The sequence below is a fragment of the Puntigrus tetrazona genome, chromosome 11, assembly GCF_018831695.1.
Source record: "Puntigrus tetrazona isolate hp1 chromosome 11, ASM1883169v1, whole genome shotgun sequence".
Classification (NCBI taxonomy): domain Eukaryota; kingdom Metazoa; phylum Chordata; class Actinopteri; order Cypriniformes; family Cyprinidae; genus Puntigrus; species Puntigrus tetrazona.
The window spans coordinates 7,693,577-7,958,576 of NC_056709.1; the positions used below are offsets into that span (position 1 = coordinate 7,693,577).

Sequence of the window (265,000 nt, forward strand, 5' to 3'; positions counted from 1 at the left end):
AATATGCTTCCATACTATATACTACACAAATAGTCCAACTCTCTTCACCTTCCTGCTAAACAGCCTATTAAAAGTTTGCTCCACCTGAACGTTATGCCATTGGTTGAGCCAGAGATTAACATGTCAGGCATGTTCAGAAATTCATAGGACAGAAATATTGAGAAGCAAGAATAACTAATGAGAAACAGCCTGTTAAAATGCTAAATGTATAATTCTGTTTAGCAAGACCATAGGTGCTGTTAAAAAATGATGGCAAACCGTGAGCAGGAGTGCTGGAAAATGCATTTTAATGCGTTTCCCATCATATTCATCCTTGAATTCACAGCTTGAGATGGAGATGAAGGGATGCCAGACATCAGCATCCACAGTGACCTCTATTGGCGGAGGCTGCAATAGAACTCTTTTAACGTCCGCTCATCTGTCAGAAAACTAAGATGTCAAATACGGTTACGTCAAACACCAAACATCTCTATCATTCTCATGCGGACAGAGAGCGATAGAGATTTAGAGTGGAATAACAACAGAGAGCAAGTGTTGCATTGGGTTTCATTCACGCCAGACCGCGGGCTGCATCTAGGGCAAAAAGCTGATGAAAACAGCTTTGCAAACACTGTAATAGACAAATAATTGGGTAGGGACAGACGAACTTTGTCACCTTTGAGAGGCATCCCTGTTTTTGGTCCCAGACCAACATGTGAGCGTCCTCTGGCAAACACATAGACGTCCTCTGCTCTGACAGGTCAAAGACATGAGAACACAATCAAAATGCACATGCATTGCATTAAGCATAAAATCAGACAAGCCTCTCATAGATGTCACATGTGGCCTCTAATAGTCTAATTATGTGGTCAAATAATGTGCTGGAAATATGAAACTGGATTTAGACTATTAAGTTCACAGCTAGCTATAGTTCACATGAAAATAAAACAACTGCTGTAAATGTATTCACATTGAGGACATCCAAGATGTAGATTAATTTGTTTCTTTATCAAAACATATTTGAAGAAACGTAGCATTCCTTCGCTTGCTCACCAGCGGATGCTCTGCAGTGAATGGGTGCCGTCAGAATGAGAGTCAGTTAATGCCTGGTGGTGCGAAGATCTGCATGTCTATAGAACCGAATCCCTCCTTAAGACATGTTTAACATGAAAATGTTGTTTCATCTCAATACTACACTATGATGCTTTCGCTAGTACTTGTTACCATCTCACATTACAACTTGCTTGTAGACCTGTGCATTTTTCTCTCCTGATTCAGACAACTTATTCAGTAGAGAAATCTATTCAGATAGTTAAGAACTCAATAAGAACTCAAATAAGAACTCAATAGTTTGAAGTTAAGAAAATCTTGAAATCTGTAATCAGTTTCTCTTCCCAAGATGTTAACTGATTGACTGGAGCGGTGTTGATTACTTGTGGATTATTGTGATGTTTTTATCCGCTGTTTCGACTCTGACGGCACCCATTGGTTGCAGAGCATCCATTGGTGAGCAAGTGAAAGAATGCTAAATCTCTCTAAATCTTTTCGAATGAAGAAACAAACTCATACATCTCGGATGGCCTGAGAGTTTTCTGGAAGCACATTTTTTTAGGGTGAAATACTAATATAATGCAGCATTAGAAGACTGTGGTGCACCGTTTCACCTTAGGTGTGCACCAGGGAGACTGGATCCAAATGGCTTGCAGGATTCAACCTAAGGTTCTTTTCAGGAAATAGCACAGGGATGCCCAGATCAACAGTCCAGCAAGAGTTCAGTTCCAACCCAGAAAGCTTATAATAATCGGCGAACGCTATATAGTAGCAAGGATGCCCAAACTGTTCAGAACTACTGCTGGGTCATTCATGCTTTCTGGGCTAAAACTATCCACAATTCCAATACAGATGTGAAAAAGTTTATCCAAATGTCTTGAAATTCTGCTGTTCCTTAAAGAAATAGTTCACCCAAAAATTAAAATTACCCAATTTTACTCACCCCCAAGCCATCATAGGTGTGTGTGACTTTCTTCTTATAGTCATAGATTTGTAAACATTTATCCTGGCTCTTCCGAGCTTGGTAATGCTGGTGGATAGTAGCCATTTTCATTTCCATTTTCACACTGTCAGTTTTTTTTTTTTTATCCTGGCTCTTCTTTGTTAATGCTCTTGGATGGTGGCCATTATTTTGAAGCGCGTAAATCATATATATCCTTCATAAAACTAACCTGTACGCCTCTGGGGGGTTATCACATGTCCTCTGAAGCACATTGATTTTTCTTACATTTTATTTTGTAAGAAAAATATGTAAGCTGCATTAAGCTGACCTCTTTAAGTTCAGCCAAGGAGCCAGAACTTGATTCTCTTGCGAATGGGTATAGAGCTGCTGCTGGCAGTCAGTGATTTGAGTTCTAATTTTTTTAAAATATAAATATTTTTGATACAAAAATCCACTGATCTGCTTCAGAGAACAAGTGTTAACCCCCCAGAGGCGTACAGTTTAGTTTTATGAAGGATATATATGATTTACGCGCTTCAAAATAATGGCCACCATCCAAGAGCATTAACAAAGAAGAGCCAGGATGAGTTAAAAAAAAAATAAACTCAGACAGTGTTCGTCTGAATGAAGAAAGTCATACACCTAGGATGGCTTGGGGGTATTCCTTTAAATAATATAGACTGATATCTTCAACAAAACCATATACGATTGATTAACAACCTTGTAGCTCATTGCTCTGTCTTAAAATTTACTGATAAAAATCAGTTAGTCTATGGAGAAACATCTTTCAGAATGATGTTCAAGTGCTCTATTTCCGCACACTAATTTTGTACTTTATATAGCAATATATCTCTTAAGATGAACTTAAGATCCTCTAAGTGTACTCAACAGTGCTATTTTGAAACACCATGAACACAAACTAAAATGCACCGTTAACATAATGCATTTGTATTTAAAATATGCATTTTGTTACCACTTGTAGCACACTTGAGTGCACTGTTGCATGAAAGATGGTTTCAAGTGTGCTACAAGTGCTAACTAAATATATTTAGTTCAAAGCGAACTTATACGTTCCATTCAAAGTACACCGAAGAGTGAATTTAAATTGCATTCATTTACAGAGCAAATCCGTGAATGAATGTTCCGAAGTGAACGGGTTTCCCCTGTTCAGGGAGTAGGGAGCAATGAACACTGTGTAGGGACCATGTCGTTCGTGCACGGAGCTGATTATCCGAATCAGGTGCATTAACAAAGAGAGACATGCAAAATATGCAGAGCGGTCTGAGAAAGTGTCATTTGGGACGCAGTTACTAATTGTTGCACGTAAGATTAGAGCGGGGTCCTGTTCAGGAAACCTGTCAGAAACCATCATTTGGAATATTAAGCTACTACCGTAAATAAATACAGAAGAATAGTAAGAGCAGTATGCTGATCCAGATTCTTGTTTCACTGTTGGAAGTCCGGTTTGTGGCGTTCTATTGCACTTTTCCAAGTAGGACGTTGGAAACTGTTGGAACGCAGCATGAGCACTCCCTGATCTAAAGAAGTTTTATTCAGAGGTCTTAAAAACAGCAGCATTTCGGCAGCGTGTTACCGAGCTCATTAAATTTCAGCTGTGTCTACGCGTACGTCTGGTCCGCAACTTGCATTTCTGCGAGGCGATGATTATTTAATCAAAAGAAGTCTGTTTCTAAATCAGAGAAAAGCAGCGGAGGCACGCAGTTCGACCCCGAACCCGTCTTTCTCCTCATCGGCATTCTTTTTCATCGTACGGTTTGAAGTTTGATGTCTTAATTGAATATGTTTACAGAGAAGCAGGCTTCCTTCAATCTGGCAGCAACTGGGTTACCCTGTTTAACAGAAGAGGCTGCGTCCTCTGGTTCACCCCGAAATCTCTCTCTCTCTCTCTCTCTCTCCCTCTCTCGCTGGCTGCCTGTTCCCGCTTTGATCCTTCTCTGCAGACACCAGAAGAGATGACAGCTTTTCGACGAGTGTGCGCCACTGAGGAGGAGGGAAAAAAAACGAGAGACTTTTTCAAATTTTTATCACCAGGTCACATGTAATGCATCACACGGGCTTCTCGATGGGTTATGAACGTCTAGACCCTGCCGAGAACGGGCGACACACTTCACTCACATATGCCCATGCAAACGCCCCGGTGGGGTGGCGGCAGCTGACACAAGCTGACATGTCGCATTATCGTTTGGATTCGAGAACACAAAGCAGATTTCCCCAACAGGTGGCTGATGTCTATAGAGACAAACAGTTATGACACAATCCTCCATGTCTGTTTACTCGCGGGAACATATGGAAAGAGCTGCCGCTCATGTGCCTTGCCAAGGCAAACGGCTTAAGATCAACTGACTTTCGTTATGTGGATCGGGAGCTCTTGAAATGCATCTCAACCGGACGGCTTTATGATATGGGATCTATTTCAGGAGAATTCGGCTCTATTGAACAGCATTTTGGACACGACTCTACAGATTATGCGTGCCGTTGCTAAGGCAAGCATCGCTAATGCTACCGAAAAACGATTTTTGTTGTAAATAAAGATCGCTGGAGTACGTTTTAGAAGTAAACACTCTTTCAGAAGTTCATGTTTAATTCAATGTTACTTGCCACTTATTTGTGAAATGTAGCAATTTATGAGTGAAAATTGTTTCAAAGTGAACAGAGGAGAGGAGAGGTGTGTTAGGCTATTACTTTTGAAGAGAGCGCAATTTTCACCTGGTGGTATTAAAATGGCAGAAAATAAATTCCGTTGGGACCTTTTCATATATGTGACCCTGCCTGGATTTTTCTTTTATGCCAGAAATAATTGGGATATTAAGTAAAATTTCACTTTTGATTAGCATGTATTGCTAAGGACTTTTGGACAACTTTTTTTTTTTTTGCACTCTCAGATTCCAGATTTTTAAATAGTTATATCTCAACTGATATTGGTTCATTGGTTCATCACCATAAATAATAATAAAAAAAAAAAAAAAAAAATATATATATATATATATATATATATATATATATATATATATATATATATATATATATATATATATATATATATATATATATTCAGCTTTCAGATAATGTATAAAAACTCTCCTTATTACTTTGTGGTCAAGAGACACATATTAGCTTATATATTAAACCTAAATAAAAAAAAAAAAAAAAAGCAAGCAAACCTCTTTTATGGTCTTTGCATAATCATGACAGGAGCTAATTCTTTGTAGCAATAGTGAATATAACTTTGCACAGACAAAATGAATAGGCGTTTTAGTTTAGGTTTTTTTCAACTAGCCTTACGCAAACATCAGAAAGCAGTCTCATTAACTTCCACTGTAAACGCATTCGTGTAAACAGGTCACATTTGCTGCACTGAAAACAGCTTTAACTATAACCACTAAGACTACCTTAGCCAAGCGACTTCATCAGAAGGACTTTTAATGGAGAATATCTCTGTTCGTACTGTGTTTGACCTTTAAGATTTATTTTTTGTACAGACTTAATGGAATCCCTTTTTTTAGCAATAGTTTATAAGCCTCGTTTTTTTTCAGTTGACTGTTAGAAATGAACATTCTAAAGATTTAATAATTTAAAGATTTTATCTAGCTGTGTGGAAGTTTTTAAATCCTTCAATACGGCTTAAGAATTCCTTAAAACATCTCTCTTGGAAGTTTCAAAGGCATTAGCATTGAATATATTCTAGCTTTAAAATGCCTTCTGGCTGAGGAGAATGTTTCATCCCAGAACGTCTTTGTTCTAATTTAAATAAGTTGCTTTGCGGGGCGTTAAAGCTCCGCGGCCCTTAATTTTTCAGCCATTCCTTGTCGTTGGTTTCAAAGTCCTACTTCAAGCCATCTGGAGTTTACTGCAGATTAAAAACTCAGTGTTGCTTCTCGCAAAATGTTGGAGAACGTTTTGGGGAGGATCACCAAAACTAATTATTTTTAGGATTAAAGAGAAACAAAGCAAATCTGAGGAAAAAAAGATTCTCTTGCTATGCGTAGAAGATTTACGTTGATGTGAAAAAATATCTGGGTTATATCTATATATGAAAGGGCGCGTTTGGACTTAAAACTAATAATAATAATTTAAACCACATCTCACATCACCAGTTCAATCCTCTGTTGGAAACGACAATTGATAACTCATTTTTCTAACTAAGAGTAATTAATAGTTAACTTTAATGTAATATTTTCATATTTTGGTATGATCTGATTCAAAATGACACCGTATAATAAAACACTGAAGCTGCAGCTCACATTAAGAAATATCCATCATGTAGATGTAATGGGTATAAGGCCCTATTTGATTCTTTAATTTGGCGCTTGATAAAAAAAAAGACATTATTGCTCTTTCCGCCGTCCTCTGGCTGCGAGTCTCCTCTCGATTTTCTGCATGGGGCTCTTGTTCAAGAATAAATAAGCACGTTTTAAAATTCGAAATCCCTAGACTTGGTTCTCGCCGCGTGTTTGTGTGTAAAACAGGCTGCGGGGAGTTGAGATCTATTTGAATAAACTCCCCACAGCACTGACTGAAGTGTGCTATCAGAGGTTCAGCGACGGGACGCGCCTCCTGGATGTTTCGGGGGATGGAGAAGCCGTAGAGAAAGAAAAACGCCTGCTCTTTTAAATGCAACCCGCACCCTGAACCTTCACCGCTAAACAAACCTGACGCAGTCAGCATCTTTAATCGCAGAGCGACATCCGCAACCAGCGTGGACTCAGTGGGCCTCTCTGATATGCATTAGCCTGCAGCATGAATTTGCATGTTGGTCAAGGAAGGTTCATGCCGGAATGTATTAGTTTGGGGCTGGTCGAGCAAAAAAAAAAAAAAATGTTCCAGGTTTAATACAGATTAAAATGTATTGCATGCACTTCTACGGCCTGCGCTTACAGTAATGCATTTACTGGAAGTCCAGGCACTGCATTCAGATAAACACAGTTTTGCCACAGGACCTAAAAAAAAATAGCGCAATAGGAGCCATTAGAATGATTTATTAAAAAAAAATAGACTTGAGTGCATCAATTAACATCCTGAAATGTGAAAGGCTGCTCGTTTAAAAGAAACAAACCCATCAAGACATTTTTAACTTTCTGCTTTGAGCTAAAATACAAGGCCTCGGTCCATTACATTGACTTCTCTAGTAAAACTCTGAACCAAGAGAGAAATATGCATCATTTACTGTCTAAATAAATATGTTGTCTTCTGATGTGAGAGGATAACAAGGGGTGGACTTATTTTGCCCGGAAGCGATGGTTTCTAAATGATTTAATGACAGATTTGTTACCAAAACTGGTCAAATGGAGCGGTGTGGATTACTGTTATGTTTTTATTCTGACGGCACCCATTCACTGCAGATGATCCACTGAAGAGCAAGTCATGCAATGCTACTTTTCTCCAAATTTGCTCCGAATAAAAATAAAAAAAATCATCTACATCTTGGATGGCTTGAGGAAGAGTACATTTTTACCTCATTTTCATTTTTGGGTAACTTTTTCTCATTAAACATGAAATTAGCATTATAAAAAAACACTTACTAAGCTTTTAAGTTCGTGCAATTCAACTTCTTTCAGGAATATACAAACCCTTTAACTTGACCCTGTGTTACACCAATGCTATTTCATCCACATAAAGCAATTTAAGGACAAATTAAACTTCACAGTAACTGTGGTTTCTGTATTTTATGAAATTTATTTCTGTCTAAAGTAATTAAAAAATGTTCTTTTAAAAATCTTTCTTTTAAAAAAATGGCTCTTGGTTTTATATTTTGTGCTGTGGCATACAATAAAGACACTGAGATTTTTTAAACATTGCTTTAGAACCAATATTTTTTTTTTTCTTTTCTTTTTTTTTTTCAGGTAAACAGACTACAACAGATGCAAAATACAAAAATTAAAAACCCACATACAGAAATTACACGGACAAGGTCTTGCAAACAAACCCAGATGAAAAACAAACAGAAACACCAACACTTCATTATCAGTCCTATCTCTGTACAAAACTAGATTATAATTTCTACGCAAATCATATCATAGCAGTGCCATACTGCCCTCTTGTGTCATTTTGTTAGCCTAGCAATGGACAAACAGTTACTGGTTTTTCTTGGAGCATTTAAAAAAATTGCCATTAAATGTATAAAATGTTTCCATTCAAAGCATTAGTGCAAAATTAACGAGATTCCTACATGAACGCATCTCAGCACATATGTCCAGGTCACATTTCACCCTAGAAGACAAAAACATACATATTTATTGAAATCAAAAATTTTATTTTGCACGAAGAAAATTAAGCCTATTTGAGAACACCTTAAATTTTCTTTTTTTTTTTTTTTGTATTTATTCGGTAACTTGCAAAATACACACTTTTCAAATACCAGTATAAACATGGGATTGTATCTTTTATTTCTTTTATTTCTTTTTGTTGTTTGTTTCTCGCTAAACGCAAAAAGCGAACGGTTTTACAAACATGGGTTGAAAAAAAATGTTGAAAAAACATATAAGAAACGTTCTATTTCTTACTTTGGGTTTTGAGAGGGCATGTTAGTACAGGTTTGGTGAGGTTTTGTAGGATTCACCAACATTAACCTATAGTTTTTACCAGATTAAATGTATTTTTATTCCGACACGGATTCTAAGCACCTTGTATAAGAGCAACTAGTGATTTAATTCTTCTCCACTGTACTTCGCCCATGAGATGTGAGCAAATACAAGTTAATGCATGCGGGCCCCACATCTGTATGGTGTTATAGCCTTTTTTTTTCCTTTTTTTTTTTTGCACATGTCCTACTTTTGGTGACAGCAAAGATGTGATTTTTGTGTGCACTCCAGGGGAAAAAAAAGTGAGTGGTTGCTGTGGCAACAGATGACATGCATCCAAATAAACAAAAACAATATGAGACAACTGACCCTTGATAGTAGCAGATTTCTTTCTCGGGAACTAATACAGAGATGCTTTGGAAGATTAGAGGAGGCTAAAGAAATGCAAACGCTGATGGATGGGCAACTAAATAAATAAATAAACGGGATGAGAATCATACCTGGTTGCCATGGAGACGTACCTTCTCCTCACTTCAATAACTGCTGAGCAGAGAGGATTCCAGGGTCTGCAGCGAAAGACTGGGGGAATAAAGAAGAAGAATTTTTTAATTTTTTTTCTCCCTGGAACGGAAATAAAGAGAAATACACAGTCACAGCATTTCATGTATGCATAAAAATCCTTTGAAATGACATGTTAGATACGTTGCTTATGCTGGAATACAGATGCCTTGCAGTCATGTGACTCTGGAGACTGAATATCAAGCAGCCTGCATTGCTATTCACATTCATTTCCATCAAAACAGCAAGGGTGGATGTTTTAAGCTTTTATAGCATAAGCACAAATGAAGGTCAGCATTAAAGTAATGCATCGTTAAATTTGCAATAACATTAAATAAAAATCAAGTTGAGGCACGTTTATGCTAAAAGTCAGCTAAAATCAATACTTTGTGGGCATTTAAACCTTTCAAAAGCCCTTCTTTTCTATGCTCTCGAACCACATATTAATTTACGAAAACATAATTTCAAGGGGAAAAAATAAAACAATAAGATCATTTCTGCGCCATAATGCCAACTGAACAAACAAAACAAAGCAAACAAAGCTGAGGGTAGAGGGTCTGGAGACATTAGATCAGGTTTGATTACAGCATTTCTCATTTCTTTCTTACTGAGAATCATAATTCGAAATGAAATGGGAAAGTAAAATATCAAACATTTACATGATTTCTCACCAAAATCATTACCGCACTTATCATATAAATGTAAATGATGAAATACGGCAGGGTTATGCAATATAAGGCCTGTTTACTGTTAGCATTACTATGCTTTGCTATCATTATATTTGCATTAATAATCTATATAAAATCCCATTTTAGGACAGCAGCCAGCAAATATGAACACTTTGCGGGTTTCAGACCTTCTGTTGTGCGCTCTCCATTATTTAAAGCGCATATTCTTTTAATTAAACTTAATTTCAAGCGAAACAAACAACACAAAGTTGTTCTACACTTAAACTGGGACATCTTGCATATCGTAAGGGCCTCTTTTTGTTTCTGAGCCATGCTGTTCAACCTATCCGCAAACGAGGGGGAGGGTAATTGCTTTGGAGACCCTAGGTTTGATCGACAGACGCGAAAGCCAATCACAAATCAAACATTCGTTCAAACGGGCCAATAGCGTCGCTCTCTGGGCAAATCCAGCCGAGCGGGCGGAGTTTAAACGCAAATGCCCGCCCACCATCCAATCGTTAGGTTGCGCGAAGGCTGCAGTTTCAGTTTGTTTTATTCACCATTTTGAGTAGCTGAAGGTAAAATTTAAACTAAATACTTTCGTAGAGCAGGAGTATTTCCCGCATTGTTTAATTTTTACCACAAGGAGAGGGCGTTGGTTTTGCGACGTCACCTTTAGCCCTCTTGTGTTTTAAAATACCACATTTCGTCTGCATTTTCCCTGCTTTTCTTTTGCTCTTTCACAATTTTAACCTCTACAGTATTCCTGCAAAATGGCAAGACCAGTGAGGTACGTGGGTTTCCATTCGTCCTGCTGATGGCTGCTGCATGCACACTGAGTCCTGGGCTTCACGCATGTGCCAGGCATCCTTAGGTTCTTGTTTAGAGCTCGATTTTGTAACATTTTTGCTCGTTCGTGCATGCATTTCGCTCGTTGTCTCTTTCCCAGCGGCGGAGGACTGTCTCTTTTACATATTTACGGCCAGATCTCGCACGTTTCTAACGTGCATCAACCGGGATTCTGCAATCTGATGTTCCTTGTGCATCACCTACCTACATTTCACAATATATTTGTTGTGCGAGAAGCACTCGGAGGCTTCATGTTTCCTTGTGAGCCAGTGAGAATATGGCTTCCCATTCATCCTCGCCAAAGCTTCAGGAGGGGTAATAAAATCCCACTGAAGGTGCTCATTGGCCCACTCAAGTGATTTTGTAACCTGTTATGCGCAAATAACTCAGTGATGCACAAACAATAGATTGCGAAAGCCCCTTTGGTGTATTTGGGGAGGAAGCGCGTTTTGAGGATTTTTTTTCGATAGCGGTAAATTAACACGACGCGGGTGACGTCCGAGGGGGGCGGGGTGGTTGAGAGCGACCACACCTCCCGTTTGGAATTATGAGGAAAACGTGCACAAAATTTGATATTCACGCCCCGCGTTTTGATTTCAAATGGCTGCGGCGGATTAGTATACACACGGCCGTGCGTTCTTTGTGTCCGCGAAAGATTAAAAAGGTGAAAAATATCGCACGCGTTCATCATGTGTCGACTGTAAAATGGTCCTGCGCTGCCCCCTTAAACATCCACCACAGTGCCCATAGACGAAAAATACAGTTTTACAATAAAACGTGTATAAACAGTGCTATTAAAAAAATAAAGACGGACATTTTAGTGTCCTACAGTACTTACTATTGTTATAAACATGAGGCATTTCCGCCGAAATTGGTTTTGCGAGCTTAATTATTATTTTTGGTTTGCAAAAATGTATTTTGTGTAATATGATGTGCTCTGAAAAATGGAAATAGTGCTATTTAGTATGTTCCTTGCCATTTCTTTGTTGTTATAAATTTTACTAGCGATTCCTGAGGGGAAAGTATTATTTTTATGCATTTTTTCCCCCCTGCCAGTTTTCTTTATATTCCACATTTAATTCAATGCGTTACTTGCCAGGTCTTTTTAATTTAGCCTATTTGTAAAAATTTCTGAGTGGAAAGTATTTCTGCAAAATTGTTTCGTTTAGTTTTTAATTCAATGTGTTACTCGCGAATTGCTAGTAAATTTTACAAGTATTTACAAAGGAACGGCACACAAATGGTTTCAAATTATAATTGTATTGTAAATTATAATCCAAAAAAGTCTTGTGATCCATCTAATTGCTTAAAAGTAACTTGTGGCTCTTCAAGCATCTCAAGGCCTGACTCAGGCCTGAGTGGTTAAATGGGACAAGACTGCAGTATTAATGAAACCCTCATTGAAATGCTAATTAAGGAACTGTTTAACGATCATTAATTCAAGTAAACATAATGAAGCGAGGCGTGTTAAATGAGCTTCGGTATCCTAAAGAAATGCTGACCGCCTTCCGATGGTCTGCGAGCCCTTAAAACGTGAATTAATGCCACATGCGTCGCAAATGCGTGCCTGGAAACTCTCGTTACAGTATGTTGTCTTCCTTGCAGGAATAGAAAGGTGGTGAATTACTCCCAGTTCAACGAATCTGACGATGCAGGTAATAAACCATCTCTGAAATCCACCGTTGAAGCTTTCGGAAAAGTAGTAACCGCACTCTTTGGCATATTGTGCCAAGTAAGTCAATTCAAAACTGTTTTAGGTAACCGGTTTGTTCAATCTGCTCTTGTTTTCTGCTTCCAGATGAGGACTATGGGAGAGAAAAGGAAACAACTAAGAAGATACGTGCTCCACCTCGTGAAATCAAGCACAAGAAGTCTAAGAATTCGCAGGAAGACAGGCAAGAATCGGTCTATTTTTAGCGCTTCAGCAAATCGTATCAGAATAATGCATTCGAAAATATTTTAAATGAACCAAACGGTGCGAACGAGTGAATTTCGTGACTGGTTTAGCATGTGCTCGGATCTCTGGGGAACGTGAACCTTTTTGAGATCCATTTTCTCCTTATGACCCACATATGCAGCAGTTAATTATAACTAGGAAATAAATACCACACGCTAGGACATTTTCCTTTAAAGATCAAACTGCTAACGTACCTTTTCCGCTGTCTTGCAGCGAGGATTCAGATGACAAACTCTCCAAATCCAAAAATGATTCTGCAGGTGAGTTGCGTGCGTGTGTTTTTTTTTTTTTTTTCTGCTGTAGATGAATTTATAATGTATTTTTAAAAAAAGGTGATTAATCTCTGATCTTGTGATTTTTACAGATGATTTAGTGCGATGAAGACAACGACTTTGGTGAGAAAGAGGAAGAGCGAGGATGGAGGAAGCGACTATGATGATAAAAAGGCCAAAAAGGGAAAGAAAGGAAAGGTGGAGAAGCCGGGCAAAAAGTCACTGAAGAGGAAGCGAGGTGGAGGTGAGTCGCGGATCGACAAAAACGCATTAAGCGTGAAGCGCCAGGCGTTGAACTATCAGAATAAAGTCCTAGTCCTATCTTGGCCAGGAGCTGCCCATTAAGTCCGAGTAAGATCACGTGATCAATATATTAAACAATCGGTGACCGAAGATAGGAGGAGCGCGCGACCTGAAGATGGATGCAAGCGAAATGATGCATGAATGAAAATATGGGTGCATCTGTTGTGCGTGACGCTCGTGATTTCCTCTGCAGATGACAGCGACGATGACGATAAAGAGGTGAGCAGGAAACCGAGGCAGGTGAGGCAGGCTGCGTCGAAGGCGTGTCCAAACAGAGAGAAATCCTTCTGGGAGACGGAGGCAGTGAGGATGAGGAAAAGGCGAGGAAGAGCAGGCATACCTGGACCGTAAGTGTGCTGCGTTTTTAACTGCGGTGTTAAATCGTCTGTCATCTTTTTTGGTTAAGCAGCAGCAGCATTATCGCCAACACTGCTCGTAATTGGTAATGATTTTGGATGATAACTAGTGAATCAGGCGCCCTTATGTTGCGATTTTCTCTTGCAGAAGAGTCAGGCAGCGATGAAGACTTCATGGTTGATGATGATGATGACAGCGACTATGGGCACTCCAAAAGAAAGGCAAAAAGTAGTGCCGAGAGGAGGAAGGAGAGTGGAGAAGAAGGACAAGAAATCCCTAAACCCCGACTAAAGGCCACAGGTAATCACCAGCGCTCTTGAGATTTTAGGATGTGGGTGAGTCTTTGTGTTTCATACGGGCTTGAAATGATCTGTAAATGATGGTTTTGATCATTTGAGTCAACTATTTATTTTTTTTTTTTCTCATTTAAGTCATATATTGCTTAAAACAGTTGTTGGCCTGGGGCTATTGAATCTGAACATGCGGTAAAGGAGCTTCAGCAGAAGTATTCTGGTCTTTGAAATGTACTGCAGTGCTATAGCCACGAGGTACAGGTCAATGGGATGATTTTTAAAAATAACACTAAAGTATGCCACAAAAATGGTAATATCATTAAATGTTTGAAAAGGTGTGTGTGGAAGAAGTAATGGTAAAGCTGCATTTTCAGCATCAGTGTTAAGTGTCTTCATATTTGCTGCTTTTTAGTTAAGAAAAATTTTTTTTAACAATTGCTGCATCTTACTTTTAGTTTGAGGTTAGTTTTCACAATTCGTTGATGAATAAAGTTCAAAAGAACTGCATTTATTTGAAACGGGTATCTTCTCATCCTTCCTGAATGAAAGGTTTAAATAAATCGTAATGACCCCAGCCTTTCGTCCCTCAGTGAACCCCAGCCCTATGAAAGGCAAAGGAAGGGTCGCCCTGCTAAAGCGGTGGAGAAATCCTCGCCCAAAGACGACGAGGAACCCGAGAGCCCCCTTGAAGACGAGGAGGAAGAAGAGGTGGAGAAGGAGTCTCCTCCTTCCAAAAAGACGAAGGACGAAGCCCCTGAAGATGAGGAAGAAGATGAGGAAGAGGACGGCTCAGAAGAGGAGGCTCCATCCGGGAAGACTAGCCATGTTACTAACGTTGTCCCTTTCTTCTATTTCCCTTTACACTCTTTCCTCTTTTTTTTTTTTTTTTTTTTTTTTTTTTTGCTTTTTTGGGTTTGTTTGCTTTTGAATTTTTTTCAGTGTCTGTTGTGGCCTGGCTCAACGGTTTGAACTTTCTTTTTTTTTGTTTGTTTTCTTAAACTATAATTTCCATATCGCGAAGGACATTTTCCCAGAACTTGTGAGCGTATATCTATATATTATTGAGTAAAATGTGTCTGAGTCTGTTTATTTATGGGTATATAATCTTGAGGGAAGCCCATCGTTCCAACCAAGTAGCGTCGCTGCTCGCCCAGGGTACACATGACCGAATTCTCCAAAAAAAATGCTTTTGCTCGTTCATTTCCGTAACACGTATAAAGCGTAGCGTTCACTCTTGCATTGTTCCGACCGATGGTCATCGTTCATGAAACCGAACCGCTTTTGTAAAACGTTCGCGAAACCGACTGAGGGCCTCGCTCGAAAACAAAAGCGTAAACGCAATTGTTCGCGAGCCGTTGCAGCCGATTAGTAGGTCGTGCTTGCGTTTAACAAACGAGGCCTAAAAAAAGTTCGTTTGTTCGCGAAACTTTTCGTAAAACACATTTACCTATGAATGGTTTCGCGACGTTCTACGACGGGGTTCCTTGAATGAGATCCGACGCGTTTGTTGTGTAGTGACTATCTAGAGAGCCATTCGTTAGAAAGTTTCGTAATAGTTGACAGCGTTTGTTTTGATACTAGCGGTCAGGGTCGTGCTTATCTGAAGATTCGTTTTTGTATTTATTCAACATGCGCTTGCGGCCCTTTACATGTTGATCATCAGCTGAAGATGGAGAAACTAAATGCTATCTAATGCTCATGTTTTTGAGAATTTCTTTCGTCGTGGTACACACTTTATCCAGGGTTTGCTGTTCAGTTCGTAGTTTTACCTTTTAAATAAACCGTCTCGATATGCGTAGTTTAAACCATAATGCTGTTACTGTTTGAATAGAATATTCTGGGTCGAAAATGCCACGTTCTGTATATGAAACCTGCAGAATTTCCACGAAAATCATAAAGATTTGTACCTCAATTTGTTGTGCACTTATAATGGAACGGTTTGCTCCCTTGTAAGTGTGTTTTGTTTTGTTTTTTTTCTTTTTTAAAGCAAACTGAGATATGATTTTGAGATGTTTTCTGCAGATGTCATCCATTGAGCTAAGATCATTTTTGAACCTGGAATATTTCTAGTCATTATCATTTCGCTCTAAAGTCTGTAATGTGCATTTGTTTGTATATTTTCCTTTTTTTTTTTTTTTTTTTTTTTTTCATCCACCAGATCATCTCGATAAAAGGCTGCAGTACGAATGCTTTTCATCTCTTTTCTCTAAAGAGGCGCATGCGAGCAGTGTTCTGAGATCGGGCCTTAAAACGGTTAATTGTACGAGAAATGTGAATCTGGAGTCTCGCTCACTGTTTCTGCCTTATAAAGCCTGTTGTTGTTGTTGGGTTTTTTTGGTTTTGTTTTTTTTTTCATATTGTACCGAAAAGCTAAATGTTCAGAAACCGGGCCTCGTGCCTGTTTTTGTCCGGAGATTGTATTGCTGTTGTTGAGGATCTCTTCAGCCGAGCAAATGACGTTTAAAAGAGTCAAATGTTGTTTTTCTTCAGCCCTGGATCAGATCGTTTGATGTCGTGACAGAGAGGCGTATTTGCACTGTGAGGATGGAGAAGAATCGTACTATTCATACCTTATGTGTGTTTGCTCATTAAATATATATTTCTGTTGCTGCTTGTTTTTAATTTCAGACACATATGATGTATATCCCATGATGCATTTCAAGGGGCTTTTCTGTCTACAGCGCATACATGGCATTCTGACTAGGTTCGATCCTTTCTGCCAGGCATCTCTGAATATTTTCCACTTGTGCTATGAATTGGTTTTTAACCTAGCTGTCCAAAAATGTATGAATGTTTTTGTTTTGGGTTTTCTTTTTTTTTGTGCTTGATTTTAATTTTAATTTTTTTTTTCTTCCTCCAGATTTTTTTTGTATCGTTTGTTTTTTTAAGAAAAGAAATAAAATGTATCTTCATTTTAATGAGTAACTCTCGTACTGGTGTCTTCATGTGATTTTTAGTAGTGTTTAAGTTAGTCTTTCTATATTTGTTTCAAAGCACACTTTAAAGTTGGCAGGAGTTGCGATACTAAATTCCAACATAAGATGGCAGTGTTGTCAAATTTAAACTTTTTTTTTTTTTTTTTTTTTTGCATTAAGTAGATTTTCTAGTATCCTTGCTTTTTTTGTATACATATGATAGACTTTTTCAACCTATTAGTGTATCAAGAGCATGAGAAGTGGCTTTGAGGATGACAAAGTGCTAACTATGAAAGAAATTAGTATAAATTTACCACACACCTGTTATAAAGGTTTGCAATGTGTGGGAGCCTGTTGTCAAATAAAAGAGAACACTTAATAACATGTAATTAATCCAAATTCAGGTAACATCAGTCGAGTGCTTGAAATAACGTCCTTGTGTTATCTAGACATGGTTTCATATGAGAAAATGCGGAAAAAAATCATTGTTATTTTAGCTTATACAATGATTGTAAGCATCGCGTTATAAACGTATTTCATTCGTATGCAAATACCCAAGACGGCTCAAATAAATCAAATATTGCCGCAATCTCATGCTAACTCTGTGGCTACAAGGGATTACAGCTCCGACCGGAGATGAATAATGAAATCACATTAGATCGTTTTACTAACTTTTACACCTACCCCAACCCTAAACCTTCAATAACGGGAAAAAAAATAGTAATTATTGATGTACAATGTGACAAAAAGCGTCATATGTATCTATTGCAGTTGAAGGGTGACATTTAAAAAACACGAGGCTGAAGGTGTAAAACCGAGTGTGAAAAATGTCACGTTAGTCTGCTTAAAAATGAGAAACAAATAAGACTTTTAGTTATGCTTTCTGGTTTCTTTTTTTGTTGTTGTTGTTTTTAAAATATTTGTAAGAGGCTAAAAAGTAAAAAGTTTTTTAGAAAGTTTAAAATAACAAAGCGTTACTACTACTAGCATTACTCCGTTACTACTTCCGGTGCTACACGACTTCCGGTAGTTCAAGTAATCGCAAGTAAATTAATAATGTCATTAGAGTGTATAAATCTAAATCTGAAACAATTGCTGACAAACCGAAAACAAAATGACTAATGTCTCAAATTCTTTTATTTTTAATAACAAGGTGTTGAAACCCGACATATGCCGTGATATTTTGGATATCTCGAAAGGAAATAAAACTGAATCATTTACGTTCCACCAGTGGGCACGTACACCTGAAAACATGCAGGTTTTTACTTTTTTTGTACTTTTTTTTTCTCAATCGCTTTGGCTCAATTTAAAAAAATAAATAAATACATTTTGAGGCACATGTAAGTAAGTACAGTAAGTACAATTGTCTGCAGTTTGCACAACGGCTGTTTGCATATGGCTTGTTGATCAAAACTGATGAGTTGACTTAAACTGTCAAACTCTTCACAACTTCTCAATCATTTTTCATCACGTAAGCCCTCACATTCAAAACAGTCCATTTTAATGGGGAACGTCAGTATGTATATTCCATAAATATCTGGCATTGTTTATAATGTCTGCTAAATTGGGAAATGACCTCTAATTGCAATGCAATTTCAATCAACCATGTTTGGGAGCATATGTGTATATAGATCACTAACATTTGTAATACATTTGTACAAAAATAAATGTACTGTATAAATACAATATGCACAAATACATGTTGATATACTTTTTTATGTGCAATTGACTCTTTTCAACAAATATCAGATTTAGTTTTTCGTGAAAGCTTCATTTCCACGGTTGAAAACCATTTGTCATAGTGAAAACAACTAAACATTTTGACCAGTGTGGCTCACACAGTGACTACTTTATATTTGTGTGGCCTTGGCCAAATTATTAACAAGATAACTAGATTTTGAAGCATGAATGAAATGTTTTTGGTAAGTAACTTTTGCAGACATGCAATAAAGTTCTGAAGTTGTGACGTTTGCATTCACAGTTTAGAGAATGATAAGACTGTTTCAGAAAAATCTGCCAATGTGTGATTGAGAAAAAGAGACTATACATTTATACATCAGAAATTAATTTGTCACTGCAAGATAAACAGCTGAATGATGATGAAAAGAAGAAATACTGACTGGTCACTGCACCTAGAAAATAAATATACTAACAATATTACACATAATATTTTTTAATGAAATCTGTTTGAATAAATCATGTCAAATTATAGATATAGATACACAGATAGATATAGATAGATAGATAGATAGATAGATAGATAGATAGATAGATAGATAGATAGATAGATAGACAGATAGAAGACAGAGAGATAGATAGATAGATAGATAGATATATAGATAGATAGATAGATAGATAGATAGATAGATAGATGGATGGATAGATAGATAGATAGATAGATAGATAGATAGATAGATAGATAGATAGATAGATAGATAGATAGATAGATAGATAGATAGATAGATAGATAGATAGATAGATAGATAGATAGATAGATAGATAGATATGATAGATAGATAGATAGATAGATGATAGATAGATAGATAGATAGATAGATAGATAGATAGATAGATAGATAGATAGATAGATAGATAGATAGATAGATAGATAGATAGATAGATAGATAGATAGATAGATAGATAGATAGATGGATGGATGGATGATAGATAGATAGATAGATAGATAGATAGATAGATAGATACACAGACAGACAGATAGATAGATATATAGTTTATCCCCTCACAAACACACAGAGTAAGAATGTTCACATCCCATTTACTGTAAATAATCCATTAAAGGAAATGACTCTATAAAAGCAGACACACCTGTTGTGCTGGGCTTTAAGTGGCTTTAGCTCATGACCTGCTGCAAACCCAGGAAGAATGTTGAAGATTGAGTAGAGTCTCTGTGATGTGGCTTTCAGACGTGTGTGTTCTCACAGCTCATCCCGCCCACTTCCTGCTGCGCGGCAGGAACAGCTCCTCAAACTTCTACTGATGTCACTGCACTTTCTACACAGTAAAGCCACATGAGACCACATCACTCCAGCTGACACTTACAGATGGAAACGTAAGTATCTCAAATGTTGCTTTCTGTCTTTTTTTTTGTAACACAATATTTGATGATGTATGGCTGATGCTGCACCTGTGGCTGTAAAACCCTAACTTCATCAAATAGATCACTGCCTTTATATTATTGTTTATTAATGCATTGGTTTTAAATGTCATGTATAACCGGGTGAATATTGATTATTAGATCGGCAAAAATAATCATTTTAATAATTTGGTTCAAATAATCTTATTTAAATGTTAAAATGCTCGTTAAATTTTTCCTAAAACAGGTGTATTCATACATACAGATGTCAATTTAAGAAACAAAAAATTTACCAGGACCCGACGTTGCCCGTCAGAGGAAGCATCAGGTAAGATGTGATGTGCTTCGGTGCTTTTTCCTGTCTAAAACCTTTTTATGGCTCAGTTATGTTCAACTCAGGTTATACTTTGTACTCTTAGCTGAGGCCGGAGTCCGGTGTATGTGTTTGACAGCAAAATAAATGAGTGTCACTCCTAAGAGTTAAATTTAAATGTGTTTGTGCATGTTGCTATGAAGACGTTTCTCTTTCCTTCCCAATATTCTGTCAACGCGGTGTGACATGAGGAAGTTAGCGGTTGCTGTCAACCAATGAGTGATATTTTAAACTTAAGTGACTTCAAAGTATTTCTGTACGTAATGTAGTCATAAGTTGATGCATTTTAAAGATAGACAATAACAAATTAGTTTTAAAAATGTCAGTGCTTTTAAAAGAAGTGTTTAATGTTTACAAAGGTTGAATTTATTTGATTAAATATCATTTAAAAATTGTGTGTATATATATATATATATATATATATATATATATATATATATATATATATATATATATATTAACAAAACTGAATAACCCAAAATTCAGACAAGAACAAACAGATTTAGTTCAACAAAATGCAAATAATACACTATTAGTTTCTTTCCCACAGCAACATCTCATATATATATATATATATATATATATATATATATATATATGTATGAATAGGTAATTACTATAATAAGATCTCTGTGCTTAATTGTCAAGCAGTCACAGCATAAAAACACAAAACAAAACATGCCTATTTCCTTATACTTAACAGCTTTCGTGAGATTCACTTATTAAGTGAAAGAGGAGATTTTTCGGTTTGCTAAACACAGATGTGCGTCATTCAGTGTTTTTGTAATTCACGTCAGCGCGGTCTGAGCAGGCAACTCAAATTTCTCCAGACTATGGCAAAATACGAGTCTATTACACTGGAAAGATCTGACAAGAAAAACCAGTGGCCTTCCAGAAGTCACAAGCAAAGCTAATCTGAAACCGGCAAATAAACTGCCTACACTGCAGAAACCATTGCTGCATATGCCATTTTGTTTATTGTTGCCTAGCGTTTTACATTATACATAATTAAGTCGCCGTTCAATCTTAAAGCTAATTGATGTTGTGATCTATACATATTGTCTTCTCACAGCTAAAGTCGAACAGTGCTATTATTTTATAGTTCTGAACAAACACACAATGTTGACTGAAGGGGTGTAATATTCTGTCACACATCCTGGTATCAACGGTCGTGATCACAAGGCTGAAACTGGTTGGCACACAAGCTACTCGAGTAAAGAAGCTCTAGTAAAATTTTGAAGAAAAACGGCACAAATAAAAAAAAGGACCTTATGATTCATAATGCGATATTTAGGGTCTTCTGAATCCGTTTGGTATCTTCGAGTGACCAAGAGAATGCACCAGACACCATAAAGTAATGCTTGTAGAAATATTCCAATATAGCTAAACAGCTTAATTCATCATTGCAGAGTTTGAAGAGTGGATAATCTGGACATGCATGGCAGGATCTCGCAGTTGTTCTTGATTAATGCATTGACATGTGGTCTGGAGGTATGTTTGGCTGCTGGGACCATCTACATCCCACCAATGCTGCTGGAGGCAGGGGTGGAGGAACGATTCATGACCATGGTACTGGGTAAGTCACTTCACAAGAGGACATTCTTTAGAGATCAGTGGTGTGGCCTAGCTATTAAAGATCTGGACTGACAACCAAACCATTTGAAGGTGCTGGTATGAAATTGCGGGCACGTGTAGAAATAGCCTAGCACCAAAACAGAGAATGCTTCTGCGTTCATAGCCCACTGTGTCACAAATATGTAAAATACGAGATGTCAAACACAGATTAAAAAGTTTCTTAAAGCACAAGTGTGTCTGACATGAGGCGAGAAAGGTGTGTTGCGGCGCTATTCAGCGCTCTTTGGACGCTGACGTAAAAACAAACACAATTGATTCACAAATTTTAATGGATCGTTCAAATATCCTTCTGACAAATCTTTTACTGAGTTAACTAAAAATTAATCAAATCCACCAGACTGGTTACTAAAACATATGACACATTTTTATCAAGAAACTGGTCCATTACGTGAAGATTGCGTAACCTACATCAAGTTCACGTATTTATGGTTATATTTGACCAAAAAAAAAAAAACGTCAATGCATTGACACTTGCATCTCTGGGCTTCAAAAGTTCTTAATGGCAGCCCTTAAAACAAACAAACAAAAAACCCAGCATATGCTGGTTTTGAATCTGAGATGCTAGCTGGTCCTTTTCTGGTAACCTAACCAGTATATGCTGTTTTATTCAAAACGCACAGATATATTGATCTCCTTGTGATCTCCACATTTGATGCTTTATGTCTTCACTGGGTTTTGTTTTTATGTTTCCAGCTGTGGGACCCGTGCTGGGGCTGATCGTCGTCCCTCTAATTGGTTCGGCGAGTGACAGCTTGAGAAATAAATATGGTCGCAGACGTCCCTTCATATGGGTGCTGTGCACGGGCGTCCTGCTCGGCCTCTTGATCATCCCACAGACATCCACCCTTGTCACCCTGCTCACAAAACAACAACGCCATTGGCTGGAGGTCCCGCTGCTGGTGCTCGCCATTTGTTTGATGGAATTTTGCGGTCAGGCCTGCTTCACACCTTTGGAGGCCTTGGTTTCTGACCTCTTTCCTGGAGAAGAGGAGAGTCGCAAGGCTTTCTCCGTCTACTCCCTCATGCTCAGTCTGGGTGGATGCATTGGCTACCTTCTGCCAGCTGTTGACTGGACCGCTTCGGATACCGTGGTCTACTTGGGTGGACAAGAGGCCTTCATCTACGTTGTTCTGACCATCATTTTTCTCGCCTGTTTGATGGGTACGGCCTTCATCTCTGAGGAGCAGACGGGACGAGAACGTCTGGTAGAACCTGAGGTTTTCAGAAGGCATGAAAACCTGAAGTCTTGCTGCTGCCCTTGTGTGACATTCCCCAGATTTCTGCTTTTGCGAAGGACATTCTCGAGTCTCCTTTCTGTGGTTCCCCGACTCTACTCGCTGTGTAGTCGCATGCCAAAAGTCATTGCAAGGCTGTTTGTCGCTGAGTTGTGCAGCTGGATGGCACTTATGTCCTTTATGCTCTTCTACACAGACTTTGTTGGAGAGGGATTGTATAACGGGGTTCCCAGTGATGAGCCAGGCTCCACGGGGAGGATACGCTACGATGAAGGTGTTTTATCTGTAATATATACATTAAACAGTATATCTCAAAAGTGCTTCAAACAGAATAAATATACATGAGAAGCAACACTGCACTTGGCATAATTTGTTTTAAGAGTATCTTTAATAAGAGCATATGTATGTACTTTTTTTCTTCACTTTTCTTCACTTTATATTTTAACAGCAGGGGGGCGGATGTAAACAAAATATGTTTATATTTAAGATGAGACTACACTCACGTTTTTTTAGTTGGTGTTAGCATGTCGCTAAGCTAATAGCTAGTGCTGTCAAATGGTTAATCAAAAAGATTTTGTTTAAATAACAAATATGGGTGTATATATATATATATATATTATATATATATATATATATATATATAAATACCCACACACATGCATGTATATATTTAAGAAAAATATGTAAGTTTATATATTACATATATACATCAATTCTATAAATATAAATATATACATGTAACATTTTTCAAAACATATGCAGTATGCATGTGTCTTTACATCAGAAATATGCACAGTACACCCACATTTATTATGTGAACAAAAACATTTATTTTGGATGTGATTAATCTCGATTAATCATTTGAAGGCACTACTAATATAGTAAATATATTCACACATTTTTATTAGTATCAATATTAGCCTTAATGTTATTATAATATTACTTTTAAAAATATAGGTTTATAATAGAATGTATTTATTACTATTTATTACACAGACAAACACAAATAAGCTGTTTTCAAAATTAATAATAATAATAATAATACAAAAAATCAATAGTAATGTTTTATATATGGAATCTAAATGTTTCTGTGCTATTTTTATGTTACTCCAGGTGTGCGAATGGCCAGCCTGGGTCTTTTCCTCCAGTGTGTGACCTCTGTGATCTTCTCAGTGCTTATGGAGCGTCTGGTGTTGTGTATTGGAGTCAGAAAGCTGTACTTGAGCAGTGTGATTCTGCTGGTTGTGAGTACAGCAACTATGACCGTATCTCACAACATCATATTAGTCACCATCATGGCCGCTGCTACAGGATACACCTTCTGCACCCTGCAGATCCTGCCGTACACGCTCACATGCCTCTACCACTCAAATACACAGGTGACGACTCCGAATGAACGCCGCCTTGCGTTTGTACATCTTCCGTGTTCGTGTTTTTATCCTAATCGGCTGCGCTTCTCCATTTCCAGGTGTTTTTCTCCACCGAGAAGCGCAAAATTCCTCTCAGGGAGGAAGATGTAATGTTAATCAGATCAGGGATGCCTTCCTTGACTAAGCAGAAAAGAACTAACGGGTGCATCAGTGGGTATCCAGGTACGACGAATCCCTTCCAGAACAATCTAAAAAACTCGCAATCGCTTGATCTGCACGTGTCTGTCACCTTGGAGCCGCAACCTTCAGCCGTCAGAGGCATGGGCACAGACATCGCCATTTTAGACAGCGCCTACTTGCTGTCTCAGGTGGTCCCGTCGCTCCTTATGGGCTCCATCGTTCAGCTCTTCCAGAGTGTGACTGCGTACATGGCCTGTGCGTCTCTGTTGAGTCTGGTGGCTATGTATTTCTCCAGAAAGATCGTGTTTGAGAAGGCGGATATTGATTCGAGATGACCACCAACACAGCAACGGACTTTGGAACTATAAAGGGCAGCTGGTCCTGTTTGGCATTTATTTCATAAAAAGAGATGGCAATGTGCAATTGAACGCGTACTATTTATTAGGGGAAAGAACGCTCTGTGATATTCTGCAAACAATATGTGGTCAACGCATTTACATAAAGGTCTATTTGAGCTTTAAACTACATTCGACAGAACTACTGTTACGTAACCTGTGGCTTACGGTGTTATATTTGCACTATTGCACAACTGTATACCTTTTAGAGGAGAGCAATTACACAAGTAACAAAGAAGTATTAGATGACTTGGGTATATTGAAGTGCAGAAAAGTAAACGTGCTGACTGTTTGAAGTGAAGATGAGTAAGAGTTTTGACACAGCCCTGTACAACCCGTTAAAGGAAGCTTTGTTTGTTGATGTTTACATATTATCTAAAGAAAGAAAAAACAGAAGACTTACCGGTCATTCAAATTATTGCCCTATTGATCTATTTCATACTTAAATCTATGTATATCGTTTAATTTGTAAGAATCCTTTTATCGTAGGCACTTTATCGTTTTGGTTCTTTCACTTTTATAAACATAATCGAAAAGATGAAAGCTAGGTGCAATTACATTAATTAAAATAAAATCTAATAAACTTATAATGCATTTCATTGTTAATGGATGGCTATGTTAGGGCTATCGTAATACAGTTTTCACTATACACAACTCTTATTAAGCCATAAGCCTTATGATGGGTGGCATCAGGCAGTTCTTTTTCAAATACTGCCATCTAGTGTCTCTGAAGCAGCTGCTTTCATTTTTGTAGTCAACACAGACATATTTAGCAACATTTCCGCCATCATTCATTCAGTTTTCATGTTTTTCTATCGTCCTTTTCTTTCAATTATAGTTTTTTTTAAACAAATGTATTAATCATAATAAACACATACACTTTATGAATCAAACCTGATTTTGTATTTTTTTTTAATCTTGCAATATGAATAAATATTGAAATACATAAATTAACAAGAAAAAAATGACAAACAGGTAGCAGTAAATAGCAGTATTTAGTAATAATTCAGCAGTAACAATATTTGTTTTTACATTTTAAAAGGTGTAACTTCAAAACATTTCATCGAAATATTCTTGAAATAACTATTTTACAAATATATATTTGCATTGTTTTATATTAGAATTATGTATGCATTTAAAACAGTTGTATTGTTATGGTTCTGAAATGAGTTAGAATGGGGTAAATATTTTGCTTGTAAATGCTGCATGCAAAACACTCAAGAAATGCATCAAGACCTGTTTTTTTTTTTGTTTTGGTTTTTTTTTTTTTTCGTTGGATGTTTTTCCTACACTCATAAATAATTCATGACTCCCTTTACTCTAACCAATGACGCATCTCGTTTTGGGGCGAGCCCCCGCCACGCAACCAATCGGAAGCGAGGAATCGGATCCGTGCCCTCGAGTGCATTGCGATGCGTGTCATGTGACAGGCCTCTGTGAGAAATGCCAACATGGAACCGTGGCAAGGACGATGTTCTTCCCAACAATAACATTGAAAGGGACATCTGGATCCATCCTATGTCACGCATCCGCAATCCGGACACTTCAATCCGTATTTACTCGAGGTAATGAGGCATGCGCGTATCGTTTTCCGTTCGATAAAGCAAACCGAAGTCGATTTTTAAACAGGGGGTCGGATTCGATCTAAATGACCCCACTTTGTTGAACTTGACACCTGTTTCTGGGAAGGTAGTGGCCGTGTTGTGCAAAAGCGTCGGTTTTGCTCGTCTGTGTGTTGAGAGCATGTGTGCAGGCCTGTTTTCCTGCCCTGCTGACGCACTTTTGTGAAACACATGTCTGGTGCCTCATGCGTGCGCTGTAGCTGAGCATCGGCGCGGTGTTTATGCGAGTACGATCGCATCGTTTGCCTGTTAAGTGGTTTAGTGCGCATTGTGATTTGTTTAGTGATGGTGATTTGTGTTGTGATGGTGTTTTGAACAGCCCCTCCTCTTTCTGGCCCCTGAAGCGCGGCGCTTTAATCTCCGCACGCGCTGTGATGATGGGCATGGGCGCGTGTAAATATTGGCTCCGGAACTATTTTGACACCTATCGCATCGGATTAAAACATCACATATACTAACCTGACTAAATACTGACCTGACCTAACTTTAATGAGCCGTTTTGTAACCAGGTGGTTTTTATTGGATGTAGGAATTATGCTGCAAATCGGAAATTTGTGCAAAAGAGTTTTTGTTCATGCTGGGGGCAAAAACAATAAATACAACAAATAAATACATGTGTGTAAAATTTATATAAAAATACGTTTTTATGTGTGTGTATGTATGTAAACATATTAGTGCTGTCAAATTATAAATCACATCTAAAATAGTCTGTTTTTCATATACATAAAATATGTAGGTGTACTGTGTGTATGTGTATGTATAATATATATATATATATATATATATATATATATATATATATATATATATATATTACAAACACACCCACACATTCATGTATATATTTAAGAAAACAATTCATTATATAATATGTAAATGTCAATATAAATATATACACAAATACAAATCAATATATATAAGTTGTGCGTTTATATATACATTAAACATATACGCAGTGCACATAACAACTTTTATTTGGATATGATTAAGAGCGCACCACATACTTCTCCTCAATATTCAATTTCTAACTTTTTTTTTTCATTGCAGTGTTTACAAATCGTGGCAATACCTTCGGTCTTCCTCCGATCCGCATTTCAACAAATGGTCTCCATAAGTGACAAAGCGGTGGCCGCTGCTAATGAATCGTTTGCGGACCATGCCTTGGCCACCCTGCCCTTCGTGGAAGTGGGCGGCAGCGAGAGCAGCGAGAGAGGCAGCTCCATCTCCTGCTCCAGTCCCGAAACCGGAGATGCCGGAGCTCAGCTCGGCTACAGCCCGGGGGAAGAAGACGAGGACGATGGGCCGCTGCAGATCTTTTTAGACTCCACGGAGGAAATGTTGACTCAGCCGCCCAAGCTGCCTGATTTTATACCCCAGCTCTCCAGCACCTTCTCTCCGACCCTGGAGGACATTGAGGAGTTCTTGATGGAGAAGATGGAGCTTCTCAGCGATGCTCCTCTGAGTCCAGAGGAAAAGTCGAAGGAGGATGAGCCTCCTATACAGCCGTCTTCCCCCGGTGACCCGGGGCCGAAATCCAGCCCGACCGCAACGCCTCCTGCCGCTCAAAATGTTAACACCGCGGCTAATGCTGCGCCGGTGCTCGTCGGTGCTCCGTTTGTGCTTCAATTACAGCCTCTCCAGCTAAGCCACGCCCTCCCACAGCCAGACGCCCAGTCGGGTGTGGCCAACGGGCTCCGGGTGGCCCACCTGGTGCTCGGTGTCCAAGGGGCACAGAACATTACCCTTCTTTCACCACAGGTGCCCTCAGCAACTCTCCTCCCCATTGTGGGCGAGGCCGGCAACCAAGACCAAAAGTATGTGAAGATCGCTCCCTTGCCTATTGCCGTCAGGGCGGTCGGAATCGCGGGCGCAGGCCTGGTCAAAGCCATCACCCCACGTCCATCCAGGACCTCCACGGAAACCTTGCGGGTGCACAAGTGCTCTCACCCCGGGTGCGAGAAGATGTACACCAAGAGCAGCCACCTGAAGGCTCATTTCCGCAGACACACGGGAGAGAAGCCCTACCTGTGCAGCTGGCCAGACTGTGGGTGGAGGTGAGCACTGGAGGTTTATTCATGGAAATAATCAACGTGACAGCGAGAGATCTGTGATCCTGTTTGCTCCTGTAATCGCTTGTGTAGCTTTTTTGTACAGTGCAGATCGTTTCAAAGCTCCGGCGTTCCTCAGCTATGAAATTAAGTCAATCTCAGCTGCTCTAAGAAGACAGCAGTGTCGTCGTTCAACTCGGTGTAGTCCTCTGATGGTTCAGATTAGTTTTATTAACGGAGTGAATGTGCATTAGTTCATCAGTTCAGCTCTGCAGAAGATAAGCGTGTCGTTATATGTTGTTTCTGTGTAAGATTCATTGGTGCGCAAAAAATATTTCTTTATAATCTTTCATAAAAACCTGCTCCACCTCTGAAATGACTTTTCTTTTTGGCCATGCCTTGTAACGTAGGAGTGAACACGATTGAAAGACGTCTATTATGCTTATCAGCGCTGCATTTGTTTGTTTAGCGACATTGTGAAATATTACAATTCAAAATAAAATAACTGTTTTTCGATTGCAAATATATATTTTAAATGTGATTTATTCCCGTGATATCGAAGCGTCACATGATCCTTCAGAAAACATTCAAATAGAATTACTATTAATGTTCAAAATGGTTGATTATAGAAAATAGAAACCACGATACATTTTTATAGGATTCTTTGACAAGAAAGTCGAAAAGAACAGCATTTATTTGAAATAGAAACGTTTTGTTACATTATAGATGTCTTTACTGTCACTTTTTATCAATTTAAAGGCCTAGCTTAATTAAAGTATTAATTTCTTTAAAAAATTAGAAGTGTGGTTTATAAAGAATATTAATAAAAAATAAACAATGCTCAAAATATTTGATTGTCTGGAATATCTCTTTGTGAGAGTCTATAAAATCTATAAAAAAAATAGAAAGTTCATATTAAAATGATTTCTAATATATGTCCCAGAAGCACAAAACCAGTCATAAGTAGCACGGTTATATTTGTAGCAAAACCCAACAATATATTGTATTGAGTCAAAATGATACGATTTTTCGTCTATGCCAAAAATCATTATGCAAAGGTCATGTCTTATAAAGATATTTAGTAAAATTCCTACCGTGCACATATCAAAATACTTTGTTTAGGCAACTTTAAAGGTGAAAATGACTTATGACTGATTTTGTGGAGCTGGGTGATTATGATTTCATATTGGACTGAAGATCATGTGACACTGAAGTATGGATTAATCAGGAATAAATTACATCGAGATATATGCATTGTGTGTATGTGTGTGTATTTAATGGAAAACAGTTACTTTACTTTTAAACATTGCTGTTCAAACAAATGCAGCCTTTAAAAAGATCACACGAGCAAGTCATAGAAATTCATTAGCGTTCGATTGAAAGCCGAGCTGATGTGTATGTCCTGCTGTGCTTTGTGATTTAAAGGTTCTCTCGCTCTGATGAGCTGTCCCGCCATCGGCGATCTCACTCGGGGGTCAAGCCTTATGAGTGCACAATGTGCGACAAAAAGTTCGCCAGGAGCGACCACCTGTCCAAACACACCAAGGTGCACCGGGGTCCTCGCGCCGGCAGGCTGGTCAGAGCAAACGTCTGATCCTGGATAAACCTGGAGTCCGAGAGGGAAAGCGGCGACATCTAAAACGGCCTCGCAAGCTGTAACCCCTCCGCCTTCATTTTTGTCTCCGTTTCCTCCCCCGGTTTTTTTTTTTTTTTAAACCGTTTATCCGGGCGTTTGTTTATCTTGGTGCTACAGTCAGCTAACTTGAAACTCAGGGATGTGATTGTTAAGCTCGAAGCAGATTTCAGTCGATCGGTTGTGAAGCTCGCGGTCGATTTCATCGCGTTTCGTCCTTTCGCCGGCGTGAGGCTACGGGTCGAGCCGCGGCAGGTTTTGAGATCTGTTCTTATTGCCTTTAAACCGAGGTTGCGGGAAGTCTGGAGATCCAGTGGGCAATACGGAGTGTGATTTGAAGAAACCGCATTTCCTGTACAGTTTGTGAATATTGTGTTATAACCAGGTGAAAATATACAAGGAAAACAGTATTTTGGTCGGTAACTAAAGCAAGGATGCTGCAGAATTGCCCTTAAATTAAGAAAAATATGCACTAAGATTTAGGCTATGATATTATGCATTATCAAACATGGCCTCTGTCAGGGCGAATCTAGAGAGCAATGCAGTATTTAGTCATATTTTATCCAAAAATATTAAGTAAAACAAAAAAGAATGTTTTACTTGTATGTTGCGTGAAGAAAAGATTCGTTTTGACGTAGTTTTGATGACTTTTAAGTGTATTTAATTCTCCAAATTACCAGTAGCCGCGCAAAAACCTCTATTATTGTTATGCAGCAACATCTAATTCTCATGATCATTCAAAAATGATACTAATTTAATTGCCATTGCTCGAAGAATAATTTGCAACGTGCACACTTGTGGAAGTATTAGCTATTAAAATCAATGTATGCGGATTTCTATTAATCTAACGAAACAAAAACAATTATAATAACTATACATAACAATAACCAAGAGCCATGAGAATATATACAGTTTTTTTTCCGCAGAGAATTCGAGGCGGAAATGCACTTATAAAAAAAAATCACGATATTAAAAAAAGTGACTTAATTAAATTTTTTTATTTTGATATTTCTCTGTGAGGTTCATCTTACTAAATGCTCTTCTGAAGCACAGCGCTTTTAAAGGAATTCATATGCAATGCAAAATTAGGTTCGATGCAGTTTTAAAACGCGCTTTAACTTTATTCAAACGTTTTCGTCCCAATCGCGTTGAAATTTCCGAAATGTTCTTGGCCCAATCACATCCCTGCGGCAGCTGAAAGGTATTTATGCATCAAGTTGCTTTCCACATTTTACTTTAATTTTTTTTTTCTCGTGCCTCATCTCTCTCAGTCTGTTGAGAGCGTATGCCAAACAGGGCTCCGCGGGGGGCCGTGGATAACATCACTACACGTATGGACGAACTTACGTACTGTAAAACATATATAAGCTAGAAACAGTTTTCTCTTCGATCTGTAATCACGCAAAGAGAATTGTTTCCTTTATGTCGTCGTAATGTGCTTTGCATTAGATAAATGCATTTTTTTCTACTTAGTGCCGTCACGGTTGATAAGCTAAATCGCTGAGGACAGGTGTTACTGTTCACAAAAAAAAACTGGCAGCTGATCGCTTCCTGTCGATATGAAGCTATCTGGACATCATTCTACCGATACGTCATCGAACGCTTCAAGTCTGTCAATAATGGGACTGTGCTCGAGTTTCTATTTTGAGAAGGTCATGTTAATCTACACACATGGAGTGAATTTTCTTGACATCATCTTGCCTTTTTACATCCGGTCTTAACTGCTTTATGCATTACCCCCCCCCCCCTCAATCTACTTAGTAGCTCATGTAATCTTTCATGAACTATCAGGTGCTCTACATACTTGCTATTTGGACTACTCTAGAAGTTTCTGAACGATCTCGTAGGTACAATACATCCTTTTTATCCGACCGAGAGCATCCTGATTTACAGTGTTTTTCGACTAGTGCTGTCATGTAAGTTCTTCTTTTTCTTGTTCTCTCTTTTTTTTTTGAAGAGAGATGTCTGTTTTTTGGGGTTTTATAACATTATCATCCTTGATTTTAATTTTTTTTTTTTTTTTTTTTTTTCTGCCACCAGCTTCACCCCAATAAAAGCATTAAATTATTTCCTTTACCTACAACATCACGTTAATGCATTAACAGTTTTTTATTTACACTGACCACCCAACTATAGCTGCTCTCGTACCATATAGCTGGTCAGATTTAGGTTATATTTTGGAATAACTGAAAAATGCTATTTTCCTATGTAAGAAAATAAAGTAAAAAAAAAAACAAATAAATGAACTTTTGGAAAAGCTGTGATATGTCACCTTTAAGGTTTAAAGTCCGATCGGCTATTTAAAGGACACTTCTGGGTTAAATGCGAGTTAAATCTTGAGTTTACTAACAAAGTCTGCAATTTCTAACCAGTATTTTAATTCCTGTAATGATCATGTGAAGGTAAACCGGGTGACTTTTTTTTTCTGAAAATGTAAATCCTTGTTGAGTGTTTTAGTATTACTTAAATACTATATATATATATATATATATATATATATATATATATATATATATATATATATATATATATATATATATATATATATATTATTATTTTTTTTATATGCATTTGTCATTCTTATTAGTTTTGTTTGCTTCTATTTTATGTTGGTAGTATTTCAACTTTATTTTCTTCATTTTAAAGTTTCAGTTATATTTAAAATTTTCGTTTAGGTTTTCTTTTAAATCTTTACGTGTAATTTTTGCTTGAATGTTTTTATTTCATTTATCTGTATTTCAATTTTATTTTTAGTCATTTCAGTACACCTTATTATATTTCAGTTAGTTGAAATCAAACATTTTTATTTTTCATTATTATTATTATTATTAAAACTGCTGGTGTGGTTTTAGAAATGCGTAACAATAACAATTAGTGCAAAGACATGAGAGATTTCTACGCATAACCAAAAACATATAATTCTATTTAGAGACAATTTAAAGCCTAATTAACAGACATTTTTGTATGCGAGAATGAATTGTTTGAAACAAAACGGCAAATTTCACATTCCTGCTTTAACCCTCCAGTGTATTTCCCCCCATATTTCCATTATAACTACATGCATTATTGTTTTTACAAACTAGAGGAAGAGGTCAAATAATTGTTGACAGAAATCTTCTGTTTTGCAGTTTTATGGGTGTTTTTAAATAGGTGATTATGCTTTGAATATCACGGTTTTCTTTATAATATGCTTAATGTCGGTGATAGTGCGTGTTTTAGGAGAAGATCTGCACGGAATCGTCCACGAAACCCTTCTAGTAAAGGCAACAGTCGCTGGTCTTCTACGGCAGGAATGTTGGGCTTGTGCCTGCATTTATTTTTTCATGCTTATTTTCTGCAGAGCTGGAATCTGTTTGGAAGGCAGAAGACTAAAATTACACTTTTATTCTGCTACTCTTTCCTACGCACATGGCACAGGAGTATAAATGAGACAATGTTATAAATAAATCATGGAGGGTGTGGTACATTTTGATCCAGTTGCATCAGAAGGGGGTGTCTACAAACTTTTATCTGTGTAGTTGTTGACAGTTAATATGTAGATGTAAACGTTTTGTTTTGATATATAGGGGGATGTTATATTTTGTATTGTATTACTCGTATCTATCCGTCTCTGTCAATCATCTGTCGTTTCTTATCGAAATGTCAAAGTGCAATCAAATGGGTGGTATATATATATTTCATTTTGACATTATTATATATATATATATATATATATATATATATATATATATATATATATATATATATATATATATATATATATATATATATATATATATATATATATATATATATATATATATACATACATACATATATATATATATATATATATATATATATATATATATATATATATATATATATATATATATATATATATATACACACACATACATTGATAGGTAATGTGTTTTAATACGATCATAGATGAGATGAGATCGTCCATCATGAGATGATCTACATGCTTTCACTGCACTTATCTTGTACTGCATTTCTCGAACTTGCACCTCGAGGATTTTAACGCTGTTCAAACTAAATGGACCTGATTTTTTTTTTTTTAAAGATTCAAAAATCTGAAGCTTTGTTCCGGAGTTTTATCGAGCGCTGTTGGAGTGAAAGTGTTTAGTCTGGTGGGCTTGTTGCTTCCTGTTTTTGTATTATTGTGGTTGCGGCTAAAAATACGAGATCGTGAGATGCAGAACCCGTAGCGTTTCTCTTTCCCACTCGTCGCCCGTTTTTGTCGTTATCGTCGTAAATAAGTTATAAAACCGCTTTAAATAGTCGCGTTTATATCCGTTCGTTAGTTTGATGAGCCTAAAGTTTGCTAAGATTCCGTTAGCTAGCGGGCTAGCACGCTATGCTAGCTGACCACCAAATCTCTTTACACCATGTAAACGTACAAGAAAACTCTCTGTATTTTTTCTTTTGTTTATTTTTTTTGGCTTTAATCCGTCAGAAAGCCCTCCAGGACCGAGTCTGGAAAGCAAAAAAGCTTCTCAGGTGAGTCTGACAGACATTAGCTCGATGCTAACGCACGAAACTCATGTTCTAACAGGTTGCAGTTTTAACATTTTTAGACATTCGAGTAACTTTCAACCACTGTGCAATTTGTTAACCTATTAAGAATTGTAGACGAATATGACATTTAAAACGAATGGTAAACGGTGTACTTTGACCCGTCTGGGCTGTTAAATGTGGTTGAATTGACGTGGATGTTTCGCATTAACACGTATACAAAAGTATTAATTACATAAAGTTTTATGGAAGTTTACGTGGATCTTTTGGGGTTAAATACACATTTAAGGTTCATTGTCAGAGTTTTTGCCAACATTTGGTTCTGGAATTTTAAGTTATCCTCAAACAGATGTATGTGTGTCTCACTTTAAACGTTTGTATTGCATTCTGTATAAGAATATGAAATCTGTAATTATAAGATAAGATCTAGGACGAAAATCAGTGTAAATTTAGTGTTAATATTAAATACCCAGATAGGTGTACATGATGGCAGCATGCACCGTTACACTAAAATTGTGTAAAAAAGCGTAATTGTGTAAAAATAAAATAAAGGGTCGTTCAAGTCTTTTAATCTTTTAAATTAAACATAGTAACATTTTCAACATGTGCAGCGGGCCCCAATGTGGAGCTCTATGTAATTGGCGATGATTTCTAGGTTCATTTTGTCCTGAACTCTTCATTTAACATTCCCAGACGTCGTCTCCTACAGTCTGAGGAAAGCTGTCACGTCTCGCCTCTGTGTTTCTATATTTGTGTGTTCTGTTCTGTCAGATTGCATGTGGGAGACTTTTTTTTTTTCGCTTTCTTTGGCAACTACCAGCTGGATATCGGATGAGTCAAGGCAGATTTAGTTTTAATTTAAGCTGCTTACACACACGCACACAGTCGTCCTGCACTCTCTGCATTGCCAGGATTACGCCGAAGTCCAGTACCATTTGGATTTTAATATGGTGTGCATATTTACCGTGTTTTTGAACTGTTGCTCTACGTTTGGTCTTTTAAGATATATAACATGGTTTACGCTGGTCATGTCAGTCCGTGGCAATTTATTTGCGCCCATCTAATTGATGTGTCTTTTGATTTCGATTTCAGCCTCTGTCTGGATTTTTGCCGGAATATGCCGTGACGTGCCGGTCAGTCTGTGAGCGCCAACAGGATCCCGTTAGGTAACGTTTCCCTCAAGTCTGCGAATAGAGAAGGACATGGACAGCTCGGTCACTCTGTGGCAGTTCCTGCTGCAGCTTCTGTTGGATCCCAGCAATGACCAGCTCATCTGCTGGACCAATGACGACGGAGAGTTCAAACTGCTGCAGGCAGAGGAGGTGGCCAGATTATGGGGTGCCCGCAAGAAGAAACCCAGCATGAACTACGACAAACTCAGCCGGGCTCTGCGTTACTACTACGACAAGGTGCGTATTGTCAGCAAGCACCTGAAACGTTGCGTTTATTCTCATTTATTCTTTTTATTTACACATAATTTACTTTTTTAGTGACAGCTGATCTTATAAACCTGCATCAAGGAAGAAGTTTGTAAAACAGAAACAAATTTAAATCAATACAACTATATTAAAGGGGTCATATGATGTTGCTAAAAACAACTTTATTTTGTGTATTTGTTTTAGTGCAATGTTTATGCGGTTTAAGTTTGAAAAACATTATTTTTCCATTGTTTTTCCTCTAAGCTCCCCCTTCCTGAAACGAGTTGATATGTATAAAACTCATCTTTCTAAAAATGATGGCTCTGTTTGGCTATCCAGTGCGTTGTGATTGGCCGAATACCTCAAGCATCTAACGGAAATGTTACACACCTTACTATAATGTGGCCCAGTGCTATGACACCAAAAAAATAAGAGTCAGTGGCCAAAACTCATGTTTGAATAGTAAGTAGCAGGTTCTTTTAATAAGAAAATGTAGCTTACTAAAAGGTTGCGAGTCAGAAGCACAAGACTGTACTTAATTTATAGTCTTCTTTATGGTCTAGTTTATTGAACTCTTCTGGAACAGTACGGTACATACAACTTAAACACTGATTTCTGATTATGTCCTCTTTTGACAAGTTACAAAATCACGTAAAGCAGTATACATTTTACCGTTTATTGGTTTTGTTTTCTTTGTTTGTAAATATAGAGCTTGATGTAGTTCCAGTTCCAGCAATTCAAACTGTAAACTGTTCTACACAATATGCTAACAAATTATCTGTAACTTAATTATATATTATAAAATATTTTATAAATTATGTAAAATTATATTTAAAATATATTTTATAACAACTGTAAATGATAAAATGATTATAATTAAGTTACAAAATAATAATAAAAATAAATAGAAATAAAATAAAAAATATTATTATTATTATTATTATTATTATTATTACTGAGCTAATCTTACAGGCTTTTCTGATTTGCAGGGTAAACACTGCTCATATTTAAATCAGTGTTTACTATAATTGCTAGCTTTCAGCCCTCTCATCGCCCCCACAGTCCTCCACCGGTTTTTGTTGTTGTAAACACACCATCAGGTCACATTGAACTGGAGTAAGAGGGTCACGAGGCCCGTTAGTGCAGTAAGAAAGTCATGGCCTCTCACTAGGAGTTCGTTCTTGAGTGGGAGCCGAGGGTTTGGTGCGCTAGCGTTTTAAGCCTCATCTTGGCACCGCAGGGCAAAATATATCGTTTTCCACATTCTTTCTGGTCTCTTTAACATGGGTTCATTTACTTAATTGCATGTTATTTTGTTAGTCCAAGTGAGAGAGCGTAGAAGAATGCAACAGACTGGATTGTAAAAATGTACATGCGAGAGGTTTTGGTGGATTGTTTGGGTGATTGCTTCGATATTTTTAGTCGTATGTAGAACTGAGTTATTCATCAAACCGAAATAAACACGAATTTTCTCGAATCTCTCTGTTTTTTTCCCTTGCAGAACATCATCAAAAAAGTAAACGGGCAGAAGTTTGTTTATCGTTTTGTATCGTACCCTGATATCCTAAAAGGAGATGCCATGTCTAGGATAGAGGGCGCAGACGGCAGCTCCAACGGACCTCTGCCCCTCTCCGACAAACCTGCAAACATCTCCAGGGATAAAGACAGCAAAGCCGTCCCAGATCGAGGTGCAGGAACACCGGGTCAGTCCAAACCGTCCAGCCGGAATGACTATATCCACTCCGGCTTGTATACGTCCTTCACGTTGACCTCTCTGCAGTCGGGAACGCAGCTTTTTAAATCCATGAAGATCGAAAATCCAGGAGAAAAGCTAATGGAGAAAAAGGCAGCCCAAGAATCGCCCCAGCCACCCACCGTCATTAAATTCGGGACCATGCCACAGAGCAAACACAGCGCTCCGTCTGTTATAGGGATGCCTGAACTTCTAGCACAATCTGCTCAAGCCTCACTGCCCGCTCTGACGGAGCAAGAGGCCAAACAGGCCGCCGTCTCGCACGTAGTGTGTGCGTTTGTGGACAATCCCACCTCAGAGAACGCCATGATGGGCTTCCCGTTCTCAAGAATCTCTTCATCGCCTCTCACTCGTTCCCAGTCGCCATCCTCCTCTCCGATGACGGACTCCCAGGAGCTGGTGATTGACAGCGAAATCGAGTCCCTCTCCTCACAGCCTTCAGAGTTACAGCTGCAGGTATGACACTTAGTGCTGATGCCTGCTTATGCAGTTCTGCCTCTGGGAAAATACAATAAAATATAAATCATGTCAGAGGAAGGGTGGTGTCCTAGAATCCTGGAGCTTTTCTGAACCAGAAACATGCACAAGAAGATGTTTAGGCGTCTCAATATTTGATTGTATTTTGATTCAGAGAGTTGCTGTTACAAAATTATTCTTGATTAGATTCAGTTTTTTTTTTTTATAGTGTCTCATCAGAGCCAGTCAGTGTGAAAAATAAAACATTGAGAAAACTTAAGTTTAAAGTAACCAGCTTCAGCAGATTTTTAGAATTTTCTCAAATTGTTGAAGTTGAGAGAACTCAAAAATCTGCTGAAGCTGTTTGCTTTAAACGTTTTATTTTTTCTTTGTTTTTACACTGTACGTCTTGTTTGTAGCATATGTCTTTTCAATAAACAGAATTGTTCATAGTTCATTTATGAATAACACTTATGTGTGTGTGTGTATATATGTATGTGTATATATATATATATATATATATATATATATATATATATATATATATATATATATATATATATATATCATATCATATTATGCTTTAATGTAGCAGGAATAGGGCCTTAAATCACTTTAAATAAAAATGTAATAATTTTCTAAATCAAGCATATTTTGTAATGTTAATATTAAAAAAAATGGTCATCTCAATGCTTTTAAAATTCTGCAGTGTATTGTACAGTGATCATGCCCGTCTTTTTCTCCTTGTCTTGATCTGTCAGGATCAGCCCACCTCTGTTTCCAAGGGCACTGTAGCAGTGTCTGAGATGTCTGAATCTCCACCACGCAATCTCAGCGGAAAGTCTAAGAAGCCCAAAGGCCTGGAGTTGATGCCCACGCTGGTGGTGACCAGCTCTGACCTCAGCCCTCTCAGTCTGTGCAGCCCATCCCTCCCAACGGCCTCTCTCACCCCAGCCTTACTGCAGGTCAGTATCCTCCTGACCTCCCCGTCACACATGGACAATGCTGTTGTTTTTTGTTTTTTTTTTTGCTGTCATTGATTTGTTGGAATCATCAGACCATCAGCAGATTTTGTGTGGGGTCACATTATGTGTTTGTCTCACTAGAGGTATATCCTCTTGTGCAGTTGTCTCACATCTTTTATATATTGCTCAGCCGGAAAAGTACAATTTACCAAGTTTGGACCACTATTTATCCTATTCAGGCCACTAACTACCCATTTAGACAGAATACAAGTGCTTGACCAATACACTACTGTATTTTCAGGATCATTACTCCAGTCTTTAGTGTCACACGATCCTTCAAAAATCATTCAGATATGTTGATTTGCTGCTCAAAAACATTTATTATTATTATTATTATATATGTTGAAAACAGCATTTAGAATTAATAGAAAGTTCAGTAAAACAGCATTTATCTGATATACAAACCTTTATTATATATTTTATAACATTCTGTGTCATCGCTTATGATTAATTTAAAGCATCCTTGCTGAATAGTCATTTATATATATATAACATAAATACATTAATTCTATATATGTATCTATCTCTCTTGAATAAAAAGTCGGCATATTAGAATAATTTCTGAATGATCATGTGACACTAAAGACTGGAGTAATGATGCTGAAAATGTAGTAGTAAATTGCATATTAAAATATATTCAAATTGAAAGCAGTTTATTTTAAATAGTAAACGTATTTCACAATATTACTGCTTTTGATGTATTCTGCATTGTATAAATGCAGGCTTGGTGAGCACAAAACATTTGTTTAAAAAAATGTTATTGTTCAAAAACAATGAGTTTTCTTTTTTTCTTTTTTTTTGTTGGTGAAATGTGCAAATCTTGTCCGAATCCGTTTAATACGCAAAAAACGCTTGCAGACAGGCTGTAGTAAAATTACAAGAAAAATGACCAACGATGATAAAAAATCATCACCATCTCAGAGTTTCGTTTTTAATAAGCACTTACAACTAACATATAACCAATGTGTGGTTTATGACAAGGTTGAATCGTAGTCCTTTTGGTTGCGTTGATGTAGTTTGGAGACACCAGAGGGCAGTAGTGCACCACTTGAACTCGAGATGTTCTGCCTTGGAGACTCATTGGCTGTTTCATGATCGTGATCATATGGTGAGGTTTAGCTGGATGCTGCTTTGATGGATCACCTCGTTAAGACTGCACAATCTTTGCATTTACGAGCACTCATACAGCCAGCCCCAAAGGATCAACCTCCTGCTGTCTCTTCAGCGAGATGAAAGATGAAATATACTATAATTCAAATCTATTATTTATGGTTTTTGGGGAAATGCAGCACCCTTGCCCCGTGATTAATTCTTATTGCTTCTTAAAGTCTCATTAAGCCACTTTTAATTAAACATTTATATTTCAGGGTTATGCCTCTTGCAAATGCTTTTGTGCCACGAGTGTTTGGGAAGGCATCTTTAATGAATGCGAGTCATTTTGTATAAAGGTCTGAAAAAGTTCACATTTGTTGCAGACACCCCTGCTGCTCACACCCAGCCCACTTCTGTCCAATATCCATTTCTGGAGCACACTCAGTCCGGTGGCACCCCTCAGTCCAGCCCGGAGGCAGGGCACGCATACCCTCTTCCAGGTGAGCCCCTAAACTTAACAGCGGTTTTCACACTCGGGTCCAAACCCAAATTTGATTCCAACCTCCGCAAATGTTGTCATTCGTATTCTAATCACGTCACGTGAGAGCACCACAGATACTCATTTAACCCGAAATGGTGCTGGTGCGCAAACAAGCCTGTATTTCCACTGATAAAAATCATAAGCAACACGATACAAAGCTTTTAGTGAAAACCGCTTTGTTGAATATAATGGGAGCGATCTTTTTGTTTGAGGTTTAGAGTTGTGTAGGATTCCCACGGTCCTGGTAATATCAGGGAGTTTCAAAAATGTCATTTTTAAACCTTAAAATATATTTGTAGTGAAGTATTTATTTTCACAGTATGATTCTATTTACAACAAATGCATTACGATATTTTAATTATAATATGTTCCTTTACAGTTGCTGTTAAAATGTATTTTTAATTATTTGGCGTAGTCATGGGCTGTTAATTATTGAATATCAATTTATGATTCAATTTATGATTTCTCGCGGACTCATTAGCTTCAACGTGAACTATAACTTTGCTGCTTATTAATAGTTAGTAAGGTAGTTGTTCAAGTGCTGGGAAGGATTAGGGATGTAGAATATGGTTATGCAAATTATATAAGCACCCAATAAACAGCCAATGTGTTAATAAAAGTCATGGAAATAAGCAAATGTTTCCTATTATAGTTAATTATTTTACTCAGCTTTTTTGCAATTAAATGTAATAGTTTTAGCACCAATAAGTAAAAAAAAACACTGTTTAAATCAGCTTTAGACACATTGAGATGTTCACAGTTAAATTACATCACGCCAGAAATTCCTTTTAGTTTTTTTTTATTCTGTTTCTTTTCTTTTTATCAGTTTCCGTCTGTCCTGAGTTCCACACAGTTCTCTGTTCCCGTGTATAATTTAGACGGCACCAACACGCCCGGCCCTCTCTCGCCCGACCCACAGAAGACATAAGACGGGGACAAAGACCGGCACACTTCATCTTTGCCTCATGCTCTTGATTGATAAACACAGATTAACCTCATTCTGTTCACCTGATTTGGGACCCTTCAGGTAACAAAGATTTATGACCGCCGTTGAAGCGTCAAGAGCATCCGTTTGACTCTCGAACCTTTGCGATGTCACCGCTACTTTTCCTTCGGATGTATATCAAGCCATCAGACGGTGTCTGCGGGACACTGTAAATCTTTCGTTTCTATTTTTTTTTTAAAATGCGCTGGTCTTCAGGGATCGGCGCTAGTGTGACTAAAGCAGATGGCCGTTGATCTGCACAGCTGCCAAAATGGGATTTCATCTCAAAACGTCCATTGTTCGATCGTCAGATTGAATGTCCTTGCGTTTTGTTTCTCGTGGATCAGACGCAGAAGAGATTCTCACGTGACGTCGGCGCCGTGTGTTTGTACAGCGAGATCCTTGTTCTGCTTTGGATAAAGACGGATCATTTTGTACATAATCCAACAAGTTCACCTCGTCTCAACTCGTGTTTGCCTTTTGTTTGAGAAGTTCTCAAACAAACCTGCCTTGCCAAGCTAAACCGCCCCTTTGCCTTGTGATTTTGATAATGGTGACCTCTGTTTTATCTTGTACCTTTCCTCATGCTGCTCTTACCGCCATGCGTTTAAAGTGTTCTGTAATGACATAAACAGCACTGCACTTATTAGGGCTTTCGCTCCTATTCCTGTTTACTAGCCATCCAGAAAGTAGTGAACTAGTTGGCTTATTTTACTAAAATAATGTCCCCCAGGGACGCAGTTTGCGTACAGCTTGCCTGTCTACATCTACAATTCGGCGGTTCGCTCGGCGACGCTAACGGGCGCAACCTTCAAACACTTTGTCCTTCGAGAGCCACATGAACACAATCACTTGACGTAACGAATACAATCAGAATCAGTAGAAGTTTATTTGGGATAATTCACCAAGTCATTCCAAACCTGTATGTCTTTCTTTTTTTATGAGGAACGCAATCTTTCGGGCGAACAACGTTCGCAACATTCGACCCCATTGACCTTCGATTCGGAGACGTATAATTGCAAATATCATCTTTTGTGTTCCAAAGAAGAAATAAAGTCATGGGGGTTTGCAACAAAATGACATTTCGTTCACTTATGAATATTGAGGCTAACACTCAGGGCGTTCTTGATGTAACCCTCATCACGCTTTAAAATGACATCTTATAACATTAACCCCATCTTTTTTTGGTGCTTTGACCATGATGCACATTTTTGAGTACGGCAGATTGGCGTCGCTCACGCTGCAATGCTTGATGGCGACTGTGTAATGAAGCGTGTTTCCAAACACGCCCCAACGCCATTGAACCATTACCGTAACGCCACCAGATATGCCCCATGCTTATCATGCAAATCTTTTCGTATAAACCATTTCCTCCTCTCTGAAAGACTGGAAGCCATTAGGAATGATTTCAGTTGAGTGGGAAAACCCAAGGACTTGCTTTACTCCAATAGACCGCCGCTTCACCATTAATCTAATGGAGCGTACACAGCATAAAATGGAATGGAACGGCACCGGCTCAGTGCTTAAAGCCTTATCCCGCCATTAGGATGGTTGGATTGCTGGCGATCGGTTGGATGTGTACCGTAACTGGATGGCTGTCTGTAGAGCCTGTGCCAAATGCTCAAAACCATTCCTGCATTTGTCAGCTTTCCCAGTGTTGTGCAAGATTCAATCCCCCTGCAGAATGCAATCTACCTTGGACAACGAGGCAAAGCTGTTTGTAATGCCCAGTCAGAAGTGTCTGCCATTGTTGTAGCTGGTTAGCAAGGTCCAGTTAAAGGAATAGTTCACCCAAAAATGAAAATTCTGTCATCATTTACTCATCCTCGAGTGATTCCAAATCTGAATGAATTTCTTTGTTCTGCCGAACACAGAGGAAGACGCAACCAGGCTGTTTTGGCTCACCATTGACTTCCATAGTATTTCTTTTCCTAATATAGAAGTCAATGGTGACCCAAAACAGCCTGGTTATGAACTTTCTTTAAAATATCTTCCTTTGCGTTCGGCAGAACAAGTAAATTCATGCAGACTTGGAACTACATAAGGGTGTGTAAATGATGGCAGAACTATTCCTTTAACCCTTTCTGGTAGGTTAGACTGTATATTTTTCTCCATTGATGGTCATTCAGAACTGCCATGCATTTTTGAAGGGAACAAATATATTTGAGTTTGCATTATAATAAATATATGCAAAAATTTAAATTACACTTGTTTTAAGAAATACTTTCATCCAGGAGGATGAAATAAATAAATAGTTAAAAGTCAGTGAAGATATTTCTATGTACTTTTGAATGTTCTAAATGTCAAAGAATCTACATCATTTTGAACAAAATTAAAGTCTCAATAGAAATATTTATTACAGTTATATTAGCATATTATACTAACTAAATATAAAGTTTTTTACAAGAATAAAATACATTTTTACTAAATACAGTATAAAATACAGTATTAATTCACCGTTTTACTGTTTTTGCTTTAGCCTTCAGAAACATTAAAAAGAAACAACTTTCACACAATTTTGTGTGCCATATTTCAAGTATCATTTAAAAGATTCATTGATTGAAGTAGTGTTTATGATCAAGCATTGTATCGAATACCCAAAGCACGTTTGTGTTCTGAAAGAAAATTGAATATTGCACAACTGCAGCGAATATATTTAAGCATCTGAACCAAATTCTGCAGCAAAACGTGTGATGTCAATGCAGTGCCAGGGTGTTGTTTTTGTAGAGTGTTTGCCGGTTTTCCACCTCCACTTATAAACCAGTATAGGAAATTATTACCCATATGTTGCACAATATAAAATCCTACCTCTAAGAGTCTTAAACTCGGCAAGCCGTGATTTGTAACTGACATGCATTAGATGCAAAACTGGAAAAAGGCTTAAATGCTGACATTCAAATTGCAGAAACCGAGCTCTGCTCTGTTAGTCCCTCCCTATAGGACCACTTAAAGTGCAATGACAAAAATACAAAGGGACACACACACACACACACACACACACACGCGCGCGCGCACGCACGCATATACATACGTATAAGCAAGAACTGTTTAGCATCTCAAATTAAGCTCTCAGGTATTGTATGATTACCCACAGTTCACAAAGCTCCGTGTTTATACCTAACATACATAAAGTGATTGGAGTTGAACAAACTGCAATTTCACCCTCATGCTAATGCGGTGCCTTCTTGTCCTGTTGTCTGTCACAGGATACATAGGATTGATCTGTGTTAAAATGACTTTCGACAGCATTTGTGAGCACAAGAAAAGTTTTAGGATTCAATTTCTTTTGTCCTAAAACCCAAATCGTTGTAAAGTAAATGTTACATAATTGCAAGCTTAAGTTGTATTTAACCCAGAATAGTTAATTAACATATCATGAACGTTGATGCTAAGAGCTAGAATCTGTATTCGGATCCAGTGGGAAGCGGATCATATGAAATATTGAAGGTTTACTCATACTTTCTAGTGCTGTCTGTATGCATAAATGAAGCACAGAGGCGTTTTATTCCATTTAATAGCTGTACAAGAAGTTTTTTTTCTCATTTTTTAAAGTTTTTCTGAACTTGTATGACTCAATGAGATGTTTTGCAGAACGTCCCGACCAAACACAAAGATACGTACGATTTGTGCTTAATAATTGTTTTTGTTTCTGAAGCCATACCGTTACGTGCAAAGTGCATAGAACTTTTCCAAATCGAATTTATGGTGCTTCTGTGACCTTTTTGGACCTGTAAATCTTTTCATTGCGCGGAAAAAGAGCAGCTCGGACATTCTGCAAAATACCTTCTTTTGGAGGAAAGAAATTAAGGTGGATTTTAAAATATTCCTTTAGGAAAACGTTTCTTTGTACATACAGTAAGACGTGACGGGGTGTCTGTAGCACTGTGCTGTTATTCTTTCACTTTGACCCGTTTTCCCGAGGTCCTGTATTGCGAAAGCGTCTTCATTTGCATTCCTGCAGAATTCGGGCCGTGTTTGATTGCTCTTGCCTGTATCGTGAGCACCGCACATGCAATTGCCTTCTCATAGAGGGATATTGAGTTGCTTAATGCCTTTTACATTTCGAATAATGGATTTTGTGCAGTGTGCAATGTGATTTGTTTTTTAACCCGTTTCCATTATTTTTGTTAAACGCTCTCTTACCCGCTTAGATTCTAATTTTTATTTTTTTTAGCTGTTGTTTGGGAGGAAATGCAGCTTAATTTGGCTGCGATTATTTTTACTTCATTAAATAGTCATTTGTTACGTTTCTATGAAAATGCTAATTTCTCCCTGTAATGGATAAAATGGGATTGTTGTATGTGTTTAGTTGTTAAGAAACGATGTCTTTTTGTTTGAATTTGGTTTTCTCCCAAGAACATTTACCTATTGTAGCCATACCGAACATCTGTTGTATTTTAATGTGAGCCTAAAGCACTTAAAATAGTTGATTTTTTTTTTTTTCCCTCTCTCCCATTTCGGCACTTTGTAATTTTTTTTATATTTTAAAGAATGTGTTGTTAAGCTAATCTCATTCTATTACCAGCTCCACCACCCCAAACACTCACATTTTGGTTTCGAATCAACATTCGTAAACTATGCATTTTAAACTTTTTTGCTGCACAGAGATTTTGTAATTACTTCTAATTAATTCCAGCATAAATAAAATTGTATTTTATGATTGCTTTTTCGATTACTGTAAATGTATTTTCTCTTCAAAGAGATTCGCACTCCAAAAGTCAAAAAGCTCTATTTTAGAAATAGAAAAAAGGCACTTTGTATGAATGGGGTACAAAATGGCAGCAAACGCCAGTCTTAAAGGGATAGTTCAGCCGAAAATGAGAATTCTGTCATTAATTGCTCGCCCGCATGGCGTTCCAAAACCGCAAGATCTTTGTTCATCTTCGGAAATGAACCGTCTTAACTGTGTCCTTACTACTTTTCAGAGCTGTCTATGCAGGGTCAGAAGGCTCTCAGATTTCATCAAAAAAAAAAAAACTAAGGTCGTACAGGTTTGCAAAAATACAGGGGTGAGTACTTAATGACAGAACACACACATACACACACACGTCATTCCTATTGGTAAATTTGTACACATTGTTCTTAACCATATACTTAATTCCGATATATGTAGCTAATACTTTACAATAATTTAACATTAATGTATTAACATGAACGAACAATGAATGCTACATTACAAACTTTATTAATCATAGTTAAGAAATAAAAATACAGTAATTCATTGTTTATTCATGCTAGTTCACAGTGGATGTCTCTTTATAATTTATATGAAGCTTGTTTACCACTGAATACAAACCAACAGTGAAAATTATTTGAAACTCCATCCATTGTTTTATTTGAACTTTATTGCAAGAGCACCACAACAAAAATTACAAATCAACTCTTTAACCCATATTTCTCAAATTCTGATAAGAATATATTTTATATATTATAAACTCCATATACAAATTACCATCTTTATGTATCATAAAATATTAAATACTAGTATCTTTGATATTTTAAACATGCTAAGTTTAAAAGCTAATTTGTACCCTATTGCTGGAAAGTGCAGATGTTTCAGAAACATCAGTTTTTTTCCCCATCCTCTAAAAGTCATAACTGCATTGCGTTTTGAACAATATTTTATTTCTCATGAGCAAATTTGTATTTTGTGGAAAAAAAAGAAAAAAGGGAAGATGTAATAAAACGTGTGATCAATCCTACTGTTAAGGTACAATATTGACACGAAGTTTTCGATATTTTTGTGCAAATGTTTTTTCACATTGTCTTTCTCTCAAATGTTTACAAATTCTCTGTTCATTGGCGTACCTGTTGTACTAATCTGTGGATGTTGGAAGGGAAGGAAGATTTCTATAAAAAAAAAAAAAAAAAAAACCCAAACAAATGTGTAACTCATTTTGGCTCGTGTGTCTTGATCAAATACAGCTGCAGAAAGCTGACCTCGTTTGTGCAGCGATTGTGTTAACGTTAGCAGGTCTGACACCTGCGTAAAGCAGAAAAAACAAATAAAATGTTACCCAGGCCAAGAAAAACACGCTGACACGGCAACCTCCTACAATCAGGATCGCCCACCTGAGCTCCGAGGTCACTGGTTTAGAGGAACCGACACAATACAAGGAAACTTTTCCAGGAAGACGGTAGGACGTCGTTTTTGGACCTCTTAACCACAAATGTGCCATGAGGACATCGGATTTTGGCAGAAAATTAATTGGCTGCTCATCTGTGAGTGAGACTGACCGTCGGTAGGGTTTGAATAAACCCAGTCCAACTCAGATTCTTACGGCCGCTTTGTAGGGATTTTACATATTCCAAACAATACTGTATTTTCGTCAACGTTTTGACCCAATAAAAACCACTGGTGTTCAAATAAACACTAAACCAACTTTTCTATAGAAAAGTTACTATATTGCACGCGTCCAGTTACGCTGAAGCCATTGGGAATGATTGATAGTGACATCTGTGCACAGAGATCATTTCGCTCATCAAAAATATTTGAATACAAAAATAAAGCTTTAATTCATTTACGTTTAGCTCTGTTGATTGTCAATAGTTTGCATGATCGTCCACGGTTCTGTCCCTGAGTCGACAACACCATTGTCCCTTTTGCTCCTGTGGTATCTTCATCCATCCTCTTCACTGTTATGGATCGATGGATGCTTTCTGCTCCGACGTGTCCCACGAGTTCAGCACGGCAGCAGAACAGGTCTTGATTCCGTTTTCCTCAAGTCTTTCGGGTGGGGAGTTATTAGGGAAAGCTGTATTTAAAAAAAATAAAACAAAGACTTTTGCAACTTTTTGCAAACACAATCAAAGACTATTTTATTCAAGGCTAGGTACCGTGAACGCAATGCAGGTGGCTTTGAATAAAAGCATCTACCACGTACATTAGAAAAAGTCGAGTTTCATGTTTTAGAGCGATCATGGCCAACGATGGGAATTAAGAGAGTGGACGTACCTTCTGTGAAGCTTTTGTGACTTTGCTGGACGAAGAACAGCAGAACGAAGAAAGCGAATCCCAGGCAGCCGAAGATCATTCCGCACAACATGAAACTGAAGCTTCCTTGATTGTGCATCACCTGAGAGAGGAAAAAGTTCAAGTCAACGGTCACAAGAATAGCAAAACTGGTAGACCGTGACGGCGCTAGTAATGCAAATGTCGAGGGTTCAATGCCCAGGAGCTAAGAATGAAACATTCAAGTCAGGCTTACCGAACCCACGAGCACCTGGAGTAACATCTCGCCCATCCCTGCGCTGGTCACCATGACTGCGGTGGCACAACCTGAAGATGAAACAAAATACAGTCCACACGAAATGGAAACATTCAAACTGCCATTGAAATCTGATGACAAATGAACTTAAGTTAAATAACAGTAAGCTCAGGGCTTAAAATATATATTGGGATAATTAGCATACTTTGTGAAAATTATTGTCATTCTCAAAACTTTTTGCAATGCTAAATTACACTGGAACTGCTTGCGTGCGCGCAGCGCATACATTTACTTAAAGAAACACTCCACTATTTACGCTCATTTTCCAACTGCCCTAGAGTTAAACTGTTTTACCACATTCAAATCCATTTGGCCGGTCTCCTGATCTGATGGTAGCTATTTTAGCTGTAGCTTAGCACAGATCATTAAATCTGATTAGACCGTTAAAAAAATCGTGTTAAAAAAAATTATCCAAAGTGTTTTGATATTGTTCCTAGCTGTGGACTATTTTCAGGCTCTTCGTAATATCATTGCACCTACTGTACCCAATATATGGCAGCGAAGTTCCTCGATTATTACGCGGAAATGGGAGTATAGTTCATAGCCATATCAGTCTAGAAAATGTTTAATTTTCCTTAGTACATGACGTAACAACAAAAGAGTCAAGTTTTAAATAGGATTATGTATTATTTATAACTCCATTTTGGTCATTTTTAAGCTAAAGGTGTAATCAGACTTAATGATCTATGCTAAGTTATGCTAAAAGTGATATCACCAGACCCGGAGATCGTCTGAATGGTTTCAAAAACTGTAAAACCCAACTCCTTAACACCAGGGCAGTTGGAAAATGAGCCTGTGTTTAAAAATAGTGAAGTTTTCTTGCAACAGCGATGAGATTTCTCCCGTTCGTTTTTATTCAGATCGTCCAGCATTCATCAATATCTGTTACAGCTGAATTCAGTCGGTCCGGACCTGCTCTAATGACAGGGATATTTTTAACGATAATGGCATTTTTTTTTAATTGCTTTACCCTAACAACCCCCATATCTGCAGCACACAGAGGGCGCTCGGTAATTAGCCATTTATTTTAATATAATTCCTCCCAAAGGGTTTGACCGCTGGGTTTAAAAAGGATCGTTTCCGCTGTAAGACGTGAGACCTGTCGGGCCAAACCTTTCCAGAGAGTCAAAGGCCGATGGCGTAAAGAATTAAATGGGGCGTCTCCTGTTGCCTTCGGCTCAGCGGTAAACCTTGAATAAATACTGAACTGCGAAACCACCAATGGCTGCTGTCAAATCAATGAAATCCGTGGACAAAAAGGTGATTTAACAATGCCAGAGACAGCAGCGGTCCATCTGTCGCAATACCTTTGTACTCCAGGACGTCTTCGGTGAATGCGAGCATGCAGGGAAAGATACTGCTTATAAATAGGCCGAGACAGCAGGTGCCGATGAAGAGGAACACACTGTTGTTGGAGAAGATCAGCAGCAGAAGTAGTGTGACTATCACACCCACCTACGAGAGAGCAGAATGGAGAAGATTTGCATTCGGACGCGCACCGTCAACAAAGGCTTTGTTATTTGAGGTGAACAACCCCCTTCTTTATCAGCGCGAGGAGCGGAAATTAAGAGGCCCGCTGTCGTAAACTTTTGGCGCAAATGAAAGCGTGAAATGAGAAAGGAGCCTTAGTCACACCAGATAAACAAATGGTCCGTCTGGAGAATGGACAGGGCAGAGCAGGATGCAGAATAAGGATGTTTGTTCCCGTCCAAAGTTTCCCTCTGTGAATTGTGGGTGACACGCCTTCTTTTTTTTTGATAGTGTAAACCTCTTTTATAGTCCAGCAGTCTGCCAGGAGAGAGTCTGGAACGGACTGACAAACGATGCTTTTCTAAGCTCCGCCCCCCACTTGGTTGATGCGTGACCACAATACCAGCATTTTGGCGGCTTGAAAATGCTAAATTGGTTTCAAAGAAACACTGATGATCAAAACTGCAACAAATAACATGTAAAATAATACATACATAATACACAGTTTCTGTAACTGGTTACTCAGTTTTTGTACATTTTTCGAAAATCATGTTTTATTGTATTAGCTGTATTTTTTTATTTTTTTTACCAAAAATAGCCCAACTGAGATTAATTGACGCACAATGAAAAAAAACATGATTTTTGAAGTCAATACGTTTTTGCAATTGAGATATATAAGAAATATCCACCAGGTTTTAGTCCTCTATAACTATAAATTCTTCAGTTAGAGTAAACCTTTATCTTTACTACCAGCCAAAAGTTTGAAATTGTATTTTTAAATATTTAAATGACGGCAAATGGCTCTCATAGCTGAGCAATGAGAATGCCTTTTGCACGCAAAGAAAAAAAAAGACTTTGTTCAATAAATAATTCGATAATTTTCTCTCCTCTGTGTCTATCGCCACAGTGGCATTTTGGAGAATATTCATTGAACGCACCACATAAATGTGCATAGTAAACGTATCGCGGCTGGCAGAAGAGCATACGCAGTTCGAGTCCTGTGTATATTATACAAAATGGTGCTTAGGTGCTTAGGAAACGTGGGTAAGTGAATAATGACAAAATTGTGGCGTATCCCTTTAAGAGTCAGCAACAACTGTTTTTTTTGCAAATAATTCCATGAAACTGTCTTCAAAAGCAAACCGAAGATACTGACCTGACTAACGATGAGCAAGCGCACAGGTTTAAACCGGTAAGACAGAGGAATGGCAGACAGTCGGCCGACAGTGATTGCCGCCCAAAACACGCATGTCAAGTATCCTGCGGTCTTGTGAGGTAGATTCACAGGGGGCGCCACTGCGTAGGTGTACACGAAGCCCGTGTATGAGCCCTGAGGTGCGCCAGATTAAATAATACATGAGTTCAAGTAATTAAGCAAATACTCTTAAATTACAGAGCTGAAGCGGCTGTGAAGTGCTAATCCTGCTTACCACTATACCGTCAGAAAAGAAGAGCACCAAACCCCCGAGGATATGGATCCCAAAGAAAGACAGCGGAAAGCTGTGCGCGTTGCCAAGGAGACAGCAGCCGAACAAGTCTACGTGGCCTGAGGAGACAAGAAGAGCGGGATGATGACAGAAAGCTTCTTTCTGGCTTTTATGCACATCTGACGGCGTGTTGTTTCTGACATGTGCTTCAACGCTAACTGGGAACGTTGTCTGATCCCACACGCTAATTATTTCATCAACGTCAGTGGTGCAGAAGTGCCGGAATCTTACTTCTGGAAGTCTCTTTCTGAGGTCCGGTGTCTTCTGTCAGACCCGCGGTACCCCAGGTTTTCATTGCTAGCACGTCTCCGTCTAGTAAACGCCGACTGGGGTCTGATCCGCACGAGAACAGACGCTCCCGATACATCAGGATTAATATGCCGATGGGTACGGGAAGCTGCCATGAAGAGAAGAGAAGAGAAGAGAGTTATGCGTGTAAAAAGACCGGTGAAGGAATCGTTCCTTTGAACGGATTCAATGTAACCCGCTTTGAAAAGAGATAGCTCGCCTAAAAAATATGCGTCATTAAATACTCACCTTCAAACCTGCAAGACATTGGTTCGTCTTCAGAACTCAATTGAAGATACTTTCGATTAAATGCATTCATATAGAAATTCAATAAAGTCGTTATTTTCTTGTAGATTTGTAACATTAGGGTTGACCCTCTGATGTAACAGACTGGTTTAATGATGTCTGTACTACCTTTCTGGGCCTTGATCGTGTCGGTTGTGTTGCTGTCTATGCAGATTCAGAAAGCTCTCAGATCAAAAATATCTTCATTTGTGTTCCAAAGATGGATGAAGGTCTTGCGGGTTTGGAACGATGGGCGAGTAATAAATGACACAGTTTTCATTTTTGGGTGAACTAACCTTTTAAAACTCTATTGTAAAGAAGACTCGATGGAAACTATTTAACTGACAGTATTAACTAGCATAAATGTACATGCATAAACTACACACACACACACACAATGCCAAATTAAACTTACGATTTTAACTAGAAATGTTATTCAATCTGAACGAAACACAAAAACAGCATACGGCCCGAATGAGAGCTCAGGTGGCACTTACCGAACAGTGCTTATAAATACCACTATATTATTACTATATTACATTTTTTCCCCCTTTGCTACACTGATCAGGTGTTAGGTGTCTAATCGTTATACTAACACTATTTATCCGCTATATTATAGCCAGCTATATAACAGCTAACAGAGCTGTTAGATGGAAGTACAGTTGCCAAAGAGACAATCTCGAAACATTTCTTTTATTCAAATACCCTCGCAGCCGCCCTTCCTTCGACGTTAGAGCTGACAGAGCACTTAGTATCCACACAACAAGTCAGCGTTCTGACGGCAAGCCCGTAAAACGCTCAATACAAAAAGCCCTTACATTGATGATAGCCATGATCCAGAAGGCGTAGGAAACGTTGGTCACCACCTCTCCGTCGGTGTGGAGGTGGACACTGGACAGGTTGTGCACATGTCTGCCTGCCAGCTTGTTCCTCAGATGAGTTAATGATGTGGCGTTGGTGCTGCTGTTCCCAATCACACAGCTGGTCTCGGACAGGAAGGGGTCAGCGATGAGGGGACTCACCAAAGCGCCGAGACCCACAAAGAAGTGAAGGGCCTAGAAGAGATCAGAGAAGGAGAATCAGCGATGATGTTCTCCTTCTGAGAGAAGATCCTCACAAAGCAAAAGTTTTTAGAGCAACTTTATAAAACACAGTTCTGATTGGATGTTGAAACGATGACCCGCAACGTCAGGAAGAAATCAATAGCTCATAGAAACTTGTCACATTTACAATGGCGGCAGGTTGAATCCAAATTAATTATATACTAACTTTTTAAGTATTTTAGTACTTTATGTGCTTTTGTTATTCATCATTTTGTATTACATCGGTTTTCTTTTTATTATACAATTAACAAAAGCAGAAAAAAGCACGTAGCTTGCTTTATTCTTTTTCTATTCTATCTGTTTTTTATTATATAAATCAAACCAAAACCTTTCTAGCACTTGTAAATCATTGCTCTTTTGTTGATTTTGATTGCTTCCCTTGTCCTCATTCGTAAGTCACTTAGGATAAAAGTGTCTGCTAAATAAATGAGTAAATGACAAAAACAATATATATATTATTTGTTATTTTTCAGATTTAGTTTTTACTGTGATTAGGCTAACAATACCAGAACACTGTTAAAAGAACAGTAACTTGTTTTAGTTAATAGTGATAGCCCTGGAGTTATCATATTCATCTTTTTTAAACAGAATAAAGAACATACACTGTAGTGATTTCAACTCGAGACATATTTTAATATGATTTTAAACAGATCGATTTTGTTTGATTACAGAGTAAATCAGTAGCTCGTTGTGTAAGTTATTCCTAATCATTGCTTTCCACGATCATGTACAAGCAGAAATTCTGTTTTACAACATTGCAATCCAACTATTTAGCTGATGGAGAAAATATAAGCTATGAAATATAAAGAATGTAATGAACTTCCTCCTTATGAAACTGGTAGAGCAACATCCCGCTCTAAATTATGCCGTTGCCATGAAGACTAAGACTGGTGTACTTTGCTTAAATATTTCGTACTGTTAAACATTTTTTACCCTTTTGTATGCTAAGGGTGTATCTGCTTTTTACTTGGAACAGTTTTTGAAAGGGTACAGAAATCTGTGGGATGACGCCAAAACTGGTTCTTATTTATACTTTATTTTTGATGATTTGCAGTTTAAATATTAAGATATTTTGCATTCTGTATGTATGCTGATGGGAAAAACATATCGGCTCAAATGAACATACATGTAACCCTTCCGTATCAATAATTTCCTTAAAAGGTGCTGTGTGTAGGATTTTGTACATAAGTATATAAAGTTAATTATTATGTTAATTAAGTCAATTATTCTCCTTTGAAAATGTGCATAAATAAAATGTGTGAATAAATGCGACAATAAATGCTGTTTTATCTACTTTCTACTCACCCAAGAATCCTAAAAATTTATATTTTCCATTAAAAGAAAGCGCACAATTATTTTCAAAAATATTAATAATAAAAAATGTTTCAGCATATTAGAATGATTTCTGAAGGATTGTGTGATACTGCTGAAAACTCTGCTTTTTAAACTTTTAAATATACTGAAACATAATATTTCACACTATTGTAATTTTTATGTTTTTGATAAAAAAAAAGGCGGCCTCTGTTAGCATCAGACTTTGCTTTTGAACTCTAGTGTGTATATCGTTCATAAGAACTCCATTTGTGTTCTAGCGAAAAGTCAAACGGGTTTGAGGGTGGGTATAGATGACAACAAGACATTTTGTTTAAAGAAAATGATTTGTATGCATTGCGTGTAAAGGCGTCATACGTGTGAATGGCATACTCCGCCACAACCTTTCAGACAAACACTGTAAAGGTAAAGGTAAAAAAACTGCAAGGTAAAAAAAAAAATTATATTTTGGAAGTTACTGAGTAGACTCTGACCTGCAGGAAAACGGTGGAGTCTTTCTGGTAGATCTTGACCAGCTGTAGGTTAGAGATGGTGTCGATGATGCCCATGGCGAGACCAGATACAGCCAAGGCAAAGGCCAACAAGAGCAACTTATGGCATAGCGGGATGATGGCAAAAACCACGGAGATGGTGAGGCTGGACACGGCCAGCGCTGACAAAGAACTCACAAGCCTAATAGAAACAAATGAAACAAAAAAAAAAAAAACCAAAACATTACAATAATAACAGATTTGAGACAGCTAATTCAAAATGCAGGTTGCCAAAATAAAGTGAGTTCTCTAGGGGTAAAACTTTTTATAGTAGGAAAAAAAAAGTGACTGAGCATATTCAGTAGTATATAAATAAAAAAATCTGAACATATCTCTCTTGAAACAGCCTCGGGTGAGTCTTTTAAAATAAAGTTGTTCTCTGTGGCGTCTCTGTGATGCTGCCTAAGGCGGGATTTTATTTTCTAGATGTCTCTGACTTTATTTTCACCTTGGCCCATTTAATTTCGGTTTACACGACTTATCAAACGCTGCTTGTGCTGATAGCGGGTGATACCGGTGGATGTGTGACGCTTGCTTGCTTGCTTTACACCGGTTTTCTGCCAGTCACGTGCTATCAGAAATGTCCCGCTTAAGTTTATCGCGTTTAAGTGCTTTATTGTCAGAAAGAACAGCAATAAACGAGGGTAACAGTCTTATTAGAAATGATATAAACACTCCAAATGAATTACCCGCGAAAATGAACGCGACATTGCGAAGCTAGCCGGTTCTCGGTGTTAGCTGGCGCTTTATTTGATAACAGATTTTTTATTTTTTTTTAACGGCTTTTATGCGATTAATATCGATCGATATATATCGGCCAGCACAAATTATAAAGCTGAAATAGATATTCAACCAATATCCAGTGGATTTAGTCTAAAATGTAGCATGTTATTGGTGGACAACCATGTAAACATTACTCGCGCTAGTGCATTGTATACCGTGCTCTCATCTCGCTAACATTTCAAATGCTGTTTTCGCTCAATAAAACATATAGAACATGCATCAAATAATTATTTACACAAATAATAGCAGGAGAAAGCATGTCCCTGTCACGATTTGACTTTAAAAGCCAACTTTTAACTTGGATTTACGATCATTCTGATATCAGGCAGCGTTAAGTTGCACGCCATGAACTGAAAATCAACAGAGCGAAACAGACAGAGGTAAACACTGAGAATGCTGTGTGATTAAATATAGTCAAGACTTGAGATAAAGATCTTTTACAAGAGAGCCATTCCCAAATCCACAGAGATAAACAAAGTAATGTGATTATCTGTAATAAGGAAAACAATAAAGAAAGGGACTAGTGTAGCACTGAGAGCACAAGTTTCCAAATAAAAGCTATTAAACGAGACCTGAGGGTAAAACATGACTAAAGCGCGAGAAAGCCAGTATTCGCATAGTTTTACTTGTTTTTCAGCCAATAACTCCATGGTATAGTCTTAGAACTGCGGGGTGACCTACAAAACAAGCTATATAATCAGTTATCATCAACAAATTCGCTTATAGCCATACATATTCTCTCAGCTCTTCCTTGAATGTTGCTTTTAAAAGGGGCAGATGTTGTTCCTCACCCTGTTTGAACCCACTTACAAAACCGCACTTCACAAAAGCGAGTTTCTTTATCATATCTTTATCCGTCAGACAGAACAGCAGGAGGGCAGTGTATGTTTTTATGGCTCGCGTCCCAGATAACCGAGACAGCACCACTTTAATGAGCACATGACTACTACTGGGATTTTCAGAGGGAGGCCACGGATGGGTTCGAAACCGATCAGTCTTAAAGAAATCAAAGAAATCGGTTACCACGATTAGAGGCTGCCAAAAACAGTTTAGTATCGCGCAGGAGGCATTTAAAATGCTTTGTCTCGTGGGGAAGTGACGGAGAGAAAAGAGAAGACAACAACAAAACCTTTGTAGTCACTGGACGAATTTTAAGTTGGAATACACTACGCTACACGTCCGGAGAAGTTGATGCTAATCGCCAAAACCAGAGCCAGTCTGCAGATCTGATTTGACAGATTTCATCAAAAAAAAAAAAAGTTAGATGGTCACACAATCTGATTTTTCAGCTTCAGACTATGATTCCGTTCAGTCGTTGTATACACAAGTTATGATATTTTTTGTTTTCATCTGTCACGCCACGTTTCTGTGTGAGTTTGTGGTGACTGCAACGACTTTAACCTCTGGGAGTGTGTGATCCTCAGTCCTTAAGTGCGTGATGCCTAGGATTTCAAAATCTTCAGGTTTTAAAAGCTGCGTAGTGTATTTCCAGCTGAACTCAGTAAAACTGTTATATTTCTTAGATCCTGAGAGTTATGGGGCAAAAAATTTGCCTGCGCTGCGCTGTCAGTAAAGACAGCTTGTCTGTGAAAACACGGGTCTGTACTGATGCTGACTGCAGCCCCGATGACCGTAAGAAGACATCTGTGAGAGAAGGGCTTCAAGAACAGAAACCGTCTTCAAAGGCCACGTCTCCTCACACGTTTTTCTACGCGGCACAGTGGAGGAGGCTCCATCTTGATCTGAGGTGCTTCTTCCTTCAGTTGGATAATGGATCTTCAGATTTGCGCAGTGCTCATGTTGCATGGGCATCCCTCTTGACTGAGGCCCCCTGTCTGTGTGGTAATGACTACTCTTCTTGGAGAATAACCTTGCTCTTTTCGACCATCGTGCATTTATCCCTGATTTTTTGGGGTTCTACCACTTGACTATGTTGTCCCATAACTCTTTTAAGAAATGTAAAATGACTGTTATTCAGTTCAACCTCGGCGGCGATGGCATGATGTGAGAATCAATCAATCAATCAATCAATGATTTTTATTTATATAGCTCTTTTAACAACACAGGTTGCATCAAAGCACTGAACAGTATAAAGTAGAAGAATACAATGACAGGGATGTATAATGACGAGAGTGAAAAATTTGTTATTAAATGCAGAGACGGTCTCTGTAATCAATCGACGATAATCACTAGAAGTTAAGTGTCCCCAACAAAGCAAGACAGAGGCGACAGCGGCAAGGAACCAAAACCCCATCCATACAGAATGGAGAAAAAAAAAAACCTTGGGAGAAACCAGTCTCAGTTGGGGTCAGTTCTCATCTGACCGGACGCCCAGCACTTAACTTCCAGTTCAATTTTAAACGCAGCTGTGTCAGATAGTGTAAGAAGAAGAACACTTGTTTGTCCGGCTCAACAATCCTGACATGTTCAAAGAGAGCAAGACCTTTTGCTCTTGCTATTAGGAGGTCATGACGGTGGTACTGCCTGAGGAACAATGACATGAAAACCTCATTTTTGTGCAGACTTGAACTTTTTAAGGCTATGGTCTTCATCAGCTGATAAATTTTTCAATAAATTGCTTCTGTTTCTTCTTTTGGCATTTTGAAGCAGGACATTACACCTGGTTGTGATCCACCTGTGCGATATGCAAATGTTTGTAATGATTTTCCTGGTCTTAAGATTTTATTTAGGAGAGTAGATAGATAGATAGATAGATAGACGGATAGATAATCTTCGAAAGCCCTCTTTCTCAGTTCCTTATTGTTTTGAGGAAGTAGACTAAGCAAATGTTTTTCTTAAAAACTGTAAAACCACTACTGTAAATAAAAGATTGTACTAGGAAGCTGCCATACAACCGGTCCAGTCTTTTTATCCGGCATAAATATTTACAATCTTTACACAGTGCTTTTTTGTAATTTAAAATAGTTTTGCAAGTTTAAAAAGTACCAATGTACCATATTACATTAATATAAGAACTGCGTGTGTACTATAATCGTCGAGGACGTGGATAAACTGGGATGCTGTAAATGTAAATATTTTTAAATGAGTTTCAACATATCATTCGACTGAAATTACATGTCAACCACCATATAAATCAACTGATGCACGAGTTGCAAGAGATCTCTTCAAAACACTCACGTTTTACTGAAGAACCCTCCAATTGTGCTTCCAATAAAGAGGAAAAACTGCTGAGAGAAGAAGACCAGAGTGATCTCCTGTAGCGTGGACTGAGTCTGACATCTCAGGTCCAGGATGGTCGGACCCAGAAAAGCGACACATAGTCCAAAACTAAAGAATACACTCCAATACGTGAGAGTATGCTGCCAGTTACTGCGGAATAACGCGCAGATCCGTTCGTTAATCAGTTGCTTCATGCTGGGAAAAGTTTCAAGGTGTTTCTCGAAGCATTTAGGCAGTGGAATTCATCATTGGCGCGAGACTAGACTTGCCCAAAGTGACAGCCGCGTGTTCGGAGTCATCAGAGCGATACTTGTTCGATTCTCAAGTGAGTTGTTCATTCAAAAACGGTTCTTTTGAATGATTCGATTTGAATTGAACCGTCTGTGGAGAACCGCTCGTCTGTATAATATGTGTTTTGCATCATGTATATTACTGGTGGGTTTTTTTTTTTTTTTTTGGAAAAGTCAAGGAAACTCGTTAGGAAATAGCCTAATCTTGTACAGCCTCCCATTAGATATAAATTTTAACATACTGAAACGTTATTAACGCAAAATATAACATGGGCCTATAGGCCTACAGTTAAATATAAAAAAGTTTTGACGACGAACGTTTAACTTATATTTATGTAGTTAATAATTGATTTGATTGCAATAAACTTTAAATACCACGAATTTAAGTTAGTTCGCTAAAATTATTTAACCTTCCAACGCTATCGAGAGGAGCTCAGCGCCACGGGTTTCATCAAACCTGGTCCTGGCCAAAAACAACGCTATCGACTCGTGATTCAAATGAACCGGTTCAAGAACGCGAAGTGATTCATTTAAAAGATTCAAACCGATCCGTGCAACAGGTGTGTTTTCCAATGGTTTGGTCGTCATCAAAGTCAACTTAAGTGTAAGGGTAAGAAATCACGCATCGATGCCTGGGGCGTTACGCATATTTGGACTGTTTTGTTTTACAGATATTTTTCATTTTAACCTTACCCGGTGGATCTGACAGGTCCGACGAGTTCTTATACAAGTAATTTGTTGCAGCTATGCTAACAATGCGCACACTAATTTACAAGCATATTGCTAACCGGTATGTTGCCTAGACGAAATCCAATTTCAAGTTTACTTCATAAAGCGACAAGACAGCAAGGCTATTGTTTGAGACGAGGGTAGTCACATTCCCATGGTTCAACAACGTCATCGTTTATTTAGTTTATTATTTAATTATTTTTGGCATTTTCGCAGTCACAATACATTCAGCTTCAGAATATCATAATAGAATAGACAAATCACACAAAATATTTAATATCACATTTCATACAAAAATCTAAATCTTTTATAAAACATTTAGACATCATCTAAGTTCATTTAATACCATAGTTTATTTATTTATTTTTTGTCTGCCAAAAGTTCACCGAGAATAAAGAAAACACTTGTCAAAATACATATATTTATATATTAATTCTTTTCAATAGAGTATTTAAAATATTCTCATTTACCACAAAACACATAAATTAGTGCTGCTGCTGCAGTAACGTTAAACTAAATCCTTTTGACTCGTTATGTTTTCTAGAATTTTCTCTTTGCCGCTCATCCTCGATATTTCCGCGGCCTTTAAACGAGTAAGCTTTTCGTTTCCGTCCGCTGTAAAACTAGCTCGGTGCCATATTTGCGATAAAGAGTCATAGTGCTTTAATTTTCCAACTACGAGATACAGTAGGAGAAAGGGAACGACGTTAGGTTTCAGGTCCAAGTCACTCGCATGCCGTGTGCAAATACGAAATAGCAAATAGCTCAAATGGCGAAACGAAATATCTGCATGTGCAATTACTTGAAAGGACCGAGGTCCCCGAGGAGATCGAAGTAGATGGTTTTTTTGGTTTTTTTCGCAAGGCGTAAAATCGGTCCGCCCTCATCTCTCGCGACGGTCTGCAAAAGGCACCTTTTCGAAGATTTCGTAAATTAGCGACTGGTTATAGATGCTGTTTTCTCGAGACGGATACACTTGAATGGTATCGCGACGAGTTCAAGTAGTTCTCTATTCAACGGCTCGAGTGTTTACGTGACCGTTTGCATTTTTAACGTTTATAGCGTGCTTGTGAAATAAACTGCGATATCAGCTTTTGCAATGACTCGTGGAGCGCACGTGGCAAAACGAGTAAACCTCAAACGGAAATGAAGGAAATGGCGCTCGGCGGGAAAATTAGGACGTGAAGCTACCGTGTTTCTTGCACATACACGCACAATTAAAAAATACCATGAACGTTTGAAAATACTACTACTACTAGAAGAGGCCGAACTCGAGTCTAAATTTCTTTAGGATCAGTGTGGGTTTTTTTTAGGAGAGAACTTGTAAACCAGCTCGTGTTACGACTGAGGGTGATTGACTTCTATACGGTCCGCTTTCTAATAAATCTTGTGTATGTGAGTGAATGGATGCATGCGTGTTTTGGATGGAGAAACGAAGCTGTTCGCTTTGTAACGGGTTTGTTCTGGCCGTCTCTTCACGCACACCGCTCCGATTCTCGTCCTCAGAAGATGCTTTGTCTGCGGTTCTTGCCTCGACCTGGATTTGGAGAAAATGAGCCGCTGTTAGACGGATCCCGCAGGTGAGTGTGTTTTAAAGCGTTTCATCTTACAGGTTTCATGGATGGGATTATTGAGCATGACTAAACGTAATCAAGTTGTGCTCTGCAAATAGAGATGAGTGATGCCCAAGCAATGGAATTGAATACCCGGTGGCTGAAATACTGAGCTCTTGTGTCCCGGATCCTTCTGTAGCTGGATCTCCCTCAGTGAAAACACTGATGAGGCTGGAGAGGATAGAAGAGAGCGTCTGATGATCAAAGTGGTGTTATATAAGCAGGCCGATGATGAAAATATTGGGATAAACTCACTGTCAGGTATGGAGTGGATGTTCTCGCCCAGAGTCAGGAAGTAAGAGTGTTTCAGAGACGATTCGGCTGAAATCCTGAGCTTGGTGTCGTACTGAACAGAAACAAAACAGAGAGTGAGGGGAAAACGGTGAATTGATGCACTTTTATTGGATTGTTTTATATTTGTGTGTTTAAAAAAAAAAAAAAAAAATATATATATATATATATATATATATATATATATATATATATATATATATTTATTATTTTATATAAACAAAAAGGAAGCTGTTTTTATTTGACTAGGTTAAAAATAACTAAGATAAACTAACACAAATACATGTGTGTTTTTGTTGTGTTATTTTTTGAAAATAGAATTAGTACAGATTACTAGTGGTCAAATAAAAATAAGGTGTGCCACCAGAGGGCCCCCAAGAGTAGCCTAACATGAAATGACCTTTATTTTATTGTGTATGTATTATGTTTATATTGTTTATATTATGTCTGTAGACAGTGGTAATTATACGAAAGCACAATATTCAATAAATAATTTAAACATATCATTTGATCAATTCCGTAGCGACGAAATGTTGATGATATGAGCTGCCGTGTGGATCCGTCAGATTTCTCCCGAAATACATGATAGTAAGGGGCCAGTTAGCTGGGAGAAAAACAGAGTTAACTTTATAGTAACCTCTATAATGTGTATTTGATAGAAATAAATCGTCGTACGTAATTGAAAGTATTATTAGTGCTGCTTTAACTTAAACAAATTAAATGTATTTTTTTAACCTGATTGAAGTATATTTAAATGTCTGAAACCTAAAACGTACTTTATTGAATTGAAAACACGGAACGGTTATGAAATATTACACTGCGTTCCGAATTACTGTGCAAGTTTAAATTCTGTTTTTTACCAGAACATTTCACCAATCCCAAACCACATGAATTTTTTTCCAGATAAAATGAGCCAAGAAAGTTAAAAATGATTAAATGCTTATGAGAAGAATGCAACATTAATAGAATCAGCAAAGTTAAGGAATAACCAACGGAGAGCTAAATGCTCATTGGCTCAGCCGAGTGAAAAAATAACATGCTGAAGTGTTGTGAAATCCATTAAGACAGATTTTCATAGGCTTTATGGACCGATAAGTTGCGAGTGACTCTTGAAGGAACAGCATCACATCGTCTTGAACTACTGTTAGAAGAATTCTCTTCCAGATTCTCATTTTTACGTATCTCCTATCCTGAAACGTCCGTCTTGCACTAATATGAGCTCCTAAAACCATTATAATTGGTGTCTTGCCTAATTCTTGACAGTTAACGTGCGTCTTTTCTTCTCCACCTGTTTTTTTCTGACTCTGCCGATCCAGCATTTCACTGCCCAATGTTGGATTTTATCAAGAAAATAATCAGGAATATAAGGGGTTTTTGACTTGGACAATTTGACAATTATATATCACTTATATCTGATTAAATACTAAATTAATAGTAGCTATTAAGCTTGATGTGGTTTGGGATTAGAAAAAAGTTCCAGGGAAATAAATATGACCAGAATTTCAACTTTCACGATACTTTGGTATGTAGTTTAAAAGCATTGAGCTCATCTTTCTTTTTTTTTTTTTCAGAGCTTGTCTTTCTCTGGCTGTGTTTCTCAAAACTGTCGTTGGCTAACTATGGCTGTTATTTCCATCGTTGTAAGGACAGAGCTGGCAAGTTGATTTTGGGAAACACAGGCCTACATTTCACTGCATGTCGTACCATGTATGTATGTGTATGTGACAAATAAAAATTTGAATTTGAATTTGAGATCTGACCACCCCAAGTTTGTAAATGACTCTGATAAATGTCAGAAATTCATCTACACATTTATTTGGCATCTAAATTAACATTCGTAAATGAAAATGATACCGAAAGCGATTACAAAATAACTAAAACTTTCAAACATCAGAAAAACAACACAAAAGTTTAATATATTATAACATTTAACTTAGTTCTAGATTAAAATTTTCATCTTCTTTGTAAAAAAAAACAAACAAAAAAACTAATAAAAATATGCTTCTGTTTCATAAACCGATAACAGCTTACTTTATCCTTCATTTTGTGTCTCTGCTTTTATATTCCATTGTAATGATGCCTCAGTTGTTGTTATATATGTACAAATGCTCTCAGCTGTTTAATATTTATTATTTTAAAAAAAGTAAGACTTCGATTAATATATATGTCGGTAAAATATCATTCTGTTCTGTAAATGCATTGTCTGCTGGTTTGTTTAGCTACTTGTCATCACACCACATTAAGTATGCTGTTTACTACGTTAAGGATTTGAATGTTAAAGTGTTAATTAACACCTGGCCCAGGCGCGCAGAGGATTAATCAGATTTTACATTATGTGCATTAGTGCTTTTTAAACGTACGCCAAGTGATTTTAGAAAACCGCTTTTCTCCGCAGCACAGCCGTGGCCCGCAGTGTCTGACCCGAGTCCCTAAACACGCTTGTAGCCAATCAGCAGTAAGGAGGCGTGTCTTGTACTGATCGAGTGAAGGGCTCGAATCAGGTGCCGTGGTTGTGTTGATTGTTTTTGATAGGCGAGTAATAGCGATTTTACTTGTTTGAATGTGCTCGTGTGTCATCGTTACTTGTTTCCGAGATCATTGTTGCCATGGTTACGTACATACATGTGATTAAAATAGGAATGAGGTCCTGTTGGGGAATGGCTGTGTTTGCTTTCAAATATCGTTTGGCGAAAATCGACATCAACTAAAAACTTCATATGAAATCATGAGAACATTTCTAATAACTAAAAAGATAACTTAACATGGGCCTTTGCCAAGTGATGTCATCAGTGTGATTTTAATTTTGAAATATACATTTTTGTTAAACGGTAATACCAGTGACTCAACTCCAGGGCACTACCTTTATTATATATTTTATAATATGTATTTGGCATTTAGGTTTTTTTATGTCATTTACATAATAGTTTCTGAATACATTATTATTGTATTTTAAAAAGAAAAATGCTTTTGATCTCAAAATAAAGCACTTTCTCTCTGTACATGGCTGTGGGCACTAACAGTTTTGTGGTGCTTGTAATTATTTCTAATTTATTAAAATATTATTTTATTTCAAAATCTAAAAAATTCTAACCCTTAGGTGTTTTAGAATGTAATATTTCTGTAAAGGCTAGGGACAGAAAAATAAACATTTCCGTAGAATGACCCTTGTGTCTTTAGCGGTAACCATAGCGACCGTACATTATTGTTGACAGAGCTGGTGATTTTTCTGGACTGAAAAAATTGAACTGCTGACAGCTTGGTCCCCCCTAGTTAAAAAAGAAAATCAATATTATGATGTAAACAACACAGCTACAACAAACAGAACTGGTATTGGTTGTGTTATAGTGTGTGAGTAATACATATAATAATAGTGTGTACAAAAAAATATTTTTTATATATTAACGTCATAAATATTTGTTTTCTCAGATTACGCTTTTGTTTTAATCCACTTAAGTTTGAATTAAAATGTTTTAGAAGTAGACGCTCTGTCAAAAATGCGTTAAAGGGAACGCGCTTCACTTGAGTTTGAACGCTGATCGTTTATGTGACGTGTGCGCATGCGCAACCCTTCTTTCAGCGCTTTGCGCACGAGAGCCCGAGTTACAGTAACTGCCTGTGATCTTCCCCGTCGTGTGTGCTCTTCACTAATGACTCGATTTGAGCACAGCTCCCCTGACTTGTTGATGCCTGAGCTATAAAATAGTTTTAAATAATGAAGCACCCATCACCCTGCTGTCATCTCGCACAAAGTTATAAAATTGTCTCCGGCGAAGTTTGGCGGTGTTTCAAGCGAGCGGAGCGTTCAGAGCGCATTGTGTGAGGCTGACGGCGCGATCAGTCAGCGGGGTTTGATGAGAAACAGGTGCACGGTTCGGACTCATTAAGGCCGCTGTCACCATTAACGAATCGCGCGCTCCGCGGTCTTTCATCATAATGACAGGTCAGCGCGCACTCAAGCTGCGCGCGCCATCAGAACGCGCGCAGAGAAACGCGTTCACGTTTCTACACAAATACCGCATTCTACCGAGATACAAACGCACACAGTCTTAGACTTCCCATTGGCTCCCGTTGTTGTTAAATTAAACGAATCGTAATGACCCCTACCTCTATTTTATGCTTTTTACTGTCTGACATGGATTTTATTTGGGGCATGGCACGTTTATAAACATTTTTACATACATTTACCCAACGGTCATTCTGGATGACAAGTGTATTGGCTTTACAGTGTTGTAGATTAAGCTACTAGTTGGATGGTTTTAGCTGGTTTATGATGGTTTTCCAGTCTGACTAGCCAGAAGTGGCTTAAAACCGCTCTAAAACAAAAAAATAAGTAATTTTTTAAAAAAGTCTGAAAAGGTTGGAAGACCAGCAATGAAGGGAAAAATGTAGATGCAAAAAAGAGTAGATCGTATACGAAATCCTAAACCTAAAACACAAGTTTTATTTTTTAAGACATTTATTAATCTATTCATTAACAAAGTTAGAATAAAGTATAGGAAAAATGAAAAAGTATTGTCTTGTAAAATGTAAATAATCTGTTCAATCAAAATATTTGTTTCTGTTTATAATACAACATATACACTGTAAAAGTAGATTCACTACAAGCAGAAGTATGCAAACATAAAACACCATCAAGGTAACGTAAAGGAATATTTCACCCAAAAATGAAAGTTCAGTCACCATTGACTTCCATAGCAGGAAAAATAAATGCTATTGAAGTCAGTGGTGACCCAAAACAGCCTGGTTACCAACTTTCTTCTAAATATCTTCCTTTGTGTTCGGCAGAACAAGGACGTTCATACAGATCTGGTACTACTTGAGGATGATCAAATGATGACAATGTTTTTTCATTTTTGGGTGAGCTATTCCTTCACCCTGCAATCGATCGCGATATTCTACAGTGGGGGCCTCCCAGGACCACTTGCTGAGGGCCCCCGAAACACTAAACGTGTATCGCTGTACTTGCACTATACAGTATACTGCAGTCAGAGTGCTGTGATCAGCATTGAGTCTTTAGCCCGTGGTACCCCTGTTTGTTTAGTCATTCCCCCAACATAATCTCGAACAGTGTTCCTCCGAAAGGTCCCTACTCTTTCCTGTACCTGAGTGAAGCGTGGAGATGTCAGCCTGCGTTTGTTTACCTGTGTTTTGATAACGCTATAATGCTCTGTGCCTGACACCCCTGCCTGTATCAAACTAATTGGACCTGGAGGAGAGCAGGCAGAGAGGGGAAGTTGACACCATAATTAGCTTCTGAGCTCACTCCGTCTCGGCAGCGAAACTCTTAACAAGGGCATTTTTTCACCCAGGGATTTGTGGGAGCTGAAGACAGTTGCGGTTCCATGGCATTAAACAGCACCTCACTGGCCTCTGAGTCTGTATGTGCTGTGAGCTTGTAGAAAGCACACATACATGTCTGCTCTAATGCTTGACCAACGATGTTTTGTTTTTTTGATTGACATCGAGTTTAGTAATGATCAATTTTAATTGATTTTAAATAAGTAGTTAATTGAATTGTTAATCTGCTATAGTTTGCTATAATAATTTGCCTAATAATTACTACTTTTTTTCAATTTAAGATTACACTTAGTATTTTGTTTTTGGCCTTGCAATGATGATGATGTATTATTATTCCTTTTAGTTGATTAATAGTTGATCTCAATTGGTCTCATTTGTAATGATAGTTTCTCAATTTGCACACAGTGATTCATAATGATGAGACTATTAGAAGGTTAGGGGCTTTTGTTGTTAAAAATGTAATATCAATTTGTGATTCTGATTGTAATGCATCTTTGCAGAAATGCAGATGTCAACAGAATTTGTATTTACAGGTGCACACCCGGGGTTATTGTTATCATCTGTTAAGACAGTAGCGTTTCTAACGATAAATGGATACATTATCAGATGTATAGACAGTGACTTGCTTACATTAAAAAGCATTGACATTTTCCTTATTTGTCCATGCTTTGATAACAAAAATATTGTCTTCCTGCTATTCTGCCATATGTTGTCCTCCGATGACCTACTTCATCAGCAGGGCGTTTCTAAACACAGTACCACTGCTGGCTAGGTGTGTGTGTGTGTGTGTGTGTGTGGGTTTTGGACTATTCTCAGCTCAGTACAGCCCTGCAGGGCTTTTGTTTCTGACATCTGATATAGTCTGGCAAATCCTCATATTGCGTAAATCTATATCTCATATCTTATTGGCTTCTCATCATGCGTAGATAAAAGGTTTGACGCTTACTTATTTTATTATTATTATTATTATTTATAATTTTTAAAAAGTTTTTAAGTATTTAGGATGCTCAGATGCTCTGAGGTGAATGGGTGACATCAGTATAAGAGTCCAAACAGCTCATAAAAATATCACAACAATCCACAAGTAAGTCATAGAACTCCATTCCAATCAATTAAAGTATTACGAAGCAAAAAATGAAGGTTTCTAAGAAATAAATCGACCTTTAACACATTTTTAACCTAAAAGCAATGTTTTCTGCCAAAGAGTCCTCTATCGGTGATATTGGTTTCTCAGGAGGAAAATATTAAACAAATAAGCTGACAGAGGACAGCATTATGGACTGCATTTCGTCTAATTATGTGTACGTTTACTACAAAGCTGCAGCTTTTTCTCGCTAGAAATGAATTGATGGTGTGGAGTCGTGTGGCTTATGTGCGGTTTATTGAGATGTTTTAATCAGCAAACTGGACTCTTATTTTGACGCCTCCCATTCACTGCAGAGGATCCATTGGTGAGCGATGGAATGATGTTCCAATGAAGAATCAAACCTCTTCAATGGCCAGGGGGTGAGGAAAATTTCAGCATTTAATTTTTTTTAATGAAACATTGCAGTTAATGCTATTAAATTGTGTTTTTTTTAACAACAACAAAAAATGTTCTTCACAATGCAGGACTTTTAATTCTAAACAACCCAGAAATAATCACCCGTGTGGTGCATTGGCTGAGGCTTCACACATGTGTTTGCAGGCTTGCATAAAATATATTTCCAGCTCAAATCTGAATAATCGAACTTTTTATTCCGGATTATTTCACTTACCAGCAATAGAGCAGTAAGAAGATCTATTCCCTCTGTGTCAAGCCTTAAAAAAAAAAAAAAAAAAAAAAAAAGCTCGTATATTACGATATTCACCATCTATAATTCATAACATGCAAAGTCTCCGAAACATAGCACTCTGTTGTTATTTATACATACAGGTGCGTTTTTTGTTTGTGCGTTTTATTTAAAGAAGCCGAAAGCTAGTCCTGTTGCTTGCGAGTCAGTTTGTGGTGTTTCTGCGGTACCTGGGCACATGATTAATGAGCGCTTGTGCTCTGTACTGAGGAAACAGGTAGGATTTGAATTCCTCATTAGCTGTGATTCCGGGCCAGGTCTCCTCAGTTGGGGTGCCTGGTTATGGAAAGAAGCGAAAGTATTTTAGCGCGTGTCCTACAGTGAGATAATTAGACCTCCATTCAGCCTCAGACGGGGCACCCGCGACCACCCACAGCCCGCTCGCTGACCGCCTGACGCATACCGCATAAAAAATAGCAGATGTTTTGTTGATCTGGCAAACTCTGATCCGGTTGGCTGGCTTTGCACAGCTTCTGGATCAAATTGCGCAGGTTTTCATGTTTACAGCTGGCTTTTGAGGAGCATGTAATCACTCAGTCTGAGAGTTTGCCAGTAAGTCACTTAGTAGTAAGTGAGGTTGAAACTAGTAGTTTTGGGTGCCAAGAAAGTGTGCAAGTTTGCGTGTCCTTTATATAAAGACAAATGTTGAAGATTGCGTTCATTGTGATTTTCACTTCCTGTTTTCGCCTCGTTCTATAAATGAGCAAAAGTGTTTTTTGAAAGAAATATTTATTACTTTTATTCGCAATGGATGCATAAAGTGACATTTATACCGTCAACATATTAGAATGATTTCTGAAGGATCATGTGACACTGAAGGCTGAAGTATTATTTATATATATTATTAATATAAGTAGAAACAATCGCTTAAAATTGTAATAATACATTGCAATACTATTTCTACTATGTTTTTAATCAACTTGGTGAACAAAAGACTTATTAAAAAGCATTAAAAACCTCCTAACTAACTTTTGAATGGTTGTGTGTAGTTGTTTTAACTAGTTTGAATGAAAATGAAAAATGTAACTAATTTATATGACGCTATTTTAAAGGTCATTATTTTGGTTTAACAGTATATGTTGACGTGCTTTAATGTTCAAAAAACAAATTTTTCAAATGTTGTGGATTATTGTAACATCTCTCAAACGTTTGTTTTCTACAAAGACCCTCCTTCGGACAAACACCGTCTACTCTGATTGGCCAGCTGACACAGCGCATCGCGATTGGCTGAGCACCACAAGCGTGCGTCAGAAATGTAACGCCCCTTTCCATAATCTCTCCAGTTCAGCTTTATAAAGACACTTATAATGTTAGTTCTATCGTCAGTTCGTATGTATTTGCGGTACACAACCTTGATGTAACCTTAATGATTCCTAACAGCGTCTGCTTTCAGAAAACCAACTAAATATGGCTTTGGCGTAGAAACACATCTCTCTTGACGTGACGTCAGGAATGTTAAAAGTTCTTTATGGAAGCACAGATGCCAATAAACAACCTTCATCATTTATACATAACAATTAAAAGTGCACAAAATGTCTCCCGTACCCATGAGGCGAAATATCAGGTGTAGTTCCTCTTTGACAGTGGATCCGGGAAACATGGGGCGACCCGTCGCCATTTCGTACAGGATACAGCCCACGCCCCTACAGTCACACAGAGACATCCATCATTTCACTTCTGCGTTATGATCATAAAATCTCTTTAATTTCAGCGCCCTTATTCTATACGTCAAAGCTTTTAAATGAAGCCAGCAGACATCATTTGAATACATCAAGATCGGGACTGTCACAGATGTTTTAGATACGGCGTCTCTGAGAATATTCTCCTATCACAGTTTGACGTCTGCTTGACTGGAGGGTAGTTTGGGGAAAGCTGCGAGGTGGAGATATGGGAAAGACACATGTGGCTGCTGTCACGCTCGGATTGATTAGCCCACTGGACTAATCCTGAGGATTAAACACAACGGCATTTTTATCGAACAGGACGGCTTAGCTTTAAAAAAGCATTTATGTCCGAGTCCGTGTCAGCTATCCAAGGTTGCCCGAGGAGCGCGTGTCAGGGTGCGCGCGTGACGTTAAAAGGTTGTGTCAGGAAAGACAGAATTCAATTTTCTAACTTAATGTTTCTTCTGGAGGACTGAGCAACAGTCAAGAGCTCTTTGGCGTGATCAAAAGGCAGTTTGATGTATTATTTCATAAGGTTCATAAATGGGATTTTTTTTTTTCTAAAACAAAAGGTGAACGTGAACCCATTAATTTTGTTATTTTGACACGAGATGTTAAATAAATAAAAAGACTGAATTGAATGCGTTTGAGCGCTGAGAAAGCAAGAAAAGTTACAGTGACGGCAAACATTTTCATCTCAAAAACATTTTTTAAGGATAAACTTAATGTGATGCATATTCGTCGGTCATACATAAAACAAGTAAGATTTATATAACAGTACTAATGAATTTACAATATGTAAACCAATCTGTTCCACAGCTAGCTGTTTTTTTTTTTAATTTAATTTATTTTTAATTTTTATTTATCAATTAAATGGATTTCTTTATTCAAATTAAACAATTTATATATATATATATATAAAATTATATATTTTTAATTATTATTAATTATTAATTATATTAATTATTATTTTCTTTATTTGCAAATAATATCTAAATCATATGGTTAAAATTGCCTGTTTTAAATGAAAGTTTGTATTAAAAAAATTGTGTTACTGTTAATTCGATCTTGTTAAATATGTCTAGTTAAAATTTGTCTAATTTAAAAGGAATTAGATTTTAAAAATTTCCCAAAAAAAAAAGACATTTGCTGAAAAAAATGTGGTGGTGTTGTTTTTGCAAATGTATATAATTTCTCATTTAAGTGGTTGTATTTATTTATTTTAATAATTATGTTGACTAGTTAAATGGTTCAGTATGTCCAGAGAAAGAAAAGAGTTGCATATTTAAAGGAAATATGAGTAGTGCTTTGTTTTACAAGTTGTTTGGCGGTTCATATGATGTTGTTTACTGACCCAAGTGGAAAAAAAACAATTTATATCACGATTATTATTTTAGATTCTAAACTATTTTTGCCTTTTTAGAGACCCTGAGCATTGTGTGTTAGCAGCGTTATTAGTTTTGCTATCACATCGTGTCTGATGCCGTGTTGTAGCTCTATTCAGTGTTTTCTAGTGGCGTTCTTTGAGGGAAACGTCTTACCACATGTCTATCGGTGTGGAGTACTCCGTAGAACCCAGCAGGACATCAGGAGGTCGATACCACAAGGTCACAACCTCATTCGAATAGGTTTTTGTTGGGACTGATTTCGCTCTGGCCAAACCTTAACAAGCAAGATAAGACGGATAGTTAAGACGATGAACAAACGTTGCTGGGTAACCCAGAATCCGAGCCAAGAGTCGCATGGGAAACCGCTGCTGGGTAATGTGCTAAAACAAGTCAAATATTCTTTGTACCGCGCACCAAAGTAAACGCATCAGTGGAAATCCAAGCCTTGTAAGAAAGTCTCACCAAAGTCTGCCAGTTTGAGTTCTCCTTTGTCATTAATGAGCAGATTCTGAGGCTTCAGGTCCCGGTGGAGAATCTTCCTCTTATGACAATATGATAAACCACGAAGAAGCTGGAACATAAATATCTACAAGGACAAAGAGGCAGATGTTAGCATTTCTAGACTTGAAGCGCCAACAAAGACCACATTTTAAATGTAGCCCGCCTTTTAAGATGCATCGTTTTGAGCACATTTTAAGGCAATATCACATGTATCCACTGCAAATTTTGAAAATAGTTATTATTTACTGCTATTTTAGTTTCATTGTGATATTTTTAATATTAATATTTTAATAATACTATTTTATAGTTTAAATAACATAAGATTTACCATATTTTTGTACGTATTTTGTAATATTTTAGATTTATTTTAAATCTTAGTTTATGTGTGTGGTGTGTTTTTAATAGCTTTTATTTATTTTTTTTAATATATATTTTATTTCAGTTTATTTTACATTGTATCGAAAAGGACAATGAAATTTGTCATAATATCAGAATGCATTGCGAATTATTCTTAATATTTGAAAGTTTAAAATTCAGCTATTTTTTATTAGTTTCGTTTAAAATGTTAATGACCTTGTTTCCACGCATTTTATTTATTTTTTACCTGACACCGTGTTTTATTCAGGTGCAGCATGATAAAGTGACGTGTGAAAAGCTGTTAGCTGTCGAATTAAAAAAGGTGATTACCGCTGCTAGTTTAATTTTTATTAATTTATTCATTTTCAGCCTAAATTCCCGTTTATCACAAAACATATGGACACTTTCCAAATCATTAGATGCTGTTAATCAGCGTTTGAAATGTCAGCCGGAGATCTATACGTAAGTTCTACTTAATTCTCCTTTTAATAAATTGACTTATTAGTCATTTAAACGAACTAATTAGTCAATTATGGGTTCCCAGTGCTCCAATTTCCCCACAAGTAAGAAAAATCACAAATTAGACCCCATTGCTTCTCTGGGTCTGCTAGGTAGCCCCTCCCAGTACAATCTCATTGGTCCAAAATCCAGCTTTTCTTAACCGCACGCCAAAGCATGTCTTCTGATTGGCCGTGATGTTGTCGGAACATCTTTGTGCTCGAAGTCGGTTGATAAATTGCTTGTCGTTGGAAACGCAGCAACGTGTTAACGTCACATTCTGTCAGAAGCAACTGTCATGTGACGTTAGGATGCCGTTGACTTTTAATTGTTGATGTTTTTTTTTTTATTTCTTTCACCGTTACCTTCACATTGTGCATGCTCATTAGGTTTCCACAGTTGTCGAGGTACTGCTTCAAGTCACTGTCCTGCAAAGACAACAGGTTATGACGTTAAAATGGCATTTCAAACAGACCGGTCCCGTCGCTTTTAAGAGCAGTGTGCGTCAAATATCACCCCGCCTAAAATCACAAAGCACCGTGCCATGAACTGTAGCCTACAGGCTTCTGTACTGTTTTCATAGCGTTGTGAGAAAAGCCGTGCGACGTGGCTTACCAGATACTCGAAGACGAGGGTGAGACATCGGTCCGTGTGGATGATGTCATGCAGCGTTACGATGTTGGCGTGCTTCAGGTTCTTCAGGAGCGACACTGGTGCAACACAACAACGACAGGGTGACAATGAGCACCTGTAATAATAACCTGGGGCAGGGTTGTGCAACATCCGGAATTCGAAATGAAATTGGCTTTTGAAATTCTAATCCAGTTCTTGAAATTTTAATCGAGCCGAACAGGTTGCAGAATTGTCATTCAAATTAGAAAACTGGGCTGTGTTGTTTTTCAATAATTCGTACTAAGAGATGAAACGATATTATTCATTAACAGCGAACATATTTACTGTTTCTGAAAATAATTAATAATAATTAATATGTTTGTTTGTTAATTAAAGGCACTTTTCACTTTTCTATATTGACCCCTCTTTATTTATTCTAATTCAAATTCTTTTTATGTTTTCTTTTTCATTAAGAAAAAAGCCCTAAACACAAAAATTACTAATGAATTACTACTAATTACTCTAATAATTTTCTAATATGATGATTTGCTTCTCAAGACACATTTTATATATATATATATATATATATATATATATATATATATATATATATATATATATATATATATTTTTTTTTTTTTTTTTTTTTTTATTTTTTTCTTTAGCAACATTATAAATGTCTTGACTATCGTTTTTGGTACATTAATTGTGTCCTTGCTGAATTACTAAAAATCTCTAAAGGATTATATAATTCATTAGTTAATGATTTTTTTTTATGTCATTTTAATTAAATAATTACAAAACTGGATTTTGAATGCTCTTCTAGCCCTCATTTTAAATCTTTTTTTTTATGCGGCAGAAAGGAGGAATGAACGCTCACTTTTCTCCGAGGTCTTCTGTGCTTCAACCTTTCCTTTGAAGAAAAGAGATCTACGTAATCTCAAATCTTAAAGGAGCTGATACTTACAGAGCTGTAAAAGAGCTTAATTTTGCCTAACCCTGACCTCTCCTGACACGTTTTTCAATGCGTTCTTTCATGGCGTGAGCTCAGGAGCCACTGGGTGGCAGCCTTGCTTCACACCGGTGCGTTCCATTAGCAACCCCGCTCACGTACTCCATCTCATTTAGATGGAGTGATTCAGGCTGGGTGAGGAAGATGCCTGTGGCTTGCCAGTTTAGAATGTATACTCTTCGTGACAATGTGGGTTTTGAACAACTGAGGAGTTTGAAATCATAGCGTCTTTTGAGGGAGGAGGACGCTACCTTCCCGTATGGCCGTGCACGGGGCGCCCTCTTCGTGCTCCAGACGAATCTCTTTCAGGGCCACCAGGTTTTCTGTGAGTTTGCTGCGGCCTTTGAACACCGTTGCGTATGTGCCCTGTTTGACAGACAGGAAGACGAAAATATGTCAATCTTCTGGGGAAGAGGAGAGGCGCTGAATAGATCGGCGGTGCTCTACTGGGTTTTGCTTGGATTTCACTTTGGTAGCCCGAAACGGTAGCCGAAAAGCTAACAGAATTGAGTTGAAATCAAACGTTATTATTACTGTAAACCGCGCAACCGCAGCAATACGACAAATTAAGAGCATGTTTGGTTCTCAAATGCATCTTTGATGGACAATTGTTGCTTTAAAGGCATGTCACATAACCTGTTGGCGTCTGTCTGATCTCACAGGCTTTTACCGAGTGACAGATTAATTTGAGCAAAAATATTCTAGACTTGCTTCTAATCTAGATTCTACACTTTTTGACTTGACATGCAGACCTTGGTGTCAACAAGAAACCATTTAGTTTGTCCTAAAAAAACAAGGTAAATTGCATTGTCCTTAACTAAGCACTCTCAGAAATAAAGGTACAAAAGCTTTCATCGGGTCGGTACCTTTACAAAAGGGTCCATTTTGATCTTAAAGGGACATATCAGTACCTAAAATGTACATATTTGAACCTAACAGGTACAAGAGTATACCTTTTTAAAAAGGTTACCATCCCAGGGCCCGCTTTTGTACCTATTTTTCTGAGAGTGTACTGTACCTGCAATTCATTAGACGAGAACCACCGAATTAGACCAGTATGAAGCTTCTTTCAGATCTGTGGTGGTGTTGATCTAGTTTCTAGTTTGGTTAGAAATATTCGTCCATAACCACAATGTCTAGAAAATGCAAACTTCTCGTAAACACTTATGCAGTTTTTGTTTTATGTGGATAATATGGACGCCCATATCCGCCTCTGAATAAAAAATAAAAAAGGTTATTGCATCTTTTTGTATCTCACAATTCTGACTTTTCTATCTAAGAATTTCGAGATATAAACTCACAAGTGATAAAGTCAGAAAGTCTCAAAATTGTACTTTATAACTCACAATAAATTGGCAATTCTGACTTTATAGCTTTATCATTTTAAGTTTATATTTCACATTTCTGAAAAAAAAACTACACATTCAGAATTGCGAGATAAAAGTTGCAATAACCTAATAAGTGAGGTAAGTGGAATAGGAAAGACATGCAAGAAGATTGGAGTGAACTTCTAACCTGAGCATGCTGTTTCATGCATGAGACGCAACAGTCAAAAGTGTCCATGTTTACATGGAAAAACACCGGAAAAGGAGCAGAATTTAATAAAAACCCGTGTAGAACTGCTGGAATGCCCCGCTGTATGTCTGATATGTCATGTTTGCATCATGGTGACAGGCTGAAAGCTGCTGTTGTTTTTACAGAACGCTTATAGTTGCCAAGTCCGCTTGTGTTAAATCATTTTGACATTAAATTGCTTAAACAAGTGCTTTGTTTAACACTTCTCATCAGCTTGGAATAGTTACATAAGTTTAAAATAAATCAAGAATCGATCAAATGTTCTGGAAAAAACATCGAGATTATAATCGTTTGCCAAATCTCCCAGCCCTACGATTATATTGTTAAATGTAATTTATTCCTGTTATGCAAATCAAAATTTTCAGCATCATTACTCCAGTCCTTAGTGTCACTTGATCCTTCAAAATCATTCTAATATGCTGATTTTTCAATTAACATTTCTTATAATAATGTATTTAATATTTCTGTGGAAATGGTGATAGAACGTTCTTAAGAACAGCCTTTATTTGAAAACATTATGTAACAATATACATGCCTTTACTGACACTTTTGGTCAATTAATTGTGTCTTTGCTGGATAAAAGTATTAATTTATCCAAGAAACACTTCAGTGGGTTCAGTTTGGATCAAAGCCTTACTACATACTTAGAAAGACCTAAGATGGTTATTGTGTAAATTGATAATATAAATTAATTTACATAAAAGTGCTAAATTACATGCCTATAAGGTTTTTAAATGTAATATTTCCGATATTTTGCTCACAAAAGAGCAGTTTCTAGCTAATGTAATATTTTAGACCGGAGCATAAAGAATGGAATAAAACCATTTTTCAAAAATTTCAGTAATTTCCCTGACTTTTCCAGGCAGAGCTAAAAGCACCTTTAAACGTTAATGAAAACATTTATAACCGCTGCTACAAAGATATGAAAACCTGCTTTACCGCCGTTTGTTTCTTTATCGAAGTGAACCCGCTGCAGCCCGAGTCCAGTGTTTTTCCAATACTTCAGGTTTTTTCTCACGCAGTCATTAGATACGGTATTCCTCGGGGTTGTACTGTATGTAGTACATTATTTCTCACAATTTGCGATGTGCATGCTTTGTTGCACTTAATGGAAAATTGACGGGCTAGTCGCAGTACGGCTCTGAGCATATTAGAGACTGATGTCTCTTCATGACAAAAAAAAAGCCCATTAAATCAGAATCCACGTTCAACACAACTCGTATTCACTGTAATCGCCTGCGGGGAATCTCATAATGAACACGTTTGATTCTTCATTTCGATGGCTGCTGTTTTATGTTTTTAATTTTAGCCTATAACGTTTCTTTTCCAAAGCAGAGTAAAAAAAATCTCACCTCTCCTAGTTTGCCCAACTTCACGTAGGTCTCCAGTTTCCCGAAGCCGATGTCCGACTGGAAAACAATGGAATAAAGTGTCTTCGGTTTGTTGACAGCATTTATGAATAGTTTTAGAAGCTGTAAGCAGTGCATGGACGTCAACATATGTGAATAAGCACAGTTGTTAGGCTTGCTAGTAATATTAAACGTAAACGGCTGTGTAGCAGAAGGACAAGTTATAAAAAACATATTCTGTGAATGCGATCAGTTCTTTGAAAACATGTAAAGGTGTTGTACATCGTCAAGTTTTATTTGCGTGGCAGCAGCAGCATAATTGTTTTATAGAAATTGACCTCGGAGAGAAGAATGTGTGGAGAAGACATTTATGATAATGTTTTTTATGACGGCGGTTCTTGCCGTAATGCTGCGAAGGCTGCTTATGTTGCTTTATTTATGACGTGTACGCTTTTTTATTAGTATTTTTTTTCAGTGCTGAGCCTGTTTTTGTACGTGCAGAAGAAACGCAGAAAGAAATTACAGACATGCGCATTCAGTGTGCAAACCTGTTGTGCATGTTGTGGTGCAGTACCGAAAGCAATATAGTCTGACAGTAGTTGAAGCCTAGAGTCTAATGATCAGGTTCTAGAAGTAAAAATACCATTAGTTGAATAGTAGACCTACTCTGAGCTACAAGGTTATTAATCAGTGTTATATGCTTCTGTTGAAAACATCAGCCAGCATTATTTTAATAAATTGCATTCAGAAGCAGTGAAAACTACACTTCCCATGATTCTGCAGAGATATTTCGGCCAATCAGAGAGCTATAAAAGATGTACAGTCAGTGCACTCTCAAACTCTTATGTGTACTGTATGCATATGCATTTTTTGCAATAGATTTAAATTTCTTAACTTTGAAATCAATACTTTTAATTTTCCAGAGTTTTGTTTCTTTTTTGTCAAATTTTTTAGATACTTTTTTTGCTTTAAATTAAAGTTTGTTGCGATTAACCTCATAACTGGTTGCTTTGATTCGTGCCTTATAGCTCTAAACCTCCATTGTTCCCCCTTTTTTTTCTCGCAATTGCGAAGTTATATCAAGCAATATATAACTCGTATTTATGACTTTCTTTTACACAATTCCGAAGAAAAAAAGTCAGAATTGCGAGATAAAAAAACAAAGCTACCATTCATTTTTTTTTTACTCGGTGCTGCAAACGATCTTCCATAGTTTAAGATTAACAGAAATTTAATGGGTAATGCCTAAAATTTTGTCAGAATTTGTCGGCATACAGATAAGTTTGCTTTTCTAGCAGTTTTGTTGAGATATTAATATCATCTTTATAAATGTTTTTTTTATTGTAGCTATTCAATTATAAAGATTGGCAGCTAGGAATTGAAACGGGTATTGCAATTCAGGCCCGGAATCTGCCCGAAAAAGACATTTCAGAGTAGAATTACTGGCTATAGAATTATTTTTCAGAGAAACAGCATTGTAAACATGACATGTTTCCTAAATATCTAAAATAAATATTATGCTATTTTTTGTCTTTAGAAGAGCCAAAAACGTATATGCGCAGCATATAAGTTTCGAGTGGTTTAGTCTGTACTCATCAGTGTGTACTTCCACCATGTTATGTCCTTGTTTTGATTGCTAACTGACCGTCGAAGCGAGTTCAATTCGGTTACTAACCAGCGAGGCTCTTCTGGACATGCGGCTGAGAGGTTTGCACGGCGGAGGGCTTTCCATCTGCAGCTTCTTCAGAAACTCTGGCGGCAGACGAATATCCATGGGCAGAGACATCCTCTTAGTTACATCCTGCACGCACATCAAAGAGCTGTCAGCTATTAGCGTTCAGCTAGCACACATATGAAAACACAGCACGTCAAGGTGAATATGACAGCTTTCTCCACCGCGCAACACAACTCTACGCCTATAGGCAGAGCTGACTATTCTTACCATGACGAACTCGGCATGACAATGAGAAAACCTGTCACTTTTCTCCAGTACGAAGAATCTCACTCAATAAAGGATTCTGGCGTAATCTTAACACGCCGAGGCAGGGTAGGACAAAATATCGCATCTTAAGACGAGCTGAAGTATAACCAACAATCTTCTTGCATTTAAGAAGCTGTGATGGAGTCCGTAACTCGATTCATCGCCTTGGTTAGGAGAGGGGGGGAATCTTATGCGCTCTGAAAAATGAGAGCGTTCCCTGTGATTCCTAACGCTCTGCCTTGTGGCTGAGTTTGTACGGTCGTGCAATAAAACTAGCCAGCGATTCTCAATAAAACCAGGGAATAAAAAGTCATCGGCGCTCTCCCGTCATGCCTGTGGGAATAAAATAAGGGTGCACGGAGCAGATAAAAGGGTTGCGAGAGCAGAAAGAAGCCGTCGGATTTGAAAATGGGAGAGGGCATTCATTCCAATTTTCCTCCTCTAGATTCATGGCCACTGAATAAGAAAGCTGACAGCCGAGGCAAAGAACACTCCGAATGTGGAGTCTGCCTTTTGTGGCGCCGGACTAACTTACCTGGTAATACTTCCACTCCATTTAATGATGGACTCCATCTTTCTTGTGCACCTCCAGTGGAGGCGTTCCTATCTTACAGATACGGAATCGCACGGATGATTACGGTGGAAGAGAGGAGGAAAATGGGGAAGCTGATCAAGGCAAGCTTCTGATTAGTCCTGTTGTCATTCAGCAATCAACTCGGCATGGTATATTTTGAATTTGCTTATATATGACAGACACTATATATGCACCCACCACGATTTCTGGTATAATTCAGATAGAATGAGAAAAAAGCGGACTATTTGCCAAAGTCTTTAGCATGGAGAAGGATGAGATGACTCACCTCCATGGAGAAACGGCGGTGCTGGACTTTGTTGCGGTACTGCAGTTGGGTGGGAGATTGAGCCTGGCTGTCTGGAGCCACTGGACTGGGCTGCAGGCTGTGTAAACCCAGACTATTGGGCACCACACCTGTAGGAAGCAAATGCAGACAAATACAGATTATTCTGATATCCATAGCTCTCACTTCACTGTAACAGAAAGGATGTTCACTGGAACGTGCTTGACACAAATGACGATTAATTGAATAAATATGGATATTTTCAGAAGAAAAAAAAAGCCACCCAAATTATATTACTGAAATATCACTGAAATATAATGAATATTATTTAAAATAAACATGTTAAAATGAATAATAATAATAATACAAAATAATGTAGTTATAACACTTCTTTTATAAGTTATATCAATTAAGCAATTGTCCTAGTATTGTCTTGTGAAATAATTTACCTTATTTTAGTTTGGCCACAGTAACAAAATGTCTGCAGCGTTTTATTGTTGCGATGTACAGAATATGATTATTTTGTCAACACTGTAAGGATTTTCTGTCTGATTCTGTCTGAGGTTCAATAGATGGAGCTGATAGTCAGAAACCATCCTGTAGCTTCAACTCATTTAATATTTATGATAAACATTTGACAGTATTCTTGTATCTTAGGGTATTGAGTGATAGACAAGGAAAAGCACATTTTGTGAGCGAATGGAAGAAGGGGGTGAGCGTAAGCGATTATTTCTGAACATGCTGTACCATAAAAGAAAAAAACAGTTGCTTCACATATACAGTAAACCGTATTTTATTTTTTATTTTTTCAGTTCTTTACACTCAAAGCCACTCAAAGTTTTAGCGATTCCGCAGTTCTTCGTTATTTGTTGCTCCTATTATTCCTCGATGCTCGATGTTAACTGCATTCTTTAGGCCATAAAAGTGGTCTGAAGAGCCTCAACAATCTCTTGTGCCCCTCTCGAGCCCAAGTCGCCCCACCTCTTCTCTGATTAGCCCGCTAACTCAATAACCGTGAGGTCAGCTTTGGCATATGCTGATGACGGCATCATTAATCAAGCCCACCGCAGTTAGCAGAGCGATCGCAATTATCGCGCCGAGTTTCATGCATTTATGATGTGGCTATCTAAGTGCATGTCAATCCAGCCACCCCAATTAATAACGTCTGTGTCAACAGACTGTCAGCACAAATCCAATTACGCCCCTATACGGCACGTCTGAAAGGGACCCGCCGACGCCACGGCTGACCCCCTTTGCAAACGCACGGCAGATGCCCACGGCAGCCTGGCATTATCACTGCCAAACCGTGTTTTCGGAGGTGAGAACGAAAATCAAAATGGCTTTTCTGCTCCATCAGTTCAATTTGGACGAGGGGGCTTGAAGGGCCTCCGGAGGCGTCGGGGTGGGAGCCCCCGGTCCATTTCACAGCGCCGTGGCGGCATAATTGAGATCCACCTCATTATTGGGCCGAGCCCGGTGCTGAATGAGAATTGCCTGCCAGGCTCATCCGTTCTCATTTATGCTGGTCTCATCCTCTTCGGACCGCACAAGTGAACTCTTTATTGGAGCCTTTTAGGCGGGAACGCCGAGAAATGTCACATCTGGCAGAGACGGCCGGTCGACGCGGTCACATTACCCATGGCTGTCTTTATTCTATCCGAGATGATCATGACAGCTGTTTTGGTTGTCCCTGTTATGACTCTAAATATTGGGGCTTAGTTGCCAGTATCAATCAATCATTTTTGAATCAATCTTCATTCTTAAATAACAAGGTTGTTCTCTGAAAGCCCATTAACACTAAAAACAATAACCATTAATAGAACTGTATCAGCATCTACAGTAGTTGTGCAACGGATCACACAGTTCGGATCATACAACAGATTTTGAGTCACGGATTGGGTAATTTTTCAGATTAAAAAAAAAAGAAAGTTGGCTTTTCATCTATTACTAACAAGCTTATTTTAAGGATTTCTGTACCCCAGCAGAAGCTACTAGCTTAACTGCTAAAGTCAGTAAATACAACAAGAACAACTGCATAAATTACAAGCATATCATTTAATGGTCTGAATTTGCATTGCAATATTACCTCTATGATGGTTGAATTTAACAGTTAATCTGCATATCAGGTGTGTGCTGAACCTTCGGGATTGGTCACGGGTCATCTACGATCTGTTGTACCCCTAATCTACATCATCATGGTGTAAAATTCTGTTTATTAATACATTTATGTCAGCTGTCGCTTTAATTGTGCATTATGTCATGTTGCCAGTTGCCAGTGGTTGAAATGGGTACTGCAGTCCAAATTCAAAATAGTGATTCTCGTATCCCTCTTTCTCAGACTTTATATTTTCGCTGGTTGCCAGATTGAGGAGCATGCAACAGGAATGAGTGCCATTCAAAAAGGAATGGGACGAGCCTTACACTATAAGTTCATTTCCACATTATCGCATTATTGGCAGTGGCTATTTACGCTAACTGCCCACCAACATGTGATTGGGCTAGTCATCGTAACAAAAGATGGTCATTTGATATCAGCTCTAGGGGAGCAGATGGTAAAACGTGTGGCGGTCTTATTTTGACGCAATGGACCTGGGTTTGAATCCGACAAATTCTTTTCCCTTTTTAAATTCACTTAATCACATTAGAAAAGCATTTATTTTTATAATGAAAAAGTTGAAAATGAAGTATTGGTTAGGATTACGGTAGGTGTAGCGAGAGCTTTGTGTCAACCAAGGCATTTATTTAATGATTTAAATTTACAATACATTGCATTCTGCATTCAGAAGGTGATGGTGTATGTGTATATATATATATATATATATATATATATATATCAATTTAATTGATATTGAATATTATCATATTATCAAGAACTTGTGAATTTGAATCAAATGCCCTACTGAATCTACGAATGATTCGGAGTCACCATGCAGTCGCCCAACCAATACGACATTTGAATTCCTCGTGGTGCGCACAGGTTAATATCGACGGCTCTAATCTCACTTGGCATTTGCTGTTGTCCTGCGTTTGTGCAGGGATCAGAATCCTTCCCTGTCGTCAGGCCAGAGGGGTATTAGAGTCCTGACCCCAGAGCGCGTGTCCATGACAGGGTCAGAAATTGGATCTGAACTGCTTGAGCGACTCGGGCCCCCACCAAACATCAAAGCCCATCTCATCTGATCCGGGCAGGCACACAAACTGACCTCCAACATCACACTCTCACTGTACCTCTCCGCTCGGGCTAACAGCGACGTGATGAAAGGTAAGGATGACCACCTGCATCGACTCGCTTTCCCAGACTGTCACAACGCACAGTCACTGGTTTCTGTACTGTCTAACAAAGAGGAGAGATGTGAAGCTTTCAAAATCATCAAAGTTGCATGAGAGTGTGAAACATCCAATTGTGCCGACGGAGGGAGAGACATGACTCTCAGGTCATAGATGTGAAATGACAAAGGCTGGGACAGATGCTCACGCTTTGCTTTTTATGAAGGCACCTTGTGAGAAGGAATATCCGCACTGTTTTTAAATGTAGTATCACTAAACTTTGGATGTCAAAATATGATATAGTCCATGTTTTGCCTAGAATATAGTTGTTAGATCTAAATGTGAGTTATATACTATAAGCAGTCTTCCCTTTATATTGTTCATTCAAGGCTGATTCATTAAACTGGAACATGCCCGAACATAAGAGGCAGGATTTATTGCTGGAATCACTTACAGCCAAACATAGCCGGTCATATCCAGTCACATGGCTATGGAGGCAGTGTCTCTTCTCACGTGACTTTTTCTCATTCATTCTCAATCACCCCACCAAACTCACCGCCAGCTTTAAGGCGTCTGTTAAAACTCTAAGGGAAGCGAGAAAGCTATTCAGACTCCAACTATTGGACGATGTTTCTTTAAAAAAATAAGCGATTTACACACGTTACAGTTTGTACTGCTGATATTGTTTTATTTTTGTACTACTATTTTTTTAATTAGCAGTAGGAAGAAGGAATGATGTTCATTCTATTTATGAACAGTTTCCACGTATTATTAACAATTCTTGATAGTATTGTATTCACCATGGTAACTGTTGTTTCCATGACCCAAAATACCATGTTTTTTTATTACTTTGTCATTTTGTATATGTTTAAATGACTGTGGTGTCTTATACCAACTTAATTGTATTACTTTAGTCATATTCGTACCTTATTATTACATTATTCTTACCTTAATATTTGTCAAATTAATTTTCTTTGTTTTTTAAACTGTGGGTCCCAAGGCCAAACCAATTGACAACCACTGTTTTTTATACAGGCTAAACCATATAGTTACATTTTTTCCATGTTATTGAGGTGTTATGTTTGTGGGTTTAACTGTGTTTATCACTACTTAAATGTATGTTACTATGGGAGACCAATGCTTAATAATCAAAATCTCTCATTAGAACATGCAGCAATTAAGATTGCAGCAATTTTTTTTTTCTAGTTATATATTTATTTTGAAAAGGATAATGAATGGCCTAGTTTCTTTAACTTTTACTTTGGTGCAAAATGTTAGATTTAACTTTTAAAGAAATAAAGATTTAGCATTTATCATCTTAATCATCAACATCGACTGATATGAAAAAAATGAGAGTGGTAATAATTTTGGATCGCCCAACCCTACACATTTAAGGGTTTGTAACAATTCAGTCGGTGAATAAACAAATAAATAAATACCGGTAGAGCATAACAAGTAGCCTTTGGATTCTATGTAATACTAAAAATCATATAGTCAGTGGCTACCAGAAGCTGTTTGGTTTTCGACATTCTTCCAAATATCTTCTTTTGTGTTCAACGAATTCTCTGATTTTTTTTGCATGGGATTGAATAAATAATGACGGAATTGTCCCCCAAGTCAATTCAGTTTGTACTCGAGAAAACACGTAGCTACCTACATGTTGGACGTCTGACATTGTCACTGTTCAAGAAAAGCTATGACATAACTAATAATAGTCACTGTCCCGGTGAAGGACAAGATGTCGTTAAACGAAACGGCTAAACAGTCACTTTGAGTATAAATAAAATGAATAGCGGACAGATTCTCCTTTTTTACTCACAGTTTCATTTGTTGTAGTCTTTCATGCCTCCTCTCATTCTCTTTTTAAAACCCTTTCTAGGTGCACAAAAGATCACTAATGCTCCTTTATGTCAATGACAGCCTTGAAAGCAGGAGTAGGCCTCGCTGGGTGATCAAAAGCCGTCTCGCTCCCTCCCTCTCTGTACATAATGAGACTAAGGCTTCAGCCCGTTCCCTTCTTTATTTGGTGAACCCGAGTATCCCCATTAACATGGCGAATTGCGAGGATGAATCACAGATTCTGTTCAGTGATATTTGATGTTTCAGGTAATAAGGGTGGGTTAGCGCTTGCATATTCAAAGGCTATCATACTCTGGTAATTTGTTTTTTCAGTGGAAGATCATTAGTAATAGGATTATAACTGCAAAGTGCACCCTCAAGGCTCTTCACTTTCTCAGCAATAGCGTCCCTCAACACGTCGTATCAATGCATTTAAGTAGATGTTTCCTAATGTGCACTCGGTAACGTGATTTCTGATTGGAGGACGCCAAAGGCCTCAACCAATCACGGGTCTTCTTTACATTTTTGGAGTCAGTGGAGAGTAGATATCTCAAAGTAAAAGTCTAATTTGTTTTCTTCATTCAGAAAACGATTTTAAGCGATAAGTACAGGCCACCGGTGAGATCTGTGGGTTTTAAGCGGTGATTGATTTTTCTGTAGCGATTTCGACTTCATGAGGCACGTTTAAAAACTGAATGCACTTTGAAGAATTAAACGTATATGTAACTGATGAGATATCGACCAATCAGAAAAGAAGCTGTTACCATAGAAACAAAGAGCTGAGGAGTGGTATCCGTAAACATAATCATAATGAACAGCATATTATGTAATCACTGTTAAAACCTGTACATATTTTGCAAGATTTTGTAATATTTTGTCTCTGGCTTTTTTTTTTTTTTTGTTTAAATTTTGTTACTTATAGTAAAAGTACAGGAATAGTATCTTTAACTAAAATTACAAAAATGTTTTAAACTCTTTGTTGTTAAAGCAAATCGATTTTTTTTTTTCAATCGATCGAAAAAATATCTATCTATCTGTATATTTTATATATATATATATATATATATATATATATATATATATATATATATATATATATATATATATATGTATATGTGTGTGTGTGTGTATATATTTATATTTTTTTATTACACAGATTTAAAATGAAAAAAACAACTTAAGGTACTTCAAGTGAATTATGAATGAAAATTAAAACTGAATGAAATATAAAATATGAATGAATCAGTTTTACACATTTGTAAAATAAGCTAAAATAAATCAGCTTTTAAGTTTAGATGAAATGGGATTGATTTCAGAGCTTGATTTGTTCATGGCATTGGGGATATTTTTGCTTGTGGGAAAAAGTGTGAGGTCACTGTTGCATATTACATACACGTGTTGTGTTTGCACAAACTGGGTTTCAAGCTCCCATGAATTGTGAGATACTGTATAGAGCGTACTTCAGCATTTTCATGGCCTTTGTCTACCATCAATTTAGTGGTACCTCACAACTTTTCTCTCTCACTCTGAAACGTTTTTCGATTCCCCTAGCAATCACACACAGCCGGCTTTTTTTTCCCTCCTCTATTGTTCGGCAGCATGAATCTCAACTTGTCTCTGATGTTTAAATGCATGCTGCCATTTAATTGCTTGTTGCTATGACAACGCAGACTGTTAACAAAGGCAGTGTCGGGATCCGGATAACAAGAGATAGCTATTCTGTCTCTCAGGTAGCCATCTGATTCATCAATATTTATATCACATCCTGCTTTTCAGCAGATCTGAAATTCAATACCAGGTCCCCCACACAGCCTTAGATGTTTGTTCTCTCTTTCTCACTCTCACTCGCTCTTTCTCTATCGTTCTCATATTGATTTAATTGCATTTTATGTTCACACCTGGCCTAGGAATGCAGCGGGGGATGGTTTTGCCCAAACAAGACGGGTAAATGTTTTGCTATCCTTGATTTGTTAAGAGAGACGTAAATGTCCCCTAGCCCACATATGCTAATTTAAAAAACAGGCAAAGAGTGGAAAACTGAGAGAATGACTAGTGAGAGGAGCGTTGGAGGGCTGGTTGGTGTTGCGTTTCAGTAAACATCAAGAGAGTGAAGGTTAAAGGAGTAGTTCAGCCAAAAAAATGAAAATTCTGTCCTTATTTACTCACTCTCTTGTCATTCCAAGCGTGTAGGACTTACTTTCATCTGTGAAAGCGAGAAGAAAACTTCTTGTTGACTTGTGTAGTGTAATTAGGAGAATGAAGCAGAAGTAGAACATGTGACTCTATATTACATGCAGTGCAAGGGAATTGAGAAAAAATACAGTACCAGCCATAAATCTGATTTTTACTGACCATGAACTGTATGTATATTATTGCATTAAAAAAGAGGCATCATAAATCAAGGAAAGACATATATATAAATATATATATATATATATTAGGGCTGGTAACAGATAAAAAATTGTAATCGAATTAATTAAATGAGGTAGAGGTTAATTAATCGCACATCAAATTTGCCACAATGAACAATGACATCAAAGTAGAGCGAGAGCGATCAGAGGAACCTTATCGGGAACACTGGATATTAAGACTCGTATGGCTTAATATTACGTAAATTTTGTCCCTTGCAGCAGCAGTACTAGTAGTAGTACACTGTAAAATAGTTGTTTCAACTTGAAATAATCTGTTACCTCACTGAATAAAAATGTTTTTGTTTGGTTAACTAAAATATTCCAGTCACTTAAGTAACTTAAAATTTCAAGTTGACTAGTGCGGTAACAAGTTATTTCAAGTTGAAACAACTATTTTTATTTTATTTGTGTACTCCTACTACTACAGCTGTTGCTGCTGATACACGAATTAATAAAACCTAACCAGATCAAAAAAGAAATCAGTGATGATTTGGTTCTCGAGTTTTGAAGTATTGGTGTTTTATACATAAAGCTATCACACGGCTTCATATTTGGACTTTAGTTCATAAGTCATACGCCCTACTTTCATGGTGCTTTATGGTGTTTTTCTGTCTTTTATGGTTTATTGCACCACGTTCACCCATTTTGTCCAGATACGTGTATATTTATTCATGCATCCACGCATTTGAATTGAATAATGCTTCTAATAAAATATGTTACTCTTGTCTTGACAGTCTGTTCCCTGTTCAAACTAGTGCAATTGATTCAAAAAGTGAAATCTGTTTAATTTCCGGTACATGCTGATCACAATCAATCACATACATGAATATTTTTTCCCCTACATTAAAAAAACTATTACAGCAAATAAGTAAATCATTGAATGGACATTACCAAAAAAATGATTTTAGAAGCCAGTGCATTGTTTTATTTAAGTGATAAATGTCTGTACCTTCTGCGCTGTGTTCTTTCTGCTTTCACTTTTTCCTGCTGAGAGTCTTAAAGCGACAGTACCGCTTTTCACGCAAATCAGCGTAATCTCAATGCAGATTCCGCAAATGATTGCATGTAAACAATATTATGTTAGATCTGAATGACCATTATACGCTCTAATGTATTACTGCACTATAACAACGTATGAATTTATTAAACGGGCTTGGCGTTCAGTTTCATTATAATTCAGCAGCCGGCGAATGAAACCGTTATATATAACACTTTCAAACCCGGCACAAAGGCACGGCGAACGAGCGAGGGAGAAGAAGAGGGCGGCGGTGGGCCTTGGTTTCCTTCATTTGCAGATATGAAAAGCGAGGCCCTATCCGGGCTCATCATTTAAATATCACAGTGGAAGCGAGCTCTTTGATCTCCTCTGTGGTAATTGGGGTCGTAGCAGGAGAGTCATTTTCTGCTCTTTCTCTTTCTGGTCCTCTCGCCGCTCTATCTGAGAGATTTTCCTCTCCAGGAAATCCAGCCGCAATCTGGACTCCCCACCAATCTTTCATATCCTTCATCTACCTACTGTACGTGTCGAATCACATCCCGGCCTTCTCTAGCGACAAAATCCAGATGCGGCGCGAGGGTTTCAGGCAAATAGCTTGCGGGGCGAGCAAATACGAGGGGATGCGCTCAGGAGATTTGTCTCCGCTTCTTTTTTGAGGTGTCCGGTTTCGAGGAGGGATTGCGTAAGCTGTGAATCTTTGAGATGAAAGCGGAAGAGGGTTGAGCGGTTTAATTTTTCCTTCTAATTTTTAATAATGGCTTTAATATTTTTAGCTTCGCTGCTTTAAAAGGGTGCATTTATAAACGCGGAGAGGGTTTTCGCATTCAGACAACATGCTGTTATGCTGTCAGCATGGTAAAGGCGCTCCATAAAGTTGCTTCTCTAAATTCCTCTGTTCTAAAGCACCGCTGTTGCTGCTTTTGTAGCAAATCCACCGTCTACAGCAATATATTTCAAGACTTAATACTGTGTTTTGTGTAGTTTTGGACAATAAAGGTTGTAGCTTATGCAGTAGTTCTCTAAGCCATATATTTGTTGTTTGTCACATACTCCTTTTTATATTCGGTTGGTGCTACATATAAATAGATTTTAGGTTTTAATAGGTTTTGTTCAGTCATTAAAAACAAATTAAATATAGTCAATAATAAAATTCATAGTCAATTCATAGATATGTAATATATAGATGCATTATACATTTTGTAATAACATTGTGTGTGTGTATATATATATATATATATATATATATATATATATATATATATATATATATATATATATATATATATATATATATATATATATACATATATACATACATATATATATATATATATATATATATATATATATATATATATATATATATATATATATATATATATATATATAACATAATAAAAATGCTAAATATAAAAATTATTTGTGATATATAAAAATATTTTAATATTTATAAACACATATTATATTTAATATTATTCTGTAATGTATGTACTAAATATTAACTAAATATTAACTAAATAACACATTTATTAGACCACCTGTCATAATGAAGAGAAAAAAACAATATTTTATGAATCTGTCAAAAATGTGTTTAAAACTAAAAATCAATGATTTATCATTTAAATCCTAATATATTTGGAAAATAACAAACTCAAACAATAAAACATTCTTTATTCACGCATAACAACAACAACAACAACAAAACTTCTATATAGTTTTTATTTTATATGGTTTCCTTTGGCCTTGATAACAGCCTTCATTCTTGCTGGCATTGTTTTTGTGTACTTTTCCACAATCTCTGTTATCATTTGACTTATAAAAATCATTTTTTAGTTGATCCCAAATACTTGCTTTTGAATAAACTTTTGTTTGGTCTATCTTTGAATCCATTAAATCTCAACAATAATTATATTTTGCATTAGAAACACTACTGTGATTAAAGAGGCTTACACATACTGGTGTGGATTAACTATTACAGAACAAGAACATTTATTTTGGTAATCACCAATACGGTTATTTTAGGGCAGCTGAGTAAGTCTCTTATCCAACGCTCTTTATGCTGTATTTATTTTTGACACATTTATCATCATGTCTGTGATTGTTCTCTTTGACTCATTGAATGGTGCTTATTCGCGAATGTTTTATGTGATATTCCAATGTTGCGCGTAAGTTAAATTCACAACTTTGGATGGAAACCTGCTGTTGGATGAAATATTGAAGTAAAAAAACAGAAGCGAAGCCCTGTAGTTTGACCCTTTGCGCTGTCTCCACAGAGTCTGTGAAGAGGTCAAAAGGAATAATAGATACGCCTGACAACAATACGTATACAGCTAACCGTTTGAAACCATCAGTTTCCAGCACTCCGTCCTGAAATGGCTTTCTGTGCATCGGGACCTGTGCTAGTATTTGCGCTTGCCCTGCCGGTCGACCCTGGATGTCGGGAGTATGTGTGTGTCCTATTTCTTAGAGGCCTCAGGGCTCAGACGGCCCTCTGCCCGGACCACATTCTCCCATTGGGCTTCAGCAGAGTCTGTCTGCACATCTAAACACACGTATCAGGTCTATTAAGAACCTTGCTACATCTCAGTGAACTTCCAAGAGCTCAAACCTCCCTTGAGGAATTGTATCGGAGGCTTATATCTATATCAAAGCTATCCCATAAGTCCCATGGGGGCATAAAACTGCTGGTGAACCAGTAGCTGCTGTGAGAACATGAATTGGTTTTTTTTTTTGGTTTTTTTGATATTCCAATAGTGATGTGATATGGCTAGGCAACCAGATAATGAACATCCCTAACATCCATCGTCATTTACTCCTATTTGTCGTTCCGAATTTGTACACTGTTAAACATAAAAGGTCTTTATTGGCATCAATGGTTGAAGGAACATTCAAGACGTTTCTTTGGAGCAGGTTTTCCTACTAAGAAAAATGGTTCTTTTAATAATTTTTTTACGTTGAGATGTGTTTATTTTGTTTTATTGTGGCTTGCTTCCTTTTTATTTTTCGTTATGTTGCGACGTGTTTCGACTGTTGCAGCTTCCATTGTGTTGTGCTAATTTCACTGTGTTGCGGCTCGTTTCGTTTATGTCGCGAAGATTTCGAGGTGTTGTGCAATATTAGGAAACTGTACAGATCGGTTCAGACATGGCCTTGCAACAAGGTCATGTGTGTTGCAATGACGTGAGGGTGAGTAAAAGATGATATAATTAGAACTCCTTTCATTAAAGGAAACGAAACATTTGTCTTTGCTTTCTTTCCAGGCCTAACTTCCTTTTTTTTTTCAAGTAGACATTCCCTGTTCGGAGACGAAAGCTCTCAACACATTAATAATGCAGAGAAATCGAGCTGTCATTGAAACAAAGGTGGCTCAATGGTTGAGGTGAATCACTGATAAGCCGTGTAGCTGTGCCCTTGTGGGCTTGAATCTTTCTCTGGGGTGGTGATTAAAGATCTGGGCTAGTAACTGAAAGGTTTGTAGGTTTGAACCACGGGAGAACGCTTGTAAAACTAATGTTACTGTTAACCTAGCCAGTGATATTTTACTTCATTATGGGGTTACAGGTGAACCACACATTCAGCTGTTTATACAGAATTGATTTTAGTGTCCAGTTAAAAGTAGATCCTTAGATATTAGGAAGATTGTGTGTCATAAGGCTTTGACCCGCTGGACTGTAATTGATTATGCAGAAAACTATTAGCACTAATCATTTACAAAGTAATAAAAGAACTTGGAAGACTAAAGACTAAAGATACTTTCATATGACTGCTATCAGGGCTTCAGGGCTTCCCCATATATATCTCATATATATATATATATATATATATATATATATATAATGCAATGCTTTTTGGACAACAAAAGTCACTTAACGATGAGTTTAAGATTTGTTATTATTTTTTGTGGAAGCAGTGGTAGTGTTTTTTTTCCTAATTATCTGATTAAACTTAAATAGAAATTTTATTAGAAATTTACAAGACATTAATAATTGTACAAAGGCTTTCTGTCATTATTGATCAGTTTGATGCGCCCTGAAATTATTTGAAAATTTAAAATTATTTGACCAAATTTGAATGATTGATCAATTTGCTTTTAATTTCACTTATTACTTTTATACGGTTCCTTTATAATAATAGTTTAAAAAAATAAGTTAAATAGAGTTATGCACGCAGTTAAATTTGCCCCAAACTTTTTAACCTCACAGTTTTGTGCTCTGTTTTGTAACTGTTTTACTTTATTGCTCCACAGAATTCATGGGAAACATGAGTTTTGTGAAAGGCCCTGAAGTCGTTTTTGGTCTAGTTATTTTCCTCCTGACGCGTGCGCTTGAATATAAGCTATTTGATGTGCACCTGAACACCTGGTTCCTTGTTGTGGTCTTCGTATGATTGTTTTGATTCGTACCTCTGAGCGAAACCATCCAGACACTGCAGTCCTTGCCGTTTTTCATCGGAAATGAGCGCACTCTTTATTCATGCCTAGCCAGAGGGCCACACGGACAGCTGGTGGTTATTTTGATGGCTGTCTCTAAATGAGATGCCTCTCCTTTCAGTTCTGCCCAACACACATTGCATTCATCCATTGCAAAATAAACTACTCAATGAGATTTAGTGTGTGTGTGTGGGTGTGGGTGTTTCTGGGTTTGTAATTATGTTCGAACCCTCCAAGGAATCTGTCGAAAAGCCATTTTGTAAGCATTATCATTAAATATAGCTTACATCTTTGTGGTAATCGAGAAGCACTTGTTAACCAAAGGACTGGGCTAACATTTGGATGATGGCTCCATCATGGGCGCCTCTCCATGGAGAATGACTCTGTTGCATTTCGATCAGCGATACATCACACATATAATGAGATAATAGGGGTAGACATACTGGCAAGGAGAAAACATGAGGTCTGACTCCCTAACGTGACTTGGATCGGTTTCTTCGACATTAACCTTGCGGTAATTGAGTTCTAATAATCTTAGGTATATGGGCGAGTAAATTGGAACGAAGCGTTCCATTTCTCAAGGCGTTTTCATCGCTTTTTCCATCCGACCCGTAGACGGCCCTCCCGCCACGCTTGGCTTGGAGGTTCATTTGCAGCTGGAGGGAAGGAGACGGGGTAAATAGAAGAAAAGCGCTCTTGCGTCTCCTCCCCGCCTGTCCTCGGATCCTCTCCCTCCTTCCAAACCCCATCCTGCTCCAGCTGTCTCCGTCGCTGCCGTGTCTCCCGGGGGTGGAGAAAGTAACGGCGTGCTGTCCCATCAGCCAATGGGAGCAGCTGGTTCGTGGAGGGGGAAAAATGGGGCGTTGTGGAAACAGCTGCCTCAGACAGACAGCTGAGGAGCCTGATTGCTCCCCAAACAAATGTTTTGTTCCCAGAATGCATCCAGGTCCAAATCCCCATCCTGCCACAGACCAAGGGTTCGTCGCCTGGTTTTGCTTCTTAGTATGAGTTTATTCGGTCGTGTGCAGCCAGAGTTTTGCCTTTTATCAAAGTTTTACTTTTCAACCTGTCAACTTATTCTTACCTCTAACATCTACGCTTCCATGTTTGTCACTTTTCAAATAAAAATTTTTAGGTGAACTATCTCTTTAAGACTGTTTTAAGACCTGAATTTGGTTTGTGCTTGTTGCCGAATGCCGAATTTTTAGGAAGTCGCATTTTGAGGTCAGTAAGCCTGACCCTTAAATGATCCGATCACCAAAGCTGCAAATATTTGATTAAACCCACAGTAAAAATATAAACATTATGAAATGTAATGACATTTATAAATAACTGCTTTCTGTCTGAATATACTGTAAAATGGAATTTATTCCAGTGAATTTTAACTTATTATTATGTAACTTATTATTAATGTTGGAAACATAATATTATTAATGTTGAGCTGCCTAATGTTTTTTGTAGAAATCAATATTTCTTTTTGATTCATGATTAAATATGAATAATTTCTTAATTTCTAAAATATTTAATTGCAGGGAACATTTGTAGCTTTAGCTACAAATATGATTTAAATACGATTTGTAATTTTAAATATCTGGAGAACAAATCTGTGGTTTAATTGTGGCTTTTTTCTATACTATTATTCTACAACGGAGCCAGGGCTACCATCCACACACAAACAATGAAGATTTTACTTGTAATGTTTTGTTTTTTTTGTTCTTGATAAAGTTGATTGGTAATAAAGATTATAAAAGCTCTTTCTTTAGGGTTAAAACAAGATACAGACTGGCCAATAACAAGCATTATCGATTTATATTGCAAGACCGAAGGTGTGTGAAAACCCCTGCAGATCTTTGACAGAGTCTTAAATTCTTAAAGTGGTCATGCTTGTAGTCTCTCCCTTGAAATTCGATTTAATATTGACTTGAGAAGGCGTTAAGACCATAGAGCCAGAAAGCGGAGCAGAATTGTACTATTACCACTGCATTAATAATGTAGGCACAAAGATAAGCACCACTGTGAACGAAGAGCGAGGACGCTGGAGGGTCAGAAACCTGTTTCCTCCTCATCTTCTCTGGAGCGGCTCTGACCCCCGAGGTCCTCGCAGGCCGCTAGATGCATCTCTCTTCCATCTCTTGGAGAGATTATCAAACTCTCATGGGCCACTCATTTTTCTGGCCTCTTGGTGAGATTTCTTTGCATTTAAGAACAATCCAGAAGGCTTCGAAATTGCGAAAGGTAGCCTCAGTTGACTTTCGTTAATGCTTCAAAACTGACAGTATTTACTTTTTTAAATATATATTCCTGGTTTTATTGTTTGCAATGCATCAGTTTCACTGATTCCCCTGGATAAAATGGCCCTCCCTGTTTTTTATGTGGTCGAATATCTTTTTTGCCTCATGAGTATATCATGTTTTGGATGTAAAATAGGTTTGGAATGTCTCTGGTTTACTTTACGAGAACACAGATGTATTATTCTTAAATCATTTTTAAATGTAATTCAGTCATAATGAGTAGGAATAAATATATTAAAATACTTGTTATGAAACTTTTATTTGTATGTTTTCAGTAATTATTTTTGTATTTATTTTATGTGATTTTGTTAAAGTACTATTTAGTATAATTTAATTGTTACTTTTTATTTAGTTATCTGACATATATTTGAATTTATTTCAAGCAACAAAAATGTGTGAGTGTATATGTGTGTGTGTGTCTATATATCATACCATGGATTTTGAGTCACAGATGGGAAAATTAGTATAGTATAGATGAACAGCCTATAACATAAAACTATAGGCTTTTTAAAGACAATTCACGTGCAGAAATGTAATAATTAAGTGTAAAACACATGTAAAATACAGATTAATCTTTGATTGAGCTGTGATGTTGTTTGATTAGCAGACCTGACAGAAGTAGGTATTTCTAGGCTGCTACCTCTTTAAGACTAAATGCACAAACTTAAAACTGATACAATACAATGAAACAATAATTAGCACTGAATGTCTACGCTCAGTTTCAGATTTGGTTTTGCCTGTTCAAACTGCATTTATAGTTCAGACGTGTAACCAACATGAAAACCAGAGAGCTGTCTATGGGTGAAAAACAAGCAATTGTGAAGCACAGAGAAGGAAAATCAATCAGAGCCATTGCAACTCATTGGCCGTAGCCGTTTCAACCATTGTGAGAGCTGTCAGAAAATACCCTAAAACAACTGTAAGCGAAATCAGCAACAGAGGGCAGGAGTGAAGGTATCACAATCTACTGTTAGCAGAAGACTTCATGATCACAAGAACAGAGGCTACACCAGAAGACTAAGTTTTATGGACTGATGAGACAAAGATTAACCTTTAACAAAGTGATGAAAAGGCTAAGGTTTGGAGAAAGAAAGGATCTGCTCATGATGCCAAACACGCAAGCTCACCTGTGAAACACAGTGGAGGTAATGTCGGGCTCATTAATCTTCAATGATGATGTGGCACATAATGGCATCAGTAAAACGAACTCTTTCTGAAGTCTATAGAAACATTTTGTCTGCCCGTTTAAAGAAAGATGCAACCATACTTTTTGGAGCTCATTCATCATGCAGCATGATAATGACCCAAAACACCAAAGGAGAGATCAGGGTAAGAAGTGGAAGGTTTTAGACTGGCCAAGTCAATCTCCAGACTTAAACCCTGTAGAGAATGCCTTTTACCTGCTAAATGTCAAACCCAAATGTTTTCAGTCTACAGCAAAAATAAAAGAGGGGAGTGTGTGTGTATATATATGTATGTATATAAGTGTATATATATGTATATGTGTATGTATGTGTGTGTGTGTGTGTGTATATTAGTGCAAGTTGATTGAGTTAACGCACAGTGTTTGACAGCACTCATATAGTTTTATTTTAGTTTATCATAATGTATTTCTGAATATTCAGTTTCACACGTTGATCCATCATGTTATGCAAAGATAATGTGATTCATGTTTTTTATAAATCTACATTTTTTTTTACACTTTTTTTTAGTCTATATTTATTTAATCTAAAAGACCACAACAAAGGAAACAAACCATAGATGCCAAAAGTAGGATTAAATGTTTTTTGTTATTATAGATTCTTGATTATGCATGAAATTAATTAAATACAACCGTTCATATTGTGGGATTATAGACTAAAGCCCTGTTTGGATGGGACTAGTTGTCCCACAGGAGGTCAGGTGCGTGTGTTTTTCACAGAATTTATTTATTTCTTTAATGCCATCCTGTTTTTTTTTTCACTCGGGCATCCTCTGAGAAATCGAATATTGCTGGATAGTTTGATCATCGTAAATATTTACCTTTCTCCTCATTTATTTTGACCTCTGTTGGAAACCACTGAATCTACTTTTCTCATTGTGCTACATGGTGCACATCTTCATAGATTTAAACCGACTTCCTGGATAAAGCAATGGTATGTGATTCAAGTGAGTTACTAAAAGAAGCATCTGATCGCTGTAGTAGCTGCACCAGGTATGAGCTTTATGGTAAACTACATTAGCCTTGTTTTTATCAGTGGGTTTCACAATTCTCACGTCACACTCTTGTGCTTTGAATGGATGATGCAAATGTCGAAAGCAAAGCCGTACCGTCATTGCAGCGGATGTTGAGCTGGTTTATCTGTTCAGTGAACTCGTTCTCCTCTATCGTCTCTGTTCGTGGCACAGAAAGTGAGAAACGCCTCTTGAAGTTCTTCATCTTATTCATGTCGCTGGACCAGAAGTCCTGTGGAGGATGCAAGAACAGCGTGAGTTAGGCTAATGTGTAGGTTATTTTATTTGAGAAGATTTTGTTTGTTTTGGTGCGCTCTCCGCATGAAATCCGTCATGATGTTATTGGGCTTTCTTGTGTTTTTGTCTTTTAAAATCTAACTGAAGGATCTGAGATTGAATATTTACAACTTTTCAGAGAGATTTTCCTCTGTTCTGGCATCGCTTGCTGTTTTACGCTCTGTCAGAGCTCCAAGTTTGGTGTTGTGTACACAAAAACTCCAATATAACAGGTCTGCAATCAAAAGTTAGAGATCTCAGTAATGAACTCAAATGTTTCTCATGATCTCACCTGCCATCTGCATTCATTTTGTAGCGTTTTGTACTCTTGCTGAAGGTCAGCTATTGACTTATTTGTGTCTGTTTTTTTTCCCCAGGGCAATTTTTTGGAGAACAATCTGAGACGGTATAATTCATGAGCTAAACAGGAGCAACCTTTAGGCAATGCTTTTTCATGGGGTGGATCCATAACAACAGATCTGTTGTATCTTTCCTGCAAGGGGTGTGCGATATTAAATCATTTCTCTGTATTTTGGGGAAGTATGTTAATAACGATAATTAAACAATATTAAACAAAGAGTATATTTTTGTGCTGGTACTTTAGACCCGTAATGAATAAAAATATATAATATTAAAACCATAAGTGGCAACGGGTCTCTGTCTAAATGAGTGATTCATTGAATCATTCCTTCAAACGATTTGTTCAAAACGACTGATTCATTTAGAAACAAATTAAGTGACTCCATGCTTCCCAATGTGCATACTTTCCAACCTATCTGTCCTAAATAGTATTGAAAATGACTATTATCACATTTAATTTAGAATAGTATGCACTCTCTTTATGAATGAATCACTGACTCAAATTATTCACTCATTAAAACTGATAGGTGGCAGCAACTCTCTGTCTAAATTAGTGATTCTTTGAATCATTAGTTCAAACGATTTGTTAAAAATGACTGATTCATGCTCCCAATGAGCATACTATCCATCCTAAATTCTATGTGATATTAGTCATTTTCAATACTATTTAGGGCAGAAAGGGTTGTATTGTGTGCATATTGGGACACAGGAACTGTCTTTATGAATGGATCATTGAATCACTGACTCAGATGATTTATTCAAAAACAGATTCATTCATGAACAAAACTCTGCAGTGTTTTGCTCTGAGATGTACAAACGAAGGCTATTTTAAAAATATGCATATTGTATATAGTGTAACTCATTCGATATTCTTTTCAGTTAGAGAAAGGTTGAAAACGAATATGATTTTTGTCCAAGATGGGTAAAGTGGTTGAAAAATATACTATATAACACTTCAAAAGTGTACATTAGGTCCCTTATAACTGATATAGTAGTTGCTGTAAGCATATAGACTAAAACTCTGTTTAAAGATAGAATTAATAGATCTCTAATGATATAAAATTTCTCCACAGCTGAAGTTCAGCTCCGTCTCACTGGAGCTTAACAAAATCTCCCGTATTCTCTTCCTTTCCACTCCTACGTTACCAGGCAGAGCAGTTGCTAAGGGTTCCAGCTCTGTTCGTTTAATTCCGGGTGTGAGATCGTGCTGTGTGCTTTACTAATTATTTTGAAAGTGGGAGACTAGCCAATACTCCCATTGCCAATTAGCGTCAGCTACCACTAAAATAACTGCGTCTCAGAGCGCCATTGTTTCTCAAATGACTCTGAAACAAAAATGTAAAATAATAAAATAAATACTAATAGCGCTAAAAAAGTTCCCTTTTCAGTTGTGGTGGTGTTGTCCCCCTCCTCTCAAACTTGTTCTCTGCTTCTTGTTCTTTTCCTTTCTTTGATTATAATGGTTGTTTTTGCTAAGGATAATGATTTAGTCTTCCTCGCTTTGAAACATGACTCTCATAGGACAATAATTGCTCCATGCAGTCCCATCATAGAGCTGATGAAACACAGACCAGTGTCTGTCTGAATATTCTCATCATCTACATCGTATTTATGGGATGTTACTAGTTCTAGCGTAGAACAATGTTTGCCACAATATTTAGCTTGGGTCGTGAACTAAATTGTTTTTGGGTTTCTCATTTAAATTTGATATATATCTATGATCTATGTTAATTTTATTTTGTTTACATTTATACTTATACACACACACACACACACACACACACACACACATATATATATATATATATATATATATATATATATATATATATATATATATATATATATATATATATATATATATAATATATAATTTTCATTTTCATCTAGTTGTATCTAAATATGAACAATAATTTTATCTATTTTTTTTTTTATAATGTGTATTATACACACATTTGTGACTAAGGCAAAAATCATTAGGATATTAAGATCATGTTCAATGAAGATATTTTCCTACCGTAAATATATACATCAAAATATAATACATGGAAAAAATTTAATTAGTAATGTGCATTGCTAAGAAGTCTAAAGGCAATTTTCTCAATATATTTAGATTTTTTTGCACTCTCATATTTTCTATTCTAACAAACATACATCGATAGAAAGCTGATTTATTATTTATTTATTGAAATATTGGTTTATTGATTTATTTATAAATTCGAATGCTTTATCATTGACCAGCTAACCAGCAAATACTTTAACCTCAACAACTGATGTCTGACCAAGTCTTTGTGAAAGAAAAATCAAACTATTAGGGTCACTAAAATAAATCTAAAACGGTTGGATTCAAAGGGCAGAATATTAACGTGATTTTTAAAGATCTTGCGGTTTCCTAGTATTAATCACACACAGTGGAAATATTTTATTGATATTCTCCCCCGCTTCTGTATTCACTCTGATTGAATCCAAAATCTCATCCAAGTGTAATTACGTCCCGAACTCCAGGGACCCTCCAAAGATGTGAGGGTGTCATAAGCAGATGTTAACCGAATCATCCGGAGAGGTGACCTTATATTCTCTGTCAAACTTCCTGTGGTGGCTGGTTTTTCCACCTATAATTTATTCTAATTCTTATTCTGAAGGAGAGTTTCATCTCTCTAATGCTGTTGCTGATAAAACCGAGTTTGCATTTGTCTGACTTTACTAATGTGCTGCCAACTTACTGACTCCCAAAGATGCTTCATGTACTTCAACTAATTCACAGCCTTCTCGTCTCACTTGACCGACCCCGTCCATCAGCCACCGCCTCGCTGCCTTTTGCATTTGCTATGCGCCTCGGTTCCACGGGGAATCGCAGTGACTCAAAATAGAGCCACCTTTCCTCCGCCGTGATGCCATCTCCTCCAGACGCGTCTGAAGATGCTGAAGGAATTCTCAGCGTGACTCATTCGGCGCTCTGTACTCACTACGCCCCTCGGGGACGAGACTTCTCTTCGGCAGAGAATCTATTAATAAGGTGTTTTTTGGTTTGGTCGGTGGCATATGGAGGCTGAGGGACTCTGTGTTCCTGGAGCGGGCAGCTTTTCTGTTAATTCGAGATCAGCCGCAGACTCCAGAGGGGTTACGGGAGTTGCACACGCTAGTCATTGACGAAGAAGTGGTGATGGAGAAGGTGCTCATCTCATGTGTTCGATGATCGTGCTTTAACCAAACTGGACTGGTTTAATAGCTAGTTCAAGATACAGTGATAGTCTGTCACTGGCAGTAGCTGGTTAGGTTAGTTGTTGCTTCATAACGCAGTGTGATCTGCAATTCGACATTCAGCGCCGATGCGCAGAGTCCCGTTGCCCCTCTCTACTGCTTCACTTCCTGTGGACTATGATCTGTCCTGTCACAAGTAAAGCCAATACATATATATATGTGTGTGTGTGTGTGTGTGTGTATATGTAGATCTGTTCAGTTTTTGTGCAACACTGCCTAAGCTGCAAATGTCTACACAAGTTCAATACGTGAACCCTGGCACATTTTTATTACGTTGATATAGGTATGTATTGCGGCTGTTCAGAATTGGAATATCCGTGGAATGTTGTTAAAAGCTCTATTATATTATACCAAAGTAAACTTCCATTTACACAAATTTGAACTCTTTTGCCGAACTTTAGATACACATGATTTGAACTGGAGCTCCTCGTACACCTCTGTACTCCGTGAGCTACCGAACAAACCTACAGTCTATGCAAACCTATAGATATGAAGCTGGATATGTGTGATGCTAATGTTCAAAACCATCAGCTGTCAAATATTCCAGCATATTAATATTGTTTTGAAGTCATAACATGATATTCTTCAAGTAATTGTGTTATGCTTTATTAATAGAAACTCTGTAACATTGTGTGTAAAGCCTCTAGTGTTTATTTCTTTTAGAAACTGCAGTGATGTGTACTTGTTACGTATTTTGTGTCTTGCTAAAAAGTATGTTTATGCCATGAGACCAGGTAATAGGTTCTGTAGAAGTCCTCATGACCACTGATGTGTGCTTTTATGTTCATGTAGCCTAATCCTCTTTAACTGCATGCATTCATTTTTCATCTAGATGTCAGATTATGATTGCTGGGCCGGGCTCATATTGCTCATAATCCACTGGAGTAACAGCCAATTGGCTCTTTTGTTCTGTAGCTGAAGCTCTTAATAATGTCTGATATGGATGTGGGCTCAATAGTATAATCAAAATTAAAACACAGTTAACATGATTGTACACATTTATGTTGTCAACAGACTGATTTCACTAAAGCCATGCTAGCACTATATAAAATGATCTCCAGTTATAATCCTATAATAGTGTGTGTGTGTGTGTGTGTGTGTATATATATATATTTACAAGTTTAAATGCATAGTTTACCCACAAATGATCAATATTTTTGATGAATTAATTTCCTTTTCATTAAAATCCCCAAACTTTGCTTTTTTTGCAATTTTGAAGGAATTATTTGAATGAATGAGTCAGTTAATCAATCATTAGATGGAGATTACTGGCAATATATAATTATATTGATTTATCCATGACAGGCCTAAACCTGCCAGACTTAACACAAAAGAGAGGGAAACCGAGAAACATTTTTGCTAAAACCACACTTCTTATTAATTTTGTGTTAATATTCAGCTTTGGATGCATTATTAACATCCTTGGAGCAGTAGTAGTTTTCTCATAAAGTTTCTTGTTTTCTCTAATTAGCAATTCTGCATGTGTAAGTGACCTAAAGGCCTCTGGTGAGTGAAATTAGTAAACTCCATGTGCACCCTTCAGTATTATTAATGAACGTAGCATGAAATTCATTCATTATTATAATATAAGCTTCAAAAGGGCATGCTGTGCATACAGCCATGCACTCCTCGTGGTGACTTTTTCCTGATCTGCCCCTTGAGTTAAAATGACACACGTACAGAGAAGATTACTTTGAAAATGTAATGGGTTAGAGATGACCTTATTTAAAATGCAATAAGTAGTGTAACATTGGATGCAAAATTCACTTTTCGTTTACATATACATAGCCTATGTCCCAGCAGCGTGTGGAGAAAACCATCCTACGCTACTAAAAATCAAGGTAGCAAAAAGTAAAATAAAAATTAAGGACAGATCAGTGCCATCGTCTGTGTTCCTTCTGCACCTCCAGAAAAAGTAAGTCTCACACATCATTTGCAGGTTGCCTTTACTCTTCCATGGAAGAGAGGGGAGGGTGAGCAGAAGTCATTAGCATGTAAAGAGACATGACCCAAAACAAGCTGCTGTGAATAGAGCAAAGTAAAAAAAGGTGGTGTTCTACTTGAACTTCAAGTGTTGTGTACTTCAACACTTTTGACCACAGTATGTTGCTGACCTTTCAAGAAGAACCTACAGAATCATTCCTACTCGTGTAAAACGGGCGCCCAATGTTCCCTTTAAAACACAGGCACTAGAAAAAACCCAAGCTTACTTCGAGATCATTCTGATATGAAATGCATATTTAAATATTTAATTAAGATATTTAATTAGCTATGATACTGTTTTTGAAATTGAATCTTGCTACGGCAGGAAACATTGGAACATAACAATGGATTGGTAAAAAGTAAAGCTATACTTAAACCTCTCCTAAACTCCCGAAACATTGATGTTTCTCATTTTAGAGCAGTCAGGGCAATTTATGAAAGAAATTAATTAAATCTGCATGTGTCTGTAAAAAATCAGATGTAACCCCCTCTGTAATCCTTAACTTTTTCATAGTTAGGTAATTTAATTACACTTTTTTTTTTTTTCTCAGTAACCGATCACAATTACTTTAATTTTGTAATTAACTAGGTACTTCCCTACTCTGCCCACATATCATATTAGAATCTAGCTCTCTGGTGTCTTTACAATGCCCTTCCTCTCCTTTCATTTGTTCAGTTACTCAATGCGTAATTTTCCCAGTGTTGAGTCGATCTCTGCTTACGTTCCCAGAACAAGTCAATAGGTAGCAGTGACTCTTAATTTAGCTGTGCGCTGTTAGCAAAGCAGAACACTGCGGTCTAATATGTATTGACCTCTGAATGAGTCTGTGGATGAACCAGTGAGGCACAGCTGTGCTGCCAAACCTCCACCAAAAAGCCCCTGCTGTCCTTTACTACCCCTCTTCATCTCCCCCGCCAGACGGCAAGATCAAAGATCGCATTAACATTGGTGAGACGTGCAAAGGCACCGAATGTTTAACCTTTCTGTCTGTGTATGCTTGTGTGCTAGACTTTTCATTTCCTGAAATCAATTTTAATGCAAAAGTCACCACCATGTAGGGACTACATGAACTGTAAACAAACTGTCAGCCCGCTGGAATATAGTAAAAAAAAAACAAAAAAAAATCCCGGGATGGATATGATAACCAAGTAATCACGCAAGAGTGTCATTTTCACAGGTGTTGTACCGAATTTATGCAAAAGTTGAACAAATTAATATTAAGTTACATTTTAGACACAGTATTATCTGTTTAAATAAATATAAACAGTTCCAAAAAGCGGCGGAGCATAAAGTTTGCCGTATCATTTAAGAAACTACAGCATTTGACTCTTGAATTAATACATTTTGAATGAATTATTCGAGGTAATAATTTAATAATTCGTTCATAAAGACAGAATCAGCCATTTTGAATGAATCGTTTGAAAGAATGAATCAGTCAATAACCAGCCAATGTACCAGCAAAAAAGTTTAAAAATTAAATTCATTTGCTTGCTAACATAGAATGATTTTGCAAAAAACTTAGTAGTTGTATTAACTTAATAAAAAAATAGCTTATAGTCATTTTCTTTTTCATTCTGTTTGCAAATCATTTAAGTCAACGATCCAATACTCCATTCATAAAAACAGCCACTTCCTTTGTTTCTAAATAAATCAGTAGTTTTCAATGAATCACTCATTAAGGCACTGCCTACTGGTGGATTAAGCATATCAAAAAGCGCTAAGCAAAATATTGTTTAATTATCGTTCCTATATATATATATATATATATATATATATATATATATATATATATATATATATATATATATATATATATATTTTTTTTTTTTTTTTTTTTTTTTTTTTGTGTCAGTATCACAAACTCCTATCACCACGATGTTATAGTTTTACTCTGTAGTCTTTTTTTAAGCAGTTTTTCATTACTCAACCTAAAGTTGGTCCAAACATCTATGAATTTATTTCAATTATTGAACACAAATGTATTTAAATGTTGTTAACCCAACAGCTGATGGTAGCCATTTACTTTTAGCTGTAGGGATTACTGATAAAATCTCAATATTACCCTATATATTATATATTATCTAACTTAAGCATTTGTATGTTTTATATATATACAAACTATCTCTTTAAACCTCTGTGATATCTTGGCCTTTGGATTTTTTTTTTTTTTTTTTTTACCATCTGTCCGTCAAAGTTTAATATTGAGGCTTGAGCAGTAGTAATAAATTCCCCTTTATAAAATAGCACACAAACAAGACACTTTGATTAGATCCACCTTTCTTCTCCTCTTTCACTCTTTCTTTCCAGGGCAGCTTAATTGCTCATTGCCAGGAATGCGTTCCAAATCAGGATGCGCCCCATTTGTCTTCTTTACAGACTACAGATCTGGCTTTGCACGGACCACAGAGCACACACTGGCACATTGTGAGCCCGGCCAAAAGGCAAATATCCACGCAGGTCTCATTCGCGACCCCGCATACAAAGCGAAACGCGCAATCAGAACCCCCCCTGCACGGCAAAAAAAAAAAACAGAAAAACAAACCCTAATTTAGTTTTCCACCGACTCCGTAGACTGGACGCTCCGCGGGGTACGGCGGTCCTGATTGGGAACACGACTTCCCACATGAAAAGATGTGAGAAAATAATGAGAAGATTCTGATCTCTCTGACAGAGTTTGGCCGCTCCGTTCTGGCTCGCCATCATCAAATGGCATCTGCTCTCATTCTCGTGCCAGATCAACTTGGCCCTCGGCTCTGAGCGGGAAAACCCATCATTTGGCAGCGGGACGCCCTTGATGGTGCAACAGTGATGTCTCAAGCTGCTTGCGTGTCAGAATAATTCGCCTTTTCTGCGTTCGCCCAAACTAGAGAGAAAACATAAAGGCCTTTTCTTTGACTCATCTGCCTATTAGGTTCCCACTCGTGGCCGCGAGTGACAGTCACGCGGCGTTTGATTTTCGGGTTTGACCCCTTTTTGTTTCCCCAAAAGAATCGTCCAGCCGTAAGGTCATCGTCATGTTGTTGTTATTACTCAAAGCGTAAACCTCGAATCTAGTTCTGGTTATTGAATGCGTTACGAAACTTCTCAAGCCTTCGCCCACCCCGCAGAGATTGTTTGCGACATTAAAAAAAACGATGTTTTTTTCTCCCATCAGGCTTTGCTGCTGCAATTACAGTACTGGCATTACTGCACAGATGTCTGTCCACCAAGTCCATTTATTGAACAATGAGAAAACAACATGACATTTGCCTCTGGCGAACACGGCTAAGCCCTCCAGCGGAGAGACGTCAGTGCATTGTGGAGGCTGAGTGCTGACGTACAGAGAGGGAAATCATTTCACCTACACTTTAATTGATGCTTAGGCACCTGTGGGTTCGGTTCATTCAATACTGAGTCTGATCAAATGCTAGTTTTTGTTCAGGAAGGGAGCGTGCAGAGACGGCTACGAGGAGACCTCGGCGCTGCTGAATAGTATTGTGATTAGATTGGAAGGTGAAAAAGGATATCCTCGTCTCCTGCACAAAGAAATGAGAGCTTGTCGTTTGTAATTGTACGGAGAAAATGTCACTGGTAATCAGCAGTAGCGCTCAAACTTTTGTAATTTTTAGCTTTTCAGGAAATACCAGGGTTTTGATTAGGAAAATTATATATATATATATCAATATTAGGATATTTCCTGAGGTACAATGACTCAGTGTCATTGTTGTTATCGATTTTAGCTTCCCACAAATGTAGCTCTGTTTATATGCCAGAACAGTATTATTTCTATAATATACAAATATTTATTCTGTGTTAATTTTGATGGTTGTATCTTATGTCTTTTTTCGCTTGCACTCTGTAAAATACATTAATTTAAAAAACAACAAATTAATAAAAAAAATAATAATAGTAATATTTAAGTAATATTTTGATGCAATATATATATATATATATATATATATATATATATATATATATATATGCACCACATTTGTTATCGGGTAAAATTAGTTTTTTTGTATTGGTTTAATTTACATTTTATATTGATTGATATGAAATATTTAAAGTGGCATGCTTATTTATTTCTGTTTATTTATTTCTCGACTTACCATTAGCTCTCACAAAAATGTAATTTGAAATAAAAAACAAACAATTTAGTAATAATAAGAGTTTAATAAGCGTAGTTTGATTCAGTAATCAATAGCTACGTTTCCATACAAAGATTCAAATGCAACTTATGCATAAAAGTGAAATATTGCATTAAAAGCAGGGAGCACGTTTTTAGAATTCACACGCCTCTTAAATTAAATTGTAAACTTTTTTACTTTGTTTTGTTTTAAGCAAAATATCACAGAATTTTATAAAAGGGATTTTTTGGTTAACAGCCATGACATCACAATATTTAAGAGCTTTTCTGACATCCCCTTTTAATAATCAGTAATAATAATAATAATAATAAACATTTATATAAGGTGTTATGTTATGTTATTATTTCTAATTGTAAATGTATTATTTCATAAATATTTTTTTCCTTTACACAAAATATTATTAAATAATTTATATCAGTTGGGTAGCAGCTGTAACATCACAATATTTAATAGATTTTTTACTATCCTCTTTTTAAATTAAATAACCTTCACTGTTGAATTGTGCACTATAAGAGCATGCGGAAAAAGTAAATACATTTGTCATGTGGGATCAATTCATATAGAAAGAAAAACAACGCGATTCATGCGTTTGACATATTTGAAGATTTGCTCTGCACTTATTGCAGCTTTTCTAGAAAACAACTCATCCGGAAACAGTCATCATATTTTGTACGAACCCTTGACTCTCTCAATATGTGTCTGTAAAAAGATGACCTAGATCCCGTCAGACGCCCAGGGGATCGACTGAGTCATTCATCTGGAAGTGCGCTCTTGTAATGTGGTCTCTGGGGGAATGAAGGTGCAACTCCAATAAGAGGAAAAACACAGGAATCCAGTGTTCAGTGTGTCCAGACTCACTTGCATCGGCTGTTATTTTCACAAACTATTGAGATGATTTGCTGAGACGTTGGTGCTAAAAATCGGGCCTGAATCTGCGGGGCTGTTTTTAAGATTGATAATGAAAGGCATTCGTTTAAACTCCAGATTTGAGTCAAATGAGTGAAAACGATGGCAGTTTGGTGCAAACGTGTAATTTAAGTTTTTATGAGTTAAATCGGTAAAGGGAGGAATGACTAACACGGATCGCTCTCTTCATCCCTATTGCTCTGTTTGAGCGCTAGTTTTGGGGAGGTCAGATTATTGAGGAAAAGAGGCCTCTTCCACACACTGGTCAGAGCAAATAATCGTTTTTTTTTTTTACTTTTGTTCTGATGTTGTAATGAATCACGATCTCCCACAGAGCTGTAGATAGTGTCTCTGTATTAAAATCAAACAATGATGTAGAAATATGAGTGTGTAAATGGCCAGAGGAGAACTTGATTGTCCAGTGGTGACTCAGGGTACATCATTTTCTCAGATAAGTATCCTTGTGACGGTTTGTTCTCCTAAAGTTAACAAACCTAAAGGATTCAGCTCATGCACATCAAGAGTACATTCAACTACAAAATGAATGTATATAGCAGATCGGATTGGTTAGTCTTTACGTATTGAGAGTTTAGATTGTAGACCTGTCAAATCTGAGTACAAAAGCAATAATAGTAATTTACTGTAACCTATCAACTTACATTTGATCAACCAATCAGTCATTAATTTAATTACAAAAAAAAAAAAAAAAAAAAATATATATATATATATATATATATATATATATATATATTATATATATTACTGAATGATTAAAATAAATAAATAGTAATAAGTAAATTAAAAATTTGCTTTCTTATTGAACCATCAGTTATATATATATTTTTTTGTTTATTTTATGAAGAATTAAATTAGATTTATTTGCTTTTATTTCGAGCCTGTAGTTGCTGTCCAGGAGAAGCAAGCGAGATATTGAAAAGATGTCATTTGTGATTAGTCTTTCCCATGGGTGATTCCAAAGATAATTTTCTCATCCGTGCATCATATTTGGTACATTTGCAACTGATGCATTTGTCGCCAGGTTTCTATCTAATCTAATGTACTAAATTAGCCTACCTGTCCGTCAGAAGCTTCGTGTCCATCATCTGTAGACAGTTTGCCTCTGCAATAATGCTTTAATGGCTACATTAGGAGTTAACCCAGATTTTAAATTCGGACTCAAGCCCTAAGCACATAAAGACAGGCCGAGCTCAGTCCTGCGGTCAGATGAGTTTACGCCTCGGTGACAGGAGCTCGTTCAGATGCATGCTTCAGTGCCGTTTTACAACTCACAATATGCCAGGCCAGCGTCGCCCTTGTTTTTCACAATGACATCGCTACAAGCAGTTAGACTGGATTCCTCCTGGAAAACAAGCTTCTTTCCCGCCAAAGCCTGTTCTGTTTGGAAGGCAAAAGGAAACGACTTGTCTGTTTAACTATTGAGTTGTCAGTACTCGGGGCTACAGGATGTGAATAAAATATTTACACATTTGTGGCAAAAAGTGATATCTAAACTTGCTATGGACAGGAAAATGTTTTTTATTAATAATTACTAAAAAAATACAGCAACTAGAAAAATGCATTCCATTAACTGAAACAGTGTTAATATTACAAATTACTAAAATTACCAATTTATTTTATTTTATTATTTTATTTTATCTTGAAGGAATCAAGCTTTGGTATTGAACCTCCTGTTTATTTTATTTTACTTTACTTTATTTTTTGGGGAATTTTAGCATTTTTTCCAGGTTAACCTTTATATATTTATAATCAAAAAATGAACTGAAATAGTGATAATATACCAAACTATTAAAATCCTTTTTTATACCTTTGAAATACACTACAATCCCCATTAAAACATCAGTCAGCTTAAAACAATAAAATAATGCATCAATAGTTTAATAACACAAGATTTAAACTGTAATAAACATAGCTGCCCAACTGCGAAACGTTTTTGAAATAAAAATTGTATAAAAAAAAACGTGAAAACCAGGTTTTACTGTAGCATTATCGGTTAAAATTACAATTATTTCTCACCCAATTGTAGGGTTGAATTTAAACCGAACAACCACTTATATTGAGAGATTCTGTCATTTGACAACTTCAATTCATTTGCTTCCTAAATGTTTCATTTTGGGCACCAGTGGCTCTAGCCGTTTTATTATCTGGAGCCATTGGTTGATTGAATGCGCTGTAACTGACCTCGTACGGCGGTCCGGCCGGCCCTGGCGGTTGCGAAATTGAGACGTCCCCCTTAAGACGGATGGCGATACCTCACACGCATATCGCCCCGATACAATATTCCTGCCTGTCAAGCTGAAAATCGCACGACTAAACTAAGACAAATGGGCTCCATGGACACGAAGACAGCTTAATATTCGGCAAAGCTGAAAATGACATGACAGGAAGGGCCATTTGTCATTGCCTTTGGCTTCACGGCATGTGTGGACATAGATAAAGATGCATATTACTTTGACGGCCACATTAGACTGGAACGGAGCGAGCTGTGAATGATGCATTAGTAATGTTGTTAGTGCCGGTGTCATATAATTTTCCTTCATTTGCTCGTACGCTTTTCATTACACGAGTAAACAGTTGACGTGGCTCCAAAATGCACATAAATCTGGGGGAAGGAGCGATAATATATTTTTAGAAAGCCTACCAAGCAGTAAATGCCTGCCGTCCCCCCGTCCCATTTAGACGAAGCAATAAAGACGACCTTTTGTTTTCACTATTCGCATCGCTATGACCAGCGCCAGAGATGTCTCATTTGACTACAAGAAGCTCTTTCTTTAGTTATGTAGATGCACGAAAGCAAAAAAAAATTGTTGGGGCGTCAAGCTAAAACAATGGCTCTAGTGTTTTTGTCGAAAAGGGCCATAAGAAAACACAACAGCCAACTGTCAGCTAAACGCGTTTAATAGTTGTGCTAGTGTTCGTTCAGCTGGCTTGCAGTTACGTGAAAAGAAACTAAGCCTGGTGAGAAGGATCAAACTGTGATTTTTATCCAGACTACATGGTCATTTTTTGCTCTTTAGATGTGTTGGGTTTGTTCCCTCCTGCTGTGACGATTGCTAGCAGGCTCTAGCTGTTATCAAAATCTTTAGCGATCTGTAAAAACAGCATTTTGCTTTTGTTCGATGTGAAGTCAATATGTTGCCCTTTTAATGAGTAAAACTGGATTAGCTTGAAATGTTGGCCAACGTTCTTGTAAAGACCTTTCGTTTATTTACTGCAAACAGCAGGATAACTACTGTAAACATTACTGGGAACGAGTCCGGATGAGGCACACATTAGAGCTTTAGCTGTCTCTGTCTTGCTACTGCTTTAGCCTGTGCATTTTTGGTTGTTTTATGTTCATTGGTTGCTTCTTCATAGCTCAGGAGACTTAACAGGGATTTGGGAAAGGTTTTATATATATTTAATATAATAACATTCATATTTTATATTATATTAATATATTTTATTATACTATATACATATTCAATTTGTGAATTAGGGGATTGGTGCGATGTTTGTTTAATGACTTTTCACTTCTGAAACTATTAGAGGCATGTATATGCTGTATATTATACGAGTTTTATAATTTATATAATATTACTATTGATCATACTGTTCCTTGAGCTTACTAGCACATTGCCAAAAACACACATCGCCAACATATATATATATATATATATAAAGGGGTATTGGCCCCAAGGCAACTTTATTTTTCTGAATTGAACTAATAAGACTTGACTTTGGAACTGGAGTGTTTCCAATTTTTGTGTGTGATATGCATCAGACATTCTGCCAATGGCTGAAGCATGACGTCTGAGGCTGAGACTGATATTAGCACAATTGTTAGCAAACTAACAAAACAAAAGGTCATTCGGTCTGCACGGGGGGATATTTTCTCCGAATCCGACCCTCAACCTAAAATGAGTTTGACTTCTCAAATTTGTGATGTTTCGCCTCTATTTGAGCGCAACTAAAAAATGAGTATGACTGATTGCTGATAAGAGTCTGTATAAGCAACAGCACAGAAAATAGAGCTATATGGCTAAGTGTCTAGCCACCTGTGAAATAGGGTTTTCTGTGTAGGTTTTAACACGTCGGTGTGTGCTGTGTTGGAGGAACCGGTCCCATGCTGGTTTGCTAGAGGCTGCGCAGAAGTTTTGACCCATAAATGGCCCCAACGAGCGATGATTTATAGAAATAAAAGTGTGTTGACAGACTAACCACCTCAGAGCTGCTAGGTGACTGGCTCTGTTTGCACTGTGGGTGGCACATCCTCACCCTGATATTCACAGAGATAAGACTGATCTGAGAGCAGTTTGTTTTTCTTAAAAATGCCAAAATGAAAGGATTGAACAGGGGAAGTTGGCTGCAAATGACACAAACAGACACACGCAACACATGGGGGACTTTACAGTGACTAACTTGTAGTGTTTGTGTATTATTATAGGTCTTATGCGTCACCCCTCCGTGATATAAATCTTTCCACAATCCAGAACTCACTTTAAATGACTTGACTTGCCTTCAGATGCAAATAAATCGGTTATTATTATCGTATATAAAACAGTTGACAAAGCCTTGTCAAAACCATAGGTTCTAAGATGTGGGGTATGATCAAGTTCCATCAAAACTGAAGCCAAATCTTGACTAACAGTTTGTCTAAGCTAGGCTAAACCTTTTGTGACTAGCTGTTCACCATGTGCCAAACATTGAGCAAACTAGATGAATCCATTTTTTTGTAAATGTGAATGCGCTGCATAATGCTCTTAATGCTAAGCTGTTTGGAGTTGTTATAATTGCTAGGTTGTTTTAGGCTGTGAAGAGTGTTTTTTTTGTGTTGCTATGCTGTTTTGAGTGTTGTCTGCGTTGCTAAGCAGTTGCTAGACTTTTATGAGTGCTTTTATTGTGTCGCTATGTAGTTGCTAGGCTGTTCTGAGTGGGTTTTTTGTGTTGCTATGCAGTTGCTAGGCTGTTCTGAGTGGGTTTTTTGTGTTGCTATGCCGTTTTGAGTGTTGTTTGCATTGCTAAGCAGTTGCTAGACTTTTATGAGTGCTTTTATTTTGTTGCTATGCAGTTGCTGAGCTTTTATGAGTGTTTTTATTGTGTCGCTATGTAGTTGCTAGGCTGTTCTGAGTGGGTTTTTTGTGTTGCCATGCAGTTGCTAGCCTGTTCTGAGTGTTTATTTGTGTTGCTATGCAGTTGCTAAGCTGTTCTAAGTGGTTTGTAGCTGAGACGTTTTTAGGATATTTTACGTTTCTACGCTTCTTTAGTTTTGAATGGTGTTTATTGTTTTGCTGTACAGTTTCAAGGGTATTCTTTCTGGTTTGAGTCAATTTATATACTCTTTTTTTGTTATCGTGAAAGCCTTAAATTGTTTTGGACAGGTTTTAGTGTGTTGCTAGACAGTTGATGGGGTGGTTAGATGTTGGTTTCTTTTGGGTTTTTTTATGTTTTACTTGGCTAATGCCATTAATACTGTGAGTCCGTTCATTCGATCTCTTATTTGAAGAACTGTTGCATTTGTTCTGTAACAGTAGCAGCTCTGACAATCTACAGACATACATGTTAAGCTTATGCATATATGCATATGTAGTCAGAGATAAAATTCACAGCACACAATAAAGTACGTTTGCCCATAGTAATTAAAATACACTGAACGCGCAACCTTTGTCTCTCTGTGCCATATGCCATGTAATAAAGAACTGTTAAATTATGAGGGTCTAATTATTTGTCTAGTTAGCAGGCCATTAATCTCCTGTAATCACTCACAGATTTATAGTGATGTCATCAGCGCTCTGAAACCATGCTCGATCAATAAGCACTCAGTCCTATAAGTTATTTCTAGTAAATCAATAAGTGCCCTATAGAGACTTTAAACAGCAAAATTAGTCTGCGCAGATCAATAGTGTATCTCTTTTTACCTCTCTTTCGTACTCTCAGTGCAAGTTATAAAGAGAGAGAGGGCTGAATCTCCCAAAAGAAGGCAAAACAGAAGGTTTTGTATGTGTAAAATACACCTATTAGATTTTGACTATTTTCAATCTGCAGCTGTTAAGATCAGTCTTTTTTTTTATTATATGTTCTATAATATTTACTAGTATCAAAATAATCACTGATTCTCTAATTGTGCTTGGAGCACCAAAATACAACAAACTTAAACAAATAAGTAATTCCACCTCGAAAGTCATTTATACACTGACTGTATTACTACAACAGAACATGTATCTCTCTGTGAATGTAATTAGCTGAATGTTAATTACTGATTGTTTCAATTGCACATGACTTTAAGTACTTAAGCTTACATATCAACATGCAATTTGCTGATTAGGGCAATCAAGGGCTGTGTGGTGTGAGGATTCAGAGGTATTAATGGTATTATATATATATATATATATATGTGTAAAACTAAACTAAAATATTTAAAACATAAATTAAGTCAGAATTGAAAATCCATTTTAAATACTTTATAAATGACACATTGATTGTTAGTTATTATTTAAAATTTAAGTTTTTTTTTTTTACATTTAAAAATTGAAGGCAATTCATGAACCATTTTTAATTGTAACAGTTTTATGAACATCTACATTGTGATTATATACCATTTTATAAATTGACTCACAGTGTGAGACTTTGGTCATTCGTCCCGTCCCTGTTGCAAACCCGTGAAAAAGTTTCAGACATAAGTTGCGTAAGTTCATTGATGACATCCAGCATGTTGTTTTGTGCGATAAATCGGTCGGTGGTGTGAACGTTTCTCAGAAGCGCTCGTTAGTGGCGTAAACAGAGGTTTACGGGACCGTGATCACTGATGCCAGTGAGGCGAGAGATAGTAAGAGGGCAGATGGTGAAGAGGTTGAACGGACAGCCGCGTGTCGCCCCGGGCCTGTACCCTGGTGTCCATGTTGGGTCGACCTCGTTCTCATCTTCCTGTCACCATTAAAGCACAGCAGCTCTTTTGACTAACAAGAACCATGCACAATACAGGGCGGCGTTTGTGCATATTCATTCTCCCCATGTGTTATTTCTATCTAGACAGGGAATTTTGTGTCATTTCCATTTCAAAGCCAGAGAAGAAAGGCAAAGAGCACTTCTTTATAATCACAGGGCTCTGAAATTGTATCCCAGCTTGAATACAAACAACGGGGAAATTCTTGAAGGAGGTTTTTGTTGTCTCCTGATACTTTGCTCCCTTACACCGAGCCATTAGCATCACCGGATCCAAGCGCATGATATATGATATGTTTTGCTTAGGACATTTTTGTGCGTCACTGCAGCCGTCACTATATGCCAGGCACCATTTATCTCAAACGAGCAATAAAACCTCTCATTTGATGCTGTTCTCCTAGGCCCAATTGCGCAATTATCTTCAATCGCCTTCTCGAAGTACTGCTTCACAGCCGAGGAAGGAAATTAACTGAGTTAGAAGACCAACAAACCTCAATTGCTCCTCCTGAATACACAATTTAGCTTTGAGAGGAAATGCTGGCTGTCTAGACTGAGGTGATAACATCTGTCATATTCTCATCTTATAAAGGAACTCATAAACTTACATAATGCCATTGTCTTCACCACATCTCAGGTTTGTCCTCATATTCTCTCTGTCTATTAAATGAAGGTTATCTTCCACGTGGAATAAAGTTTGTGGAGCAAATTATGAGGAGACTGACTGGTCAGAATGAGTAACCGATAAAAATAACCATTTCTATTATTGTTTCCACGGGTTTTCCAATTATAGCAAGGAACAGACACATATAAAGACCTCTTTATATCTCGATTGCTTTGTTTTAGATGAAAATTCAGATTTTTTTTTCTCCAGTGCACTCATGTGACCATTAAGTTGTTCTCAAACTCAAACTGTGCTTGAATTTGTCAAGTTACTCTTAATATCTCAGTAAAACTTTGCTACCAATTCTCACTTTTACTAGTTATTAGTAGTGCTATCAAACGATTAATCGTGATAAATCACATCCAGATAAATTGCATGCATTTATATATATAATATGAATATAAGTATATACATCTAAATACATGTAAATATTCTCAAAGCATATGCTGCATGTGTGTCTGTATATATACATAATAAATATACACAGTACACACATATATATTATAATAACAATTTATATATTACAGTTACCAACAACTTTTATTTTGAAAGTGATTTGACAGCACTACTGATTAGCATGCCTATTATTAACACTGGCTGTTTATAACCCTTCCCAATACCTAAACTTATCTTACTAACTATAGTAGTTTGGGGCAAAAGTCATAACTAATGATTTGTTGATGGCAAGAAATAGACTTCAAATTCAAAAAAATCCACAAAAAAAAGTTCCACAAGAAACAAATGATCTAAACCATATAATAGCGCGCTTTTGTGCAATATTTTTTGAATTTTATTTCAAATGTAGAGCATTTTAGAGATGGAGTTGCTACTTAATGCATTTACTGTGGATTTCTCATGAGCAGCATGTAGCCGGGTCCCAAGCTGTTTTAACATTTGAATAAAAGTAACCTTCCCTCAAGCAAACATAAACATGAATTGCGTCTTTCCACATGCCCTCACTGGATCATCTTCATGATCACATGAGCTTTCCATCTGAAAAGTTGCGCAAGTTGCTCGTGAATTCAAGCTTTCTGTGTCAACTTTTACTCGCTCGTCCTGTGGGGAAACCTTCAACTTATCAACCAAAACACAACTTTTAACTCCTGCAAAGAGCCCAAAACGGCCTTGATAGGCTTTGTTTTGAGAGCGCGGCCGCAGCCAGTGGTCTGTTTGACTTCAAGATGCATGACTCATTTATTAATAGCTCCTTTCTGCACTAATGAGCCACTGCCAGCCGCCTGGTCCTTCTTCACACTAATGTTATTGACCGACTCTATTTGTGCGTTCGAGTGGTGTGCCTACTGTCAGATAGGCTGCAATAAGCAGGCATGTTATGTAAACATTGCAATGTGTCACTTTAAAGGACGCTCTCCGCAAACGTACAGTCCTGGCCGTGAATCACATGCGCATCGAAAACCCACGCCGCTGAACACGCGTGACCCCGAAGCTGCATATACTGCGTCAGCGTGTGGGTTTAGAAAAAGATGAGCGAAACCTGAATGAAATGAGCCTTTATGGCATTATCCCGCCGCTACGTTTGTAGATGTACACAGTTTCAGCTTTTAAACAACGACGCGGTCAACATCATCTCTCGAGCATGTCATAAAGTCAGTTGACAACAGTTCATGTCACAACACAGACACGGTTGCATACTCACAGGAGTGGCCGGAGTCTGCAGGAGGCAAACAGTAGACCGTCTCTACTCTACTCTTCCTTCAGTGTGAAAGGGAGGAGAAGGAGGAGGAGGAGGGCGGCCTCCAGGTCTGGAGGCAGTCAGCGCACCGCCAGACAGATAATCCAAAACTGGAGGTGTCTTATTTAGTCTGCAGCACGCATTGCACGCGTGCATGCAGTAGAGAGAGGCACAGGCGTTCGTCTCGCGTCCCTCTCTGCGCTCCCTCCTACTTCTGCTCATGAGAGAGCCTTCTGACAGGAGGAGATGCGGGAAAACATAACAGAAAATAAATAAAAAAATAAACACATACAGGAAGCAAATGTGTCTCTCTGAAGGATTTTATAATCATGCTGGGTCTCCACCCCCACTTGGCTGTCTCTCCTCCCCTATTGTTATAGCAACGGCCAATCAGAGCGCTTCATCACACAAGCCCTCTCTGCCTGCCGGGAGACTGTGATTCTTTCACACCGGAGCTTGTTCAATATGGCTGTGGACCAGTAGTGTGTGTGTGTGTGTGTGTGTGTGCTGTTAATTAGCTGATCTGTCTAGTGGAAGGTTAAATTGTGTTTCGCTGTACTAAGCTGTCAAACTATTGTGTGTGTGTGTGTGTGTGTGCGCTTTATGCTTTGTGGTTTACTGTCTTCACTCAACCCACGGTTATTAGCGTTCGCTTCTAAGAGAGATATCAAACACGCCTGCGTGGACTAATTAGGGAACAGCTTTGAGAAAGTGCAGGTTTTCGACGGCTAGTCAGTTGTTTTTTTGTTTTTTTATAAAAAAATGCACTGGTAAAAGTCTTCATTAGAGGTTATTATGTGTCGATAAGTGTTCTTAATGAGTGTTGTTGTCTTATTTTACAGATTCATTTCCTAAAACTCTAAAAATCAGATACCATTTTACTTGAAGCAACTCTATAGGATGACATACTTTTATATTAGGATATATTTTATCTCGAATATAATATAGTTACTGCACTGACAGATTTTTCACTTGTTTGTGCTTTAAAAAGTTCATAAATCTGACAGCACTAACTAACATGAACAAACTGTAAACAATACATTTATTAGTGTATTTATTCCTCTTTGTTAACCTTAGTTAATAAAAACAATCATTTATTGTTAGTTCATGATAAATTACTTGTGTTAAACAAATGTTAAAATTCATTTTATTAATGCGTTAGTAAATGCAAAAAACAATTAACATTAAATAAGATCAATAAATAATGTAAAAGTATTGTTCGTTCTTAGTTCATGTTAACTAATGGACCTTCTTGTAAAGTTTTACCTACTCGTTTCTACTTTTTTTATGCACTATTTTTACTTTATGTATAAACGTAACAATTTGTGGAGCTGCGTGGACATTGCACGCTGTATTCTGTTGTTTTGTTTCATCAAAGCAAGTGAGTCAAACCAGTTTGGTGAGTAAATGATGACAGAATTTCTGAACTATGCTTACGGTTTAGTTCCTTTAAAACACCAGAGGAGTGTTAAAATGCAGCCGCAAATTGACAAAATACCCGTTAGATGTTTTGCGTCTCACAGCGGTAAGACAGTCAAAGCTCCTTTTCATTAAGCAAGCAGCTCAGATGTTCAAACAACTTTCAGCTCAATTTCCAACACAAGGTTTGTTGATGTTTGTGTATCCGTGTGTGTCTTTACCCGCTATATACGTAGTACACTACACATAGCAGAAGATCTCAGAGCCGGTGACCCAGACAGCAGTAGAACGAGTAATACTCAGCAAAAATTAGGCATTCAAATTAGGTTTTCACACCTGGATTGGAAAAAGTAATTTCACTGAAATGAAGTTCAGAGAACCATGGGCACGGCAGAAATAAAGGGTCGTGCACCTTTTCATCATACATTTCCGTCACACGTTTTCTTCTGAAGCATGTCAGCAGATTTAATTTTTCTGTTAGAATAAGTCAGTAATTGATAGTGATGTTTACAGGAGACCAAGACTGAAGTTACTGCAAAAGAGAGACTTTTTTGTACTTCCTTACTTATTACTTGTTTTTAACGAAACAGTGGCTTTCGGTAAGAGATCATGTGCAGTTACACGATCATTATCACAAAATAAACCCTCAGCCCTGATGGGAAGTGGAGCATAAATAATGAAGACCTTAATTAACTAACTAACTCATAACCTTTTGTTTAATTGCACTCAAAAATATTCTGTACTGTCGGCTGTTATGCACTTCCTCTTCTTGCTGTTAAAGTTTGGTCTGGCTGTCTGATATTGTTTTCTATCTGAGTTATGCTTGTATTCTGCTCATTTGCAAGTCACTTTGGATAAAAGCTTCTGCTATATGAATAAATATAAATGTAAATTATGTTTTATATGCTCTATGTTACTTTGCAGTTCAAGGGAAGTTTAATCCATAACATTTTTATATACCTAGAAAGCTACATTAAAATATAAGTAATTCTTAGGAGTAGTTATGCTTAATTTTTTTTCGCACGAAAAATTCACGAGAAAACAATTTTTGTTACGTCGAGATCACGCGAAAAATAATTCGAGAAAACGATTTTTGTTACATCAAGGTCACGTGAAAAATAATTTGAGGTCGCGAGAAAACAACTTTTGTCATGTCGAGTTCACGTGGAAAATAAGTTGAGATTGCACGAAAAATTATTCGAGATCATGAGAAAACAATTTTTGTTATGTCAAAGTCACGCGAAAAATTATTTGAGATCACGAGAAAACAACTTTGATGAAGAGATCACAAGAAAATTAAGTCACGATCATGAGAAAACAATTCGTTATCACAAGAAATTAAGTCATGATAATGAGAAAACAAGAAAGGATTTCCATATTTAACGATGAGAGCATGACGCACGACACAAAATATTCTGTTTTATGTTTCTTTCTTATACCTGAATTATAACTGCGCTAAAAAACAAAAAAAAAATTTTATTGATCAGTGGCATTTTGAGTTGGAGGGACAGGAAAAAATTACCAAATTTATTTCTAAAAAAAGTCTTTACGGATAGAAGTATCAAAACAATGTCCTGCCTTTTTGCACGGCATCAGTCATCACAGCGCAGTCAAGAATAACAGAAGTCTCCAGCGTGTACTAAACTCTGTTCTCATTCTTATTCTTTCTGCTGATTTGAATGGAGATGCTTCCTGTTTTAAGTGATGACCTTTTTATTCATCTGTGGAGGTTTGGCTAGGCCCAGTTCCAGAATTGAATCACTGACGGTGTGCTTGGATATATTTTTGTCCTATCCATTGTTATGGCTCTCTCCCTGTCGAATACTGCTATTTTGAAGTGATTTGAACTGATTAATACGCAATCTCTGCATTGCGTAAGCCATCCCTCATCTTAGTATAGTAAGTTTATTATAATTAATCAGTCTATAAAATGCACCGTGAATCTCCTATTTTCTACTGGTCATCGTTCAAGAAATCAACGGGATTGGTAGTTTTGCTCAAACACGTTGTAAACAGCAACATTTGACCAAAACACTTCTAACTGGTCATTGCGCTGAATGAGATCAAGAAATCAACGATTTCGTAGCTCAAATCGATTATCAGCTTCGACGATAACGATAGCGCGAAGCAGGACGTTAGCGAACCGTTACGATTCGTGGCCTTGTTGAAGCCATCAAACGCCTCTGTGCCGTCAGGACTGACAGGATGATAGTATCAGATGCTCCTCTGTGACGGAAACCACTGGAACACATCAAACAACACGATCAAAGCCTGCGTTTGCCTCATAACCTTGTTGTTCGGTGAGCGGTACGAATACATTTTATACGCTGAAGTTAAGTGTTGCTTTCCCTCTTAATTTCAAATGGAAAGACTTTGTTTGTGGACCTAAAAGCAGCAGTTAGGATCTGGTGGTGTGCTATTTCTCTAAAAGATTAAGCATTAAAACCAACCGGTGACCCTTATTTGGTTGAAATCAGCCGTTTCTGATTACGTTTATTAGATTAATTGGTCTGAAATACCAACACAAATTTGTCTTTGATTTTTCTAGCGTGATGATCAGACACTTTGAGGACCGCTGACGGTAGAGAAAGGAGAAACAGTAACTGCATTACAGTGTGATACAGCATATTTCAACCCATGCAAACCTAATTCATCTTCTGAGTCTGTTACGTTTATTGCAAGTTTTGCTGAAAGTACAGAATATATAAATATGTTTCCTTTTTGTTTTGTATGAACTTCGAAAGACGTTGATGAGAACGGAGTGCTGTTAGACTGATGTATGCTGTGCATACACGTCATTTCTAATGTTTAATAACATTCTGTGGTTAAAATCATTTCTTATTTGAGGAGTAAAATAGCCAAGCACTCATTACAGTGACATATTTTAACAACTTTTAAATAATTTGACAGCATCACAGCTTGATTGCAACTGTTAATGAGAATTAATTGTGTTGATGTTTCTTAGTTTTTTCACATTTCATCTCAGGCTCTTCAGAGACTGTTGTCTCCTTGGTTACCAAAATGGAAATCAACACGCGAAAAGCGGAAACTTTATTTTTTCATTTATTTACTGAAATTTCTCACTCTAAAGTTTATGAAACCTTTTACTGTTTCGTTTACAGAGACATTACTGGCCAACATTTAGAATAACTGTTTTAATAATTATTTACCGGATAAATAATGCAGTCAAAAATATTAAAATATTCTTACAATCTAAATTCAGATAATAAGTCACAATTTTTTTTTCTTTCTATTCAGTGGTGGAGACGGGCTTTCCATCCGAATAATTCGAAACTTTGGCTTAAGCTTATAACGAAAGTTGACAGGTACATTTTTTTCCTCACTTGATGTCGAACATGAAATTAACTTCTTTGCATGAAACCGCATGCTTTTGAGGTAAACTTGTGAATTTTTCGATGTTTCGGGTTCTTTTTTTAAACTGACCTGATACTGTATATAGTTGGCGGCGCTAGGCTGACAATAGACAACACACGAATCCAAATCTGACAGAAGTGAATGTTTTGTAAGTGAGCTGTGAGCTGTAACACCGAGCCTTTTCTCCTGAGTCACCAACCTGGAAAACTCTGCTGACAAAGAGACCGAATCGGCCGAGTGACCTTGTCGGGAACGAGAGAGAAAGAGATTGAACGGCAGAGGGACAGGGTTCTCTCCCGCAGGCAACACGCTGAGATCTGATTAGATCAGCGATGCCCTTCACTGAGAACTCGGATCCGAAGCGGGGCCAAACCAACGCTCCAGAAAATGAAAATCTATTTCAGGGGGGAGTGGGCACCAAACGGCCGGGGTTAATATTTAATGAACAAACAGGAGTGTGATGCGGTGGCGAGCCGCAGGACCCGTCGTGTTTGCGCAAGAACGATCTGCAGCTTTTTTTAAAGAGCTGCTTTGATTTATGCGGCGAGAGGAGACACCCTGGGAGAGAGGACACATCTGATGGAGTCTGGGCTGGGAAAGCATGGAGTCAGCACTTTTACCGGATAACAAGACTCTTCATCAAGGTTTCCCCTGCGAGAGGACTCGTCTCAGTGGCTCTCCATCGATTTAGCTGTATCCTCTTCTCGTTGGCAGTGTTTCCTTTCAGACGGTGTGCAGAAGAGCAGTCTGCCGCTGCTCTTCAGAATTTTACAGCTTCTGTTGAAGGCCTTGCTTTTTGTTCTGGCCAAGACATCTTATGAAGCCTAGTGTTTTATATATGATGCACACGTTTCTAAGGCCTCTAAACGGTCGACATGATTTCTGAACAAGCCGCTGTACACAGTCTACTGCGTGTCATCTGATTCAGAGTCCTCTTATAGTTATTACTAATTTCTTACAATCGCTCATCCTCCTCCTTCTTCTTTTTCTTCTTGATAACAAACAATACCTTCCGCTCTTTGTTGTTGTTTTTCTTTTTCTTCTTCTCTCATAAAAATTCATCATCATCATTATCATATTCAATTTCTTCTTTCTCTTGTTATCTAAAAATTCCATCTTTTGGTTCTTCTATGATGACATTTTTTATTCTTCCATCATAACAATATCTCAAAAAATATGAAGTGCTTTCATGAGATCATGCATGTCTTTCTCTTTCTTTCTATCATCAAAATTCTTAATCTTAATTTATGATAGTTTCTTTTTTTCTTTTCCTTTGTCTTTCTTTTTCTTTTTTCATACTAATTTGATGTTTTTCTGATATCATGCAACTAGTTTTTTTTTACTTTTTTCTTCATCTTTCTTTCTTTCTTTCTTTCTTTCTTTCTTTCTTTCTTTCATCTATCATACAAATTCTTAATCTTTTTCTGATATCATGCAACTTTCTTCTTTTCCTTCACCTGTCTTTTTTTCTTTCTTCTTTATTTTTTTAATATATATTTTTTCTCATCATCATACAAATTTCTTCTTTTCTTTCTCCCTCTCTTTTTTCTGTCCATTCAAGTTATTAATCTATGTCTGATATCAATAGCAGTTTTTTTTTTCTTCTATCATACAAACATTTATTTCTTCTGATATAATGTATTCTATTTCTTCTTCTTTACTTTTTCTTAATTTGATTGTGCTTTTTAGATTATTTGCAAGCAAATAAGTTTGTCTGTATGTCATAATCATTCAGATGTTAAACAAATCTGAGATCAGTTTGTTTTAAAGTCAACATGACTCAAATGACCCTATTTTACTCTAAAATGTTGCGGTGATCAAATTATTATTTGCTTCATTCAAAAGAAAAGTTTTTTTCATTGCAGTCTTTCATCCAAATGTAATAACTTTGTCTGCCCAAAAGCCATTTAGACGTTCACTCAGAAATGTCACACTACAGAGTTAAAATGTGCTGTGACTATCTTATGTTGACCAGGTTTAAAGCCATTTAATAATCCTAAGACTTATAATAATCTTTTATCAAGTGATGTAATATATATAAGAGCTGTAAACAATTCTAATAACAATAAGCTTATTTATTTACTCTTTGATTAGAAGGGATGGGTGAATTGTCTGCACTCTGTGGTACAAGAAATATAATTACTCCACAAGGTCAGAAAATAAAAGTGATTATACTCCTGGTGAAAATTCCATCTGAACCCAACCGTGAGGTGAGCAGAAGACAAAGGAACAAACTGTGTTCTTGAGATTCCTCTCAATTCATCTCATTGAGATCTCAGTGAGGCTTAATTCTGATTAGTGATGCTCTTTGTCGGTGGGCTGCATGCACACTGCGTTCAGTCGGGGCCAATTGCTAGTTTTCTGATGACCTTGGTGGCAATAAAAGCTCCATTATCAGAGCGTGATGTCATCGTTCCGTTACACTGCGTGAAGATGATATATTGTCGCAGGGCGGAACAAAAGAGATTTCACAGTAAGTGCTACTGGTGACCTCAACATTCTGGGAATACTCTCAAGTTTGGTCACCCTTTTTTTCCTCAGAGGGGAAAAAAAAGAACAAATCTACCTTTTGAATAAATATCTCAGTGACCTTCAGGAGGCATCAAGGAATTCCACTTAACTATTCAGAGTGTGTGTGTGTGTGTGTATCTTGTTTCCAGACAAAATAATCTAGAAATTTGTAAAATCAAGAAGATTTTCTAGAAAGTAATACTATGTTTTTATTTAGAACAAGCAAAATATTCTGCCACCAGGGTAAGCAAAATTATTTTATTTCAAACTGATATTTTGGCTGGGAGAAAGACAAACCAACAACAGAAAGGTCTATAAAAACACACTTCAAAAAAGTTCGATTTTTGCATTTTAATGAGTCGAATTGTTTGAAAGTATTTGATCAATCAGCAAAATTTCTGGCTCCCAAGTGTCTTTTATACAGGTCACAGGTTAGGGTCACAAGCTCTTAGTCTCAATATGTTACAAGCAGAAAAGACACCTGTCCACAGAAGCAATCAGTCAATCAGATTCCAAACTCTCCATCATGGTCAAGAGCAAAGAGCTGTCCAAAGCTGTCAGGGACAAGACCTTCACATGGCTGGAATCGGCCACAAGACCATCATCAAGCAGCTTGGTGAGAAGGTGACAACGGTTGGTATGATTATTCGCAAATGGAGGAAGCACAAAATAACTGTCAATCTCCCTCGGTGTGGGGCTCCATGCAAGATCTGACCTTGTGGAGATTCAGTGATCATGAAAATGGTGCCCAAAACTACATGAGATGATCTTGTCAGTGACATCAAGGCAGCTGGGACCACAGTCACTAAGAGCAGTAGGTAGCATGCTACACTGTGAAGAACTGAAATCCAGAAAGGTCCCCCTGTTCAAGAAAGCCCATCGGAAGTTTGCCAATGAACATCTGAATGATTCAGAGGAGAACTGGGTGAAAGTGTTGTGGTCATATGAGACCAAAATCCTTCTCTTTGGCATTAACTCAAATATCCAGGCTTGGAGGAGGAGGAATGCTGCCTATGACCCCAACAACACCATCCCCAGTATCAAACACGAAGGTGCAAACATTAAGCTTTTGAAGTGTTTTAATGCTAAGGGGACAGGACAGCTGCACCGCATCAAAGTGACGATGGGGCCATTTACTGCCTGGGCCAGGGCATTAAAATGGGCAGTGTATAGGTATTCCAGCATGACAATGACCCAATCTAGCCAGTCTTTAGACCTCCATCCCATTGAAAATCTGTGGAAGGAGCTGAAGGTTTGAGGTGCCAAACTTCAGCATTGAAACCGTAATGGAGAGGATCTGCAAAGAGGAGTGGGACAAAATCCCTCCTGAGATATGTTGATATATGAACGTTAGAAGGATAGATATATCGCAGAGTTCCATCTTCTTGGCTGACTTGACGTACAGCGTATGAGCTCAGTCAGTCAGTCATAAAATATAATAATTTTCTAAATAGAAATATTTTTGTTTCAAAAACCCATCGATCTGCTTCAGAGGACATGTGATAACCCCCTAAAGGTGTATAGATAAGTGTTACGTTGCAGTACTTACAGACACAAACGAAAAATAATGGCCACTATCCACCTGTATTACCAAGCTTGGAAGAGCCAGGATACATTTTTTTACAACTCTGGCTGTTTTCGTCTGAATTAATTTTTGTGCAAACTATTACTGTAAGTGTTTTCAAATGAGTAGAAACATTTTATTCTTGAATTTACCATTAGGGAGAAGGTTACATTAAAATGTACATATCTTGTTATTATATATGTCTGTGTATTTTTATTATGTATATATAAATAGGCACACATTTAAAAAAAAATATGTTATGTTATATTAAGTATGTTTACATATAATATAAATTGTATGAATATAAATATATACATGTAATATTTCCTAAATGTATGCTGTATGTGTATGTATTTATATATACATAATAAATATACACACTACACACACATATTATGTGAACAAAAACTTCTGTTTTGGATGCAAAATTCAATTACTAACAATTAATCATTTGACAATGCATTACACCCAACACAGGATAAAAGTCATATGACTTTAGATGTATGTAGATGAATTTAAATAGTTAATTATTTTTGTGCTTTATTTCATGTGTTTTATATAGGATATGATAAAACCAAAATACAAGTACTGAGCCAAACAATAATATCAAACACTTTATTCAACTCATTTATTTTAATTTAATAAATCATAATCCAATTATTTGTTTATTTAATAATAATTTTTTTTAAGTAATATTAGTTTTTAAGCAAGATATTGACTTTATTTTTGTTTTGTTTTGTTTTTCATTTATTTCAGCATAAAGTTTTATACGAAAGGCTCGACTTTGGATCACACAGACTAGCCAACTCCGCCCCAATACAGCTATTGCTCTCGCTTTCACTTGCTTTCTTCTCTCAGAAGAGCCTCTCTCATCTGGTTTCTAGCACATTGTGAAGGCGAGAGCAGAAGAGCAGAACTCCGCTCAGCTGCACGGCTGCGGCTCAGCAGCGCCGGCTCCAGGTTTCACCACAGCAGCCCCGAGACGCTGAGGGATGAAAGGGACTAGCCTCTCTCAACAAAAGCATTAGTTGGCTTTGAATTATGCAAGTTCCACACTTAAAGGGGCTTCAAATTGATATTTCTTAAGTCAAAGAACAAAAGAGATGAAAGGCAAAGGCGTCCCTGTGAAGACAGACGGACACTCTTTCATTAAGACTGGATCTTCATTCAAAGAGGCTCATCTTGAGACAATAAAACCTGGCACAATGTTTTGCAGTTCCCTGCCAAGGATTTCTTCCATCTTTTCTCGTATGTCAAACGTATGATGAGTAATAGCCAACAACGTTAGCGGTCCACTAGCATTTCTAATGGCTCTGATTCATATGCCATAATGATTACACAACCAAGACCTTAGTCAGAAGACACCGCATTTAATTTGGGGAGTGTGAAAGCGGGGTCATGAGACATGGAATGATGAGTTCTGATAAAATCTGATCCGTTTTGCAGCTTCTAATGGCCGAGAACCACCCACTTGAAAAAAGTACAAAATCTGATTGATATTTAAAGTAATCAAACAATGCTAGTTTTGTTGTTAAATGTCATTTAGGGGCAAATAATGTGTAGTTAGTTGACTACTATCACACAGGATGGATTTGTTTTGTATATATCTGTGTTCTTATGCAATCAATTCTATAGAATTACCTGAATCTGAATGTACAGTTGGCTGAAAAGATAAGGTTTTAAACGTGATCATTTGTAAAACATAGTCTAAACCAGTCTGTTCTCCTTATAAATGCTTATTGTTTGAAGCCTTTATCTAGTAAAGTTGATTTTGTTTCCAGATAGACCGTTACATCTGACTTCCGGATGATGTGTAATGCTTATCAATCTGATGCCAATGACCAGCTCTGGCCTTCCTTTCAGTATACAATATATCTGACGGTTAGTAAGGCTATGGTTTTACCTAACATGTACTGTCTGTTTGTTAAATGTTACATGTGAAAAGATCTACTTTGCCTAAAATGACGGAAACCGTCAAAATTATATTCGAAGCGTAATTGGATTTTTACATTTGGCTCACATCCCAGTCATTTACATGGGTGGGGTTTAAAACCTATACTTCAGCCAGGCACCAGGCAGCGATGCTTTCTGGCTTCGCTTTTCAGGATGGATTCTGTTAATACCAAACAAAAACAAAAAACAATCTTGTATTAAAGTAAGGGAGTATTAAAGTAAATTAGTATTAAAGCAACATTTACTATTTACCATAGTAAATGTACATATCTAGATTTTGTCTACATTTATAGATTTAGAAAAATATTAGTAACCAACCAGTTAGCTATTGTTAAATAGTTACACGGTAGCCATTGACTTCTAAAGTACAATGTAAGGCAATTATTTGTCGATGAATAATTACATTTTCCAGTGATCTACCCCTTAAATTGTCTTCTTTTAAAGATAATGTTCAGCCAAAAATCAGTTTGGGAAAAAATAGTCTCAAAGTCAATGGGGACCAACAACTGTTTGGTTACAAACATTCTTCCAAATATCTTCTTTTTGCGTTCAGCAGAAGACAGCCACTCATAAAGGTTTGGAACAACTTGAAAGTGACTGAATAATGGCAGAATTGCCCATTTTAGATACTCGACCGTCAAAATAAGACAGGAATACTAGCATTTTTGGCAGTGCACAGGCTAATTTTCATTTATGTCAATCTAAATAATGCCGTTTACTCCAGTTAAGGTTTAAAATGTCCATGTTGGGATGTTGGAAGCGAGACCAGTTGGTAAATTCCTAAATTTGGTGTCTCACCACAGATTTCTAGGGTGACATATTTCACAGAAATGGCAGAGGAACTACTGTACATCACCGGCATGCACATGTGGTGACCTGCAGAAGTGACACATTGGTTAAACTGCTGTTTTGCAATTTGCGCTCACCTGACACTTATTTTTAACACACATGTCTTTCCGCAGTTATCTTTCGGGTTTAAATTGAGTGTGTTTAGCATTAGTTTGTCTGCGTTGGCAGCAGTCCTCTCATTAAGCTGATAGAAGCTGAAAATAGTCTACGTAGACACCTCCCCAGCAGTGTGTGAATTGCCTTTACGGCGAGATAATTATGGCTGTTTTCGGTGGAACATTTGTTTGCAGTTTTTTTCTCCCCGCTTTTATCTGTGGGAAAACGAAGCAAGGCCCCGGGAGATGCCGAGACGTTTATTTCCCTCTGTAGAAAGTTTTTTTCCGGCTCGTGTTCTGAATCTCATCACGGAACAGGACAGATGCGGAGCGGGGAGGGCCGGTGGTGCTCCGCTAACAACCCAAAATCGAATCTGTTGCATAAGCGTGTGGGGTTACGCTGAGTGAATGATGTACGCTGAACTAAAAACAACTCTGAGTAGATATTGCTCGCTGGGAATAAACTGCATTACAGCTAGTTTGTCTTCATCCTCCCATTCCATCATTCCGGCTGTCATTTTGTGCTTTCTTCTTGTTTCAAGTAACGTATTTACACCTCTCGTTGTAATACATGTGTTCTTTAATGCCTTGGAGCACTAAATGCACTTGTGCAATAAATTTGTGATGTTTTATGCATGCGTTTCTTTAAAGCTTCCAATGCCAGCAGTTCTTCGGCGAAGACGTTTAATGTCCTAGATCACGTCTCGTTTCCTCAAGCCTTGTTTTCCATCTTTTTTTTTTTCTGCAGGATGTTTTTCAGTATCATTTTTCTTATATATCGTAATTGTTTCTCCTGGCAATGAGATTAAATGGAGAGCAAATGGAGATGTTTTTTCAGCTTTATCCATTTTATTATAGAATAGTTCTCAGCAGCGTTGCTTGGGTACTAAAGTCTAGCTTTGTATTTCTCAATATGAACTAATTTCTCATCAGGTTTTCCAAAGAACACCTAAAACATAGGATGAATACGTAAACCCTGGCACCTTTTTATCACGTTGCTAAAGGTATGTATTGCGATGGTTCAGAATTTAAATATCAGTTGACTGTTGCTAAAAGCTAATGCTCTATCATGTTAAAACCCTACCCTACACCAAACCCAAACCTAAACCAACCCAATATTGTTAACAAATGCAAAACTGATATAAAAAGACATAGATTTGAACTGTTTTGACAAACCGTAGTTACACAGAGCTCCTTGACTCTCAAGTACATCTCTGTACTCGACGAGCTACCAAACAAACCTACCATCATGAAAACCCATAGATATGAAGCTGGATATGTGTTACGCTAATGTTCAAAAACATCAATTTTCAAATATCCCAGCATATTAATATTGTTTTGGAGTCATAACGTGATATTCTTCAAGCAATTTACATTTTAAAATTGTGCATTTATGTGAAAAGGAATAAAAGGTTCCTAAAAGGAGTTTTACTGCCTCTAGTGTTCATTTTTTTTGTAATCTGCAGTGATATGTACTTGGTATGTGTTTTGTGTTTTTTGTGTCTCGCCATAAAGAGCACCAAGGTTTATGTCAGGAGACCAGGTAGAATCTTTATCAGAAAAATATGGTGCAGCCATATTCTGTTTTTGCACGTTGACTGTTGCATAATTTCCTTCAGAATTTTAGGAGGAACATACAAGGCAGACTTGACTTAAAGGTGAAGCGTGTCATTTCTGCACTGCTATTTTAACATCAAAACAAAAGCAGAAGCCTTCAGGTCTCCTGAGCGCTGAAAAAGCTGTGTCTGAGCAATAACATGTTCCTCGGGGAGTGTTGCGCTATTTCTCTTTATCTGTCCTCTAAATACATGTCTGCACCCCCTTCATGCATCGGCAGGCTTTGAGTTCTCCGGCTTTCTCTCTCTGTCTCATCTCTCTCCTGAACCCTCTCTCCTCCACATCTTAAACCCAATCAACAGCTCTCGCTTCCAGCCCGCTAGCAAGATGTCTGACCTCAGAGAGCGAAAGAGAGAGAGGATGAGAGGACAGATGAACAAATGATAGAAATGAGGCAGAGGTTGAGAGTGGTAGATTGATATCAGAATCAGAGAGAGAGAGAGAGAGAGAGAGAGAGAGAGAGATGGGGGGTTTAGCAAAATCTGAGGATGATATGAAGGAGAAACAGGTAAGAGGACATTGAAAAACAAGCTGTTAGACTGGAACAAACAAAAGATGACTTACAAAAGACCTTCAAAGTTTTTAAAGAGAGAGGACAGGTAAAATGTCCGCCAGACGAACACGTCCTCTGGTGATTTAGATGATTCCTGTTTAATTATCAACATCCTTCTTTAATTGCGATTTAGTAAGAGGCCACAGAGATGTGTGATTTATCATCAAATGTTGTTTTTAATTTACAGTGTAATAAATTAATAGATGGATGGGTGGATGGATGAAGAGATTGTGGGATGCATGGATGGATAGTCAGATGAATAGATACATACATACATATACTGTAAATGATAGATAGATAGCCAGATGGATGATAGATGGATGGATGGATGAATGTATAGGTGAACGGATAGATAGATAGATAGATAGATAGATAGATAGATAGATAGATAGATAGATAGATAGATAGATAGATAGATAGATAGATAGATGAAAAGATGTATGATAGGATAGATGGTCCAATTAAATACATGCTATAGATAGATTGAAATTTGGGTGGATGATAGATGGAAAATGGATTTATATCTGATAGATGGATGGATGATGGACAGATAATCAAAAGAATGTATGGGTAGATAGATAGATAGTCGTTCAGGCGAACAGATGGACACACAGACACAGGATGACTATAACACTGATTATCTTAAAGAGGTTTTAAAGAGTAGCAATGTTATAGAAATTCTTTTTGGTTTTTCCTCCTTTCCAAAGAAACAGAAACCCTTCTGTTGGTCTTGAATCATTGAAATGTCAGTCCTGCTGCTCTGTAGTGTATAGTAGATATAATATAGCAGTTTTAGGATACGTAGAAAATGTGGCGTCTGAAGTGAAGAGGTGTTGTGTTGCTCGGCATGAGCGGATGTCACACTCCTCCACTAGATGGCAGACCAGTGTCATGAGCCTTTGCTTATGGAGCAATTCAAATACCATCTTCTGAAAAAGGCCATATACCATCAAACTCCTATAAAAGCCAGTCATATTGTCTGTATTACAGTGTACAGAAATATTGGATTTTTTTTTTTTGTAAAAAGATGCTGTGGTGCCTTTCTGATGATACTGAATATAATACACCATCTTTCTCATGAAACCGTAGTAAAGCAGAATGTGTAGCCCCCAGACAAGTCTTCAGCGTCGAGGTGATGTATAAAAGATTTGAAGAGCCTCTTTTATGTGTTCTGTGCATCTAAAGCTAGAACAAGAACTGAAATAAGAGACAGCAGACATTGTAAATCCAAACTCAATGAAAATCGTCGACACGTTTTTGATCATGCAGAGTGCCCTGCGCTTTTTGAGGGCATGGGCAGGAAATTGCGGTTTGAAATCAGACAAAAGTCCTTTGATTCCTCGAGACGCAGAGGTCAGCGCATCGCAAACAATCCTCCGACAATAGTCTTTTAATGAAGAGTGTTTCCAGCTTTCCGCACAGTTGGTTATAAGATTGGATATCTAATAGTGCCACCCCCACTTTTCCATAACCATAACAATTCTCAACTGTCTGTTTGAATAATTTCAGGGGTGTAGCATCTCGCTAAAGGCTATTTAATTTCACAGCGTATTCTCTGTTTGAAATTGATTCATGAGAGGACCTGATCTGTGCACGGGAATACAAATGCAGGCTTTTGGCTGCCGTCAATAGAGTGCCAGACTAATTTGAGAAAAGCTGTTTCATTAAAACAAGTAATCTGAAAAAAATCCCCGCCACTTAATTCTTGGAATCTGCCAAGGCTTGTTGTGGGATTATTAACTAACGAATGAGAATGAAGAGCACCCCGGTGCATTAATGGTGCGGTTCGTCAACATTATTTTCATAAAGTCTTCCACACTATGGAGAATTTGCATTTTGGCTGAATTCAACATGTGAAAAGTTTTCAAATAAATTTCGTGGTATAGGTATTGACTTTGTGGTAGATGCTTTTCCTAAAGATTCCTTTGGAGGAATAAAGAGAACTTTAAAACCAATGCATAGCTCAGAAATTGAGAAATGTTTGACTTTTACCTTAATAAATTCTACTTTGCTAGTTACTGATGGTTAGGTAGTTATGTAGTAGTTATGTTGCTAACACTTTAGGTTAGGTAGCACTTACTAGCTGCTTAATAGCATGTATATTACTAGAATACTGGCTGTTTATTTGTACTTACAACGTATATATTAATGCATGACCATATTCTACATCCTTTAACCCTAAACATACAGTAACTACCGTATGAGTAAGAAGAGAATTATGACTTTATTGTTTAGGAGTTCATAACCCACTTTAGTTAGGGCTTGAGTACATGGAGGCTAAAGGTCAAATTCACCTCTGAGAGCAAAGTATCCCTTAAGTATTTCAAATTGTAATATCATAACCTTTATTACTTTAGTGTTGTATAGCATTGTACTAGTGTCTTTGCAAAAAAAGTCAGTAGAAATTGGGTAATTAATGGGTAAGTAATGTTCAGCCAGTTCCCTCATGAACCCCAAGGGTTTTGCCAACCCTAGTTTGGTAAACCCCGACCTACAGCTACAACATGAAAGAATGCGTAAATAGCTGTTTGATTACTGGTTAGCATTAACCAGTAGTACATACTCTTAAATCTAAGATTCCATGAAGAACCTTTCAACTTTCGTGGAATCTTTCCATAAAAAGGAGATTTTTGAAAAATGTTAAAGAACCGTTTAAGAACCGTTCACTGGAATGTTCTTTGTGCAACCAAAACAAATGGTCCTTCTATGGTATAACTGCGACAAAAAATCTATTTGTGGTCTTTATTTTTAAGCATGTACCCTAATAAAAAAGGTTCTCTTAAGAACTTTTCACTGGAATGTTCTTTAGGGACCAAAAAATGGTTCTTCTATGGCATCACAGTGGAAACCTCCTTTTTGAACCTTTATTGTTCTCTACACTGTCAGATGCTGCGAACATATTCTGATGAAGAAGTGAATGTTTGAATGTTGAATGTAAAGACCGTAAATGACATTTCTTGGATCATATTCGTCGTGCAGGTGTTCTTCTGTGAAAGTAATTATGTTCAATCAGTTCAACGCACCAAGTTATGGAGAAACACAGACCGTATTCCCACACATCCACAAACACACGCTCACTATTAACCCCCCTTTTCGCATATTCGCATATTGGCTCACAAAGCCCAGCAATTCAAAAGCCACAAAACTCACCTCGTCTTCTTATCGGCTGAAATCCAGTGACATTTGGGGCCGGTGGCCACGTCATTAGCAGATCGACCTCTGTGGGAGCAGGTGGAGGGGGTAGACTGTGGCTCTGAGTCAGTGTCAGGGGCAACACCGTGGGCAGAATTTTAATAAAGCAGCTCGCCCGTGTGTCAGCGGCGTCCTTCGACGCGTTCTCTCCATCTCACCCGGTGAAAAAAGCGATGACACATAGACCGAGCGTCCGCATGTCCCTGTCTGAGCCCGTCCCTGCCTCCCCTGCCACCCCCGGATGCATACGCTCTCGTCTGGCAGGGAGCGTTTTGTCAATCCTCGGAGAAATCTCGAGGTCTAAAAGCTGTAGCTGTAAGCTAGTCACATCCTGTCTGAGGGCCAGATCCTCAGAGGTTCTTAGTCGACTCTTTTCTTTTTTTCCGAAAGCTCGGTTGCAGTCCAAGCGCAATTCGCCGTATTGAATTACAAGTGAGAGGAGACCCGTCAAGTGAGATCTGTCACGTCAAAGCCGCTCGATGTGAGTTAATGCTGATTAATGGAGCCCTTCTGCGTAGCGGTTTTGATCCATGAAATGACATGAATGAATGTTTGCTTCACACAGACGCGTTGCTTTCAACCGACTGTCATCTGTACTGATTAAAACGCTCTGACTGAATGGAATCGTGGCTCATTTCAGAATTGAACGATATTTTTCTCAGAAGGTGCATGCTGCTTTAACAAATATTGACCACAGTTATGACAAAATACTGTAATTACTCCAGCTATTAATGGCTTTTATGGTGTTTCCATCGCTGTTTATAAACTTTTTTGCCTGGCAGGGGATCAAATCCTCTGGTGTTATTCTGATGGTGAAACTTGAGCTAGATTTAAAGACTTGGCTAATGGAAATGGCCTGGTACAAGAAAATCAAAAAATCTTGCACAACTTTTTGCCATTTAAACGATATTTTGAATAACACTAGTGACTGGTAACAGTACTTGCGTATGACGTTTTTGGGTGAAACTGTTATATTATTAGTTGCTGTTTCAACAAGTCATCTCGAATTAATGGATTTTGATTGGAAATAAATGGACTAGTTGTGTTGAATTTATGATCTTTCTTTCGATATTACTTAAAATTTTGGTTTTTTTTGAACATGAAAAACAGACTTATTTTCCCTTTGAATTAAGTTTATTTTTCTTACCCCATTGACAGTGTGTGTGCGTATGTAAGACGTTTACTTGAAAAGCAAAATGACATATTTAGTCTTATTTTCTAAAAGAAGCATCAATTTTAAGCGAGTCTTTTTCTTAAAACCAGAAAAATGCTATGCCAGTGGGATAAGAAAAGTAATCTTGTTTTCTCTTTGAATTAAGTTTATTTTTCTTACCCCGCTGGCAGATATTTTTCCTGTGCTAAGCAAATCTCAAGAAAACAAGCCTTTATATCTTAATCCATTTTACTTCTCACATAAATGTTTGTGGATTTCTTGACAAATGTTTAGACGTTTACACTGAAATGTTTTTTTTTCTTCAGCTGGCTTCACCTCTGTTGTCCATAAAAAACGCTTCTACAGTCAAGATTAAAACTTCATGACCTGTACCGGTTAACATCCACCATTAGTTAATTAACAAACAGGCCAACTCATTAAAACAGGGCTCAATAAAAACCGAAGCCCACCAGTGCATCATGATTCTTTTGTAGATACGATCATTACTTATACTGTAACTGATGCCTGCCATTTTTCAATGTTAAAATACTTCATCCAATCCCAGTTTCTGTAAAGATGCAACTGCCAGGACTGTATTTTTGGTTTGCAATGGAAGCTGTGGTAATTCCCCGTTATTTCAGACCAAGAAATCGCATTTCACCTTTAATAACTCTAATATATAAACATGGTATCATGGCGGTTGCAGTGTATATTCCTGTACACACATAACCCAAGTTAGGCAAGGTGGTGTCTTCCCTATTAGGGATGTTGTAATTCTCAAGACACCCCAAACCCCAGGAGTTCTTTCCCTCTAAAGTTTCACTTTGAATCGTACAGTAAGTTCCTCTGTTGAAAACTTAGTACCTCTCTGACAGACACTGCAGCCCAAAGCTTTATATAGAGCGGAGAGAGAAGAAACATTCTGCTCCGCTCCGATTGTCTGGATAACAAAGAGAAATGGCAGATGGTGTCAAACTTCCTCACAGCTGCCACATGATAACTAGTGAGTGAGAATGTGTGTGTGTGTGCGTGTGTGTAATGTGTGTTGCCCCGGGTCGCATGTCTCCATGTCTATCACACCAGTAAAGTAGAGTTCTATTCTGCACCTGATTCCCTCATATAGAGCAAATGAAATCCTGTAAAACCCATTTCGTAGAGGACACACTCTGATAACACAGTAATCGCGCTTGTCGAGATGCGGCCCCGACTGCAGACACATAATTCTAATGTTTTTTTGTTGTTTCATTTGATAATTTTTAACCTGCGAGCGCCTTCTATATGTTGCGCGATTCGTCTTAGCTGTCAAAGATCTCCGAAGAAAGCGATGAGACATCTGTCTGGCTTTTGACGTGGAGGAGAAAAGGGCGCGGAAAAGTAGATGGAATCAGAGATATTGGGGGGAAAGTAGTTCCTTTCCGCGCTCAGTCCGTCAGAGAGACAGAAAGAGACAAGGAGAGATAGATGCAATGAATGGACGAGCTGAAAGGGGAGCGAGAGCGATAGATACACAGCTTTAAAAGACAGAATGTGTGTGGGAGAGAGATAACATGAGACAGGGATGTCACCGAGATGGAGAGAGGGATAAACGCGAGCGAGGACATATGGAGACAGAACGGAGGTTAGAGAACAGCGTATATACCGTTACGCATGTAAAGACACGTATGCAGAAGTAGTTCTCTCGAAAATGAAAACGTTGTTGCTCGAAGGCCTGGACTGGGTTTTAACATTGGCTAAACTCTACAGATACAAATCGTGCTTTACTCACAACTAAGACTTTTTTAGTCAGCAATACTTTCCTGTTTATTAATATTAAGGCAGGCAGTTTCATGTTATATGGTGTGGGGTTAAAAGATGTATGAAGTTTGATACATTTTAGATATATTTATGTATTATTCTTATATTAATTACATATTAAAAATGGTTCCAATTTACAATAAGTTTGTATGTTAACATTAGTTCTAATACCGAACAATATTTATGAACACTGTTTAGGTTAATGTTATTTTTTTCATTTGCATTTGTAATGTTTTTTAATGTATAGTAATAAACAAATAAAATAATATTTTATATATTTATTTTAAATAAAAATATATTCAAATATTATATAAAAAATAATGAAGTAGGAGTCTTTATTCATAAATATAAATATTTTAAGAAATATATAATATTATAATATATTATATAATATTATATTATATTATTAATGTAGTGGTTGAGTATGGGGTTGGATTAAGGGATCTAAAATATGGTTATACAGAATAAGTGCATAACATGTGCTTTGTAAGAAATAATTTAGAAGTAGAAATAATTTAGAAGTAGAAGTAGCCAATATGCTTGTTCTATACATATTCATAAGCAGGTAGTCAATTTTTAGGTAAAATAAAGTGTTGTAAATAAAAAAAAAGTGAATAGTGAATTCTCGATGCCTAAAGCATAAAGTAATATTAAACATATTGAACTTTACTGTAAAGTATTACCATAAAAACACCTAATTTAGGTTTTTGCATCTGTATATGTGCATCTTAGACCGTAGACAATTTGAATTATTATTAGCACAGAGATGAAATGCATGAATTTACATAAAAGCTTTGGGGCTATGTTATAAATTCCAGAAACGTGACCCAGAAAGTTCTTTGAAAAACAAATAATAACATCCTGAGACGCAGAATATTGTATGAATAATTCCTTTAAAGGAAATGCCGTTATATATAGTCTCGCTCGTGTAGGGGATGCAAGGAACTCGGCGTGTTTAGCAGGATTTCATCGGCTCTAAATGTCGAATGTGTGATGTGAATGTGATGCAGGTCCTGGTCACTTCAGATAGAGGTGAGGGCCAAACAGACAGCGGGTGAGCGGGGCATCTCACCGCCGGTAATGAAAGCAAAGGATTCTGGGATGGATTGTGCACCGAGGGGTAGAAAGAGAAAGATGGGGAGATATGTTATGATTGACAGCGAGGGAAAGAGAGAGAGGAGGCTTGATTCAGACTGATTCCCGCTGTTCTGCCCGCAGCACGTCCTCAGCCTGTCATATGTGCACGTGTTGAGGGGGATGTTGAATTCATTCACCCGCCGCTCGCTCGCGTTCACGTTACTCATCGGCCGTGTGTGTGTGTGTGTGTGTGAGTGTAGTGCGGGGGCTCCCATGTTCAAACAGGAGATTGTCTCCCACTGTTCTCTTTCCATTAAAAACCAACTCCCACTGCTCAACGAGTGCCATGCGCAGTCGACCGAGGACGTCCAAGCGCGCCGCGTCTCTAGACCGTGAGAGTTTGACTCGTTTTAGAAAAACGGGCAGCCTGCCACCGTATGTGTGAATTTAATCACTTGTAGTCGTTTAGTAATCAGCATAAAGTCTGTTCTTCACTGCAGCAGCTTATTTAGAAGAACAGACCGTCTGTCTGAGGCATAACGTGACCAAACATCGGTTTGATTATTGCTGGTTAGTAGTCGAAATGCATCTTATCGCAATAACACACTGGCCTGGAAAAAAAAAAAAATCCATTTGAAATATTGCATAACAGTTTTAGCAAGCGTGCTAGAGAAAAAAAATCGCGGAAAATTTGTGTAGACTTCGTGATCAAAGTTTCTGTCTGTTCAAAATTAATGAGTACTTTAAAGCAAGTCAGTTCAGTCTGCGACCATATTATTAACGCCCCCGGCAGCTATTTCAACCTTATATAAGAACATCCGCTGTCTAGATGAATGGGTAAAGACTTGACTGTTTGTCGAAATTCTGTTTTAATAATGTAAAAAATAAATTTGACAGTAACGGTAACGAAAATTGTGTCTTTAATGTATTTTATTCTCACCGATGCAGCCTTTGTTTATTTAAAAATGCAGTAATTTTGTGACATAATATTACAGTTTAAAATAACTGTTTTGTTTGAAGTGTCACATGACCTTTCAGTAATCATTCTGATACACTGTTCAAGAAACATTTCTCTCTCTCTCTCTCTCTCTCTCTCTCTCTCTATATATATATATATATATATATATATATAGAGAGAGAGAGAGAGAGAGAGAGAGAGAGAGACAGAGAGAGAGAGAAATCTTTTGTAACTGAGGGTTGGCGATATGACCAAAATCATCATAGGAGTAACAATACATCTCACGATATAGCTATTTTTGCTTTAAATAAGGTCTTTATGATGCCAAGACTTTTGATACCATAGAAATTTCTAAATTCTTGTCACTTAAACTCACTGAATACAATTAAGCAACGATCAGTGATTACATATGCGATTAAATAAGAGTACAAAAACTAATCTTTTGTTGTTTGATTAAGGTGAATGACAGACAGCATGAATATTAGACTGCGGTCACTTTAAGATCTGACCCGATGCTATATACTGTTGCACATGTATTTTTTGTCTCAGCTGTTTGCTTTCACTGAAGACATACTGTAAATGAGTGTGTTTACAAAGATACTTGCCAAGACAGGCATTATGATGCATACAAGTGTGTGTTTTCAACCGTTTAAAACATATAAAGTAGCAAAAATAACTCTCTTCAATACTCCCACGCTCTATGAGCACCGTCAAGAGCAAAATGAGTACATATTGCTGCTGATTGTGTTTCAGTGGCTTAAAATAACTTTTTTTAAACCAAAATGCTTGAAAACGCTGGACCTAACAGCACAGAATCGTCATTTGAGCAGCCGCAAAAGAGACAATACTTCAAAATCTCTACCGGTTGACAAATTTCTGCCTCTTAATCATATCTGCCTGTATGATGCGCACCCTTGCTTTTAACTTCAGAAATTTTTACTTCTAATTTTTACTTTACTGTTACATTTGATCAATTTACATGCAAAAACAATAATCTTACTGATCCCAAGCTATAGTTCATATGCATTAGGGTATTATAGTGCTATAAATGATCAAAATATTGTGTTATTAAATTAAACAAACAGGGGATTTGCTCCTTCAGCTGACATTTTGAGTTTTACATTTTTTTCATTATTATCCATACAAGTTGACATCTCCTGTATTGATTGATTTTCATAGTTAATTTTGCTGGAAATGCACAGTATATTAAATAATGTGAATTTAACACCATATTTGATTTGATTTATTAGTGCAACAAGTTGTTTAACTCTTAAAAACAAGTTCTTCCTTTGGCTTGTTTATGCATTTCTCTCTGTGTTTGTGCATGAATTAATGTTCCTTTGATGCCATTGGATTATTAATGCTCTCACACATAGCTGCACCAATTTTCTACTTAAAAATCTACATCCTTGACATGATGAGCAACATCAAATAGTATATGAGACTAGATTTAATTGTGTTTTGAGTTTATGTTTTTCTTACTACTTTGAGCTGTGAGACTAAACATGCTTATATTTAAATACAAAGTAATATCCTATGTGCTGTTGCTTTTCAAGTGCATTGTGTTTTAAAGTGTCATTAAACCTTAAAACACACTTTTTGAGATTTTAACATATATGAAGAGGTTGCACATTAGTGAAAACAACAATAGCACTCATTAAAGGGGTCATCGGATGCCTATTTTTCATAAGTTGATACAATTCGTTAGGGTCTTTACAACATGCTTCAGTTAAAATATGGCAGTGGCCCTGTCAAATCAGCTCTGCTTTCATCAAGCCATTCTAGTCCATGTTGCTTTTAATGCTAATGAGCTCTGCTGACCCCGCCCCTCTCTCGAGCGGACCATAGATATGTGTAGATGCACTATTCAAGATGCACTGCTCTAGATACGTTGATGCATCAGCCATCTTGGAACGGGCAACCTGACGTCCTTCACCATAATAATCAATGAACAGGAGCATGGTTTATGTGACAGTTGTAACACATTCCAACACAAGCCAAAAGCTAATAATATCAATAACCATTACAGTTTCAAAAATTTAGAGATTGATGCACAATATCCATTATCATTCTAATAGCCTGACTTGTACAGTATACGACCCTGTGTAAGTAGTTCTTCCTGTTCTTCAGAAACAGTTTTGGTTCATATATATTTGGACAGGTTGATCTAATATTATCATTATATATAATATTGTGGCGCTATTAACTTCAGTGTTTACTTCTACCTCAAGCAAGTGAATGTGGAGCAGGTTTGAGTGGAGACTGGGGACTAATTTGCATATTACTTCCCGGGTGTAGAGAGACATTGAAGCCTTTATCAAAGATGAGTTTCAAGTGACTAAAATGAGTAATCCTGAGGGACTCTGAGGTAAAAAAAAAAAAAAATAGTTCTATGGTGTAAGCCACAACTTACACAAGCCATTTGACTCGCACAAGTTGCGAAAAGCCACCCAATGAGATTAAAACTGTCAGTTTCAGTTAGCGCTTGTTATTTTCTGCGTCCAGGCAGATGGGAAATAGACGTGTGGTTCTTGGACATCTTGAATCTGGCTTGCCCTCAGAGACAGATTTGTGTTTTTGGGAACGGCGTGTGAAATGACGAGTACGTGTCGGGGCTGTACAGTATACGATGCCCTTTTGAAGTGCGTAGGCTAGTGTATGTTCTGCCGCAGGCTTACCCACGCTGCCTCCTGTGTGTCATCAGTGAATGAAAGGCCCTCGTCTCGTTGGAAACATGTGAGGGAAGAGCACGTCAGATCTCCGGCAAGCTCTGGCATCAATTATACAACTGACACCGGCGTGAAGCGTCTCTCTCCGTCTCTCCCCGTAGCACATGTAGCTTACGAGACCGTAATGAGTCATCCATCTTAATTAACAAATGAATGGTACAGCGTCAGTAGCGACTGTCACGCTTGTTTACGCGCCATCTTGCCCTGCTGAGTTTCGCCTTTGTGTCAAAGCAAACACGCGATATTGCCGACTCAGAACTCCTGTCACCCAATTAGCTTTGAATGATCGTAGCGGGAAAAACGTAACGGCGGCAAATACTCCCGGGATGAGTCGAACAAAGAAGCGCTCTCGTTCGGTCGCTCTCTTGTTTTCTCTTCAAGGGTCCCCTCAGGGTTCCCACGTTGCTTTTCAAATGAATAGCCTGCCCCGATAAGGACTATTTGTTTGTTTGTTGCGGTTTCCTAATGTGCGCCTGTCTATTCAATATCCATTAGGGGCCGGCGTGAGGCGCTTGGCATCCAAATGCAAAGTGACAAAAACACCTTGATGTGGAGTTTGTTTTCTCTCTCCCGGCCGTCGCTTCCTTTTGTTTAGGATGGAGACAAGCGTCCGTCTTTGTTAAGGCGGCTAATTGCTTCTCTGGTGGCGCGGCTGTAGCTTTGGCTGTCTGGCGGCTGATAAAGTATTGATTGCCTGTCTATGAGGAGGAGAAGAGTGTGGAAGAGGTTAGAAGGGGATAGAAAAGGAATTAGGTTCTTTGCACCTGCTTCTACCTGTGGCACAAAAGCGACCCGAGTTCAGTCAAGAAAGGACAAAAACGTTGACCATTAGCTAGCTTGCAGGCTATAGTTTTATAACAATGCTATATTACGAAGACTGTGTTCCCCTGAAAGAGAAAGAGCTGCATTGTGTCTAGAGGGGAAATTAAACGCTAATAAGCTTCTCAAGCCTCAAACTTTCGCCTTCGCATCGGCTGCTGAAATTGCTTTGGCTGTAGAGATAATGCCTTTTGACCTGAAAGCGCGATTGATTTCAGATTCACCTGAGAAAGCATCGAGAAAACGCGTCAAAGCAGTTAATGAGGTGGTTATTTTAGAATTGTGCTAGAAAAAAAAACTAAAAATACACAGCTTAGATCACAGAGATAGGTATTCTTCTTTTTAATGATTCTGTCAAACTGATTCACAGTGATTTCGTTTGAGAGTGAAACTGAAGTGGGTGGCATTAATCATAAGCCGTAAACCAAATATTTATAATTTGTAGATCTTTTTTTGATATGTAGCATTATTTAAGATTACATAAGCTTGTTAATGTGAGAGGTGCTTACTTGAATACTGAGGAAATAATATAACATAATATAATATAATGTGTATGCAGTGGTGACCAAATTATTATTTAATTTTAAGTGTTTAAAATTTTTTTGTTGTATTCGTAGAATTGGTTGTAACAATAATACGTAAAACTAACTATTGCTGAAAATCTTTCCAACGCAAGGAATCTGCTGAAACTTCCCTGAAAGATCCCCTTAACGTCCAGACGTCAACCAGACTTTAGAGGTTTGTGAGTATATGATATATGTGTGTTTACTGTGTATATTTCTTAAGTAAATATATAAACACATGCACATGCAAGCATACAATAAAGAAAAACATTTTATGATCTTATGATGATATTTAAAATATTTATATATATATATATATATATATATATATATATATATATATCATGTGAAAATACGGAAATACTTTTTAAATGCCTTTTTATTTAGCTTTTTCAAAAATGCAAGTATTTTGTAAATATATGCTGTATGTGTGTCATTATATATACATGAGCAAATGTTGTTTGATAAACGCCAAAAGAAGAACAACAAATGCGCACTTGAAAACAAAGCCCCTAGACAGTGACCATGTGCTGATTCTGCACATTGCAAAAAGGAGCTTTGAGCTTGTGTATCCTACCTCTTTCATTCGGCACAAATCCATATATTCCATAATATTTTCATATTTGGGATGTAACTTATCTGAATGCTAAACTATTATTTATCATGTGAATTAAAGGCTTTGTAGTTCAGCCGCATTCCAGCGGTGATGTTCCAGCAGCACGCTGATGTTTGCTTCACTGTATTTTATTTTGATAAAATACCAACTGCGCTGACAAGTTAGCAGTACTGAAACTGTGTGTGTGTGTGTGTGTGTGTGTGTGTGTGTGTATCAGCTGTATCCTTATCAGCAAAATCACCTTTAAACTTATTGCTGTAATAATAATGCATCGCTGTATAAGGATCTGCTTTTATTTGTGTACACTCGCAATGAAAACGAAACATGCTTTTATAAAATAAAGAAAACAGATGTTTCTTTCTGCTATTTGAGTTTACTTCCTGTAAAAAAATTTGACATATCACAAAAATGTATGTATAGGGTTTCTCCTCTTGTTTATCTGTTAACTAAATCAAATATATTTTAAGAATATATGTATGTATTTGTACTTTTGATTATGAATAAACATATAATGTAATATAATATTGTAATATATTTTCACATCTAACTGGGAAAAAATAGTTTGCACTACTGTCTGTTCACAATTAATGAAATAAAACAGGCATAGTATATTTGTTGTTTTTATATATATATATCCGTGTATCGTGCCACCCCTAATATATATTTATATATAACTTATATAATATCTGCTTTATTTTATCTATTTCTTATATTCATTTTCAAAAATGTATATAAAATTGTTGAAAATAAAGAGGGCAATAAGTGTATGCACTGTGTGTTTGTCGTGTGTTTGTGTATTAGATCTGTGGCAGCGCATAGCCCAGATTTAATTGTTCAGTTCAAATGTAAATCAAATTTAAACAATATTATGTATAAAAACAAAACAACATTAGTTATTTAATATGTTGCATAACTTACTTATCTTATTTTTTGGTTGCACACGCGCATCTGCACACCACTTGTGCATCCCTGCATAGCCACATCATGCCAGATATGAATCAAGCCATGTACAGGTTGTTCTGGTAGAAAACTTCTGCTCGGACAATATTCCCCAACTCTTGAGGGTTGTTTTTTTGTTTGTTTTTTTTTTTTCTTGCAGGACAATTCACCATGTCCAAGTTAAGTCAAGGTGTGGATGGACGACCACCAGATCAGGACCCTGTCACGGCCACCTCAATCCCCAGAACTGAACCCCATTGAAAACCTCTGGAATGTGATTAAATAATCAGGGTTATTCCACTGAACTCTTTCACACACTTCCACACACACACACACACACACACACACACACACACAAACACACACATATATATATGTATGCATACAGAATAACAACGGCTGAATAACAGCATCTTAAAATCTCCCAATTTACCAATGAGTTGGGCAACCATTTTAATGTTTACGTGATTTTTATTACATTATTTTTTTTTATTACATTATTACAAAATAATTACCAAAATCTTGAAAACCAACTAGAAATACAAGTTTAGCATGCTTAATAATTATTAGACTTGCAGTTGGCCTAAGGGAGTCAGTTGTAGATTCAGTAAATGCTCTGATTTAGTGAATTATTTCAGTGAAGGCTTTTGATTCATATTAATTATTTCTGGAAAGTTTTCTTTTCAGTATTTCACAGTATGGTCTTTTTTTTATCTCACTAGTTAGGTCCACAAGCTCTCAACTTGGGTAAAATGTAATTTAATTTACTTGGATGCGGAAATTTTGGCACTGCTCAAAAGCACTGAAGGAAATGCCATTGCATGGTTATTTCAACTGCTCTATTTTCCCTGCTGGGCTAAATTATGGTTTTATTTGAAAAAAAAAAAAATTAAAAGAAAATAAATATATCAGTGTATCGCTGCAATCATTTGTATTCGTTTTATCTTCTGAATCAGATTACTTGGCAGTCAAAATAAGGAGTAAGACTCATAAACAAGGATAGCAGCATAACATGTTTTCAACCCTCTTTTCATAGTAGTTCTTGTTTTAGCAAACGCCTCAAAAAATGCAGCATGAGGCTTCTGAGAGCACTGTTGAGTGATAAATTGGTTTCTTGAACTGATTCATTGAGACAAACGAAGCACTTCACTAAAATGCATTGGACTTCCCAGTGCTGATGTCAAATAGCAGTGACATGATTAAAATCTAGTTTGGGCCAGCAGCCTTTTAGCCTGTGTGCTTCACTGCAGCCCATTTGCTTCATCTCCACTTCGTTAGATCTGTAGATGGCCCCAGATCCCAAAATATCAGCCTTGTTGAGGAAAGGAAAAGAGAAATATGCGGTGACGCTACATTTCTCTTAAGAAAATGTAAATGGTGCTTGTCCGTGCAAAACTAGTCGCCGTGATCCTGTAGGGTGGTGTAGGTGGTTGTTAGGGTGTAACTAAACGGTTGCTGAATGACTTTAGCATGTTTCTGTGTGATTGCTAGGACCTTAAAAGTGTTTTTTGCAGTGTATGTTTGCTATTAAGACTGCAAACATTAACCATTTCATGTACTTTTTTCATTTTTTAACCATTTCATTTCATGTGTCAAAAATATATGCAAGTGCTATCCAAATGTTCAATGTCATCATTTTTACCATCTATCTGCATAAGTTTAGATCCAGTTGGCCACTTTTATGCATACATTAGCTAGTTAAATTGCATATGTAAAGAGAGTAATGTGTGAAAGAAAAAACTGATATGTCCATGCCATATAAAAAAAAATTCACACTCATATAAGCCACTTAGTGTGTTTGGGGAATAAATTAACGATTTTAGTCCACCTTTGGAATTAAATGCAACACATGCAGTATGTGATTAGTAAGTTATCCTAGCCACGATGTGACCAGGGTTGTGAAAAAAATGAACATTTCTTAAAATGTTCAGTTTTAATGAATATTTGGAAAGTTTCAGCAAGTGTATATATATATATATATATATATATATATATATATATATATATATATATATATATATATATATATATATATATATATATATTAGCATGTGTATATTTCTATATACATAATGAGTGTGAGTATAAAAATATACATTCACGTATGAGAATAGTACATACATATGTAATTTCAATGCTTTAACCTTGATAGACATTTAAATGGTCAGGTGTCAATATTCATAATATTCATATTTTTATTCTATTCAAAATGTTTATGCCTCAGTACAGTTTTTTTTCCCCAAGTATCCATTTTAACTCTTCCCATGCTATATATATATATATATATATATATATATATATATATATATATATATATTTTTTTTTTTTTTTTTTTTTTTTTTTTTTTTTGTTTGTTTATTTGTTTGGGGTTTTTTTTGTTACCATCCACTTCGAGCATTTTATATAATTTACATAAAATTTTCACAGTGGTTTTTACAATGTTGCTATGGGTTTGCTGAGGTGTTCTGATTGGGCTTATCAATCAAGCACCACTAAATTCCGTGTGGAGGTTAGAGATGGAAGTTCAGCACGTCTTAAGAGTAGGATCAATCCAATAAGACCTTAGAGAACCTTCCCGCCATCCGTGCACATACTCCTCTCAGGCGACGTGATTGCATTGATGGCTTTTTGTTTTGTTTATGCGTTGGTGTTCGGGTCAGTCAGAGTTAGTGTTTGTGAGGCTGACATTAGCGATGAGAAGCACCGCTCGCCAAGAGAACCGATTGTTTGTTTGAGATCAGTAGCGGTCAGTGGCATTTGTCTAAGCTGTGAGTCAAGGAACAGCGTGACGTTGGTGTTGCCACGGGGATGAAATGACCTTACAGAGCCCATAGATCAAGAGTAATAGGAGACGCTGGTGTCAGTAGAACATTATAAACTTCCTAAAAGAGCAACTTGTTTCGGCTCAAACGTCACTGCATGGCTTTATTAGTGTGGCCGAGATCTGCAGAAGCCTGCAAGGTAAGTCAAGGTGTCAGGGTTTAATATTTAGCTGTGGGAGAGTTTTGGGCTTCAGGTGCCACTTCATGCTACTTTTAGTAATCATGTGCAAGAGTTTGAATGCCTTACAAAGGCATTCGCTATTTTTAGATCTATTGAATATGTTCTATATATTTTGCTACATGTATCTAACGAATGTGCTGTTTCAAGGAAAATTCTGGCTAATATAGACAACGCACATCCTGATTTTGAGTTAGATGTGTTCCTAGGTCAACATATTAATCAAAAAATGTAGTCATATCTTTACACCTAAAACCTGACCTTACCCACGAGTGCTGCCTAAAATCAGATTTAATGGTAAATTAACACTTATTTACAAGCACAGAACACTGATTGTAAGTCTAATCTTCACAAAAACTATAAACTAGGCTTATCACATCTGTCAAAAACATTAGAAACATTTGAACTCAGCATATTGATATAACACACCCATGGGTGTAAATCACTTAACTGAATATTTGCCCACTAAGAAATAAATATTAACTTGCCATCTATCAGTTTTTTTCAAATCCACATCATTTAAATATTGCAATATTGATGTCTGTCAAAAAAAATAATGTGCACAATACACAGTAGCGTTTACAAAATACGGAAGTCCAGCGAGTACATGCACTTCATAGAAAACCCACATTGCCAGATATTTTCATTACATCAAATGCAAATAATCCATTACACGCATCAGTAGAAATTGAATCGGAACGATCAGAGGACTGTGTGAAATATAACACTGCATGCTATACTCTTAAAGAAAACCTCTTTTGATTATCGACAACTAGATATCACAATTCCAGCTATGTTTATGATCGGCATAGATTTTTTTGGCATTCTCTACTGATGAACCACAGTTTTGTTAGTCCTCATTACCTGTTTTTAAACTCGGTTGTAAAATGTGATTGTTTTTCATTTAAACCAAATTCAGATAAACAGAAGAGCAGGGATGACATGAATGTGGCCATAAAGATTAAAACTGGGCTGATGTTCTTACATTGCTGTATTGCAAACCTTATAATGAAAGAGATTGGATAAAGAGCTTGTGTATGTAAAGCTTTGATGGCATTATATAAATATACATATACATATATATAGTACCTATATATAGTACCATCTGATCTTTCAATTTCAGTGTTTCTATATAACACTCTCTCTAACGCACACATTCCCACACACCCCCAAAAGTAACGTCCCCAGTTAGAATCCCATCAGAGAAACAGGTCAAGAGGGTCAATATTTACAGCGTCAATCCCAGATTGCAATTACCTTCACGGAGGCCAGGCGGCGAGGAGAGAGGAGGCGGCCGCAGAGCAGTTTAGGATGAGCCGTGATGCGATGCCCCCCCTCCCCAGATTCCTTCTCTTCTGATTGCGCTGCACCCCAGCCTCCAGTGTGGCTAACACTTGTAGAAATTACCTGACAGAACCAATTTAATGTTATTACCCAGCCACGTGCATCCAGCTGTCTCGGAGAGAGGCGTTCATCGAGATATTGGAGGAGAGCCTCACCCCCCTCCCCACCCTCCCCAATTTATTTCTCACAAATGAAAATGAATTATGCATTTTCCAGTGTCACTCTCGCGCATAAATGCCGAGAACACATTCGGCTGCTTCTATTACTTGCAAAGGCAATATGAGGCAGATACTTGTTGAGATACTGTTTAAAACTATCAACTTGCCAACAAGTTTTGTGAGCAGTGAAAGGGCTGAGATAGTTTTTCACAGGTTTTGGGTAGAACTATACACTGTACAGTTTAATTGAGTTTTAATTTGTTTAATTTGCTTTTATGCATTTGGCAGATACTGATAATAATACTGTTTATACCGTTGAAATAGTACAGTGCAAATAGAAAAGTTTTGCAGCATCAAGCCTAAGGTTTTTATTCCAAGAAGACACACTGCAAGCCAGATGCAAATATAGATCAATGTTAAAAACTATAATAAATAAATTATCACAAAATAAATATTTCATGAGGTATTTATAAAGTGTATATTTTTAGTAACAAAAATACATTTAAACAAAAAATAATAAAAATATAAAAAATGACATAAATATAGAAAATATATATATTATGCTAATTATACATTTTTATCATAATATAAATATTAGATATCTGTCAAATCTGGCAATAAATATTAAATACAATTAAAATATAACAAAAATAATATAAATGTGTATATTATTATCATATATTGTTTCTTATATATAAAATTGAGTTCTGTTTAGTATATCCCCACATAGTACATCTGCATGTTTATATTAGCAAATATATAATTGAGTTATTACAATATACATATTACAAAGGCAGTTAAAATGCACGCATATGCCACATAAACAGTGCAAAGTTTAAAGAGTGTCAAATGCATTTAAAAGCATGAGTGATTCTGCATAAATTATTATTTTATCCAAGGTACTTGCATTGCCTTTGCATTGCATCAGTGCATCCGCTCCCTGGGAATCGAACCCATAAGCCTTCTGTTGCGAATACCGTGCATTTCTATTCGATCTATGTGCTATCGGCTGCTATTTTTCAGGCTTGTTGGTAGAATCACCTTCCAGGAAATAGCAAAGAAATTAACTCAAAATTGGCAGCATTAATGTCTCCACATCTCCAGTTCTCTCACACGTCGCTCATTAGAAATGGCAGAGCTTCATTGCCCTCATCAATACGAGCCTGATATTCTCGCATGAATGCGTTATATCTATAACCGTTGTCTCCCTTGTTGCAAACGGCCGTCCTTCCCGTGTGTGACAAGGTCGCCTCACATCTGCCAACTTAAGAATTCTCCTCACATTCTCGCTAATCCTTAGCATTTGAGCTGGCAATACAAACAAATTTAACTCCGCCTGTAAGACAGGCTTTTGTAATACCCAGCGGAGTGTTTAGTATTCTAGCCATCATCCATCACTGCATCCCTATTCCCTACGCTGTCCTTTCTGTACAATACTGTAAGGAAGCGGGAAAGACTAGCATGCTAACCATACCCATGAACAGAGAAAAGTAAGTTGGGCTTTCTTTTCCAGATGCTGATTCGTGATGCTTGGAAAGCTATTATCTCCTGCTAAGCTGCATGGGACGCCTGCGAACCATCGTGATGGTGATAAGAGGAGCGTGAGATGGGTCCTGTGTGTGCTCTGGCAGTAAGTAGCTATTAGGGCGATGACATTTTAGTGGGGTCTTATTGACCGTGACATGCACATGGATGAGTTTGGCTAATGGGTGTCAGGCCCACGTTTTGGCACCCCACACCCAGAGGGCTGTCTAACAAAAATAATAGCCCATAATAGCCTGCTAAATCATCTCATTTTCTATTGCTCTTTATTTTCAGCTCGGGACGTAACTCATATTTGGATTGGAAAGTACATCAGAAAACACGATGCTCCAGATGCCCTCAATAGAGTCTGAAAGTTCCTCTCGGGTCATCAGTGCGTGATGTTGGCAGGATTTAGGGGTTGTGGACCATTCAGAATTGAATTGAAAGTGGCATTTGAATTCGTAAGGTTAAATTGAATTTGAATTGAGGTACTGAACAGGATGCAAAATTGCGTTTTGAAATTGAATGTAAAGTAGGTTTCAATTTAATTGAAACTCTGAATACTGACTTGGCAAGGCCTTGTTTGAATGTTGTAACAATTCCAGTTTGAATGTTTGCAAACAGAGAAAAGGATGCATGGATGAATAGGATGAATGGTTACTCCTCCTCAACATAAAAAATGTATCACTTGCCCCATTTTGTTCCAAACCCATAAATGCTTTGTTCGTCACAATTTAACACAATTTAAGATTTTTTTGATGAAAACCAGGAGGCTTGTGACTGTTCCATTGACTGCCAAATGCACACAGTTGTGACACAATGTTTGCGTCTATTTATGCTTTAATGGTAACACTAACAGTTCATCTGTGTGTCACAACTGAAGAACGAATGCTATGTGTGTTCAGCGGATGCTATTCAAAATGGCGCTATGGTCACGTTACGGTGCCAAATCATAGAATAAATTGTCACTGTAATTAGTTATTCTAATTAACACATTAAATTTACCAAGATTAAATTACCAGTCCTAATATATATGTGTACATACATACAGGGGTCAGACAATGAAACTGAAACACTGGCCAGTTTAGTGTTGGAGGTTTCATGGCTAAATTTGACCAGCCATTCAGTAAGAGCTGAGTGTGAAGGTAGCAGAGCAATAGCACAGTTTTAGGGTGACTTTTAGGGTGTTTTGGAGGAGCAAGTGAGGAAACGTTTTCCTCCACCAGCAACACATACCTGGCCACTATTCTGCAACTCTCTGGCCACTATACAGGACTTGTATCTGTCATTCCCAAGACGTAATGATGCTGTATTGGCCGCAAAAGGAGGCCCTACACCATACTAATTAATGAAAACCAGGCGTTTCAGCGTTTCAATATATATATATATATATATATATATATATATATATATATATATATATATATATGTAACAGTAAAAGACTGTAAGAATGCTACAGTAAAAAAAAACTGTTAAATGGTTAACAGTAAGTTCCCCTGCTATAGACAGTGAAAACTGTACTACACATTACATGTAACTTTACAGTAGTATACAATATTTGGAGGTGAAAAATACCATATAATGTACAGTTAATAACTGTAAATTGACATTCCCTCTGTTCCCTTTCCAATTTGATGCTTTTGTTTTTGTTGAAATAACTATGCTTCTTTTATTTCTTATCTGTTTTGTACATTAGGGTTGTATGTTACATCTAATATTGTTAAATTAATGTTCTTCAACATGGTTGCATCAACAAATGTGTTTTTAGATCAGTTTTACATTTGTTAACACTATTGGGTAGGTTTAGGGTTGGATTTGGTGTAGGGCATATTTCCCACATTTCCAACAACTTTTAGCAACAGTCCACAGATATTTGAATTCTAAACCACTCCAATACTGTGTTTTAGCTTCACTCAGTGGACATTTCTCTTTGAAACTGCAGCATACGTGCAGTAAGGCACGTAAAAACTGTGTTGTACAAAAAGTGCACAGAGGCATGTATTTTAATGAGACCAGGTTGATTAAAATGGAGTCCGTTATTAGATCCTGAATGTTGAACCACACTGGCAGAGGTGTCATATTGCAGAGGATGAGGCCAGAGAGATAACAGTGATAGGAAAGACTCGGGCACGGTTGCTTCCCCACCATGTGGCACTGGGAATGGGCTGCCTTGAGTAGTGGCAGTGCCATGGGCTATCGAAGTGTGAAATCGCACGGTGGTTATCCCATTACGCTTCATTTATCAACACACAGCGCCATCCCTCACTTTTGACAAGTTTCTTAACCGCTGGAAAACAGTCAGGGGCGTGAGGCAGGGGGAAAGATGGCTCGCGTATAGAGGGGGGCAGGGATGAGAGGCTGTTGTGCCGCATCTGGAATGGGATTCTAATAAAGCCAGGCGCTGCCATGGAAACAGGAGGAGAGCCACCCCACATCCTCCGAGCAGGGAGAGACCCCAAGGAGTATCTCTCTCTCGCTCGCCGTCTTTGAGCGTGGCAAATGGCCCAGTGCCTCCGACCCATGCAGAAGCAGGCGCCTTGCCAGCGAAAGGGGGCCAGATAAGGGTGCGTAAAATTAGCTGTGGCTTCCAGAAAAAGAGGGGGAAATGTGCAACCTAGTCCCCCATGAAAGGAATTTCACACAGACGCCTCTATCGCATTTTCCCGCTCTGCGCACCGTGACTGCCTGTCCCGCAGTCAGACGTCCACGGGGCGAAAAAGACGAGTACAAAGGGTCGACCGTGTCTGCTGTGGGTGCAGGAAGCAGCGTGCATTATGGGATTGGGTGGCACTGGTTACAGCCTCCTTTTCCCAGTTTGCTGTATTTAAAAAAAAAAGGTGGCACCTGCACCTGCCGGTATCTTTAACGGATTACTGGCCGATTCGCACGGTTAACTCGTGCACCCAGCTGCATTCGCGCAGCGCATCTTCTAAAGGAAACCCAGAGTTCTCCTCTTCTGTTTCTCGCCGCTGCCTTTCAAGTGACACCAGACTGATGAAAGTGGAAGAAAAAAGGAGACAGCGGTGGCGGAGGGGAGAGAGAAAAGGAGTTGCGAAATGAAAGAGTTGACTTGTTTCCCTCGAGGGGGGTTTCCCTCAGCCGGCGTGTGAAGTGATGCCCTCAGTGATTCATGGGAAATTTACACATCGAGTGTGAAATGCCCCTTGGCTCGCATTAAAGATTGGGTTTTAATATCTGACTAATACAAAGCCTTAATAAGATTCTTTTTTTCTGCCCCCTTTCCTGCTTTCCGTGGGTTTATTAGGGAATTGATGAAAGAAGCAGCTGGCAAATGTCTGGCTTCGTATTTATTCACAAATGGATTTGAAAATTGCCTGTATGCAAATGGCTTCGCAGAGCAAAGCTTAATTCCTCTTCCGAGAAAATGCAGGAATGCGTCCGTATAGCCCTCATCTGACGCAACCGATGGTGTACTTCAGAAAATAATTGTTTACCTCTCTGAAAGCCTGATTAAAGCACATTCCATACGTCTCCTTTGATGATGCCTCGTCTTTGTTCTTCAACTTGGAGGTCATTGGAACCCACATGGGCCTCTGTCCCTCGTTCTGTTTTACAGGTCTCGTGGTTCTCAAAACTTCATGTTTTTCCAAACTTCCTGCCCTGTTTTCATTCCTCCACGAGCGAGCGGCTCAGGAGACAGTCGGACTGACGGAGGAAGACAGTAGTTGATTAGATCTGCCTCCTGCTGAGCTTTGATAATTCATAGCAAGGGAAGCACAACAGGAAGTTTTTTAATATTCAAATGCATTCTTCCAAATTTGAAAAGTAAAGACGACAGATAACAGTCTGACTTTACTCAGAGCAACGGGGCTCTTTTGTAGTCCAGATGTTGCAGAAACTGTGATCATTATTTTTTGTGCCCCACTTAGACCTTGAATTGTATTCCTGTATTTCTCATGTAGACATTGCCTTCCCAGCTGTTATTAATGTTTCTACAGGCACTTTTGGACCTGTGGATTTCACTCAATCACTGGTTTATGACATTTGTCTACTGTATACTGATATCATATAATAATATATCATACACACTTTCTGTATTGTATTACACACAATTAAAGGCTTGACATGTATGTAAAATGTTATGTTCAAAAGTTATATTAACCTTAAATTTTATATGTTGTCTTTGCAGTTCATATATCTCGTGCTCTTCACCAACAAATAGGCCTAATGTCACCTTTGGCTTGCTTAGTTAGAGACACTTGACTGATTGCAAAGACACTTGGAAGAGAGCTAAACTGGATGATAACAGCACTGAATCATTATTGAACTGACCTTAACTGACAAAATGGCTCTTTGTTATTGTCCACAGTCTGACAATGTAAAGCTGCTTTGACATGATCAGTTTTGTATAAAGCGCTATATATAAAAGAAAGGTGACTTAACTGTTATCTCCTTGGAAACCAAGTAAAGTACACAAGTTGTAGAAAAACTATTAGTTACAAAATTGTTTATTGTGACTGGTGAAGTGACACCACAACTGAATTTTTTTTTTTTTATGCATTTTAGAAAACATTTAGAAATCATTTGCAATAAATATTTCGCTGGAGCATTTCACTCTTTAAAAATGTGTTACTAATTTTAATGATCTTATTTTTTACAAAATTTATTTTCAGATTTTTTCTGAAGATTTTACATTAAAAAAATCACACACATTCAAGTAATCTACAGAAAAAAGAAGTCAAGGGTCAAGTGTAAAACACTAAAAATAGCAAAAATTCAGGATGAAATCATGTGGCATGGTTTTAATGTGACCTTAACATGACAAAGAGGAAGCTGGAATCCCAGAATATATACATGAACCCAAAACTGCCACATACAGCATCAGCCTGCTTGGTAATTCATAGTTTCCTACACATTCCATAGCAATGTTTAACAAATGACGAATCTAACAGGTTCACACTTGAATGCCCACCATTGTGAAATCCAGTAACCTTCTGCGAAACACCACCAGATGTGACCACCCCACTAAAGGGAAAAACAGCAGAACATACGACTGCATTTGTGTAAGACGTGTGGTGAGAAATATCACAAAGATGAAGTGAGTTAAGACGCTGTTTAAGGCAGCCGGTGGACTTTCATGATCTCTGGCATATATTTGACACGCTCAAAAGCTCATCATTCCCCCTCACAGCGACTGTGGCATCCAGCGGTAAAGTGGAGATGAAGTGTAGGATTACACTGATGCCTTTCATCAGCACGTAACCTAACAGCAGCCGCATGAAAGGGAATACAAGGTAGAGTGCTGGCGTCTGGAGACAACGCCGGTTGGCTCCGGGTGCGTGGGACGGCTCTGTGATGTGTCCTTCCCAATAATCCTCAACGATAAACTTTGCTGAGGGCTCAGCCGACGGAGGTGGCAGCTCTGAGCCTTCCCATTTTTCCCCCCTCTTTTTTAATTGCTTTTATTACAGAGCCATTGATCGAGGCTGTGTTGGCGTGGAAAAAGAAGAAGAGCGATCCTACGGCGGTGCTTTGTTTACCGCGAAGAGCGAGGTGTTGAGTCTTTGTAGGTGCTCTACCTGTCAGCTAATTTCCTTTTCATCAGCGTCGTGATGGCTGTTTGCTCGCTTGTGCGCGGCCCGAAAAGTCAGAGCGGATGACGACCGAGTTCTCAAATTAGTCAGAAGACCGTGTGCCTTCAGCTTCGGATCGACTAACAAGAGTCAGCTGTAAACAGTCATACTGTCACGGTGTGTGTAGTGTGTGATCACCGGCTGAATCCCGTTTTAATTAAATGAGGGTTAGGTGAAGGGTGTCGGAGCGCAGATGGTGTAGGTGTGGGAACTGGAAGTGTGTGCGCGCACCTTAATCGCTTCCTGTGGGAATCGAGTCGAAGTGATGGCCGCGGTCTCCGAATGACAGTTTTATTGCATTTATAATGTCTGTATACACAGCAGAGCGAGGCGAGAGTCTGTGAAAGAGAGGGAGAGAGGGAGACAAAATCGTTGCCTGTCACTCTCCGATCCCCCTTTTCCCCTCCTCGTGCCTCTGGCCCCTCACTTCTGTCAATCATATTTGTGAAAAGGGCACTGGCTCTTAATACAGTGAATGACAATGATTTTTTTAATAATAATAACCTGGATCCGCCAGAGGAGCAGGCGAGGGCATCCCTTTATATTCTGACATTTAAGATAAGCAAACTTTCTCATAACGTCAACACGGATAACAAATACCCTAGAATAGCGCACAGTTGCCCTTTAGTGGGATTTGCACGACTAAGAGAGTTTGAAGCCATCTAATTATGGCAAGCATAAGCATCGTGCTGGTCAAACTTCCTTTCAGACTTCGTTTTGAGTTAGCTTAACTAGCCGGTGAGTCATAGGCGTTCAGGGAAACTCACGTGAAAACAGTTTGTACTCTTACAAAAAAGGACAAACATTATGGCAAACCATAGGAAAATTATATTATGAGAGGTTGTTTTCGAGGGAGTTCTCAGTTATGTATCATGTAAGCTTGAGCTGCTCTCAGGAGAAATAAAAACACACAAATGAGACAATTGTTGACATACAGAGAGAATATAGAGCTATAAAATCAGTGTGGATAGCAGCTGGAAGAACTGGATGAGATTGTTGGAGTTTGTATTACTTTGTTTCAAACTTAAAGTAAGCTGCTCTGTCTCGACTGCCGGCATGTTGTCAGTTTGCTCTTTGCTCCACAATGTATTTTTCACTGAATGAGAACATGATATTTGCTGTGATAGTAGAGTGGCTTCTCTGTGGGTACTCTTTCATCAAAAAAAGTTACATGACATATGAAGAGTTAATTAGCAGATAATAAATCATATTGAATGTTAACATATATTATCAGTTAAATTGCATTTGGGTTGTTTTGATTTTGGTTTTAAGTAATACACTTAGAAAACTCCTACAAGAATAAGTTCTTAAATCTTAAATATGCTGAAGCTGGTTGCCTTATTTTAATTTGGCTTAACTTTTTTTTTACAGTGTAGACTGCATGAATGTGATTACACACAATAAAATGAGCTTCTCCCTTACCACTGTAAAATGCTGCTTTTCCAAGTATCTGTGAAAACATTTCAGTTTTTGTCTTCCCTGAAGAAGATATCACGGGTTCATCAAGTTCATCGAAATTCTCCATCCATGATCACTTTTAATTAGCTTTGATGAAACTCTTTTGAAAGTGAAAGTAGCCTTGTCACCTGACCTAAATATAGTGTGCTGATTCACTAAAATGGACTTATCAGCTTCTGTTCAAAAACGACAAGAGAGCTTGTTGCCTTCTGTAATAAAATGTTACCTCACAATGCATTGAATGTGGACAATACCAGCTTTTTGACAAAACATGTTTTTGGGTTTTAAATGTGGCATTTATCGGATTTTGCAAATGAACTCTCCATATATGCAAGATAAATGACTAAAACATTCAGTTAGACCCTGTGGGAATGTTTTGTTCTTGAATTTGAATTAAATTTTAATTGACACTGAAAGTAGATTCAAAGAAACTCATATAAACACAGTAAGGTTTTATTGATTTATTGGCTGATTTATGCACCGGAGTAAATATGAACACCCAGAACTGTGATTCAGTAATTCCAATTTATCTTCTTAAGGGCCATATTAAACTGAATCTAACAGCTAAAAAACCTTTCAAAATATTAAATTATGACAATCAATTATTAGCTTAATAACATTAAAGTCTATGAGTTGCAAAACTTGTTGATGTTGTTGCCTTCTTTCTATTTCACACCATTTCACATATATAATAAAGACTGCAGTACAGTTTTATAAAGGCAAACCTTTAAAATTGAGCTTAAAAAAATGAGCTAGCAACCACCTAACAACACCAGCATCACAGATGTTTCTTTTCAGCAGGCAAGTACCATTTACATTCTTCTCTTGTAACAATAGCTGTACCTGTGTGTAACGAAAGCTGTGCTAATGCTTTACTTTAAGTTTTACTTTACTAAAATCAAGCTTAAGAACTTTGAGACGTGTTGGTCTCCCATCTTCCACTTCCTTTTCCAAAACTGTTAACGTGGACTGTGGTGGAGATCTGGACTAGTAAACACCCACCTTTGACTCAAAAGGTATTAAAGGTATAGTAACTACAGCTATAACTTGGTGTGGAAATAACTATAGTTTTGCCTCCTAAAATCAAGAACTACAGAACCTGTTGGTGTAATACACATTGTCTTCTTCCTATTCCAGAGCTGTTCACCAGGAACGTACAGCACTGGCCTTGGGTGAAGTGTGTCGAGACCATTTGAGAGAGAGAGAGACTAACAGAATAAAGTGGAACGGCCTCTTGAAGGGCTCGGCTTCTTTTTACAGACAGATGGAGCAGAAAGTGAGAGAGAGGACACCTGCTGGTCCACAGCGCTACCCCCCTCCTGCTTCTCCTTTTCTCTACCTCTTTTTCTCACTCCCGCATTAGAATTCAGCATCTCTTCTGCCTCGTCTGAGTGAGTGGGTTACTGAAGCGTGTCACAGTAAGAACCAGTGAATGATAATGAACCGAACGTGTGCGAGAGGGAGGGGAAGAGGGAGGAGATCCGAGAGGATTCCTGTAAGCCGGCTCTCTTCTTGAATCGCGGATAGGGAAAGAAAGAAAGTGAGCGCGAGAGAGGACGAACGAGGTTGTTGACTGAATCACCACCACCTCCGCCACTTCACCACTCCTTTCTCTTGGCACGGGGGAGTGAGTGTGGGACGGGACGCCCCACACTGTTCCCTCTCCCCCATTGCCTTCCTCCACCAGCAGACCTACTTCTCCGAATGAATTCATTCATCTTCTTCCCTCCTTTTGTCATTTTCATGTCAACCTCCCTCCGCTTTATTATGATTATTTTATTTTCTCTCCTTCTCTCCCCCCTTGTTCTCCTTTCCAAGCTCTCCCACACATCGCTATCCCACTCGTTTTGTCACGGCCAAGGAAAAGAAAATGATCGGCCGGCAAGCCGCGAGAGCAAAAGAGGAACAACGGTACGAGGAGAGCTCCGTCCGGACAGGGAGCTCAAAGCAGCGAGAAGCCGGTCCCCTCCTGATGGATTATCCCGAGCGAAGAACTCGGAACGCCAGAGAGAAAAGAAAAGAGCCGCGCTGAAAACCTGAGGGGGGGACGATTGTTCTTGTTCTTTTCTAACATTCAGATAGTTCTCAACTCGTTCTGCGTTGTTTAATTCGATCTCTTGTTTCTCGCTCGCGTCTCCGAACCCCCTTCCCACCCTTTCTCGTCTCTGATTTGGGACGTTTTGGCTGCTCATTGTGAAGAATTCTTGGGACTGTGCTCTGAAAAGCACTTTTCAATCTAATTAATTCCTTTCTGAGCCGAGACTCGAAAAGAAGCCTTTTTTTCCCTCTTGGTCTCCCTCCTTTTGAGACCTAAATAATTGGAGCTGTGGACTCCACTGTAACCGTGCCACAGGAGCTACCAATCCGGACACAACACCTGGTGCAGTGTTTGCCAGAGGAGCCATTTTCCCCCCTTCTTCCAAATCACTTTATTATCTCTAGGAGGGGGGCACAACCACCCAAGCCTAGGGCCTTAGTGATGATCCGGATATGCTGAAGAAGAAATTGAGAAAGAGAGACCTCCAAGGAGATGAAAGCCAAAGCGAACTCAGTCTTTGAGCCTAAATCCGAGATCTTAATGAACCTTGTACAATGAGAGACCGTTCTGATCTTGAGACACTTGACAGTCTTGGGGATCTGCTCAAGACCTACAAAACCAGCTAGAATGGATGAACTATCATCTCCTCCCTCTTAAGTCAAATTTGAAGGAAAAAAAGCAGGTGTACCACAAATTGGCCTTTTGCACTCACTTCCGAGGCTCTGAAGAAACTTGGACAAGACTGGGAATCCTTTCTTGCAATGTATTGTACTTTTTTTCCCTAGCCTTTTCTTTGCCTCCGCCCCCCTCTTTCTACGTGAAGTCATTCACTGGGGCACTTTCGCTCCCCCCTTCCTCCTTTCGGTAGCTGAAAGCCGTTGATCGCTAATCCACGGCCGTTTCATCAGATTCTTGCGCTGATTTTTACATTGATTGGCCGTCTACTTCAGAACCTCTCTGGCTCCCTCCTCTTGCTCTTTCACTCTCCTTCATCCACTTCTCACTCTCATCCCCCTCCCTTCTTCTCTCTCTCTCTCTCTCTCTCTCTCTCACCCTGCCTCATTGTCTCTGTGTGCGGCAACAGTGCTGCTGGAAGCCAGTCCTTTTCACTGCTCGCCAGACAGAGGAAGGCAGAGGTGAGTCCCATCAAACGCCGTTGCCCACCCTGTCTCTGACATCGCTCACTGAATGTAAATGTCCATCATTGTGTTCATTTACTTGTACTCAAAGTCTGTGTTGCTGTCTGACACATGTGTGATTTTTGTGTTTTTCCTCATTGTTTTAGAGGTGTGTATGAATACGCTGGTGTGTGGTGGTTGGCTCCTGGCAGGTGTTTTTGGTGGTCAGATGCAGTTTTGGGCTGGTTGCTAGAGTGTGTGTGTCTGATTGGGATGCGTTGCCGCTCTTGGAGCGTTGCCGTGGTTGCCTTATCTCCAAGTTCAGCGTGCAAAGAGCCTTCAGGCTCCAAAATGCAATGCAGAATGAGAGAATCACTGACCGGTGCCTCAGCTTTATGTTTTAGAAAGTGCTGCTGTATATGCACTCTTGCTTAGCCACAGGACTCACATTAATAAACGCATTCATATTAATATTTAAATAAAAACTTATATCTCTCATTCTGAAATACATTGTCAGAAAACATGTATCTCACTATGGCAAATTTAGGTGTATCCCCAGGGCTGGACAGAAATAGATCCCAAGCTAAATCAGGACAAGCACCAAGACTACATGGAAAAAAGGTGTTACGCACGAACAAGCGTAAAAACAAACTGATTTAAAATACAGTGTTTTAATGGCAACAAGGAAAAAAAGACTGAAATTGCACAGGTTTTGTGTGTTTTAGCGTATTTTACCGCCGTTTCTCCATTTGTCCCATAAAAAGCTGTTCCCTCAGTATCACCTCATCCCTAAATCGGATCACACACATATTGCACCAATACCGTCATCTCTTATTGGATGCAAATATCTGCTATTGTAAATACTTTATATACAGTGTACAGTGTGTATATGCATGTGTATGTATATATACTTACGTGTGTGTGTGTATATATATTACTTTTGTTCAGTATGTATTGGTTACAGTCTTGATACTGTTTTCTGTTTTTTACCATCACATTAAAACCTCTTTGTTCTACAGATTGCTATAGAGACCTTGGTCTAGCATTTTTGCTTTCAGGTTGTTTGGTTTACACTAGGGTTTCTTGCGACCGCTTAGATGACTTAAGTTTATCTTCATTTGCTGCATGGGCGCAGATACAAAAGAATGACATGTTTCCTTATTACTCCTCAAAAAAATGTCAGCAAATGTAGCTTAAGCTCATATAAGACAACAAGTGGAACCGTAGACAGTCGTGTAGAGTCAAAGACATCGTAAAGTGGATTTTTCACAGCTAAACAGGATTCCCTCTGCATTCAGGGTTTCCCTGCCGCTTCGAGATGGAAAGTATAATGTGTCTGTGTGTGTGTTTGAGCGAAGGGAAGGGGAGGGGAGTCGGACACACATGCTGCGAGAGACGATTGACAGTAGCTAAATTGGTTCAGACACATTACGGTTGGATCTATCCTTTCTATGCAGCGGGGACGGACACCTACGGAGGCTACGATATATGTTGTCGTCTCAAAAGCAGCAGGTCTTCTGAATCCTGTCCTCTCGTGAGAATGCCTGTCTGCATGAACAAAGGGGTCCAAAAGGTTGAGGGATAGTTGTACGCACCCTACGTGACACAAAATACAATCCAGCAGTAACAATAGCCAGTCCGTAGTAAAAAAATGTGATTTCTGTGTTAAAAATACCAAGAGTGGCAGAATGGAAGCACGGAAGCGACAGGGTCTGGCGGTCTCACTGAGATGCCGGTGTCCAGAGATGGCAATTCCTCCACACCTCCACACTCAGATGCTTAAGATGACACCCCTGACAGCCCCGCTGTCAGTATCAGACTCTGCCAAAAGATTATCATCCGCCTCGAACAATGTCTCCGAGTCCTCTATTGTCCCTTCCACAACTCTCCAGCTGCACTCGCTTGGTTTCCTACACTGGTTTTCCAGGGAACTCAGTGACCCTAAGGACAGGTTTTAAGATGCTGCCCAAGTCTTAGACATGTAAACTTGAATTCAGAGTACATCTGCTTAATTCGATATGGCTTGCAAGTAATCACCCTTTTGTGATTATTTTTGTGATTTTGGAGGGTAGAAATCGTAATTTGCTGCTACTAAAGTGTAAATGATTGCTAAACATGGGTTTGAAATGCAGTTTTGGTTCTCATAGGCAATTAACCATTACGTCATTTTTGTAGCCTGTTGCTGTGGGCGTGACTCTTTGAGATGGGTGGCGTGACTTTTGCCGCCCCCCATCCAATCGCTGTTTACACCTCCTCTGCCCAGCTGCATATTCAGGGCGTGGCACATTCTCTCTGACAGCCGTCATTCTGTCTGTTTTGTGATTCAGCTTTCGAGTCGAAGAAGTTAAAAATGTAGTTTACCAAAAAACAAGTTTTCTGATCATTTTACTCAACCCACTTGCGTCATTCCAATTTTTTGACACAAAATATCAAATTAGCTTTTTTTTATGTAGAAGTCAAACCGATTTGGACTAAAGTGAGAATTTTCATTTTGGGGTGAACTGCGCCTTTCAAAATATAATTTTTCCAAAGTAATAAATACCAGTCATTGATTTATCCTGATTTTACATTTAAAATATAGTTGTGGCGCCCCCTGGTTATGTCTTAAGCTCGTTTCATTTGTTTATTCTTTTATTATTTTTTATCAGATGAGCATGATGTGATTGTATTTTTGAGAGGGGATTCCAACGTAGTGCATAGCAGCTGCCAATCTCATATCGAAAAAGAGGTGGAGAGTTGAGCATCCTACGTTTGAATGATGAGAGCTCTCCAGCATACAGAAGCGTGGTCATACTGAGGCCCATTCACTCCCTAACATTCCCTGGCTCTTACTCATTTTCTGGGAAGAGGGGCGCGTCACCCACCAGCCCTCCTTTCGACGCCTCCCTCCCCCGTTTTTATTTATCCATTCTCTCATTTTGCCGGTAATGACTCTCTCCCGTCAATTAGGCTAACCCGTTGCCAACGTTCCTGAGGTGAATGAATACATGATGATGCCTCCCCTGCCGGTCCCCTATTCCTGGGAGGTGCGAAGAAAAAAATCTGCGATCTTGCAGGGGAAGGCATTTGCCAGAGATAAAGCTAATTTAATCCGATGAAATGTGACATTTGGCGGCGGACGCTCCCACTCGGCCAGAGTGCAGGTGCTGCATCAAGATTAATGAATCGCCAACAGCCCATCCATTCGCACAGAGAGAGAGAGAGAGAGAGAGAGAGAGAGAAACAGAGGGTGCAGGGGGTAGGGCCGGCAAGAATGACTGAGATGGAGTGAAAGAGAAAGGGAAACAGAGAAAGAATCGTTGAATGCGATAGAGGACAGCGGTTGGTGGGAGGTCAGGTACTCTGTGAAAGGAGGGCGTTGAGCTGCGTGCTGTGTTTTGTCACTGGGGACCTGCTGCGAGAGATTGAGAAGGCGGCTACCTTGATTAGAAGTGAGAGTTCTTGCTCCCCATCTATCTTTTTTTCATCTTTCTGTTCCTCCTCTTCATTCCGCAAGCCCACTGCTGTTCCGATCCGACTTGTATAAGAGGCCGTGGCTTGTTTATGCGCACATATGCGTGAGTATGTTTACTTGCGTAGTTAGCGGTGCCCACGGTTGGTGGGGAATTTCCTCGCGTGAAGCTCGCACCGCTGCCAAATGAAGCAGATTGGCACTTTCGACTCATGCCAGAGAATAATAAATACTTACTGCCTCTCACAATTACTTCTACTCGGAATTTCATTAGAAAATCAGGCATATTAGCTCTAAACTATTAGCTTTTCAAGTCAACATTGCAATTATGAAGTGCCTGCCTTCTGCTAGCTGTAATAAAAGCATTTTTAAGTAATTGTACAAATACACTTTTGTATAGACTATTTAAAAATACACTATTAATCATATATATATATATATATATATATATATATATATATATATATATATATATATATATATATATATATATATAATATATATATACAGAGAGAGAGAGAGAGAGAGAGAGAGAGAGAGAGAGTTAGACACACAAAGTAATTGGGTAAATAAAATGTAATTTGCCATTCTGATCCAATTAGAATATACTTAACTAGACACTCTATGTTTTGCAATGACAACTTCTTAAGCCTTTGGTCCCATTATAGACAGGTAGCAGGTGAGAGGGCCTTCGGATTCCCCTTCCATCTTGTTTCGATATCACCTTGACCTTCCTGTCTCCTAACTGGGAGGGTGACAGGATGTCCTCATTAGAGGAGGAAAAGAGGGCGTTCTGCATTCACCAGGGGACTTGATTACCATATAAAGTGACAGTGTACAAAAACAAAACGGTAATATGCTGTTGGAATCTCAACTTTTGACCTTGATGAGAGATACTTTCCTGCGAACTGGCTACATATTAGCTTGATGCTGAATTATAGTTCCCAAGAGCCATCTGTATCCACCGAACCGGTAACAGTATCTTTTTCCTATGCAAATAGAGCATTTGTGCGGAAATGATAACCAGAGGAGCTACAAAACCTGCTGTTTGCAGGAAACTGCGCCTCCTCTGCAATCACCAAATGTTTTTCTCAGTGTTTCTGTATGTTTCCTGCATATTTATCTATATGGTCTTGAGATACTGCATTGCATTGCATCATAGTGACCGCTAGCGTTAAATCCAGACAAACTGCTCAAATCCATGCCAGCACTAGATCTATAACACATATATAGGGTAATAGACAATGAGCCAGTATAATATTAACTTAATAACAAAATAATCCACCAAAAAATGAATATGAACTATTGATTTAAGTTTAAGAGAGCCACTAGGGTGCTGGTTTCTTGGAACAATGTTCCTGTTCGCAACGTCTGACTGTAGAATTCCATGAATGGCCAATCAGAATCAATACTTCCAAACAGCCATGCATGATCAGAAATATCTCTAAATCAGATTCTCTTAAGAATACAGGCCTTCTTTTATACTTACCTCCCCCTCACTGACATCCGTTTCGGCTTCACCAGTCATGTAGTGAAACTCTGAATCTGTGGCATCTCTGTAAAAGCATTGTGACCTTTTCTTACCTGGTTACGCTGCTTGGTTTTGTACCTGGTTACTTGAAGATAATCCTCTGCGAGCAAAGCACAACATCACTTACCCACACAGCACTGTTTTTATTTAAGAGCGATCAGATCTAGCATCTCAGATGGTCTCTACAGGAGGCCGAAATAGGCTTTTCCTCCTTTTGAGTTCCTCATTCCAATCGGCCGCTTGAATTTCTGCCTTTGAATGAGCTCTCTGCAGAGAGCTTTACTATGTGGGCCAGGATCTTTCCATATGATTAGTGAGCCTGATAAATGAGACTGTATAATTATGTTGTGACTATTAAGGAGTAGCGGTTAAGCCGTTCTATAAGAAGTGTGTATATAATTACATGCCGTTTTATCAATAGGGTTGTGAGCATCTCAAAAGAGCTCATGCTGAAGGCAGCTGCTCTGTAGTGCTGGGCAGCACAAAGACCAAACAGAGAGTCCTCTCTTTCTCTCTCTCTCTCTCTCTCTCTCTCTCGTATCTCTCTTTCATATCCCCGCTCTGCTTAATCCTGTGAAAGATCAATTTGCTATATCCTAGTGCTGCTTAGCAAGGTTATAGCGGCCTAGCAGTTTTGAGATTTTGGCTGCTGACACAACTGTTGTGGGTTCTGATATTGAAAATAATCAACAGTAATACTGAGTATATATTCCATAATAATTTTAAATTTAGTTGTAATTTATTTGGTCATTAAATTTTTTAGATATTATGGTCATTTTTTAGGTTTTCACACCTGACTCTTGTGAAATGCTTTGATAATATCAGTGACAAAAAAAATTATTAACTATATTTTCGCAAACTAAGTCAGCCATTTTTTTTCAAAGTCACATCAAAAAAAAATTATGTTTATGGTTGTTAAGAATTATTTTTCTCTTAACTATCCATCTCAATCATTTTATATATATATATATATATATATATATATATATATATATATATATATATATATATATATATATATATATTCCTCAATATATATTCTTCTATACACATTCTTGAAATCATAAAAAAGAACATATTACATTATTAGAAGAATATATAAATCAAGATTCATTCTCTATTGCATTTTGAGGTAGACATTAAACTGCAGGATGCCAAAGCAGAATTATAGTGCTAGTATAAATAAGCTGCCTGAGTAAAATGTGTGTGCGTGTGTGTGCGTGCGTGCTAAACAAGTACCAAAAAAAACCCCTGCAACAAAAGCCCTGAACATTTACTTCAAGAGGTTCTGAATTTCTATTGTCTTCCTCTAGAGGGAGCTGTTGCGTTCGGTCATTATATAGCAACGTAAAATACAGTTTTGTGTTTTTAAGGTCATATCTGAAAGAGGACATCGCACCCTGTGGCTTCTTATTTGCTGCCACTTCATTGACTTAACCCAGATGGACAGGTAGCCCTCGTTTACAATGCTAGTTTTGACCAGCGGTGGCCTTAACAAAGAGCTGTTTGGTTGTGCTCTCCTCCTCTAGAAAAAAGGGAAGGGGAAAAAAGAAGGAAGGGTAAAAAAAAACTGCGCTGTAAGTGTCTTGAATGGAGGCTTTGTTACAGGGGCCAGGACCCAGCATGAGAGGGCTGAGGGCAGTGATGGATAGTAATACCTGGCCCCCCTGGTGCCTCAAATGCCTCAGTGAGATACCACCTCCACAAACACTGCCTCTGTCCGGCTCTCGTCCCGCTTTCCCTGCCCAGCTTTTTGTGCTTGAACAACCAAAGCTTTTTTCCTACCTTCACCCCCCCCCGTTCCCGTCTTCCATTTTTCACACAAGACCAGAGGGAGGGGTTGGCCAGCTGTCCGTACTCACCTGTGGACGGTGAGCTGGAGATTTGGGAGGAAACAGGAGAGCAAAGTGTTGCGTTTTCTTAGAAAACCCTGATTTAGAGAGGTTTTTGTGTAGTTTCATGGAGACTAGTGGAGGAGAGGATGTGTGGCCCACAGGATCAACCAAGATTCACTGCTAAAGGAAAGGTCTGTTGTTCTCCCTTCGATAGAGTTTTTGTTGCTTAAAATGCGAATGAGTTTCTGGAGTGAGCTTTTCAGTTTGATTAAAAGAACTGATTTTGATTTAGTCGAAGTAAATCATCATTTTTGAACTTCTGTGTTTTGATTGTGTGAATGTTTTTTTTCCTCAATGTTTTGTATTTATTTATCTTTTGATCATTTATTCTGAAAGCCACTAAAGTGTATATTCTCATCAATAATATACTCTAATTTTGTTCTAGAGTTAAGGTACGAGTGGTAGCTGTTGTTGGTGAGATGTTAGTGCTATTCCAGGAGACAAGATCCCTGTGCTGCAGATATAAGCAGCCTGTGGATTCCCAAATGCTTTTATCCCTGCCTATTTTGTACAAAGATGAATTCAAAAGCTTGTCGACTGAATTTCCAGAGTTGTCTTAACCTTAATACACACTCAGAGGAAGGGAACTTACCGCCTCAGTGCACTTGCAAACACTGGCTTTTCATTATAACTTTTCTTTGTTTTTCAGTTTTTTATTTTTTTTTATTTTTATGGGGGGATGGGGTGTATGACTCACTTCTCCTCTCCCCTTTCCCTTGTCTTCCTTTCCATCGGTCTTTCTTTTTTCCGACAGTTTTGAGACAGATCTGCGCCACTGATCAATGGCGCTCTGCCTCACTTTTTACCAGACACTTTCTTCTTTCTCAGGGTGCTTTTCTGGCTGCCGTCCATTTCATTCTTCACCGGCCAAATAGATCTGCGGAAGGAGAGAGATTGACTTCTTTTTGTTTGCTTGTTCGTTCCCCCTCATTGCGTTTTGAAAGGACTGACGCACACGAGACAAAACCAATCAATTGCCCTCTCTGTGGATCTTTTTCGAAACGACCGATAACCTGATCGAAACATGATGTTGTTCACGCCGGAATTTGATCAGTGGCTAGAAAGAGGGTAATAAAATTTATCACGGCCGACCCATAACTGTATATCACATCGCTCCCGCGTGCCCTTTAGCCCGTGTTCCCGGCGAGACGGAGAGCTCTGAGATGAGATGGATGGCTTTAAATTGTAGAGAAAGACAATGGTAATAGGCTTGTGGTCAAACTTTGTTTCTCTGTTGACCGTTAGGATTAGCTGTCAGATTTGGTCCCTCACGTCCACGGCTGGAAAACCATGGCTTATCTTTTCTGTCTTCCCGGGAAATAAATAAATAAGACTACTGTCTGTTGCCACAGAGATCTTGATAATGGCACAAATCAGCTTAGAATCCCCTTCTGCACAAACCTATCTCCCCCAGGATGTTGAAGGCAGGGAAGGACTTAAATCTGTTTTTCCCCCCTCTTCTTTTCATTCTGTCATTCTGTGGAGCTCACAAAGTCAGAAGGAACTCCCGTGTTGAATAGGAAGTGAGGATTAAGCTGTTCCTCCAACAAATAACCAATCTATCATATTCCCTACTCTATCTACGTATCTGTCTCTCTGTATATCTATCTATATTACCAAAATCAAAGGTCCGGGGGCAGTAAGTATTTGAGTCTCTTGTGCTCACCAAGGCTGCATTTATTTAATCAAACGCATTAGTATTGTGAAATATAGTTGCAATTTAAAATAGCTGTTTTCTGTTTTAAAATGTAATTCATTTCTGTGAAGCAAAGCTGAATTTTTCGCATCATTACCCCCATCTTCAGTGTCACGATCCGCAAGAAATCATTCTAATATGCAGAGTTGATGCGCAAGAAACATTTAGTATCAGCAGTGCTTCTTAAACTGTTTTTGTAAACCATGATTTCAGAATTCTTAAATGAATAGAAAGCCTTTATTTAAAATTGCTTTTTTTAATTTAATTGTCTTTGCTACCAATTTAAAGCATCCTTGATAAAGAAAAGTATTAATTAAAAAAAATATATAATTTATAATTTATTTCCTTTTTTTCACTGGCTTCAGCAAGTTCCTCTTTTGTTTTAACCTCTCTAGTCATCCGATTCCAATTAGCAGCACCCATTTTTTAATGATCCAATCAGTTCCTCATAAATAAATCAAGCCCCGCCCCCCATTCTTTCTCTAATGTTCTATTTAATGTTCTGAGTCACAGAAACTAGGTCTAATTCAACGGTACTTAAGCCTTATGAAAAGCTAAAACAAGGTCATTGTGCTTTAGAAGCAAACAAGAAGGCAGTAATGAAATGCTGATGCTTGTTGCTAGCGGTGCACTATGTTGAATCATTCCAGTTAGGTTAATAATTCATTATAGGATTTATATTTTTTGCCTCACAAGTAGTATTTTCAACTTCCCTTAAAAATGAGGTGAAAACAAAGCCAATTTGAACAGAATATTAAAATTCTGCAAAGGCCCGTGAAGCAGTTCTAGCTTAGCTCATTCGCAAGTCTGTCATGAAATAAAACTCCCCCTGAGGGGTTGACATTCAGAGAGTCACTTACTCCAAGGAGCAGATATCAGGTTCACTCTTCATGTTTTGTGGCTGGTGCTTGTGGTCTTACTGTCAGCGCTTCGGCCCGTGGTTTTATCTGACGCCGCCACATCTAGCTAAACCCACATTGGAGTTCCTCTCCACGGTAGACTGATGCTGAGGGATCGTGGGACCACTGGTCCATTCAGCCGGCTTGTCAGTGCCACACAGAGAGTGATTGAGAGTCTCTCCGGAGGGCTGCTGAGGTGGGGAAGCGTAGGTCGGGAAGGAAGGAAGGAAGGATGATGGGATGGCTGAAGTGTCTTGGCTGTCTCACTTGGTCACTGCTGTGTTTTATGGCTTTCTATTCCTATGTGATTTTCTTCTGCCATGTCACATAGGGTTCAAAGCCATTGGGTACAGAGTGGAAGCTCAACTGAAAGACTGAGGACCACCTGAGAAGTTTTGAACCATCCTAGCAATCTTAATTGAAAGTTTCTGTAAGGTGTTTTCATTTAACACCGTGTCCTAATCAAGCAATCTTTTTTTTGATTCAATGCACATTTTTAAAATAACTTATTTCAGCTAATTTAACTTTTCCAAACCACGATATACCTCTGTTTTCATGATCCCTTCAGTTCCCCAAGACAAAAGGAAGTCCTGCTCATCACTTTTCTCATTAAATATCTTATTTCACTCATCAAATTAAAGAATTGCATAAAGCCAAAAATGGCATTTCATGTAGATTTTTTCAGAAAAATGGCATTTCAAAGCTAAAATTGTGTGAAACAACTGCAGGCAGTCAAGGTTGTGCATCATTTGTTTGTTTCTAAATACAATTCCTGAATTTGAATTGAGGTAGCAAACAAGCACTACAAATGAAATTCAAAATATAATAAAAAAAAAAGTTACTTTTAACAAGAAAAACTGAACGTTTTTTTTCAATGTTGGCTTGATCCAAATTTAAAACTTTTGGAATATGAAACTTAATTTCTCTGATTTCCAGTTGAAATACACTTCCTATCATTCAAAATTTCAATTTAACTTTCTTTGGGGTGTCGACAATTCAATTCAATTTCAAGTCAATCTATCAAATTTCGTAATTGAAGAGTTGCAACCCTTTAAAGTTTTGCTCAATGTTTAACATCTGAATACATTTGGAATTCTATCAAAAGGAAAAAATGTCATCAACCCATTGATTGTCTCTTAAAATATACAAAAAAAACATTCCTTTAATAGTCACTACACGAATACTGTATGTGAGCGTTTTCAAAATGAGATGAGTTAATATAGGCCGGCAATTTGATTGCAGCCATTAAAATGTCGCACATCGTAGCACCACCACAGCGCGTTTCCTTGTTCCACAGTGTTTTTTGTGGATCATTGTGCGTTACGTTTCACTTTTCTGCCAGTGCAAACCAGCACCTCAACTATCGTGAATCCATTTTCGTAATGAACTTAGCATTGAGTCCCGGAGTGCAGTCACGCTTGTGATGGGCTAATTAGATATGTAGCTGCGATGAATAGAAACATTTTTTCTTCTCGTTGACAACTATGACATTACAGCATTCAGGATGTGGCAAGCCTGCACAATACTGACAATAATCCGTGATTTTTTCCCTTTCTCTCTCGTTCTCGCTGTCACACACATACACACACAAGCTGTGCCCTTGGGCACTGTGTCTGTAGGCTTGCAAGCCCCCCGTTGCACTGTGGCTGGTTTTTGTTCCCGTGGCTGGCAGTTTTACTCGAGCGTCAAAAGCACAGCGCCAAACCGCCACAACCGTCTGCTGAGTCAGGCTGTTTTTAACGAAGCCTGCAGTATTTATCACCAGCTTCCCTCTCTTAATTAGACTCATTGGGAGCAGCGCGGGGAGAGTGAAATGTTAATGTTTTATTTCCTCCCAGGCGCGATATCACCTCTGCTTGTTATTGTGATCAGGGCAGGGGTGGCAGTGCTACCTGGGGGAATAACTGAAAGAAGAAGTGATTTGGACAAATAAAAATCCAGCAATGTTGGAACTGGGAGTTTTTTTTGTGTGTGTGCAGTGCAGTCAGACCGACTATCGCTGCTTCGCCGTACCACAAAGACCTGCCTAATTTGTCAGTGCGTGAGTCCTCAACTGTCAGATAAAAGCTTTCTCTGGGTTTTTCCATGCTAAGTTCGTCCACTGCTGCATCTTTGTCCAGCTTTGTTGTAGCTACACAGCTGCACCTGACACAAAATAATGACAATAATAACACTTATCGACTGCAAACTCAGCAACTGCCGCTTTTCCACTCAATTCTCAAACCGCTAAGAGTGCCACTCAAGTGCCGTGTGCATAGACACTCTCCCAGAAGCCCTGTCGAACTGACCTCGATTCGAAAATAATCACAGACACGCCACATTTACTTGGACCTTAGCCTTGAACTGAACTCAATGAGGAACGCTCAGTTTTGGGTCCAAAAATCTGAGCATTTCAAATCAGTTTTTTCAAATCTGTAGGTGACCGAAGATGGAGTCGTGAAGGATACAACAACGTCTATTCTTATATAAACTATATATAAGGGGTATGGAAATTGTTCTTTTATGTAACTTTCCTTAAGAAAATTCAGCCATCATGCACAGTTATGCAACAAACAACACATCAAGTTTAGACTTAAGAATATTTTGTACTTGATTTAGCTTCGGATAAATGGCGGATTTACTCACATTTTACTTTTTGGTAATTTTTGCTTTTGGTACCATTGCATCATAATGCACGTAACGCGTCATAATGTGACAAAATGCCAAATACAGTAGCCTAGATGAAATTTAAGCAGAACTTTTATATATTGCATTTATCAGTTTACTTTTTTTATTTTTATTTCTCTTTTACTAATGATGTTGTGCAAGTGCGACAAATTACATACTAATTTTATGATCAAAGTGTCTTTTTTTTAAGAACAATTGCGTTTTATAAATGAGGCCCTGGTTAATTTTGGGTGGTCAAAATCTTTTCCTCCCAATCTCGTTCGATTTGGCATCATTGCAGAGTGTCTGACTAATTCATGAGTTGTTTGACTTAACCAGGGACCCTCAGGAGTGCAAATGCAAGGCTGTGTTTTCTAGAACGGGGGTGCTTGTGGTTTAGTGGCTTTGAGGTGCTTACACGTGTAGTCCTCATCACTGGAGTGCCCTCAACCATTAGTGGCAAGTACCCTAATGGAACCGTGGGGACCATCCACGGTTCTGCAAAGTCAAATTCATTCAGCGTAGTCCAACCCAGACATACTGCTTTACTGTCCATGTCCTGCTGCAAATTTTTACACACGCTGACTAATTTCCCAGCAAATGGATACGCACAATTCTTACCGAGGGGGGTAAATGAACACGCCGCATTCACGTATTCACATGCACGTGTGCGGTGCTTGACCTTCCCGCTTCCGTAAGGCTTAAGACTCAAGATTTCAGACATCTCAATTCCCAGAGCGAAAGCCGCACTTGAGTTAATTGCAGTCTGCACAGGATATGATAGCTGCGATTTTGCCCTGTCCTCTCACAGGAAGCTCATCAGCGCGTGAGCCGCTCGGCTCAGCCAGCCGAGTCCGAAATGCATTCAGCATGTAATCTCCTCTCTGCAGAACACAAGCAAACCTACAGCCTGAAACAATGCAGTGCAGATAACGCGGCAGTCACGCTGAGATGCTGCTTTAGCGCGTTTTGCCTGTATTATGGCCCTTCAGAATTACGTTATTGAACTTCATAATTGAGAGACTCTTGCATTTCCAGCGCATGACGTCCAGCGTTTAACAAGCTTTGTTGATAGAGAATAAAGCGGCAAATTCACTAAACTCTTCTTATTCACCAACCATTTGCAATCCAGTTTAACCGCTCGCTATCTGTTCTAGTACAGAACTGTGCCATTTTACAGTATTTAAATGAAGTGACTGTCAATATTTTAGTGTACTTTCTATGTAAATTATATTTATTACATATCATGCTATTTATTTACATTTACACATTTTGCAGACACCTTAAATTGTATAGTTCTTAGTTTATTAGTTGATTATTCGATTTCTTGGAAATCGAAGCCATGGCTTTGACGTTGCTAGCACCATGCTCTACTGTTGAAAAGTCTTTCAAAATATACATAAACCTCTCCTCTTATACATCCTGTTCATCATTTTAAGTCGTCAAAGTTGCATTCCATATTTTTATGTTTGCACTATTACCCGAGTTGCATTATTTTCTTTCACATTTTCTAGCATTGAGATTTGCCAGAATCCAAAATTCATCTTGACTGGTATCTATATTTCTCTTTCTCTCTTTCCATCTCCGCAGGTTTGTGCAGATCCAGAGATAAAGTAGGTAGACTATGCCTCAGTTCACCTTTGCATGCTTCTGCGGCCTTCATGGCCTCTGCGGAAGGAAAAAGAAGAAAAAGGAGCAAGAGGGACGACCCCAACAGGACTATGAAACTGAGGTTTGAGATGATGTCTGGACTGGGAAGATTCTCAAGGTTTCAGTAGCTTACAAAGGGAACCAGATGCAGGACGTGACCTCGATGTCGGCCCAGATGTCAGGGCTGAGAAACCGAGGCAATATCAGGACATGTTCATGATTTTAATGTATTTACTTGTAAGGCAATTCGTTTATTTTCCAGGTTTAAACACGGAAAGAACAATCAAAGTACAAAGGTGCAGGGACGTACTATTGCACTTTAAAAATCTAATTTTAAACATTTAAAAAATTTTATTTAAATTTAGAGGTCCCAAAAAGTATTTGTACACTTTTAAAAGTCATTACATTAGTTTGCTAAATTAAAAAAAGATTAATATATAGTTAGCGTGAGTTCATATTTTTACTAGAAAAAATTAAATAAATGTTATGTTTGTTCCGATAAAATCCTTTGTTTGCTTTATGCGCCTCGTTTTAATATTTTTAATAAATATAATAATATCAGATGTTGTTATCTAATGCATTAAAAGTGGCAACAAATACGTAAAAATAAGCAGTTTTGGGGCCGCTAAATGAATGTATAATCTATATTCTAGAGTATAGAATAGAATGTATATTCTATATTCTATTACGTGTATATTCCATAGGGTATTTTTTTGCAATCGTACGCCTCAACACACGCTGAATGTTGAATCTTAATTATTATTAACATTTTTAAATATTTACTTATTCAATGCAGATACGCCTGGAGGCAATAGAACACTTTCAGTCTGTCGATGCCAAAAATTCTCCCCAACATATTCAGACATATTATTATTATTATTATTATTACAGATTTATTTTGGTGAATGTACATTTTTGTGTTTCTTTTAGCAGCTTTAGAAGCAATGACTCACTGTAATTATAGTTTATGGTGGGAAATTGATTCTTTCAACAAATAACATTAACAGGGGTCTATAGCACCTAGATATGGTGCCTTTATCTTTACCAGTTTGCCTATTAAATGCCTCCAAGGTAATTAAGGACCCCTGGAGAGATGCAAGCGGTCCATTCTCAAATGCCGCCACGGTAAAGGATGGCTACCATCTGTCATTTCTCAATAACATTTCAAATCTGGCCCTGGGCATGTTTCACCTGACTTCCCCTCAATTATTGTGCGGAACTTGGAGACGACGCACCATGAATTTGAATGAAACGTCTGGGTGTCGTTTGTGTGTCCTAGGGAGAAGTGAGCCTGGAAAGTGTTCACGACACTACATCAAAGCATGTAATCAGCCAGAGAGAGGCTTATTCACGCTGTGAATTGGACCTTACCAATCATACCACACCAGAACCGTCTGGCACAGCCACGATAGTTGTGGCCGTGAAACGTTTTCCAATAAGAAAAAAAATGATTTGGCCGTCGCAGGTTGTTTCAGGTTGTTCACATGGACCGCCCCCCCTGAAGGCGCAGGCTTTGCTGTAGGGTGATAAATAGGAAGTTTATTTCCAGATACATTTCCGGCTCTATTTTTCCCCTCAAAGATTAATGTGGTTGCAGGAGTAATTCACCATGATTTACCGTGCAACACAAAAGTCGGCCTACAACCACAACGGGAGCCGTTTTCTCTAGCCAGCCTCCTCTGCCCAGCATAGATCCATAATTGTCACTATTTTTAGTACATTTATGCGCGTGTACCCCCAAGCCTGTGTGAATAACCGTCAGATCCACATTAATATATTCAATTAAAAAAAAAAAAAAAACTCACCATGGCAACCGGTCTCACCAAAACTTTGGCCTTTGGGTGTGAGGTTTGAATAGGTTTGAAAATAGCAGTAATTGTGGCGGTAAATGGCAGCCCTCATTAGCGGAGGTGATTATGCAGTTCGTGCACGCGCGGATGGGGCGACGCAATTAATCTTTCTCAACAGGAAGCAGTCCAGGATGACGGATGCCCTAAATCTGATGTCACCGAAACAAAAGGCGGAAAAAAGTCAGAGACTGAAACTTCGGGCTAATCGCCTTAAAGCAAAGGCTTATGAAAACAATTTTAGCTTAGCTTTGTTTTTATTACGGAGGGAATCTTTAATCAGCTTTCTCCCGTATTCATAACTTACGAACTCCGAGGCTGTATTTATGTCAGAAATGGCTTTAATTCTGATTGCGTTTTACTTTCTTTCGGATATTTGTTTTGACCCCCAGAGTCATGCTTAAAAAGCCGGTGAGTCGAATTTTTCACGTCCATTAAACGAACATCTCGAACGAGCTCAGGCCGAATCGATTTCGCAGAGGTGAATGTCTGTTTATCGCAGAGGATCTGCTCTGTCTGTGGGTGGACCTGGTTTAATGAGCAAGAGATTCAGATGACCTCAAATTATTATCTGCAGTCACGCTAATTGGCTGGCGTGTCTCTCACCCCCTCTGATAGCACCCTCTCACAAAATGCGCGTCGCAAGAAAAGTTTACTCCTGCAGATTTTGTCCGGTTTTGAAGAGGTTTTTCATTAACATTCAGTAGTTATGATCTTGTTTTTATAGATAAAAGCAGAAGGGAAAAGAGATGCGCACACCTAACGTATGGTGATGTTAAGAGAGGCAAAGGGAATAGTTCACCCAAAAATGATTCTTTTGTCTCAATAATTTCTTTATTCTGTAAAACACAAATGGAGAAATTTTGTTTTCCATACAACAAACATGGGGGGTTATTTTTACTCGCAACAATCAAGTTTAATTTGCACAATTTTCACTTGACCTTTTTAAAGGTTACATTCAAAGGCACCGTTTTTGAACAAATGCAAATGAGATACACATTTGAAAACAAAATGAAGACGGTTTTCTATCTTACTATACTGAACATATTTTTAGCGTTCATTTTAAAGAGATTCACCCAAAAATAAACATTTTTTTGTCGTTTACTCACCCTCATTTAATTTTAGACCTGTATGAGTTTCTTTCTTATGTTGAACACAAAAAAATATATTTTAAAGAACCAAACCCGTTCATGGAAATCAATAGGAATGATCAACTCTTTGATTACCAGCATTCTTAAAAATATCTTCTTTTATGTTCAACATAAGAAACTTATACAGGTTTGCAATGACATGTGGGTGATAAAGGTGACAAAATGTCCATTTTGGGTGAACTAAACCTTTAAGCATAAATAATATGAAAATAAGTGTGAGAGGGGAATCTAAGTGGCCTGTGCCAATTTGATATATAAATACAAGTTTTAAAACTTTACTTCTTGGAGTAAAAATTACAGTCCACCTTTGTTGTTGGGAAAACGTAACATTCTAACATCTCATTTTCTGTTTCACAGAATAAAAAATAATAATGCGAGGCTGGAATGACATGTTGGGTGAGTAAATGATGACAAAGTTTTCATTTCAGGCCATCTATTTCTTTATGGGCTTCTTTCTTTATTGAAGATGAGATCGCCATCGGGCCGAAACGAAGCGTCTCATGCTTCATTTCTCAACTACACCATGAAAAGTTTCACGTTCCTCCGAAGCAGACAGCGAGAAAGACTAAATGAGAGTCAAAGAGAGAGGTCATACACGTCGCTTCTTCTCGCTGATGGCGGCGGTCCCTCTTGGTGCTGACAGTTGGGATGTCTCCTCAGCATAATGAAAATTAAAGTGGGTTTCCTCCTCTTAAGTTACCCTAATTAGCCAATCGTCCGAACGGACAGGCAAGGCGATGGCAGTCTCTGGTAGAGAAGGGTGAGCAGGGAAAGTGAGATTGTGTAATTGCAAAGGTAATGGATTTTGTCAGGAGCACCTGTCAGGGCCCTGGTGAAAACAGACGCTGAAGCCAGAAAAGGGAATTGGAGTCAGGATGCCAGCGAGCAGAGCCTCCATCCAAGCCAACCTCACCTGATTGCCAATTTGTGCGAGTCTTCATACATCAAGCGGCTGGACACGTGCGTTAAGAGGCCCGGTGGGTGGCGCTTCCGCGGGCGAACCATTAAAGAATGTGTCAAAGTAAGAGGGCAGACCGGAGAGATTGAAGGATAAAACCCACAGACGTTTAATTCCCAATTTAATGTGTGAAAAATGAAAACGGAGCGCGCCACCGTACTAGATAGGGGCCAGACTGCACAGAGTTGACGAAACTAGACTTGGCAGCCTCATTGGTGAGAATACGACCAAATGAGGAAAAAAACCCAAAGCAAGAAGGTAGAGAAGCACCAAATGAACAGCCTGGGCGACCGCCGTCTCCCTCATGTGAATATGGCCCGGTAATAGGAAATGGAAATGTTCTTTAGACGAAGTGCTGTTGGCATGTGCTTTAAACATTCGTTTTTTTCAGAAAAAGCCGTCGGCTTTGTGAATGCTGTCAGACCTTCCAGAGCAGCTTCAAATAGAAGTCAAGTATATAATTCATTTGGTGCAGAAGATCACATATCCACTCGAAAACGCTTCGTACTTTGAAATAAACAGGGTTGTGGGAATGAAGAATCAATTTGAACACCTTCTGCTGTCGAAACTACCATCAGGGTCTGAAGTGCGGCTTATTTGTGCAAATTGTTGTTTGAAAACAGGCTGTTTTAAATAGTTTGGAATATATTGAGAATAGCGAGTTGATGCAAACACACTGATGAAGAATTCAGACATCAGAAATGAAAGATGTGATTCCAGAGCAGTTTTAAAGGAGACTGTATCAACATTATAATGAGACAAGCTATCCCTAATGACAATTCACCATGGTAACCATAGTTTTCACCAAAATACCATAGTTGCTATTGCAGTCGTCACTGCAATAAACTGTGCCAACCACTTTTTATTAGTTCTTCATACTATTTTACTGAAATACAGTATCATCAATATTCCCAGTTGATGATACCAGTCTTTTTATATTTTTCAGCTCTCCTCTACGAATGCATGACTCTGGTATATTACCACTTTTGTGATCACAAAGTCCCGTATCACATTTTTACTAATTAAAAATCCTGTTTCACTCTGAAATGCACCTTAGTATGGAAGTAAAATGGGCTGTGAAAGGAAAACCCTTATATATTCTGATTTTAAAGTCGTAATTTAGGATGAAGCGACAGGATCGCACTTGTATTCTAGCCCAAAGATCTATGAAACTAAAGGATAATCTAGTATTCTAGTACGCTACTGCTCAATAAATGAATACATATGCACATCAAATATATACGGAAAGGGTCAGTAAAGACATTTATAATCTCAAATAAGTGCAGTTTTTGGAACTTTACATTTATTATCCTTATTTTAACATTGATGGTAATAATAAATATTTCTTGAGCAACAAATCAGCATATTACAATGATTTCTAGAGGATAGATTTCTAAAGGATCTCGGTTAGCAGGTGAAACCTTAAACCCAAACTTTAGAACGGCAGACTGAGAAAAAGTCATTCTATTTGCTTTTAAATGCATCGGGCAAGTTCAGAATAAAGTTCTCGCCAGCAAAAATATCCATTCTGGGTTTCACGCTGATAGTTAATCTTAATCAGCTTTCCATGAGTTAATCAATTACACCTCCCCCGAAATTCTGTCTATCTTCCCCCTCCTCATCATACTGGAGGAGGGAGCTTAGATGAACACTGATTGCGGTGAGAATAGCCCTTTCACTTCTTCCGCGGAATGTGAGACGGCTGCCGAGTTTCCCCAGACCCGTTTAATTCGAGGTTGCGGGAGACAAACAATCGTTCATTTGTCTTCATTAATGTGCCTTTCTCTCGACAGCTCACAGCACGGACAATGGAAAATATCTGTATTATAATCCATCTTCTCATTCCCACAATGCCTCTTGCTCTTTGCGCAATGAGGTACGCCCTATTGATCTGTTTGTTGTCTTTTTCATTAGCGCGTCGCATTTGCTCTTTAGAGCGTGTGTGCAACCATCGCGCATAATGATTCCATTTATATCGTTTCGTTTCGATAAAGAGCCATTTTTCTGGGAACGGAGGCACTTTTGTCTCCACCGCTGGCTTCCACATACAAACGGAGCCGCGAGCCTTATGTTTTTCTTTTGTGTAGATTGACTCGCACACCCTTTCAGCAGCTTTTGTGTGTTTCGTCTCATTTGGGAGATTTGATGAAGCAGCTTAGCGTTCTTCCTTGCTCCCTCTCTCTGGCTGTCTTTGGCATTATCTTCCTCCGCCCGAATCAGCAGCCGTGGCAGGCGCTATGCCGCTGTAAGTTCCTCACTTTGTTCCAGGCACAAAGTTATATTATTCATTTGAGTGAATCGCGCAGGCAGCGAGCTCTGGCGTGCTGTCAGGAGGGGTGTGAAGGGAAAGCAAGACTAGGTGGTACGAGCTGTTCCTAGCGCTCCAAAAAATACACATATAACCGAACAGGTACGACGCGACGCAAAGACGAACGCGGTCCACGTTTACTGTGCGAGGCCCTTTCCGCTCACCTTGTGCTCTTCGTCAGGCAGCTTCCTTCTCTTCAGCCGAGCTGGTGGCGCTTGTGTTGATTTAAACTGCTTGTACGTGCGCTCGTGTCTGTTCCACAAGCTAGTGAGATGCCTCGCTGTCGTCTTAGATTGGCAGCAACAGCTTGAGATACGTTTACTGTACCAGTTGAGTAGAAGTGGATGCCATTCAAACAAGTGTTTTGTAAACACCAGCACTAACAAAATATTTTAAATAAGCTTAAGACAGCATCCCAACAATCATGGAACCTCAGGAATAACTGATTTGGAACAAATCATTAAAAACTATGTTAATAAAAAAAAAAATCACAAAATTCGACAATTGAAAATGGGAAGAAAATCTCATGATGAAATATAAATTTTTTTATCTAATATATGTTGGCCGCAATTATTGGCACCCCTAGAATTTTTTATGAGTTAAATATGTTGGAGCAGTAAAAATGACTATTTCCACCATCAGGGAAATAATTACGTATTTCCAATCAACAGAAAGGTTTATGAAAATATTTGGAAGAGGACGTGTCTAGAGTGTCCTTATAATGCATGGTGAGGAGGAGAGTTTGAGTGGCCAAAGACTCTCCAATGACCACAGCTGGAGAATTGCAGAAAATAGTTTTGGGCTCGGAAACCTTTTAAAAAATTGTCAAACAGCACTTACATGACCACATATTGTTTGGGGAGGGTTTCAAGAAAATAATTTCCTTGCTCATTCAAAACCAAAATACAGTGTATTCAGTTATCAGACAGGAATGGGGCTTCAAATGGTCAGATGAAACTAAAAAATGAGCTTTTTAGCAGCAAACCCCCAAGATGGATTTGGAATAAAAAGTACCCCATGTGTACAATGAAATATACTGCTTTATTTTTGATGTCGGGTGTCTAAATTTTAACTGTAGGTCCTGGACATCTTGTTTAGACATCAGGGATTCTATCAAATACCACAAGATAAAAAATTATAAAGTAACTGACTCTGTTAGAAATCTTATAATAGGCCATGGTTGGATCTTCCATTGGGACAATAATCCTAAACAAACATCAAAATCAACACAAAAATGGCTCACTGAGCACAAAATTAAGCTTTTGCCATGACTCTCTGAACCCTGTAGGAAATGAGTGAGGTGAACTAAAGAGAAAAAAGCACCAACATGGAGCTGGTATTCTGCATGAGAGTGATTCTGCATGAAGGAATGGTCTCTGATCTCTTATCAGATATTCTCCAAACTCTTCTGCCATTACAGGAGAAAATTCAATAATTGGGTGTCAATAATCGTGGCTAGTGGCCAGTATGAACCATATATATATTATTGTTGTTATCAAATGGTTTATCGCAACTAATCACATCCAAAATGTGTGTACTGTGTATATTATCTATTTATAAATATACACATATACAGTATATATTTTAAAAATATTTACATGTATTGTACATATTTATAATAACATCATTTATATAAAAACTTTTTAACATGTAAACATTTTCTGAAATACATGCATATGTGTTTATTTATACATACATAATACATATACACAGCACACACAGTTTATGTAAACAAAAAGCCATTTTTAGTTGCGGTTAATCATTTGATAGCACTATATGGTCTTGCAGTGCATTCCAGGATCGGCCTTCTCAGATCTTTTCATGCGGCGCTGCTTTATTTGGCCAAGAAAGAAGCATCTTAGAAGACTGCAAAATTAATTTGCCTACCTTTTGGAACAGCCTTCACGCCTTGATCCCTCAAAATGCCTCCTCAATAGGCAGCTCACTTGGTTCTGGAACAGAGCGCATCTTTGCACGAGGGGAACATAAGCAGTTAGCCGCAGATGTGTGGCGAGAAGCTTGTTTATTTTTCGTAATCAGGTTTACGAGCCCCTCTTTCTCTCGCCACGTCTCAGGGAAGGATGAATTCGGTATGCATACTGTGCATCACGCCTCAAGGTTAATGACACTTCAGAGGAGTCAGACGCACACAGAGAAAGAGAGAGCAAAATATTGCACAATCCCCCCCATTAGTGGAAGGAGAATACCATCGCAGAGCCAAAGCAACGGCCCACATCTACTCAGCGTGACGTGTATGTTGGAGGCCAGGGTTAAGACAGGACCCCTACCCCCAACTGAATGTGTGTGTGTGTGTGTGTGTGTGTGTGTGTGTGTGTGTGTGCTTGGGATGCTGGGCACGTCTTCGTCCGACGGATTCTTCCGGCCCAGGGAGCCTCATTAGAACAACTTGTGCAGCAGCTTTAAAGCCGGGATAAGCTTAGCAGGCAGGCGCTGCCGATAAAAGAGTTATGTATCACGTTCTTACACAAGCATGACAAAAAGCCCCCTTATCCAGGTGCCACGCAAGCCTGAACTCCTACGGCGCGCTGCCGAGGACAACGATGCCGAATCTGTGCAAATTGTTCTTAGTCGATCCTCCTGCATTGAGAGGAAACAATAATACGTTTGTCAGAAAATGGAACGGATTTAGCCAGGGCTTTTTGTGATTGTAATACGCTTTTAACTTGATTTGTTTCAATGCAATATGTTTTAAGTCGAAATGGGGAAAAATGACAGCTGGGCTTTAAGGCATAAATTAAGTCTGCGGAAATAATTCGCTTAAACTGTGCTTAATTCTATTCCGAGCCTAGCGCGCACATACATTGAACGTTTTCTGGGGTTTTTTTTTTGTTTCTTTTACCAAACACTAAAAACCAAACAAATATTTTTAGCGATCCAATATTTTGCTGCGTGGTCGCGTTTTCTCTTTAAATTGGGTTTTCTGAGATGCTGTAACCTCTTTTCATTGATTTGCCATTAATAAAACTCAGTGTACAGGGGGAAAAATACAATATCTGACAATGTGTCCAAATCGCAACACTGATACTGTAATGTAAATATATTTCTGCTGCAGACGTCGATATGTTGGAGATGTAATATTCAAAGTGTACTGCCATATCAAAGTCATTTTCCTTCTATTGTGCACTTACTATCATTGCTGAACATGAAAGTGAAATGTACTGTGTGCCTTTATCAATATTAATGAGGAGGTAATAATGAATATGCATTTTCATTCCGGGAGAGCCATACAGCTAATAAGCCATGATCTGGTGAAATGAGATGCAAATGTTTTTCATTAATAAAATATATTACCGTGAGTGCTTCTTGCGTATGCATCACTTCAATACTTACAAAAGATTGTTCACACAATCGGTTCTCGTACAAATGCTTCCTTTTGGTGGCGGCTTCCTACGTGGCTGCCAAAAACCTGTAAGAAAAATGATGCCTAATAAAAGTACACTCCGATACTTTTGAATAAAACATCTTTTGCACTGTAAAGCGACTCTTTTGTGGTTCCTTCAAACGTGCATGCTCTGCGACTGATTTTTGCTTTTGAATCTCCCTCAAAGGGTTATTAATGTCCTCACACTAGCACCTCTGACTAAACTTTTTTTCGCACGACACCTCGTTATCGTTCCTAATGCAACCTTTACGCACACAGCCACACCGTGTAGCTAGTTAGCGCCTGTATTTTGGTTTGATTCCGGGCTTCCGCAGTTTCAAAGCGGATTGAGGGGGATTTCAGGATTTCTTCAGCATACTGTAGAAAATCCTCGAGTGTCTCCATGGTCTGATCTCTTGGTTAGTGTCTCCCCGGCTCTCACGGCATGGCCGAGCTCATCGGCCTCGCTCCCTCTCCCTCCGAAAGCGATGGCAGCTCTCCATCAGCGAAGAAATAGAAGTCATGTTCTCATTTACAGGGGCCAGAAATCATTGGTGTGAAAATCGGTCGGCTCGGTCCCATCAGGTTAGTGCAGTGAAGAAGGGCCAAGGCTCATCGATTTCTCTGAAGGATCTAGTAACCTAGCAACAAGCTCTGGCCCGGTCCTGGTGGACAAACTCTTAATCCTGGTAATTTTAATAGTTGCTGACTAAATGCAGATTTAAAGTTTTTCATTAGCTGCGGCTCTACTTGCAAGATCTATTTTTTTATTTCTGCTCTGGGTTACGTGGTCACTTCCTGTATCGCCGTTTGGTCAAAAGAATGTAATATTGGAACACGCTTTTTGGCGAAGCTCTTAATTAAAGCACTACATTCTTAAAGAGCTGCTCATGAAGAATGCAATTTTTACATTTTTGGTGGTTGCAGCACTAAAGTTACAAATCCAATTCCAAGCACACAGTGATAAAATGATATTATTATTAATATTATTAGTCACTTTGCATATTTACAAGCATATATATAGAAATAGCTGACAGATTTTTTCAGTGGAACGCAAGAGTAGAGGTTTAACACAATGTTCATACTGCCCTTTTTCAATCAATGCAAGGGAAATGGCTCTAATCTTAGCAAACAAGGATTAAAATGTATACTGTACGTATATTATATCTTTCTAAAGCTTGTAATAATATTTCACAGTGATACTGTTTTTACTGAAGTTTTGATCAAATCAGTGCTGCCGTGGTGACCTTCTCTCGAAAACACTGAAATCTTACCGAACCCAAACTTTTAAACGGTAATGTAATATTAATAGGATATTGAACAAAACTAGTTTTCTCATAAGGGTTTTTAAGATGTTTCCCTATTCATATCTTTTCTGCAGATAGATTGTGTGAGCTGCCAATATGCCTTACCATTTTTCCTGACAAAGCAAACTCTGGAAAATTACAAGAATGGATGTTTGCAATCAATACAGCCAGCAGATACGAGTATAACCCAGAATAAATTTCCTCTCACTTGAACGAGAAGGGAAGACATTAATGTTTGAATATGGAATATTAAATTCAAGCCAACAGATGCACTCATCCGCCAACAGTATTCTGACAGGTGTTTTGACAGGAAAAGGATATGGATATGCTCATAAAAACCCCTTAGTGACAATGAAATTGCTTTGGAGGACACTCTCACTTGAAGTCCTCTAGATTAATCCACTTATTATTATAATTTACAGTAAACTTTTGGTTGACTTGCTTCAGACAGTTAAATAAGAATAATATCATACTGCAAATCTATATGCGCACAAGATTCACATAATTATAATCATGACTTAAAGGAATAGATCAACTAAAAATAGTATATTCTGTCCAAACTAAGATGACCAGGTTTCTGAAACCGGAAACAGGTTAAAACATAAATGCCGGTGTGTAATATTTAAGAGGATCTATTGACTGAAATGCAATATAATATACACAAATATTTTTCAGAAGAGTATAAAAACCTTACAAAACGAACCCTTTTGTTTTCATTAGCTTACATTGCACAATGACTGCGCAAGTAACTATAACATTTGCATATTGGTTTCCTGAATAATTTATTACAACTACTCTTTATAGAAACTTCTTTGCTTGACTGGCTGCTCTCTATTCTAACTATGACATTTTTGTCCTGTGTCAGCAACCATATAAAACCATTATAAAGAAAATGCAGGACAAAGACATTGTTATAAAAATTACACCGATTATTTAAAACATGCACCATGTGTATATGTAAGTGACCCCAGAATATGAATGCAACGGGCAGTCATATTGTTTCACGGGCAATTTCTTCACCATATAAAACCATTATGCAGCCTTTACATGGGGGAAGACAGTGACACAAAAAGAGAAAATCTAGTATGTTATTAAAGGTACGTGCTGTGTACAGGCAAACATATCAGCCCAGAATATGAATGCAATGCAGAAATGCTTACATTAAGCATTTTCTCCCCACAAAAAACAAACAAAAAAACATTAGGCCTGCATAGAAAATCCTTATCCTTATCTTAATTACTTAACTGGGAAGCCTAATGGTTAGCAAGTCAGACATAGAAACTAAGTGTTGAGGGTTTGATACTAGCAAGGATTGTATGTGGAAGGAGTGAATGACCAGGGCTGTTTTCCAGCTTCTATACCACGAGTGAGCTTGGAGCATGGCACCAGACCCCCGACTGCGCTCCGGGCACCACAGCAAAAAACATTGCTGCCCGCTGCTCCAGATGTGTGATTCTTCACTGCTCGCTGCTGTGTAAGTGTTCACAATGGATGTTGTTTCTGTTTTACTACATTAAGCCACTTTAAGCCCTTTAGAAAGTCTTAGAACGGTGCCTTGAACTAAGCACTGACCGTTATTTTGTCCAAGTTCAAAATAAAACTTGGAACCTCTACAATGTCCATGTATAGAGCTGTTTAGACCACTGCAAGCTGTAAAGTCAACAGGAAGTGTTTTTTTTTTTTCAGAACAGTGTCATTTCATTTCAAGGTGTCCATAATACAGAGCAATTACCTGGTTAAGTATACTTAGTAGTGGCTGTTGTATTTACGTGAAACAAAATGTACTTACCATGTAACTAAGTTATGGAATACAGTTTGTATGTAGATGTAATAGGCAGCTACTGTTACACAGATACTTATGTAACCAAAAGATTGTTACATATGTGTTGCAGACTTTATACGACATAATCATAAATATAAGTACACATACATAAGCTACTTTTCAATAAAGTGTATCACGATACAAAACTTGTATAAATAGCTGTGTAACAGACTCTGCTTTTACATCTTCATAATTACAAACTGTAATTAGAGGCTGTTCCATAACTTAGTTATATGGTAACTTGTTTCATGTAAGTACAAGTATTTGCTATGTAGTTACTCTGTATTATGACACTTTCCTTCCTTTCTTCCTTGGTATTGTAGTACTGTTGCTAACTGTACTATAAAGGTTTCTCACCAGTGAATGACACGTGATGTATTGTAGTAATGATGTCTCTGATCGTCAGGTTTGTGTGCATTCATGCGTTCAGGGGGCGTGGCTTTGAACTTTATCAAGATAACACTTTTAAATCGTGTTCAACATTAAGCCACACTGTGTTCAGATCCTGTATTATATACAAACTTTATTACTTTAATGTAATATTAAATGGTTACTCCAAAAATGACATTTTTGTCATGAATCACTTAATGTAAAAGCTTAATTTGCTTAATTCAAATTTCAATATTTGTGATGAAAACCGGGAGGCTTGTGACTGTCTCATTTACTGCCAAGTAATGAGCACCTTATGAAAATTATGAAAGACTTCGTCAAAAATAGTCTGCACATACAGTTACATTTTACAGTGTTATCTATTGTTTTAAAATATGGTAGATGTGGTGGATGCTGTCAGTGTTTTACTGTTCTTTGGCCTGAAAAAAAATATTCTTCTACTGTTGTAGCTATGATATGAATTTCCCTATTTTCATAGAATTAGAACAGTTATTAAACGGGTCATATGGTGTGATTTCAAGTTTTCCTTTCTCTTCGAAGTGTTACAAGCTGTTAATGCATACATAGATCCCTAAAGTTGCAAAGATTAAAGTCTCAAAACCAAAGAGACTTTGTTATGACTTGTGCACACACCCCTAAAATGGGCTTCGACTAGAAATCAGTGGTTAAGATGTAATTACAACACTGTTCCAGAACAGTTCAACCCAAATATTAGTGTGTGTTCAACACATTAATGGGAGACTACTTCCTGAACTTGAAGGCTTTAAGGTAAGGCAACTCCAACTCTGCAACGACAATCTGGCACTTCTGACTCATACTTGTTTTTTCATATTTAAAGGATTTGCTACTTACGATTCAAATGCGAGTTTTTGGTGCTTGTTGTTTGTCATTTCTCTGATCGCGAATGCAGACATGGTAATGTCGCCAATGGATGCACCAAATGCCTCGTTTATGAAGGGTTTTATTGTTTTTTGGTTAATCACGCCAGGCATCACATTATGGTATGGGGTGTAACATTTCCGTCACGCGCTTGAGGTATTTGGCCAATCACGAGGCACTGGACAGCTGGCCAATCGGAGCTCACCTCGGGTTTTCAGAACGATTTCTCAGGGCTTTGTAAAAATGAACAATAGAGCAACAACAATGTACAGTATGTGCAAAATAATGTGTTTTTATTTTGTATATACAAAATAACGTTCTTTTTAGCAACATATGACCCCTTTAAAACTTGGCGTGAAGGGCCATTCATGGATCATAATAATTAAGTTTTCCTCACCAAGTGGTGACATCATGGACTCTTTTTACTTCTATGGTTTTGGTCTCCTCTCTCTCCAAACACATTAAGAACTAAGAACAGCAGGTGCTCCTCATAAACTTACCCAGATCCTCAGTGTCAGTCCGCCCTCACACCAGGTCTGATGTATTGAGAGCACAGAGCGTTTTCTACCATCGTAGGTTTTTCTTGGGTGAGTGCAGAAAATGGTATTTTACTATTAATAATGACAAGGTCTGAGGGAACACTGCTTTAAAGCTTAGATTTAGAGCACGGATTGATTTTTAATAGTGAAGTTTTTCTTTGTATCCAAAAGGAAGAATATGATATTAGTGAACAATCATTTCAGGGGGCTTCAGTGAAATCTGGTCTTCAAAGCCGTTCCTCGCTTCCTCATTACTTATGTTCCTCGGGTTTATTATAATGTGTTAAATGTGCATTGACACTTCATTAAAGTGTGATAAAACTCTCATGTAGCCAAGAAGAGGTAAGACGGTGGTTTGAGGATTTAATCAGCTCAAGTCCTCGGCTTATTAAGGGCCACAAACCACCCAGCCTAATATTAATTATATTAAATGAAAGCTATTTCAAGTTTAGCTCCATGGACACCATCTTTAAGAACAATATCAGAAAGAAAAATCCACCGACAAGTATTCTGTCTGCAAATGCATTAAAAAGGTTCTGCTAAAAGAGCGATTAAGGCATATTTACAGCTCAAAACACATTTCTATGAAACAAATAATGTAAACACTTTCAAAAATAAATGTTCTTTTTAAACACAATGTCTTGCCCATAGATTCCACTGTAACGTCAATGCTGGAAGTTATTTAATGTTTCATATATATTGCAAATGGACTTTCACAGCAATGAGAAATATGAGTGATAAACATAAACCTACTAAATCAAAATAGCCCATGACCATGACAACTGATGACATTATAAACACAAAAAAACTAAACGCTACATACAAAAAAAGAAGACAATAGTTCCTGCTTGACTAAATGAAGTGCTAAAAGGCATTTGAGAAGCAATCAGTTTACTTTGTCTCATTGACATACGACTTCATTGGATCTGTTGTAAAAATAAAAGAATTTTAATGCCAAACTAAAGTGTCACACACTATTACACACATATCAATTCAGCTTCAACCTAGGCACATTAAAACACTAGAGAATGACTGTATACGTACATTTGAGGATGAATAGACTCGCGGATCAACTTCAAGTGTTTTGTATTTCAGACATTTTAATTAACAGAGCAACAGATCCGGTGAAAAATATGTGCCAATGAAATGCTGAAAGTAGACTGATTGTGTTTATATATCAGCATTAAAAAAACATTAAGATGGACGAAAACTCCACAGCAAAGTTATCTAGCCGTTAGCGTACTTGAAGTAGCAATTCTGTTAGCATGAATACAGGTCAATTGGCAGCCCTAACTGAAATATGATTGTGATATACTGCATAATGCAGTTTGAATATAAATTTAATGAAAGCTTTGTTGATCTGACGTTGCATACTGGCAGTAGTTCTAACCCGTTTTTGGCCAATGGGTAGTTAGTAATCTGGCTCGCCTATGTCAGGTCAGCTCTGAGGCTGAGAGCGCTGCTCAGTTTAGGGCGGCTCTGCTGAGAACTACTGGCAGATCTGGGCCAGCTGTGTCCATGAATACCATAGACCTCATTTCTCTATTTTATCGCACAGGCCATCAAAAACACTCAAAGTGTGTGTGTGTGTGTGTGTGTGTGTGTCAGAACAGAGAGAGAAACGACTTATGGAGAGTTAAGGTAAAATATACAGCAGTGTCTCTCTCTAGTCAATGCAAGAGTTCTCTTAAAAAAACTATTCACCTAAAAATTATACTTTCACTCTAATTTTGTAGTGTGCCGTAGTGCCTTTTTGGAGAGTATCCGCTGGACACAAACTTCATAGGCTGTTTTGTGTTAGCTGCGACACAAGGATTATGGTAGAGGGCACTAGTACACATCTTCTTCACAGAATTTCCAAAGGGAAGAAGAAATCAAAACAACAGATGCTACACATGTAATCTAACATGATCATCAGACATAAAACAGCAATTTTGTAAGGTTATAGAATGAAATGTTGACCAATGAAGAAGTAATAATGCTTGTAAAGCTTTGCGGGTGTTGATCGACTTTTGATTATTTTTTATTTAAGAAACTTTCCCACATTCCAGTGTTTACAAAAAATGCATAAAGATAGAAATTTGTAAACTAGTTGTGTCCTCAAAGTTTATACTGTTATACTTAAATGTATACTACTACATATATATAAAAGTGCAGTTTAGTCCCATATAATTATTGGAGTAGTACATGTACTACTAGTATACTTACTATATAAAGTATACTTAAAAATATACTTGAACTATATAAGTGCACATAATATAATTAACTTAATGTATATGTATATAAGTATGCTACTTTTTGGTAAGGGTACTCTCTAAAATGGAGCTACTGTGACGAGGAGAGAGGCAGAGTAGACGAACCGTTGAATAAAGTTGTTATTTTTATTTTCTTTCTGTAGAAAAACTATTTGTGTCGCTTTTTAAATGTTACAGTTGAACCCCAGATGGCAGATGGACTATTCTGACAACGTCTTTCACACTTTTCTGGATCTTGATAGTGTTCATTGCTTGGCAGTCAATGTGGCCATAACAAGACTCCCGGCGTTCGTCCAAAATATCTTCAATTATGTTCTGAGGTCGAACAAGCTTTTATGGGTTATTACTAACATGGGGGTAAGTGATTAATGACAACATTTTAATTTTCATGTAGAGTATCCCTTTAAAAAATAACAGTTAAAAGTTTTTCCTGTTGAAACACGGAGATTGAGTGCAAAATGGGACCAATTTTTTTCTCTGTTTTCCCGGACAATAAAGACTATTCACTGTATATCTGTTAAAAATGTTTATTAAGCCAACTTTAAGCAGTTACAGACCCAAGCTAAAATACATTAAGTTTAATATACTAGGTATTGGGTATATATTAGGTATTGGGAAGGATTGGGGATGTAGAATAAGGAGTTAATATGTGCTTAATTAGTACTAATAAAAAGCTAATATTTTAGTAATATGCATGCTAATAAGCAACTAATAGGTGTAACGGTAAAATAAAGTGTTACCAGTATTTTCTGTTAAATGCATCGCAATGAGTGTGTCTGAGATTTTTGATTTCTCCAGGGCTGACGTATTTTTGTATGCCAAAACCAGCAACGAGTTTTAGCATTTTAGCACCCAAAGTCAATACCTGAATTAAGGTCTGTGGTTGACACAAAGATATTTCACCCACACATTTTATTCTGCGCTATACATCAATGCATCAGCAATAATCACTTGCGATTTGTTTTAAAGCTTTTCCTTGTCTTGAAAAAAAGGCAGTTGCTAAAAAGCGGACATTGAGCCAAGCGGAAAAAACTCATTGACTCACTGGTCCACTTTTACAGCCTTATCAGCTATATAAATGTGCTTTGCAAACAAATCTAACCTTTTGTTGAATAAAGACAAAGACTTAACTAGTAGTGTTGTTGAAGTTATGCGTAACCCACATTTAGCTTTTTACTTCGGTAAATTGCATTAAGGCTTCAGAACATATTAAAATTGTGTTCATTTGTGAAAAATAACAGCAATGAAGAAATGTCTAAGAATCTAACACTTTTTTGTCAGTGGAACCAAAGTATGGGCTGGCCTTCAAAAATACATAATCGCTGCATCACACGGATAGCTTAACCAATCTGACTGCTTTTCTTTAGATTCACAGTGCATTACGATACATATCCCAATACCTGAGACAAAACTATTTTCACTAACGTCCTTCCTATCGCATCTTAAGCGTTCTTAGATAACCACAGATGTAAACTGGCACTTGTAAACAATATTCATCAATGCCCTTGCTGGTGTCATTAATTGCGTGCCATCCGTTAGTCGTACTAGTTGAGTTTGCGTCTCTACAGTGGGTGGGCTGGTTGTTAAAACTCCCTTCCTTCTCAACCATGAAATATTCAGTTATCTAATTAGAGAGAAGCTTAGTGGTTGGATGGCGGCCTTATTTCTCACAGCACGGTGGCGCTTGTCTGATTAGGTGCTTCCTGTCGTTCTTTACTCGGCTCACGCTGATACCGCTGCACTTGACGGGAGGAAAACACACCTGACAGGGGTTTCACGGAGGGGACATGGTGTGCTAGAGGATGGATGTGTGTGGGTACGTTGGGTGGGGGATGAGCGGTCGTGCTCCAGTTGGCACACCTTGCATCGCATTACATTTCCGCCCACGTCGAAAAGCCACCCGAGGGGAAAACCGAAGGCGAGCGTGGAGGGGAAAAAAAGAGCGCGAGAACAAACGACTGGGTTGTTTAGATCCGGCTGACGGCCTCAACATATCAAGTTTGCGGTGTCTGATCTAAATGCGAAGAAAAATGGGGAGGCCTCATGCAACCCCTTATTACTCTGTCACTTACCATTAAACATGAATAAACAGCTTGGGCTCCCCACATCACCCAGGCATTTTATTTCACTGGCTTTTTAATGAGAGTAAAATTGCATCCATTGCCGAATGCGCCTCAGTAATTTCAAGTGCATTAAAAAGAGGGGAACACTCTTTGAATCTGTTCTGCAATGTTCCCTGCACGTAGGAATTATTTGATTATGAAAAGTTGCTCAAATGTTTGCAGAATAAAATTAGATTTTGGATGGGCTGCCGATGCAGAAAGTTGTCTTTGATCAGCGAGGAGATGTTTGCTGTTGGTTCAGCTGGTGTGTATCAAAATCAAGCTGCTCCGGGATTAACACGTACCTTGTAGCTATAATCAAATTATGGTCAACAAAACTGGGTATCGACATGCTATGATGCAGCTGGGAGTGTGTAAACACAAATTAAATGAGTCTTAAAAGTCGACAGCAAATTCATAACCATTCTTATGGAAACTGTCATATTGTCAGCTTTTGTAAGAATAATGTTACAAATGATTTCAACCTGGTCCTTGCATTTTTTGTGCAACGCTGTTTTTACATAACTTGCTGCATGTATCACCACAGTTGAAAAAAATATATCTTCTGTGTTTTGTATCTTTTCTTTGTAACTTTTCTGTTTGGAAAATAAATGAGCCTTTAAATCTCCTTTGTAAAGGATTTACAGGGTATAAATATTCTTCACTTTAGATGAGCTCACAAAAATAGATGGCAGGCAACTACTAAATGTTGGATAACTACCTGACTTAATCAAGAATTACAGCAGGAATAAAGCACTTATTGGCTATTATCTACTATTATCATGTGTCCAAATAATAAAATTGACATGTACATTTAAATAGTTTGTTATTAATTTTCTTAGACTAAACTTCTAAACAGCCTTAAGAACCACTGGCAACTAAGAATTAAAAATTCATTGTTAATAAAGTATGAAAATACAATTATTAATTTATTAGATATGTTCAAGAACAAAACCTGTATAGCTGTATTTATAAACTGTTTACTAATGCCAAATGTTAGAACAATGCTTTATGAAAGATAAGTTGTATATGTACTAATGCTTAACTAGTGATTCCTAGTGTTCGGTTATTATCAAGTTTTACCCTGATTTGAACTTTTGGAAACTGCAGTGATATCTACTTGATGCAAAAAGTGCACCCAGGTACGTTTATGCCATGAGACGAGGTAGAATTATCTACACAAAAAACTACTTGCTTCATGAATGAGACTCGTTTTTGCACAGCTTTTTTGTTTAGTTTTAAATATAAATTTGAGCTTGCACATTTTTTAATCGGGTTCCAATTTCAGACCCTCCGTGCCGAAGAAAAAATTGTGTAGTAACTGTGAACAAACTACAATTTCTCCAGTCTATCACATGCATTGTGATTCTGTTCGTTGCAATGTGATCTTGAATTCGGCAACTCTTTAAAAAACAGTAGACTGCAAGTGATAAGTCAGTATTCCATTCTGAACGTATGGGCATTTGTACTGGCAGATACAGGTGTATTCTAGGAAGGCATGTAGCCCAATCCCGAAGCCATCTTAATCAGAGAATGTTTTCTTGGAGGGAACTACGTCCTGCTTGTCAGCTTGTCACCGTGGCCGCATATCTTTGCTTTGTCACATCGTTTGACGTGCTCCGTGCAGAAGCAAAGTTAGCTGTTCAACAGTTTGTTTGGGTGATTTATTAAAAACAAATCTCTCCCTATTGACAGACCCCAGCAATAAAACAATGCACTCTGCGCGGCTTAGCAGAGTAACGCTACAGCATCCACAAACGGAGAGAGAGAGCAAACAGTAAACAAAAGTGACTGTTTGCTTGCGTATATTACAGAAATGCACTTCAGATAAAGGGTTAGATCGCCTATGGGATGGACATTTGTTATCATCTAGGGCTACGGCAATGTTAACGGCGCTTAAATAAAATAAAAATGACATTTCCAAACATAAAGTCCTTGACGAAAGCAGGAAGCTGTGCAATAATGGGATTGAAAGGCAGTCCTTGTGTTTGTTGATTTAGTCATGTTTATTTTCAAACAAGGTTTATGATTTGTTCCATCTATACAGGTTAAAGCCGACATGAAATTGAAAATTCGCGTTTACGGTCTATACACTTGAATTCAAGTTCGGCTCAAATATGAACGCCTACAACAAGTCTCACTCTTTATTATTTTCTTGTTTCACTCATAATACATCACATTACAGAAGTAAAATGGGTTGTGAATGCTGTTTGTTCTCATATTAGGTTCTCATACAGGTTCTCACATTAAGGCTTATGACCCATGATTTTTATTGAAATCTGCAAATAAAACCATTTCTGGTTTTCTGGTTATGAAATGGACAGCTTCTGATCATTTGATTGCCGTTTCCTCCGATGCTGTTTTCTCCTCAGACAGATTGTCAGGTCTTTGTTGCATTGGTCTATATATTGTGTAATATGCTAATGTTACACAACAGCGCAAGTAGCGACCTGCCCATAACATCCCTGAACTGCTCAAATCTGTGGTTCATGTGCTCAGATGGCAGCCAAGCGCTCGGTTACATTTGAGTTTGTAATCAAGCTGGTTTCATCCAAATAGAAACACTTATCTGAGCATCAAGACTCAGCCACCCCAGCCCATCAGCCCTCGCCATAAATGAGTTTAATCAGTGTGCTAATTATGTCATTTGGTACATTTAACTCAGTGTGAAACTTTGGGCTTTATTGTGTAACAATCTATTGTTCCTCTCTGTGATTTAAAAGTGGCGAGCTAATGTCATGCTTAGTACAAGATTCCTTTGTTTGGCATGCCTTCAAACAGAGATCTGTCTCATTTCGCGTTATCTCGAGACACTTTCAAAAGCATCTCTGTGATGAAATATGGGCTTGAAGTGAGCAGTGAAACAGTGCCACCTTTTGACTAACGGTAGCATCACGGTCCTTCTCGGGGGTTTGCATGTCCAATTCCAGCTATTCGGTCTGAAAGAAAACACTTGGCTTCAGGTCAGAATGCAGCTACTGCCGGAGACGAGATGAACAGAAACCCCCACCCCCTGTCCCCATGGAAGTTCGACGATAGTTGCATGAAGATGCGTTTTATTATAATATCGACTGCCCTGGTTCTCATATGAATAAATAATAACCCAAGATGTTCAAAACCTCGCAGAGGTGTTTGATTAATTTTCTAAGCCGGATAATCCTTCTGGCCTTTCAGAGCAGCCAATAAGCAGGTCTTGTGCGAAGGGTTATTTGCGCATGCATGATATTTTCGTGTTTTAGTTTCCTCGAGGTAAGGTGCAGGCCTATATAAATGTAAAAAATTATAGGTATTCAGAAAATCCCTATACACCTTTGTATTGTATATTTTAAATTACTGTGGTACTAAATTACTATATTCACGCACCACGGTATTCCAACCTAAGCTATTATTCTAGTTTCCAGAAAACAACCCATTCTCTCGGTGCCATGTCCAAACAACATTGTAATGTCGTGTGAAACCTGTGTGAACATCCTACACTGAATACCATGCTTCCTTTCTATCTTTCGTACAGCAGTAAAACAGAGCAGTGTGATGCACTAAATTGGATTTCTTCTATTTTAATTGATTACATTGTTAATGTGATCATGTTTAGAAAAATGCTTGATATAACTTGACCCGTTTAATATGATATGACCGGTTTAATAATGTATGAAATCCAAAGTAAGGGTTTATCATGATTAAAAGGAATTAACGACAGGGATTAAAAACAGAGAAGTGTTTTGTTTGCGTTTTTCGCCTACAGATGACAATGATCCCCACTCACATGGATCTGCAAAACAACTAAAAACGCTGCGTTACTCTTGTATTTATTAATGTCACTTCGTGAAGAAATACTTGTCTATTGACTGAAACCTATGTTCACATCACGCAACCATTTTCACAGATTGTAGCTTACATGAAGACAATAGTGATATCATTTCAAACAAATGTATACTTTGACTCTTTTCCAAAATAAAGTACCAATGTCGTGTAAATGCATGAAACGTTTTCACTTGTTGGTTGAAAACTTCATGTAAATGGCCCCTTCAGAGTTACCCTTCAGACATGGGAGAAAAAATCTCAAACTTTTGAATATGCCCCTATTAGCCATTGGTTAACAAACACATAGCCCCGCCCAGAACCCATTTCATTGGTGGAGTGCTGTTGTTTTGGGCAAGACGGGTAAAAACCAGGTGTGCCGCACGAGTCTTGAAAAGTGAAGCTGTCACATGTCGATCGCCGCCAGGTCATAAACCCCGCCCTCTACATGTAAACTAATGGGACGTGAGACAAACTAAATCATATAGTCATGAGTCATGACTATATATATATATATATATATATATATATATATATACAGGGCTTGACATCAGCATCCGCCAACATGCCAATCCGGGTGGATTTCAGCTGTGGCAGGTAACACGGTCAGTGTGTTAAATACAGTAATAGAACTCGACATTAATGATTGTCTGAGACAAGTTGATTTTTTGAAGGGACGAATGAAAGAAGAGATTTTTACTTGCCCGAGCGGACAACTGAGCTGATTAAAACATAACTGAACCGACATTTAGACGAGTCAGAAATGGTTCCGATTTTATGCGGCGCATATAAACGACAAATAATAAGATCACGAAGCTTGTCTATGTAATAGATTCTCATGGACAAAATGCAAATGCAGGTTCGCTTTTAGATTTATAACATAAAGCCTAGTTAAGCAAAATGACACAACCAGGAGAGAGAAGTTTCATTCACGATTGCAAATTTGACATTATACACAAGAGTTAAAATGAGTAAGTAATATTTAGTATTTGAATTAGAATTTATTGAAAGGGCATATTGTTTTTCTTCCATTTGTTTCATGTAAATAGTTCCAAACAAAGATCACAGCAGAACAGTCATTCATATGCAACACACAGAGCAACGGTGTTTTGTTAATGAATGTTTCGGGTGTTTGAAATTATATATATATATAAATAGGTCTACATACATGACTGCAGACCATCATTAACAGACCATCATGACTGCAATTTGTCTTTATTGCGTCACATGCTTAGGTGTAAACAGCTCAGTTAATTATAACACAAGAGTCACATCATATTGTGCCACACTTGCCCCGTGGACACGCAGCGTTTCGCTTGAGGAGCGATCGCTCGGTCTCTAGAGCCCCTGCTTCTCCTCAACCTGGCTGCATTCAACCTGTTCCTCTCACCTCTTTCTGTAGCCTTTGGCATCACTCAAACGCAGCTGAATAACTAACTCACTCTTCACCTTTATTCATGAGGCGTTTCATCTCTTCTCTTCATGTGTCAGTTTCTTCACAGCTGTCTGGACAGGTTTTATGGAAGTCCAGGGTCCCACAGACAGCTCTGGCTGAAATATTTCTCACTGTGTGTTGTTGGGAGCGTTGTAATGAATGGTGCCATTCAAAATCAAAATGCCATAAAGGAAAGAGATGAGAGCTGGAGAGATTGAAATGGCCTAGGTGACCGAGCCCAGGCTGCCCTGTCCTTGCAAAACTTTACCGTGGGAAGCATAGTTTCTGCTCAAATACACTTTACATAGAGCATTGCGGTGGTATATCACACTTTAATGTCATGAATTATGATATTCTGACTTATGTACACAAACACAAACACATTCTGCCCTTGTGCCATCTTAAAAAGTTATGTAGATGCTAACTAAAAGTACACTATTTCCAAAGAATATGGTATTTCTGATTGCTTATCAAACTGATGAACTTGCAAAAAATAATGGTAGTACCATGGTATTTTTTTAAAAGGCCATGCTACATAAATTTCCATTACACTTCATTTTAAGGTGCCCTTGTTACAGTGTAATTATTAATTTAAGCACTGAGTAATATTAATGAACTTATTATATGGTTATGGTTAGAATTAGGGTTTGGTTACGGTTACTTGCATGTAATTATGCATAATTAATTGGTAATATAACAGTAAGTACACGTAACGTGTAACATAGACACCTTAAAAGAAATATTTCAGGATATATTAATTACTGTAAGTACTACGGTACTACCACAGTATTAAGATCATACAAATCAGGGTTAATGTCGTTAAGCAAAACGAAAAACATTAAACGTTTATGTTAATTAAAATAGATTACAAAATGTTTAAAACTGCTAAAACTTGAACTAAAGGTAATTTAAACGATTAATAAGAAATGTAATTGTATATAAATAATACTAAAACAGCACTGGTCCAAACAAATATAGTATGTCCGTGGAACATATCCAAAAACACGGTATTAACCGCTAAACATACTCATACCTTTTTGGTAAAGAAGGGCTGCTATCTGTATTCTTGAATGAAAACTGGTTTGTTGAAATGTTGCATTATTAAGAAAAACACATTTTGTTCCACAACACACAAATCAATTTAAAATCAATACAAGACAAAATCTAAATGTTGGTATTATTCATATAAAAGCCACAACATGGCTCTATGAATTCACATACCCCCACCCAAAAATTCTTCAAACCATCTATTAATAAAATACAATAATGCTGCTTTAATTACCCACCGATTATGTCACATCTGCCTCTAATGTATAACCTTGCAACAGGCAAAATAAATGCTTTTTTATTGCAACAAGAACAAAAAAAAAACATCATATCTAGGTCTTGTTGTTATTCTGTAACTATGTCCTAGTTATGGCAAAATGGCCTATTTGTGTACGGCAATATCTCACTCGAACATCCCACTCCTAATGGCTGTTTTATTTTAAACAATGCGTCTCGGTCCCTGGGCGTACTATTATCAGCGAGTGGAGTCTTCGGGGAACGCTCGACGTGACGGCGCGTGGGAGGCCAACTCCAGCTCCACTCATCTGTCACCTCATAAGGGTTTCCATGGGAACCAAAGAGCGCATAGCAAAGTAATGAGGCAGCCCATAATTGTTCACCGTGACCTTGCTGATCCCATCAAGGTTGTATCCCTTGCCTCGGCGCTACGTGTCTGCGCAAATGTTAATGCGAAACCATCTGAGACGGATAAGATGCCGCGCCATGTTTAGGCCGTTTGAGTGAGGCCGGACTTAATCGGTTTTACAATCTAGCCGATATATAGAGTATCATCCAGGGGATGAATCATCACGCTTGCGTCCGCCATAACCCGATTAACACGAGGGGCTCGAACGCTGCAATTTTGCAATTACACACAGACGCCGACAGCCTCTCTTATTCATCCATATTCGCTCTTCTGATTGGCTTGTTTTCGTCAGACTATCAGCTCCTTCCTTCAAAACTGTCGCCGGTTGCAGGACTTGTCACTGTCTCTGTCTGTGTTTACCTGTCTCTCTCGAGACATGACAGGTGGCTGAAATGCACTGTGGGAACAGCCATTAGTTACTTGCTAAACTGTCGTCAGCTCTCTACGGATTGAATTTGGGAAAGACGGTTTAAGGTGAAATGGGATGCTGTGTTTTCTGTCAGAATTACATCGATTTGCTGCAGGTTGCGTGCAATACTTTAGCAACTAGGAAGCCATCGTTTTAGATATGGTTCAAGAGCTCGGATGAGGCTTTTTGCATGCTAAAAAGGGTCATCATCGGTTTTTCTTGTATGTGTGTGTGTGTGTGTCTCTTTCATATTTTGGCCAAGAGCGGTTGTTCGTCAATAGTGCGTGAAACTTCGTTGCTAACCTAATTAGGGCGCATTTAAAATGATTGCAGTGTATTTGCCAAGACTTCATATTTGTTTATTCAGAATAATTGCTTCTAATGATGATGTTTCCACAGTTGTTGAAGCAACTGGAAGTTTTTGAAATGTAAATTCATGCACATGAGTCTTATGGGCATATGTTTTCAGGAGAAGCGTTTTCTCTGTGACTAACTAATATCTTCAAAGAGTCAGAATGTACCTGCTGTTCAGAACATCTTATATAATAAGACACAGAGATACAAAGTGAGCAAAAAATAGTTCTGCAGCTACTTGCAATTTCATTACTCTGAGTGAATTGAACTTGTGAACTTGTAACCCAATTTAGATTGAAATTAAAAATGTAGATATCCATATTCATGTGGTTTTTACACTAAGTCCCACTGGGGGGAAAATCATGAATCTTAAAAAAGGGACAGTTCACCCAAAAATGATAATTTTATCATCATTTATGCACCCCAAACAGCTGACAGTAGCCAAATACTATGGAAGTCAATTGGGTTCATAAAAAATCTTTTGTGTTCAATGTAAGAATGAAATTCATGCAGTTTAGAAACAACTTGAGGGTGAGTACATGATGAAAAAACTTTCATTTTGGGATGAAGTAACTCATTAACGAGATTATTCGTTTATTTTTTATAGTTTTTCCCTTTATTATCGCACTTTCTTCATCCTAAGAAAAAGACACTGTATCTCAGATGCTGTCAGTAGTAAATATTAAATAAAAAATCGGCAAAAACAACACTATTGTCAAAGAGTATTACAGTTTAAAACTACTCTAATATGCTGAGTTGCAGCTTAAAAAAACATTTCTTATCAATGTCGAAAACAGTTCATGTTTTCGTAAATGGCGATGAATGAATGAATGCAACATTTAAAAGAGCAGCATTTATTCAAAATGGAAATGATTAATGACATTATGAATGTCTCCACTGGCACTTTCGATCCCCAAACTTTTGAATAGCATATGTCAGCAATTTACTCTTGAGTTCGTTTTAATTTAAGAGAGAAAACATCACCGATAAAAGCTATATTAATCACCCCGTGTCTTCTATGCTGCGAAAGAGCAAACTCTATGCAAAAAAAACCTTTCCTTTGGAGTAAAACGTACTATTCTTACGCGCAAAGGAAAGTCTTACAATGTCAGTCTGCGTCCTTGACTTACAAGCGTTAAGTAAAACAGCGTCTTCTGAATGTCTATTTTTTTAGATTACGAGTAAGAGTGTGATAAAGCCTCATACGTTAAAGCTACAACAGAGATCTTCCCAGATTGCTTAGCATGAACGTCAGAAATTGAAGGATTACTTTGTACTTCAGGGAAAGTGTTCCCGTCAGAGCGTTTTGGGAATCAACACTCCTCACCTCCCTTATGTTATGTTATTGTACTCTTGCTTGTGGCATACAGACTTACATTGTTTTCAATTAAACCCGAATTTGGAATAGATTGTCTTACAGTTTCCCAAGAAAAAGTGCATCCGTAAACGTAATTTATTATCAGATTGATTATGTAAAATGAAATGAGTAAGAAGCCACACAAATTGAGAAGCAGATGGTGTGGGAATACTAGCCTTAAGTATGAGCAACAGTAATAGTGATGCTTGGTTTGGCAAACACCACTCTGGCTAACCTAACGGTTAAAGGTAAACACAGTTAGCACATGAACCGTTGCAGCCTTTTACTAATGGAGACAGAAAATCAATTGGGTGCTTTACCCGACTTCAGAAACTGAAGTAATGAAGCGAAAGGCTGAAATAGCAGATATCGTGTTTTGGGGTGATTGCAATATTCATTTTCATGTGCACAAAATGGTATACAAAATGTATACAGTTGATGCACCATGGTTGAGCTAGAATAAATAAATAAAATATAGAACGTTTTTAAAGTACTTTTTAAGTACTTTTAGTTCTGTAGTTGCACTTAAAGGTGGTAAAGGTTAAAAATACCACGGTATTAGGATGGCACATGTCAAAATCAGGGATGTTATTGTTAAATATCATAAACTAGTAAATTGTTGTATTGTTGTGAATTGAAATAAAGCTGAAAGAAAATAAAATATAAATATTAGGTGAAATATTTCACTAAGTGAAAAAAAAAACTGACTGAAAAAAATACTAAAATAAATTAAACAGTAATATAAAACATGACAAAGGCACATTACAAAATTACAAAAAAATGTACAAATTAAATGAAAACTGAAAATCCATTTAATTTTAGAAAATCATTGGTCCAAGCAAATACAGCATGTCCGTAGTATATATCCAGAACATCCAGCAACAATAATAGTGATGTTTGGTTTGACAAACACCACTCTGGCTAACCTAATGGTTAATATTAAACACAGTTAGCATGTGAACCATTACAACCTTTTGCTGATGGAGACATCGGCAAAAGGTTGAAAAGGGGGAGAAAATCAATGCAGTACTTGAGCCGACTTCAGTGTTGAAATGCTAGGCAAAATGGGTTTTAAATGTAATATGATGTTTGCTAGAACATAAAAGTAACTTAACTGAACACAGTAACCAGCTTAAGTGTTAGCATGACATGAGGCCTTTTGAAAAAACAGCATATGCTGGTTTAAGCTGGTCCTTTGCTGGTTTAAGCTGGTCCTTTTCTGGTTTATGCTGGTCCTTTGCTGGTTTAAACTGGTTTAGGATGGTCCTTTGTTGGTTAAGTTGGTCCTTTGATGGCACATGACAAGGACCAGCCTAAACTAGCTCAAACCAGTATACCAGAACATACCTTACCAGCATGTGCTGTTTTTTCCAACTTAGCATGCACACTAGAACATTTTAAGCAAATTTTGGTTGGTTCTGTTTACTGCTTACTGTTTTTTTCCATCAGTATCAGTCACAAAAAGGCCAAGATATCTGCTTGTTTGGCTTGGGTTTGTTGTGGTAGGCACTTTACATGGCACAAATCAGTACTTTGTGTGTCTGTGGGAGATATTGACAGTGGCAGAGTATATACCAGTGTCATATCTATCAGTCTTGGAGCACTCCTGGGAGCCGTACACCCAGAGCTCATGAGGCCAGAGTCTATTTTCAGGTCTCATTTCATCTTGGTCCAGCGGCGGCTGAGATTTGTACCAATTAAGGTGATAAAGACAACAGGCTGCCATATTTCTCTCCACACCAAGGCTGGAAAATTGGGGCGGAAAGATCGGGCCAGCGAGAATCCTTGAGAGACCGCTATGATGAATACTCTTCTTCCTCCACAGGGCAGTGCTGGGTTGCAATATGGTACGCTGACCTTTCTCATAAGATCGTTTTGCTGGTAAGATTCATTTACTAAAATCCCAGTATACGCATTAATGCTGCATGGGGGCACATTTTCACTTCTTATTGCCTGCTCTTCGAGTGGACTCAGCTGGTGAGCTTTTCCATCCACTCAGTTAGGGCTTAATTCGATGTGTTATCAGTGCTCCAGTAACCGGTTTGTGGCCAGAGATGTGAAGCAGACACATGCGGTGATGGATGTGTTTTTGTGAATTTAAAGAGCTCGCCGTGCTGTCAATGGTTTGAAATCACTCTTTCACGCTGCTGTCCTTGACCTGGCTTATATTTTCATTAGGAACCTCTTGACGAAAGGCACTGTAAACGAAATAAAGCCTGAGCTGCTGATCTGATACTGATGAAAGGTGAATGAGTCATCGTCAGAACGGGCCTCGCTAGAAAGTCACCCAAGAACCGAGCGGCGCCGTGAAAAAAAAACAGTAAAAATACTGAATGATGCATCTGCCTTTCATTTATTTCATGTTTGGAACTTTCAGAAATTAGTGCTGTCAAAATATAAAAACTTTCAATATTTTTCTGAAATATATAGATGCATATGTATATGCACGATAAATATACACAGCACACATATTATGCAAACAAATAATATTTGCATTAGTAACTTTTTACTGTGGCGTCAGTTACAAGTTACAGGTTACATACAGTTACATGCTTACATGAAATATCTTTATTGTTCGTGTATAAATGTATTTAAATGTGATATATACAAATCGCTTCCCAGTCCTCCACACTCACTTGTTCGCTCTGCTAGTACTCGGTCACTGCATGTCGCCAGTCATTGTACTGCTCAGTTTCTAGTAGGCTGGTTGCCGTAGTAACAGTTGTGAACATCTCTGCTGCTAAGATGTCTTTTCATGTCATTCCATGTCGGGATTGAATATAATTGAATACCTTTATTTATACAGCTGATCACAACTGAGATGTATTGGCAGTTTAAATGTCATTCTCTGTTGACAATTCAGTTTCGTGTGCTGCCAAAAATGTGCCCACGACATTCTGGTGGAGGAAGCATCTTAGAAAACGCATAGCATCACACAAGCCCACAGCGCTCTAGCATTGTGGTAGAGTTATGCACAGGCACTCGCATTTCCTTCAGAAAATGTACAGTTCTACTCTTATTTCTCCCTCAGATGTCAACAAACTCATCATGCCACTGCACATGAGAGGCCGAACTGCTCATCCACGGTGATCTCAAAGCGATATTTTCCAGGAAGTGCGGAGGATAAGTCATGGTGCCTCATCTTCCACTTTCACACCTGAGTTACACTCTGCCCCGGGCAGCTCCGGCTTCCACTATTAGATAAAAGTCTGAAAATCCCAAGCATCAGCAAGAGAGCTCGCCAGGCCGTGTTTATCACTCGATAACACCACTCTTGCACCGCATACGCTGTCAGCATCGAATTGCTTGAAAAATTATTATTTTTACTTAAAATGGAATGCATAAGGACTTGCATGGCTGCTCATTTGTACTAGTTAACTAGTCAAGTGCTGTTACTGGAGAGGGAATTGGGATTTTACTAATTAAAGCTGCAAGATGATGGCAAACTGTCAGTGGAGTGATACATATAATTATTAAAGGTCAAGACGATTCGTAGCGTCCAGATGAGCATGTGTTATTAGTTTGAATGGTTTTGGCAAAAAAATAAAAAAATTGCTGGTTTCTGGCTGGTATGTGAATACTTAAACTGAAGTCCAGACGAATTTTCAGGCGAAGTCACATGATCCGTGTTAAGTCGACACAGACTAGACAGTGCAATCCCTAGTCGGTATTCTTATTATATCAGTTATGCTGTTCTGTTATTTGGCTTCATAATTCACTGAGACTCCGCAGCCTGAAATACTTTCATCATCCCAAGGAGTGCATAAATCAGCGCTAAATTAGCAGGGTGTTTTTATCAAGAGGCTGCAGCGAGACTGTCTGGATGAGGCAGACTGAAAATGATCACCAGGACGCTACACATTTCTCACCCCATGCCCTCTAGTTTGCATTTCATCCCATGCATGCTAATTACGTGGTATGTTAATTTTTTGTGATTTCTTTTAATTGGCAATCAAATTCCACAAAATGTGTTTTTTGTCTGTACCAAGTACCATCTTTATAATTAACTCACAGTTGCCATCCTCTGCATGAAATCTTGCCCATGGACGAATATGAACATCTACTGTATGATGTGAAGAGAGTGCGATTGGATTACGAAGACTATTATGCCTAGTTTTGGGGTGATTTTTCATGCATGATTTTATCTTTTTTCTAAATTTAGTTAATCAGCACCAGAAAGACTCTGCAGGCATTTTTCTGCACATATTTTAGGAGACAAACTGAAGAAATCTCTGGAATGGATTTAAAAGTATTGCGGGTTCAACTAATAAGCACGGCGGAAGTACAAGTACCAAAAAAAACCTGTTTACCCCTTAAAGATACATATCTAAAATGTTTATATTTGTACCCATTGAAAGGGTACGACAACAGTGACAGTTTTGTACCATTTCTTTCCTCAGAGAAGCCTATGTTTTTCACTGAACGCAGTACATACTGTGATAGTATGCGGAAATATTAAAATTAACGATAATGAATGTTTCGGGCTATGCAGAAACTGAATTCTGGGGGATTCTCAGTATATCATCCTATTACAAATGTACAAATTTAAATGAAAAATTCTTATTTGGGTCATATATCCGCGCCGGAGAACAACTCACGCATGGGATATAATTCCAAAAGGAACTACAATACCACGTTTTCAAACATAGATAGCGACAAAGAGTTTTAAAAATTTCAAATAACATATTAATAAGCAATCTGCATGACTCTTGCGGTCTTTTATGGCCAGGAAAAGAACTACGAAGTTAACCAGAGTTTTATAGCAGGAAATAACAACAAGGCACACTTTTTTCAAAGCCAAACTGATTTCAAAAGAGCGATCAAAGACAGTATTGAAAATGTAAATCTGTTAGCCTATTAGCTAGTCTTTCGCTCTGATTGAGAGTTGTTAAGACTAACATAAAAAAATGCTTGTTGTGATGCCTTTGGAGGCATCGACATACTAATAAAAATTGCTGAAAGTCCTTGTGTGTGTGTCACAAGTCCAAAAAAACTTAATAAGGTCTCTAATTTGACCCCCATCACCTCAAGCGATATAATTGCATCCCGCAGAATCCCAAGATCAAATGTGCTTTTAAAGTTTTTGACACCCTACTTAGTTCACAAATGAAGGCGCACAAGTGATAAATGGAAAACACCCAAGCATCCTTTTAAACCGAAGTAGAATCAGTCGTGATTGCAGCTTCTGATTCCTGCTTTTTGGTTTCAGACATCAAACCATGCCCCAGGCACCTGCTGTTCTCTCTATTGTAGTTAATGCGTTGTCCTCAATCCCAGCATGCTTGGGAAGCAGCATCTTCTATTACAACAGAACAGTGTAACATAAAAGTGGCATTTCTTTTGACATTATTCATTATTAACGGCACTTGGTGGACCGCGGAGCACAAAACACGTCTTTTATTGTGTGCGTGGGTGTACATCTTTCATGTTTTATCACGAAGACGCCCTTAACGTTGGACTTCTCGCCGTAATTACTTCTCGCGGGTTATCAGCACAAGCGGGTCAGGTCTCCAGTGGACTTGGCGGGCTACGGCAACACAAGTCTGGACGAGCAGTGTTGGAAATCTAGGGCAAGTTGGAGCTTGATGTTGTGATTGGCATCGCCTGGTTCAAAAGAAGGACTCGGGGAGCTATATATAGATTAATTATTGTTGCACATAGACGTCCTTCTGGAGTGTTTGCAGATAAGATGTTTACAGACTGGGCTAAAGAAGGGAGGAGGGTGTCAGGGCTGTGTGCCATTCAGAGCTGATTCGGGAAAGCCTTTTAAATGTATAAATGGAATTGGAACAGAGGCAGCAAACAAGATTTGAATTGGAATCTGCATATTGTACATTTCCTCCTGTAAGTGCATAACAATATGAATGGATCTGAAACATTTTATCACAAACAAAGTGCTATTTCTACAAATATTTAAAGTTTAAACCTACAGTATATACATATACGGTATATACGTTTTTTTGTTATAAATCATACACACACACACACACACACACACACACACACACACAATGTATAAAGTTGCATGAAAACAATGTAGATATTCTGTAGTTTGGTATAATAAAAAAAAATACTAATGACTAGAATGACTAAATGAACTAAATTAACCTAAACAATATCACTAACATAATAATACTAAATGAACTGTCATACAATTAAGGCAATACTTGTATTCTATGTTTAGAAAGCATAATTGGGAATTAGAACAAATTAATTAATCTTAAACATTTTATCATATGCTCAACATTTGAGCAATTTTTTTAGAAACATTTGATGATAATTCTTAGTGTTTGTAGTGCTACATATATTTTTAATAATAAATTATATATATATATATATATATATATATATATATATATATATATATATATATATATATATATATATATATATATATATATATATATTGCAAATTATTATACTGGAAAAAATCTCTAATCATTTATGTATTGTAATCTAGGGCATAAATGCATAATTAGCCCAAATGAATCATGCAATTTCTTTTATTAATTAATAAATAATTCCATCTCAACTTACTGTCATTCCATCTCAACTTCCTATGGGGCGTGGCCAATGTGCTTCAAACTCCTTGAATCGAAAAGGATCCAGTTCTTAAATTCGTATTTTTCACTTAACCGTCAAGGTGTTCGAGATCAACAACAACACAGACCCCAAGACACACGACTCCCGCAACTTTTTCATTTCCTCACGGGGAGCGTCATTTGCGTAGACGTTACAACGAGATGGACTTATGTAGGTTATCAGACGCACTGGGGCCCCCTTGAGCATTTCTGAAATTAATGTCAGAATGACGAATATGATGAAGGGCTCGCGATGAATATTTCATGTATGACCCATATGAGGGAACGGGAGAGGGAGAGAGCAGCAGAGATGCTGAGACGCTGAGCGGGCTTCGGCGGAGCCTGAGCTGAGCTGCGGCTGAGAGGGAGGGAGGGTCCATTCCACGCGTGGATTATTGTTGCTCTGCATCGCGCTCTATCCATAAGGGAAGCGGCCGAGGAGAATCGGAAGAAACCGAAGCCCAGACCGAAAAGTAAGTGATTCATTTCCAAACGTCTGCTCTTTGATGCGATGCGTGCAGCGGTGAGGTGATCAGTGTTTTCACTGTCCACACGTGACGGCGAGTCACACTTTATATGGCAGTGATACTGTACATGTACAGTGAGACAAATCCAACTTTGTGGAGCTGGTAGTGCATTGTTATCCGTTCAGTCTGCTTTGTGCGATTAATGCAGCTTGTACCGACTCCATTCAAACTTTAGTGTGTTCAGTGTGACTGACGTGTGTTATTTTTTAGGCTTTTGTAAGAAATGTCAATTTTTTTTAGTTTTATTAATCTCCCGTTCACTTTTACATTGTTTGAATGTTCGCTGCTGCGATGGCGTCATCGTTATATTTGCATACTAAATCGCAATTGGTCTTCTTTCCCGCGCTTATTTGCTATGACAACAAGCATAATAATAATAATAAATGATAATAAAATAATGACTGTGTTCGAAATCGCACACACTGTAAGTACTTTCGAGTAAGTTCGAGTAACTATTAAAAAGCAGAGATGCCTGACATTTTTAAATGCTTATGCACTATTGCGTGCTGTTTTGTTGTATAACTAGTGTATTGGTGCATACAGAGTGGCACTGCAATAAGGAATGATATAATAAACTTATAAAGCTCATCCACTACACAGTTGAGAACATAGTGCCTAGTGCGTCATTTGGGACACAATTTATGTCTGACATGTGACCTACCAGCATCAGTGGTGGCCTCTCCCCTGGCTTGATAGGATAGTACATGGAGTAGTAGGTCATTCATGTACTATTGTACAGTATATAGTAGGGAAGTAAGCTTGTTTGGATGAGTTTCCAAACAAACGGTTAGTTTTTACCGATATCTTATGAACTGCAGTAACAAAAATATGTGTTCATTTTCAATCTGGAATTGACTGGATTATAAAAAGTGCCAGGATAGGCTTTGCAAGAGGGCTTTGCAACTTAGCCTAATTAAAAAAATAAAAAATAAATTTATTTCAAAGGCTTTTTTAGAGAAAAAGACTCCGTTTGTCAAACTCCTAGTCCCAAATTTTGTATTTAATATGATATCAGTTAAATTCTGACTCCAGGTCTCAGATTTATGTCAGTTTTTTAAATTTTTTTAGCTTTAGTTTTTGAATTTATTTGAAGTTAGCATGACATTACTTGTGACTCAGTGTGAAATGTTCGCAAAAAAAACAACATTGTAATGCTGATAGCATCGAAAAATGTTCTTCTAAGGTTTATTCTTAAGACTTTCCAGCGTTTCCTCGATGTTAGTCAACGTTGTCGACATGTCTCCTGCTAACGCATTTGACGCTTTTTATATTTAACTATTTTTAATTTAAAGTTGGCAATCCGTAACATTTTTTTCTGTTCAAAATGTACAAAATAAATATAATAAGCGAGTGCATCATGAATCCATTTTCCACACCATGGCTTATCCTGACTCACTACGGTACACCTACAATGCATTTTTATATTCAGACTATTTCAGTCTGGTACTGGTGGATCCGCTGCTGAGTGGCCCAGTACCTTTCATGATTTATAATAGACGTAAACAAAGAAAAGTAGCTCTGGCTATACAAAAATCCTACACAAGACACACGCAGTTCTGTTTATTAACCGCTGAAGCACCAAAAGTTACAGACTGCGGCTACCGTGCGCAACAAGACCAAGAACACGCGTGCGAAAGCACATAGGGTTCATAGTGATTTTGACCTAAGGTTAACTTTTGACAGCGTACCTGTGAATGTCAGGCGGGCTACAGTAACCGAATCGGACGTTACTAGGTCACATGGAAAACAGAGCAAGCAGTACTAGTGCTTTTGCCCGAGATCTCTCACCCTTTGGTAAAGATGTCACACCTTCATTCGCGGCGACAAGGCTTTTAAGTATGGATCGCATTCGTCTCCCTGAAAGGTCACAGCCTTTGCGAGCAGTCAGTCAACCTTCTCATCTGAATGCAGCGAATAATGCGTATTAAAGGTTAGAACGCTCCGACTCGCAGCTCTCTCGCAGGGCATTTTCAAAAAAGGGGAATATTTGCTCCGCAAGCTTTTTTTTTCTCCCCCCAAAGCTGAGACTAGCCAATTTCTGAAGACTGTTTCAGCCTGCTTTTAAACGGCGACTGCATAATGTCCGCCCGCTCCAAATATTAACTGTCTGCAGCAGTGACAGCCTGCCAAGTTTTCAGAGTCGAGCTTCAGTGATTTCTCACTGTACTGGTGTCTTTAAACACCGCGGGGGAATAGCCGCTCTGCTGATTAAGGAACCGCGGCCTTGGACTCATTCATATTGTAGGAAGGTATTTCCATAGCAATTAGCTATGAGACCTTTTGGCTCTCGCTTTAGAGAAATACATCCCCAGCTCCCAGTTGTAATCTTCCTCCCGAATCCACAATTCGGACCAGTCTCATCCACATTATTATCCCACTGCATTTATATTCAAATGGCACGCTGAAGGCCTTCGTAATTGAATCTAATCCACTCGGTTTGATCAAAGGCCTTTTACAGGAGTCATAGTTTAATTTGTTGAATCAATAGAGCAGCTACGGTTTTGTCCATGGCTGACCTAGATTTCTCTGGGTTTTATTACACCGCCTAAGTTAGCCGGCTTTTTTTTTGGGAAAGCGCGTTGCAGGGAGTTTTGAATATAAAATCGTCACGGAAAGACAAACGCGTTTTATGTAATCCTCCAGGGAACGGCGACGGCGGAATTGCATTATGTTCTGTATCATGCGCTCGTGCGCTGAATTCAGGGTTGCTATGGAAATGATCTGCTCTGCTACAGTTGACATTGGCCAGACAATGAGCACAAAGGATTAAGGAAGCAGCAGATGAATAAAGAAGAGGTCAGGTATAGTATTCTCCCATTTAGCTCTGTTATATCATGATCCTTTGATGCCAGGCGTGGGAGGTGGGAGCAAAATTAGATTGCAGGATGAGCCGTTTTATATCAGGATGATGTTATATATTACAATATAGATTTTGTTTTCGCTCGCTGGAATTTTTTTTTTTAGCTTTATATATTAAATAACTCTTTTTGGGTATTGCAGTGAGACGAATGCTTCACAAATGAGAAGTTCGTCCTCCCTCACGGTTATTTTTTTCGTTTTATTTGGAACTTTGTGGTGAAAAGATTCACATTATGTAATGCAGTAACGCAGCTTTAAACAGTACTAACTAAAAAGCCATATTTCTTTATAAAGATGTGGATTTTTTCATCTTGAGCATTTAATGGGTGTAATATATTTAGGTTTTTCTGAAAACTTTGTAAGTCAGGTTTCTGGTATATATCTTTATGACAGTGACATCATTCTGTGAAGGAATGCTATTTTTTACACACTCATTAAAAAAGTAGCGTGTGGTAGTGTTAATATTTCGGTTTTACGTATGGATCAGTTGCGAATTGCATTACGTTAGGTTTTAGAGTTAATGTAGTAATATTAGAAATGGGCGATATGACCAAAATCATATATCATAATGTGTGTAATGTGTAATTTTATTTCATGGTAGCAGTAGTTATTTTGGGGGTTAAATAAGGTCTTTATGGTGTTACTATTTTTGATGCGATAGAAATGTCGTAGTTTTTGTCGCCAGTGCCGATATCACGAAAAAACTACAACTACAATAAAAAAAAAACTCAAGCTTACTGAAGATGACTACATTAGGATGAATAACTAAGAAATGCTGCATAAACTGAATAAACACTGTGCTAAACAGTAAAATTGTAACTGTAACTGTAAACTAAACACAATAGTCCAAAATCTCTACTGGTTGACACATTTCTACCAGTTAATTGTGTGTGTTTTTCTATATAGCAAGTATATTCATTATTATGATACAGATTTTTCCCAGTTTTTTATGCTAATAAATTTTCCTAAATTAAGTTACTGAAATTTGGAACATGGAATATGAAATATTTAACTCACATATCACAGATGTGCAAATATGACAAACTAAAATAATAAAGTGCATAATTCCAAGTTCCAATTTCATTCTACAGTGGCATTTATTCATATGAATAATGAGTGTTTACATAAAGTTTACAAAAAAAAGTGTTTCTGTAGGGTGTAAATTCTGACCACGTATGTGCCCGTTTTTTCATATTTCACCTATAGATAGTTTAAATAACGATATGCACTCGTAAAAATGGTTCCATGAAGAACAGTGGACTCTTTCCATTGCACAAAGGTTCTTTATAGTCCCTCACACCATTAGAAATGGTCCTTTTGCATTACGAAAGAAATAATTCTTTTAAGAACAAGTTCTTTGAGGAAACTAAAGTGGATCTTCCATGGCATTGCTTGCGAAAGCTTCCTTTATTTTCAATAGCGTCGCAAATGTTCTAACCGCCGACATGTTTCTGTCATTGCACGGTATTTTCAGAATGTTCTTTCTTAATTGATGCTGAAAGCTAATGTAAATTGAAAAGAAGATGGAGCAGAGAATCCCCGTGGAACTATAACAACGCTCTGCAGATAAACCTTCCCGGGATCATTTTGTTCTGATTAAAAACCGCTCTTTTGTGGACTTTAGAGTTGGCGCTGTTTGAATTCAAGGAGGCTAATTAAATAGAAGTCGATAAACGCTTACCTGCTGGGGCCTTATGGATTCATCGGAGGAGGGAATGACAAGAAGACCTTAAATGGATCATTTGCGCAAAGTCTATTGGATCATACTCGCAGCTAATAGCTCAGGTTAGGATACAATGAGGTGCAGAATTAAGCCTAAGTTATGTATTGGGGATGGGAGACTAACTAATTAAAAGTTTGAAAAGGATGCACACTGATTGTAAATGACTTCGGTGGGTGCTCGTAGGCCTACTGTTGATCTCAAGCTGTTCGAGCAGTTAATTAACCAAAAGAAGAAGACGTGGCAGAGCAAATCATTACAGATTGCAATTAATGCGATTTGCAAGCCATGCCAAGAGTGAGCAATCCCGCTTCGTTAACAAGAGAATGTCAGCTCGGGTCAAAGGGGTAAGATCGCAGTGATTTTTGTTTGTTTGTTAATGCATCATTAAAAACGTAGAAGGCTTCGGCACAGAAGCCCCGGTTCCCGCATCTTGAGATCGTCTCATTGTTTCTATGGCAACCCATCTCTGCATACCGAGTCGAGGGGGGGAAGGAAAAAACGAGACTTGAGAAATGTGTCTTTCCTTCAGCTTTCTTTTAAGTTTCTGTCTTCTCTTGGATGAGACGTACGACAGCTTGGCCTGTAAATGATGGTGGAGATAGTCGAAACCCCAGGTGAAAGACTGAGATTGGAATACAAAGGCAGGGAAAGAAAGGCAGAGGGTTGGACTCTGAGGAAAAAACCTTCTCATCTCAGCTCGCCTTTGACAGTCAATTTACATCTGAGAATATCTCCCCAAGTTACGGCTCGCCCGGCTCGGCTTCGTGGCTCTTTGTAATTGTTACATGCAACATTTATTTAAATCTAAACTGATAATCTACACTACAAACGCACTTCAAAAAAATGTGTTTTTGTCTGTGACTGAACATCAAACGGCTAATTGGAAACAGAGCCATTTTTTTTTACATTCGAGGGTGATTTTATCGTAGAATAAAGTAGTTTTAGGGGAGCATCTTTTTAAAAGAATAAAAAAAGCTGGTTGTCCAAGGGAGGGCTGATGGTTAGACTAGTTGAAAAGATTAAAAGTTAAAAAGATCTTTACCTATTCATGTGGGGTTTTTTTTTTGTTTTCTTTCGCTTTCTTTTCATGTTATGAGTTTCATTTGCCTATCAACTTCATCTTTTTCTTAAAAGGATTTATTCTCATTTGTGAAACAACCTTGAGCTGTTTGAAGGATGCTTAATAAAAAAGAAATGTTTTCACATAAAACTATAAAAATGTATAATATATATATATATATATATATATATATATATATATATATATATATATATATATATATATATATATATATATAAAAGTTGTTTGAGAATGGTTTTTACTATGGTTAAATTAAATTGGTCAAATAAATAATATAATATATATATATATATATATATATATATATATATGTATGTATGTATAACGTTACATTTATTTCAAATAAATACTAGTCTTTGAACTCAAACAATTCTTAGAAATATTAGGAAATGTTTTCAAACAAATATCTAATTAAATTCTTAATAATTAAATATATTTTTAATTATTAAGAACTAAATAAAAAAATTAATCTAGTAAATATTGCAGCAAATCAGCATATTGGAATGATTTCTGAAGGATCATGTGATACTGAAGACTGGAGTAATGATGCTGAAAATTCTAAAAATTAATTCCATTTCGAAATGCATTCAAATACAAAACAGAAATATTAAAATATTATAAAATATTACAGCTTTTACTGTATTTTCAATCAAATAAATGCAGCTTTGATAAAAGGGCTTGTAGAGTTTGAGGGATTTGTCTTATAACATGATGTTTCTCAGTCTCTTAAAATCGATTGCTCCCCTTTTTCTGTGTTTGATGTTTAATATACTTGAGGAACGGGATTTTGGTCCTGTGAGCACCCTTAAGATGGCAATATGTTGAAAGAAAATGAGAAAGTCTGACAGAGTTAGTGATATTTTGAACCCGTGTGCGAGCGCAAGAGAAAGAGACACTGAGAGATCAGCTCATTTTACGCTGTGATTGGACTTGATGAAGTGTTCACCGCTCTCAGGGGTCTCTGTGTAGTTAACACAATCACTAGAGGCCCAGAGCTCTCCACCTGTAATAAGCCGGTTTAATCGATATTAAAGTACTATCTGATGGCTTACAATGAGAACAGAGCAGCCAAACACTTCAACTCGGTGATCAACTTTTCAGAGAAGCCCATCAGAGACTCACCATCCACCTGAACGGCTGGAAATGACACTGAGATGGAAACAATTCTGAATGAAGGTCCTTTTCATTGAGATATGTCCTGGGAGATTTTACACACTTTCCGATGACTAGCATTGTAGACTAATTAAAGTTCCAACGCTATATTAACTATATTGTCAGTAGTGTGGCAGCAGCTCAACTGTTTTTATAGAAATGTCATTTTTAAAGCGGTTCAGTTCCTTTCAGCTTTTTTTTAACACCACATGTGTATATATGCAATAACTACAAGTACACAAAACAATTAAAAATAGGTCAGATTAACGTATTTACTTCAATTACCTACTGTGAGGACGTTTCCAAGCGAGGGTCAAATAAAGATGTGTCCTTTCACATAATGAAGCATCTTTGTTGTAAAAAACGAACAGATAGTTCGATAATAATTGAATTTCGCTTAGAAGCTAATGTGTGGTTCGTTGACGTCTTCTTAAATGACATAGCTGCGATACATCTAATGATTTTTTTTCTGTAATGTTTAAGTGAGGGTTGTAAGTGAAGGTGACCTGCAGTACAAGAAGCATGAGGATGGTTTCTCGAGGAAAGACGGGGACTGAGGGAGATATAGTGAGGTGAAGACCACAGTTGCCTGGATACTGCTGGATGCTAAGCCACGGTACAACGGCCCACTTCAAGCTCATTGTGTACACAGCTGAGGAGAGAAGAACAGTTGTGTGAAATTGGTTGCGTCAATTGAATCAAGTGATGATGCTATTCTGGGCCGTCTTCCATATCTCTGCCTCCACTCGGATGAAAATAGAACGTAAAAAAAGTGTTTGCATTAGCTGTGTACTTCACAGCCATAAATAACACAAAATGTGCTTTTCTTTGTTTGCTGGGATACATGTTGCAACAACTGGGAGCTTTTCTTTCTTTGATATGCATTAGCCGTCTGTAATTAGTTCCCGTATTATTTGTCTTAATATGATTACAAAATAATTGTAGCGCTGTAATGGTGCTTTGTATATAAGTATGTCCTAAAGAAGAAACAAAAACAAGCTTTAATTACATTACGTGTTTGTTTTCATAAACTATCTATTTATGCATTATATATTTATATATTTCACTCTCAACTATACTAAGAAATTCAGCATGAACTCTGAATTGATTTCATGAAATTTACTTTATGGAGTGCATAACGCCATATATATATATATATATATATATATATATATATATATATATATATATATATATATATATATATATATATATATATATAAATATAAATATGTGTGTGTGTGTGAAGAATGTATATATATATATATATAGTTTCACCTAAATAAACTCATAAAATAATTATTTGAGAGTTTATTAACATTTTTGAGTCATTTAATCTGTACATGTTATATTTGAAAATAAAAATACACTTATTAAAAACCATTAACATAGCACCGAACTTCATTTGGTTATTCACCTCAAAAAGTTCTCATTTGCTGCTTATTAATAGTTAGGTGTTAAGTTTGGATATGATTAGGATTGTAGAATAAGGTTATGCAGAATATGTGCTTTATAAGTATTAACAAACAGCCAATGTGTTAATATTAGGCATGATAATAAGCAACTAGTCAATAGTGAGAATTGGTCCATATACTAAATTCTTGCTGATTGTTCTAATAAACAATGGACAGATTAATCAATAATCAAGACTGTTTGCCCTAATAGCAGACAGCCATGAATAAACAATCAAAATACATATGACAAGGCCTACTAAAATATTGGGATAAATGCTTGTAAAAGCTAAATGGAACAGTCTGGAAAAGTCTCCGGTGATGCCTCATATATATTCAGAGATGTTATAAGATGAGTCACGCATCATATCTAGTGAGCCGCGGGAACAGTAGGCGACGGTATGAGAATATATGGACATTGCGCATGTTGTAATCACTGTACACATTGTCATAATTGCTGTATGGATCGCACACAACAGAGAGATACAGCAGTGACTACTTAACGTTACCGCTATTCTAGATGTGGGCCGTGTAAACCAACTCCTCTGGTGCTTTCAGGAGCTGCGTGAGGAAGCAAAGCGATCGGTCGGGGTGATGACGCTGCCCTCGGCCCATGAGTTTCACTGGCAGAGCCTGGCGAGTCTTTCCAGCGCCCGCGTCTATCACTCACTAGCCGACGTCGGGGGACAGCTGTATATGGTGGGGGGTTGCGACGCTTCGGGTCGACCCACCAGCGCTCTGGAGCTCTACTCCCCTGAGGTGGACCGCTGGCTCGGTCTCCCTCCGATGCCCACGCCGAGAGCCGGGGCGGCCGTGGCTGTGTTGGGTAAGCAGCTGCTCGTGGTTGGGGGAATGGGGAAGGACCAGCGCCCCCTGAAGGCTGTGGAGGTGTATAACACCGAAGAAGGCAAATGGAGGAAGAGGTGCTCGCTCAGAGAGGCGTCCATGGGCCTGTCTGTCACTGTTAAAGGTAAACAAAAAAAAACACGTTCTTATTTTATATTTAACACAAACACTGTCACTTATTCAAAATAAAAATGCAAGGACTTTATTTTTATTCATGTGAATTGGATTTATGTTTATTATTCATTTTATTGATACAACATATTAATAATGTATAAATGGACAATGAAAAGTGTATTTATATTGCAATTTAAAGAGAAATGATTGAAAACAAGTAACATTCTGATGGAATGTTATAAAGATAAATATACATTTTTTATGTATACTCTTCCAGTCAAAAGTTTGGAATATTTAAGCCTTTTGTTTTCAAAGAAGAATAAATGCTTATCAAGGCTGCAATTATTTGATGAAAAATACAGTAAAAAATACAGTAATATTGTGAAATATTACAATTTTCACTCAGAAATTTATAGTAACCCTAATTAATAATTGTGAAAAGAAACAATTAACACCGAATTATACAATAATATTTGTTTTATTACTAACTGAAAGGTTATGGTATAATTCAGGGTCACTTTTATCACTTCGAATTATTTGTAAAGTTTTCTAGCATTTTTTTTCTGTGAAAATCTCACACCTTTTTCAACGTATAAAATAGACGTTTTTTCTTTAGAATAAAGATGAATTGTGCAAAATAAAAAAGAATGTGCGCTAAAGACCAAAATAAATGGTTTTGTTTCATGTTGACTTTAAACAAAAAACATGTCAGTCACTTTAAATAGTCTCCTCTTTTCAGCAGCGCTTCTGTCAGCGCATGACATTTAAAGCGTTTATTCATTGTTTACTTGACATTGTAAGGTGAGAGACTGTTTTGTTCAAGAGTTCTTTGTTGATAATAAAGACCTTCATTTGACTCACTTCACCTCTGCTCAGACGGCAGAGCTCTCGCTGTTGGGGGAATGGGAGCAGACCTCCTGCCTAGAAGTGTTCTCCAGCAGTATGACCTTCGCAAGGACGTGTGGGCGCTCCTTCCGCCCATGCCCACCCCTCGCTACGATACCAGCATCTGCCTACTGGCCTCCAAGATCTACGTGGCAGGTTTGCTGAGTAGAGAGAGTCCTTGTGTATCTGCAATCTACCCTTGTGCATTAAATACTTTACGTGTGTGTGTGTGTGTGTGTGTGTGTGTGTGTGTGTGTGAGTGTGCGTTCCTGACCTCGCTGTGGTTTTGGGGACAACGTTGCTGAAAATGTCTCCTGAAGTTTAATGAGAGGGTTTCTACAGGTCTTAAAAGGTTATGCAAATGACGGCCTTAAAAAAGGGTTTTAAAATTGAGCAGAAAGTTGCTTTAAATTTTGCATATATTGAAAAAATTAACAGTGGTTTTGTCTTGTTTTCCAAATATTTGATAATACATTTATTTGAGAAAATTAAGATATCCGGTCGTTTTCTGAGAAGCCGAACAAAAGGTGGGTTTGTACTAAAAACAAAAACAAAAAACCTGTTTTTCTTGGAATTTTTGCTCATTTGTTCTTGTTTTAATCAGTTTCTCTGAAAACAAGACTTCTTATCATGCGTTTGCTTAACAAGTAAATATATCTTTATTTAAAAGTCTTTAGGCATTTTCAGTAAAAAAATAACACAAAAACATACTAAGGAAAAGCATCGCTTTTTTGTTTGCTGTGTTATCAGAGAGCACGGTAAAAGATATTTCAATATACTAGCAGTTTTTATGTATGTATTTTTGGCAACACTGTTTCTAATACTACTTGTTGCTTTGCTCCCTAGGCATTGTATCTGGAAAACACTGATATCATTTGTTACCTTCAGATTTTTTCTTCACTTGGTTTTAAAAGGTCTTTAAAAGGTTTTAAATGTAACTTTATAAAACGTGCAAAAATGAAACTCCAACATGCTCTGTGCATCACCGTGCAAAAACGACCAATCACCATCAGTATCTGTGTTCCTTCAGGAGGACGTCAGTGTAAGCGTTTGGTGAAGGCGTTTGAGGTCTTCGACATGGAAAGCCGTACCTGGTCCTCTCTACCCAGCCTGCCTTGTAAGAGATCTTATTCTGGGGTCTTATGGGACAGCGCCGGGCGTCTTTGCTGGTTGGGAGGGCTCAGACAAGGAGGAATACACCAAAGTTCAAAGTTTACCAAGAATGTTAACATCTTTGACACCAACCAAGGTAAATTAGCTAGACATGCCAACAATATCAAAGTACCTCTCTTATATTCGACCATTAATCCAAATGACCATTAATTCAAAGTAGAATAGACTTCAAACTCAATGACTCAATGATTTAAACACCTTCAACTATCCTTGGTGTATGACTTTATTCTTTCAGAAGAATGCAATTTTAATACATACAAGAGTTGTATTTAAAAATGTCTCTTTACTGCATTATAATGGCAGTGAGTAAGATTTTGGATGCCCAAAAAGTGCATCTATCCGTTAAAAAAAGTGCTCCACACAGCTCCAGGGGGTTGGTAAAGAGCTTCTGAAGTGAAGTGTTGCTTTTGTGTAAGAAAACTTAATAAACCCTCTCTTCTAGATCACACGAAAGTATAACGTTCGTGGAGTAACGTTATAGTTGTCACGTAGCTGTGTATCCCTTTAAATGATCTGTATTCAGTCAGATATGGGGTTAGTAAGATTCTTTTAAGAAAGGACACATTGATCAACAGTAATAGTAAAGACATTTCTAACGTGATAAAAGATTTCTATTTCCAGTATTATTTTTGAGCTTCATATTCATCAAAGAATACTGAAATCAAATGCAGCACAGCTTTCATAAAAAAAGCAGCACAGCTGAAAGACTGGAGGCTTAAAATTCAGCTTAACATCACAGAAATAAATTGCACATCGAAATAAATTGTAATAGAACGTATTTCACACTGTTACTGTTTTTTTTACTCTATTATTGATCAAATAAATGAAGCCTTGGTGAGCGTAAGAGACCTCTTTAAAAAAATTGTAAAAAATAAAATATGAATAGTATATAATAGTAAAATAGCAGTAGTAGATTAAGCAAGCCCAGAGAATAACTAATACCATTAAACCATCATAGGCTGGCTAGCTTTTTTTCTACAGGGTTTTCAGCACACGGTGCATTGCAAAACTAGGCTTAGTGCTGAAACTGTGTGAATGCCGTAACCTGTGAATATAGGCACCAAATTGAATCAGCTGCGCTTGTGCATGTGGCACGAAACAGGCCTTAGTTTTAATCTGTGAAATCTCCAAGAAAAACTGTTACAGCTTTTGAATGCGTATCAGCAAAAATGTTTCAACGCACAAATATATTAGTAATCTCAATAACCGTTGCCTTTTTATTAGATATATTTTTTTCATGGATTAACCCAAAAAAGGGGGTGGAAAGATACAAGGTGTGACAAAACGTAAGGCCTGCTGAAATGAGTTATTGATTTCTTTCCAGCTTCTCACGCTTTTTCTTCCTCTACATCGTTTCCGCTCAAATCCGATCTCTTCTAATCAGATTCAGCAGATGGGAAAATTGGACTTTTTTGGCCCCAAGGGCGATAAAAAAAAGTTCCTGTCGTAAGTAGGCAGCGAGGAGGTCATCTAGAACAACTGAACTTTGCGCGCTGCCGTGTGAATCATTTCTCTCTTTTTTAATTATTCTATTACTGGCACATGTGTCAGTCAACAGGTGCGTGAGCCGCCGTTCACAGAGCAGCACCAGGGATTAAGCCTCGCTATCTAATTTCCTTCTGCCCAGATCCGCCACTGGCAATAAAGCCCTTGCGTACAAGTCTCCCAGTCTAATATAACTAGGCGATAAGATCATGGGATAGGAAGGGGGCGTTAAATGATGCTATTCAGAAACACATTGTCATCCCTTATCCGTAGCTCATCCTGATAGATAGTTGAGGCCATCTGCTCTATTGTCTTAACGCTGGCTGCCGTGGAGAGGGTTATATCCAGAGAAAATCCCAGTTCTAGGCGAGATGGATGCGCTTTTTATTAAATATCCAACTTGACACTGTATACTTGCTAATTGAGCAGCGGTAGACCCAGAACAGTATGTTTTTATAGCTTTATGCCAAATGAACAGGCACCAGGACGGACCCCACCAGCTGTTTGAAGGGAATGTGAGCTTGCATCTGAATAAAAAGCATGCTTGGCATCAGAAAAAGTGAAAGGGCAACACTGTTCAGCAGAAAAAGCGTCAGATTTTCGGCCAACAACAGAGCGAGCATTGCACGCCAAAGGCTGAAATCAATATCCTGTCCAAAGTTGACAGACCCTTCATTGCTCATTCAAGTCGGACACTTTGATCCTGATCCAAATTGCCAAATTTTCAGCAAAACATCAATAAATGATTTAACTAAAATCAAATGAGAAATACAAACTCGGCGAGCATCCTTGTTGTCCACTGACTGCATAGACTGATACCTTTAATAAAGCAGCTTCCTGGATGAATATTGCATAAGGACTTTAAATACCATGAAGTCAACTTTGCTGCCAATTTAGGGGCAGGAACCACCCACTAGCTTATCAGAAAAGACATGTAAAGCAAATAGCCATAGTTTGTCTGTCAACCTTTTTACATTACGTCACTTGGTAATGATGTTTCAAATGCAGCATCTATGGGAGGGAAAATAAATTTGAATTAAGAGATATGTGTTGGGCACAAGCAGTACTTCAAATAAAGTTAAATTATAGTTTTTATATCATCACATGAGTGAGTATTATTAAAAAATTAATCATTTAAAAAAATGTACTTATCCACCATCTTGGATATGTTTTAACATCACTTCGTTACTGTGCATTTTAGGGTTGACTGTTGTGAAAATTGCCTGCAATTAAAAAAATTAGCATTTTGAAATGGTTTTGATCAGTTATATATATATATATAGATGCTGTGAGCATCTGCATGCTTGTCTTTGCAATCAAAAGCTCGTCACATGTTCTTCAACAGTACGTAAACAAGCATGGCAGAAGGAGTCGGCATCTCTCAAACAAACCATCATTATTCTAATGCCGTTTGTGCGTTATTGGCTGTGATTGTGCTTTTAGGCTGATTAGGTTGACTGAGAAATGTAAATAATGTGCCAAATTAATGTTCTACATCTGTGAAACACAGAAAGCTGCACAGCCCCAACTTCCTTTTCAAAGCAATTAAAGTGTTCTAGCTCAGTAATTTTTTGAAGAAATGGTCCTTGCATTTATTACGGCAAGCCATTGGCTTAGTTATTAGACAGATATTAGATCCTGCAAATGGAAAACATTCTGTCAGCTTTAATCGACAAGCTTGCAGGCTCTAATCTGCAGGAAAGCCCTTTATTTCCATTTCCTCTTTAGACATTTTAGGAAAAGCTGTCAAATGAAACAGTTTCAAATCACATATAAGCCAGTTAATTTTCTTTCGCTCATTGTATAAATCTGATTTATTGTGTCAGATTTTAAATCACATCGTGTTAATGGTGTATGGTGTGTAATTTATTCCAAATTAAAATACTCTATTGCATCCCATTTTAATGTATAAACTATATGTATGCCATCGATGGAATGACATCTTGGAAATTGCTTGGAAATGACCCACTTAACCTTTAATATTTAGTATTTTATTTTGCATTTTATCATTGTTATTTTTGTCTGTTTCGATTCGTAGGAACTTGGTTGAAATCGGAGGACACCGTACCCTTGAAAACCAAGCGAGCAGACTTTGCCGCAGCCATAGTGCGAGGCAGAATGATCGTGGCGGGAGGCCTAGGTATGGAAGTTGCATCATAATATATTTATCTACTGCACAGTTGCCGTCACAGTTGGTGTCATCCAAACATCTGCTCTCTTCCTACAGGCCATCAGCCATCAGTGCTGGACACCGTTGAAGCATTTCATCCCGAAAAAAGAAAATGGGAAAGGCTGTCGCCCATGTCGACGCCGCGTTGCTCTGCCTCCAGCATTGTTATCCGTGATCGCCTACTGGTAGTAGGAGGTGTCAATCAAGTCCCAAGCTCCGCCCATGAGATTCTTTATATAAAGGAGGAGGAGATTCTTTAACCACAGAACGTTAGGTTTACACATCAGAAAAAGTTGCCTTCGATGATCAAGTCCATTTTTCACGGTGACGTTTACTGTCGCTTGGCAAAATTTTGCATCAAAATCCAGTCTGTGCATTCGGGAGTATCGCTTTCGCTCGTGTTCAGTGTGATTTTTTTTGCAAATTCACTATGATGAACAATAGAAATCTGCTACTTCGTAAGCTGCGAGTTGGGGTTTTTCACCGATTTTGCACGTTCGAATTGGTTTGATAAATTTGCCAAACTAACCTACTATAAACTGCTGGGCTCATGTAGCGAATTTGGTAACACTTTAAAATAAAGTTCCTTAGTTAACATTGGTTAACAACAATAATAAACATGAACTGAGAACTAACAATACTTCTACATCATTTATACATTTTTAGGTGATGTTAATTTCAGCTTTTACTAATGCATTATTAAAATCCCAAGTTTTTTTAACATTAATGCGCCGTGAACTAACACGAATAATCAAAGAACAACCGTATTTTCATTAACTAACATTAACAAAGATGAATAAATAGTGTAATAAATGCTGTTTGTTTGCATGTTTGTTCATGTGAATTAATACTTTAATGTTAACAAATGACACGTTATTGTAAAGTGTTACCGCAAATTTTCATAACCGACTTTAACACTAGCTAAAACTGCTTCGGGAAGTTAACCAATCAGCTTCCTCTCGGTCAGCTCGGCAAACTCACATGACCAACTTCTCGGCGCTGGGAACTTTTTTTGCCCTCATGCGAATTTCTCAATCACGTGGAATAGATTTCGACCGCAAAATTTTGCTAATGCGACCGCACTTTAAAGCCTGAAATATACTCTACTCAAATACTCAAATGTGAATCTTGCGATGCACTGCAAATGCAATAGGCGAGGATGTAGAGTTTCCTTCAAACGTTTGTTTTAAATTCAATTCAGGTAGCTAGCTACAAATATGTCAGCAGTTTAAATGTAAAACATCATTTTTGCTAGCCCTAGCACATGATTCCCTTCGAACTGTTGCTCCGCCATGACAGTAGTTTAGCTGAAACAGAAAAATGACTGTAGAGGATGTTTACACTGATGCCTACTATAGCGCTCCTTGTGGCATTGCTGACATATTTCATATGCCAATGCATGAAATCAAACTAGAGTTGGTGTTTATGTACTTATGTAGAGTATGTTTTGGGCTTGTTATCAGCACAACAAGGTTCTTGAATGCTAGACTGTTCAAACAAATAAGCTGCACTATGTGACAAGGAATAACTAAAGCACATTGTAGGAAACGACATGTATTTTAGTTCCACAAAGCTCACCGGTAATTCCATTATTACAAACTGCACAGCAACGACAATCTGCCTTTTAAAGCCAACAGCACCAAACACCTACTGAATGATCTAAGCCAACAACATATGCACAAACACACCTTCAGAGACACAATAAATCAGTGTTTGAAAAAGAAACAGATTTAGCAGTCTCCCTATAACAGTGTCTTGAGATATTTTTAGGGTGTTTACAGGGTGGCTATTTAATCTACTGCTATTTTTAGCATGATCATTTAGTAATACAGCAGAGGTCTTATTAATAAAGTGAAGTCTTAACTTTAGGGTGTTATTTGTGAATACTGTACCTCACTGCATTTGTTGTGTAGGAGGCGTTATGTGAACAGATTTTGGTGGTTCGTATGATTAATATGGTTATTTTTCACTCATTCTGGTCAGTTTCATCCTTGTCAAAGGTAACTTGCACTGCTGTAGCACACACATGCAATCCTTTTTTCTAAATATTTACAGGGTGATCAGCAATTTACGGTAGCATCGAGTACTTTGTCTTTAAAAACCTGTTGAAATCAAAAATAGGGAGTTTTGTAACCAAAAAAAAAACTGAAAAAAGACTTTCCAAACCTTTTCAAACGTCCTGCACCAACAGGACCAAAAGAAACTCCGGTCTACATAGGATTTCATTGGGTTTTTAATACTACTCAAGATATTGAGTGTGTTTACATGCTTGACAATTCCGGCTACGCAAGTAACGTTTACACGAGTTTTGAAATTATTGGTTTGGGTGCAAGTATGCACACACAAAATACACCACCAGGATTGTGGCTTAAACAGTTCATGACTTTCAACTGGTAAAAGAAAACCATTTGCATTTACATTACCATGCTTGCTGCTGGGTGATTAAGCATAATAAGCGTAAGACTGTGCAAGTAAACACACTCATTGTCAGCACAAGGTTCAGAGATGCAGTATTTTGAATCGGGAAAAAAAAGTTGAAAAGCCTTTAGGGGAGTCATCATAGCTGTGGCCAATATCATTAAATGATGTTTACTTTTTTCTATTATGATGTTTTCACTTAGCCATTTGCTCTAATTTTGTTAGAATAATGTGTCTTGGATGCACATAGCAATAAAATGAAGCACTGTAATATATGGTTTTCTACAATGCTTGTACATTTGTGGTTTTGCCATTAAATGAACTTTGTCTCCTGCTGTGGTCTTCTCTCTTCCTTGTTTCTTGGTTCAAATGCACTCTTATCTGGGGTGGGAAAAAAAGAGAAATGGTTGATTTTCTTTTCTCTTTTTATTTAATAATGTCAAATAGCGGCTCACTTACTCGAGACTTGAGAAGGATGGCGGTTGACACGGAATGAGGACCAACTCTAAACGTGTGGACTCCTGGCCTCAGGTTTATTTGTCTCTATTGATTTCTTTCACCTCGGCAGAGGTGAAATGTGTCTAGCGGTCCTGTCGGCCACTCTCAGACCCGCTGAAACACTGCAGAGATGCAGTTAAAAAGTGCTGCAGTGGTTCTTCACAGTTTATCTGCAAAATACGTAATTTATACTAAATTTTGAAACATACTAAAGTATGAATGAATTTGTTGAGGTAATTCTATAGTTGCTGTAGTACATAGTATTATAAACAAATTTACCCAATACTGTAGTTTTCTACAATACACTACAGTTTACTGAAGTAAAAACTAATACTAAAAAATAATGCATTCGTTAATATATACAGTACAATACACTTTACTATGGTTCAAAAACACGAACCACCTTTTTCTTATGGGCGCTGCCATTTGTAAATTCTAGCTTTGATCTTTCAGCCGCGTCCAGATATTTAGCACAAATCCAAAACTCGTTTTGCTGTTTGATATTGAACATTTTTATCGTGTTATTTAAATGTATTACCTTTATTATGAACACACGCGTTTGCAGTGCAACCAGTTTTACCGTTTACTGCACCTTGTTATTCTCCTGTTGTTGTTTTTTTACCTATTAGCGGCTATAATGAACCGAAGCCTCACCCAGGCTTACTTCCACATTGAGTTTTTAGGCTGCTATAATTTATTATTGTATTTTTTCATGTACTAAAAAGTACCTAAAATCAGTTTTACCGTGCTGGAAAACCAGGTAAGGCTAGTTTGTGTGACTGTTACAGGGCTACCAACCGTCCCTTATTAGGTATCTATGTGTATATGCATATATATGGTAGTGTATGATTGTAACTTCATGTTGTGAACTCTTGTTATATGCAATGTGTGTGTGTGTGTGTGTGTGTGTGTGTGTGTGTGTGAGAGAGAGAGAGAGAGAGAGAGAGAGAGAGAGAGAGAGAGAGAGAGAGAGAGAGATTGCACGTTGTGAATACAGAGATGGAAAGAATCAATTAATTTGAACCAGTTCATTAAAACGAACCGTCCGGAGCGATTCACTCAAGTGAATCGGACTGTCAATCGCTACTGGTTGGTGAGTCTGCATTTATACTATTTACCACTTGGTGACACTGTTAATCAGTTTATGTAACGTTAGGCTTGAAGTCACTGAACGATCTTCTTGTTATACAAATATCTATTTAGTTTGGCTCTATTTTAGGCTAATTGGCATGTACTGTAGTTGAAGTTATGACTTGAACTCTAGAAGTTCCACAAATAGCTTTTATAAGCAAACTTGCAGTGTTTTTTTTAACAGTCACATCATTTTTTTGTCTGTAGTTTTTCTAGGAGAAACAAATCTCTAAACCCTCATTTGTGAATCGCTTCCTATTCTGGACATGAAGGCGCCCCGAGGGCACACAAGGTGAAACGTTCTGGGGCCGAAGTACCTTTTTAAGATGTGATACATGCAGTCAGGCTACTCTGTAACCAAGCCTTCCTGTGCGCGCTGCCTCCTGGCTTCATCAACCTGGTCAGTATTCTGATCACGTGACCTCGGCGAGCTCAGGACCGTCGGGGGCCACTTTTGCACCTCAGTGGAGAATTTTCCACATTAGTTGCGTTAAGCTATGTGCGGCACACCTCTGAATGCGTTAAAGCAGAGCTCTAACGACGTTTAGGTGCAAGAGCAACGGGGTAAAATTTAGCAAAGTCTGTCTAAAGTGGAAAATGCTTACGCTCTGTGCTAAACCGGCTCGCTTCTGACTCAGAATGGGGAACAAATTATACGATTTTCTACTATTTCGGAGAACATGATTGCAACAAGCAGGGTTTGAAATAATATTCTGTTATATTTAATAACAAATCGAGCGGCGTGATATAACGCAATTTTCATTCCTCATATTGAAACAAATAGAAGGCATGCTGCTACACGCTGAAGCTGAGTAACGTCACATAATGGGATTTGCGAGCTTGAATCAGATATGTAACTCTCGCTCAGTTTGGGGGTGGAAAGAGTAGCTGGAAGAAAAATAAAGCAAACGTCTTTATCTACCAAGAAGGTGTTCGTCATAATCATGATGTAGGGATAAATTTGTGAGCCTTAACCGCCCGGGATAATCTTTCAATCTGGACAGATATGAGAGTTTGTCTCAGAAAATGGAATCTAGTATCATCTTTAGAGGTGCTTGCTAAATTTAGGGTCACGCATTTGAAGTTTGCATTAAACTTGGGCGTACAGCTCATCCAGCACCTCATGAAATAAGATGCTTCAAATCGAGGAGAGCCGTGCTATTACTTTTGCTTTTATAAAGCGGTGGACTTGCCATTTAAGTCTGGCAGATGATAAAGTAGGAAAACATTTGCAGCTTGAAACTAGATGGACGTTTAAGGCGCACGGTGCAGGCATACCACTTTTAATGCACAACTTTTCACCACATAAATAATGAAGTACTAGTACTAGTTTGTTAGTTGTCTTATAATGTAATCTTACATCCATTACACTTCGTGTGCAAGAGGAAATGTCAGCAGCTGTGTTTGTATAAAACGAGAGAGCGAGTCCACGATATAAAGATGATAGAATTAAGAAATTGTACACTTAATTGAATTGAGGTTTAATATTTTATTAGATTTTAATATTTCATTAGCTAAGCAAATGCAAAGCTTCCAATAAAAAAAATCTGTTTCTAGCGTACAGAACCAATTTTATATACTAGAATGAGTCTGTACCTTGGAGAATGTACCTTGAAATGTCACGACTGACCAATCAGAATCCAGCATTTCAGCGAGTAACCGTGTAATCATTTTATTTAAAGCACAGCTACTTTTTGTAATTTTTTATTTTGTAATTAAAGTAGTTACTTACTCACCAATATATATATATATATATATATATATATATATATATATATATATATATATATATATATATATATATATATATATACATACTTTGCTTTTTTATTATTTAATCATATGTATTAATTCTATAAATAGTTAATACTGTCAAATGATTAATTGCAGTTTTATGTGTACATAATATATTTATTATGTATATACAAATACACACACATGCCTGTATATATATACATATTTTTAATATATATGTATTTATTGTATATACATAATGAATATACAAAGTACACACACACACACACACATATATATATGTGTGTGTATATATATATATATATATATATATATATATATATATATATATATATATATATATATATATATATATATATATATATGTAAACAAAACCTTTATTTTGGAAACGATTAATCACAATTAATCATTTGACATAACAATTTAAAATATTTTATAATATTTAGCACCGAAATAGGTGTGATGTCACATCATTAACCTAGTGTAATATGTCAGTTTGTACCGTATTTAAGGTCATTTATATTTGCTCAGCCTACACACTGAGGTAGATCCTTGCATGTTCTTTGCTGACTGGGTAATGACCAAAGGTTTTATTCACACTGACATTGTTCTTACACTGAACCTGATGACTGCAAGGTGACCACGTATGTGCTCAAATTGCGTAAATTTAAAATTAAACCTGACGCTTTAGTCAACAGGGAAAAGAACATGTTAATTCAGCAATTAGAGTCGAAACTGATGAGGTTCTAAAAATTACAACCAAAAAAATAAATTTTAAACACCTTATTTTTTAATTGCGGTTAAAAGAGAGTTTAACTTCAGGTCAGTATTCTAGCCCTCTCATTGTGACCATTCCAAACATTAAAAGTTATTTTTCATGCAGCCTTTCAAGGTAAACAAGGTCAACAGGTACATTTCTACACACCTTTAGTAAGACACAGAGTTCTCCACGATCAGATAATGGATAGAGAAATATGGGCAGTTTTGTTGTCAGGTAAGCAAAGCAAACTGTTCATGTTTCCAGTAACTCATGTCACTAAAGCTGAAAGGAGGGCATGTCAGGAAGGCCAGCGGGTGCTTATCATACGTCAGAGGCTAGTATTTATTCAGAATGATGACCAACTCATACAGAGCTGAAGTAAGCAAATATAATGCACCAAAAATCATTAAATACTCTAGGTGCTATGCTTTTTTATTCTAGGTTATTATAATTAACAAAAAATGTATTATTTCCTTTAAACAAACTAATATATATATATATATATATATATATATATATATATATATATATATATATATATATATATATATATATAATTATATTATATTTATATATATATACAGTATATATGTATATATACTAATTATATATGTATAATTTACGTATACATTACTTTATTTGTTAGTAGCAAAGCTTGTTTTCATTTAAATTAATATGATATACTAAAATATCTGAAATGAAATTACAATTTTATAACTATATAGACATTTACAACAGCATTTAAACTCTACAGACATTTAAAACTAAATTTAAAAAAATTCAAAAACTAAAAAGAAAATATAAAAATAAAACTTTCTAAAAAAATCGTTAATAGCATCTCAGCAGCAAAATAAAATACTAATGGTCAATATATGAGGTTTGTTGTTGTAAATGTTTAGAATTTTAAATGACACTGTAAATTTTCTGTCTCTCATTTGAACATAAACTGGTGAACTTAAGCCCAGAATAAACAGATGCAATCTGTAAAATCAATTCTTACTTTCTATGCAATTGAAATGTGTGCAGTTATGCAATTTGTGGCATTGGACCTTGTGCCAAATGTCATGTCAGATGTGAGCTGTGTTCACCCTGTTCGAAATCAGAGAAACCTGTTAGGTAATCATAGTATTTACACATTTGTCAAACTTTTTTCATCTCTACGGTGCATGCAAGGTTCACTTTTTTGTAGTTTTGTTTCCAATTACGTATTTCTATTATATAGTATATAGTATATATATATATATATATATATATATATATATATATATATATATATATATATATATATATATATGCTCATTTTGAATTTTGAGGTGAACTATACCTTTACATTGTATATTTCTTGTATATATGCACACACACAAGTGTCTTTCTTGTTGTAGAACAACAGGCCATTCATTTCTATTATATGAAAAAAAAAATGAAATCAATAGCTACCATCAACTGTTTGGTTACCATCATTGTTGAGAATGATCTTCTTTTGTAGCTGACACAGAGAAGTAAATGGAGGGTAAATTTTTTGGGTTCCACTGTTTGCTTAAGAGACAAGTTACACAGTTTATCTGCTTTAACACTAGGCGGGTGCACAACTATACACTTTAGTAACAAACTGTCCAAATCTAAGTGAACATTCCTAAGAGGAAGAAAAAAAAAAGCCAAGCACAGCGGACCGATCTGGCAGAGATATCCGGAGAATTGCCAGGAGAGAGTGGTTGTCACGATGCTGTTGCTATGGATGGATTTGTTTTGTCGGCTCATCTCAGCAAGGACTGAATGCACTTCGACACTTTGCAGGGTTTCAGATTTAGACGCATAGGGTTATCGCTCGACTAGAGCGGGCCGCTCTTCTCTCAAACCAAGCATCGCGACAGTAAAGTTACAGCTTCTGTTACCTCAGTCTCAAACTAAAAATAGTTTAATCCCAAATATAACCATCTGCTTTGTGTGAGGGTGTGAAAACAACAAGATATGGTGTGATAAAAATATTGCGCATCTAAACGTGGTGTTCTGAAAATATTTCGGTTTGATTTGCAAAAGTCTGGTTTTTGTGCCAAATAAGAGCATATTTCTGCCAAATGGACATAAAACACGGAAACAGTTTATATGCCGTAAACTGAGAAATAAACAACAAAGGTCTGTAGCTCACCGGTCCATGTGTGGAATAAAATCATTTATACCGAGCAAATCAGTAAGATCTTTTCTTTTTTTTAATAAATCAATGCTTTGATTTAGCAAACATAAATGAAATAGTCAAAGGTGACACTGATGAAGCTGTTCTTTTGAGTGAAAATATTTAGAAAGTTGAACCGTCTAGACGAAAATTGAGTATTAAGCGAAAATACATATAGCAACGATAATATCGTAAATGTGTCTTAAGCATCGAATCAGCATATTAAAATGATTTCTTAAGGATCGCGCCTTTACACCGAAGACTGAAGTAATGATGCTTTAAATTCAGCTTTTCATGACAGAAAAACAAATCTGATTCTGAATATAGCACATGTATTTCACAATATGGTTTTACTGAAGAGTCTGATCAAACAAAGCATTGGTAAGAATGACTTTTGAACAGTGGTGTATGTGAAATACAACTTAATTTAAATATTTCTGTTGGTTCCATATACGCAGATCAACCAATTCACATTTTAATCAGCGCGTATTTGTTTTGCTGTTTTGAAATTGTGTATTATGCACCATTTCTGGTCACTGCATAATTATAATCTGTAATTACAGGTATAATTATACTCTCTTTTTCACTGCTCCACCGTACAGCACAATAATTCCCGCCGGCCCCGGGCGTACAATTACGATTCTGTTCTATTCCTTTATATTCTCTTTTCCTGGGAACGCATGGACAGCGATGTTTAACTTCTGAGTTTCCCCGCTCGCTCTTCTTCATCTAGACGGCTCTCGTCGAAATTCGCCAGTGACCTTTGCATTGCATTCCTTTGGAGCAGTTCAAGAAACTCTCACCTTCTATCAGCTGATGTGGACTTACTGAACTTCATGTGACTGAACTTAACTCCGGACCCCCGCCCGGTGCCGCTGATAAATTTCGCTTGTTTATCTGCGTGGCTAAGTTGCCTCTCACGAGAATGGCACGTGTTGCTGTCATCTAGTGCTCTCTGTGATCAAATGGCACGATTCCTGTTAAACAAATATTGACATCATCTCATTTGCATTCCGTAGTAGTATAGAGAACTCGTCATTCACGTTCCACAACCGCCTGTAATAAACCATATCGCGGGTCAGATAATGCCGTGCGACGAGACAAATAAAACAGTTATCTACAAGCGCGTAGCGGTCCTTTGAAAGTGTGTTAAAAACAAATACACGCTTCAAAATACAGGTCCATAAGGTCACAACAGGCCTGCATAAATAGCACAGGGCAGTAAACACATTCATTTTTGAAGGGGAGGCAATAACATCCAATTCAAAAACACTCAGTTTTGATTTCTTGTAAATCAGATTTTTTTAAGATCCCGCTTAAGGCTAGAAGCTTTACAAGTTCACGTTTTCAGAATGAGCTACTTTGGAGTTTACGATAAACGTTCTCAGCCCTCTTATTCTTAGACATTCTTGTAGGCAAACAAAATTCTTTTTTTTTTTGTTGTTGGAACCTGAAGTCTCCTGAGAAGCACCGCTGAGCACCGGGCGCCAGGGGATCTTGTTAGGGGTCAGTTTGTGGATCGTGTTGATGCCTTGGGGTGTAAGCGCGCTGTGGTGTCCCGGTCGGCCGGCTGAGAGCAGCTTCCCATCATCCCTATAGCTCTCAGAGTAAAGCCATGCCTTGTGACTTCTCAGTGCTAAGGCTTATACTGCATGCACTGGAAAGAAAAAAAAACAAACGTTTTTAATTTCGTTTTGTTTATGCAGGCCTTGCAGGGTTTTTTAATTCTTATAATGGTTCTTATAAGATCAAATTAGAATTTTTTTATTGTTCTTTTTTCTCAAGTCAGTTTTATGGTTTCTGCATCTTTCTGCATCACAGACAAACACACAGTTGGGGTTCCATGTTTTATGGGGACATTCTATAGGCATAACGGTGTTTGTATACTGAAGAAATACTATATATACTGTATATTCTATCTGTGCATCTATCTAAACCTACCCCTTTGCGAAAATTGTCAGCATTTGTAGAATTAAAAAAAAAAAAAAAAAAATGCAATTCTGATTTATAAGCTTGTTTCCAAATGAGGACCAAAAAATGTCCCCACAAGGATTTCAGTTATTGCTCATCTTTTCACCATATAAAACACACACACACACACACACACACACACACACACACACACACACACACATATATATATATATATATATATATATATATATATATATATATATATAAAAGACATACATAGACATACATAAATTTATAATATTTACTGTAAATAAAACCATATAAGAGAGAGAGATAGTTCTAGCTCCACTTTTATAAATTTTCAAAAATGATGTTTTTTTTTTATTACACATTCTAATTAATCCCAATCAAACTATTGTTGAGTTATTTTGATTAGGTAACAGCTAACTAATAAATTGTAACACAAAAACACAAGATAATAAAAACATGATTTTCTGTTTTGAAAATGCTTAAATGAATGTTAATGGATTTATAATTTCTTTGAATCTATGGTGGTATTTAGATTTCTTTTCTAGCCTATTTCAAAATGTTCATTTACTTGTAAATTATGTTGTTTTTCAGTAAAATCAGTGGGGGGTGTCTACATGTCTGCAAATGTAAATATTTCCTAGAAATGGAAAGAAACATTTATAATGGATCAAATATGAAATAAAACCTTTCCAGAGATTGCTGCTAAATTAACTCTCTTTCTTGCAATTGAATAGTAGTTACATTAATATTTCCTCTAGTGTGAAGAATAATTCCTACTGATTCATTTTCTGTGGGTGCACTGGGTGCAGTGAATGTATTAAAGCCGTCGTAACATTTTCAGGAAGACAAACATAATTTATTTAAATAATTATCAAGGGTGCCGTTAAATTAAAATCAAACGCTTCCTGATGCTTGTAAATGAACTCTCATGTTAACACACGCGGGTCCCTTCTCTGCCTACTAAAGCGAAGGCATGTCTCATGAATATTAATTATATGCCGTGACGCTCTGTTTTCTGATTGGCTGGAAAAAAGCTCCCGGGCGAAGAAGCGAATTCTACTAGGGCGAAGGCCGCGGCTTCGTGAATATTTATTACGTTGCGTGACTGAAAGGTCCGGAATGGTTACCAAGCAACGCCTGCTAGAGCTATTTAGATATTCATGAGCTAAGCGTTTTCCATAGTAGGATTCGTAATATCCGTCGGCGTTGCCCGCCTTGCGACTTCCTCCTGTCATATAGATGCGCAGGATCGAGCGCGTGTCAAATGGAACAATGTAACGGATCAGAGTTGACAGCCTCAGTCGAGAGGTTACTGATTAATCTCATTCCGGCTTCATAACCATAGATAAGGGCTCGACATCCGCCTGAATGACGGGAGAATGACCGCAGGTCCGCATTGAGCATTTTAGCGTCTTCTTTTCAAGGTAGGCGCAAGCGGGTGACTAATTTACCTGAGCCTTTAAATACCCTATCGTTACCTGTTATGACAAATAAAACTGTTTAACCGCAATCTGCTAGGCTACCTATTTATTGTGCTTAATTGCCAGTATTTGCGATTTTACTACATTAGTCTTCCAATGATGTGCTTGTGAAGCCGTAAATGACGCTCGATTAAGTAATTGTCAAATATTCACCGAGTCGGTTTAAAACGATCGTTTTTATTCTTATTTTAAACCCTTGAATTCGAAATTTAAAGGTTCCGATCAGAACCTAAAACAGTTGCTCCGCGAGAGAATCTTTGACAGCTTCAGAAAGTTACTAAACTAGTTAGTTAGCCGCTCTAGTTCTTCCAAAAAAAAAAAAACTGTAAACCTCAGACCACCGATCATATGATGTAAATTTTTTTTAAAGAGAGCCTTGATTTTTCAAGAGCCACATGCTTTTACGCAAGTTTGTATGTCGTGTGCCTAAAAAGGGTGTTTTCGCCACTTTGTTTCAGTCGCTGTTAAGTTTTATATGAGTCTTAAACGAAGCGAATAAACTTTCTTTACCGAGGGATATACGAGCGAGGTGTTGATGCAGAGCGGAGCGGCACCGAGCCGTGTTAATTTACGTCGTCCCATGCTGCGCTGGATTTGATCGGACTACTAAGTAGGGATTTTGTTTCAGTGTGGAGGTAATGAGCAAATTGTTGTTGGCTCGTATCCCCTCTTCCTTCTGCCGTGCCGAAAAGACTTTTCTGGGTGCTTGTTTCTCTGAAGAATCGCCCAGAAAGTTTCGTCAATCTTAAAAATATATCACGTCGTGGTCGGTTTTTTGAGGGTTTTACGCCTGACGGAAAGTGAATGTCGTCATACGCCACTAATGTGTTTATATATATATATATATATATATATATATATATAATAAACTTTATATTGGAGCTGGTTTAGTATATCTGTTTATCTATCTGTCATTGAACTTGAATGAAACTTTCAGTTTTGAGTGTATGAGCTCAGTAATTTCTAGTCAGGTTCATGGGTTTTCAGAATTTTAACTTGATTATCATCTTAATACATAACAATGAGGTAATGCACATTCTCGTACCTTAAATCAAGGCAGCAATTAAATCTTAAATCTTTTTGCTGAAAGGCTAGATCCGTCTCAAAGACTTCTGAATGAAACTGAAGAAAACAGTGTAGGAGCTAAAATAATTTAACTTATAATAGATTTCGCAGCCTTTAGCAGGTGACACGTCGACCTTATCAGACTCAGGCATTTCAGTGAGTTGTAACATTACACTGGCTCCAGAGACCTTTAAATACATTTCAAAAACCAATTTACCACGTGGTGTAAAGTGAGCTGTCTCCAGCCCTCCAACTGCCCAGAGCTGGTTAGAAAGTTTTAGTCAAGTGCCTCCATGAGACTCTAGCAGTGGATGTTCATTACAACCCTAAAACCCATTTTTCTGTTTCCTTTTGTGCTTGTGAGATATCGGCTTTGTGAAGAATATTTCACTTGGATTTTTTTTATTCATTTTTTGCACACAGACTAACATGTGGCTTTCTGTTGTTATGTCTTAAAGGAAAATTTGCTTTGAATGGGGAACGTAATTTGCATGCTACCCAAGTTCAGGCAGGATCTTACACAAGCCTGGAGACGGGGAACGCACCTGCCTCTCTTCCTCGACCTGTAGACTCATTCATCAGCACCAGCCGTCTTTAATGGGATAAACTATCTCCAGAGATCAGGTGAACGACTGATCTAAACTCAAGTAAGAGCCTCAAGCTTCTTAATTTTCTTCTTAATTGACACTTTACATCCTAAGGCCTCCGCATGGTACTCTGGTCGAAAGATCAAGACAAACTGTCCGACATGTCCGCCGGGACGGAAAGGATAGAGATGAAGAAGGAGGGGGCGCCGCCAGCGTTCCACCACTCTAACGGGTCGGTCCATCCGGTTATACTTCCCGACAACACCGAGGAGGTGCCCCAGACCCCCGGGGAGTACGAACTCACAGAGGTGACCTCCATACCAGACCGCAGTGATCAGGAGAACGAGCGGCCGGACATGGTGGTCCTAGACTGTCGGGCCAACGCAAAGGGCCAGAGGGAAGAGGACGCCCTCCTGGAGAACGCCAGCCAAAGCAATGAGAGTGACGACACTAGTACGGACCAAAGCCCGGTGCCGCCGGCTCCACTAAAGGAAACGTCCTTTTCCATTGGACTCCAGGTTTTGTTCCCTTTCCTGCTGGCAGGGTTTGGGACAGTTGCAGCTGGCATGGTTCTGGACATTGTTCAGGTGAGTAAAACCCAGTTTTTGGTGTTTAATGTTGGATTGCAGAGTTAAATCAATCAATTGAAACAGTAAAAAGGATCATAATATTGTAATATTTGTGAATATTTTATATTCCAAGTTCTGGAATATAGCTATTTTTTTTCCAAAAACACTTGATGTCGTTGGGTTTTTTTTTACAGTGGTCTCCCAAAAATAACTTTCCATTGAGCCAAGTGTAAATAACATTTTAATAATGTAAATAAGCTTTTTCTGTGCTTCTAATGAAACAATTGCTTACATGTTAAATGTTAAATGTCTTTAATAAAGAATATATTATATATATATATATATATATATATATATATATATATATATATATATATATATATATATATATATATATATATATATATATATATATATATATATATATATATATATATATATATATATATATATATATATATATATATATATATATATATATATGTATTTTTCATCTTGTTTCTTTTAAAAGAAGCAATCTATTAAAGCATAACCTTTATAAATGCTAAAATGCTATATCAAAACTCATTCTGGTTTTGCATTTTTGTGATGCTCAATCAATGCTGATCAATCAGGGTCTCACAAATGCTACCTGACACTAAGAACAGAGCATGTCAGACGCTGTTCAGAAAACCTTCTTTCCACGTAAGACAGACAGATAGATAAATAGATAGATTGATATGTCTTCCTGTTGTACACTGGTAGATGCAAAAATGGTTAATCTTTAAACGCTTGGGGATTTCCAAAAAATATTGTGGGTACAGAGTCTCTGAAGAGGTGTGCTGTTCCATGTAATACTTACCTCACTTCCTCAGTTTCCTCTGTGAAAGACAGAAATCACGTATTCAAAAATCCAGAGAGTTTATTGCTTATTGTTGCTTTTTTGAGGAAAGGGTGTAGACCTGTGGATTGGCGTAGGGTCGTTTTATAACCAATTGTGAAAGAGTTGTTATTCACGTACAGCATTGTAGAAGCCATGAGGTTTTACTTCACTACATAATACAGTCCAGAGCTCCACACCCTTCGTAGTCTTAACCAGCATTGAAACTTGTTTTTCAGCCGACTTGGTGATTTTGCCTTTTACCCAGCTGATGTGGAATGTATTGTGCTAGAAAACCTCTAGTCAGACCTGTTTTCGCTAAATTCCGAATGTGTGAAACTATTTTAACCACAAGGACAACAGACTAAACATTAAGGTCTGACAGGAAGCCAGTTGGGGTTTACCACATCCACCTTCATCTCATTTTGACAGGATTCAATGCAGACAGACAAGCATAACCTGTCCTGTCTAACGTTCTGTCAACCGAGATCTTATAGTAAGTTTCTGTGTAGTTAAGTTTGATCTTTGATCATATCTTTGGCTCACAAGTGCAGCTGACTGATTTCAAGTTTTGTTCCAGATGTCCTGTAGAGTAACTGGACAGAAACAGGTGCCAAAATTGTGCTTCCTTTCTCTCCTAGCGTCTCAAAGATCAAACAAATGACTTGTTCTGTTTGCTAAGCTGTTATAAATCATCTTAGTTCCTTAAATAGTCAGCATGTAAGATTTGAAATGAATATGTAGCTGCACTACTAAATCTAGTGTCAATATTTTAGGGCAGGGATGCCTTATTCTGTTCCAGGACATCGCACCCCTTGTTTAGGCTGTGTTCACAACCCTTTAAATATTTATTTTTTATTTATCCTTTTTTGTTTTTCATCCCAAATAGCAGTGATACACATTAGTAGGTATTCAAGTAAATTTCCTAATAGTTTAACTAGTTTTAATAGTTTTAGTTAACCATAACCACGCTGCTATGGACACACAATAAATCATGCCTCATGACATCAAGGTAAATCATGGCTTGTTGTTTTTACTTTTTAAATGAGCAGACTAATAAAGTGTACATTTCATAGACTCAAGCCAGTAAGCAACCACCTGCAATACTCTAGCAACCGACAATAATTTACTGGAAACCACATAGAAACACTCACATGCAAATTGGTTGAGTAATGGGTAAGAAATAATCTCATTTTCCAGACAGTTTTTAGATTATCAAAGGGGTAGTTTACCCAAAAATTAAAATCATTCATTCATCATTCATCTACTCACTCTGATGTTTCTTTCTTCCACAGAACACAAAAGAAGGTATTAAAAAAAAACCCCTAATGTTCTTCAAAATATCTTCTTTTGTTTTCCACAGAAGAAAGTAATGTCTTACACTTTTTAAAATAATTATTTATTTTATAATTAGTTATTTATTGACGCTGATGGTTCCATGAAGAACCCATAAAACATTCATGGAACCACGTAAGATTGTTTATAATGAAAAATGATTAATTTTTTAGATTATTAAAATGTAAAATAAAAATAAGAAAACATGTCTCTTTTAACAAATGTCTGCTGAAAGACTTATTGGAAAACCCAAAATGGTTCACGGTGAAAAACCCTTTTAGGAACCTAATTTTAAAGAGTGTAGGTTTGGAACAAGAAGAGATTGAGTAAATGATTTTTGAGAATCATAGCATGCACAAAGACCGCTGCAGGTTAACCGATGTTCAACACAACCCAAGTTGGTAGAGCGTCTTCAGAATTCCTCTGTGACCTTACACGCTGAGCCTTGGAGACCAAGGTGCTGGATCCGAGAAGCGTTGCCAGCCAACATTACACAATCCTGCAATCCGAGCCCCCCTTCAGTTGCATGCCTGCACTGCTGTGCGTCAAGTTCGCAGAACCCTTGGAGGCACATGGAGGCATTGGCCAGGACTGCGCTGTTCCCTGAAGACAACATCGTACTGGGGGAGGGAGATAGACAGAGTAGAGGAGGTTCAGTCAAAGGGAACCGAAGACAAAGTGGCTGGGCGCCAGCTCCCAATTGATGTTCGTCCTTTTTTAAAAGTGGCCCCTGCACTGCCAAAGACTCAAGGAAAAAGAAACGGCCATTAAAACCCACCCACTGGAAGCTGCGCTGCTCGAACTCCTTAACTAGTGCTTTTTGCCTCTATTTGTAGAAGATTTTGTGTTATGTTTACCGTTCGCTTTTTCTTCACCTTTCCGTTAGCTGTGCCCGCCGCTCTTTCTCGCTCTCTCCATGTGCTGACAAGATGCTAGAATTGATTTAGCTAGTCAGTGTCAGGCCTGTAATTGCTGTGCACCAGTGGGAATGAGTCTAAAGATAAGCACTCCTTCTATGTATTGATCTATACTGCCTGCTGCTGCATTGCATCTAAGGCACTGCAGCCTAATGGAAAAAAAAACAGCCTGCCAGTTACCCGAGTCATCAACTTCAGACGTCTCAAGTCAGATGCTTGGAAAAGGTTCAAATGGACGAGGGCATCAGTACATCTAAAATTGGTCTGAATTTAACTTTGGATGATAAGATGGCAAGCTAAGAGAATTTCTCATTAGAAAATATCAATATAGAGAGGTTATGTTTCTTGGGGTCTAATCATACATGCAGTGATCCTCAAAGGAAGGCTTTAATCAGGGGATATAAAAATTATTTTCTGTATCAACAAGTCGATTGTTGACAAGCAGTAAGACTGCAGAGCTATAAAATAACTCAAAATATCACATCACAATTTTTTCCATTTAATGTAATGGCTTTCTAGGACATATAATTCAGATTTTAAAGTATCTCTCAAGTGTATTTTTCCTTCCTATGGATTGTATATACTACAATTTTTTTTTTACAATTTTATCACCCCCTACATTCATTTTACCACTGAGTAGCCTAGACTAGATTTCATAAAATTTTCCATAAAAAAAGATTATAAAAATGCAGATGATGATCAGACGCCAGTGACATAAAAAAAAAACAAAAAAACATTTTCACAGCTTTACTTCCAAAGTAGAAGATCTCTAGCTGTTGTTGTGCTTTATTATTCAGTGAACTAAAAAGTGTGTCTTTCTCAATAGCACTGGACGGTATTCACAGAGGTGACTGAAGTCTTTATCCTGGTGCCTGCTCTCTTGGGCCTGAAGGGGAACTTGGAGATGACCCTCGCGTCCAGACTGTCTACTGCGGTAAGTCCTATAGAATAAAAATAAACACATGAACTTTTCAATGGGAGTGAAAAATAGCTGGGTATTCGTTAGGTCAGCACAAGATGCAGATAAAACTGTAAAAAAAATGGACCTTCGAGTAAAATTCAAAAAGACTTTTAAATGAGTGGTGGAAAAAAAAACTATGTATGCAAGCATATTTTTATTGACGTCATATAACTGAGATGTTAAAATCATCACCTAAATGTCATGATGCAATTTCACTTGCATTGTATTTTTTCTTTTGTCTGGATGGTGACTAATGTTTACTTTGTGCCACTTTCAGAAGTGTATTTGAGTTTTATGTAACTTCAGCTTACCCAGTTGCTCAAAAAAAAATACATACAGCTCAATATAGGCTAAATATAGCTAAATATTAATAGTATTTGCAAAGGGTACCAAAGGGCTGATAATTGCTGTTGTTGCAATTACAATATTTAATATTGACCAAACATTTAATTCTAATGTCCACTTAATTAAAACAATAAAAAATTGTCCACCTTTTGCGACAGAAATGCTACAGCCTACTTAATCACAAAAACACAACCCCTACCAAAATGAAACATGCTTTTATGGTCGTAAATATTTTTAATTATATTTTGTGTGATTTCTGAATAATTAAATGTCTTATTTCCATAAAATCAATCGCACTGTATTAATAAAATCATATTGTTACCTGCCTAGAACTACAATTGTAAATTATCATGATGCTCAAAATTCAACTTTTTGCGTCACATAAATAAACTAGAAGTAGAAGTAGAACATTTGAAATCATATCTCACAAATATTACCGTTTTTACTGCTTCTACTTATAAATGCAGCATTGGCGAGCAGAAGACACTTTGTAAAAATCTCAACGCTCCTTTTGAACGGTACACATTCTTCCGAATATGTTAAAAGTACGTTTGTTTGCTCGTTTTCATCCGTTTTGAACTGTATCTCTAAAATGAAACATTTACACAACGCTTCATTGTCCTTCGCCGCAGTATGTTAAAAGTAGGGTAATAACTTGGGCCGTCTGCCCTATTCTCTGAGAGCTTAATAGGACATCATGTAGGACAGTATGGTCAAATTAACATCATTTTAATCCTGTTAAGCACATGACTGTGCACTTCCCCTAGTTTGCTCGGTACTCCTACACTCTCTGTGTCTCGGCTAGACGTGGATGTGCCAGGTTTGTGGCAAAGCCAGACATTCTTTTGGGCTGTGGTTCTCTGAGCTCCCGCCACAAGATTACATGTCGAATCATAACACATCCTTAAGCAGCCCACGTTAGCTGGTTAAATCTGGGAGCGACGCTGTCAGATGTCATTGTTTTTTTCATTATTTTTGCGAGCACCGATTTAAAGTAACTATAATTAGTCATCCCAAAGTTTCATTCAGTCATCATTTGCTCCTTTTCATGTCATTTCGGCCCTGTATTCTTGTTTAAAGAACACAATGTGGTGTAGGAACGACACGAGAGCGAGTCAATACTGCGAGCACGTTTGTTTTTAGGTGAACTGTACTTTTAAACTGTCCCTACTAATTGCATACCTCGTTAAACACGCACTCAGTAAAAGTTCATCTGCCTTTCGCTGCAATCCAGTGATTCACAATAATCAGGTGAACAGAAAGCGTCTAACCCCGCGGCCTTGAGGTCGTCTGTGTGCTGTAAATCTACACTAAGTGCTCAGTTTCTCCCAACTGCTGCTAATTATCAGCAGATTAAGAACACTGTTGGTTTCTAATGGTCTTACTTCAAAAAAAAAAAGACTGAATTCCTTTCGTAGTGTGAATTAGACCCACATGACCATTTTTTTCATTTCTTGCCTTTGAAAATGATTCATCTTTGTGTAGATGTAGATTTTTGCTCGTCTCATTGGGACTTATTGGAGTATTACAAACTTGACTTCAAAATGGTTTGATTAACTTGATTAAGTCCTCTGTCAATGTTTTCCTATTGCAACAAGAACTTGATGTAGAACGATCTCTAAGAATTCTTAGTGAGCATTTTGTTGAACAGAGCCTAAAATATTGTATAATGTCATCAATATTTTTGGTCCATTTTTCTGGAAGAGAAACACTTTACAATTTAAATGTGTTATATACTTAAAATTTTATTTTGTCGCCATGGTAGCAAACAGGCCATTCATTTTTTGTTTGTTTGTTTTTGTTTTTTTTTTTCATTAAGACTGCATTAAATCGATCAAAAGCAAGAGTAAAGACATTTATAATGTTTAGAAATATTTACGTTTTAAGTAAATGTTGTTGTTTGAACATAATTTCCTGAAAACTTGAACTGTAACTTGTATTACAGTTTCAAAAATATGACATAAAATAAAATAAAATTAATTAAAAATGTTGTCAAAAATGTTTTCATCACTGAAAACTGGATTAATGATCCTGAAAATGTAGTTTTGATCACAGAAAAAAGTTATTAAAATATTAAATATTTGAATGGAAAAGTTGCAGTAATAATAAATTGCAGTAATATCTCACAATATTACTGTATTACAGTATTTCGACCAAATAAATGCAGCCTTGGTGAGCATAAGAGTCTTTATTACGATTATATAAATAATTATATAAAACATATATCAAATTATATAAAATTTTCCATTATTATTATTGTGTATCATTATTACTGCTTATTTAATTGAAATATTCTCTTTGTCAGAAAGAAGCTTTTACTTTATATGATGTAAAATTGAATCTTTTAAAAAAAAAAAGTTATTATGAATCTTGTTGGTCTTATGTCATTCCACAATGCCTGGAAGGTGACTAACTGCTCTCTGTACAGTGTTCCAGTAATATTAAGTCAGAGGGTGTTAGCTCTTGATCCTATTAAGTATTACATCCCATAAACCCTGTGCTCGCTTGACAACCTGCTTGTCAAAATGTTAATGGCCACCTAAATGTGTATCTTGTTTCTACAGCACAAAGCACCTAATCTGGCTTTCTGCCTTTATCTGAGTTTGTGGACTTAAAAAACCAGACTAAACGTTACGCGTCTCCAGCCGTTGCCTCTGCCAGAGGTTCCTCCCACGTCGGCTTCATTTATCGTTCGTAGAAGTGTTGTGTGCGTGACCACTGCCGTGTTTTGCATAGAGTGATTTGCGTAAAGCTTATCATCATTACTCGGACCCCCACTTATCAGTAAGCGACAGCCTCTCGAAGAAATAGTTCACCCAAAAAGGAAAAAACGAATGTTATTTACTTATAGCATCTACATATCATTCCAGTCTTATTTCATTATTTCCGTGAGCACAAAAGTCTGATATTAGGCAGATTTTTCACGCTCAGAAAATCACAGCATAAAAAAAAAATTACAGCTCTCCCGAAGTTATATAATAGCTTGGTGCGAGGAAAGATCAAAATGTAGTTACTTTTCTTCTTTCTCTTTGCCGAAGCCAATTATTTCTATCCAGTTTGTGGATCATACTTATACTGCAAGTCGTACTTATACTGTTATCCAATAAAACAACCCCCCCAAAAAACATAGTTTTTCAGTAAAATACTATATGAAGAGTGATAAATGTCACAAAAATAGCTGATTGCCGTGCATTATTCTCCACATATAGTATGATCTGAACCCTGAACTAATTTTTCAAAAACCGCCCAACAAACACCCTTTTTGATTTTGAACAGAAGCCGATATAAGTCAGTTTTAGCGAATCAGTGCGCTGTGTTCAGGTCAGGTGACTTGTTGAACCCTGTTATCTTCTTCAGGGCGTAAAAGAAAAGTAAAAGCTGGTGAACAGTGAAACAGTGAACACAACGACTGCGTTTGTCAGGCATCTGTATTGTTATCTGAGCAGATTACAAAGATTAAATTAGTATTTTCTTTTAACTCTAAAACATGAAATGTGGAGTTATCTGCTTTTGCCACAAAAAAAAACAAAACAAAGCTTTTTTCTGCCTTTGCTATGAAACAAACTCTTAATATATAAAGAAAAGAAAATTCAATGAACTTTCAGAAGTTCTTAAGAAGATTTGTTATTTGCACAATAAAACGTGATTTCTAAAGAAATCTGTAAAATAAATGTATCTGTATGTGTCTGTGTATATATGCAAAAAACCCATTGTCAGAAAGATAATGTAGTATTTAATTGTACATGTAATATTTTTAGAAGCTCAACAGACTCATATTCTGATATTATTCATTATAATTTGCTTGAAAAGAGTTTCGTGATCAGTGGAAGAGATGAAGTCATGAGGGTGAGTAAACAATGGCGGTATACTGATTTTTGGGGAATTATTTAAGCATGAGCAGTGGAAGTAGCCGAGCCAGCTGTGTTTCCCCTCACACCGTGTGTGTGAGCGCTATAAGACAGGACGCAGTGCGGAAGAATCGCTCTGACCGCCGGAGCGGGGTCACCTCGGAGAGCAGCAGGCAGCTGGCACCGACTCAAGAGCTCCTTCCGTTTGCCTCATGGAGGCCCAGTGCACACAAACACACACACACACACATACATTTATTTCACTTAAACATAGGCGACAACTGCCCCACTAACGGCCTCTCCAGCCTGCTTTTTCCTTCATCCTGTTGCACAGGATATTTGTAATATAGCAGCGTTGCTAATTTGCTGTTATTGTAGTTTGAGTTAGAAATTAGATTGCAGGAAAAAAGAAAGAATTGATGTTTTTCCTCTTGGTGAACACTAAATGGACTGCAGTGATTTGTAGACACACAGAATAAACTATTGAGTCTTAAGTGGCTATTTTATTACTAGAGCTAACGCATAGGGTTAGTGATTTGAACAAACCCTGAACTCTAGCTAGTAATGCATCCCGTATTCCTCAAATTGTGCAGTAAATATTTTTTTTAGAAGGGATCAGATTTGTTTTTTGTTGGGGGTTTTTTCAATTTCAAACATTTTCTGTTTTCTAAACACCCTTTAAACTAGGTACTTTGACAAAATATTTATTTATAATGTTTTTTACTGATTATATGAAACACTATTATGCCTGTTGTGTAATAAACCCCAAAAGTGTTTATTATTAACAATCAAATTTGTGCTCAAATAAAATCCAGATTAAAAGGTAACACTTCAGAATAAGGTATCATTTGTTACTTTAGTTGATGTATTAATTCACATGAACAAACAATGAACAATGCATTTATTACATTACATATTCATTTTTTTTAATGTTAGTTAATGAAAATACAGTTGTTCATTGTTCATGTTATTTCGCAGTGTGGTTTTAATAATGCATTAGTAAATGCCGAAATTAACAAATATTAATAAATGCTGTAAAAGTATTGTTCAATCTTAGTCCATGTTAACTAATGTAGTTTGCTAATGTCAACTAATGAACCTTAGTGTTACCAATTAACATTTTTGGGTTTTTTTGCCTTGCCTTTCCTGCCTAACTTCTCAGTGAGCATCAAGAACAGCCTATAGCAACTGCATAGAAATGTGTGAAAAAAAAACCACCCGGAGCACCTTAAAAATGGCGAAAGAAACGTCAGACAGCACCCTTGCGTTAGCAGCAACTTTTTTTTACTGGCAAGTAGCACTCACATATTCTTCAGAATGTGTTAAAATCTGGTTTATTTTTTCATGTAGTGGGTAATTGAGTTTTTTAAGCAGTGAGCTTCACAGGAAGCTCAGAAGTGCTGCAGCTCTTTTGAAACATAATGAAAGGCTACAGTGAGGTGCACTGAATGTCTAAAAGAGACTGCTGGGCTGTCAGCTTCTCAAATGCATTCTGCCCACGTACTCAGGCTATTCTACTTCCTGTCTCATTTAGGAAAGAGCACTGGTTCCTCCACATTTGTGTGTTGGGCTGCTGTACTAGACTTGCACTTAAGAAACTGTCAGCCGAGGTGTACCTTTTCAGGCATCATGTACAGCCGATGTGTTTACAGCTCATAGGGGTTTTGAGAAGGATATATTGACTTACTGTACCATATCTTCAATATTTATTCTGTGCATAAAATGTAATTTCTTTATCTGTATACGTGAAATAGCTAGGTAGTTACAGTATACCTGCATCTCCACAGTGCAGTAGGGTTGAATAAGTAAAATGATTTATGAAATGCCTTTTTATTAGTTGTATATTTGGACTAGTAATTCAGTAATCTGGATTACATATTTCAAAAGTGAAGTACTTGTAATTAGATTCAATTACATTTTTAAAATACTCTTAATAAGACTGCAGTTACTTTTTTATTGATTGATACATATTATCACACTCTAGCAGTAAATGATGCATAATTTATTGATAATTCCTAATTCTTTTAAATTTATCTTTCTGAATTGCCTACATTATATGCAGGCTATCAATATCAACTTAATTGTAATTTTATTCTTATTTTGTTATTAGTTTATTATTAGTTAAATAAATTGGTGAAATTCTATAATATATGTATATAGTTTTTATTTTATTTCAAACAAAAAACGGTTAGGTTCAGGTTAGGTAAAAAAAATGACTGAAAAAATGTTTATTGTATATTTCAGTTTAATGAGTCTCACCATGATGGTGTTTAGTGTTTGTGTAAACGACACTGAGCTCTTTCTTTGCTCATGTTTAAAAGCTGTTTTAATGGGCTTTGGTTGATCATATGACTTTCTCATCACCACCTGCATTTGGTGGTTATCAGTATCGGTGTATTTCAAAGGTACAAAACATATTTCAGTCTTTTAATAGGTTGTTATATTAACATTATATCAATTAATGAAATTACGGTATTTAACTGTAACATGTAACCGTAAAACCAAAAACATTGTTACCTGTTTTTTTCTATTCTGTTCTAATTCCGGTTCAATACCCTCCAGTATGCTAATATTCCCATGATTTGTTATATGCTGTTTTTATTAGCATTTACCTCAACTTTTATAAGTATGCTATCAATGAGTTAATATCCAGAAAACATTGTTTTCATAGGTGTTTTTTTTTTTTCCCTAAGACACAAATATTCTCCTGAGGCAGGTAGTTTTGCCCCAGTCCCGGTCCAGGTCAGGAAAGGCCTCGTCCCATGATACAGAGAGCTTCTGTTGGGCCAGAGCCACTTGACATTAGTGTCTGTACTGAGAGAGATGAGATAAGTAGGGAGAGGAGGATAAGATGCATCTGTCCAGCTCATCAAACCCTCTTTTGTCTTGTGAACTGACCACTGTTTGTTCTAGTGGAAGCTGGGCCGAAGCCGCCTGAGCACCAGCAAAATATATGTTTCCCACCATGTATGTTTCATTCTTTTTCATGCAAAGATCACAGATTAATGATGATCCCATGAGCACTATTAGCTGTTTTGTGGTTCTCGAAGACGACACGAAATATCTCCTGCGGTGTACTTTGTGTATTTCAGAGTGAAACAGAATATCCAGTGGGAAATAATGTAGGGCGGGGGTTTGTTTCATCCACTGAGATTTTATTGGATCATGAATTGTTTAACTATAATATTGTCAGGCTTTTGAATAGCCAAAGTATTCGGTTTTAGCATGCGACCCATCTCGCGCCATTCGTGCTGTGAATGATATCTCTAACTATGCAGCTTTTCTGAGCGATCAGCTGTATGATAAAGCGGGATCAGTGTTGTTCACTCAGAGGAAAGTGTGCTGTGGTTAAACTATAATGGGAACGTTTGTAAATGGACTTCCTGTGTTCTCTCTTCCCCCTCTCACCAGGCTAATATTGGACAAATGGATACAGCCAAGGATATGTGGAAAATGATCATGGGAAACCTCGCACTAATTCAGGTTGGACACCTTCTAAAAATATCAATCTTGTTTGTCTAATGTATGTGCCAACTGTTCAACTCACAAGGCTTTGATCAGGCAAGCAGCAAAAATCTGCTTATTTGGCAAATCTGACTGTAAGGTTTACGACTGTAGCACATATAAATATAAATATGCTGCTAATAAATTTTTTTTTTAATTTTATGTGATTTTTTTTGTCATTTTTCTTAGTTTTTTTTTTTTTTTTTTTTTTTAGGTTTTTATTATATATATTGAAACAATATTTCAACTCATTTAACTTATCAAGTCAACATTTTTTATATTTAAGTTTTTTTGTTTTTTTTGCGAATGTTTACATTTTATTCCAGCTTTAATTTACAGAAAAATTTGTCATTTTATTTTATTTTTAGTTAACACTTAACATATGCAAGTGTGTGGTACTGACTGTGTCCAAATGCATATCTTTCCTTATGTAATAAAATATATATAACATTCGCTGTGCAGTGCACGTTAAATTACAATGAAGTCAGCAATTTCAAAAGAAGCAGATCAGATTTCATCCTTTTACAGACGGGATGGCCATTCCTATAGATTTGTGCTCAATGTGTGAGTCACGTGACCTATGGGGTTTGATTTCTCAAGATTGCATGCTTGACTAAACAATTATGTAATGATTGGGTGATGTTTTTCTTGGAAATGACCCTTAAACCCAATAGCGGCATGTGTACGCTAATGATGAAAGAGAACAAAGTAAACTTGACATAAAGACTTTGAACTTCATGAGGGTGGGAGGATGTTTAAAAGAGGTGTCTGAGTTCATCATGCCCCTCCTGATTTCAGGTTCAGGCCACAGTGGTGGGCTTCCTGGCTTCCATCGCCGCAGTCATTTTTGGCTGGATTCCAGAGGGTAATTTTAAGATGGGCCATGCCGTTCTGCTCTGTGCCAGCAGCGTGGCCACGGCTTTCATCGCTTCTTTGCTGCTAGGTGAGATGGTCGTGTCAACAAAACTCTTCAAAATAAGATTTTTTTATTGGCATCGTTGGCCTGTTTTGGAACACTTATTTTGTGCACTTTAAAATACATTTGTGCATAAGGTCTCATCCCAAGAACTATAAAACATTTTCACAATGTTGCAGTTTAGTTGCATTTAGATCGCATCTCAGTGCAGTATGTGGTCCCCCTTTATACTGTATTAGGTGGCCTTAACTACTGTGTACTTATATTTAAATTAATCATATATACATGGGTCAAAGACTTTCGTTTAACCATAAAAAAATGAAAAAGTGTAATACTGTTTTAAATTGTTTTTGTTAACCCCAAAAAAATTAAAAAAAAGTTTTCTGTTTAAATTAATTGCAATTTTGTTTTTGTTTTCTGAAACCCCAAATACTAATTATTTGTGTATTATATGACTTTTTTTGCCACTAGCATAGGTTTTACTCATTTGTCTTTAAGATTTTCTTTACTAACTTAAAATACAAAAACATTTGATTTGCTTCCTTTTATATATTTTAATATGTTCAAGTCAAAATAAGTATGTTTTTTTTTTTTTACATAAATATTGTGACTGACAATGTAACATTATTTAAATAAAATTTTGACATTTTATTCTCCAAAAACTTATCTGAAACGTTACTTACGTTTAATGTGCATCTGTAATTACATTTATATTTATACAGTACTCCATCCCTCACACCTTAACCCACATTTAAACCTACCACACCACTTAACCATACCCACATCCCACTTAAATAACGTTTTGACCACAGTAAGTGCATTGTACTTCTTTTTTTTGATGCAAGTACGTAGTAGTTGAGGCCACCTAATATGACCTAATGTGTTAAATACATTTTACCGTGCGCATTTTAGTATAAAACAAATAATGCGATCAAAAAGGGTTTTTTTGTGTGTGTGTGTGTGTGTGTGTGTTAAAATACAATAAAAAATTAAATGCATATTTTAGCTGCAAATGCATCTCAGTTTGGATGTTTGCATTACAAAACTATATATATGTATATATGTATATATATATATATATATATATATATATATATATATATATATATATATATATATATATATATATATATATATATTGTACTGTAAAATATATACATCTGTCATATTAACCATGTAGAGGTTAAAATGTTAAAGACACCTCTACCAGCTGAGATGAGTAGCAGCTAATGCTTGTTTTGGAACCTGGAGGTACAAAGCAGCTCTGAGGTCGCATTTCATCACCATAGTGGAAATCTATCCTCCAAACAGGAGGTATCAAAAACCAAGAATGTCTAGTCTTCATTGTTCAGGAATGACACAATCTCCTGACACAATAGTTAATTCCACTATTTCAACACTAACCTGACAAATCTTTCCTCTCCGCTTCCGCCTAGGTCTTATCATGATCGGGGTTATCATTGCGTCCAGGAAGGTTGGCATCAATCCAGATAATGTGGCCACCCCCATTGCAGCCAGCCTCGGTGACCTGATCACCCTGGCACTGTTAGCTGGCATCAGTACGGGCCTGTATAAGGAGCTCGGTGAGTGGACGCCTCAGATCGCTGGCTGGGCTCTTTGGGAACATTGCTGTAATCGGATATCTACTGTCAGTGCATTTTGTGAACCAAGTGCAGGCAGATATATGAGCAGGCACACTAAAGTTTGTAGATTCACAATACATTTGAGCGGATGACTTATGAACCGAATAGCTCAGAAACGTAATTATCTTTCCTCTGTTTCCAAGTTCAGCGGCGGAATGAGAAACTATCTTGGCAGCTCCCGAAATAAAACATTTGTATGTCTTAACCGAAGATATCAAAAGTCAGTTTCTTCATTAATTAGCCACATTTTGGCACTTTCTGTATCATAAAACTGGTGATTTAAAAAGAACACTAACTTTCTTTTTTTCAAACACAAATTCAGAAAAAGAAAGTGCAAAAATATGGTCCAAGAGCAAGCATAAGTGTATGAGTCAGGAAAAAAAAGGGTTTAAGCATAAAAATGTCAAAGTTTTATGTTAATTTTAATTGCATTTTTTTGAGCCAAAAATAAATATGATACATGTTTCCCTGATTTACAAAAGACATGCACTAAAATGCCTGTGTAACAATTTTATCAGGCAGGTTTACAACAAAAATGTATTTTTACCATATTAAAAACTAATTACTTTTAACCCAAATATTAATTAGTTGTAATTTTTTACTATCCTAGGTTTTGCCCATTTGTCTGTAAGAATTATTTAGTAATTTAAAATACAATCAAATTTAATATGCACCCCTATTATTTTATATATTTTAATAAGTCAGAATAAGCATGCTGTTTGAATTGTTACATAAATACTGTGTTACACTGTAACATTATTTCAACCAAATTTCAGCATTTTATTCTCCCTAAAAATATTTGAATCCTGAAATGTAGACACTTTACTTACATTTAATGTGCTTTCTATGGACATAAAATCATTTATAAGTGCACATTATATTACATTTATTTACCTTACCGTAAGGTTTGGAGTCAGTATGATTTAGTTGTTGTTTGTTTTTTACAAAATTTCAAGCCACCAAAGAATCCAAGAAAATCCTGTAAATTGAGCTTTGCATCATAGGAATGAATTACATTTTAATATGTATACAAATTTAACACTTAACCGTTTCTTCTGTTGAAGGTTAAGTTGTATTTTGTGTACTTTTGATTCTCATGAGTAATACATTCATTCAGATTTCCCCAAGTCATCATGCTGAGTCACGTTAGAGTGTAGTGGAGCTTGTCGGGGCATGTTGGGGCTTGTTAACGCCACCTGCTTTGCGAGTTTCTTTGGTGCACCTATTAGAGAATCAGCTGTCTCCATAAAGAGGCAGCACCAAGTGGGAACGAATATTCTAGTTTAGATTTGTGCTTTGCAATGAAACAACACAAGAGCACATGTATTGTTACTTGAGCGTTCTTGTGGCAGCACCTTGGTGTTTGGATGCGCAGTGAACTGTCGTAAAATTAGACTGTGCGGATGGATTTATGGTAAAGATTGATTGCATGTTTATGTCTTATCAAACCTCACAGACCAAACTGTCTGGATGTAAACAAGCAACGGTTAAAGGTCTTACCCGACTTCTCCAGAATCTGGGTGTTAAAATGCACCCAGAAGAATGCTTTAATTATTCACCAGGCTTTGGTTTTGAAACGTCTTTGGTTCCACACGTCTTCCATTAAATGTATTGTTCATGACAATTTAGAAAAATATATATATATATATATATATATATATATATATATATATATATATATATATATATACAGTGCCCTTCACTACTATTGGCACCCTTGGTAAATCTGAGCTGTGAAAATAAATCTGCGTTGTTTATCCTATTGATCTTTCAACTTTTATCCCAAACCCATCTTGAGTGTTTGCTGCTAAAAAGCCAATTCTTTAGATTCATCTGACCACAGAACAGAAGTTCCAGTCCTGTCTGATAACTGAAAATGCTGGAGTTTAGTTTTGGATGAACGAGGAAAATTTTTCTTGAAACCCTCCCAAACAACATGTGGTGATGTAGGTGATGTTTGACAATTTTTTTTAAGGATTTCTAACCCCAAGACTCAACTATTTTTAACAATTCATTGGAGAGTCTTTGGCGATATAGACACACTTCCTCTTCTAGATATTTTGATAACATTTTCTGTTGATTGGAAATTCTTAATTATTTCCCTGATGGTGGAAATGGTCATTTTTAATGCTCTAGCTCTTTTCTTAAAGCCACTGCTCTAATTTGTGAAGCTCAGTTGTCTTTTGCTACACTTCAGAAATATAATCTTATTTCTGAAGTGAAGTGAAACAGGAAGCTAGGGCTGGATAATTTCATGTTCATAATCACCCTGTGCTTAACATTAATATTTTCACAGCCACCTTTACCGCCTTTGATTTACCAAGGGTGCCAAATATTAGTGGAGGGCACTGTATAAACATATATATACACACCATGTTTAGAATTAATATTACACATATTTTAATATTACATTTACATTTAGTATATGTTTTATAATTTAAAACTCAAGAAAATGTGAAAAAAGTCTGTCGTTTTTGTCCTTACAGAATTCAACGATTATGCCAACCCAATGGTTTGTGCCTTCTTCGTCGCCCTGACACCCATCTGGGTGCTTATCGCCCGGCGGATACCTTCCACCCGAGAAGTGCTGTACTCAGGCTGGGAGCCTGTCATTATAGCCATGGCGATCAGCAGGTAGGAAGAACACTGATTATGATAAAAAAGCTCCATTTCCTCATTCCTCTTTATGATGGATGGATGGCTCCGGTGCTGCTGACAGCAGTATGTCAATCATTCACCTCACACCACAGAAGCAGTTTCTTAGTGTCATTAAAATGAGATTTGACTTGTTTTGAAACAGCGTTGGAGGCCTCATTCTGGATAAGACGGTATCTAACCCCAACTTTGCTGGAATGGCGGTTTTCACTCCCGTCATCAACGGTGAGACTCCTTATCTCCTCGTATCTCATGATTCGTTTTTTCCGTCGCTCGTGTTTACTAGCCCTCACCATGACACACCAGAGATCATTGCACACTTTGTTTGTTTTGCCCTTCTACAGGTGTGGGCGGCAATCTGGTGGCGGTTCAAGCCAGTCGAATCTCCACCTACCTGCACATGAACGCCTTGCCCATAGCGGAGCCAAACCCAGCCCCACGGAAATGTCCCACTCCCTGGAGCACATTCTTTGGCTCAGGTGAGCGATGTAAACAAACAGCAGCCCTATTGTTAGCAAAGGCGTAATAAATATTGATAGTTACATATTTCCCGGTATTGTGACTCAACAGCTATGGTTCCATCCACCTGTTTTCATGCACATTTTTAATACTGCATAAAAAAACATAAATGGAAATTCCAAAATGTGCATAATTCTAAAAAAAACGAGCATAAAAGTCGGACAGATTTCTTTTCTGGTGAGAAAGCAAGAGCTTGAACTATGATGGAAACACGCTTACCGAATACATTTCGTAATGCGCATCAAAAAAGACGTGACTTTGTGTGAAACTGGAAAAACCAATGGGTAGATCTCATTGTACAGGATGTGAAATGCTAGTTTTTTCATATTAACAAGTCTCGTCAAAGTGTTTCGTTATAATAAACTCCCAGAACTGCCTTCTCAATAGCTATAGGTAACACTTGTTAACTAGTAATTAAGTGTTTTCCCTCAATAAATACTTAATTTGCTGCATGTTAATAGTTAATATGTTAACTGTTAAGTTTATGTATTGGGTAGGATTATGGATGCAGTATAAGGTCATGTACGATGAGACATTAATATATACTTAATTAGCACTAATAAATGGCTAATAGCCTAGTAATATGCATGCTAATAAGCAACCAATAGGTGTAACTGTAAAATAAAGTGTTACCAAAAGTTATTATATACAGTTCCTCCTACCACTGCAGCAAATTATGTTTTTCTTCATATTTAGTGCAAGTTAATTATGATTTTGTTCTCTTCAACTCACTAGATGGCAACAGTGCTTTATTCGCAAATGTTTTATGTAATATATCTATTTTGCACCTAATTTTACTTAACTTTGGATGGAAACATAGCTAATGCTCCTGTGGCAACACTTATATTTCCTCTCTCATCAGGTGTCAACGCACGTTCTGCCAGAGTGCTCTTCCTCTTGGTCGCTCCTGGTCATCTGGTCTTCCTCTATACTATTAACTCTATGCAGGGTGGACACACCACTCTCACCTCTGTCTTCATTGCATTTTATCTGGCCTCAGCTCTGCTTCAGGTATACCTGAGCTTCTGTTTCTCGGTACAAGGAAATGGTTCAAATGTTTTATTGTGCTTCTGACGGAAAATTTAGTGAATCATGTGGAAAAAATGTCTGGTTCATGTTTCAAAAAGGAAATGATTATGAAATTATACTTTGCATGAGAAACATATTTTAAGATCTTTAAGACATTGTGACGGTACATTTGTATTACTACCATGAAAAATTTTACAAATACACCATTGTTCACAAGTTTGAGGTCAGTTAGATTTTAAAATGATTTAATTAAATTCAGCTAACTTTTTTTAATTAGATTTTTTTAACTTTGTTAACTTAACTTTTAACTTTAGCTTTTAACTGTTTTCAACAATGATAATAATGAAAAATATTTCTTGAGCATAGGAATCATTTCAAAATATTTTCTTATAAATTGCTTTAAATGTAATAATATTCAACAATATTACAGTTTACTATATTTTTGGTCAACAAAATGTAAAAACAATAAATGATTACTAACCCCAAACTTTAAACAAATTTGTAAAAAAATTTAATAAATAGTTTCCAGCCAAAATATCTAGAAATCCTTTAATCAAGAAGGATTTTCCAGTTTGTTTTAATAACATACTAGGCAAAATTAAGTGAGTTTTCACACAGAAAACAAGATTATTTTGCTTACCCATTGGCAGATTATTTAGCTTGTTTCAATTTAAAATGTTAATTTTTACATTTTTTTTTCTTTAAAAAAGACAATTATCTAAGTTAAAAAAAAGAAAAGCATGAGCGAAATGGTGTATATCAGACACAAAATGTAATTTATTTAAAACAAACAAAAAAAACATATATTAAAAAATCCACCAGTGCATTATTTTCCGTTCACTGACACGTTCTCTTGTCTTTCGGTCTAGGTTGTGATCCTGTTGTACCTTGCAGACTGGATGGTAAACTGGATGTGGCGTCGAGGGATGGATCCCGACAACTTCTCCATTCCCTACTTGACAGCCCTGGGAGACCTGCTGGGGACGGGCTTCCTGGCTCTGTGTTTCCACATCCTGTGGCTAATTGGAGATCGGGACACAGATGTGGGTGATTGATCCACACTGCTTCCTCTGACTCTGTCCAAGCAACACAAACGTCTTTATTTATAATGCCACATAGAGAAATAATATCTATATTGTTATGGCTACAATGGCTACCATGATTATATTGATGACAATTTTGCTTTAGTATTGATATGTAATTTCATTGTTGTTTAACTACTGGGAGAACAACAATCCTCATTATTTTTCAATGGGGACGTTCGGCCCGAATTTACGGCCAGTCTCGTTGGCTGCATGTAAAGAGGACATCGACCTAAACTTGAAATATTTCACGAGAGGCAAACACAGAATCCTAAATCACCAAGTGCTACAAAATAGTGATTTTGATGGCGGCTTTCACGGCCACATACAGACAAAAATAAACATATTTGGACCATCACAGAGTGACCTAAATAACATTTCATGCTAGAGATCGAAAGAATCATTTAAGTCTTAATATCGGAGAATCTCAAGCGGGACCTTTCGATGATAAAAACATGCATATACAGTAAAAACGCATAGAAATAAAAGCCCTATTTAACTCGCTATGCTACGTTTTCGGGATCTAAATTTGCTTTAGCAGCTCTGCTTATGGTTGCAGAGAGAGAAAGTAACCTAAAGTGCTTCATTGTTTGATTGAAATCCCTGAAATACTCAAGTTGTGCAATGAAAAGGGTTCATGGGTTGTTTACGGTCAACACATAAATGATCAGACTTTGCCGTTATTATGAAGTCCACATCCGTTAATCTCCAAAATCTCTTCCGTGGACGGTTTCTGTAGTAATAGTTAACAAAGTGGTTATTTTAAAAGGACTGTGAGTAAGAAAATGACAGCCGGGACCCTTTCTATCAAATCAGAAATCATATTTCACAATGTACTTTAAAAGGCTTTCTAAATCCCAATGAATATTCTATCATATAGAGTATGCAGTTGACCCTCTGCTAAGCTGCGCCTTAATTTTTAGTTAAAAGTGATCAAAACTAACTGATAATTATTCTCATGTGACTTGAAAGGAAGTATACATCGCAGAGAAATTTATCAGCCTTTAAGAAATTTCAATTATCCAGTGACATAATTAGAAAAAAAAAATGCTAACTCGGGGCAAAAAAGCTTATCACAGTCAATTAAAAAGAAAAAGGCCCGTTTCATAGCTCAATTACCTTATGGATAGGCTATATTTTTGCATATTATCTGTAAAAGGCAGCCTAAAACTACACTGTAAAATGATTTTTCCAAGAAAATGAAAATGACATGAAATAAAGCAAAGATTGCCGGAGTACGTTGCAGAAGAAAATGCTATTTCAAGTCTTTCTCCTTCAAAATTTCACGCTTCATTGTGCTACTTGCTATTTCTTTGTAATTATTTGTGAAATTTGAGAGAAAGTTGTTAAATCCCACGCCGATTTTGTAATACCTAAGCCGGTTTGTTTTAACGCAAAGCGTAGCGAGGAGTCGGTTGGTGAATTTGTTACTTTAAACGCTCGTTGACAGGAAATGTGAAATGCTCTGCCTCAGAAGCCTTTTCACAATAAGATTTATGCAAAAAAAATGCTTATAAAAAGGGCTATTTAGACGTCTACACCTCTGTACCGCCGCATGCTAGGTATAACAAAAAGTGCTGTTTAACTGGCTGAAGTGAAGCCATGCTTGATTAAATTCCACAAAATAGTTTCTTTCATACCGAAGAGGGGAGAGGTTTCGTTTTGAATGTTAAGAGATTAATGCCACTCAGAAACACTTGAAAGGCTAACGCTAGCAGCTAATCTGTACCTCAGTTCTCGGCCATAAAAATCTCTAATCCGTAGCTGACAGTAAACTAATGTATATTTTAATGACTAGCAAGGCCTTATAAAGCAGCTGACCTCCAGTTTATGGGCAGTGTGTTGTTATTAGCCTGCCGTTGCTAAAGGGCTGCATAGAAACATCACTTTCATATAATTCACGATATATTAAATACAGTACCCTTTTGTTTTTTACTGTACGCTCAAATGTCTGTTTCCTTTAATTGTGCAAGTGCGTTAAGGCGAACTCTAGTGTTAATACGTTTAACGTCGCGTTAGATCGCTGTGCACAAGATGTACTGTAATGTCAGAGTTTGCCGCAAGAGGTCGCACTTGTGCAAGAAGAGCATGCAGCTCCAACGTTTATACCACAATTATGCATTCAAACATCACAAATATTACTGTGCAACTGATCCGGTGCTGCCGTTGTACCATGACAGCTCTCTATAGTTGTGAATATTTCTTCAGGGGATGGGAGGCTTTGTTTATTTATTTCTATAGATGCGACAAAGCTATTTGTAAATAATATATTTATTCTATAAATGTTTATTTTTCATTTTGTTGCATTTTTCTTTGCATTGGACCAGTAGAGATGTTTACTGTATGTTTATCAGTAATTTTTTTTTTCTTTTCTTTTTTTTCGTCTTAACAAATATATCAAAGTTTGGTGCCTAATATCCAGCAAAACCTCACACTCGATCTGGTTCGGTGAACTGAGCATAATATGCCTTAACAAATCACAAGCAAGGCTCGACACATAGGTATTATAGGTCTTCTGATTTGTCTTTTTTCTATTTTTTTTTTTTTTTAATTAATGGAGTTGATTTTCATTGTATTCTGTCGATTTGTGTGCACAAATCATCCCATCCGTTGTGTTCTTCCAGGGCAGATGTATCAGTGGTAGTGGTAAGATATCCAAAGCAAAGCCACTGAGATCCCCATGAGTTTTAGAGGAAATTAATATTTACTTGTGGGTTGTCTAATTTGTCACATATTCCCTCTAATCTGTAATCTGCATATAACTTCCTACAAGAAAACATAACCTTCCTTGAGTTAAATTGCCCTCGAGGGCCAGATCCCGGCCTCTTAAGCGAGACTAAAACTTACCAGATTATCCGAGAGTGTACAGCTAGTAATGGTAACTGGTTATCTGAGTTCTTTGATTTCTTCCCCATCAGTTTCTGCCCCAGCTGCTTCAATCTGACACTGTTAAGGGGACCTAACAGAGGTACTTGTAAATTGCTGGAAATAAAAGATTATATTATTTCGTACGACTGCCCTGTGCTTTCTGTTTTCATTCTGTTGGACACGCATGCCAAATAATGAAAGATCACGTAGAAAGAATTGAAATAAAAATGTGAATCGTATCGACCTACAATACAGTGGATTTTATAGCTAAAAAATGTCGGCTTACTACAGCATTTATTTAAACCGAGCTGCAAAAATGCAGAAAGTTGTTAATAATGAAATTATATGATAAAAATGAAAATGATTTGATCACACACGTGTGCAAATAAATGACTGTTGAATAATGAAAAAAATCAAACTATATATATATATATATATATAAAATGTGGACCACAAAACCAATAAAAGATTATCGATTTTTCTTTTATGATAAAAATAATTAGGATATTAAGTAAAGATCATGTTTTTCAATTTACTAATAATTACCTAATTAATTAATTTGCACAACTTTAAGGTGATTTTCTCAGTATTTAGATTTTTCTGCACCCTCAGATGCCAGATCTTTTAAAAATTGTATCTCGGCCACGTATAGTCTTATTCTAACAAACCATAAATCATTGGAACATTTATTTATTCATTAGCTGTCATGGGATCAATCTCAATAAATTGACACTTATGACTGGTTTTATAGTCCAGGGTTACACACACACACATATAAATATACAGAATGTAATTTATTTCTGTAATCTAAAGCTGAATTCTTTATACTGATTTGCTGCTCACGTAATACCATCAGTGTTAAAATGACTCTTTTTTTCAAGATGTCTGATAAGCGAAAGTTGGACGTCATTGCCGGTGACCTTGCGTTTGGAAGTTACTCATGTTACTCCGATGTTGCTCTATTATCAGTTTGTTCTGCAGACAGTGTTCCTCTCTTATCGTTCGTAACGCAGAGGACGGCTTCAGCGAATACAGACGCATAACT

At 37.6% G+C, this 265,000-nt stretch overlaps 7 protein-coding genes, 2 long non-coding RNA genes and 1 pseudogene across 14 annotated transcripts; 6 read left to right on the forward strand and 4 right to left on the reverse strand.

Moving 5' to 3' along the window:
* Positions 1-7,848: 7,848 nt before the first annotated feature.
* Positions 7,849-10,185, reverse strand: LOC122354606. Its single transcript, XR_006252131.1, has 3 exons — positions 9,926-10,185; positions 9,012-9,090; positions 7,849-8,200 (listed from the first exon to the last, which is right to left on the reverse strand). It is a non-coding gene; the product is annotated as an uncharacterized LOC122354606 (long non-coding RNA).
* Positions 10,186-10,222: 37 nt separating this feature from the next.
* LOC122354370 lies at positions 10,223-16,004 on the forward strand (annotated as a pseudogene).
* A 2,016-nt stretch (positions 16,005-18,020) lies between these two features.
* Positions 18,021-20,127, reverse strand: LOC122354607. The gene is made up of 3 exons (XR_006252132.1): positions 20,070-20,127; positions 19,509-19,694; positions 18,021-18,815 (listed from the first exon to the last, which is right to left on the reverse strand). It is a non-coding gene; the product is annotated as an uncharacterized LOC122354607 (long non-coding RNA).
* Positions 19,662-25,001, forward strand: LOC122354605 (solute carrier family 45 member 3). Its single transcript, XM_043252862.1, has 6 exons — positions 19,662-19,752; positions 20,024-20,104; positions 21,559-21,725; positions 22,478-23,293; positions 24,133-24,398; positions 24,488-25,001. Exons 3-6 carry the CDS (start codon positions 21,584-21,586, stop codon positions 24,902-24,904), a joined length of 1,641 nt encoding a protein of 546 aa, XP_043108797.1. The 5' UTR covers positions 19,662-19,752; positions 20,024-20,104; positions 21,559-21,583; the 3' UTR covers positions 24,905-25,001.
* Positions 25,002-26,379: 1,378 nt separating this feature from the next.
* On the forward strand, positions 26,380-32,524 carry si:ch211-117k10.3 (Krueppel-like factor 15). The gene is made up of 3 exons (XM_043252771.1): positions 26,380-26,529; positions 27,634-28,640; positions 30,060-32,524. Exons 2-3 carry the CDS (start codon positions 27,688-27,690, stop codon positions 30,226-30,228), a joined length of 1,122 nt encoding a protein of 373 aa, XP_043108706.1. The 5' UTR covers positions 26,380-26,529; positions 27,634-27,687; the 3' UTR covers positions 30,229-32,524.
* Positions 32,525-34,210: 1,686 nt separating this feature from the next.
* Positions 34,211-47,113, forward strand: elk4 (ETS transcription factor ELK4). 2 transcript variants are annotated; one of them, XM_043251405.1, is made up of 6 exons: positions 34,211-34,770; positions 35,878-36,194; positions 37,705-38,412; positions 39,174-39,377; positions 40,913-41,029; positions 46,981-47,113. In XM_043251405.1, exons 2-6 carry the CDS (start codon positions 35,988-35,990, stop codon positions 47,074-47,076), a joined length of 1,332 nt encoding a protein of 443 aa, XP_043107340.1. In that variant the 5' UTR covers positions 34,211-34,770; positions 35,878-35,987; the 3' UTR covers positions 47,077-47,113. The 2 variants fall into 2 exon arrangements, with proteins under 2 accessions (XP_043107340.1, XP_043107339.1); XM_043251404.1 differs by lacking the exon at positions 46,981-47,113 and adding an exon at positions 41,897-43,950 and having other exon boundaries at positions 34,212-34,770.
* A 1,555-nt stretch (positions 47,114-48,668) lies between these two features.
* On the reverse strand, positions 48,669-60,238 carry mfsd4aa (major facilitator superfamily domain containing 4Aa). The gene is made up of 10 exons (XM_043251398.1): positions 59,740-60,238; positions 55,762-55,960; positions 53,672-53,908; positions 52,512-52,677; positions 52,224-52,339; positions 51,950-52,123; positions 50,631-50,778; positions 49,264-49,334; positions 49,011-49,131; positions 48,669-48,810 (listed from the first exon to the last, which is right to left on the reverse strand). The coding sequence occupies exons 1-10, from the start codon at positions 59,973-59,975 to the stop codon at positions 48,695-48,697; spliced, it is 1,584 nt and encodes a 527-aa protein (XP_043107333.1). The 5' UTR covers positions 59,976-60,238; the 3' UTR covers positions 48,669-48,694.
* A 711-nt stretch (positions 60,239-60,949) lies between these two features.
* Positions 60,950-136,662, reverse strand: cdk18 (cyclin dependent kinase 18). 4 transcript variants are annotated; one of them, XM_043251400.1, is made up of 16 exons: positions 136,370-136,662; positions 99,173-99,308; positions 81,632-81,759; positions 80,466-80,591; positions 78,794-78,850; positions 76,118-76,232; positions 74,858-74,952; positions 74,608-74,670; positions 73,349-73,472; positions 73,040-73,160; positions 71,380-71,477; positions 70,005-70,110; positions 69,760-69,802; positions 62,669-62,759; positions 62,507-62,584; positions 60,950-62,337 (listed from the first exon to the last, which is right to left on the reverse strand). In XM_043251400.1, exons 2-16 carry the CDS (start codon positions 99,288-99,290, stop codon positions 62,303-62,305), a joined length of 1,398 nt encoding a protein of 465 aa, XP_043107335.1. In that variant the 5' UTR covers positions 99,291-99,308; positions 136,370-136,662; the 3' UTR covers positions 60,950-62,302. The 4 variants fall into 4 exon arrangements, with proteins under 4 accessions (XP_043107335.1, XP_043107334.1, XP_043107338.1 ...); XM_043251399.1 differs by lacking the exon at positions 136,370-136,662 and adding an exon at positions 119,248-119,594; XM_043251403.1 differs by lacking the exons at positions 99,173-99,308; positions 136,370-136,662 and adding an exon at positions 90,095-90,134.
* A 75,047-nt stretch (positions 136,663-211,709) lies between these two features.
* klhdc8a (kelch domain containing 8A) lies at positions 211,710-229,848 on the forward strand. The gene is made up of 6 exons (XM_043252962.1): positions 211,710-212,102; positions 220,981-221,392; positions 222,259-222,423; positions 223,298-223,516; positions 226,964-227,065; positions 227,153-229,848. The coding sequence occupies exons 2-6, from the start codon at positions 221,017-221,019 to the stop codon at positions 227,353-227,355; spliced, it is 1,065 nt and encodes a 354-aa protein (XP_043108897.1). The 5' UTR covers positions 211,710-212,102; positions 220,981-221,016; the 3' UTR covers positions 227,356-229,848.
* A 9,180-nt stretch (positions 229,849-239,028) lies between these two features.
* On the forward strand, positions 239,029-264,098 carry slc41a1 (solute carrier family 41 member 1). 2 transcript variants are annotated; one of them, XM_043252963.1, is made up of 12 exons: positions 239,029-239,196; positions 240,777-240,942; positions 241,020-241,492; positions 245,412-245,519; positions 253,151-253,222; positions 254,042-254,186; positions 255,596-255,742; positions 258,289-258,436; positions 258,603-258,682; positions 258,802-258,936; positions 259,839-259,987; positions 260,875-264,098. In XM_043252963.1, exons 3-12 carry the CDS (start codon positions 241,028-241,030, stop codon positions 261,058-261,060), a joined length of 1,635 nt encoding a protein of 544 aa, XP_043108898.1. In that variant the 5' UTR covers positions 239,029-239,196; positions 240,777-240,942; positions 241,020-241,027; the 3' UTR covers positions 261,061-264,098. The 2 variants fall into 2 exon arrangements, with proteins under 2 accessions (XP_043108898.1, XP_043108899.1); XM_043252964.1 differs by lacking the exon at positions 239,029-239,196 and adding an exon at positions 239,866-239,888 and having other exon boundaries at positions 240,777-241,492.
* The last annotated feature ends 902 nt before the right edge of the window (positions 264,099-265,000 follow it).

Bases quoted from the DNA above. Each gene is read 5' to 3' on its own strand.
- LOC122354605 (XM_043252862.1), top strand. From the start codon at position 21,584: ATGCATGGCAGGATCTCGCAGTTGTTCTTGATTAATGCATTGACATGT. The intron at 23,294-24,132 runs GTGTTTTATCTG...ATGTTACTCCAG, and splicing joins GAGGATACGCTACGATGAAG to GTGTGCGAATGGCCAGCCTG. The intron at 24,399-24,487 runs GTGACGACTCCG...CTCCATTTCCAG, and splicing joins TCTACCACTCAAATACACAG to GTGTTTTTCTCCACCGAGAA.
- klhdc8a (XM_043252962.1), top strand. From the start codon at position 221,017: ATGACGCTGCCCTCGGCCCATGAGTTTCACTGGCAGAGCCTGGCGAGT. The intron at 223,517-226,963 runs GTAAATTAGCTA...TTCGATTCGTAG, and splicing joins CATCTTTGACACCAACCAAG to GAACTTGGTTGAAATCGGAG. The intron at 227,066-227,152 runs GTATGGAAGTTG...CTCTTCCTACAG, and splicing joins GATCGTGGCGGGAGGCCTAG to GCCATCAGCCATCAGTGCTG.
- elk4 (XM_043251404.1), top strand. From the start codon at position 35,988: ATGGACAGCTCGGTCACTCTGTGGCAGTTCCTGCTGCAGCTTCTGTTG. The intron at 39,378-40,912 runs GTCAGTATCCTC...CATTTGTTGCAG, and splicing joins TCACCCCAGCCTTACTGCAG to ACACCCCTGCTGCTCACACC. The intron at 41,030-41,896 runs GTGAGCCCCTAA...TCTTTTTATCAG, and splicing joins GCACGCATACCCTCTTCCAG to TTTCCGTCTGTCCTGAGTTC.
- cdk18 (XM_043251400.1), bottom strand. From the start codon at position 99,290: ATGAATAAGATGAAGAACTTCAAGAGGCGTTTCTCACTTTCTGTGCCA. The intron at 71,478-73,039 runs GTAAGACGTTTC...GTGTGACTGTAG, and splicing joins TCCACACCGATAGACATGTG to GGGCGTGGGCTGTATCCTGT. The intron at 70,111-71,379 runs GTACGGGAGACA...TTCCATAACCAG, and splicing joins CCTGATATTTCGCCTCATGG to GCACCCCAACTGAGGAGACC.
- slc41a1 (XM_043252963.1), top strand. From the start codon at position 241,028: ATGGTACTCTGGTCGAAAGATCAAGACAAACTGTCCGACATGTCCGCC. The intron at 245,520-253,150 runs GTAAGTCCTATA...CCCTCTCACCAG, and splicing joins CGTCCAGACTGTCTACTGCG to GCTAATATTGGACAAATGGA. The intron at 259,988-260,874 runs GTATACCTGAGC...CTTTCGGTCTAG, and splicing joins TGGCCTCAGCTCTGCTTCAG to GTTGTGATCCTGTTGTACCT.
- mfsd4aa (XM_043251398.1), bottom strand. From the start codon at position 59,975: ATGAAGCAACTGATTAACGAACGGATCTGCGCGTTATTCCGCAGTAAC. The intron at 53,909-55,761 runs GTCAGAGTCTAC...GATCTCTTCTAG, and splicing joins ACTCCACCGTTTTCCTGCAG to GCCCTTCACTTCTTTGTGGG. The intron at 50,779-51,949 runs GTCAGTATCTTC...GCTCTCTCGTAG, and splicing joins GCTTGCTCATCGTTAGTCAG to GTGGGTGTGATAGTCACACT.
- si:ch211-117k10.3 (XM_043252771.1), top strand. From the start codon at position 27,688: ATGGTCTCCATAAGTGACAAAGCGGTGGCCGCTGCTAATGAATCGTTT. The intron at 28,641-30,059 runs GTGAGCACTGGA...TGTGATTTAAAG, and splicing joins TGGCCAGACTGTGGGTGGAG to GTTCTCTCGCTCTGATGAGC.